We start from the raw sequence: 288,358 nt of genomic DNA, 5'->3' as shown, positions 1-288,358 counted from the left end.
CAGGGGCTCCAGCTGTACCACTCAAGCTCCAGAAAACAGAGGTGAGGAGTAGGAAAAGCAAGATCTGCCTACTGTAAGTGACGAGCAGGTTCAAGACCATCTAAAGAACCTGAAGGTGCACAAATCTATGAGGCCCAGTAAGATCCACGCGTGGGTTCTGGGGGAACTAGCAAACAAAGCTGCCAAACTACTGTCCATCATATTCAAAGTCATGGCAATCTGGTGAAGGTTGTGCTGACTGGAAAAGGGGAAACATAGCCCCCATCTTCAAAAATGGAACAAAAGAAGATCTCAGACACTATAGGCTGGTCAGTCTCACCTCTGTGCCTGGCAAGATCATGAAGCATATTCTCCTGTATGCTGTACTAAGGCATATGGATAATGAAGAAGAGGTGACTGATAGTAGCCAACATGGTTTCACCAAGAGCAAATCATGCCTGATGAATTTGGTGGCCTTTTATGATTGAGTTACAGCACCAGTGGATAAGGGAAGAGCAACTGATATCATCTATCTGGCCTTATCTAAAGCCTTTGATATTGTCCTGCATGACATCGTTGTTATCAAATTGAAAAAAAACATAGATTTGAAGGATGGATCATTCACTGGATTAGGAATTGGTTGGATGGTGGCACTTCAAGAGTTACGATCAGCAGCTAAATGTCCAGATGAAGAATAGCCACAAGTGGCATCCCTCAGGGGTCAGTACTGGGACCAGCGCTGTTTAATATCTTTGTTAGTAATGTAGACAATGGCATTGAGTGCACCCTCAGCAAGTCTGCAGATGGCACCAAGCTGTGTGGTCTGGTTGACACACTGGAAGGAAGCGATGCCATCCAGAGGGACTTGGACAGGCTCAAGACATGGCCCCAAGCCAACATCATCACAAATTTCAACAAGGCCGAGTGCAAGGTCCTACATCTGGGTCAGGGCAATCCAAGCACAAATACATGCTGGGCAAAGAGTGGTTTGAATCCAGTCCAGAGGACAAGGACTTAGGGGTGTCATTTGATGATAAACTCATCATGAGCCCAGAAGGCCAGCTGTGTGCTGGGCTGCATCAAAAGAAGTGTGACCATCAGAATGAGGGAGGTGATTCTCCCCCTCTGCTCTCCTGAGACCCCACCTGGAGTACTACTAGCATCCAGTTCTTGGAGCCCCAGCATAAGAGGGACATGGTGCTGCTGGGGTAGGTCTGGAAAAGGGCCACAAAGATAATCAGAGGGTTGGAGGACCTCCCTGATGAGGGCAGGCTGCAAGAGTTTGGGCTGTTCAGCCTAGAGAACAGAAGCCTCCGGGGAGACCTTCTATCAGCCTTCCAGTACCTGAAGAGGGTGTATAAGAAAGCCAGGAAGGGACTTTTTACAAGGGCTTGTAGTGATAGGAAAGAGGGAATCACTTTAAGCTCAAGGAAGGTAGTTTTAGACTGGATGTTAGGAAGAAATTCCTTAAGTGAGGGTGGTGAGACACTGGAACAAGTTGCTCAGGGATGTTGTGGATGCCCCTTCCCTGGAGGTGTTCGAGGCCAGTTTGGATGAGGCCTTGAGCAACCTGGGCTAGTGAAAGGTATCCCTGCCCATGGCAGGTGATTGGAACTAGATGATCTTTAAGGTCCCTTCCACCCTAAACCAGTCGATGAATCTGTGATCTAGCTGGGGATGTATGACTTCTCCATCAAGATGAATGCTGGTCTAGGGTGTTCTTCTGGGTGTTCCAAATTAAAATGAAGTGCGTTGTATAGTAAATTAATTCTCAAGTTGCCTTATCTGTATAATCCAATTCATAAACAATAAAAAGGATCAAATTTTGGCCTAGGATGAAAACCCAGTTTCACAGGCACAGTTAATGACTGACTAATCTGTCAAGCTTTTTGATCAACTTCAGTTCTACATTTAAAGTTCCCACTGAAGCTCATTGGATTGTAATGCTAAGGTGTGGGTAGAATATAAAGTTAATTACTTATATTGTTTTAGATATGAAATCTTATGCAGGTTTCAAAATTCTAACTTGCATAGGACATGCAAGAAATTATTTTAGTATAGTAATTTATAATATGCTTATTAATGTAGCTGCAAGTATAAAGACAAACTATTCTAATTATGGATTTATACGCTGTATGTTGGTACATATTTGTACTAAGGGCTGTAAAAATTGCTATAAGAAAGTAGATGGCATACACTTAGCAGCAAGACAATGTTGCAGCCACTGTCCTGCTGGGATGCACGCAGAGTGCATGGGATTGCAAAATACTTTCTAGCTGACCAATTGCACGCTGCAAAGAGCAAACCAGTAGCATTCCATGTGTGCCAAGAACATCATCCTCTCATGTTGGCACTCTTTGATTGGAACAGGCTGCAGAAGCCTTGACACGCTGGCACCTCTTATTGGGAAAAGATTTTATCTTATGTATGCAGTTGGGTTTTACTGGTTAAGGGATTGATAAGAAAGAAAATATAAACAGGTACTCTGAGCAATAGAACAGATTTGGGGGATTAGGGCTGCTAGGGACTTCTGCTTCTGTTAGCTACTTTGTCAGTTAAGGGCTTCTGCTGTTAAGGACACTCTGAAACTCTGCAATGCTGGGAATTCTGCAACACTCTAATATGAGACTTCTGAGAAGGCTTCCAAGGGATTTGTACATTAATCACCCAATGGCCCCTGAATCAGGAGGATTACAATAAGACACTTCAGTGAATGTTGTTTGGTTCTCCTGTGTGAGCTTCTAAAACTTACTAAAAAAACACCTACATGAAAATTTTACTCACTATGTAAGCAATATACATTGAAAATAATTTGCAAGGATTGGTCCTTCCATTACTGACTACAGAATTTTTCCTAGGTCTTCCTCAAATTAAGAAGTAAGGAGAAGTTATTTGAATTAATTTTATATTAATTAAAGGGAAAAGTAATTCAAGATAATTGGAAAGACAGACAAGATAAGTATTGAAGGAAATGCAGTTAAACCATTTTGAAGCTCAATTAAGAGATTAGTTCTAAGGCTTACGTTAAAAAATTAGTGAGATATTTGAATTATCTTAAAGGCAAGGGCTAGAATTAGAAGGCATAAAAATAGATGTGATATTGTTGGTACTATATGTTACTAAAGAGAAATTTAATTAAAAAATACTTAAAGAAATTCAATGAGTTCAGATTTGAAATCTCTGACAATTTCTGACAAAATGTATTAAAGGAACATTCAACATCTTGTTCTTTAGAGGAGGTTTTTAGCATGTGTTGTGTATTAACACAGTCCCCATTCTGTTTGTACTGTATTCTTCATGATTCTATGGCCAAAGAACTGAGGATTAACATTTCCTTAAATACTCGTGATTGTTGCTGTTATTGGTTCCCTTTTTTGTTGTAAGCGCAAGAAATTCTGAATCTGGACTGTCACCAATGTGCTGGTTTTGCCTAGAAGTTAAAAGGATAGGGTTTGTAACCTTTAAAAAGATCATGGTCCAAGTATTCACAGCTCCATGTTGTTTTCTGTCTACTTTGTGTCTCTTCTGTGGACCTCCATTTTAGTTTATAAGGGGTCTTTGTCTGGGTTTTTTGTTTGTTTGTTGTTGGCTTGGGTGTTCTTCAGAAATAGAGAATGTCACAGTAATTGTTAAAGTGTTAAGATTTTCCAGTACTTGTGGGGTTTGGCATTATTTTGGGGTTTTTAAACTAATGAAGTGTGTGCATTTGTCATTTGTCTGTGGCAAAGCTAATACCAGTTAATACCCCCACCATGCCTCTCCATAGTGCCCGGCAGCAAAACAGAGGTTTGATGCTCTTCCTGAAATTTGAATATGTCAAAAAGCTTCACAGTAAAATCAGCCTAAGCACTTATAAGTAGGAATAGAAAGAACTAATTAAAAACAGACACATGTATTTCGGTTTTGTATACTCTGAAACAAATGTGGTTAGGCAAAAAATCCTTAAGGCAATACATCCTTATTTTTATGCCCATTTAAACTATATTCTGCTTGAGCATCAGCAGCTGGGAATGTGCTCTACTCATTTCAAGATTTTTGGATACTGCTTTGACTGATGCTGCTGGCCAAAGTATCATGGGGGTAAAGTAAAAGTATCATGGAGAGGGGCCCAGGACAGCTGGTCAGCATTCAAGGATCACCTTCTCCGTGTCCAGGAGCAAAGTATACCAACAAAGAGGAAAGAAGGAAAGAATGCTGGGTGACCTGCCTGGACATGCTGTCACACAAAGAGAAACTCTACAAGAAGTGGAAGAAAGGACAGCTAGAATGGGGGGCATATAAGGAAGCTGCCTGAGCAGCAGGAGACCTGGTTAGAAAAGCTAAAGCTCAGTTAGAATTAAATATAGTCAGGAAGATCAAGGGGAACAGCAAAAATTTCTATAGGCATATTAATGGTAAAAAGAAGACTAGGGAAGATGTGGGCCCCCTCAGAAAGGAAACAGGAGAACTGGTGACAAGTGACATAGAGAAGGCTGAGGTTCTCAATGACTTCTTTACCTCAGTCTGTTGTTTTGGTTTTTTTTTTTTTGCCTATTTACCATTGGCAGCTGACAGCACTTTGGGCTAGCTCCAAAATCTGTGAAAGCCATGAATAATCCATCTCCTTGTACAGTTAATAGCTTGCTCCCTTTCTCCTGATGAGCAGGGTAACTTAAACAGCAGTAGAAAGAGCACCAAGGGATGGCCCATTTAAGATCTAGTCATCCCCAGGTAACATTTGGAAGGAGCATTTTCTGAGGCCACTCTGCAGTCTGTAATGTCCCAAAACATCACTAAACATCAGAGCCAAAAGCACACACAAAGAAAGGAGGAAGCATTATTCAGCTTCTCTCAACCCAATCTCTTCATGGAAGCTGAAGAAAAGCCAAAAGCAAAAAGACAAAGTGAAGCTAAGATATAAGGTTCTCCCACCAGAGCAACCTAGCCATGGAAAGTAGAGAGACACAATCCTCTGTGAAAGCCCAATGAAAGTCTGTGAGCAGAACTTCAGATATCCAAGCTGGCAAGGCTTTTAAAAAATTATTATTAATAATTTTTTTATTTGAAGACTTTAGGCTACTTTTCAACAATTTATTTAAAATGCTAGCCTATGGCATTTGTAGCAACTGCAATTCCATTCCCATGTTGTGAGCTTTCCTTTAAGATACTTTGGAATGCAGTATTACCATCTGTTTTCTGTTGTTACAGAGCTACCGAGTTTTGTGTGGCTCCACATGGGACACTTTCTTAAATTCATCGAGGCACACTGCACATTGAGGTACTTATATGCTAAAAGCAGACCTTTAATTAACTCAACCTGCAAGTGCAGTGTTAGGGTAGGATTCAGAGCATGTCCATACGTGTGGAACAAGAAAGCTAGTAGCTGCCTTCCTTGGAAAACTGAGCAGACATATGGGATGTAGATTGGTAGGTGGTTGGTATCATAAATTGCTACAGGTGTGGGATGTATATGAGTGTGGGAGGGAATCTTTGCTGGCTTGCTCAGTAGCTGTAGGATGAAGATAACTTGAAGTAACTGAGTGCTCTGGGAACTGCAAAAATCTTCTGGAGGGACTGGGTGCTGCATTTGTTCTGTTTGGCTTCTGGAAAATCTGGAGGCAGTTAGAGGGAACATTGGTTTTGCATCCCATGCAATGTTGCTACTGCTGTTTGCAGAGACTGCTGTTGCTTCATACTGCCCCTTCACAGCTGTGACTCACAATAGAAGCATGACTTTGGAAAAAAGCCAGCAGTCATAAAGCAATTCTGCAGTCCAGTACGTGAGTTGAGATATATGTCAGGCCATGTCTGTCACTTGTGCATCACAGCAGTAATAGAACATAGCTGCCAGTTCCTCTGCTGTGAAAAGCAAAGAGATTGGGAGTCTTACTGGCACCAGTTCCCCTCCACAACCACAGAAGGTTGCTTCTGTTGCTGCAAACAGGAAAAAGCACAGGATAGCAGATCATAGATTTTGGCTTTTCCCCCAAATCTTTATAAACCAGATCTGAATGTGAATTTTCATTTTGCTTCAGGACAACAGTGATATTCTTCTATTTTGAAGGTAGGGCATACATTTCCCTACTATGTGTCAGCTTTTGTTTCCGGATAAATTAAGATTGAGCTTTCATATATTATACAATTACCTTATCTTTTAAAAATATATTTGTTTTCATCCTTGAGGGCTCAGAACCAGAAGAAAAAAGATTGACAGACAGTTCTCTGCACTGACTTATCTCCATCAGGAGTCTTCTTGAGTATTTTGCAAGTCGAGGTCCAGCCATTGAAATTAGAACACTGATATATGGTTGACCTGGAATAAGGTGGAAAGTAGTAATGAACACCCCTGCCAGCGTGTGCATTTGGCCTTTAAATTACACCTGTGGCAATGAAATAGCTTTGACCAGTGCACATGCCTCCAGTGCTGCAGAAGATGTCCAAGCAGAAGTATTCATCCACCAAGATCCCTATGTAGTTCAGGGGGAACGTTAAGAAAATTATTCCACAGTGTCAAAGGTTTGGATTGGCCTCTAGGTAAGTAACAGATGATCACGATTAACCCCTCTCCCTTCCCCAAGGGGAAGAGAAAGGGAATAAGGGAGAGAGATTTATGGATTAGTAAAGGAAACTAAACCAGCTTTAATGAAAAAAAGTAACAAGAAAATGAGATATATGCAAATATATACAAAACCAATACCAAACATGACCCCTCTGATTATAGTTATATAACTGTCACCACTGATGCTGTGGGCAGACGCTGGGGAAGTCCCAGACTGGACTCAGTGGCAGACGGGAACCAGATTCAGGAACAGGACTCAGGAACACATGGATCGGGATCAAAGGCAGAATGGACAGGGTCCACCTCCAGTGCTGGCCATTGAAGAGGATGCTTAACCCTTGTGATCTCTCAGTTTTGTACTGAATATCTTGTTGGTCAGTTTAGGGTCACCTCTCTTGTCTGCTCCTACCTACAGGTGAGGTCTTTTTCTTTCTGCACCCCCAACATAATACACAAGATTTAGAAATGACCTTGGTCTGCATAACAGCAAGTATATACAAGAGCCTTTCTGCACATCAGTCCTTGGTAGTAACTATAAACATCAAGAGTTATCACTTCTAGAAGCAGACACTGTCTGCAAAATATGCTATTAATTACAGAAACTGCAGTCACTCAGAAGAGACTGAGCTGAAAAGTAACAGAATTAGTTCTGTTCCAGCTCAAACCAGGACACAGAGGCCTGGAATATGACCTAGAATAATGCCAGCAGATCTACAGAGATGTATGTATATGTATATACATATCAGAGGCACTTTTAATGATCAGGAAATGTTAAAACATATAACTCAAACCAATCGTTGTTTGAACAAAGCAAGATTGTAATCAATATTTTTGCAAGTGGACAGTCTTAATTTCTGGTTTCTCTCTCATATTGAGTGGAAATACTGTTATAGAAAAGTATTTCCTATAGCCATTGCTGCTAAATACAAATGATTGTGCTATAATCAGATTTTTTATTTTGACTAGGCATTTATGTCACAAAGTGTGAAAGTTATCGTGTGAAGTAAAGTTTCTTAGTGTCTTTGGAGTCGCAGCTGTCCTGCTGTGTTCTGATCTCAGATCAAACTATTAGTTCACTCACTTTATGAAATGTCCATTTAAATCTGCTTTTCTGGCAGAATAAGGAGTTATATTATGTAATTTTCCATTACATTTTCTGTTGTGCCTGTTTAGACATGATTTATCCGTAGGTGTTATCTCCAGATGGGATGGCTCAGCCCTGCAGCTCAGGTGTAAAATGTAAAAAAACATGTTTAAAAAGCATCCAAATCCTCAAACAGTCCTCCAGAAATTGTAAGATTTTCCTAAAATTAGTGTGCAGGAAATATTTTTCTTTTGGGAAGTCTAGTCAATTTCCTCAAGCATGAAATTACTTTGATCCTATTGGAAGAGTTCTGTTTGTGGAGGTAGCTATTGCATTTCCCCAGTTCTCCACATTCTGTGAAGATAATTTTCTGTTGTCCTCATCTTCTGCAGTTAATTTTCCTCACAGGTGTTTATATCTGCCTTGCCAACATTTGCCAAGATTTGTGTCACTTTTTCTTCCCAGTCCTGATGATACAGAGATGGATTTAATGAAAGTGTAATTCACAGGAGTCAATCAGCACTACCTTCTCCTCCACTGCTCTAGAGAAGGACTAGTAAAGTATTCTGGGAAGCAAAAGAGTTTGGAAGACAACTTTTAGATTGGATTCTCCTTTTACAAATACAACAGATTTCTGGGGTAAAGGCTTATTAGAAAGAAAATTTATTTACTCTTTCTTCTAAAATGGGAACTTCTGGGAACTACTTACTCATAAGACACTTTCTTCAGTGATAAAATTCAGGCCATTCCATTTCAAAAATCTTTCAAACTGAACTACTTCCTCTTGGCTTGATGAAATGACTTGAAGAGCTTTATTTCAAGCTACTTCAATGTTAATCTGTATCTTCCCTGGTGGAATGTTACCCTTGAGAAGGAAAGCAATAACTGGGTTAAAATAGAACTTCCTGATGTGTCAGACATTGTGGCTAGACAATAGTACTCACTGAACACCAAAAATCCCACCAGTTCTGCAATGCTCTGGAAATCCCATGTGGGAATTGTAGCCTGACCTCAGGAAGAGACTAGAAGTAAGAAACACAGGTCTTGTGAGAAAACATTCTGGTTAGCATCAAATCAAGCTGAAATGAAGTATTTTACTGTGAACTTTCTGATGGAAAATCAGGACTTCAAAAATTTATGAGGATGAACCACACTTGGTACAAACATCTTGTTGCATCAGTAAATCATTTCAGCAGAAAATCTCTGCTGGGTCTAATCATATCTGTTGCACATATTTTCTTTGTTTTCCTGAAGTAAAAACTCATCTGTTTACAAGGAGATGAACTTCTCACTTTGTGCAGGTGTTCTGGAGGTCAGCTAGAAGATTGATAACAACATTTCTGCCATTGATAATGGCAAAAATTCTCAAAAAAAGGTGATTAAACATTGAGACCTTTGGTTTATGTTTAGGTTGGTATTTGGTCTATATTTAGGCACATTAATGCAGAATCCAATTTTCTGTATATGCTGGATGAACACTGAACATGTTTTAGCATGGATTCAAATAGCTTCAAGCATGGATTTCATTAAAATGCAGTTTATTTATTTATTTGCCTTTTTTGTAGGTCATAAAAAGTCCCTGCTTAAAAAAGTGTTTTGTCATCACTGTGAGTAATTGTTTACTATCATTCATTCCAGATGGAATTACATTACTGTAATTGATAAAATAATGAGTCATAACATAAAATATAACATCTATTAAACTCAGTGTGTTATTTGCTTCATTGTCATAACTCTTGAAAGTGGAGTAGAAACAAGAGGTATTTTTGCTAAATTGTAGGTGTTTCAAATTTTTATCTGCTTATTTTAATAAACAAAGTACATTTTTTGTACAGTTAACATTTGTTAGCCTTAGTGATCTAATGCAGTTGTGTGAGAATTAACCAGATGCTACCAACAGATGTGCTAAACAGCAGATTATCAGATACACAAATATTTGTAATTGTCCAGAAGCAAAAGAGTTAAGTTTCATGGTAAACTGTTTAGATTCAGTTTCACAGTTAATGCAACCACAACTATTTGTATGAAAACTAGAGAGAGATTTTTGTAAATTTGCCACATTATTTTCTAATTTCTTTTTAGAGAACATTTCTCAATATAGCAAAAGTAATTGTATCCGATCTACTTTAAGTGGATTGAGATAAAGTGGCTTCAGAAATAATAACTAAATGTACAAAATGTAGAGTTTAACACCATTACAAGACCTTCTTTCATGTCTCACTGAGACTCTATCACTTCTGCTCTTTTTCGAGTGAAAGATACATCTGATTTGAACTGTATATTTTCTCATTCAGTTCTGACAGAAGAAAAGCACAGATGTAGCTCTGTGTAGAGCCTCTCCAGTGCTAGGTCATTAGTATTCAGAAGAGGAGAATTAGTTTTTAGAAAGAGTTTATTTCTTCTGACAAGGCAAGCTGATAAGAAACATTCCAGTAAAAGAAAGACAAAAACCAAATGAAGAAAAGATTAGATGGTGACATTTCATCCTTGAAAGCATCATATTTCTATTATCATTAGGTTACACCCGAATAAGAATTGCTATTAACAAAGGCACCAAAAGTTTAATTAAAGGCTATGGAAGGTTTAATTTACCAAAAGCAGTGCACATTTTTTCCACAGGAGCAGTGATCTGGGAGGGATATTGCTGATGGGGGTGGTGGGGGAAGGCAGAGCTGTGCAGAAACATCTCTCATTTCCTACACTGTAAAAATCACAATCTGCATCTGCATCTAAAATGGAGCCTTGCAATGACAGAAATAGAAACAAATAGCAGAAGAGAGAATAAGCTGAGTATTTGTTGAGCAGGACTGAGTGCTTTGGTTGCATTTGGTTTGACTGGAAGAGAGGAGAGTGGTATTTCAGCCACCCTGGCTGTGTGCTACATCACTTTCTTTACTACTGCAATGCGTAGATACTGACAGGAACTAATGTTTCCTGAGCAAGTACACACTGTAGACACAATGAATACACCATGGACTAGCAGGAGTGCTAAATGCACTGGCAGTCATTGACTTCTTTGTTACAGCATATGTATTATTTTTGCCTCCAAACCAAATATTATTCATATTTTACCTTATTGCAGGTTTGTTTGTTTGTTTTCCCAGTTAGCTATGTGTATTTCCCAATAAAATACAAATCTCATTTAGACTAATGACCAGGGCACACCTGGTCTGTAAATACTAGTTTACACTTTAGATGTAGTTTTAATGACATCCAAACAACTACACCTTGAAATATGAATAGCCAAAGTAATTTTCTAACAGTTTTCCTCTACTCAAAAGGAAGAGTAGCTCTATAGAAAATAATAAACAAGGTTTATTATGCTCCATATGGCAATAGCTTTAGAAATGCAAATATTATAATTAATTTACCATACAAATTTGTATATTGACATTGCCTTGCTTCATCACTGAGCTGAAGGATTTAAAATGTTTTCATGAGTTTATTTCCAGCTTTATGACATCTGGTATTTTTTTAAATATCTGAACTTCATGATTGCCCAAGAATATCAAATTTTGCAGGGGGGTGACATTTTTAATTGGAATTCCTGTTGCCCAGGTTTTGGAGGTTAACCCTGTAAATAGAACCTTTGGGAAAAAATATTAGCAGTCAAAAAAGAAGATCTCATTGTTGCTCTTGTTTTAAAAAATGTATAATTTAAAGTCTATTTGGGAAGGAATAACTATAATTCAAAATCTTACTATTCTGGAAATATCATGCACATGGGTGTTCAGGACTGAGAGAAAAGAAAAAGCTCAAAGTTATCTTTGGGCCAGGCTATCTCCAGGTCACTCCAAGTTCAGGATTTGTTCAAAGGTGACTAAGAGAAAATGGAAAAATCAACTTTGAAATTTTTGTCTTCTATCTGTATTACAAATAGAAGTGGTGAATTTGCAGCACCAGTCCAGAAACAATTTGGGTTATCATTCTGTGAAATATATACTATCAAAACTGATAGTACCCATCAGATTCAATCAACTTTTTGTGTGTGTGTGTGTGCTACGTGGATATTGCTACCTTTCAGTTTATTTTATTTTTGGTGTATTAAATTGTTTTGGAGGAAGATGCTCTATAGAAAAGAACAAAACATATCCAGTTTTGCACTCTGACCTTAGCCATTCCTTGGAATAGTTGTTGCTACCAGTGGTGAGTGACTTCCCAGAGCCATACACATATCTGGTAAGTTTCATTGTTGTATGTTCCTTCAGTCTAGCAGTTTTGATCGCTTGACATCCTTTTTCATTTATCCCAACTACTGTTACCTCAAAAGTGTGGAAACAGAAAAATTGCTTTCTATAGCTTTTCCTCCAACAAGGTCTCTTTCATGACCTGAGGATAACTTTTCAAATGTTCTTGTTTTGGCTCCTAATGCTAAGGGACATTAGCTGTGACTCACACATTCACAATTGAAGAGCCACAAAGAAGTGCAGGCAATTGTGAGGTTTGATATGCAGCAGCACCGTTGTATAACTGATTCTGAGGCAGACCTCATTTCCCTTTTAAGATTACCTGATGGATCAAGGTAAAAGATCTACACTGAGTTAACAAAGTCCATGAATATTTATATACCTCTACAAGGTATAGAGGCATACAATGTCTTGATCACCTTGAGCAACATACAGAAGCTAACAAGGCGCTCCAGAACTGATGACTTGCTTGATTTGTTATAGCTGTGGTATTCTTCTGGGTTAAATTCTAACTCTTAATTAAGTCAACAAGATTTTGCCAATTATATTAAGGGAATCATTATCTAAATATCTGAGAAGGGTATTCTCATCACTTAATTTTTTTTTATTTGTAAAAAATACTATATGTTTTTCTCAGAATCTGCTTCAAATAAATTGTTTTTCTGAAATTTGAAGCTGTTAGATAGCCTGTTACATTCTGCTGTTGCAGATAATATCCTTTCCTGTATACTTTTAAACCAGAACACTGTGAATCACAGACTGGAGTGGAAATCTATTTTGATTTGGAGAGCAACAGAGAAGAAAGAAAATTCTAAACAGACAAACAAGGAAAAACCACGAAAGAAATGTAGTAAAATCCTTCCACTTTGGGATTGTAGAGAACACTTCAAACATCAAAACAATAACAACAACGAAACCCAACTGAATAACAACAATTACTACATTTGTTGACATAGAATGATAAAACTGCATCTAGCGTTTAAAATCTATGTAATGGATTTGTGACAACAGCAGCACGAGGTTTTCTCTGCTTCTTCACTAGAAACAGCCCGTTTTTCACTCTCAGCTTCTCAATTCTACATAGTGACCGTTCAGGCCCTGCACGAGATGCAGAAACTCTGCTGCCTTTTCCATGCTCATCAGGGACAGTTGAGCCCAGCATGGCACTGCTGTGGCACCTCAGAACTCATTGTTGTGCCCCTTGTTGTGCAAGGGGCACACGAGAAGCTTTTGGGGGTGTCTCCATCCCTTTGTTCGGGAGCTACAGGCAAGCTCGGGCCATGAGTTACATTGCAGCTGAGCCTGGTCATACACCTTAGTATCCCTGACCTGGTGACATGACTTCCTGGCTTGACCTTGGTCCTGTCTCTATGCTACAGGCTTGTACGACAGTCACTGGTCTGTCTGTTGAACCTGGTTACTACTTTTTACATGCTCTTGAGTTTTAGTTGGTGTGGGACTGCACCTCTTGTAAATGAGGTTACTACAACCTGCCTTGCTGTCACCCTTGGCTTCTGGCTCATCTTCCCCTGGGAGCAGCCACACACTGCCCTCAACAATGAGAGCACATTGTTAGATCTGCAAAGTCAGGACTGGGGTTTGCATTACAATGGATACATTTGTGCATTAGTCTACATTTCTCAGTGTTGGAAGATGAATGCCAGTGAAATCAGTTATGTTCCTCATCTCAAAAAAATAAAGTACAACTGTCAAAGAATTAAACAGGTGATCAAAGGTATGGAACAGCTTCTATACAACAAAAAACTAAAAATGCCAGGACATTTCAGCCTGGAATGAAGACGACTGATGCAAAACAAGACTCCAAGTTGTAAATGACCTAGAGACCTTCAAATAAATGTAGTGCTGATAGATTCAATAGAAATAGGACATGGTTCGTGACACATGACTGGCAGATGGAAATACTTGCCAATAGGATGTGGACTCAGAAAGCTTACAGGTATTCAAAAGAAAAGAAGATAGGGAAAAAAAAAAAGAGGGAAACATTTCTTCCAACACTTACTTATTTACTTACTCATAAGACACTTTCTTCAGTGATAAAATTCTCTGATCTACAAGTCACCGGCTGTTTGAAGCATCATTATATGCTGCTTCTGTTCTCAAACACTTTCCTAGGTATCTGCCAAGGCCCTGCCAGACAGGATGCTGGGCTAGACGGATGTCTGCTCTGACTCGATACAATTGTTCTAATGTTCTTAGCACCTCCGGTTGACACTAAGGAGTTGTTTCTGCTGTCCGGATTTGTCTGTGGAACAAGGACTTACTGTTTGACTCCCTAAGGGGAAAGTAGGAAGTGTCATTTCCCATAAAGAATTTTTCCCAGTTTCTTTCAGTTCTACAGTACCTGGAGGAGAAATGCAGATGATTTTTTATTTTAACTCTTACCTGCAAATCTGAGATTTTAATATCAGTTTTAAGATGTATGTTTCCAGCACTTAAAAAAAATAATAATGCTGTAGAGATGATTATATGTGTCTACAAACATTTATGAAATTTCCCATCAACAACCTCAGTTCTATCCAGGGCATATGCTATTTGGAGTATCTGAGGTTTGAAAAAGAATATCAATGTATATTTTCTACTAAGAGGCAGCATTTGCTCTTGGCCCCATCTTTTGGATCCTTCTGCTTCACTGGTCAGGCTAGATAAACACACAGAATGAGAGCAGAACTGGCTCAGCATGTTTGCCACTCAATCTCTTCAACTGTCTGTGCCTACAGAGTAAACAAGAGTATCTGTAGAGAGGCGAGGATGAGAACAACCAGCATAGCCATCACAGCTCCATTTTCAATTCTTCTTCGAGTGGAATGCAAACTCCTGGCATCCGCCTTTTTCAGCTGAATCATCCATGCCCTGTGGGAGATCAAATAAGTATTTCTAAGGGGGGTGGGGAGGAAGCTCATTTGAGGAGATTATTAGAGGCCAGATACCAGATATATACTAGGGAGGGACTATAAAAATAAAGCAAGCTAATCAGACAGCGGTGATGACTATAATGTGTGGAAAGAAGCAGAGAAGAGGGAAAAGGCAAAAGAGCAATTTGCATTATTTAGAATGAGCTCTTGAGATAACTGAATCAAAAGATCCAACGCACTGATACATTTAAAATTAATAAATCTAAAATAATTAAATGTAATTAAATAATTATCAATAAATCTATTAACATAAATTGGCACACATTATCTTACACTTTGCTGTAAAGGTAAGTACTAACAGAGGAAGATTAAATGTGTGACATCTTTCACTATCCCAAAGACATGGCCTTTTATTTTTATTATTCTTCTTAAAAGGAAAAACCAAAATTAGTTGTGATAAGGCAAATTAAAATTAAGGAAGAAGGTTTCAAAGTGTCTCAAGCTACTCAGTAAAGTCATGCACCAGTTTAGACTCTGAAAAGCATCCACACGGTAGAATGGGCATGGAAGAGTTAAATATAGGTTTGAAAGACTGCTGGAAGGACACTGGATGGGGAGAGGAACTGCATCAAAAGCATAATGATGTCATAGTAATGTTCTTGCACTGAAGAAATACAAGCACACTGGGAACACGACATTGCCCCAGCAGTGCATATCCTCTTTCATATCTTAGTAACTGGATTACCATAAAGAGAGTCTTAGCCTTAGCAGTTTTGACATTACTTTTCTTGCACCATAGGGTGGAGAAGATACCTGCGGGTGCTGTGAGATATAACTGTCATTTTGCATAGTACTGCCTATGGCTATGTATGCTAAAAGGGACCTCTAGATCTGTTTGGGTTTAACCCTCTAGCTCAAATCGCAGCTACCTTAAATTTGTTTACTCAGGATCTCATACAGTTGAGGTACAAATATCTCCAAGACAAAGAGTCTGCAACCTCCCTTGCCAACTTTTTTTTTCATTTCTCATCCACCTTTAAAATAAAAATGCATTCCTTTAATCTTGTCTGAATTTTCTGCTTGTGGCTTACATTTAATTGCCTTTTGTGTTTCCAACGTGCACTTCTGAGTCTGGCTGCATCGTATCTGTTAAGATACTACAGTAACCATCTCAGAATCAAACAAACCTTGTTCTTATGTTGTTAGTGATGACCTTCAGCTCCACAATCAACCAGTGACCCTTCACTAGACTTGTACCAGTGCAGCAATGTCTTTCTTGTACTCAGGAGCTCAAAACTGGGAATGACCTCACAATCATTAACAAGCAATTTACTCTTGGTTTAATCATAGAATCATTGAATTGTCAGGGTTGGAAGAGACCTCAAGGATCATCTAGTTCCAACTCCCATTCCATGGGCAGGGACACCTCACACTAGATCAGGTTGCTCAGAGCCACATCCAGCCTGGCCTGAAAAACCTCCAGGGATGGGGCTTCCACCACCTCCCTGGGTAACCTGTTCCAGTGTCTCACCAGCCTCATATAACATCCAATCTGAATCTACACATTTCTATTTTTACCCCTTTTCCTCTAGTCCTATCACTACCTGACACACTAAACAGTCCCTCCCCAGCTTTCTTGTAGACCTCCTTAAAATACTGGAAGGCCACAATAAGGACTCCTTGGAGCCTTCTCTTTTCCAGACTGAATAGCCCAAACTCTTTCAGTCTGTCCTCATAGGAGAGGTGCTCCAGCCCTCCGATCATCCTGGTGGCCCTCCTCTGGACACGTTCCAGCATGTCCAGATCCTTCCTGTAATAGGGGCTCCAGAACTGGATGCAGTACTCCAGGTGGAGTCTCACCAGAGCTGAGTAGAGGGGGAGAATCACCTCCCTCAACCTGCTGGCTGTGCTTCTCTTGATGCAGCCCAGGATGTGACTGGCTTTCCAGGCTGCAAGTGCACATTGACAGCTTATGTTGAGCTTCTCATCCACCAGCACCCCCAAGTCCTTTTCTTCAGGGCTGCTCTCAAGTCAGTCACTGCCCAGCCTATATCAGTGCTTGGGATTGCCATGACCCAGATGCAGGAACTTGCACTTGGTCTTGCTGAATTTGATGAGGTTGTCATGGGCCCACCTCTCCAGCCTGTCAAGGTCCCTCTTGATGGCATCCCTTCCCTCCAGCATGTCAGCTGCACCACACAGCTTGGTGTCGTTGGTGAACTTGCTGAGGGTGCACTCAATGCCACTGTCCATGTTGCCAACAAAGATGTCAAACAAGATTGGTCCCAGTACTGATCCTGAGGGACTCCACTTTTCACTGTCCTCCACTTGGATATGGACCCATTGACAGCCACTCTTTGGGTGCAGCCATCAAGCCAGTTCTTTATCCAATGAACGCTCCATCCATCAAACCCATACTTAACCAGTTTAGAGACCAGGATGTCATGAGGGACAGTGTTGAGGGCTTTGCTCAGGCCCAGGTAAATAATATCAGTTGCTCGACCTTGATCTATTAATGCTGAGATCTTTTCATAGAAGGCAACCAAGTTTGTCAGGCAGGATTTGCCCTAGGTGAAGCCATGGTGATTGTACCCAATCACCTCTTCATTATTCTTCTGTCTCAGCAGTGCCTCCAGGAGGATCTGCTCCATGATCTTATCTGGCACAGAGGTGAGACTGACTGGCCTATTGTTCCCTGGGTCATCCTTCTTTTCCTTTTTGTAAAATGGGAGTTATGTTTCCCCTTTTCCAGTCAGTGAGGACTTCCCTGGACTTCCATGACTTTTGGAATATAATAGAGAGGGGTTTAGCAACCTCATCTGCCAAGTCCCTCAGTACCTATGGATGTGTCCCATTGAGTCCCATGGACTCGAACACTTTCAGGTTCTTCAGATGGTCACAAGCCTGATCTTCACTCACAATGGGCAGTTCCTTCTCCAGCCCCTGCCATTATCTTCTGTCCAATCCTGAACTCCAACAGAATGTTACTACTTTAGAGCAGAAGTACTTGCTTTAATACTGAAGCCAAAAGGCACCTACCTTTAAACAACTTCAAAACTGAAACTTGCTGCTCTTAACTACATCTTCAGCCAGTGGCGAATCTGCCTCTCATTTAAAATCCTTAGCAATTACTGGCTCCTCCAAAAGACTTCCCAGTCTTGAAAAGGATGTTTATTTTCTCTTATTCTGTGGGATATTTTCAAAGAATTGCTTGCCTTTTTTTCACACATGCTACAGCAGTAACATCACTGAGTTCTTCCTTTAGTCCTGTTTGGGTAACAATGTCTTACTATCCTCTAGAGTTCACTTATCCTAGGAAGTATAACAAAGAAGAATGTTTACCATCTTGCTTTCATACTTATATAATATTTTTACTGTGTAGAGCTACAAGGAGTAATATAACTAATAAATTCATATTTTACGTAACTCACATTTAAGAGTGCTAATTTAAAAAAAAAAAAAAGCTTCTTATTTTACCTCTCAAATATGGTGCAAGAATCCATTTGTTCAGAAAACTGTTCCTCATTTAAAATTTTTGACAGCATTTTTCAATTCAGAAGCAAGATCTCTAATCTCTGCCAAAGCAAAGGTCAGTTGTCTGATCTTTTCTTACGTTCTTATGAGGTAGCACCTCTGCATTTACACAAAAACTCTCTGACCTCAGTGTATATTGCAACATAGCATTTTTTATTTGCCTTGGAAATGTTGTAAAAAGATTAAGTAGTTCTTCAATTAGGATATTCATCTGTGGTAAAAGAGAAGCTGGAGGTGGAGCTGATTCCAAGCCATTCTTCAACACACTTTCCTAAGTTATCTGCAACATAGCTGTTATGAAGGAGGGAAAATACTGCTAGCGTGTGTATTGCATGAGTGCTGAAGCAAAATATTTTCAATGCAATCTGCATGAGCACATTAAAATAATCAGTTCTCAGAATGTACAAAACCAGAATGTTTTCATCTCTAATGCATATATATAATTGAATCAGTTCTTGCAATATGACAACAACCAGATAAATATAATAGTATTCAAATCCAGAATAACGTTTGTATATTTAAATTACAAATTTTCTCTAACTTTTCTACACTTGCACTCTGTGTAGCCTGGCATGGTCATGATTTCTCACTACGACATTTTATAAACACCCCAAGGCTTCTGTATTCTGCCCTTTTTGCTCTACACTGTTACAATCCATAGCCTTCCCTCACCAGTCCACTAATAAAGAACCCATTGACTCTAGAAAAGAGCATTTTAAGTCTCAGTGACAAGTAATATGAAAATATATTGCTTAGCCCTCAGAAGATCAAAGAGAACCCAAAGAAGCAAAGCAGGATTCAGAAAGTCCAGGTTCACATGTTAGTTCTGGAGCTCTCAGCCTTGTGTGGATCAGCCTTGACACCAGACCAAGCAGTGTGTGCATCAGTGGAAGTGTGGTGCACACAGCTGACGGAAGCCACATCAGCAATGTTCACAACCAAAGCTGGATATCAGAAGCCATTCCCCATAAAGGAACAGAGCCTCATTAGGCATCTTTATTCACTTTACCCTCATAACTGCATTACTCAGATTATCAAGCGATCGCATCATAAATACGTATCAACTGTCGCAGTGTTTAAATACAAACCTGAATGTAGAAGACGGTTCTGTGAAAGGCAGGTATTTCCCTGCAGCCTGTGGAGAGCTCACACTGGAGCACGGAAAACTGTGAGGAGAAAGAAGCAGCAGAAAGGAGCTGTTGTGGGCCGGCTGCAGACTCCCATTCCCCATTGCCATCCCTTGTGTAGCTCATCAGGGAGGAGTAGGAGCAAAAGACTGGAGATGAGCCTAGGAAGTAGGCAGAAGAAGATGTTTTAGTTTTGTATTTGTTTCTCACCATCCTACTCTATTTTTAATTGGCAATAAACTACACTGAGTTTAGGCTCAAATCGAGTCTTGTTTCCCCATGACAGTAATTAGTCAGCAAAAACCTCATCTGTCTCAACCTGTGAGATTATCAATCTTATTGCCATTGAAAAGAGGGAGTGAATGGCCACTAGCCGAGATAACTCAATAACACAATAACAATAAATTAAACCAATGTTGTGATGGCTTTTCTAATCACATCTCAGAGCATAACTTTGGGGTTGTTGAAGAGGAGCCTGAGGAAGCCCATTCTTCACAGGTGTCTCCCAGTGCTGCTCTGCCATCTAAGAGATGTGCGGTAGACTAGTTAGGAAACCCTGCATCATGTACCTTTCCAGCACTGTAAAGAAAACCAGTAAATGCTTAGTAGAACAACACTTAGGATTCTGTTAAGAATTTCACTGGGGTAGTGTGAACTGCTTTACTTTCAGAAGACAAGATTGTTTAGTCTTAAGGCACATAAAATAATATGCCACATGGCACTACCTGCCCCAAGCTCTAGGCATGTATTACCAAGCAGAAACATCATGATACTTACACTGCTTCCTCCACACTTTTAGTTTCTTTACTTTTAAGCTTATTTGTGGCAATAAAATATTAACTTACCCCTACCTGCAATCAGAATAGGACAGTTTCCTGAGCAAACATATGTTAAATTAAATAAGCTATTCATATTTTCCTTTTCTGACATGATTTTGTTGCTCACTCGTCAACTGAATGAGTCATGAAAACCAGTTAGAACCAAGAGTTAATGCTAAAATGCTTTGGCATTTCCACTTTCACATCTCATACAGTTGCAAAGGAAATGATACATTGCCCATTTTTTTTCTCAAGAGACTTGAAAATCTTAACTATACTGCATGAGGTCAGGTTGGGCACTGGTCTGACATGCAAGAACACAGGCTGCTGGACACAGAGGAAATAAATTTTTAAGCTTGTATTTTCTGTTTGTCTAATTTGCCAAAGAAGACAGAGAAATTATTTCTGGTCAGGAAACAATCAAATAATGAGGAAAATCCTGAGGCTTTTAAGTACAGCACCTCTACTTACCTCAGTGGGATTGGTGGTAATAGCCAGTAAGTTTCTGGCAAGTTGCCTCTTGCAGGCATGACGTTTACTTGCTTTAGAAAGGAACATTTCTGGGAGTGGAGGTGGTTAATTTTTAAGGTAGTTTCAAATAATTAATAAAGAGTCAGTACTTCTCTGAGCATCAGGTTCTGCTTCCAGCACTGATTTCTGGTACAGGCCAAGAACCCACATCTTCCTGACAACAGCATCAGAGGACCTTACCGATGCCCCACTGGCAAGACTAGCTACAAGCAGTTCTGAACTTGCTCTGTGTACTATGAAGGGAAGGGAAGGGAAGGGAAAGGAAGGGAAGGGAAGGGAAGGGAAGGGAAGGGAAGGGAAGGGAAGGGAAGGGAAGGGAAGGGAAGGGAAGGGAAGGGAAGGGAAGGGAAGGGAAGGGAAGGGAAGGGAAGGGAAGGGAAGGGAAGGGAAAGATTACTTGAAGGAGCCATATTTACAAATGTTTACAAATATTTACTATGAGCTTTTAATACTGTTACTGTCAAAAACTTCAAACATTAATGAAGCAAGACAAGGATCTGAATAGTTTTTAGAAAATAATTTAACTTTTCACTGTACCTCTGTTCTCTATTTAAAGAACTCTGTACCATGTCACAAAGACCATCTTCCTTTACCATATTCTTTTGACCATTTCATTTGCTATCTCATAGCTAGATTTCTCAAAATACCATCTGCACAAAGTCCACTAGGGAACATGAGCATAAATATTTCTACATTGTGTTTGGCCCAAACATGAAATATGTGGTATTTATGAATACCAAATAAATATTTTTTCACTAAGTTTCTGCATCAGACCAATTTGTAAACATGATAAAATCCAAATCCTACATTTTGTCATTAAACCAAGGAGAAAAGTCCAACTTAGATTTCAAAAAGGTAATTCATAAAGACTTTGCTGTCAAATATTCAAAGATTGTAGAATTGTTATAGAAGATCTCTAAAAATGAAAGAGAAAGGAAAAAATATTTCCTCTAGTAAACAAGTTTGGGTTTTGTAAAGTTTAAATGTGTGTCAAGTTTGGGTTTTGTAAACTTTAAATGTGTGTCATATGTGGAAGCACAGCTGAAACTGAAAACATCACAATTTAAAGTGTTCCATGCTAATGCTATATCAGGTCTCAAGAACATGAATTATGGGAAATGTATTTATTTGTTTTGTTTGAAGAAATAGGGTAGAGATACATTGACTACAAAAATCCATTTCCCCAAGATTCCACCCTCCATGTAATGAAATGTTTGGTATACTCTTGAATAGCTTGACAAGTTGCAATTTCAGTCAATGCTGATTTTCAGTACTTCCTGTTATAGCAAGAAGAGCTGTTTCAAATAAAAGACATGAGATGAAAGGAATGAATCTGGAGCAAGGTTCTGTAGATGATCAACTTAGGACAGACAACAATTATTATTTAATTTGCAAAAAAAGGGTAGATTATCAATATTTAATTAACAAGACTCCAGTGCAAATCAGAGGCTGAAGTAGAGACAAACAAACTTTAGTCTGTGATTATACTGCTCTTTCTCCTATTAATTAGAACCATGTTCTGTGGTATTCTGTTGTGTTTGTATTGTCTCTTGTGATAACTGTAGATTCAGCCTTCCTTATGGGGATATAATTTACATTTTATAACTTTGTATGCTTTAGTTGTTCATCCTTTTGCAGCTCCCAGCCCGTGCCTTGAGTTAGATTCATCTGTAACTGGGTATATTAAGTCTGTCAAAGCATCTGTAGTTGGAGTTATATCACTAAATGTTTGATTATGTAATTAAATCTTTCTCAACAAAATTAGTAAGATAGTGAACACTTATCAGGTAACATGGCTTTCTTATCTACTCTGTTGTAGTAAACTTGTCTCTGACACCATAAGACCTCATGCTAATCTGTCAACAATAATTAAAACTTTTCTGGAGTAATCCTACCAACCAATAGCAAAAGAATCATTATAGTTGTGTAGATTCCTCTTACATGTAAACTAACCATCCATTTCAACAACTAAACATAAAAGCACAACAAGGAATAGAACTCAGCTGTATCAGTGGTTTCAGAATTTGGCTTCAATTCAGATTGGATATGCTAAGCTTCAGAAAACTGGCATCATGCTCCTTGTTGACTCCACTCAAACATCCGTCTTCAAAGGTACTGGGTTACCTCTCTTCTGTGGTGAATATCCATCAACTGCTTGTCCCATGCAATGTTTCAGCGGATGGTGAAGCCTTCCAAAGACTTTTGTAAGACCAGTATTTATCATTGTGCTGCTCTGTAAGTCTCATATATGGGATGAAAAACCTCTGTACAGTCACACAGGCTGGACACCACCTGGCTAGAAAGCAGATTTTCAGATTAGGAGCAGCGAATCCTGGAGTACAACAAGGAGTTTAGGTAAACACGAGTGAGTTGTTTGCCTCTATGATAAAGGCAGCCAATAACTAACTCAGATGTGGTATCCAGAATGTAGTCAGTGAGTCAAGGGGGTTTTAGCATGCCCCTCTGGGAGTTCACAGCTGCACTGCTGTGCCTGCTTGTGGGCTTCCCAGCAGAAGAAATACATGGCTATCCTAGTGCGAGTCTAATGGAGGGTAGGCAAAAAGTTTAGAGGACTGGAGCACATGGCATATGAGGAGAAACCTCCTGCCCTTCCTGAAGATATCTATGACACTTGCCTTCTACTTGTTTTTTTAGGCCAGTCAGTCTCACCTCTCTGCCTGGCAAAATCATGGAGCAGATTCTCCTGAAGGCTGTGCTAAGTCATATGGATAACGAAGAAGAGGTGATTGCACCAAGGGCAAATCATGCCTGATGAATTTGGTGGCATTTTATGACAGAGTAATGGCATCAGTGAGTAAGGGAAGAGCAGCTGATGTCATCTACCTGGACTTGTGTAAAGCCTTTGAAATAGTCCTGCATGACATCCTGGTCATCAAATTGAAAAATAACACGGATTTGAAGGATGAATCACTCACTGGATAAGGAGTTGGTTGGATGGTGGCACTTCAAGAGTTGCAATCAATAGCTAAATGTCCAGATGAAGACCAGTGACAAGTGTCATTTCTCAGGGGTTGGTACTGGGACCAGTGCTGTTTAATAACTTTGTCAGTGTTACAGACAGTGGCATTGAGTCTGCATGCCAGTCATGCCACTGAGTGCACTTGCTGAACAAAGCAAGTCTGCAGATGACACCAAGCTGTGTGGTTCAATGGACATGCTGTGAGGGATGGATGCCATCCAGAGGGACCTTGACAGGCTTGAGAGGTGGGTCCACCATGAAGTTCAACAAGGCCAAGTGCAAAGTCCTGCACCCAGGTTGGGGCAATCCCAAACACAAACTATAGGGTAGATGAAGAATGGCTTGAAAGAAGTCTTGAGGAGAAGGACTTGAGGGTGTCAGTTGATGAAAAACTCAATGGGACCGGCAGGTCAAGTGAGGTGATTTTTCCTCCTCTGCTCTGCTCTTGCGAGACCCCCCACCTGGAGTACTGCATCCAATTCTTGTGCCCCCAGCACAAGAAGACCATCGAACTGTTGGAGTGGACCCAGAAGAGGGCCACAAAGATGATCAGAAGGATGGAGCACCTCCCATATGGGAACAGGCTGTGAGAGCTGGGGCTGTTCAGCCTGAAGAAGACAAGGCTCCAAGAAGACCTTATATCAGCCTTCCAATACCTGAAGGGGGCCAACAGGAAAGGTGGGGAGGGACTTTCTGCAAGGGCTTGTAGTGATAGGACAAGGCGTAATGGCTCTAATCTGGAAGAGGGTATATTTAGACTGGATATCAGGAGTAAGTTGTTTACAGTGAGGGTGCTCACAGAACCATAGAATGTTAGAGGTTGGAAGGGCTCTTCAGATATTGAGTCCAACCCCTCTGCCAAAGCAGGACCCCCTAGGGCAGGCCACACATGAACACATCCAGGTGGGTTTTGAAAGTCTCCAGAGAAGGGGACTCCACAACCTCTCTGGGAAGCCTGTGCCAGTACTGTAATTCAGACAGTTATGGCCATGATCTTCTGGTATGGGCTCAGAATGTCTTAATGGTTTCTGGAAGGATAAGAAATAGTTAATAAAGAAAATTAATTACTGCACTGTGTCTAAAAAGAGGCAAGGCTTACAGTGAGTGACATTGTTTTAACTGATTTCTTGGGGGAACCATTTCCGTATTTTCTAATTCCTCCTTTTTTAATTCTCTGACCTTTGCCTTTCTCAGTTGTAGTCACACATTAAATTATCTTTTCTTCTACCTAAGAAAAATGTCTCCCTGCTTTTCTGAGGGACTTTCTGAGGCTGAGTGCTGCCTCATTCAAAAGACTGTACACATACAGTCTTTGACTATAAATTAGTCTTTAGAAAACACACTGAAGTCATAGCTTGCTTGAGATGGTGCTCAGCTTGGCACTCACCAAGTACCTAAAGAGAAGTTTTGGCTGGCAGACAGAGAAGGTAGGGAGACAGGTGATAGCATTCAGCTTGTGCTAGAGGCTGAAGAGATTGAAAACTAGTCTGATTTTGGCCAACAAGCTAAGACTGTGAAAGTTTCTCCTTCCTCATATCCAGAGCCTCTGCAGGGATTGTGCTACTTGTTGGATGCAAATGCTAGGCTATGGTGCTATGTAGAGGTCAGATGTGCAGACTGTCCTGGGATTAATGCACATGGGGCTATCAGACAGTGTGGGCTGTCAATAAAAGCCTAGGTCTCTATGGCTTTTGGGAGATTTTACAATAAGGGTAGCCCACTTTAACACATGTATTTCAGGAAGTCTTAATTTATTATAGAATATAATACACTACTTGGTGAATAAATTTAACTAAACAGACAGAATGTCAGTGAGAGAGAAACACAGGAACCCACCCCCACCCCCAGTATTCTTATGTAGATCTAAGACTTGGGTATTTTTATTCTATTTATTAACTCCACTGAGACTCTGCAGAATAAGCTTTTAATAATTAAGAAAAGGTGTGGGGAGAAAAATACTAAATTCTATGCAATGTTTTCTGCCTCAGAGTAAAAATCTCACCTGGGAATAAAAATATAACTGCTGCATTAGCTGTTTGGTTTAGAACCACTTCTATATCCTAATGAAAGCAATTCTGGAATTACATATAACATACTTTGGGTGGAAGGGGCAATTCATTTAAACCTATCTTGTGGTTATGGGCAGTTATTGCCTACCATAGCCTCCCAAAAAAACCTAAAAAGACTGGCCTGTCACTGAATGGGACATTTGAAAGTAGGATCATATATACAGTAAACTGAACACTATTTAACAATGGAGTGTTACCACAGCAAATTCAGAAAATATTATACATAATATTGCTGTCATAAGCATCAGTTCATACTGGTTACATCAACTTTTAGTTGTTTGTATAATTAATGTGATTTTTACTATTATTACTGACTTTATTTTATTGCAGTTTTAAGTTTATATTTTAAATATAATGTAATGATTATGACTTTTACAATTATATTGCATCAAATTTTCTTATAAGTGATAATATTGTTAACACATTATTAACACTTGTGTCCTTGTCAATAATATTTCATATATGTAGTGATTCTTTCAAACATTTTTCTTAATGGTCTGAAATGACACACTGGGAGACTGTGATGGATACAATAAAGCCTGAACTAGCAGTGGCAGAACATGAGTCAGGGTGGCGTGATAAACAGAGCATTTTAAAAGAAACTAAAGTCAAATTATAAAGTAGGTACCAAATATAGCTTACTACAATCATTTTAGATGTGGTCACTGAGACAAAATTAGTGATTAGACAATGAAGCCTTTATGAAGTCCTCTGGAAAAAATAGAAGTTAGAGGCGGACAGTGACAACTTACTGCAAACTTTTTGTACATTTTTCAAAAAGACATGAAAATTTCAGGGTGAGAAACAAACTCTTAAAAGACTAATGTGAAAGGCAGGCTGCTTTTGCATGAATGAAGGGGCACCAGCATTTGAAAGACAGAAAACCATAAGAAAAGGTAGTTTCAAATGTGGAAACTTTTTATTGTTTTTTGGAACAAAGGCAGAAAAAAAGCTAGATACACTTCTCTGAAAGCAGATGTTTGAGCATTTGAAACACAGAACAGAAAATTCAGTCAGTAATGTTCTTGAATGTACTTTATCAGTTGATGTTGTACCTTTCACAAAGAAAATTTGTCTCCTGTGGGAGATGTAAGTTTTAGGTTGTGACAACAGTATCTGTTTTATTTGCTTGCACTTGGACTGTGAATCTTTAACAAAAGGTGAATGGCTGGAAATTGCCCTGAGCTGGGAGTACCTTAGTCACATCCAAAGGGATCCCAGAGTTTGCAAGGCTGGAAGAGAGACTACAGGTAGTTGGTACTTCGTAACTCATATTGGCTGCACATTTGTAGAGACCCATAGGTGTGGCATGTTTATTCAGATCTGAAGGTTGAGTGCTTTTTACACAAGCTTATACTACTTTCAATTCTGATTCTTGTTTCATTCTTATTTCATTTGGGTTAGTCAGATTAGACAAGCATAAGTTTTGCAGCTACCATAAATCATATCAGTTGTGTCTGTTGGAGTCAGTGTCAACAGCAAGAGTTTCAGATGGTTTCAGCATTTTTGTGCAAAATGTCAGTAATAGTTGGGAAATTGATAGCATATGTTTCCAGAGCACCTTGTGAAAACAATGGCACTCTGAGTTGTTCAGCTGTGTGACATCATCCAAGCCCATTTGATTACTCTTTCTTATTCAAGACTCCTTTCTTAGTCTTGAATACATCTTGAATGTATCTGTGAAAAGGATATGATTCTGTTCAAACCAGCAGAAGTAAATGAATGAAAACAGTGAACTCCCAGAGCAGCCTAAATTTAGTCACCTCCTTTCTCATGGTTTGGGGATAAACTGTTTTTACTACTCTGATTCACCAGTTAAGGGATGTCTCACTTCTGCTTTTCCAGAATGCTGTGGTAGGAAAGGGAAGCTGTTTACTGCTCCATACTAACACTAAGTTCTGTTCATTACAAAACAGCTCTAGATGAGATGGAAAGCTATAAAAGAACTGAAACTTTTGGAAAGAGAGCATTACCAGCTCATATTGTTTCCTCTTCTGCTTTATATAGATTTCTAATTTGTATAATAAATTCTGATAAGAATTAGACAATATTATTTATATATGGAAGTTTTATACTGCAATACATGTGATGCAAAACATTTTTACCTAGAAATAGCAGATTTTTATAAAAATGTAATATTTCAATAGTCTTTGATGATGCAGCCATATAAACACATCCCCAAAACGCTGAGTAAACAAAACTGGAACACTTTTTCTGTATGCCTTGTACACAAGCTGCAGGCAGTCCCAGGTTTAACTTACGAGTGAATGCTTAACTTATATCAAGGTCTTTTATTGAAATGCATTCATATCCATAACACTCACATTCAAATTCTGAGTAAACACACTGCTTTTTATGTTCAGAAGTAGTGATGCTGTCTTGGATTTGACAACTATTTTGGCATATTTGACAAAGGAACAAGTTTTCCCTCACCCTGAGGAGAGAAAAGCACAAGTAACAAAGTTTGTCAGCCATTCCAGTAGCTTTAAGAGGTTTTAGGAGAACTTTCTTAGTCTTTTTGGAAAATAAATACGTATTTCTTGGTTCCAAGTTCTTGGGAGCTGGCATGACAGCAGAACAGGTGGGAGTCAGGTAGCTGCTGGTTTTGGTTTTCTGTTTCATGCTGATTTTTTTCACTGTATTTCCCTGTGCTTCTTCTGCAGATAGGCTAAGCTAAGATAATCATGGACTCTATTATTAGATTAACTAGATTGTTAGCTAAGGTAATTATGTATTGTGATTATGACATAACAAACTCTTATCTCTTTATCTCAGCCCTGAGTTTTGTGTGTTACTTTTCAGCTCACTTTTGTGTTGGGAGAGCAGGCAGGTTAGCCCTTGCACTGAACCTGTATATTCACCCAGTGCACTGTGAGCTTACTCATCCCTCAGTTGGATAATTTGTCCAGAAGGATGCTGTGAGGGTCAAAGGCCTTAATAAAATCCAGAAAAACTAAACTCTCTGCCTTTCCTTCATCCACTAGGTAGAAGGATATCAAATTGGTCAAAAACTTTTTCTTTGTGAACACATACTGACTTTGCCTGATTGCTAGTGGTTGGCTCAGCAATACCTTTTCTAAGCATCCTGTAACATATTCTTTGGAGCTGATGATTGGGTGAGCCTAAATATGTGCTCAGAAATCCAATGATGTTATTTTTTCAAACTGGCAGCAGGAGCCAGTTAAAAAGTTATTTGAATTTTCTCCATCTCTTAGTTTGTAAGACTAAGCTGTGTTCTCCAACATATACTTATATATGCTTATTTAAAAAAAAAATTAAAAGGGGGGACAAGAAGACATATGGCTCTTAATGGCAGCTAATAAAGAAGAAAAGAAGAACTGCACATCAGGAAGTCTATGAATATACCGGAATGCAAAAGATACCCAGAAGGATAAGTGCAATGTCATGCATGCACCACACTTGAAAGTTCCCACTCTACATCATGTTAGAGCCATTACTTAAAAAAGAAATCATTAACTTTTGTAATAGATCCAACATAGAGAATATGTGTTGAAGCAGTGTGACCAATTCACAGGTGAGATCTAATGCAAAGGAAATGCAAGGTGAGAAATAGGTCATGTAAAAATTTTGTGCCCAGAAGTGTTATAATGGAAGAAATTCTGTGCTCATTCTTGCTGTTCTAATGAGTAGTTGCTTCTTGGCTCTGTTTTCAAGTACTGCAGCTGGATCCCTTTGAAAAGAAATAAGGAACTGCTTTGGAAGGGAAACATGCTCTGCATACATGATATGGATGAGATGGAGTTAGAGCTGTAGTGTTCCACCCAAGATGGTCTACCAGCAATAAAATGCTACACTTGTGGAGCCCTCTGCTCTTGAATGTCCTAGTAGATAAATACAAAATGGTGACAAAATTTCATGCAGTCTTCAACATAATATCATTTTTTGTTTGGTTCATTTCTGTTCTGGAGCAGAACAAACTACAAATGGCAAAGCTCCCCTGAAACATGGATCCTAGTTATCATTTGTCCTTAATAGTATTATTGAGTTATGAGTATATACTCTTAAGTCTGTTTTTCTAGTCAAATAAATTAGATCAAATTAAACAAGTTTTCAAATAAAAATAAAATTAAATGACAATTTCTAAGCATTACTCATTTTCTTTTACCTTATGAAACTTTTACAGTAAGTATCAATTACAAAAATAATTCAATGGTGGTATAACCTGTTGTTGGAATCTCTGTTGGTTTTGAGGCCTAACCTACTTGCTGGACTATTAAAACTTCTTTTGCTGGATTAGTCTTGTTTTACAAAAACAGTTACTGTATTATTTTAAGATAACAGAGGGGTTTTTTTTTGGGGGGGGGGGGTTGTTTGGTTGTTTGTTTTAACATTCATGCTCCTGTATGCTACTAACAGTTGTCATATGCCTGACGTTAATTACTTGATGTTGCATGATTACATGATGACGTAGATCTTTCCAGGATTTAGAATTTAATCTGTGAGAACAAATCTTCATATGTGTATTTGCCATGCACTCCAGTCACAAGCATTTTTCACATCTGCCTTATTACATTTCTTGTACCAGCCAGTCCTCTTCCACTCCTCCGCTGCAGTTTGCTTACTTATGTTTCCTCAGCTGGGTCATTTATTGTACATCATTGCTCTCCTGTCAGATCTCCCTTGTGACAGTTTTATCTTCTGGATTTTAAATTAACCTCTCACACCCAAGGTAACAGCTGAGCTGAGATTATCTCTGTGAGGCTGTCTGACCCTGCAGCTGTTTGATAAACAGAATGCCGATGGGGTGGGAGAACGGAAGGAAGGGCACGATTTTTTGTTGTTCCTAGTGTATACATCAAATCCATTCAGTCTAACAGTGATCTCCCAGACTTGCTGCAGCAGATCATGTGGCAGCACTCCATTCCCTGGGAAAAGTAGTTTTTAGGGCACAAATTAAAAGTACTGCCTGCAATTGGAAAAAAACAGCATTCATGTTTAGACTTCAGCTTCAGCATTAAAATAAGCATTCTTGGGTCATACACTAAATTGTTACTGTTGATGTACACATATTTGTAATGTACATTATGCAACAATATTACACATCTGCTAGGAAAATGGCCTAAGGATTCAAGTATAGCTAAAGTAAATGCACTGAGATCTCCAGTAACCTGAGGAGAAACTAACTTCAAAGCTGTTGGGTTAATTCTAGAAGCTTGCCTCCCTGTGCGTACTAATCTATTTCCAGTCCAGTTTTGCAGTCTTGCAGTTTGGCTCTTCTACGGCAACACTGCATGCAATCCTTCTGGCTGATCTCAAGCTTATGTTTGGGAATCAATCATTTTTAAGCAAATGGAAACTATCTGAAATAGAAGTTTTAAAATGTACCTGCTAACTACTTCAAATTTTAGTATTTTATTTTAATTCACTTAACAGTAGTTTGTAGAGAAAAGTGCACTTCTGAAATAACCATGCTTCCCCCAAAGCTTTTATGAAGTTGCATTCAATATTCCTTTGGTCATTGGTACACTTTCTTTGCTCCAGAACTTAGAGAGAAGAATCTTTGCAAAGAATGCAGCTTATTTCTGCATAGGTATTTACAATAATTACAGTATAATTTCAGTTGTTGTTATATCATGACCAAAATAGATATTTTTTTTCTTAATTACAGTTACTCTTATGAAATTTCTGGCTTGCAGTTGCATATTTCATATTGTTGCAAGAAATAACCTTGTAAAAGGATCAATTTTGCTAAAATAAAAGGAAGAAATGATTGTGAAATACAGATTGAATTCTTGATCATTTGTGGGAATTTTGCATGTGTTAGGTTTGCAAGTTATGAATTATTTCTCAGAAACTCTTAGGAATTAATATTGAAGGCCCATGTAGACAAATGCGATTAAAATACAGCTTTTGTTCTTTAATTGTGTCTTCTTTCACTTGCTTTGTGGTAAGCTTACTCTGCAGCCTCATGCAGTTGAGAATAGTTCTTGGTTTGCTCTGTGCAGAGACTCATTGGAAGGAGCTTCATGTATTCCATTACTGGCATAAAGTACTTTTGTACTTGTACTTATGTCACTCTTGACAGATGCCTGTCGATTCTGATCTGAAAGACCTTTAGCAATGAAGACTTAACACCCACTCTATCCCACTCTTCTGCTGTTCTTAGCAGTTGAAATCTTTCCTGAATATCTAATCAGAATCTCCTCTGAAGAAGTCCACTACTTCTTCCTCTATTTGGATAAGCTACATCTTTTATTATTTTGACTTTAGTGAAGCTTTCAGAAGGGGAAATATTACAAAGTTACTTAGAGAAAGGCATGAAAGAAATTAAATTCATCAGAAAAAATGTGAAAAGTAATTCTATATAGGAATAATAGCATGAAGATTGGATGGGGTCAGTGGAAGTTATGCAGAAAAACATTCAAGAGATTACGGAGGATGATGAGATGACTGTGCTACAACAATGTCAGTATACTGTGAAAAGAGAAAAACATCACTCTGGGAAGTATAAACAGACATATTAGGTAACTACTATATATTTCAAGGTAAGGTAAGGCTGGAGTAATGTATCCTGTTAGGAAAGCTTCATTTTCTAAAAAGACGTAAAACAATTAATGAAACTTAGATAATAAAAATGTAAAGAAGTTAAATGGTAGTATACTTGTATGATCTGGAAAGGTTGAAAAAGCTGAGGCTTCCTAGATAGGAGGAGGAAATGAATCATAGAATGGTTTGGGTTGGAAAGGAGCTTAAAAACCAAGGTTCAAGCTCCATCTGATCTGGCCTTCCAGGGAAAGTGCATCCCCAACGCCTCTAGGCAACCTGTTTCAATGTCTCACCACACTCACAGTAAAGAATCTATTCCTTACATCCTCATCCCATCACTACATTCCTTGATACAGAGTCCCTCCCCATCTTTCTTGTAGGTCCCTTTTAAGTACTATAAGGCAACTATAAGGTCTCCCTGGGGCTTTCTTTTCTCCAGAATAAACAACAATAAACAATCTCAGCTCCCTCAGCCTGTCCTCATATGGGAGGTGCTCCAGCCTCCTGATTATTTTCATGGTCCTTCTCTGGACCTGCTTGAGCAGGTCCATGTCCTTCTTACTCTGGAGGCTCTAGAGCTGAACACAGTACTCCAGGTAGGCTGTCACCAGAGAGGAGTCAAAAGGAAGAATCACCTCCCTCAACCTACTGGTCATGCTTTTCTTTGTGAAGCCCAAGATGTGATTTCCTTTCTGAGGAAAGTTTAAGAGGAAGATGAATAGATGAATGCCTTGACCAAATAGATGAAACAATTACAGGAAGAAATATATACAATCTCTTGAAGACCTTGCTGTGATGGTTGAATCAGGACAAAATGGTTCAAAACGAACCAGCAGGTTAATCTGTCTATTTTCCCAACACAGAAGTGAGGGAAAAGTAACACTCAAAACACTCGAGATTGAGGAAGAAAAAAGAAACAAAGAAAGACGACTTTACTGATCAAAATCAGGTAAACATAGTACAAAATGCAAAGTGGCAGCAAGCAGAAGCAAGACAGCCAAAAGCCCAAGCCAGAAAACTACTCCCCCATTCCTCCTTGTCCCACTGCCATTCCACTGCCAGTGGGAAAGACAAATACCAAAGAACCCAGAAGCAGCAACTGGAACAGGAAGCCTCCCATATTGCAATCTGAACTTCAAGCCCCACACTTTGCTCCAGTTAGCACTTTCATTTTTGCAGCTGGCATGACTGCAGCATGGTATGAACAATAGCAGCAGGTTTGACTCAATCTGTGACACTTGCACTTGTTCTTTTAGCTTTTTCTAGCATATTTTTCATCAGGTTGTAATCATAAAAGGGTTTTCCAGGAGCTGGTCATACGTCAGAAGTGTCAAGACAGAGTCTGAGGTTGCCTTCCCATCCTTGATATGAGCCTTACCCTGATTTAAGGCTGTCCTCAGATTTGGCAATACTTGTATGAGTCCATCTGCACTTGGGCATCCACAAATTGAGTTTCACCAACAGGTGTTTCTCGTGATCTCCCTTGAATTCTGAAACAAAATTCTTAAGTAGGTTGTTAGGGTTGTGTTTGGACTACCTAACCTTCCAACTCAAAACATTTTATGATTCTTATTATATCTTCAGTGGCATTGTTTACTGGATCATACCAACATGAATTATCCCATTATTTGTTGACTTATGTGTATAGTTTCCTCCTCTCAGAAACTGTGACATTAGCCTTGCTAAGCTGAACAACTTCTAATAACACTTAAGAACAAACGGAGGCAAAGCTGCATCAGCTTCAACACACACAAGGGAAGTACATGTGCATTCTCACTCCATTGCTTTGAAAATCAGAGTGTCCAAAACACATCCTTAGCATTGGAGCATGAGAAGTAACTACACAAGAGAATGAAGACAAATTAAAATAATTTTCCTTGGAATTAATATTGATAAATTCTTTGAGACTTTCTACAATGCCATGCTTTCACCCAGGGGAAGTCATGTTTGACCACCATGATGGCCTTTTATAAGGACATAACCAGGTGGATAGATGATGGTAGAGCAGTGGATGTGGTTTATCTTGATTTCAGTAAAGTATTTGACACACTCTTCCACAGCATCCTTGCAGCTAAACTGAGGAAAACCAGGTGGATAGATGATGGTAGAGCAGTGGATGTGGTTTATCTTGATTTCAGTAAAGTATTTGATACACTCTCTCACACCATCCTTGCAGCTAAACTGAGGAAGTGTGGTCTGGATGATCAGGTAGTGAGGTGGATTGAGAACTGATTGAAGGAAAGAAAGTAAGTTGTGGTCAATGGAGTCTAGTTGGAGGCCTGTATCTAATGGAGTCCCTCAGGGGACAATACTGGGGCCAATACTGTTCAATATATTCATCAATGACCTGAATAAGGGTACAGAGTGCACTGTCAGCAAGTTTGCTGATGACACCAAGCTGGGTGGAGTGGCTGACAACACCAGAGGGTTGTGCTGCCATTCAGCAAGATCATGTTGTACCCATGCACCAAGGGAGCATCCATGATTCTCTAAGCTCCCCCAGGGAGAAAATTCACTCTTGGAGAACTTTTATTTTTTTTTGTTAAAACTTGTTATTTTGATCTGAAAAGCAGAGGTTTTCCTGCCAAGCAAAATGATAATCATGGAAAGATTTCATTGTACTAGCCACCATTGTGCTTTGTTTTATGAAGTATTGATAGGTTATGTTCTTTGTGTGTGGAGGCAAAGCAAACCATGAACTGCTTTTCTGCATTAGGAAAGATTTATGGAAAATAAAGTGATTTTAAAATCCCCTCCTTTCACCACCACCTCCCCTTTCCCACCACACCTACCTCTTTTCCACCCCACCCACCCCATTTCACCCTCTTTTTCCCCTCAAATGCCAGGCACCTGGGCTCCACTGGAGTCTCCTCCCACCCCAGGTGTGGCCACTTTGCCCTCCCCACCCACTCCCCTTTTTAATCCCCCCAGGACAAGCAGAAGCCCCAAGCTGAGCCCATCTGGGCTGAGGATTCTCCTCCTCTCATCACTGGTGAGTACTCATGGTACATACTGGGTGACTGGTGGTGGGAACAAAGGCTGGGGGGCCTGGTGGCCCCCTGGCTAGCTAGGAATAGGGCTGATGACTACTCCAATATCATCCATGGCTGCTGGCTGAGCCTCCTGACTGGGGCTGAGCTTCTCTGTGTGGTATTTTGACTGGTTGAGGGTCTTGCCCCTGGCTCTTAGATGGTTGTTACAAGAATGGTGGTGGTGGAGTAGGAGCTGTTTAGGCAGGGTGGAGGACGGTGTAGAGGGAAAATGAAGTGAGGCAGAGGGATGGTGGGGAAGCAGGAGCTGCTTTGGGAAGATGACGGGGGGTGGGGTGGTTAAACTAGATGACCGTTAGAGGCCACTTCTAATGCTGGTGATTCTATGACTGTGATCTAGTTCCAACCTCCTTGCCATGGGCAGAGACTTTCCACTAGACCAAGTCAGCACCTTTAAGGGCTTATTTTTTTACTATATGTAGAAATCAAAACCTAATATGGTAGCTATGATGAACTGATGGATTCTGGATTTGTAGCTACCTTATTTTGAAAATATGATCTTCTGTGTATTGACATAAGAAATGAAATGATTACATGAAATTCAAGAGTGAATAAAAATTATTGGTACAAAAACTATTTTAAATCCCTCTGAATTTGTGGAAAAGGGTTTGGTTATTTCAATCCTATTGCTCAGCAAAATTCAGTCTTTGTCTGAAGTGTAGGTAGTGGAAACACTGAAGTAAATTCATAACTTAAAGACAAATTATTTTACCTATGTACTTCTGGAAAGAAAATTCCATAATCCATGCCTAATTTTGCAGCCTGACTCAATAAATTTTGATTCAGAAAAAGGGTAGGAAGGATACTGCAGGAGAGTTGGACTAGATGATCTTCAGAGGTCCTTTCCAACTCCTACCATTCCCTGATTCTGTAACAGGCATTTGTTAAGAGCTAGCTTTGCTTCCAAACACACTGAAATATATGGAAATAAATGTGTCTATTGATGTAATTTTTTTCTAGAAATATGTTAATTTAAAGGTGATTATTTCAGCAACTAACCTCAACATTTTCTGAGTCTTATATTTAAACAGATTTCCTTTACAAGCCTTCATAGTACCTCAAAAATCAAGTTTGGCTTCTGAGCTAGAAAAATGTAACTGCCTTAGTAAATGAACAACTTGTTGGAATTCTGCTGTGCCTCTGTAAGAAATAAAGGTAAATATGTAAAAAAGGACAATTACTTTGCTTCCTTTTTAGCAGTTCCTCTCAGTGAGGTCAAAATGAAACATGCATTGTGATATAATAAGAAATATTTTATCGCTATAAATTTGTTTTAAGCCTTTCTGCAGCTGCAGTTGAGAGGTTGCACCCATGTGGAAGGGTTGGGGTTTGTATTCTATCATCTTTAAAGTGACAGCTGAGGTGTTCAGTCACAAGTCTCCTTGTAGAGTCCAAGCTGCTCTCTTATTTCAAACATTTTATCTGTACTTCCTGCACATCTTGGAGATTGATAATTTGGGATGGAATGGTTTGTGTTATGTATATGAGCTACTGGACATTCCATCTCAACACGAGGAAGAACTTCTTTACTGCAAGGATCACACTGAAACAGGCTCCCTAGAGAGGTTGTGGGGTCTCCTTCTCTGGAGACTTTCAAAACCCACCTGGATGCATTCCTCTGTGGACTACCTTTTGAGTGATGAACCTAATGATCTCTTGAGGTCCCTTTCAACCTCTAATGTGCTGTGATAGTGTGAATTCTGGAAGTTGCAAGGCCTGGACCAAGAGAGATCAAGAACATAATAGTTGTCACAAATTGACACAAACCTGCCTTTCACAAGCAATGTGGTAATATAAGTAGTGTAACAAATTACAGAGTGTGTTTCTTAGGACAAGCTTCATTTGCTTGGAAGTTTGCAAATATTTCTCAATTGGTCATCTGAATAATTATTCCCATATGTTTTTTTATGAATCTAGCTCATAGCAAAGTCAGCTCTAAACCAAGTGAGAATTGCCATCATGGTTTCCTTTGATGTTATCTAGACCTGATAGATGAAAGCATCTGAGTTATCATTAACATAAGTCTCTCTGTAAAGAACTATTTATTTTTAGAATGCTTTTAGTTATAAATATATTTGCTTTACTTAAACACTTGAAAAAGTGTAGATAGTGTAGACCATTTCTGTCCTATGGCGTCTTTAATATCAGGTTAGATTGTGAACTTGTTTATTCTAGTTAACAGGAATCTACAAAAGCAACTTGACTAAAACACTAATAGTTTCTGTGAAACTTTGATGCATGGTTCACAAGACCTCCAAGAATCTGTGGAAAGAAAATGTGGTATTGGATCTGCAGTGCTTTCTAGATTGTCTTGACCTTTGTCAAAACATCTGACAAATAATAGTCAAAACAAACCAAGTAACACTCTAAACCTCAAAATTCTGTTCTTCAGGAGAAATTGATTATCATAGGAACAAACTAGTTCCTAATCTGAATAACAGGAGACTGTCCAGAAACAGCAGCTGCATTGACTAATGATTTTCATGATATGGATGATGCTCAGATTTCTTCCGCTTTCCAAACTGCATAAAACCACTCAACAATGCTCTCATTTCAATGCTGAAATTTAAGACTTTTTTTTTTTTTTTCCCTATGAGGATATTTTCTCCCTCTTCTGTGCATCAACTGATCCTTAACCAATTCAACCTATTGAATTCTGGAAACCTCTTTGACAGCTTGCGCTGCCTGATATGTTGCTCTTCCAGCCCACTTTGCATGTGAGTACAAACTTGGCTTATTGCATATCCCCAAATACTGATTTTTCTACATATATATTAGGGATAAATATGCAGTTCAAGCAAAAGACAGATTGTGATATGATCATGTTTAACCAAAAATAGGTGAGCAATTCACAAAACTTAACAGGAAAAAACCCTTACCTGTGCAGGAAAAAGTTCATTCATTTCTAGTGTTGCTAAAAGTGTCTGGGGATGATTTGGAAGTCCTTAATCATATAGCTCACATAAATTAACAGGTCTGTGAAACTCATTTCTGAGCTAAAAGATGGCTCCAAAATCTGTATTATTTATATCCCACTTAAGCAGTAATATGACAAATTTATTTTTAACTATTTGGTATGCTTCAGTTGAACTACAGTCATGGACATTTAAATATCATATTTTGTTTGTTCTATCCAAAGGAGTAAAATAACATTTCCTTATTGTGATAAAATACGTTGCAAGGTTATAATGCAACCATGTATGTTACTGTTGATGTGGTTAGATACACCAGGGGAAAGATTTCTTTTTTTTTCCAGGGGGAATGAACCATAGAATGGTCTGGGTTGGAAGTGACCTCTGAAGGTCATCTAGTCCAACTCCCTCTGCAGTAAGCAGGGGCATCCTCAACTAGATAAGGCTGCCCAGAGCCCTGTTGAGCCCCATGTTGAATATCTCCAGGAATGGGGTTCCAAACACCTCCCTGGGCAACCTGTTCCAGTGTTCTGCCACCCTCATAGTAAAGACCTTGTTCCTAACATCCAATCTGAATCTGTTCTTCTCTAGTTTGAAGCCATTGCCCCACTCATTCTGTTACTGCAGGATTCCATAAACAGCCCTGCAGCCCAGGATGTGATTTGCCTTCAGGGCTGCAAGAGCATACCATCTGCTGATGTCCGGCTTCTTGTCCACCAGCACCCCCAAGTCCTTTTCCAGAGGGGTGCTTTCTATCACCATCCACCAGTCTGTATTGATAGTGAGGATTGTTCCAGCCCAGGTGCAGAACCCTGCATTTGCTCTTCTTGAACCTCATGAGGTTCACCTGGGCCCACCTCTCCAGCTTGTCCAGATCCCTCTGGATGACATCCTGTCCCTCTGGTGTATTGGCAGTGCCACTCAGCTTGGTGTCATGTGCAAACTTGCTGATGGTGCACTCGATCCCACTGTCTATAGCATTGATAAAAATATTAAACAGTACAGGTCCCAGTATGGATCCCTGAGGGATACCACTTGTCACTGTTCTCCATCTGGCCTTCAAGATATTGAGCACCACCCTCTAGATATGACTGTCCAGCCAAATGAACCATTGTGGCAAGATATTCTATGTAACTTGTTGCTCACAAACAAGAGAGAATTTGCCAGGGGATGAAGGCTTAGGTCAGCTTCATCTGCATTGATCATAAGATTTTTGGCATTTAAAATTCCGAGGGGGAAAAGAAACAATGGAAAGATCATAACTGTGGACCTCTACAAGGAAGAATTCAGCTTGTTCAGGGATCTGTTTTGCAAAATCCCATGGAAAAGTGCTCTAAAGGGCAAAGGAGAACCAAGGAGAGCTGGTAGATCTTCAAGGGTATCCTCCTCAAAAAACAACAGGCCATTCTAATACACATGGCAAAGGTCATCGTGAACAAGGACCCTCTTACTGAGCTCAGTATCCGAAAGGATACTCCCATGGCAGGCAGAGCTATGTACAACCCACCCAGGAGAAACAGGAGATGCTATATAAACATGCAGTGTTGAAGCTAGGAAAGCCAGAGCTTGCCTGTACTTGAAATTAACAAGAGATTGAAAGAATGACAAGAACTTCAAATACAGCAGCATACAAGAGTGTATAGAAAACCAAAGTACTCAACGTCTTTTGACTGTTTCAGTTTTCATTGGCAAGATCTGGTACCTGGCTTCCCAGGTCACTGAGCCTACAGGCAGAGTCTTGGAGAATATAACTTTATTCATTGTACAGGGAGACAATTAGGAAGTAATCAAGTCATTTTGGCATACCCAAATCCAGGGCAGTAGATGGGCTTTATCATTCCTGGAAGATTATAGACAGTAAGGGAGGTTCTTAATGAGCAGAAAGATGCTCATCTTTGTGAAGATCAAGAAGGCAAACTCAAGCTGACAGCTCTGTTGTTACTTAACCTCTGTCCCCAGAAGATTATGCAGCAAACCCTCCTGGTAGCCAGATTTAGGCATATGTATGACAAGAAGGTGATAAGGAAAAGCCATCATAGATTTAGCAAAAGAAAATTCACACAGATTCATGGGCCAATGTTTTTATGTAGAATATCTCTCTACAAGAACACAGGCTGGGCACCAACTGGCTAGAAAGCAGCTGTGCAAGAAAGGAGTAGAGAACTTTGGTGTACGACAATGATGTAAAATCGGCATGAGTCAGCTATGTGCCCCTACAGCAAGGGTGGCCAACAACTTTTTAGGTTGGTTTATCAATTGCAGCTTGCAAGTCAACAGAAGTGAAAATTCTTCTCTGGGTATTCACATCTGGAGTACTGTGCCTGCTTGTGAGCTTCCCAGTACAATGTCCCAGAAAGACATTGTCAACCTAGTGTGAGTCCAAGGGAGGGTCCTCAAAATGCTTAGGGTTCTGAAGCACATAGAGTATGAGGAGAGAAAGGCTGAGAGAACTGGGTTGTTCACCTTTAAAATAAGAAAAAGCTGAGGACACATTCTTTTGAACTGTCTAATAGGAGTGCATAGAGAAAGCAGAGCTTTTTTTTTTTTTAATAGATGGGTACAGGACGAAGAACAACAGCAGCAACCCAATGTGCATATGAATGATGTTGTCATACTGAAATGAGACTGGCAGAGATGATTAGAAGCTGAAGTGCACGAAGTATTAGGAGAGACTGAGAGAAATGGGTTTGTTTAGCCTGAAGATAAGTCACAAGAATTTCTTACTGCTTTTATGACATTTTTAAAAGAATGGCACAAAGAAATTGGAGCCAGACTCCTCTCAAGAGGTCCAGAGTGCATTGTACAGGAGGCAATGGACCTAAGCTACAAGACAAAAAGTTCTGATTAAATTCAAGGAAAGCAGTTTTTGTTGAAACCTAGTAAGCACTCAAACAAGCAGCCTAGGGAGGTTGTGGAATCTCCATCTATTCAGACAAGACCCTGAGCAACCTGATATGATTGAGGCTGCTTGAATTAGATAACCATCAGAAGTTGCTTCTTATCTAGTCACAGATTCTATGATCTATTTTTTCATAGTATGAGTGAAAGTTTGTATGTATCCCATATTTGTAATTCAATGTAGAATGACTGACAGCACTAATGTATTTGATCTGTCTCATTGTATAAAAGAGGGCATTTAGAGAATGTAAACATGTTCTGTATTTAGAACATAAATATTTTCTATATCTAGAATTCAGAATTATACAGTCTTCTGAAGTTTGTTTGGCTTAATGTAAACATAAGGCTTACCTTTGTTACCCATGTACTATAGAAAAATTGTTTTGTACAATGTCATGCAATAAAAGTAGTCCTTAAATAAATCTTAATTGTACTTCATGTAATACATTCATAGTGCAGGTTTTAATATATTACAGCTGTACAGGTACTAGTCACAGGCAGAGTTCTGCTCTGAGGCTGTGGGATCCTTCTATTAAGACACATTCAGGACTTTGAAGGAAGGAGAAATCAGTACAGCAGATATGTTCATAAAATGCACACACATATGCATACACATTCATAATTTAACACATAGCAGTTAGGCAATCTGTAATTGAGTTTGCCAAGCAGCCTTCTAGACAATTTCTCTTTCTACAACTCTTACAGTTATATCAAAGGCTAAAAGCAATTTTGCCTCTACAGCTACCTTTGCATGATGCACAGATACTTTCTCCAGACTTCCACGTACCAGGTGGTAGGGTAACACTAGAAAGGTTATGTGTAACAGCACCACCTGGTGAAATATTTTTAGAGTCTGCATAAGGCAGTACCAGCAGACAGTCTGTGAAAATCAAGACAATGTGGAACTGAGTTTTTCCCAGAATAGTTTTTCTATTTTTTAAATGTATTTCAGAGTTGCTTTGAAGATCTCAAGTGTTAAAACCAGCCATTTAGTATGGAACTTGGAATGATCTGAATTTCCTGGTCACACCATTGCAGCAGTAGTCATGGGACTGGAAGAGAAGCCTCAAGAGGTCACGTAGTCTGTCCCATGGCCTGGGACAGGATCATTTACTATAATGTGCATCCTGCTAGCTTCTTTCTAAAGTGTTCCAATGATGCAAGAAACTCTCTGTGGGGGGGAAAAAAGCTTTAAAAAAAAGTATCTATGGATTTGCTAAAATCTTCCCTGTTAAATCTACAAAACATTACTTGTTTCCCTGGATTTTTTTGAGAGGGTTTTCTTTCTTTCTCCCTCAAGTGCCATGAGTGCTTTGCAGTCACTTATTCACTCTCATTTTTCTGTTATAGGTTGTCTTTACTCTGGTCTAGCTCCTTCTTGAAAATCAGTGCCAGAATCTGAACATAGTGCTCTAGCTGCTGCCTTACCAGTGCCAAGCAGAGCAGCAGGATCCCTCATTATGAATCAGATGATATATTTCTGTTTATAAACTAGAGCTGGACATATAGCTCTTTCAAAGAGCATATCACAATTACTGTTCTGAAACAACCTTTATATCCCTTTTTTGTAGGTCTTTACCAGACCAGTCTGGCTGGTTTGTTTGTTTGTTTGGTTTTTTTTCCCCCCTGTATGAAGTGAACTTAACCTGTCTACAGGTAGCACCATGCATTTCTCCCTGCACAGCAGAATCCTACTTTATTATATCGTATCTTTAGCTTCTCAAGTTTAATTTTCACTTCAAATATGAGTCCTCTTCCAGCTTGGTCTCACTTGCAGAGTTAATAAACCTGTTCTCTTATCTCATCCCCAGGCTATGCACGAAAATATGATACAGAACCAGAATTAGGACAGACGTGCACAGCATATTCCTAGATCACTCCATTCATTCAGACTGAGTCAGAAATAGCTGCTCTCTTGGTGCAGATTTTCTGATCTCTAGAAACTCTACACCCATTCAATAATAATATAATCTATGGATTGTGGCTTTGGTTTGCATATTAGGATACCATTTGAGATGGTATTAAAAACCATACTCAACAATCTCCTTCTCCTAAGTCTGTTATCCTGCCATGGACAGAATTAAGATATTATCAACTAATGTCTAGGTTGAGTGATGAAATTAAATTTGGACTTGCTGATTTGAAAGCACCTGTTTTATTCAGTTATTCCCTCTCTACTAGAAGGTGGACTCTTAGATTTTTTTCTTAATTATGTGTACCTTGGTAGCCACCTGATTGAAGCAAGCCTTAAAAAACAAATTACAACTAACCATCAGGCCTCTCCAACAGAGCCTGTCACAATATCCTCCCATAGTCATGTGTCTTTGGTTTTGATTTCAGAATTCAAGTAATTAAAATAATAATTTCTTACTACAGGTCTTATTGTTACATTTTGTAAATATCATTTCATGCCATAGTCATCTTTTATTTTGTTCCTTCATGTTAATGTTTTTCTACTTTTTAATTTGGCCCAGATTTTTCTTCTGCATTTTTTTGAACAAAAATAAAGCTCCAAACATAAGAAGTTTGTTCTACAATTCTAGCTTAGCTGTTGCTTTTCTATTATGCTGATCTCCATTTTTTCTTAAACATGGCATACTTTGTAGATCACACAAATCTATAAAGCAAGCACATTGAAGAGAACATATGCTCCATATGCATGTTGTGCTAGATAAAATATTCCATATACTATCTGACAGTATCTTGGGGATCAAATAGGTACATGAGGCATAGTTAAAGCTTTCAGCCTTTGCTCTGGCATTTTCAGCACTTGATTTTTTATCTTTGTGATTGTCTTAATGCTATTGTCTTCCTTATAATAACAGTAACAATGTTATGATAATCATATCCCCTGTTTAAGCAAAGTGAAGCAATATTTTCAGTAATAAACCAAAGCAAAGCAGTTATTTATAGACGAGGGAAGAAGAAAAGGCTACCTCTGGCAAATACAGCAGTGGATATTTTATATTAGGAATGACTGACTTACCAGGGGAATACATTTGCCTTAATGAGATTTCTATGAGGATAAATATTTTTTGAGCTGAACTCTTTGGTTTCAACCCCCACATATCCTGGGAGATCAAAAGAAGTTTTACTCTTAGGCTGAAGTCTTCACAAACTTTATTTGTAATTTGTGTGCATGCAAATCCAAAACTCGGTGTCAACATTCAGTGTCTGAAGACCTTCAAATCAATTATACTTATGGTTCCTTCCTTCCCATGCCTGATTTTCTGTAACAATACAGAAGCTCTGTTACAGGAAGATTCTTTATCCATTGGCACCATGTAATTAGGCATTTACTCACGCTTAACAGCCTTTCTGCTACTGGTCCTTCACCCTAGTTTGCAGCAGCAGAAAGCATACAGTGAGCTGCCAGGCTCACTTAGGAGCTTCTTCGACTAATTGGTATTTAGCACGTTTTCTGTTACAATACTAGCTAAATGATAAATTCTAATTAATGTTATCAGTATGTTCTGTGAAGGGGTGGTGACTTAATAAAAAACCTCTATGATGTGTCATAGTTAATGCATTTTAACTCACAATGTCTTTTCCGTGGAAATTTACTACGTTTTAAATTAATCTATTTAAAGAACTTTGACATAAAGAAGAATGAACCTTGGAGTCCTAGTGGACAGCAAGTTCTCCATGGGATAGCAATGTGCCCTTGTGGCTAAGAGAGCCAATGGTATCCTGGGGTGCATCAAGAAAAGTGTGTCCAGCAGGTATAGGGGTGTTCTTCTTCCCCTCTGCTCTGCCCTGGTAACCTCACACCTGGAACACTGTGTCCAGTTTTGGGCTCCCCAGTTCAAGAGAGACAGAGACCTGCTGGAGAGAATCCAACAGAGAGCCACAAGGATGATTAGGGGACTTGAGCACCTCCCCTGTGAAGGGAGACTGAGATCTGGGGCTGTTTAGTCTTGAGAAGACTGAGGGGGATCTCTTCAATGTGTACAAATATCTGAGGGGTGGGTCTCAAGTAGAGGGGCCAATCTCTTTTCAGTGGTGTACAATAATAAGAGAAGAAACAATGTGTACAAGCTTGAACATAGGGAATTGACCTCAACATGAGGGGAAACTTCTTTACAGTGAGGGTGACTGAGCACTGGAATAGGCTCCCCAGAGGGGTTGTGGAGTCTCCTTCTCTGGACATGTTCAAAACCCATCTGGATGCATTCCTGTGTGGACTACCCTAAGTGATCCTGCTTTGGCAGGGGGGTTGGACCCCATGGTCTCTGGATGTCCCGTCCAACCTCTAATATACTGTGATACTTACCTCTTCCACTTTAATTTCTGAGTTCCTTTACTTTATATAGTATTTGCATCTCACAATTTTTTTTTTTAAATTTTTTTTGGTGATTCTCTTTTGAAATATCACCCCACCTTGTGAAACTATGTCCTTGTCATTGAAATTTTAGATTTTTACTCTGTAATGAATGGCTATGATCACCACAAGCACATTCATAGATGTTCAACAGAAGAGCATCACCTGCATATGTAAAATGTTCCAACATTTTGCAATGATTCAAATAAGCTCTTTGCTAAACAACACTGAGAAGGGTTTATTGAGTGATGCATAACAAAGAAATGGCTTAAGTCCATTTGGAGTGTTCATGCAGAAGACATTTTACTTTTCTGGAAACTGGTAAACTGAAAGAAAACATGAAGCTAAAGCAGAGTCACTTTTCTTTTGATCAGAGGAGTTCTATAAATCACACCCCTAGGAATGCTGAGCATCCCTGCAGAAACAGTTTGTACCAAGATGTTGATGTTCAGCACATTTAAGGACTGTGAGACTTATTTCAGTGAGATTTATCAGTATTTACACAGTCTCAGGAATTGGCCCAACAATAATAAAAGAATGACCTTGTTTTTAAATTACAGTTTTTATCAATTGTGTAATTTAAGTTGTCTTAAACTAGATTTTCTCATTCAAAACTTGCTGGTATAACGCTAAGATTAATATTTTTGGGCCATTTTCATCATTGTTATGGATATGTGGGTTTTTTTGAGATGAAAGTGTTTCTGTTGTAACTGTGCTTACGCCACTTCTACAAGGAATCAGAGGGCAGAAGAATGAAAGGAATATCTAGCCTAAAATTTTCTTGGACAACATAGTCCCTTATTCTCTGGCCACAAATCATCTGGTCAGTTTTGAAGGCAGATCTTTATCACCTTCTGTATGGATTCACCTTCAGTGAAGAAGGGCTGGGGTTTTTTTGATTCACCAGTTAATTTACTGGAAAGGAAAAGAGGGAAAGGGAAATGCTTTACAGCTAATTTTTCAATGATGCTTATGTAGTGCTGAACTACTGATTTTGTATGTTTCATGTTTTAGAGGAGAGTACAGCATGAGTGAGAACTTAAATTGCATTCCTTGAGCTGTTTGTTGAAAGGATATCTGCTTTCTATTAACAGTCAGAATGACTATCCTCCAGGAGTTCTGAAACACTTCAGAAGCTCAGATTATAATAGCAGGAGCATTACAATGTGTGCAGATCGCTGCTGTCCAAGATGAAAAAAAAAACAAAATGGTTCTAGGGAAACAGTTTGTGCATTCCATTGAGATAATTTTCTCAAAACCTGTTCTTAACAAAGGTCCTTCTGAGTGGGATCAGAGATCCATCCATCCTGGGAACGTCTCCAACAGTAGTGTGGTGGGTTGAAACTACCCCCCAAAAAATTGGAGAATTACCCCAAAAGAAATGACCAGACTAGCTCAGTTGGTATGGGAGCAGAATGAAGCTATATTTACAAAGCAAGCAAAATCTAGAAATATAAAATTCAATGAATATGTACAAAATATACATACATATATTTACAATATAGAAACAACAAGAGGATACCCTTGAATTGTTCCCAGACCCCTCTGGACAGTCCAGGGGGCTGCTCACAGCCTTCCCTCTACCCCTCCCCCTCTTTCCCTTTCCTGGTACCTCACTGACACAATACACACCAGCAGAAGGTCAGGAAAGAGATAAGGCAGCAATGCAAAAGCAGAGATCGCAGAGAAAAGCAAGAAGAAAGAGAAGAATTTATGCAACTAACTTTTATCCTCATTAGCAAACCAATGGGATTATATAGACCTTATCATTATTTTTCTTTTGTGTCCAATGGCCAATTTTATTTACTTTTTTGCTCAAATATCTCCCAAAAGTTTGTATTCTTGTTTACAGTTAGGACAACAAGCTAAGCTACCAGCCCCAAACCATAATAAGTAGTCAGTAGTAGATGCTTAGTATTATGCACAGAAGTTCATGATGAATAATAATGAGACTACATCTTATGTGAAGATTCTTGACTGGACTTTACTGCGGGTTTTGTGCAAATTTTAAGGATTTCCACCCCCACCAAGCAAGCAATAAATGGAACATGCTTAATTTTAAAAGGATCAGCTTTTCACAAAAACCCACCATATTTCTCTTGAAGTGGGAAAGTTCACTGCTTGTTTTTCACAAACTGTTTTTCTTCCTGTTAGAATTTCTATTAGAAAACTTTCCAAACAGCTAAGAGATTAGCTTCTAGGCTTCTAAACATAAATAATGGTGAGGCCTTGAGCTGCTCAGAACAAAAGAAGATAAAGAAACAGCTGCAGAGTAGTGACCCAAAACTTCAAAAGGGGCCAAGATAAAGATTCACACACTGAGCTGACATCAACAAGAAGTAAAAGGACTTTATCTATTTAAATTACTCCATGCATATGTAAGCAGTTCCCCAGAATTGTAATGAATATGCATAACCCTAAGTGTATAAAACACATTGGGATCACTTTTTGGGTGATGAGAATTTGGAGGGTAACCCCTTTGCACCTGGTGCCTTAATAAATACCTTGACCTAATGGTTATAGGCTATTAGGTTTTAAACTCCACCTCACTCTTCCGTTTAACATGTACAACTACAGTGGAACAGCAAAACTAGAATTTCATAGCCTATGAGCTGGTAAACATTGGAAATGTTCTTTTCTTTCTTTTTTCTCTTCTCTTCCCCCTTTCCCCTTCCCCTGTGCATTATTCTTCTTCATTCCTTTGGATATTTCCAAATTTGCAGATCAAAACTATCAGTTTATGAATTACATAAGACTGCATTAGATTTTTCCCTCTTGATTCTAGAATTTCAGCATGACAATCATGAACACTTCATGCTTTGCTCCTGGGAATCCTGACTGCGTTTTGAAATATGTTCTTGCAATCGCACTTTGTGGTGGGTTGAAAATTCCCCCCAACATTAAATTGCCAGCCCAGCCCAGTTGGAAGCAAATGAAACTGTATTTACAAGCAAAACTACAATCTACAATGAAATGCAATTAATATGTACAAAATACATGATATTTATGTATATTTACAGGTATTTGCAATTTATAAACAGCACAAGAACCCCCCCTGGCCAAAAAAACAGGGAAGCTAATAGCCTCCCCTTCCCTGCCTCCCCCTTACCCCTCTGGACACAAAGGGACACGAGAAAAAAGCAGAGAATTGTTTTTTTTAAACTTAGCCAAATCAAAGCAATGCAGCCAAGGTCAGCAAGGAGCCAGCAGAAGCACCAGCCAGAGTGAGGAAACCAAAATAGAGAGAGATAGTATATACAACTCCACTTTATTGATAATGTGTCCAATGGGATTGTTTAGAACTTATCATTATTTTCCTTTTTACACTCAATAGTAATTTATTTACATTCTACCATTTTCTGTTCAAGATCTGTGGAAAATTTTAAAGGTACAGCCTAAAACTACCACACATGTACATTTCCCCCCTTTTATAAATGTCTCTACTATAAAGAACATGCCCAACTTTCATTTTAGCTTTTTTATTATTATTATTTTTCTGCTTCACTGTGAATGGTCTCTCATTTTATAATGGATATTTTTTTGTAACCAAAAGATTTTATCCCAATTTTATGCTTTATTAGATTACCTTATAATTCTTACCCTATATGTGATAAGTTTCCAAAATTTTCCTACACCACTGTCACAGCTATCTTTGAGTATTCTCTACCAAGACATATATTTTCTTGTATTTCTTCATCACCCTATTGCCTGTTTTAACTTCACTGCCCAGCAGGAGACTGGTTCTGGACTTTAGACAAATGTTCCAGTTTTCATACTGATCCTTAACTGGGTTGCTGTAGCTATCATCACGTGGTCGCTCGTTCTTTATTCTTGAGCCTACTTATTTCTCTATTCTGTGAATCTTTCAACCCAATCTTTAAAAGTACCTCTTTATAGACATGCTCTATAAATTCTATTTCCTTTCCATAACCTCACATTTATTTTAAACTAGTACTTGATATAGCCCTGTCTATATTTTACATCCTTTAAATATTTTTCTTTCACATTTGTTTTGTTTATTTTCCTGCCTTTTAGATGTATATGAATTTGAGATGCTAGATTGTTTTGAATCGTTATGTATACACCCAGTCTGACTACATAGCCCCACTACTGAATGATCACACACTTAAGAATGCACATATAAGAAAACACCTTGCTAGTAAAAAATAATGTCACTAGCTAAGTAACTCACATCACAAAGAATTTACTCTTTTGTCACCCAACAAAAAGCTGGTTCTTGGGGTTTTTTTTCAATCAGAGACCTACACAGACATTTCATTTAGCGTTATACTATGATATTAGGAACTTACAATGAAACAGGACTTTATAATAAAATGGCATAATCTTGATGAAAACTGACATATTTAGTTATAACAATTAAGGCTAATTTTTACATGTTTCCTACATGGTTAAGAATCCTAAGACTGTCAATATTGTCTTGCATGAGTTCCTGCCTCTTGGTAGTAAAGATTAAAGAAGGCACATAAGAACAGGACACGGACAGGATAATGCTCCCTATGGTTTAACTACTTCATTTCCATGGATCAACCTGTTTGGGTCTTCTCTACCAAGGTCTCCTACCCCAATTATAATTAATTATAATTTTGAATAGCCCTTGATTAACTAATTCCTTGATTTATTTTTTTTAGTCTACTTCCAGTGAATTTATACTTGGTTTTCATAACAGTAACTAGAAGTGAATAACACAATTTAATTATGTTGTGGGCCTCTTTTTTTTTTCCTAAAAATAAATTAATCTTTGCTTTAAGCCTACCATAAGACAGTTTTAACAGGTGTGTGTTAGTTTTTTGCATTACAGAAAATAATCAACAGCCATTCTCTATTCACTGTCCATACAGCTTTCATATTTTGTAAGATCCAGTCCAATTGGATGGATATGTCTACTTCTGAACAGAATTCTGTTCTATTTGGTCTCTCCTCCAACTGCGGTCATCATCCTCTTCCCATATCTTTTCATGTTCAATATGTTGGTGTGGGTTGTTTCATTTTGTTTTGTTTGAGATAGTAACTGTGTGAGTAATCAAGGTGATGGGTAAGTGATACATGAACACACACACTAACATAATTTCTAGGGTTATTTTTCCCCTCTGTGTATTATTTTGAAATACCTTATGAATAAAAGCCTGTAATTTCTTGGTTCAAGAATCACTAGAAGTGAAAATTAGATGGTGTAGAAATACTCTATCATACTAGTGCAGTGACAGTTACTACATAAAATTTACTGTAGTAAGCATAATGTAATCACAGTGGTCTGATACTCACCTAACTAGCATGGTTTTAAGAGGAGTTCATTATGTGGTTGTTTCAAAGTAGCATGGGTGGTTTCCCAGCAACAATGTAAATGTTCAATAAATATGCATCTGACGGTATTGGTATGAAATGGATGCTCAAGTCTGTTGTTTTCTCAACCTCAAAAGCTCCTTTATTGCATGCTTTCTTCTGGCTGTGAGATTGACCACTGTATTTTAACGTGTCATAGAAAACAGTGCAGTCATGTAAGTTCTTAATGGTTGCCTATCAAAACAAGAAACATGGACAGTCGTAATTGAGACCTATATTGACCAAAAATCTGCACACCACCAAAATCAGTAAATAATTGATCAGTATGTGTATCTTTAATTAAAACTCAACAATTTAGTTCTGGTTAGATGATCTTGTGCCATTTATGTACAGGATACTGACAAGGAACAGAAAAGCACTGTTATGCTAAGCATTTGCTGAAAAACCCTGTGGGAAATGTTTCAACTTTATATAAATAGGAAGAAATGTCTTTATTTTTGTGCTACTTTTCTTTCCTAGAGATCACAAAGTACTTTAGCAACTTGGGATTTTTTTTCATAGCTACTTGAGATAAAATGTAAAATTTACTAAACATAACTAATGAAAACTCAGAAACTAAAATAAAACAAAATAAATTTGAAGTATTTGGATTCGTAAACCAAGTCTTTTAAACCTATAATAATACTAACAATCAATAATGATACATGAGGGTGCAATGTGATTTCAGAATATGTAGGTCTTTACATACCTGTTACCGTGAGCTGTCTGGAAAGTACCTTGGTAGAAAAGGCCTGGAGGGTGTTGGCTGACAAGTTGAATGTAAGACATCAACGTGTCCTTCTTGCAATGAAGGCAAACAGCCTACTGGACTGCATTAGGAAAAGTGTTACTAGCAGATTGTGGGAGATGATTCCTCCCTCTTCTCATCTCTGGTGAGACATCTGAACACTTGGTCCAGGCTTCTGTGGACAACAGAGACAGACATGTTGGAGTGAGTTCAGTGCAGGGTCATGGAGTTAAGCAATTGGAGGATCTGTTTTATGAGAAAAGATCAGGACTGTTTATCTTGGAGAAAAGAAGGTTTGACAGTAATCTTACCATACAGGGGCAAGGAGCAGAGAATATGGAGACAGACTCTTACCAGTGCTGGTTGGTGAAAGGACAAGAGCAACAAGAATAACTGCAAGACTAAATTCTACTTAGAGAAAGTTTTTTAACCATAAGGGTGGTCAAACATTGGAACAGATTGCCCAGAGCAATTATAGAGTATCCATCCTTAGAAGTATTCAAAACTCAGCTGAACATGGCCATGGGCAACCTGCTTTAGCTGACCCTGCTTTGAGCATGAGGGTTCAACTAGATAATATTCAGAGGTCCTTTCCAGCCTCAACTATTCTGTTATTCTGTGAATGTTCCTTCAGTCATATGGAGACAAAAAGACACTGTAAAATGGATACATTTCTGGTACTTTAGTTTTTGAGGCCCTGATCTCAAAAAATAAAAAAAATTACACCAAGATTCTTAGTGATAAGACAGTGCTCAGAGAGATTGCTACAGCAGCCATTTATAGGCTTCTGTTACAAAAACACATTCAGTACTATCCAGTTGTACAGTAACCAGATGATTTGAAGAAAACTTCTGAAGTTAGAATACTGTGTTGATTAATACCAATAGCTTTTCTCTAAAACGAGTCTGAGTAACGTCACATTCACTAGAGGGAGTTTTGGTAATGTGAAATAGACCTCACTATTGAGGCAAAGAGATGGACTGCATTTGTCAAAGTCATTTACTCCACAGCTCCCCATGCATTAGAGGTAACTTTTGGTATAGGATTAAGCTGTGCTTTCAACCCACAGTCACTACATTTAAGGTGTGACACCATGCCACAACCTGACTCAGCCCACACACTGAAAGCCTCCCTTCAGAAAACCACTCCAACCTCCCAAACCCCAGCACCCCAGTCTATCACTCATTCAGTTCCACTGAATTTCATGGCCAGACTGACCTCTTGCCATCTGTAGCTCTTCTGTCTCTCCTGCCTTGCTCCAGAAATAACACCTTCTCCAAAATCCTGGGCTCCATTGCTCTTGGCAGAACCACACAGTCTTGGGTGCTGAAACATTACTAATTCCTACAACTTTCTGTTGTCAGCTGGGTACTTTTATCAAATATGCAGCTAAAACTATTACCTCATACTGCTGCATGTGATTTTGGAAGCCATCTGTGGTTAACATGTTTTTACTAAGGTCACTAAGCAGCTCAGCAGAGATCTGTTTGAAAGAAAGCAGTGCCAGCTTCATCTCCAAAAGGAGAATGCAGCACTTGTCTGTCAGAACATGCTGAAGCTGTGGAGGAAAGAGAGGAAGAAATGCAGGACCTCTGTAGGAATGGGAGAGACAGTATAGCTCTGGCAAGTGGGAAAGTTATGGACAAAATTTACCTGAAATCCAAATCTGGAGACAGTCAGCTCTTCTGTAGTTTTGTGTGTTAGTCCAACTCAATTTTACTATGAAGTTGATAATAATATCTCCCAGCATATTGTTTTCTCAGTTTAAGCAACTGATGACCACAAAATAATAATAATACAACAATTATAAAAACATGAAGCCAAGTTTACTTTCTTGAAGCCAAGAAAACTATAAAATTGACAGCAGGCAATATTTGATTTAGGAAAAATACTGACCACTTTGTCTTGCAAAATCTTATTTCACTGATGGACTCAGAGTTTTCAAAAATAGTAACAAAATTCTTGAGGTAACAGGTATGGACTTCTGTTAGCTTACAAGTATTTTTAGAACCAGGATCATATCTTGAATTTTGCAGGACTGTACAATTAATTTGCACTGTTATCTACAACCCCTGTAAGAAGAGAACTTCCTTTAAAATAACTATGACAGCTACTAAGGGAAAACAATGACAAAGATTTTGGAAAAATGACTTTTTATATACATATGAATACAGTTTTCTTTGATATGAATGTAGTTATATGTATTTATTTATTTTAACTGCTAGTTTTATATTCAGATGTGTACGTTTCTGTTCTATAGCATGGGTCAGTAAGTGCCATGTATCAGATTTGATCATTGCAATAATTTTGAAGGGTTGCATAGCTACAGTTTTGCTTTTGTTTTACTTTCAGTGAACTGTGTAGATGCAGTAAGGATCATAATAAAATGTCTACAAGCACAATAATATTATCATTTATCTGCCTTCCTTTTTGCAGGGAGAATGTATAGATTTTGTTCTGTGATTCAGTGGTCTTTCAATCAATGATCTTGCCCTGGTTTCAGTATCTTTCTTAATCAATTAAAATGATAGGAACATAATTTTCCCAGTTGAATGAGAATAAAGAGTAAACCAGACCAATAATCTATATCTGGGGGAAAAAAATGAAGCCACATTACAATTCAGTGGAAGATGCGAGAAATCCATTGTGACATACTTTGCCTTTCATATTTTTGTCCCATCTCTGTATTTACTGTTGCACTGAAACTCCTCATGAAGCAATAGGATCAATATTCCTCATAAAAACTTATGTTATTATTAGCGATTATCTGACTTATTTTGATAACCATATAAAACCAAATACATTTTGTCACACTGATAAATTCTTGCTCTTAAAAGCCTCTCATGATGGTACCAGATTAACAACAGAAAAGAAAGAAACTAACACCAGGAGTTACATATCAGTCAGACTGTAATTTAGGACCTTAAAAAATAATTTTAAACACCTCAAGCAAGTCTGTATCTAAATAAAACGTGACTTTCAACAGGTTCCAGATGTGTGAAATCAAATATATTTCTGTAGCAAATTCTATCACCATGTTTTGAAGAGCAACAGTAGCACACAGCTACTGCTATAAGGCTTGAGAGAGCAAGTCCTGATAATGGAACTCAGTAAAATGAATCCGGAAAAAAATCAGTAAAAATTAACAGTCTTCACAATGCTAAACAATAACAAAAAGTTGTGTGGAGAAGGTAAAGCTGTTTAAGTAATTGCCCATGTAGATTTACTATTTCTTGGCCTATGTGTTTCAAGGTCACAGGGAGTGCCATGTGCCCTGCATAAACTTTAATCCCCACTTTACAACTGTAGACAAAGTAGATATATTGAGGTATTGCTGCTATGGCAGGGATGGCTGAGGCGTTGGTGTGCCCAAGAGCTGCACCAAGCAGGGCTTGTTGACTTGTCTTTGGCTGTGCTGTCACAGCCAAACTCTGGAAGCACAGTTCAGATGGTGGCAGTGAGAGGACAGCCACTTGCCCTACAGTTGCAGCTCTGTGTAATGTAGCCTGATGGATGTGAGCACTGGCAATACAACAGCAATGGGTTGGCTTTTCTGGGCAACTTTGCTGGCCAGCGGCTGAGGAGGGGAATCTGGCCACCACTGGACTTGTGGGCTGTGAATTTTGCTTAGGTCAGTTGCTATGTTTTTTTGTGTGCTTGTGATGTTGCAGGACTGTGGGATTCAACATCTCTCGTGTGCAATTTATTTTCTTTGTCTAGGCATGTCCTAGAGCTGAGTGGAATAGCTAAGAGCAAAGGATCTGTCTTTCTTCTTCCGTATTGAGAGACAGTCTGCATGCCTGACCAGAAGATTCATGCAGAAGGCAAGAAAGAGAAAATGAAAGAAAGGGGTGATGGACATTGATTAAGCAAAGAAAGAAATGCAGGGAACACAACCTTCTCCTATATCTCCTGTTCCTATTTCGCTCTCTCCCTTGGACTTACGACAGATCTCTTGATGTTAGTAATAAACTCTGACAGTGCAGAATCACAGAACAGTTGAGGCAGGAAGGGACCTCTGGAGATGGTTCAGACAGAAGTTGTCTAAGATAATCAGTATGCTACTGGAAAGTGTAATGCCTCTGGCACTTGATTGCTTTGATAAGCAGCTGTGGACCTCAGCCTTTTGTTCTGTGTTGGTTTGCTTCTCCAGGGGGGTACAGCAGATGCTTAGACACCAGATGCTCAAGGAACAAGTTCTTTGATGGTGTGAGTCCCAGGAGTACAAACCAAATAGTTTCTGACAATCCAAAGTACTAGCGTTGGGGTTTTGGTTTTGGTTTTTTCTCCCCTCTCTTTTAGAGAAATAAGATGGAATGCACAGAGAGCTTTTTCTGCAAGTCCTTTGCTTTTTAACCCAAGATTATAAAATTCCCTCTACCTTCTTTTTCCCTGAGGCACAACAAACTTTCAGGTTGAGTCAAGAAAGGATGTATATTTTAGGCTACCTAGGGAAACTGGTCTCTAAAACCATACGGCATTTCAACTTTGTCAATGTCATAGTTGTCATTTGACTGTAATAATGTTAATTTGATAAAAATGCATCCTGGGGAAAGAAAAAAATGTATTAATATGTTAATTAAAAAGCAGAGCATTTGAAATTGGAGGTTAAATTCAGATTTAGGTACAGTGCAATTTTAATTACCTTGCCCATACATAGAATAGTGTGGTCATTAATTACATAACAGAACGGTCTGGGTTTCTTTCACTGGGCTTTTGCCTCCAACTATAAGATCTGCTCTGAAAACTGATGAGGATTCTAGTCGAGGTGTGGGATTTTTCTAGCTGGAGTTTGAAGAATGAATTGAAAGAAGCAGATTTTTAGTTTGGAAAGAAAAAGCAGAGGGCATGAATCAATCAGGTAGGCAAGAAAACACAAAGTTAAATGGAAACATAACATGGCAGTTCCTCTTACTCACCTGTTGAAGCATCATATGTCTGGTCTTTCAGAAGAGAGTTATGCTATACTCACCAATCTAGAAAGGCATGAGATACCATTAGGCAACCTTTGGATTAATTAAGTTTTTGCTGTGGAATTATAATGTTATTTCCTGAGAAATTGCATGAGTCTAATATAATGAAGAATTACTTGTTACAGATCTTACTGAAATAACAAATGATATGATCACCATAGTAAAGTCTTTGGAATGGCCTTTTCTGTTACAGTACAGAGAGGTAGAAACGAGTGGAAATATTGTGATCTGTTTTTTTAAGAAGTTTTATGTTGCAATTCTGTTTTGTCTCTTGATTTTTTTAATTCCCCTTGCTTATCCCATTATGTATGTGTGTGTGACAGTGAAGGGTGGCCAATTCCACAATTTTTGAAGTGACTGCAAGTAAACTTTCATGTTGCTAAAATTCTCACACCCACTTCTACCAACTCCTTCCCAGCAATTAATTCTGCCAGAATGTTCTCTGCACACAGATTTGTGTTCATCCTTCAGTCTTATCACTGCTGCTTCTGAGAGTTTTTCACCCTCTCAGAACAGTGGGCGCAGTCGTAACTTTCCACTTCTTCCTCATCTGTCCCTTCTGCCCCAGCAAGCACTTCAGGTGAAGGAAGAGTGAAAGTCAAGAAGCTTTTCTTCATTCCAACCAGCTGAGAGGAACAGGGGGCAGGCAAGTGCGGGCTTCACTCTTGCTTCAAACACAAGGAATCTAAGAAGTGCAAGTGTATGGACAGGGCTTCTGGAGCTATATGTATTACTGGTTTCTTTGCTTTGTTGCACTGGTTGTCAATACATCTCTTCTTCTAGATAAATATGTGAACAGTGGCAACATGAGGTGTAAGTTTTGGTCCATAACATCCTAGTTACCTGCCTTCTCTTCCACCTGGCTAATGGTTAGTCCTCTGCTCTACATCTCTGTCTTATGACCTCTTACAGTAACCCCATTTTTTTTCACCTTTTGTAGTATCGTAGTACTTCCAAGTCCCTCTTGCTCCTGATATTACTCCAGTCACCAGGAATCATCATTGAGACATCTATGCCCAGTAGCATCCGTGTATCTTTGTTTTCTTCCTCTCCATGGAACACTTAGGCAGCCCTGCACATCCTGGGAGATAAAGGATGTAGCAAAGTAATAGGAGAGGACAGAGAGTGGGCCAGAAAAGGTGGAGAGGGATTTGTCCTGCAGGGAAGGACATTCAGGGGGGCAGTGGGCTGGAAAAGCACAACTGCCAGCATCTGTTTACAAAGCTGGTGAATGCCGTGCATAATGGGTAGGTAACTTTGGCGAGTTACCTGTCCAGGTTGTTTCAGGTGCCCACTTTCTTAGGACTACCAAAGTCCCTCAGAGCAAGGAGAAACGCAGATAATGTGTTATGCCTCTTCCTCATTTGCAGTATGTCTTTGACGACAGCTGAGGTATCATTTTCAAAAAGGAGATGCAACGCTCTCCAGGAAAAGTACCGAAGGAATCAGACTCGCCAAGCCCTCTGCCCGTGGGAGCAATTCCAGAGAGAGATTTCCAAGCGCATCTCCCTCTCACGTCAGGAGATGCTGCCGCGTACCGGCGGGCAACCGCGCCGCGTCCCGGGGTTGCCCCGCTGCAGCTGCCCCTCGGGAAGCCGGGCAGGGCCAGGACCGCGAGAGGGTAGAGCGGCACACGGCGCCCTACCCGCCTCTCTGCCGCCGTTGGAAGAGGCAGCTGCGGAATCACCGGACCCCTCCGGGGGTCCGACAGAGGCCGTGGGGAGCGGCAGCGGCAGGTGCCCCTGCCCCTCGGGCATCTCACGGCGGCACGGGTCCGCAGCTGCTCTCACGGTCACCCGCGAACGCGCCTCCTGCTGCCGCCGCCCGCTCTCCTCCGCGGCGGGGAGGAGCGAGTCTCCCGCCCCCACCTCCGGAGGAGCAGGGCAAGGCATGTGCGTGCGGGGTGGCGCCTTCCGGAGGCGCACCAAGCCCCGGGCTGGCTACGCGGCGACCACGGCCGCCCGCCGCACCATGCCGCTGCCGCGGCTCCTCCTCTCCGCCTCCCGCGCGGGAGCGCGCTCCGCTCCACTCCCCGGCTGCCGCCTGCAGCAGCGGCCGCGCTGAGGGAGTTGCGCGGGGTCTGCCCAATGTGGCAAGAGGCGATGATGATGAGAAGGCGACGTCGCTACCTGCTGGAGCGGGTAGAACAGGCGGGCGGCGGCGGGGCGAACGGTGAGCAGTCCCGCTCCCGGGACTGGCTCTACGAGTCCTACTACTGCATGAGCCAGCAGCACCCGCTCATCGTCTTCCTGCTCCTCATCGTGATGGGCGCCTGCCTGGCCTTGCTCGCCGTCTTTTTCGCCTTCGGGCTGGTAAGAAACGCCCTCCCGGTCTGGGACCCGCGCCACTCGTCATCCCCGCTCTTGCCGCCCGGCATCCCCGTTCTCGCCTCCCGGTCGTCATCTCCGCACTCGGCGTCTTCAGCCGAGCCGGGCGGGGCGGGACGGGACGGGACGGGACGGGGCGGGCAAGAGCTGCTGCTTCTGTGAAGGAAAGTTGATGGCGGGAGGTGCCGGGGTGGCGGCGGACAGCGACTGCGGGACGCGGGTCTCCCCCCGCCTAAACTTTGCAGCCTGATGTTTGAGGCGACGCTGGAACAGCAGCATCGCGGCTGATGGGGCGAAAACTGAGTCAACAAGCATATCGAGTTTAATTCACTTAATTCATTGGCTCTGCTCTCTTCCAGCTGGCAGCTTAGCTGTGCTGGCTTTGTTAGTGGCAGGGTTTAAATCGCCGCACTAAAATGCGGTCCCTACCAGTATCTGATAACATTTTTATGGCAAGTAGGCAGGGGCCGTTTCCTCCTTGTCGTCGTCCCCCTCCCCCCCATTATATCATTTTCGAGCGTTTGACCCATTTTCTCCAGAAAGCTTTTGGGCAGCGCAGTCTTCATTTCTAAGGGAGGTGAAGTTCGGTTGGTCGAATACCTTTTCTGTATGTCCAGTGCGGGGCTTGCAGCCTTTGGGAGGAAAAATATGTCCAAGTGGCAGATGACAGTCCGTATCAGTTCATCTCGCTCAAAAATCCATGGCGTTTTTGCCCTTGCGTTGAACGCAAAGGGAAAAAAAGCTGCAGAGGGCACTAAAATTCTTGCTCCTCACGGAGTTTTCCTGGTGTTAAAGATTAGAAGCAGGCTTATTGCATGGCAGTATAATTCTGAGGAATGGGGATTTGAGGGGTCCAGACGTTTTTTTAAACAATAACTACATATATATGTATATATATAGTAGTGTTTTTTTTAACAGTTATATATATATATATACATATATATATAGTGGTCTTCGTGGAAAGTGTAATGTTTATTGAGTAGAAATAGAGTGAGGGTAAGTAGGTTAGCATAAATCTCATGGATTTTCTTCAAGAAGCACTGCACATAACAGTGTTTGCTTAAAAGATCAGAGAATCTTGCTTGATTGCTTGTGGTGACCAAACTTTTGTCTTAAAAATACCGGAACTACTTGCAGGATTAGTTAGAATTAATTGACAGTTTATTTTGTTATTTGCATTAATTATTTTTTGAGCTTTTTGTTTAAAGCACCACTCTTACTGGATATGGAACAGTTGTAAAAGTGCTAATGAAAGGCCAGTAATGGTAATGCCTCGTAATTCAGTTGTTTAATGCCTAAATCATTCATTTTTGAAGCTGTGTGTACAAAATACAAGTTCAATGTCTTACCTTGTTCTGATGTGTTAACTTGGATACTTGTCCATCGAGGCCAAAGAGACCAATGGTGGAAATGGACATCCATCAGATACTAAGGTGGAGGTATAGTTAGGTATGGAGATGTGTACAATATTTGCCTACAGTCAAGGTGGCAGAACTTGGGGTTGACAATGTTTAGCAGTAAATTTCATACTTTTTGATCATGGTACAATCTATTGCTTGTTTACAAGTTGCATATGCTTATTTTTGCAATTCCATTTCTTGAGGTCAGTCATTCAGATAACAATGGTGGCATAACACTGGACCCAGGACCGCTGAAAGTTAAAAAACCAAAATTGTAAGCTGGCCAAATCTTGCCAGGCATTACCACTTAAGAATGAGTTACTTTTAAGTTCAGTCTGCATTTGGAATTCCAGACATACCGGAAGAGGAAAAAAAAAAAGTGTGTTTAAAATCTTTTTCCTGAGCCTTTATCTTTCTGTGGCTAACAACTGGACGTGTAAGTGCAGAGACTTGGGTTTCATCCTTAATGTTCTCAGTCATAGGACGAAAGTAACTTCAGGCGCAGACAAAGCTTGCCTATATGGACTTCTAGCCACAGGATGTTGGACAGAATCCTTTGGAGCAGTGCCCAGAGTTTCACCTAAAAGCATTTTATTATAGTATAGCTCTGGTAGTGTTTGTGATTAAAATATTCCTGAAGGTTTAGATCTGTTTGTCCCACATTTGAAGGAAGAATTTTCTTTTTACATAGCTGTGGAATCTTAGCTTTTTTTTTTTTTTCTTTTTTGTGCCTGATGATATATGAAAGGGGCATGCAGTTAGGAATGTCTGAGCCACAAGAGCCAATATTAATATCCTTGTCTTTATTTTGCACATCTAGTTTGCATGTGATTATTTTGGCAGATGCAATCTGTAGAGGAGGCGCAATGGAAGTGGGATAGTTCTGTGTAGATCTGTGCTGTGCATTTGAAGTTAAAGGAAATCTTTCTTAACAGTTGTTTCCTTTAGATTTCATACAGAGCAGTTAAGATTTTACTGAAAATTACTTTAGCCCATTACGGAAACAAAACTCCAAAATGACTCACCATGACACTCATTTTGTATTTCTTGCTTGTACTTCAAAGAACATCTTAGAACATGCAATGTGGGATTAGACATTGTTAAGGAAAGATTGATATTCTTGAAGCATGAACCATTTTTATGTTCTAGGCTTTCTTAAAAAAACCCTGAAACCAATGGAAGTGAGAGGCTTTCCTTCTGTTTTAAATTTTTATTTGGTTGTTACAATGTATCACTGTTATGTCTGACTTGTCTTTTTTTTTGGCAGTGTATTCTTAAGTGTTCTCAAGTACAGCCAACGACACGCGGATGTGTTCCGCTTACTCAGCTGTTTCAACCTGTCAGAATACAAGCTGTAGCCTTCCTGATTTCAGATGAAAAATTTATAAAAGATTTTGCAGAATTACAGTGAACAAGATTATTTGCAAAGTGTGCCTGGAAATATGATTACTTTCGGACAATGTAGTGCTGTTGTTAGTGAGGGATGTTTTTTGGGAGATTTTGCTTTTGTTTGTTTCAAAAAAACATTGTGATTTTGACCTTTGGAACCAAGCTCTCTCTCTCTTCAAAAACTAGATATAAGGCTCCTAGAGTCTGCTTGAAAGATGATAGTTCACAGCTTAGAGTTTTAAATAATGTAATGATAGTATCAACGTTTGAATTTCCTGTGTCAGAGTATCCTCTGTATTTCTCTCTACCTGGGTGAACTGAATACTTGCAAAATGAGATCAGTCCTCCACGTTTAGCTGCTGTTAAAATCAATAGAGAGTAAATTATTTTCCCAAACCTGTGAAAGCCTTCAAGTGCTTAGAAATGCCAGAGGTCAGCTTCATTTTCTGTCCAGTTATTGTCATGTTCTTTCAATATGTGTAGGATGAACTCATTATTTGCACCTCTCTCCCTTTTAATGCTAAAAACTGAAGACCATTTTTAGTGGTCTCTAGAACAGTTTTGTCTCTGGCAAAAGTGTATCTATTATAACTGTGATTTGTAGGAGGAAAAAATACTACCATTAAAAAAATTATAATGTAAAATGTGAGTGTAGCTGAAATATCTGCAGCCATGGTGTTTTGTTTCTTACATGGTTAACCAAAACTCTGAAAGCAAGGATCATGACCAATTTGTACAGTTTATTGGAAGGCCGTTTTTTTATCCATGTATTTTCTAGACATAAAGAATGCCCAGTCCATACATACAGTGCAGAGGTATCAGAATGTTTCAGAACTTGTGGTATAAGTGGGAGAAGACCTATGTCTGTCAAGATCTTTCTGTCCCTTTTTCTCAAATTCATAATTTCTCAAAATCTGCTGCTTGGTATACATGTTTTCTTTTAGATTGGCCCATGCTCCTTGCTAAAAAACTGTAAGCCTGCCATGCAGTGTTCAACATTGGTTTGCAGCCCTTATCTGTCTCCCAAGTCCTTGCTGCTTCATGTGACCTTGTAATGTTCTTAAGATGTGGTTGCTGATGCAGAGCTGCATGCTTTTTTCCCGAGTGGAGCATGTTTTGCATGAAAACTGCTTCTATAATGTGGCATTCTGGTGCCTTCACTCTTAGAAAGCATCATGAGATAGATTTGGGTTAGCTGACTAATGATTGTATGTGAAGTGGAGGTATTACTTATACTGTTCAGTTGCATCTTTGAAGTTCCTGAACAGTTAGTGATCATGCTGATAGGCTCTGTTGTGATTCCTGAACCCTTTTACTGATTCATAAATCTAAGAAACTAAAGGTTGGGTGCACACCTGCATTACTGGCATGCCCAAATACCTTCTACAGCAAAAGTGGGAACAGGCAATCATTCTTAAAGAGACAATACAGTTAACTAGAGAGGTGTACTTGTGACATGGCAGACATACTCTGTTTCAACTAGTTTTCACACCTCAGAACTTTACCTTCAGTAGATTCTGCTTGGAAACAGAGGTAGCACATTAAAATTTCATGGCTGTCAATGTGGCTGTTAGGGACCTGTTCTGTGCAAAGAGACAACTAAAAGAGTCCTCTAAGCCTCCTGGGGTTGAACTGAGATGTGCCACTTCTTTGATCCTTTGGTAAGAATGACAGCTAATCCTCCCTTTCCTCTAATTGGTCTACTCTATCTAAAAGAAATTCTTGTTGCTTCTGGTAGAAATTGGACATCAACCAAATCCTTCCAGAGCTCTATGATCAGAAGCTAATCCTGAAATGGAAGGGGAAAAGTCTTCAGGTTTATGTGGAAAAGACAAGTTCCATCATTCTGTGTCTCAAAGTGATTAGGTGTTTGCATAAGGGCATCTGCTGCATGCCTCTGGTAATGTTCTCATCAGTACTCTGGATCTGAAAAAATCATCTGTCCATTCCAAAAGGTCACTAAACTGATGTGGTGGTGTTACATCCCTATTTATAAGATGCTCTGTTATGACCTAGTCACATAGAACAGTACATCACTCTACAGTTATTTTGTAAATTTACTTGCACTTCGAATTTTAGGAAATCTTTTGACATCACTGCTGTGTAATTTAAACATTTTTGGTTCAAATGCACTGACCGCCTTCCCAAGAATACCTGAAAACATTCCTTGGAATCCTTGCAGACTGAAAGTAAGCCAAAGTGCCTGCTGTACTATTTTCAAACTCTAGCATTCCCCTTAAGAATAAATTTAAGTCACAGCAAAGGTAATGAAGTAGGAATATTCTCACTATTTGAAGGACAAGCAGTGACAGGGGTCGTTTGCTGTTCAGTGCTGTGGTGCTTGTGCCCAGGAGGCATCCTACCTCTTCATAAATTCATTCTGCCAGAGTATTGCTCCTACTAAGATGAGGAAGAATTCAAAACAAAAATTAGTGTATTTATAATGCCTTTTCTTTCCATAATTCCAGCTATAATTGAACATACTGTTCTGCTTTCAAGTCTCCTATTAAAATGTTCCATGAGGAAATCCTGTGTTTCTATTTTCTTTGCTTGTCTCTCAGCACCATATTACAATATATTCTTCCAGCTGTAGTGGCTGTTTGGCAGCTGTAGTTGCTGGCTATGTGATGCAATTGTAGGATATTGCCATTCATGCCAGATGTTCCTTCCGGTAGTATCATTGGTTGTCTGAGCATAACTTTTGTAGCTAGAACTACCTCTTTAGTGGGAGGCCTGTAAAGGTTGCTGTATCTTCCGTCCTGAATCTGGAGTTGCCTAGCTTTGTGTCTGCTTTCATTCCCCAGTACTACATCAGTCTGGGCCTTTTCTTGTTCCTAATGACAGTCCCAATACATCAGTAGTTACTTTTAATGGTACTAAGAGCTTGTCTCATTTGCCAGTCACTAACAAGCCTGGAAACGGAGAACCATCAAGATAATGAGGTGCCACTGGCAACCTCACTTTGCATACTTCTGTTTCATTTATGTTATTTATATTGAATAATTTGAATGATGAATAAGAACTGAGCAGCCCCATGGCTGTGGCTGTATTTGAAAAAAATTCAGACACATTTGATGTCAACAGTTGTGACTCAAAATGGTAGATCCACAACTGCTAATCACTACTGCTGGCAAAAAGACAAGTAATGTACCAACTACAACTGCTGTTTACTGAGGTGCATGGAAATGAGACTGGTGATGGATTGGGCTACCATTGTCTGCAGTCTTTATCAACATCAAGCCAGGTATCTGGATTCACAAACATGTATTGGCAACTCCACAGTGGATCTGCCATGGACCTGTGAATACCTGTCTGCTTATCTTGCTTAAAGTTTTTAAAAATTGTTTCAAATACCTTGTTGTGGAGTATTCCAGATTGCACCATGCATCACTCCAAGCTGATGGTGGCATGGATGGTGGCATGGGTGTTTAGCACAGATAGAAGTGATCTGCAAATCTCTTGAACAGCTGGGTGTGTCAGCATCATGGCAACAAAGTGCAACTGAACACCTGTAGTGTTTTATCTTATGTCTACATCTCAGCCAGGCTTTGATCCCAAACAAGCCTGGTGCTCTCTGTGGCTTCTGCATGTTTCAAAGATATCTGAGTCAGCTCAAGCCTTATTGATATGTGATGAGAAGGTGCCAACACATTAAACTTCTATTTTGGGGGATCTGGACCCCAAAATAAATGAATTAGCACAGTTCTGCCCCTTTCCCCTACCTTCTCTTTTTTTCTTTGAGCATCACTCCTGATCCTATTGAAAAGTACACACACTCATTTTCTTCTCCAGATATTTTGTATCTATATCTTGAATAAGCAATCTCCCGATTCATATGATTCATATGAACCTTATTCATACGATCCATATGAACCTTATTCATACGATACTGAACGCTCAAGTGACTATTGCACCATCTGTGCAGAGGAGACTGAGGCTGTCTCTACACTTACTCTCAGCTGTCTGTTTCTCCAACCTGTATAAAACCATTTTCTGTATCTCTTGTCTCTAAACAGAACTCTTGTTCTTAGTGGTGCCTTTGTGATAGAAAAGTCCCTTGCTCTTCCTGGTAAGAATCTGTTTCAGGCTTGTATCTTGGAGAAGCAGAGGAAGCAGCACCTGTTAGCACTGTCCTGTAAGCCTTGCCCTCATATCTTTTGTTTGGGCATCCACTTCTTTCATCATCCATGGTTCCAGTTTGAAATTTATGTAACCTGGAAGATGTACTCCAGAGTACTGGAGCAATGGCTTCTGATTGCATGCTTAGAGTGTACTCCAAAAGACATGGTAAGATGTGCTCTGGCCCAGAGGTGTTTCCCTTATAGCTTTAGGTACAAAAAGTCTAGTGTACGGTCATTAGATGGTGCCATGAGAACATCTGTGGACTGATGGCTTTTCAGAGCCAGTCACTGGAGTTTTCAAGTGTAGTTAGAACTTGTTTTGTCCATCTGCCTCTGCAGACAGCTGAATTGTATGCCATGGGACCTTTTAAAGACCCTAAATGCTATGGCACGCACAGTGGACCTGCCCACTGCCTGTATAACTGGGATTGCTGTCCTTCCATTCCAGGTAAAATTTCCTTATCTATGTCTCCAATTTGCTACTACTTCAGTACTGGGAAGACTAGATTCCCCCAGCTCCATTTCCAGCATGACTGAATTCAGGGTGATGCCTTAGATACCTAATTTGTCCTCAGAGGTATGTTGGGAAGGCTTTTTTATCCTGGCTCAGCAACTGCTTGAAATTATTCCTGCTCTTAGAGAGTCATAGAATGATTTATGTTGGAAAAGACCCTTAAGATCATTGATTCCAACCTAACACTGTCAAGTCTACCATTAAACCATGTCCCTAAGTGGCCCATCTACGCATCTTTTGAATACCTCCAGGGATGGTGACTCAAGCACTTCCCTGGTGAATCTGTTCCAGTGGTTGATAACCTTTTTGGTGAAGAAATTTTTCCTAATATCCAGTTTAAACATACTCTTTGGCAACTTGAGTTCATTTCCTCTTCTCCTGTTGCTTATTACTTGGGAAAAGACAACGACCCCCACTTTGCTACAGCCTCATTTCAGGCAGTTGTAGAGAGCTAGGTTTCCCCTCAGCCTCCTTTTCTCCAGGCTAAACAACCCGGTTCCCTCAGCTGCCCATCATAAATTGCTTTATATACCTTGGCAAGTATATTAATTGCCTTCCTTTCATGCAGTCATTGTAGTGGTCTTTTCTAGTAACACAGTAGTCTGAGCACAGTCTACTCTAGTCAAGACCTATGAGGTAGTAGGTTGTCCACAGCAATAACTGGTCTATAATCCCCACTGGCACTCTGTTAGCTTGTGCCAGAAAGTAGCTGTGGTCTTTCACTTGGGCTTGTTTTCTGCCTAGCAATCCAGACAATTTCCAAACTCAGCTGGAGGGTGGTGAGATTTCAGACACTTCCAAGTGATTTGATGTCTGTTTAGAACAATTTACCAGATTGCTTTTGATTTATTTTACTTTTAATATTTTCTTATCTGTGCCTTAAAGAAATGGGGTAACAGTAGTGGTCAAATAAACCCTCAGGTAGCACTAAATGGAGATGCCTGGATTTGCAGAATCTGGTTTGTGCCATTTCCTATGGATGTGTCAGAAGTTATCTTTATAGAGCTGTTACTTGGCACAGTTATATTTTAAATATAAGTTAACATGTTGGCTACCCTTACTTGAAATTTTATCATTGGAGAAGTAATACCAATTGCTGAACTGAGAAATATGAGAGTGTGCGAAGTGTCCTTAGGGGAGTAAGGTTTAAAAACATTTTTTGCGATAATAACTATTTAGTAAGTAACTACAAAACCTTACATAAGACTTGAAAAGTAATTACACAATGAAAGTAGTGACTTTTCAATATTAAAACTATTTTTCACATTTCCTTATTATGCTGCTATGTTAAATCTGTGAAATATTCTTGCAAAAATGTTATTTTTTAAAGACCCAGTAGAGAAAGAGTATAAGCTAACCTTTTTCTTCATTAAACAGACCTTTAAAATTAACACTTTTTTCTCCTGTGATGAAACTCACGTGCTCCCTGCTTCAAATTTTGCAATACTTAAATTTAAATAAGATCCATCTTGACATTTTTTCTTGATTCCAAGTTGGCGTGTCAGGAGTAAAGAGGTGAGGGAAAGCCACCTTTTAGCTTTGATTTAAAAGTGACAGCCAAAATATGCAACTGTCAATGTTAAATAGCTCAGAGAATGGAATTATACTTCAGTATTTCTGACTTCCACAGGTATATATGGGTACAAGGAAAACCATAATTTCACTTTCAATATGTGTTATAGTGCAGTTAATCTGAAGAGCATGTCGTTGAGTGATATGAAATAATGTATTATCTGTAATGTTTAACCGATGGAGCTCTTTCAATAATGGCATATTTTGAATATATTTAACTACAAAGCATATATTTGTCTTAGGTGTTTTACTTAATTTATCTTAATGTATCCACATTTTGGGATGTTGCATAAATAGCAGTTGGACAGTTTCTTTAAGATTATTGTGATAATAAGAAGAGGAAGGCTTTGGAGAACATCAGAGAAACAAGCTAAGCAAAGTTACTAAGGCACATTTTGGGAGAGGAATTCAGAACCAATACATGCAGAATAAAGCCATGCAAGAAGGTTATGTTGATAACTACATTTACATTAAAAATACTCTAAATTACATGAGTAGGTGCTAATTAACTCTGGAGCCTGAAATAATTTATTTCATCAAAGTGCAAACTTATGCTCACTTTGCTGTGTATTGTCTTAGCCCTCTTCTGAAGGGAACACTTCAGGGAGCAGAATGTAATTAACTGCCGTTGCTCTCTGGGACGTGGATAATGTCTTTGAGTAAGACAATTTTATAAGCGCGCCAGCTGAGTGTTGTAGCCTGAGTAACAGGGTTGGACCATCTTTCTTTTCATTGTTGAATGTCTAAAAGTAGAGCTAATCTTGATGATTGCCAGCGTGAGAGAAGATTGAGATGATGCTGGATGACTGAAAGGCATGACATAACTGCTCATGTTCCATGACCCGACTGTGGGCTCTCTGAATGCCAGCTTATTAAACAAATAGTTTTATTCACTGACAGATTTTATATGATGCACTTAATATAAAATGGAAATCAATGGAAAATAAATTGAGAGAGAAAACTGCTGATACAGGAAGTGAGGATGTGTAAAGAAATAGGAAAAGGTGCTCAACATTCAGGTTGAGAACATGGGGTTTGCGCAAAGCACATTTATGTATAGAAAATATATAAACATACATGTCCAGATTCTGCTAATTATGTTTTTGGCAGGGATAAGTGTCTGCCCTCTTTTTCATGATGTGCAATACAGTAGGAATGGTCACAGGCTCATGGTATTCCCTAGCTACACATTTGCATGCGGGCAGCTCAAGTAGAGGTTCTTCCCTGTTATTCTGAGATGGACACTACATTTAAAAATCAAAAGAGCTGTAGCAAAGGACACGTACTTCATGCATGGAAGAGAAGCCTTACTAACGTGTTACTTCATCAGTAAGATTGTGTTGTGGCTTTGACTATTAGGAACCTGTGTTTTTCAGTTCTTTTGTATTCATTTGGAAGCGGTTGTGGTGGTAGGAACAAAATTGTTTACAATGTTCATCACGCATTAAAGTGTCATCATGATGTTCTAGCTCATTTATTCTTTTTGCTGTTCTGCATTTTGGGTTGTTTTTGATTGCTAGTGAGCTCCAAAGGGGTGTTTTGGCTCTGCCTGTGTTAAACAGCAAATGTATCAATTTCTAAGTGTTAGTAGCCAACCAAGAACCTGCTGTTATGTATATAGAATTAGGATTGTTTTGTCTGAGCTGCCTCACTTTACACTCATCTTCACTGAAATTCACATTGGCCCTGTCCAGTGAACTCTGTCTGCTTGGGGTGATTTGTTCTACATTTCATGTTCTAACTTTTGTCTGCCTTATCATGATGCTTCAATTTGAGACAGATCTTTTGATGTGTGTCCCCTGTATAGAATATTCTGGAATGAGAACTAGCCCATGCTGAACACAGTTTGAAAACCCCCCAAACGCTTTCTGCTACAGTGTGTTTTTTGCTAACTGTTCTTTTTACTACCTGGCATCATCTCTTTGCTTAGAAGTCCTTCAGAGGGCTGCCAAGTCCTGATTAAGTTTCAAAAATAATGTATTACTTATTTTTATATTTTTTAAAATGATTTCCAAAGCTTTTTTATTGGCTTGCATTATTGAGTCTTTATATTAATCCTGCTAAATTTCATGATCCTTTTTATTACCCTCTGGTTGTGTTTTTTTTTTTCTTTCTGAAGTAATTTTTGGAAATTGATTAGTTTCTGGCTGTGCCTCTGAGTTTTATAGTGTCTTGAGGCCACCTACAAAGATTTTAATCCGTAAGCTTCTAGCTCCCCCTTTCACAGAATCATACAGAATCACAGAATGTCAGGGGTTGGAAAGGACCTGGAAAGGTCATCTAGTCCAACCCCCCTGCCAGAGCAAGACCATGCAGGAATGCATCCAGTTGGGTTTTGAAAGCCTCCAGTGAAGGAGACTCCACAACCTTTCTGGGCAGCCTGTTCCAGTGTTCCATCATCCTTACCATAAAAAAGTTTTTCCTCATGTTGAGGTGGATCACCCTGTGCTCCAGCTTGTCCTGTCATTGGACATTTGTGTTTTGTTTTTCATATGTATGCTTAACAATCTTTCTAATGCTGTAAAGCAGTTTCTCAATATTAATACTTTATGAACTAGGTTCTTTCTACTTCTTGAGATCATATTCAATGTTTCTCTTTCTTAGTATTGATGGTTTTTTGTTAATTTGTTGTCTGTTTTGTTTCAGCTGTGCATGAGACAGAAGTTTCAGCTTCCATCTGCTATTGCGATCCTTAGTGAGTCTAGCTGTGAGAAGTTATCTTTTGACCTGTTGTGTTTTCTTTTTCACAGCCTTTCTTATCGCAGAGTTTCATAACATCTCAAGTAATTTCCATCCTGGTTGGATGACCAGTCCTCTAGGTCACTTATTTTGATAAGCCTTTACTATTCAGTCTATTTTTTTGGTTCATAGGACTTCATACTCTTTGTTGATATTCTTAAATTGCTAATACAAGCCCTTCTTCAATTTGTGCTGAAGTGTACAGTTTTCAGTCTTTTCTGCTTTTTCAGTTTTCTGCTGATGTTTTTTTCCCAACCAAGTTTTCAGTTAGACCATTGTGTAAATGTTTTTAACAACAGGCATTTTACATCTTCCATCTCACTTCTTCGGCTTTTAGTCTTCATATAGAAAAGTGTATACTTTCACATGGGTGTTTTATGAATCTGATTTTTTTTTTAAAGAAGAACCTGTCTGTTCTGTCTTTTCTTTGCCATTTACATCTTGCTTGAGTTTAATGATCTTATGTCCTTTCTTTTAGTTGAGAATTACAGGTCTTCATGACATTACTTCTCTTAAACCATGTACTCTCTTTCTATAACCTCTTCAGTTTGAGTATTTTCTCATGACCTTTGAAGTGTCTGGAAACTTATTTAAGTTCATCTACTTTCTAGAGGTGCCCTCCCAATTTCCAGAATTTCCATGTTTTGTTTTTTTTCTTAATTCCCTTTTAAATATATTTTCTTACTTGCTTATTGAAAATTGCTTGCCAGCCTGTGCTGTTTAGGGAGCATTTCTGGAAATGGTACCATAGTTTTCTGCTTCTTCACTAGCAACCAGTATTTTAACCAGTGTTTTGCCTTTGGCACATTTCTTTTAACCTTCCTTCTGTTAATGTTACGTGCACAGCAGCCACACCTTTGACACCTCCAAGCAGCCTTTCCAAATTCTCTGTGAGATCTGATGCTTTTGCATTAAGCAGAGAAGTCCGTGATCTCTGGTTGTCAGACTTTGTGTTCCTGATAATAAGTGCTGCAACACTGAGTTTCATTCAGCTGAAGGTTCATTCAGCTGTCAGACAAACTTGGAAAAATCTGTATGCACTTGTTTTGCACTGAGTAAGTGAGAAGGTGAACATTGGCAAAAAGCGCTTGGCTCTGTAGTCAAGCACACAGGTGGTCAGAAGGGTGGTTGGTCAACTGCATTAGCACTATTAAATAGTCCTATGTTCTAACTAGGACAGACCCTGCAAAGTCAAAGAAAATTTCCTCTTGATTTCAGCAGAATTATTGCACTGTTGCAAAATGCTGGGCCTTTAATATGGGGTGGATTTTATAGTGCACATTGTTTGTGACTTTCATGTTTGAAGAGAGGCTTCAGGTGACCAGAATGTCATCTGAATGAAGTCTTACTACTTTAATAGTGTCATAATTTACTAACAAATACAAAATTATCTAGAATCTGGCCATGAATGCAGAGCTACTACTTGCTGGCTATATATGGCATCATGCAGCAGCTTGGCAGCTGTCATGCTGGTCAGAATTACCTGATACATGTGTTGTGCAGGTTACTGGACTGATTGCAGACTAGAGAGGAGTCAGATACCATGTGCTGTTAACAGCGAGTGTAGGCTGCACATCAAACTCATTAACAGAGAGAACTGAATTTCTTAAGACAGTGGACATCATGAAAGACCTGGATTTGAGCCTGATGCTGTTACCATTGATCTGCCAGGCTAAACAGGGAATGCTGAATCAGAGGGAAAAAATCTCAGGCATGCAATTATATAGGGCCTTAGTGAAAATCAAAAGCTTTGCTGATACAAACTTCAGGACAGTTTGATTAAAAGTTGCAGTTCAATTAATTTTCTGCTAGTGTCCTTGAACATGTTGCCCAAAGCTCAATAAAAGCTTTAAAAAAACAGTCATGTGAGAAGGCTTCTAGCCAGGCAGCTAAGCAAGAAAAACAAGCCAAGCTTTGTATTAGGAAAGATAAATGGTGGGCACAAAAGGCAGAGAACTTTTTCTAAGTAGTGGGTCCAGAAAATACAGTGTGGGCTTGGAAACAATATCTGGCCTTAAAGACACTGCACCATTTCTGAAGGGAAGATGGACAAATTGTGATGGAATTGATGGAAAAGAAATCTTAGATGGCAGGCCAAAACCTTCTCAGTTGTCCTAAATGATGAAGTCCTGGATGAAGCTGTACAGCTACTTAGCCAGGAGCAGGGTGTGGCACCTCCTAATAAAATGGATATTTTTTCAGCTGTCTAGCAGATGGCAAACAGTGCAGTCAGCCGTAGGCAGATTCACTAAAATATAAAACCATGGGATAAAAATCACAAGAAGCCAGAGAACTTTTGAAGCTTTTTTGGCTTTGTAGAGAACTATTTCTTGAGGTTTTAGAACTCATCCACTATCTGCTTTTATGAAGGGAAAGGTGATGACATTCTTCTGAAAATCATTCTCATTCTCTCAAATCCTGGAAAAGGCTTTACAGGAAAGTTGGTTATTTTTTTTTTAATTATTTTTTTCCTTTAGATCACAGAATCACAGAAACATTCAGGTTGCAAAAGGCCCTCAGGATCACCAAGTCCCAATGATAACTCTGCTCTACACAGTTCACCCCTAAACCATATCCCCAAGCACCACATCCGAATGACCTTGAAACACACCCAGGGTTGGTGACTCAACCACCTCCCTGGGCAGCACATTCCAATGCCTGACCACTCTTTCTGTGAAAATTTTTTTCCTTATGTCCAGTCTAAACCTATTGAGTCGTAGCTTGAGGCCATCCCATCTTGTTCTATCACTAATTACCTGTGAGAAGAGACCAGCACCAGCCTCTCTACAATGTCCTTTCAGGTAGTTGTAGAGAGCAATGAGGTTGCCCCTCAGCCTCCTCTTTTCCAAACTAAACCACCCCAGCTCCCTCAGTCGCTCCTCATAAGATTTATTCTCCAGGCCCTTCACCAGCATCGTTGTCCTCTGCACTGGCTCCAGCACCTCCACATCTCTCTTGTGTTGAGGTGCCCAAAACTGGACACAATACTGGAGGTGTGGCCTCACCAGAGCTGGGTACAAGGGGACAATCACCTCCCTACTGCTGGACGCAGCAGTTTTGATACAAGCCAGCATGCCATTGGCTTTCTTGGCCACCTGGGCACACTGCTTGCTCATATTCAGTTGCCCATTGATTAGAACCCCCAGGTCCCTTTCTGCCAGAAGATGTTTCCATCATTCTGGTTAAAGGATGGTGTTGTACTGTTTTAATAGAGAGGACAGTAAGTTAGTAAATCTTGATCCCTGTAATATTTTTTTAAACCCACAAGACTTTTGAAAATAGATGTAAGAAACTGTGTGTGGTTTTAATGTCTGAAGAACATTGCTCACTTGTTTTTTACATTTACATTTAGAGGTAGAAACCAATTTAGGCTTGAAGAGCCATTATGCCAAATCAGAACACTACAGCTGTCACAGGAATGAAGGTTTGCAGAAGGAGCATTTCTTGTTTTTTTCTCGTTAATAGATAAATTATTTGACCAGAGAAATAAAATTTCATGGCCTGGGTGCTGTGCTTCCTGGAGACTGGTGAAAAGGGTTAAGGCATGTTTAAAAAAAAAAAAAAAATCTTCACTTTGAGGGTGGCAGAGCACTGGACCAGGCTGCCCAGAGAGGTTGTGGAGTCTCTGTCCCTGGAGGCATTCAAATCCCACCTGGTGGTGTTCCTGTGTGATTTACCCTGGGTGATCCTGCTCTTAGCAGGGGGGTTGGACTAGATGATCCTCAGAGGTCCCTTCCAACCCCTAACAATCTGTGATTCTGTGTGATTCTATGATTCTGTGGACTTGTTTCACTGATCTCAGCAAAAAGTAGGACTTTAAAACAGTAAATGGTTTGAGTTAAAGTATGTGGTATTTCAGATTCCAGGCAGGTGTCCTGTGAGTGTAGAGTGCTGTCAAATTCCAGTAAATGAAAAAAACATAGAGGGAAAAATACCCAAAAAAGAAAGACCATGGTAAAAGATCTTGTGCTAAACCTGGTGTTTTAAATCCTTGTTTGTTCATTTTTTCAGAGTACTTCATCAAGTGGTATGGCTTTATATAAAACAGTAAAGTGCTCTACAGCAGCTTTGCTGTTTAAAATTAAACTAAGGGCATGACATTATCTGGAAAAGGAAAGAACAGGCTGTAGAATGAGAGAATGTTGTGTTGTGGGCTTTAGAAAGATCAGTGAAAGTGATTCTTCAGACTTTAGTGGTGATAAGATTATCACGCACTTCTGAAGAATTTGTGAGGGTTGGAAAAATTTCTAACAGTATACTTTTTAATTTCTTCAGTAATCAAAAGACAGCAAAAGAGAACACAGGAAGATGGAGCTGTTAGGCAAGATGCATGTATTGGAGGCTTAGCCGTTATGTTTGAAAGTGTCGTGCTGATACTTTAATTCCATTATCTCTGGCATATCTTAATTTTTGAGATTGGCAACCAAAATAGAAGGAAAGTGTTGTGGTGGTTTTGTGTGGTTTTTTTTGGTTTTTTTTTTTCTGTTTGCTCCCCCTCCCCCCTTGAAAACTGGTTAGGGAAACAGAACAGTTAGCCTTCAGGATTTGTGTTTGTATTCAACGTCACACTGCTAAACACACTGATGACTGCAAATATTGATCAAAAAGCTACCAGTTTTAAATGTCCTGCTCTCAAAGTTACAATTTAGTAAACATTTCCTCTGAAGTAGTAAGAAAATATTGTTAAAAGTAGTTTCGAAAATAAACTTCTGCCTCACATGGTCTGCTTTTGCTGACCTGACATTAACATTTATTTTGCAGGTGGGATTGTGAAAAATTTCCCCATACACATTAAAGCTTTCTCAAAAGGATTCAAATGATAATAGCAACTATTTTCTCATCTATTTTTAAATTACCTAATGTGTATACTGTTCTGTCTTTAAATTTAAATTTCACTTATGAATTCACACAGTGTATAGGGCAATGCAAGCAGCTTGTGACGTGGGAAGGATGTTTTGTTGTCTGCTCAGAGGTGGATGGCCCACTGCAGTCAGAGAGGTTGCATTCAGTTACCTGTGGAGAGGAGCTGATACATTGTGGTCTGTTATTTTTCCCCCCTGCATATGTTTATACCCAAAACAAAATACAGAATTATTTGGGAGCTGGGGTTGTTTAGTCTGGAGAAGAGGAGGCTCTGGGGAGACCTGATAGCAGCCTTCCAGTACCTGAAGGGGGTATACAGGAAGGATGGAGAGAGGGCTGTTTAAAAGGGCCTGTGGTGACAGAACAAGGGGCAGTGGCTTCAAACTAGAGAAGGGCAGATTTGGACTGGATATCAAGGTGGTGGAACTCTGGAACAGGTTCCCCATAGAGGTGGTTGAGGTCCTTTCCCTGGAGATATTCAAGGTGAGGCTTGACAGGGCTCTGGGCAAACCTGGTCTAGTTGAGGATGTCCTTGCTGACTTCAGGGCAGGGTTTGGACTAGATGACTTTTGGAGGTCCCTTCTAGGGTGGGCCATTCTATGATTCTGTGATTATGGAACAGCCAACCACAGAAGGAAAGCAAGCAGAAATAAAATTTTAGATTTAGTAATCAAAATGGGTCAGCTAGGTATTGAGATAATTGTACACTTAAAAAAGGATATTGACTGATTAGCTCTTAGTTTGGAACAAACATTTTGATGGATTGATTTAATGATAGGATACATACACAAATATGTAGCTGTGTGACTATATATATAGTCCAAAATGAAATCTAAATACTGATCCATTACAAAGCAAGATTGTATTAGAAAGCACAATACTTCTTTATTTAGTGAGATGGAGAAGTGTGCTGTTGAAGCACATGTGGGTATTGTTGCTAGTGTATTTGGAGCATGATGATTATCACTGAAATACCAATTTTCTGTCATTTAAATGTGTGGTTTTCCTGAGTCTTGTCTTCCTCCAAGAGCTTGTGGGTTCCTTCACTGCTGTGACCTGAACTGCATGAGAGCTGTTGTAAGGAACTTAATGTTGTCCCATCACCAGTGAAGAGAACTAATTCCTCTGACCTTGTAACAAGAGTTTCTGAAAGTGCAGAAGTCAAAGGTTGAAGAAAAATGCTTTTGTTGTTATCTGGGCTAACACTGGTTATGACATTGTTAAATCAATTCACCAAAACAAATTTCAGAGATGGGAATCATCAAAAAACCACACAATTCAGAGACATAAATCAGTAGCTTTTACTACTAGTAGTTATTATTTTATATTTTGTCTCTTACTGTACAAAATTGCATGTGTCTTAGTTCACATGGCTCTGTACTCCTGTGGGCACTTACCTCCATGCCTAACTTTATGCCAGTGAATTTGTTTTTGATACCTGAATACTTGAAAGCCTTGTTGTGCATGTTTAATACTTTGAAGATTAGTGTTTTAATTTCAAAGTTAGCACCATCACTTACAGTTCCTTGCCTCTTCTTTGGTTTGAACCTAGCAGGGTGGTGGCAGCTCCTGAGCTAGAGGCAGTATGGTGGTGTCTGTCAGAGCAGAGCCTCAGCTAATGCACTCTCCAAAGAAGCAGTCTGTGCCTCTCATCTGTGCTGAAGTGCATGGGTTATTGGCTGAGGTTCAGTAGCAGGTTTATGTGTAAGAGTGGCTCCTGGTGCAGGGCTGCCTGGTGCTGGGGTAGCTACCAGTGTGGTGGGAGGACAGGGCTGTGTGTCATAGCAGGTCATTGTTGCAGTGTGCCATACATATGTAGGCAAGGCTGCAAGGAAAATTAAGAAGACTGAAGAGAGAAGGGTAAAGAACCTTCCAGCAAGTGTCCCTATAGTTGTTGGGATGTAAGGCTTATTTGATCTGGAAGAAAAGAACAAGCAGAAATGCTGACAGCGTTTATAAATGTCTGTAAATTTGTAGTTTTGTTCTACCTGTAGCAAGTCTCAAACACATAAGGAGGGGGGAAATCACAACAAAAACCTCTTAGGTAAAATGTTAAAGTATTTAAGTTGAAGACCAATGAATAAACAAGATTTATCAGGGTACTAAGAGAGTAACTACAAAGCAAGGGAAAAATAAATGTTGTTTCTTTGTGCTTAGATGTCTTACAAATCAGCAAATAGGTACTTTCAGGCTGTTCCCAAGATTTCACCAGCATGAAAAATGAATATGAGGCATTTCTGCATGAAATGTATTGTTAGTGGAGGATTTCATGTTTCAACAGTAGCATTTGCAGCAGTCCTTGTTGCTGCAAATGAGGTTATTAGAATTCATAACAGCTGGGGGAATGAGTAGAGATCCTGTGACCAGATTTTTATATGGTGCTGTTGTACTTCATACAGAGATATGTACAGGAATATAAAATAAAATATTTATTCTTTTTTAATGCATCCATCACTAGGTGAATTAATATTAGTGTAGTAACATTTGCATAAGTTCTGTAAATAAATATTTATAAAATTTATAAAAAATTATAAAATATTATTAAAAATGTTTATTCTGAATCTCACTTCAAGTTATATTCTAGTCATTGCTCTGGGTGTTGTTTACACATTTTGAAGTAAGCAGTTGCTAGGAGAAAATGTATATGTGTAATCTAGATCATGTCCTTCCTCCTAAGTACTTAACCAGAAACAAAATTTATAGTGCCTTGCAAATATCACTATAGAAAAGGCTTTTATTCATGGACACACAGCTGCTTTGGGAGGCATTTTGACAGCTGCAGTCTTCAATAGTGAAGCTTGAATTTCACCTGCAAACCACACTAATCACAGAAATCTTTTGAATCCTGGAGCAGAAAGGCTATTTCACTTCTGCACACTGGGGCTGCCTTTTAGTTTGCTCAGTTCTGTGAGCCTAGTGCATTGCTGTAGTGTGATTTATAGTTTTCTCAATCTGCTTCAACTAACACATATCCCAATTTAGCAAAAGAAATGCCATGCAGTAGTGTGGTTGAGACTTGTTTATGAAGTTAATACTCCACATAACAGCTTTTTACAGTCAAAGAAATCCTATTTTAATTCAACTTACCTTTTGATATTCAGGCATGTCTTTCTGGGATCTCCGGTGCAATCGGTTTAGAGTATGTTATTGCTGACTGACCTTTAAGTACATTAATTTTTAACTTCCTTTTCATTTCCCTCTGTTTCCAGGAAATTGAAGACCATGTGGCATTTTTAATAACTGTTCCAACAGCCCTAGCAATTTTTTTTGCTATATTTATCCTTGTCTGCGTAGAACCTGTATTTAAGAAGCTGCTTCGTGTATTTTCTCTGGTGGTCTGGGTGTGTCTTGTTGCCATGGGATATCTCTTTATGTGTTTTGGAGGAATCATCTGCCCCTGGGACCAGGTAAGAATGTCACTATTATTAATTGTACTTCCATTGGGTACATTTACAAGAACCATTCTATGCAAAAAGCTCTCACATTTATTTTTGTGAGAGATTTCATAAAAAGTTTTCATGATTGTTTGGATGCTGAAACTTGCCACTACTTCAGAAATACTGAACTGATGGGCATGCTTAGGATGTGGGAACATTTGACTTTCTTTTTCTTTTATATTTTTAAACTCCCTTGTATAATGAACATTTGATTCTAGTCACCAACTTCTTTGTATGGTGAATATTTAATACTAGTGACAAATTAACATGGCAGAAATGCTACTTTTCTTCAAGAGCAGTAATCCTGTCTTCCACAGCTTGGTATGTTTCAGTGCTCAGTGCAGGCTTTCTATAGTCTTCAAAATGTTCTCTACCAACACTTGAGAAAAAATGGACTGGGAGTTTCCTTACATTTCCAGGGAAATGAATGAGTAGAGAAGCAAAAATTTTTTTTTTTTTTAATTAAGACAAATCAAAAACATAACAGGACCTGAACAGCAGCACTTTTGAAACACCAATAAATGATATACAGTATCCAGCATTATACCTGATTGATTCTTCTGTGTTCTGCTATATCCTTTTCTTTTTCCTAAGCCTCTCTGCATTGAAATACTCCTGATATAATATTTGTAAAACTCATCAAAGGATGGAAAAAAGCTTTAAAATATATCTGTATGTCTTAAAATTTCACGCTGAGTCCATGAGTTTGCTGTAACTTTTAAATGGTCCTGCTGTATCTGGGATCTCTTTTAGGTCTTTAAGGTAAACTTGAAAGAAATATTCTGACTTGGTATTCAGATCTTGCAAAGGCTTATGCAAATACTGAACTTCAAGTATGCAAATAATTCCTTTAAAATCTTTAATTCAAACTATTTAAACTACTCACATATGTTGGTAATATTAGTTTTGGAGCCCTTACCTCTCTGAGTAGCTTTTCTTATCTTCGTGGAAGGTTCAGGAATTAATTATCTGTAAAACTGCTTTTCTGCCTTTCTGTTGTTGTTTTGTATTTTTGAGTTGTTTTTAAATGTATTTGAAAATACCAAACCCAGCCACGCTTGCATGTAGTAAAAAGCAAACAAGAAGATGCAGTATTTTTCTAGATAAAAATTCACCACAGGAGCCCCTTTATCTTTGTGATATCAAGTGTGGATAATCCACATGGTTTTACTTTTTTGTTTTATTTATTTTCATTGCCAGTTACAAGATGTCATGATAGAATATTTCAAGCTTGGATGCAAGTATTCGCCACATTATTTGTTCACTGCAAATTCTACTGAGTTTAATTTTGTTATTTGAGAAATATGATCATGATTTTCAAAAATCATGTGATGTAAAAGTGATCTAAGAGGGATGCTGATGTCTTGGTCCTAGGGTTGCATAAAAATGATCTGAGAGTGATGCTGATGTCTTGGTCCTAGGGTTGTATAAAAGTGATCTAAGAGGAATGGTGATGTCTTGGTCCTAGGGTTGTATTTGTCTTGCCTTCCTTTTCTCTTAGGAAAAAAGTAGGAATTGCCACAACATCTGAGGAACATGTCTGGCTGTGAGAGACAGGAAAGGCTGCAGAGCTCCAGGGAAAGCCATTGTTTTCCTGCAAGCTGCCAAGACACAAGTCCTGTGATATTTTAGTCTGTGCCTTGGTTTGCTCGAAGCAGCTGCACAGGCTCCAGCCCAAGCTCCAGTCCACGGTGGGCAATGCTTTCCCAGACAGCCTGGGCCTGGCTGCAGATATGTGGCTGAACTCCACCGTGCAGGTGGTGTTGGCATCTGGCAAGAGAGGTGCCCCTGTAAACTGCTAGGAGGTAGAGGTTGTGTGGCTCCCTGCTGTGGGACCATTCGTTTCCCCCAAACCAATTTCTTTTCCCTCTGTGAATAGCAGTGCTGCTTTGGTGATTACCTTTGTAGGCATTGTGTGAGTTAAGAGTAAACTACAGAAATACAGGAATCTTTCTGGGGATTTGACATCTTACAGAATAGACTAATTGCAGGTTTCATGTTCTTTAACGTTTGTGAAAAAGGCATGAGCAGTAAAATACTGCTGTACGTTCCTGTGATACCCATGTTTTGATTGCTCTGCATCAAGAGTATGTAGGTCAATACTCATGTTCTCTCCTATAATAAAACATGAAAGCAAATCTGAAAAATCCTTCCTCAGTGATCACAGAATTCCTTTGTTGAAATTTTAGATTTAGTGAATTCTAAAACCATTTTGCTTGGCTTATTAGGGTGGTTCCTTTGTGCCTTTTATGAAAGAAAAGAACCATGATGTAAAATTTAAATTAGTTCTGTTTCAAATATGTCTTTATCAATATAGCTAATTAGAAAATTAGGCAAATAAAAAGAGCCAGTTCATGACACTTACTTACTAAACAAGTGCTTTAATTTTCTTCAAATTACAGCCTAACATTTGTCCTAATCCAGCTACATTCAAAAATACTCTTTTCATCAGGACTTTCATGTCTTCTGAATCTGAAACCTGTTAGAAATATGGCATTTCTTAACTCTACTAGTAATTACTGAAAGATACATTTTCTGCATACCATCGTTTATGGAAAGAACATAGAATCAGTCAGGGTTGGAAGGGACCACAAGGATCATTTAGTTCCAACCCCCCTGCCATGGGCAGGGACACCTCACACAATGTTATTCTTTTATTTGTGCACAAGCGTTCTCACTCTAAAAGATATCCCTGCATGCATTAAATTTTGGCTTAATAATTTTAATGTTGCTTTTGGTTGTTCGCAGCTCTATTTTTTCTCTGTTGTCTGAAGGGTCCTTAGGTGTGAACTTTTGCAGCTTTTGTTTACAATAAAAGTACCACTTCAGAGAGACTGTTTTGGTTATGAACTCAATATATGTTTAATACAGAGCAATTCCTTCTGAGCCTGCAGGCACATAGCTCACATAGCTTTCAGGAACAGTAGAGAGCTGAAAATGAAGTGGCTGGTCAAGACCATTTTTGGGGGGTTTTTTTGGTTGGTTGTTTTTTTGTGTTTTTTTTTTTTAGAAAACTGTGGGCCGATGTAAAATGAGTGCAAATCATAATCAGTTTCAGCTATCTTTTTGCTCTTACCTGCAGACTGCTTTTATCTGTCTGCATTTCCTTGTCTCTTGTTTGGCTGCAGCTACAGTTTTGGAAAGAAAGCTATTATCAGGTTGGTACCTGGCTGCTCTTTTGAAGGGGGAAAGCAATGCAGCTGTATAAGGTTACTCCATCCCTAGGGCCAGTCTGCAAGCCCCATGCTGGCTCTGTAATTGCCTGCTGAGCCTAATCCAAAGGCTGTAATTGTCACTAGGTTATGTGGGCAAATCATAGACCCATTTATATGAGGAGCCAGGATATCTGCACTATCAGGCTTACTGACTAACTTACCCATTCAGTTAGTCCAAGCTTCCTTATTTCTTTATGTGGACAATGTATAGAAGCAGGTATTTTGGGAGAGGGATGCAGACCACCCTAGTGAGGCAGTGAGTGGCTTTACATTAAAAAAAAGTGTGGTACCTGATAAACTTTTTTAAAGAATTGTGACAACCCTGTCTCATGGCTATCAACCCAAGTTTCTGTCAGTGCTAAACTTGGCAGAGGAGCCCTTGGTTTTGCTTGGTGGTCCAGGGAATTTGGATGCTTTGATAGGACCAAACACTTACTATGCTGTGTTAAACCCAGGAGGGAGGCAGGGTTATCAGGTAGGATCTGCAAGACACCTGGCCAGGGTTGATAGGAAAGAATTAGAGCAAAGGAATTCACTCAGAGGCTCAGAAAAGAGCAGTTACCTGCGGGCAATTATTTCCAAATCTATGGTGCAAGCAATAGTGTATGGAGATGGTTTCGGTGAGGAAAGACCCAAGGGAGATGCTTAGAAAGGTTTGTGTGGAAATCAGTGGATGGTTTGTTTGCTGGAGAGCCAGTAATGCAAGGCAGCACTGGTAGAAAAATGTAATACATTGATTTTGTCATGTTAGGACTTTTCCCTACCATAGAAAAGACCATCTGTCCTTACAAAATTTAAATCCAGTACCTATCTGTAGAATTATGCCTCAGGGAATGAATTTAAATTAGTTTCTCTTGTTTCGCTGACAGTGTAGTTATTGTGCAATAGTCACCTTTCCATGTCATCCTGACATGTCTAATACTTCTCAGCCTTTTATACAGGGTGTATGTAAATATGCCATAGCACATTGATATCAGTGAGTAAAAAGAGCTCTGAAAACATACAGTGGATGATATAAAAAAGGAGGGTAATTATACAGCATTATACTAGTCTAATGAATTCTATCCTTGCTGGATTTTGGTATTCAGTTCTACTTAATTATAAACATGTTTGCACAATGCAGGCACCAGATGTGTTCCTCCTTGTCTGTATTCAGTAACAGCACAGAAATCACTTCAAGCAGGATTTGACACTTCCGGTTTATGAAAAAAAAAGAAAATTCACAGAGTCATGTGTTTGGAATATATGTTTGTCTGCTTTAGCCTGAATGCTACTTTATGAGCTGAATCTAAAGTACTTTTGGTTTTGTTCTGTTTTAATGTGTTGGTGTGGAATGGTTCAATTCAGGCCCTGGAGCAGTCCTGGTTTATGAATTGTGGGGTAAATCTTCTGTATTATAATTCTTTTTTTTTTTTATGCTCTCTTGGCACCTGAGGATATCAGTCTGTCGTGCGCAGAGAGATAAGGGCCTGCACGGTTCGTAGAATCATATAGGGGCTTGAGTTGGAAGGGACACCGCTCACTAAACCAGGTTGCTCAAAACCTCATCCAGCCTGGTCTTAGACACTTCCAGGGATGAGGCATCAACGACTTCTCTGGGCAGCTCATTCTCACCACCCTTCTTCCCAATGTCTAATCTAAATCTACCCTGATCTAATTTAAAACCATTGCCCCTTTCCCATCACCACATGCCCTTTTAAAATGTCCCTCCCCATCTTTCCTGTAGGCCCCCTTCAGGTACTGGAAGTCTACTATAAGGTCTCCCTGGAGCCTTTTATTCTCCAAGCTGAACAGACCCACCTCCCTCAGCCTGTTCTCATAGGAGAAGTGCTCCAGCCCTCTAATCATCTTTGTGGCCCTCCTCTGGATCCTCTCCAAGAGATCTATGTTCTTGTTTTAGGGCTCCAGAGCTGGATGCAGTACTCCAGGTGGGGCTCTCACCAGAGCAGAGTAGAGGGGCAGATTCACTTCCCTTGACCTGATGATCATTTGATGCTGCATAGGATACGGTTGGCATTCTGGGCTGCACGTGCACATTGCTGGCTCATGTCAAGTGCCTCATCCACCAGTATTCCCGAAGCCTAGAGCAGCAGGGCTGCTCTCAATCCACTCTTCACTCAGCCTATATTTGTGCCTGGGATTGCCTCTAACTTGCAGGACCTTGCACTTTGCCTTGCTGAACTTCGTGAGGTTGGCATGGGCCCACCTCTTCAGCCTGTCAGTGTCCCTCTTGATGGCATCCCTTCCCTCCAGTGTGTTCACCACACCGCACCACACCACACCACACCACACCACACCACACCACGTCATCAGCAAACTTGCGGAGGGTGCACTTGATGCTACTGTCCATGGCATGGGCCCACCTCTTCAGCCTGTCAGTGTCCCTCTTGATGGCATCCCTTCCCTCCAGTGTGTTCACCACACCACACCACACCATCAGCAAACTTGCGGAGGGTGCACTTGATGCTACTGTCCATGTCACAGATAAAGATGTTCAACAGCACTGGTCCCAGTACCGATCCCTGAGGAACTCCACTTGTCACAGGTCTCCATTTGGACACTGGACCACTGATCACAACTTTCTGAGAGCAGCCATCTAGCCAATTCCTTATCCACCAAGTGATCCTTTCATCAAATCTTCCATCAAATCTGTGACCTTCCAACTCAGAGACCAGGATGTCATGTGAGACAGTGTCAAATGATTTGCAGAAGTCGAGAAGGATTATGCCAATTGCTCTTATCTTATTGACTAATGCTGTGATCCCATCATAAAAAACCTCCAATTTTGTCAGGCAGGATTTGCCCTCGGTGAAGCCATGCTGTATGCCATTAACCACCTCCTCATTTTCCACATGGTCTAGTAGAGTCTTCAGGAGGATCTGCTCCATTATCTTGCTGGGCACTGAGGTAAGACTGACTGGCCTGTAGTTCCCAAGGTCTTCCTTATCTCCCTTTTTTAAAAGGGAGGTCATGTTTCCCCTTTTCCTGTCAGTGGGTATGTCACCAGTCTGCCATGACTTTTCAAATGTGATGGAAAGTAGCTTTGCAACTTAATCTGCTAGTTCCCTGAGGACCCACTGATGGATCTTGTCAGGTCTCATGGACTTGTGCACCTTCAGGTTCATTGGATGGTCTCAAACCTAGTCTTTTGCAATGGGTGGATCTTCATTCTCTCAGTCCCTGTCCTTACCTTCTGCAACTTTGATGATGTGTTAAGAGCCCTTACCATTCAAGAACGAGGCAAAAAAGTCGTTAAGTACCTCAGCCTCTCCATATCCTGTGTGATCAGATCCTGCAGTTGTGCTGATTAGCTCCTGTATTAGGCAGCAGGGCAAATCAATGGGGTGGCAGAAATGGAAGAATTTTTTTTGTACAGTTATACCAGTTTCAATTTCTGCACTTTACTTGGGACTTGCCTTATGTAAAGTCAGGGCTGTCTTAAATGATTAGTAACGTGTTGTATGGTTAAGCAGTACAAAACACAGGAGTTGGACGTTTGAGAAGGAATGCAGGGCAGTTGTCAGTGAAGTCCCTGCAATGCAGGAAAATGGGAATGAGTTGCTGCTGTCAGCTGTGTAGCCAGCTTAGGATCTGAAGTGTGGGGGACACCTGATGGTTTTTCAAGTTTAAGATTACTCAGACTATCAAGAATGAGTATCCTGAGCAAGGAACTAAATCCTGTAGGAGCATGGTTCAGTACCTTGTAGATGAATAGTCAACTGAAAAAGGACATAAGGAAAACTAGGAGGCTTATATGAGATTTATATGAAATTGTGGCCTTCCAGTATCTGAAGGGGGCCTACAAGAAAGCTGTGGAGGGACCTTTTAGAATATCAGGTAGTGACAGGACTAGGGAGAATGGAATAAAGCTGGAAGTGGGGAGGTTCAGGCTGGACGTAAGGAAGAAGTTCTTCACCATGAGAGTGGTGAGACCCTGGAATGGGTTGTCCAGGGAGGCAGTTGAGGCCCCATCCCTGGAGGTGTTTAAGGACAGGCTGGATGAGGCCTGCCTCTGGCCAGCCTCATCTAGTGTGAGGTGTCCCTGCCCATGGCAGGGGGGTTGGAACTAGATGATCCTTGTGGTCCCTTCCAACCCTGACTGATTCTATGATTCTATGAAATGGTAAGATGATACTGTGCTTTAGGAGTAGGTGTGACAGAAAAGGAGGAAGTCCCCAATCCACAAGTATAAGCCATATTTGCAGCTATATTCAAGGAAGAAGAACAGAAGATTTTTATCTTTTACCATTTTTATCGTTTTTTATAGACATAGGAAGTCACATGCTTAATAGTGAGTCATTTAAATGTATTTATCAAGTCTGATATGGCTATATCTAGTGTGAGGTGTCCCTGCCCATGGCAGGGGGTAGGAACTAGATGATCCTTGTGGTCCCTTCCAACCCTTCCTGATTCTATGGTTCTATATCTGTATAGAAGACAGAAAAAATATGAGCTATTATAGACCTACTAGCCATTAAAATCAGTAATATAGTAGATCAGTATCATAAAATAGTCTGTGTAGCCATGGAACACCATGTTAGCATAACTAATATGCCATTATTAATCTTTGGTATGTCATGATGATGCACCATGATAGCTGTTCGTAGAAAGAGAACTGATTTCTGGTTTAATTAGGAAAAGCTGTTTTGTAAAAAAAAAACAAACCATGAATCTGTTTTAGTGCCAAATGGAAAACTAGAACCACAGTTAAAGGACATGACCATTATTAGAGTAACTGTACATATAGGCAAGGGGAAATGGCAAGTACTGTGACTTCAGAGAACATCAGTGGGGAGGAAGATTGCTGGCTGAATTTCTCAATGAGGAATCTGGGGAATGTTTGCCTTTATTAGTGCTGCTTACTAGTGATGGAATGACAATGTCACTGCTATAATGAAGTTTGTTGTAAAAGATGCCTAATGCAGCAAAAAATTAGAATGTTACTGGGAAGAAAAGAATGACTTGAAGACTACAGTAATCACAACTAGATGAAATTTAATAATAGGAAACGTGAGGTGCCTGCATTTGGGATCTAATAGCAGAATTTTCAGCAAGAGGCTAGGATCTCATCAGTTAAAGATGAGCAGGGACAAACAGAATGGAGAAGCATTAGATGGTCTCTGGGTCATTAGGATATGTGTCTAGAAAATACTTATGATGGCTGTGTCCAGCTAAGGATGAAGGCTCGTCTGGATGACTGTGTACTTTTCTGGTCACCTGCAATCAAAAGAGATAAACTGAGACAGGAACAGATAGAGAGTGACAAATGAGATCACCAGGAGAAAGGATAGTTTTCAGAGAAGAGATTAGAGGAGATTGACTTGAGTATAGATCAGCAGAAGAGAAGAATACTGAGAGTGGTGTGACTGCCATCTACAGATAATATGTGACTGCAAGCATCAGATTTGAGGAGAAACTACAAAAGATAAAGCATTATTGACACATATATATACAAAACCAGCCATTAATAAAATTTAGACTGGAAATTGGAATAAATTCCTTAGCCAATAGGGCATTGCATTTGTGGAGTGGCTAATATCCTAAGGATAATAAGGGTTAAAATAATGAATTGTTTTTACAGTGGAATGCAGTTGTTATTTGAGAGTCAGTATGTAGGGTAGCAGGGACATAGACTTCAGTGGTTCAGGAACATCCTTTTAGTTCTCTGTTCCTATGCACTGCTTACATCTGGGGACTACTGCACGAGTTTAAATGACAGTTTGCTTTGAACCAAGACCAAAGTTCATCTGAAAATTGAAGAGTTGGATTTTCTAAGTTAGAAAAGTTGGTGGCTTTTTCCTATTTGAATGTCTTCTACTTGCAGCATTCTTCTGGAACAGTAGTCACAAACACTGAAACATCATGGTTATAAAGTAATTGTGATGTTATAGTGATCACTTCAGCCATTCATTATAAGGCTTGTGAGGGAAGCTTAATATAACATAAAGTAGAAGAGACTGCTGCTAGAAAAGGCAGGCCTATCTATCAGAAGAACCTTATGAAGCCCTTATTTTCCTGCTAGTTTATTTTTCTCTACTCCATTTCCTGTAGTGATTTTTCCATCTCAGAGTGTACAGTTAAGTACAAAGGCTGAGCTGATTGTAGATTACATCAAGATTATTGCATAGTTTATGTGCAATGTGATATTTGCTGTGCAAGTCATGTGAATGAATTTTGCTAAGAGAAGTATTAAGATAGCTCAATTGAAATACAATAAAAATGTGAGTCTCAGATAAATATGCTAAACTGAATGTGGCAAGATTTTTCTCTTTGATAGGAAAGAACTTAAGAATATTAATGTTCCTGAGAGTACTGCAATTTAAGTAATGCTGATTTCAAATATAATCATATTGTTCAGATGTTGCTGAAGTCAGGAGGCCAGATGACAAATGGAAATTAATAATTTAAGCCATTTGTAAGGCTTCTAATGTGCTTAAGAATTGATTCAACATCAAGAAATAAACATTTAATAATTTCATAGTACGTACTAATTAATTGCTTGTATGATGGAGCTACCAGAATCATAGAATCACGGAATGGCTTTGGTTTGAAGGGACCCTAGAGATCACTTACTCCAACCTCCCTGCCATGGGCCGGGATGCCTCTCAACTAGACTTGGTTGCTCAAGGCCTCCACCCAGCCTGGCCTTGAACATCTCCACGGAGGGGGCATCCACAACCTCTCTGGGCAACCTATTCCAGAGTCTCACCACCCTTGTACTGAAGAACTTCTTCCTAACATCCAGTCTAAACCTACTCTCCCTCAGCATAAGACTCTTCCTCCCTGTCCTATTTCTAAACCCCCATATGAAAAGTCCCTCTCCTGCCTTCCTGTAGGTTCCCTTCAGGTATTGGAAGGCAGCTGGAGGGTCCTTCTGGAGTCTTTTCCTCTCCAGGCTGAACAACCCCAGCTCCCTCAGCCTAGCCTCATAGCAGAGGTGCTCCAGCCCTTGGATCATCTTTGTGGTCCTCCTCTGGACTCGTTCCAGCAGTTTCATGTCCCTTCTTACGATGGGGACACCAGAACTGGATGCAGTATTCGAGGTGGGAGTCTCACAAGAACAGAGTAACGGGCAACAGTCACCTCTCTTGACCTGCTAGCTACAGTTCTCTTGATGCAGCCCAGGATACAGTTTACAGTTTCCCTTCTGGGCTGAATGAGGATGCTGCCAGCTCATGTTGAGCTTCTCATCAGTCAGCACCCCCGAGTCTTTTTCTTCAGGGCTGTTTTCAATGTACTCTGCAACTAGCCTCTGTTTGTGCCTAGGATTGGCTAGACTGAGATGCAGGACTGCATTTTAACTTGTTGAACTTCATGCAGTTGTAACTGGCCCCCTTCTAAAGCCTGTCAAGATCCTTCTGGATGGCTTCAAGTGAATTCACACTTTCCTCAAGTGAGTCCATCGTAACATAGTATCCAGAATTTCCTGTTAGCAAGTATAATTTATGGTAGCCTTGCAAGCTTTTTCTTTTCATTGGAATTGTTATCCACTCAGAAATGTGACATTTTACCAGATTTCTAGGATAGAAGTTTTTGGCATCACACTGCATGAGTCTCATGGTTTCAGCTCATTGACTTTGCTTGCCTGCCTGCCTTGGAAAAGCTTGGAACTTACTATGGTCATTGATATTGTATGTTTCTGGTTTTGTGAATTGGGTAATGAAGGGGTGTGTCATCATAGATCCTGACCTTTGGTCACCATCTGTCTCAAATCTGTTCCTGTTTGCAGCTTTCTAGTGCTGTAATAGTTCAGCTAGTGAGCTGGTACACAAAATAAAAATACAATAGATGGTGAAAATGTTTCCTGCAAGCTGCATAAGAAGAGCACAATTTACTCATTTGAAGGTGTTCCCTATTTTCTGTAGCTTTTACAAAGTTTTAAACACAAATGGTGCTTAATAAATGAATCTTGGTATCTGGATTGTCAAAGGATCGTGTCTCTTAGTGTAGGAGGCAGGTAACAGAATTGCTCTCCATGCGCTTGCAGTTTGTAATACCCAGCTATGAACTACCTTTCAGTTTCACTTGCTGGTATATAAATCTACAGTGCTATGCAGGTATTAAGAAAAACATTGCTTACCTTAAATAACTTAATATTTGAAACAAAGGTCTGCAGGCCACAGATTTGGTGAAAAGCAAGGTGCTAAGTTTATAGAGCTTTATAAATATAGGAGATAGAGACATAGAAATAGACTGGATGTAGTAAGGATCACTCAGTATGAGCTCTACTAGATGTATAAGTTTTATATATTCGTATGAAAAAAAATCGTAAAATTGTAGTAATAAAATTTTATAGCTAAGTTCACAAATGTAACTGCCATAAATGTTACTTTATGATTTAAAATACGTTTTAAGTTCAGTTTTTAAGAATAATGTGTAATTAAAATATGTGATATACGTAGTTATACATTATAAATTGTAAATTTATTGAGAACTAAAAACCAGATATGCTTTCAAGAGATTATTTGTGTTCATTTGGTGATTTGGTTTATTTTAGTGTGTTTATTTTAGTATATACAAACAAAATAGATGTTTGTATATAAAGCACTTTATGTTGCTTGTTTACCAGGACCTAATTTTTGTTTTTATTGGCTTAATTCAGCAATAGACTGTCTAGAAAAATAATGCATCAAGATAATAGTCAGTTCTCAGAAAAGATTTCAGTATTGCTGAGGGACAATCCCAGAAGTATATATCTTTCATGATTTTGCTATCTTTAGGTAATGTAGGAAACTGCTTTAAATGTTGATATGAGAAGAGTTGAGAACAGGCAAGGCAAGAGGACTTTGGTAGGTTTCAAAAGCAGCCGTCTTTCAAAAGGGAACCAGTAACTTCCTGAAAGATCCAAATCAGGCAGAAGGACACAACATCTCTCAGCTACATTATTGTGGAAAAGCTGAGCCTCCTGAGTCACTATCGCAGGAACTTGGATAGCAGTTAGGACCGTATTTGTCTTACGAAAAATTTGTTTCTTTTGCAAAAAATAAAAGGTGCTTGAGTTCTTAGAAGCAGCATTGATTAGACTGTCTGACCACAATAGTTGTTCCTGCCCATCGTCACACAAGGAGGAGACACAGTTACCCAGTTCCTCTGAAGTTGTAGGGTGAGAACAGCAAATGTTAAGTATTGTAAGGAGAAGCCCAAGACTAGGTGATTTGGAGGGTTTGGGCAGAGACATATTAAAAAAAACAAGCAACAACCACTACCAAAACCTCTGCCCAAACCAACAAACTGAAATGCTGGAAGTTACATTCAGAGCAACCAAAAAGCCAAAAGAATTGCATGCAACCAAAAAAGCCTTCTTTATTACACATTCATAACAACTCATAACTCATGCCTTAAACCTCATAAAAGCTACAGAAAAAGGCAGTCTGAGACTGAAGTCTCCTTGTGCAGCTTGCAGGAAACATTTTCACCATCTCATTTTTCTTTGTGTAACAGCTCAGTAGTGGAATTACTGCCCCACTTGAAACCTCCAGATAGAAGGCTTGTGACAGTGGGAGAAAAAACTTTTCAGTCTGTCAGGGAAAAATCCCAACCCTCTGTCCCTCCATGTACAAAGATTCACAGGGCTTAAAAAATGAAAATTGTGTTTTCATGCAATGCAGCATGCCCTGTTGTGCTAATTATGAAAAACGTTTCTGTTACTACTGCAAAACTTCATCCTGATTTTACACTGTAAACTTGCTGTCAAATAGCACACTTGTCAGTAGTGTTAATTTTGTGTAATATCTTAAGTTCTTGAATTATATTGTTCTGGCACATACAGTTTGAACAGTTCAGAACTTGGTTGCATATTAATCATGTTGAATTCAAGATTTCATTTTTCTTCTTTGCTTCTTGTACATACCACTTTAGCTAAGATACATATGTATATAAATTCTGTATCTTACTTTTCAGGGCATTATCTTTGCTTAAGTTGCCAAATCTGGATCTCTCCTTAAATGTTCTAATTTCTATAACCCTTGCCTGATTTGCAAATATCTTTCTTTTGTAAGAATCATATTCTATATGGCAGGTGGAGTGATGACTTGGATAGTAACTGAAGTCTGCCTATCTCATTCTTCATGTGGCATTGCAAAGTAATTTGTGTTTTGTAATCTGCACAGTCTCTTTCCATATCAATGCTTTCTGGATTTCTTCCATGTTGCAATATCACAATTTGTAGTTTATCAGTTTGGTATTTGTAGTATGAATGTCCTGTGACTATTTTCAGCTTGGTTTGGTTATTTCTCAGTTCCTTTGTATTCCCTTTTCAGGTCTTCCTTTCATACATTTCGTCCTAAGTTTGCATCACTTTCTAATATTTACCATGATATTTGTCTTCTCTCCCACTTATTAAAGACTTCCATTCTTCAATTTAGTATGTTGTTATTATTAACACTCCATATCTTTTTGTCTTACAGTCACCTGTAGTCTTCATAGCAGTATTTTGTGCCTTGTTCAATATGGATGAATTTATGTAAATAACAAGTTTTAGGTGCCTTTAGTGACAGTGATAGTGTTGCAAGTTCAAATACCTGAGGGCTCAGTTACAGTTCTGTCATATTCCTGTTGACCACACTTGCAATTCTGCCCCCCTCAAAAAAAGAAAAGAAAAAAGTTGTGTGGCAAGTTTTGGTTTTTTTTTCCTTTGTTTGTATTATAAGCAAGGGAAAGATTATGGCTTTATCATCTGGATTGTATTTCCTATGAGACGGTATTGTATATATTTTTATATTATGCTGTTGTTAGTCTGGTTCATTGAAATTTTTTTCCAAATAATTTGCAATGATTCAGGAAATAGATTAAACAGTCTCTCATATACAGAAGGTGAACATCTATGTAAATCATAAACATACAGGTGCCTAAAAACTTCTACTTTCTTTTTCCATAAACACCTAAGAAAAAAACATCTTATCACAATTAAATGAGGTAGAGATTTGAGTAAGCCTTTTATTCTAGTGCCACGCTCTGATTACCCATTATGACCGCATATGTTATCTAATGACAATTTCTGTCAATGTGTACATATTACTTACACAGGTATATAAACAACTGTAAGATGGAGTTTTAAATGGCTTTCACATAGATGAGATTACAGTCTTACTTAGATACACATTAGGATCTTTCTCAGGTCCAATGTAGATAAATTGCCAGGTCTACTGGATGACACAAGGTCAAGGGACAAGGCAACAAGAGAAGGGAAGTCTGTTGTCTTCATGCTAGTAGTTTGGCACACAAGAAAAATTGAGAAAGATCATGTTTCTTTGCTCAGATGAAGACAGGAAAGCTAAATGCGGATTGAGAACAAAGCCTTGAATGCAGTAAAGTGCAATAAATGCCAAGTGCCTGTAGCTTTTTTAGCAAACATCTTTTCTGCTGCTGTTGTGGTTGAAGGGAAAGGTGAAGAAGAGTTGCGTTAAAACTGTAAAAGAAATAGTCCTCAGTTAGGCATAAGTTAGTGTAACAGAATGGTAAATCAAATCCCTGCTTGCTCAAGCAAATAGACCTTCAGCTCTTGTTGTTTGAATACCCCGTAGCAGTGGATAGAAATGGGATGGCAAACGACAGTCTGCAAAAAAATACAGAATGTCAACAGTATTGTGTAGTCTTATTTTCAGATGATTATGGTAAGGTTTCTTGCTGTTAAGGAAATTGCCTCTTAAATACACCACATCATCAAGTACTTTACATACTGAAATGTATTTATTTTTAAATATGACCTAACAGCACACTAATATTAATATGACAACACAGGTGTCTCAAAAAATAATGCTATCTAGAGGGGTAAGTGTTTGGAATAGATTAATTTTAATGCAGACTATGCCTAAGAAAGTCATTGTTTTTAGACAAAGTGTTGAATTTATGCAGTATGAAGTAATACATTAAACTTGTCACAATTTTAGAATTTGTTTTAATTATGGGAAGAAAAACATCAACTATGTCTAAAAAAGTTCTCCTTATGAAATACAGCTGAAAATGCAGTGGCTTCAATGATTTACCAGTGGTTAAAATGAAGTTTTGCTTTTCCCCCAGGCAACTTTTCTGTATGTTATTATACTTGGAATTAAAAAAAAAAAAATCAACAAAAGCAAAACCCCAAAACAAACAAACAAAAAAAACCCCAAACCCAAACCAAAATCTTTTTAGCAAAATCGCATTTTCAGTATCTCTTTACCTGACAAAGTATTGTCATTATTAAACTATAGAGTAGCTAAGTGATCTCCCAGCACTTGTTTAAAACTGCAGTGCTCCAACCCCTCCTTCATCCTGAGCATTCTTAATCATGAGAAGCTGGATCTATGCAATTAAAATGTTTCTCTAGTTCGGTTTCTTCTTACTATTAAGTAAATTATTACCTGAAGATCCCATTTTTAATTTCTCAAAGTAGTGAAACTTTCCTAATGTCAGCGCTTTTCTGACTAGAGATACTGAACTATATTTTATATTGAATTAATTTTCTGTAATTTAATATTTAGGACTATATATGATGTGTTGATTCAAACATCTCATATGGGTGTGATTTAGCTAATAGTTTTGGATGAGACTCTTGAGGGCAGGAAAAGTACTGGGTCACACAAGTCTGTTCATGATGCAGTTAAACTTATTTATAATTTTTGAAGTGCTTCAAATTGCCACTTCGCTAATTTTCATTTAAACTTGTAGGATAGTGCATACCTGAAATATTAGGCAACTTTCAGAATGTGCTAGTATGTGTCTCTTTTTTGGTTTTTTGTTTTTTGTTTTTTTTTTTGTTTGTTTGTTTCTTTTTTTAAGAGGTTTGTATTATTAGAGAGATAATAATAATAATAATAATAAGTTTGGAATGAAAAAACCTTTAATGGGTGAGTTATGTAATTTCTGTGAATGCATAAAAACCACCACAGCAGAGCAGATCAAAAGTCATTATGCAATATTACAACATTTATCAGCATTGATTTGTGAAAGCTTCTTTCCCACCTTGCTGCTTGGTGATTTTGTGGTGGATGGTCCTATCTGATCCCAAAGGTTTGAGAATGACTGCAGTGGACCTTGTCAACAAAGTAAACTGACCCTGTTACAATATGGTAGTTAGTGCAGTGATGCAGTTTCTGGTACTTGAGTTAATTTGGATAAAGCTGAAGATATACCCAAAACTACTGTCTGTTTCTATGCAGGACCCCTAGAATGGGGCAAGTGTGACGTGGGACAGTGAGTCTTTCTGCTGATATATCCACAGTGGAATCTATCTCAGAATACTATCTCTGATCCAATCTCTCAATCCATCCTCCTAAGAAAAGGCTTTGTTCTGTTCCCAGTCTAAAAAAACTGGCTGAAAAGCTACAAAAGACCCTGCTGTAGGTTGTTCTTTAGGTCTTCTTTGTTAGAGTTTAAAGCTCTTGCAGTGAGAAAACAATGTTACAGAGGTTGTAATTATATTACGACAGTTAGAAATTCCCAGGTGATGTATTGCTGTTGTCCACTTCGACATTTACATAGTTTTAATGTTGAGAAACTACTGTAGAAGAGCTCAGTTGAGAGTATGTTGCAATCATTAATCTGTTGTGCTTGGGCAAGTGTTTTGTCATGATTATCAGAAGATATTTGTAAGAATAGAGAGGCAAAGGTGACATACGATCTAGCCTCTTTGCACTCATGACTTTTCGGCTTTCTCTAAGGGAAGGGAGAACAGCTAAGGAACCAGCTGGAACAATTCCAATGTTCGACAGGGCCTGAGGCCAAGTAGGAGACTTTCGCTGGAGCAGCATCTCTTCTGAACATTCAAGACTGGCAATAGTTCAAAGCCCTCTTTCCAAAATCTCACACTCCTGTTGTCCTTTTCTTATTTCCTGAGTCTTCAGAGCATCACAGAATGTTAGGGGTTGGAAGGAACCTTGAAAGATCATCTAGTCCAACACCCCTGCCAGAGCTGGATCATCTAGAGTAGGTCACACAGGAATGCATCCAGGCAGGTTTTGAATATCTCCAGAGAGGGAGACTCCACAACCCCCCTGGGCAGCCTGTTCCAGTGTTCCATCACCCTCACAGTGAAAATTTTTTTCGTCACGTTTCCATGGAACTTCCTTTGCCTCAATTTCCACCATTGCGCCTTGTGCTGTCATTGGGCATCACTGAGCAGAACCTGACTCCATCCTCTTGGCACTCACCCTTTACATATTTATAAACATTAATGAGGTCACCCCTTAATCTCCTCCAAGCTAAAGAGATTCAGCTCTCTCAGTCTCTCCTCATAAGGAAGATGTTCCACTCCCTTAATCATTTTTGTGGCTGTGTGCTGGACTCTCTCAAGTAGTTCCCTGTCCTTCCTGAACTGAGGGGCCTAGAACTTGACACAATATTCTATATGCAGCCTCACTAGGGCAGAGTAGAGTGGGAGGAGACCCTCTCTCAGGCTACTAACCACAGCCCTTCTAACCGACCCCAGAATGGCATTGGTCTTCTTGGCCACAAGAGCACGTTGCTGGCTCATGGTCATCCTTCCATCCACTAGGACCCCCAGGTCCTTCTCTCCTTCCCTGCTGTCCAACAGGTCAGTCCCAAACCCATACTGATACATGGATTTGTTCTTTCCCAGGTGCAAGACTCTACACTTGCCTTTGTTGAACTTCATTAAATTTCTCCCTGCCCAACTCTCCAGCCTGTCTCGATGAATGGCAGCACAACTTTCCAGTATGTGAGCCACTCCACCCAGTTCTGTGTCATCAGCAAACTTGCTGAGAGTGCTCTCTGTTCCCTTATCCAGGTCATTGATGAATATATTGAATAGAACTGGTCCCAGTACTGACCCCTGAGGTACTCCATTAGATACAGGCCTCCAACTAGACTCTGTCCCATTGACCACAACTCTCTGACTTCTTTCCTTCAACCAGTTCTTAGTATGTTACTTTCAGATACATTGCAGTACCCGGTCTTCTCTTACATTTGCTTATTTTTGTTTTCAGTGTCTGAGTTTCCTTGAATTTTGGAGAATGCATCACGTCCCTTTTTTTTTACTAGGTCATCATGAAAGTAATGCCAAGCAGGGATCATTAAAGGGGATATTGTGTGAAAAGTTATTTTTAAACTGAAGAGCAGTCTTTTGTATTCTAGTCCCCTAAAAGACAAGAATGACTGATTTACATTTCAGATGAGATACAGATACTGTCTGTTACCAGCTTCGTTCAGATTTGTCACGAAGCTGTCAATAGATTGCATCTGGATGAATAAAAACATGACAGGTTACTCAGTATATTAACAGTCATGTTTGTTTATCTCCAATTACCCTGACTTTGCAAGAGGTAACATTTGACCAAATGGCATGCCATATTGCAATTACTAATTTAAAAAAAAAAAATTATTTCAGCCCTTTAAAAGCACTAAGGGACATGGAAAAACTTTACTATCAGCAGCCAAGACCTTTTGAATTCTGACCTTCGAGTTTCGGCTTCTGACTTGATGTATTTTGATGTTAGAAAGAATCAATTTACCACCTGCAGAATATAAAGTTTAATAAAATATCTTTTTTCTCCCCTGCAATACTGCCCTCTTTCAAGGTGAATTACTTTATCTGGCATCTTCTGCATGTTTCTGTGAAAGAAGCAGCTTCTATGGCTAAAACTACTGGTTTGTCTGTATTCATAGCCCAAAGTGAAGGTTTTACCTGTAGGAGAGCAAATTCAGCTATTTGTAACTTTTGTGAAATACTGAAAATTCCTCATTGGATCATATTTATGGATTAGAGTCCGTTGCAAGCATTTACCTGTCAGATTTTTCAGGGAGCCCTTGCAAAGCAGAATCCATTTCTTGTCAGTGCAACGTTTTGGCAACATCCTACTTTACTATTGCAGTTTAATAGTGACATAAGAATGGATCAAGGTAATGCTGCACAGAGAGCATTCATGTCAAGTGCCAACCTGGGACAAGGGCAGGGAGTGGCAGTGAGTGTGCAAAGCCTGCATGGCACAGGCTGCAGAATAACCCTGCAATTCTGTTGGAGCTTGGGCAGGTTAATGAACTGGCAGTTCTGTCATGCATCTAGTGCTGTTACTGTTTGCCTGCCAGTGAGTTGATCAGGAGCCACTTGTGGCAGTTGGACAAGCCTTTGCCACTGCATTAGAGGTGTGTTTATGGTGTTGGTTGAAATAATTAAATAGTGTAAGAGAAGAGATAAGAAAGAAATTGGAGTGTTCCCATTTGGATGAGGTTATGAAAGGTGTGGTCATTTGGAGGACAACTGTAATCCATACATATATGAAAGAAAGTGGGTATGTTTTAGGGTAAAGAATGGTCATAATGAGCTTTCATACCATCAGCACAGGAAGAAAAGGAAGAGCATGTTTAGTGTGCAGCAATACTTGAATTATTATCTGGACCAAGCAATGGGTCACTTTTTGCTAAATGTGTAGAGGTGGGATCTGGCTGCAACCACTGCCAACTACTTCTGTGCCCCTCTGTGCAGTAGGCATGCTGTGTGCTGCTGCACCAGCCCTGAGTGGCATGAAGGAGTGTTGGGTGTTACTGGTTTGCTCAGTGTTGCCTTGTGGGAGTGCTGAGGGTTGGTGGTCCTCAGGAACAGGCAGTGGAGTGCAGCAGAGAGTGGTACTGCAAGGGTGTGGTGAGGAACCTGGTGTTGGCATTTCCTAGCAGAGGAAATCTTAAGTAGGATTTACAGCTGCTGGTGGTCCAGCTGAAGATATTACAGTTGGAAAGGAGTACACATTGCTGGAGCTGTTTTCTTTGCCTCTTTTTAAGTGTTACCAGCACTGAGCACTTTTCAGTGCTGGTGGAGAGAGCATTGAGCTATGAAGAGTTGGTGAAATGCTCTGAAGGTGTGCATGAACATGTGTAGCAACTCACAGAAGGTAATTCTGCTTCACTTCAGTTGAAGTTTTCCCTCACAGGATCCAGGCTATGACATTGACGCCTAAAAGAATGACACAAATTAATACCTCCAATATAGTTTTGGTGATTGTAAGAATCACAGAATCACAGAATGTTAGGGATTGAAAGGCACCTCAAAAGGTCATCTAGTCCAACCCCGTTGCCACAGCAGGATCACCTAGAGGTTGGTCAGGGTTAATGAACTGGCAGTGATGTCATTTCATGCATCTGGTGCTGTTACTGTTTGCCTGCCAGTCAGTTGATCAGGAGTCACTTGTGGCAGCTGGATAAGCCTTTGCCCAGTATGAAAACACTGTATGAAAACACTGAATTTGTTTGTTTGTCTGCCTTCATATGATACTGGACAGTAATGGTAACAAACAGAAATAACTCCATGCATGAAATAATGCTTACAGGTTTGCAGCACTCCCATCAGATCCTACAGAGCTTTAACTTCAACTTCAAGCGTACTCTATGAATATAGTCTTCATATAGATATATTTTCTGTTTTCATCTGCAACAATCTAAATGAAAATGCATATTATTTTGTGTTTGTTATGCAATCCTCAGAATCTGGGCATAGCTAACTGACTAATATATATTTAGCTATCTATACATGATTAGCACTTCATAACTGTAAATAGTAGCCAGAGGTTTCTTTGCTCTCAAGGATAGGGAAGGGATTCAGATGGAAGCAAAATAATGAATGTGCAGTTTTTCTGTCAGTGCTATAAAGATTCCTGGCTTTGCTAGAGGTGGCCTCTTTTTTTGAAGTAGAAAGAATGGAGAAAATTAACATGTATTTTATATTTATTGTCACAGGTGTATGATTAGAAGGAACAAACTAAAGTAACAAAAGAGAGAAATATCTTATTTAAATGTGGAAAAACTGATTATATAAATGGTATTTGGGTAATGTAGTTTCTTCCCCCATACTACCACTTCAAAGAGATGCACCAGCACTGCAGGATAAATAGGAGGAAGCAGGCACATCCTTAGATCTTCCTCCACCCACCATCCCTTGCTTTAGTGTTTCTAAAAGTTTAAGTACTTCTGAGTTCTCATTTTCATCACTGAACAAATCTCAATCCAATCCAGGAACTATCACAAAAACAACACATCAGAAATCAATCTGAAAACATCCTGATAGTTATGTTACTGTGAAATTAATGTAATTAAGACTAATAGAATATTTTGCATGTCTTTCAGAGTTGTGTGGTTAGTTACTTTACCCATAGGAAAGAACTAATGCTTAGCAGAAGGTCTTGCTATTTGTTCTGGCTTATTTAATATTGGCTGAATTGCTACGGAAGTGACTGTGCCTGATGCACACACACCTGATGTGTCAATTTGGGTGTATATTTATAGTTTACAGAGCCATGTTTCTAAAGCTCTGGATGAGGGTTTTTAAAGCATCCCTGCTTGAATGCTTCATCTGGCAACAGTGGCAGCTGTGGGAACATGGAAGTGCTTATGTGCCATTGCTGTTTGGGAACCCTTGTTCTGGGTTTGTCAAGAGTTTAGTGGATGAAAAATTAATATTGAATACTCATATTTTGAGTTTATAGTCATATTCTCATTAGGGAAATATGCCTGGCCTTTTTTTGTGCAATTTTAAACATAAAGTACATGACATCTATTTTTTTGGGGGGGGTTGTTTAATTATAAAATAGTATCAGGAAAAAGAAACAGATCAGAGGTTTCAGGAATTTTAAAATAACAATCCACCTGAAATAGCAGGTAGCTGTATTCTGTGTAACACAGAATTTTCCACTGTGTCCTTTGAAGTGTGGGATATTGCTTTTCCTGTATTTCCCAGTTCTGATTGCTGCTCCTTCTGCTATTAAAAGCATGATGGGTTACTATCAAATCCTCCCATCTTCTTGTCTCAATTCCTTACAGCCTTTGCCAGATGCAACTCGATGTTTTCAAATTCGAAATATCTAACTCTCTGTACGGATATATAATGTTTAGGTAGTTTATAGGTATCTGAGCTTGAAGAGTTGTCGAATAGACTCAAAGTTATCTTCTCTTTAAAATTTGCAGGCTTCTTTCTCTGCCTTGCTGGGCAATTCCATTCTGAATTCTCTTAGGAGCTAGGAAAGAATTCCTGCTTCCACTTATCATAACTGCGGTTACTGCCTATGGATAAAAAATGCTAAATCAAATTATTCAAAACAATTTTTTTGTAATATGTGATGTGTTTGAGATTCCTGGTTTATCAGAGCAGGTAACATTTTCTTGAAGATAACTTGGTCAGTAATGACAAACAGGACTGCCAAGGAATGGTTTCGTCAAGAACCACATTTCATCTTAAAAAGTGCACAGGGAAAGCAAGCAAAAACTGCCGAGAAGTCTGAAGATTAAATAATTCTCCCTTCTGAGATTTCTGGCTGATTTTAAACATCAGCTTTTAGGTGAAAACAGGACTGCAAATATCACTTGATGCCAGTTTTAGAATGCCAGCCTCATCATAGAGGCACTTCTGCAAGGATTTGGTGTATTCAGAGACTTGAATTGTTTAGAGAAAATATACAGGTTGTTGCTTTACCTGAATTTATGTATGCTCTTTCAGAAAACTGAGAGACTAAATCTATCCCAGGACTGTAGCTATCCCTTCTCCCAAACCCACGAAGGGCTGAATTCCTCTGTAAAAAAATACAAGTGTAAAATATGATTGACTTTGAAGTAGATATTTTACGTTGTATTTAAATTAGTGTTTCGTTAGCACTGAAGGCCAGACACCAAGTGTGTTTAGACTGATACATTGCTGTAGCTTTGTTGAGTGAATACCATACTGTACTAGAAATGAAAGTCTTGAAAGCAGGAGCAGTGAAAGTTACATAAATGTTTGTGGGAGACAGGCATCTTTTAATCCACCATGGGTAGCTGCAGTCCAGACAGAAAAATCAACAAAGTGAGAACTGTGTTAGTACTTCAGATATTCCTGGATAAGACTGACTGTTGCTAGTATATGTTGTTTTAAATCTAGAGAACACTAAGAGAGGAAAAAAAACCAGCCTGGACTGATGAGAAAAATGTTCACCATGAAAAGTCAGTAACATAATTTTATTTCTGCCTGAGATATTAGCAATTGCTAATTTTTTCCTCAAAACTCCCATACTACCAAAACGCAGACATGTTATGCCTATGTGCTTCTCTGGACAAATATTACCATTTCTCAGCTTGTTCAGGTTTCTGGTAATTAGCATGGCTTTTAATCCCTGTATAAATAGTAGAAAATGACTTGCTCATACGTCTTTACAAAAATCAAAACTGGACTGAGCACAGTTTAAAATTTTTTAATATGGTTTCAATGTTATTTTTCCTACATGTAAACAACTCCTGAAGTTGCTAGGGAATGTTTCATAGTTGGGAATGAATTTGGTTTCTGCAATTGCCAATAGGGGAGTAATGGCTTTGTGAGATAAACCATCCCTATAAATATGTTGCCTGTTGTAAAGACTTCTCCAGAGTACTAGATCTTCTTGTTCTCCTCGGAGAGCCTGTAAAAGAGGTTTCTCACTTCAAAATAATATTATCTGCAAATGATGGCTCCTAAAAAAACATCCTTATGAAATTTTATATATAAACCAATAGGTTAATGTTTTATTTGCAGGGATAAGAGAAAACCTGTTTTCCCTTCTGCTGAGAAAATCATCCCAAGAAGATATGGATTACTTAACAGAAAACAATCCTTTTTTGCCTGATAGTGAAAATGTGAATTGGGTAAAGAATTGAGATTTGTGTTTCTTTTACTTGGAAGAAAACTGATCTATGTGTTCCACATTTTTGTCACTGTTGAAAAATAAATGCTGCATGGCATCAGTCCAAGGGATAAATGGTGTGATTGCAAGTAGCATTAATACTGGAAGGGAAGCAGGAGTGTATCACGTGTCAGGACTGTGGTTCCATTATCTGATCATACTGTGATCAGTTCTCATTGCTTGAATGGTGTTTCAGTGGCTGCAGAGTTAATTTTTTTCCAGATCTGGGTGCAATAAATTGGTACTTTCAACAAACAGCTGTCTTTCAATATGTGGTTTATAACTGGTGCTTTTAGTGCTGATGAGAGCTTAAGTAGGAGGTTCCATATGATTAAACCTAGGCCAGTTGATGTGGTGTTTTCTGTATGTTTTGCAGGGTACTTAAAAATAATGTGCCATGTAATACTCCCTGTGTTATTATAACTCTAATAGCTAAAGAATCTCATTTGCTTAAATGTTCAGTACATTTTAGGGGTCTACACAGTATAACCATATGAATGGGTTTTGAAATTTGGGAAGCTTTTTTTTTTCACAAAAGTGAGTTTTTCAGAGTCTTGAATGGCTAGAAGTTTCTGAAGCTTATTCTTGTATGTTTGGTGGTGGTTGAGAAGGTTTGTTTCCCGTTTGTACACTCCTCTAGGTTGGTGGTCTGAAGGTGTGCCTGGCTGTAGATGTGTTATATGTTTGATCATCTGCCTTGGAGAAGAAGTATCATCATCCTTCCTGTGTTTCCTCAAACCCTTCCTCTCCTGGGCCCTCCTGTTTAAGTTCATTTCATAAACTCGTTAGTCTCATATTTGAGAAGTCAGTTAGGTACTGACAACAGATTGACTCTGGCAGGTTTAGAAGTATTCCTAGGTCAGATATTTCAACTCCCTTTTGAAGCTGTTCTCCCTCTTTCCAACAAATGACTGGCCATTTTGATGTTGCCTAACAGTTCCTTAAATGGTCTTTGATGATGCTGTTCTTGGGCAAGAAGGCGGCCTCAGAGAGAGAGAAACATAGGAAGCAAGCCAGCCTTAATATTGTTTAGGCTTGAGAGACTGTACTTGACTTATTGTGTGGTACAATTGTAGGCCTGATACCCATGGTTGAATCTTAGATGAATGACATTTTGATGCATATTTTTCTTTCCACACTGCCATTTCCCTTGGAAGGAAATACAGACACACAGGAAACCCTCTTGCTTTGGAACATTCACAGTGTTGGAGACAAAGATGAAAGACAAGTGGAAATAAAAGGCATGTTTGAATTAATTTTTAATGTAAGTGAATAAAGGAAGCAAAAGGTAAATTTACAAAGTAGAGAGAATTTTTGTGTCTTAGGAATCACAGTAAAATAGTCACAAACTTCAATGACAATCCTTGCATTCACCTAAGACTGAAATTTCTGGCCTTCATGACTGAAGACAGAAGAGCTAGGATAAAACAGAGTATAATTTGTATGGGAATAAACCCGAAATCTGGAACAAGGTAGTCTTTTTCTGTCTGAAGCAAAGCCAATATGACTCCTTCACCCCCCCACCCCGGGTTCTATTTTTGTTTTGTTTGGGGTTTTTGACTGCTTGGGAAGAAGTATAGCAGTAAGAGATAAAGATTACCCTTGGTTTGACAGCAGAAAGATCTGTGTGAACAGTGCTGAGCCTGAAGAGGCAAGGACGCTTCAGTAAGATGTTTGGGAAATGGCAGTTTGGGAAGTAATCAGGATGTGCAAAAAGAGCCTGGTCTTTTGATAAGGAGAGTCACCACAGACCACCAACAATTGGGAGCATTTTCCCTTCTAAATCATCCTCTTCTAGATGTCTTTTTTTTCAAAGGACAGGCTACTAAGCATGCTATTGGCAGGCAAAGAAAATTGTTAGTTGAATGGATAAAAGGCCCTATTCATTGGGAATTGCCAGTGAGCAACTGTACTGTGCCACTGCATTGTTCGTTCTTTTCCCAGTCTTCATAAAACAGTACAAAGGATAAAGCATTACACCAAAAAGAGAAGATGGTGGCATGCAGGGTGTTTAACCAAACTACACGGTAGTTAGTGATTTGTCTATGTCACAAGTAAATCAACACACAATTTGTCTTGATTGCCATAAGCTGTAGGTAAGACATTCTCAGGAGTGGAACTAAGCACCACTTGAAAATCTTGGAACTAATTTTTACATTAGAATGAATTTGTTAATGGATGAACAATTGATGAATAGGAAGCTTTTTGGTAGAACAAGTAACTGTGGATGCTGCATTTTAGTTCCTTATTCTCAGAAGACATACAGGGAAGACAGCAATTTTAAAGTGAAACATAATAGAATTTTGCAGCACATTACCACTGTTTTTTGATGAAACTTACAGTAGCACTGCATTATTGTGTGCATCGTGAGTTAAAATTGCTCTTACAGAAGAGCTGGAATAGGAAGTGGAAGCATTTTTTAGTATAGGGCTACTTCAATACCTTGGTAATTATGTTAAGAAAGCATTTCACCAGTCCTGCACAACTTGATTCTTTTCACATATCAGTAGTAGCAGGCAACTGCACTGGTATTAATAATGCAAACAATCAGTGTAAATAAGGAAAAGAACTGAATCATTGGGAGGATCTTTTCCACTTCAGTGAGCCGTGTGTTTCTTCAAACCGTACAGATACACTAATATTCTTGCTGCTTTCACAAGAGAATTTCCTTAAAAAGGCCATTTTTGGGAGGCTGTCCACTAGCTTTCCTTGCTTATGTTAGCATGGGGACATGCTATGGAAGAGGACTGAGGTCTCAGGGGTGTGTTTTACAAGGCTGCTGCTGAAATGTAAATATGCAACTGAACTGGCACCATTTGGGAAGCTGCTGCTCTGGTTTCCCCTGAGGAATTGCATTCAAGAAGGTGGAGCAGTGACCTTCAAGACGTTTTGCTCACCTCCTTCTGGCCCCTGCTCAGTTCACTCGTCAGGGCTCTTTATCTCTCTAGGCATCTAGTCTTATGGTTTCTGTGGAGGGAGTCTTCTTTCAGTACAACTCCAACAGGTTTTAATAGTTGTTCTGTATTATTCAGACCTCCTAGCTTTTTTTAACAGGGAACTGTGTCAGACAGAAGGCAAAACAGGCTAGAAATGCTGTAGCAGTGTCTTCTTGACAGTGTCTCACTTTTTGTCCAGGAACTACTGGTAAGTGGGGTCCTAGAGAAATACAAGAAAGAGAAAAAGTGGTTTGGAGGTTTGGATTTTGGTAAGCAGCAAACCCAAACAATTAAAGGTCAAATTTTTGACCACTAGAACGCTCTAATACCTGTCTAAAATAAGCTTTTGAAGAAGTAAATGACTGTGAAATGATTTAAATGAGAACAGGAAAGAAAACATATTATATGCTGCTGGTAACTAATCTTACTGTGATGTAAGTTTTCTCTGGAAGTACTTTTAATTGAGTCAAATGACCTGGTGTTTTGAGGGCAGTGCCTCTGTTTATGCTTTAGATATGCTTTGCAAATCTAAAAATAAAGGAATTAATGAGAAAAGGACTGAGAAGGATGTAGGGGAAAGAATGCTGAAAAGCTGTATTACTGTTCCTAGGCAATTTTGGCTGCCTTTCCAACTTTACTGCCTTATATTCATTTTTCAGAGATAAAAACAAATTTTTCTTTGGGATTTCAAGTGATGGAGAGTAAAATGAAAATTCACTGATTTAAGTGCAAATCTTATGTGATTTGAAAGTTCTTGTAAAAAGGTTAGATTTCATAGAGGAAAATGAAAAGAATAATCCTTCTAATAAAAGCAGAATATACATTTGACATACAGGCTAGAGTTTAAAGATAATATTATTTTTGAGTGGAGATGTAGGTCTAGATATAAAGTTGACAGTTTAAATCAAAAAGCTATTTACTATCTCCATTAAAAAATAGTGACCATTGATTTTACACATTTATGAAAAGGAAAATAATGAACATGTCAATTGTAGCTAAGGAAATGGCCTTAAATCTAAGACTGTTTTCTGGTAGTACATTAGTTATTATTTTTCCGTAACGTCACCAGGGTTGGAATTGATGACACATGAGGAGGTGTGAAGTATTTTATTTATAAGGTCAGTGGATTTACTTAATTGTCTAAGAGAAAAAGTGCATAAAGCAGTAGATTTTAGTTTTTTCCAAGGGGAACTTTTAAAGGAACAATGCCGTTCAAAAAAAGGTTCAAACTATTTTCTTATTTTATTATACATGTAATCAAACAGTCTTAGTTTTGTAAACAATGTAATTTTTATTTGGAATATCATTTCCTTATTTACTAAGATCAAAAGAAAATTTGAAAGTCAGTTTGACTTTTGCTTGTTTTAATGGCCCATGTTAGAGTTTCTGGACAAACAGAGTCACACTGATGGAGTATTTCATCTTGAAAAATCAAACAAATTTCTCGTAAGTTTGTTTCTACAGCAGTAGTGGACACTTGTTATAATTACTGAGCTGCAGGAATGAGACCTGTGCCTTTGCTCTAGTGGAATATATACTCAACTGCAATTTGCTTGGTTTGGCTGAACTTCGTTTAGTCTTTTCTTAACACTGATATGCTGGCTGTGTGTATTTCTGCTCTGTAAAACCTGCAGTATGGGGCTTCCAATATGAAATTATTTATCTGGGAGCTAGACTAGCTCATGAGATCCAGCAGGAGGAGCCTTTGGTAATGAGTGAAGTACAACTACACACACAGCCCAGGGTCCTCTGAGGAGCACAGTTTTGGTGAAGACTTCTGCCTTGCCCGATGCTTGTCCATTTTTGATCTTGTCTGAAATACAAGTCAATTAAAAGTCTACAAGTGGAAAACTGAAAAGTACTGGCTTTTAATAATTTTTACTTAATTGAGTAGCACTATGAATATGTAGTGATATTTATTACCTTTTTCTAGCCTCATAATTAAGTTATTATCACTTTCTTTTCCTCTTTCTCAACTTAATGTTAGGCTTTGTGTTCTGTTTAGATCTTGTTTTCTCTCTGCTAGTGCTTGCAGGGATATCTGTGTTGCAGCATAGTTAAGGGAACGCATTTTCTGTGTGCTAAACAACCCCTCTGCCTAGTGCTGACAGCCAATAGGCTTGTATGGGAAAACACTTGAGAACTTTTAACTTATTTAGAAATAAGTTCAAATATTAGCAGAGCTATAGACTATAGTACATATGTATTTGTATTTATAAATGGGAACACATATATAAATTATGTCAGAAGCCTTTTTGTTTGTTTTTGTTAACAAGCAGCAACCTAACAATAATTGGAACTCAAAAGACATACCATGTAACAGGGCAGTTTGGGGAAGTGTATAGGGCATATGTGGCAGGGGTTGGTAGTGGGGACTGCAGGATGTCATGTGCTGGTTACAGTGGAGTATACTGGAGTCAACAGCTCTGAAACCAAATGTGAGCTCCCCATTGTGTGCCAGTCGCAGCATCATGCAGTGCCTCTGGAGTTGCAGGGAGGGAGGTGCTGTTTGGAACGCACAGCGTGGAGAGAGGCTGCTGGTAAGATGTGCATGGAGATGTTCTCCTGAAAAGAGTTGCCACTGGGCACTTTTCTGAAGAGTCTGTGCCTGTGGGTGATCCACATTGGGGCACTGAACAGCTCTGAGGGGCAGTGCCCATCCCAGGGCAGTGCTAGTTTAGTTGTTCATGTTGGTTTTATTCTCCAATAGCCAAAGCAGTAGTGGGAGATTGCCATTACCTGGCAATGAATTAAGCAAAAATCTCACAAGCCAAGACCGTTTTGTCTGCTACAGTAAGTTGAAAAGAGCTTATAAACCTAGGTATCTCAAGTCCAGCACACTGCCATTAAAAGCATGTGTGTTTCTCTTTACAATTACTGTGTCATAGTCTGGTAACATTACGGCTGTTTTCCAGTTACCAGCTTCCTTTTCCCTTTTCTGTGAATTCTTTCACCTTCTTAGATTGGGTTTATAGGTTTTCCATTTCTTTTTAAGGCAGAGTTAACTGTGTCTAGTATCCACCTCTGTGCTGCTGCCAATCAATCAATACTCCCAGTTTGCACCCCAAACCCACAGCAAACAGTGAGTGGAAAAGGCGAAGACACCATCATGAATGAAGGGCAGCACCTGGGAATGCCTGGCTACTTTGGAGCCCTGGGATCTTGTCTATCTCTGTAATTATTTCCTAGGATACTAGCAGGCATATAGGAATAAAGGGCTCTTCATTTGGGAATTGAGAGTAGTGGTTTTACATTGAACATTATATTTCTTTATATTCTTACACTGAAAATGCAGAGACATTTTCTTTATACATAGAATAATATACTCAGGCTAAAAATAGTTATTGAATATCCTTTGAAAATGGAGAATCCTGTGGTTTTTTTTAATTACTGGTCAGAACTTGTGTTAATCCCTAGCCAGGATCAAATGTACTGAACCTCTGAACTGTGACAGGAGATAACTGATAACTCATTTAGGTAGCTGTGTAAGCACTATAAAACCCATCAGTACTTCTCCATTTAAAAGAATATTCAGAGCTCTGTCAAATACCTTTAAGATATTTTGCTAAAAAAACATGTGCATTATTGCAGAACAGTTAAAATCATTTAATGTTATTAGTTACCTGAGTAATGCTGTGATGGTTTGAAACTGTCTTTTTAATTTTTCCTTGCAAAGTTCAAGCAGAGAAAGTGAAAGAGTGTAAATAAGTCACTGTTGGGTGTAAGAAAGCAAAATAGTGATTGTTCTAAACACTTCCATTGGATAGATAGAAATGTTTAAGAACTATTACTCAAAACAAAGTGGGCACTCTGCATTCTGCAGTCTGCAGTCGAGGCAGTTGCTGGGCTGTCTGGCTGCTGTTTCTTCTCTTGTAGCTGAAGATAACACACTGACCTTGGCGAGCTAAGTTAACAACTTCTCTGCTTTAGCTAACTCTGCTTTCTGCCAGAGGGGTCTGGGGGGAGGCCCCTGGGACAGAGAGGCCCCTTGGGAAAGGTCCCCCTTGGAGGGAAGCAAAGGGATCTTGGTTTTGCTTTTCTGTTGATTGTATATATTTGTAAATGTTGTGAATTTCATACATTTGTACATATTCATTGCATTTCATCATATATTGTAGATTCTGCTTGTAAATACAGCTTTCATTTGCTTCCAGACTGAGCTAGCCTGGTTATTTTTGGGGGAGGGGGGAAATTTCAGCTCACACTGACACAAATGCAGAGGTTGCCTTGCTCAAGCTGGGGCACTTGAAGCGTTTACAGATCTGTGGGCTGCCTGTCAAGCTTCACGTTAGACGTGATACTGAGGCTTTTCAATCTCTTGGCAGAGCATCAGTGATTATTTTTGTTAGGCAAAACTTGACTATTTGATTCCGTAAGTGTTACCAAACTGAAATGGGAAAAGTCTGAAGAGACAAGATAGAAAATAAAGCATAATGAAAAGGATTGGTTCTGCAGAAACCAATGTACTGTTGCATTGATTCCGGTGCCTAATCCTAAGTATGTGAGAGAGTTTCTGCCTAAAGCAAAAGTATGGGAGAAAGATAAGCGGGTTTAAGGAAAAAATGGTACACAGTGTTGCAAAAGAAAAACATTGGTAAAATTACGCTCTAGCTACAGCATGCTGTGATTTCCCATTCATTTTAGACATATAAAATAATTTTCTCCCATCTGATAATAATTTAAATACTTCTGCATTCTAATATTTTGAGGGATTGTACCTCTCTTTGTTTCAATTGCATCTTATTATAATTTCTCCAAGAGGTTTTTTAGCTCTTTCCAAGCTACCGAAATGAGTTAAGTAAGATTACTGAAATATTCAAAATCGATAAAATATTAAATGAATAAGTTTAGACATTTTAATTTGATTGGCTGGATCCACATCTGTTCCTAACTTATCAAACTTGATTCAAGTGTCATACTAAGTATTTTATCAAAACTAATTCCCCTGCTATGAACTTAGTTTAACTAGATAAGTGAGAACAGAATTGAGCCTGTGCTTTTCTCCTCCTAAACATGATTTTCTGTTCTGCTGTTTGTGTAAAAGTAAGCAATAAAATAAAAAGTGTTACTATTCCATGAACAGTGGAAAGTATAGTACCTAAAATGTCTGACTGTCATTTTGTCTGGAAAGATTCAAAAGGCATGAGTGATTTGGCTTTTCATGTGTGAAGATGGAAGGGGACTTTAAATTCTTGTATTCTCAGCGTTTCTTAGTCCTGCTCAATTTGCACCTGTATTAAGTTGTCTTTTCTTTCTGCATTATGTAGTGTGGAAACATCTGTCAGAGTGTGGCAGCAACAGAAGAACAGTACCTTTTTTTTTCCCTTTCCGTAGGACGTGTGCTGTGATAAGAGTCAAGTTACTTTACTCTGTTGCCTTTTTTTATATATAATTGATAAAGATACACTGACTCTAAAGGGCATAGTTTCTTTACCTTTACAGAAAAAAAATTCTTTCATGTTCATAATGCTTGAAAAGGGGAAGGAAATTACTGTGAAAAAATTATTTGCTTGTGTATTTTACATGACGATGAGGGAAACCTGACATATTCCTTAACACTGATAGGAGTGAAAGGAATCAGCAAATTCTTTAGACCATTGCTGTTCAGAATGCAATTTGAGGGAAAATCCTTGCACACATATGTGGAAATAGCACTGAACATTGTACTATTAGCCTTTGGTGCCAGGGGTTGGAATGGTTTTCCTACTCTAAGAATTAGTGCGTTGGTGTATAGTAGAGAACATATTCTCTCATGCAAAGATATAAATGAAAATAACCTAATCTAGTAAAGAAAGCATTCACATGGCTTTTATATGCACTAAAAATATACCTGAATTAAAAATTATAATGTCTGTGTTGATAAGAAAATTATAATTGAATTAATGATTTGACCTAGAAATAGATGAGGAGATACATAAATTACCTTTTTATTTGGCTTCAGTAGAGTGATGACAAATATTGCCTGCCTTGCAAATGTAGCTGCCTCTTTTGAGAGCTGTCTTTTAGAGAAGCAGTGATTGTAAAAGGTGCTGCTGAAAGCACCACTTTTTATAATTGTGGTCTGTTTTTACATTTTAATCCTGTCATCTTTAATTTATACTTCTTTCCATTTGTAGCTAAAGCTTTCACTAAATTATTCCTTTAGGAAAAATCTGCTTGCAGAGGTGGACTGGATGCAGAATAATGCTGAGATTTGTCCATTAGTACCTCAAAATGTAGAAAATCACATCTCAGAGCTGTGGAGTTCTGTTTCAGATTTCTCCTGTCATATTGGTGAAATAATTACAGTGTCTGTAAGATGTGTATAATTAGATGTTGTAATGGAAATTCAGAAGTACTTTTATGAGCATTTAAAAGTAGGAGTAAGGTAACGCTTAAGTGTTGCAATACCTGATTTTCTCTCCATTTTCCCTTCCTGGTAAGCACAGACATATCTCTTTCAGTTGCTGTTAGGCTGTGCTGGCATACACTAGCTTATCTGAAGCACCAACGATAATGATATTTATCTAACCTGTCTGTGACTCCTTTGAGCTTGCTGATTTTTAGTTTGCATGCCCTAGAGAGTTATATCGGAACTTTAAAATAACAGCATTGATAAAATTTAGAGATAGGTAACTATCAATGGATTTAAACATCTAAGCTATTAGAATTAGTTGTCCTATGTAACCCAGTAGGCGTTTTGGTGCAGGTGTATTGCTTTCACTCATGTCTGTGGCATGAAGGGAAAAAAAAAAAAAGTGAATTACAACTCCTCATGTAAGAGAATAGATTAAATAAACTGAATTATCTTTATAGGTGCTCAAAGCTTACTGGAAGACTCTTGAGCTAGAGCTGTTGCTCATGTGTTTCTGAAGTCACTGGTTCATGATTATTATCATAAGACATCTTTTTCATAGAAGTTCCTGCTGACCTAATTTCTAAGCATTTTATCGACACTTACTTTTACAGTCTTTGGAGCTGTAGTGAGCACTGTGAGAGTGTGTTTCAGTGTCTCTTTTTTCAAGGATTACCACTTTGGCCAGAGTAGTGTTTGCCAGTTACCTACCAATCACCTGTAACACAATCCAGGTTAAAATATTGTAAAATACACAATTTGTTTATAAACAGAAGAATGCTAATCTACATAATTTCAAATGTTTTTGAGATGGGATACAACAAGTAAGGAAGATCACTCTCAGGTTTAATTACATCAGCTACTAAGCTTCTCTTATTCTGTCTGGTTGTTAGAAGCATCAGCCTAATCATTCATTTGGCATTGTGTTCTGCACAGGAAACCTTTTCTTATGCAAACTCTAGATTTTTATTAATGGAGCACAAAGCTGATCTGAATGTCTGGCCTGTGCTTCTGTTCAGAGATAGCAATTAAATCCCCTCTCAGTAGGCTGTTGAAAGACCCAGTGTTGCATTCAGTTATTAATCTACAACTTGCCAGCCTAATGTGAGGTGAAACACTCTCCTTCACTGGTCAGAACATTGTTCATGCTCTGAGTATAGTTTTTAAATCTTACATTGTATGTTACAGCTTTAGCTTGTCAGTCTTACTTTGTTCAGTCATTTAAGTGGAATTGATACCTGTGGCTTACTGGTTTAGATTCGACATGTTGATAATCAGTCACTTTGCTATGGCTGACTTTTAACCTGCCACTGCAACAGTGGGCCACAGTTGGTGTGCTAGTGGTTAGAAGCAAAAATATATCCCATTGCTTCTAAGTAGTTCCTTTTGTTTGTTTGTTTGTTTTTCCATCTGAGAAAACACAAAGGAAAACAGAGGAAACATTTTCCCCTGGCCTGAATGAAGCTTTCTTCATGCTGGGTGCTTTTAAGATTCCTCTATACCACTTTTCAGGCAGCTGAATCCATTGAGGGAGAAGGAATGAAGCAGCTTAATTTGTGTAGGAATATACATTGGCAGAGATTTTTTGGCAGTGGCAGTGTGTTAGTCCTCTGATAAGGCTGTCTGGGAAAGAAATGCAGGATGAAAGACCTATGTTTAGCTTAAACTTTATTTCTCTCACTTAATAAAATACTTGGACCTTTGAATTGACTGTAAGAATAGATTTTTTTCACTTCAGCTGTTATGGAGAAGGTATAAAGTTCAGCTCCTTCTGAAATGCATGGCATTTTTTTTCCTTTTTTTTGTTACTGCTAAATCAGCTTATTTGTAGTTGGCCAGTCTCCTTAGAAATATATGGAGAATTACACCTTATGAATGTATTTCTTCTAGAAGCCATGCACGGTTTCCTTCGATTTTAATAAGAGGCAGCATCTAGCCTTATCTGTACATGTGAATGCCTGTGTGTTTCCATCTATTCTGTGCATGTGAACAGTCAGATAGCAAAAAAAAAAAAAAAAAACCAAAACAAATAAAGACAGAAAATATCACTGCTGTATTGTTGTAACAACTGTGAGGAGCACATTTGTATTTCACGCTTCTATTGCAGTATCTCTTTTGTCGTTGCACTCCCAACAGCATCTGGAAATTCTTGCTTATATTTTCCAACTATCTTTTCATGGGCAAAGCTGTGTGATTGAGTTAAACTGTGGTGACACGATTTATATAAAATGATTATTAGTATCTTTTTTGTACAGCAGTGCTTGGTGTCAAAAGTGAAATTATTTGTGGTATGCTATATATATTAGAAAAGGTAATTTTAGCGTGTAAGATAATATTCTACTCTAGATACCCTTCAGAGTCAAGGTGATGCCACTCAGAGCAGAAACTGGTCACAACAGGGAGATGAGGTTTCTGAGAACAGGTAGGGTCCATGGGTTCTAAAACTGGCTTAGTCCACAAGTTGAATTCACTGTAGTTTGTGCCATCATGGTGCAAACCAGTGACCTTTCCAACAGCAATGTTTGTGAACCATCAAGTATTGTCAGCTTTATACTATTTCTCTTAGATTGCAGTTACCACTCCAGTGGCCAGCATGCATCTGGAGGTGCTAGGACAAAAATGCCATCATTAAAAATACCATCATTAAAAATATTCAGAATGGACTTGGTTTAAAGAGGGATATTTCTCTCTCTGGTACTGTCAAAGTCTTTCCATTTTGTGAGATACAAAAAGATGTTTACCCATAGTTCTGTATTGTGTTCTATGACAAGAATGAATATGAATGTTTGTGGTCATCAATGATTTATCATGACATGCTACCTTTATGGTGTTTGGCACCCAAGTATCACCACAGCAATCTGTATGTGGCAGTTTTAGACTGATGCCTAGGAAATTTTCCACAGATTGAGTAGAAAGTGGCAGAATGTAAATAAGTTACCATTGGATGCAAAAGAAAAATAATGATAAGGTCTAAATAATCCTATTGGTCTGATAACTACCATGAAGTTAGTTGTATAAACTAACTTTGTCTCTTTCTCAGCTCTTTGCTCTAGCAGATACTAGCTGGTTGCTTCTGCTGGCTTGCTGACCTTGGCTACATTTTTTTGTTGTGGCTAAGTACTAACAAGTTACTCTTTGCTTTTCTCCTCTTTCTCTTTCCTCTGTCCTCAGGGGGATGAGGGGTGGGGCGGGGGACTATTGTTGTTTATAAATTGTAAATACATATTCATTGCATTTCATGTTTCTAGATTTTAGTTTTGCTTGTAAATATAGCTTCATTTACTTCCATCCAACTAGGCTGGTCTGGGAAATTTATTTTGGGGGGTAATTCTCTCAAATTAGTTGAGGGGTACTTTCAACCCACCACACTGTGTGAGAACTTTCACTGCCCTTCTCAAAGCAGCTGCACGAAGTCTGCAGAAAAACAGTCTTGTACATGCCCATCTAGACAGCCACACTGCGGCAGCTCATCATCGTGTAAGTTGCTGTAGAAAATAACTGCTTACATAATAGATGAAAATATGTAACTATTGAACTCTGGGAGATAAGAGAGAGCAGCAAAGATACTCAGATTTTGCTAAGCTCTGACAGTCAAGAATGATGGACAAAATTCCTAGATACCACTCAATCAAAACATGAAAACCACATACTTCTCTGTAAGATGTTACACTACTGTTAACCAAAAGTGAATGCTATGATTGATACCATCAATATCCAAATAATCCCCATCTCAAAAGTATGGATAACATAACCTCATAAGAAAAGTCTCTGAGAATCAAATACCTAAAGCAATCCAAGTCCAGAGAAGGATAAAAAGCATGTTTCAAGTAGGCAGTCATAGTGATGACTCACATCAAAGATTGCTTCCAACACAATTTCCGTAACAGCGATAGGCTTTGTAGTTATGGCAGTCTTCAGTGGAACAGGCTGCTTTTAGGTGTCAGAAATAGTGCACTCTAAATTAATACTGTATTTACTGATGGATGGGCATTGCAATGGGGTCCTTCAGAGCTTGACATCACTGCATTTTAATGTTTATATCATCAATATTCTGATATTAAAAAAAAATCATAAAAAGAGTGAAGTGTCACTCTCCATTTTGCAGACTGTGACTCAGTCCAAAAAACCCATCTCTCTTTCTACCTGAAAATCCACCTTACTCAGAAGCTTTAAAATATTGACTTGTAAAGTATCAAACTTAAATACAGCAGCGTTTTGAAAATGTGGAAAGGTCCTGAGCCTTACATTCTATGTTTGTCTGCTATTAAGATGAAGGGTAGAATTTATTTTTTTTCAGTACTTGGAGAGAATATTCTTAAGACATGGTGAAAAAAAAAGGCATCTCTGTGGTGAGTGGAGCTCTCAACTTACTGGGTTATTAAACCACTGCTGGAAATAAGAAAAAAGGAGTGTGGGCAAGAATCAAAAACTATTGACAGGAGCTACTCCTACATACATTTTGTATTGTTTTCTTTCCTAGCATGATTGGTACCTCTCCTGGTTTGCAACAGCATTCTCAGACTCACATTTCAAGATGCAAATATAAGACCTGACAGGTCAATTTGTCAGTCGTGTTCTTTAACGGAATTCCAGTCCAGCTAGTCTATTTGGTATCAAGAATGGAGAATTTAAGGTTTGATTATACCATGCCAAGAAACATTGGAACTTCTGTAAAAACTCTCTTTTGGTATTTGTGAAAGGTTGAAATTATCTGTTTAATCTGACCAAGGCAAATAGTGGGGTAACTGGAAGGAGTGGATACTTATTTACAGCAGTGCAATACATTTGGAGCTGATACAGCTTGATACCCCTAGAAGCACTGCCAGTGCAATACACCAAAATCTTTTTTATGTGCTTAGTAGTTTGTTTGGTGTCAAAGCTGAAAAGCAACAACATCACACTCTACCTTATATCCACTAATGAGTTTTAATAAATACTTAGCACGTACTTCACAACTGGGATGGATCATTTAGTCCAGCTATAAAGCCAAACCGTTTTCAAGCACAGAAAAAACACAAGTTCTACTTTTTGGAGACAGGACAGAGAAGCATAAAATTTTATTTTCTAATCATAGAATGCTCACAAATACATAAATGCCATCTTCCCTCTAGTCAATTAGAAAGCTAAACTTAGAAACAATAAAACTTTATTTAATGAAAAGTGGCTGGGATTGGAAACATTTGAAATCCTTCTTGCAGCACTAGCATCCAAGATTCTGTTTCAAACCGTTCTTTAGCTAAAAACATGCCTTAGGCATGCTGGTAAGGTATTTTGCCTCTGACATCCATTCATCTTATACATGTATTAGAGGACCTTTCGTATGCATTGTTGCTGCCTAAGTCGTTTGGGTTTTCCCCCTACCATGACACCTATTGTAGTGACAGAAGAAGATGGGATTGCTTTAACATGGTTTGTTGTCAGAAAAATAACATTGGCTGTTACTTACTTTTTAGAAGTCTTGATTATGAATTGATTTATAATTTTGTCTGTCAGGTAATCTTTAGTGGCGAGATAAGTGGGTTTGCTTTGCACTTGCTGATTTGGTTTAGTTGCATGATTTTTGAGGAGCTTGCCAGCCTCCTGAAAGGAGGTTGTAGTGAGGTGGGTGTCCATCTCTTCTCCCTCGTAACAAGTGATAGCATGAAAGGAAATAGGGTCAAGTTGCACCCGCAGAGGTTTAGATTGGATATTAGAAGAAGTTTCACTGAAAGGGTTATCAAACACTGGAACAGACTCCCCAGGGAGAAGACTGAATCACCATCCCCAGAGGTGTTTAAAAGACACCTAAATGTAGTGCTGAGGGACATGATTTATCAGCAGAGTTGTTGAAGTTAGATAATGATCGGACTTGATGATCTTAAAGGGCTTTTCCAACAAAAACAGTTCTTTGATTCTATGATTCGGTGTTACTGCTCCAGGAATCGAAGTTCTTAATTAGCTTTTTTTCACAGCCTTTCAAAGACTCAGGCTGTATTGCCCTTTTCTGGCCTGGCAGAACTTTTTACATCATTCCCAGGTTTTGATACTATCAGTTCTCTAAGTATCACAGTTGATTATTACCTGGCCAGGACAACTTAAAACATCATACTTACATAATAATCCTCTTATCTAGACCAATTTATATACCCTTTTCTTTCTCTTGGTTTCACTAGCATCTGATCACAGTTAAAACTTTTAGGGAAGAAAGAAACTAAATATATCAAACACTTCTGTTCCCTTCTGCTATTAGCAGGTAGGTTGGAAAAGTAGTGAAGCAAGGTTTTCCCTTTATGTTTTTGTTACTTTGTTTTCTTATTATCCCTCGTGACCTTTGAAATTCCTTTCATTTCATGCCATTTTTTACTCTTGAACATAGGGGGTGCTTGGACAGCATCAAAAAAGCATATGAGTGATCAGGAAGGAGTTGACTTAATCATAATGGAGGAATTGGAGAAAGATAAGTGGACTTCCTCTCCATCCAGTTCTTTCTCTGTGGTGGAGGGGAACACCTCCACTGTCTTGTATGTACAGTTACATTACGATTCAGGTTTGGCTGGAGTCACCACACGTAGATGAAAAAGGGACCATAAGAGAAGTGAGAAGCAAATCATTATTGCTCATACTTGCTGGTGAACTTTCTGAGTTAAGTACTGTGTGTATAGAACTGTTAGGTGGTGAATATGTTTGTAAGTCAGTTAAAAGTGGTGTAAAGGCTTGCATATATAATTATATGCAAATTCACACATTTTCAGAATTGTCTAAGTACTTCCACGTTCAAAATCTTTGTCCAAAGTCTAGTTACATTTTCTCCAATATGTGGTTGAGTTTGGAACTCTGTGTACCATTAAACATATAATCTTTTTGTATGTATAGTGAAAGAATCCCTCCAGCTGTTAAAGATGGGGTTGTGCATTTGTTGAGCTTATTCCACAAAATTATTGCACATGCTAGTGCCCTTTAGAAGAAACTAACAGGGCTGTGTTAAGAGCTAAAAGGGCTGTGCTATGAGCTGTGGTTGTCTGAAGTTTTTAATGATAAAATAAATTTATAAACTTAAAATACAATGTTTTAATGGAATTTGACATACATCATATAGATGTGCATGAAGTATAATCTTATTAAATGAAAATGCTTTGTTGAACTTGGACTTTTTTGCATAATGTCATATTATATTAGATTACGAATTTTTAGGGCATTAGGATGAACCAAATCTTTCTGCATATAAACTTTGGAAAATTGTTTTGTAATGCAGTTCCCAGTCAGAAACTCCCAGTTTCAGAACTACACTCTAACTTTATGCAGAGTGTTGAAAGATACGTTTGAAGTTAAATTTGAAAAGTTAGGACTGTTGTGTAGTTCTCAAGCCATGATGTAGTTTCTTGAAACTACACTTTTTAAGTATTATGTAAATTTTCCAACGTTCATACAAATTAATTTTTCCTAAATAAATTTTATGCAGAGGTTAGCAGTAACTTTCCTATTAAAAATGATGTGTAACTTTATGCTGATGACAGTTCAAAATTAAATGCTACTTTTAAAATGTTATTCCAGAATGAATTTGACATGCTTCTTTTTTATCTTGCACAGGTATCATTTTTTTTGTTCATTATTTTTGTGGTGTATACCATGCTGCCCTTCAACATGAGGGACGCTATAGTTGCCAGCATCTTGACCTCTGCATCTCATACGATTGTGCTGAGCATCTGTCTATCAGGGACAGCTGTTGTAAAGGAACACTTGGTTTGGCAGGTAGGTGCTTTGTGGAATTAATGATTAATTTGCACTGAATAGCCTGTAAATGAGCCAGGAGTACCTCAGTGGATGTCTGGGAGTATAAACTTACTTTCCTCTTCTTTTCTGAATTGATACAGAATTAATACACAGGTAGTCACCTTCTAATAATGAGGGTGTCAGCAATGTCATGTCTTGCTGAACTGCACGTTTAAGTGGTAGAATCTACAGCCATGTAGTGCTTACCGATGTTAAAACATTACTCACAAATTATATGATGTACTGTGGTAGGTGCATTACCACTCTGATATGTAAACCACAGTCCTCCTCTTCTCACCTCATTAAAGTCTAATGTCCAAGACCAAGGATTTTTCCAGGTATCTTTCACTCCAAAAAGCATTGTTCATTTGAATATCCTGAGGTCTGTTGGGTTAAAGATGTGAAGATATTACCCTCTCCAAGTCTACCGTAAGGCTTTTCCGTCTGTAATTCTCAGCCATTTATAGGAATCTTACAGCCTTCTCATGGCTGGGCCCCTGCCTGGCTCCAGTTTCCTTGACATGGAGGGAATCCATCTGTGTTTGCAGTTGAGTCTTGGCTTGTAACTCAGTTCTGATACTGTACTACATGGCATACTGCAGATTAGAAAATATAAAACCCCTAAATATTAGGAATTGTTTTTCCTTGCTGTTTTGCAGAAGATCTGTAAAATGGTTAAATCCTGTAGCTTCTGTTGAGATACTGTGACAATCCAGCTGGTGTTGATAATAATCTGTCTTTTTAAGGAAAAATTTATTTTTTATTTTGAAAAGTAAATGCATGGGATTTTTAAAATATGGTTTAAAATAAGTTATGTCATTTTCGGGTACCAATTGTTTTAACTTTTACATCCAAATGACACTGAAGCTTAAAAGTAAATACGTTTTTATAAATATACCAGTAGAACAGGAAAGGTAGACATCATGCTATTTATTGTGAATGGCATGAAGAATGAAGCCAATCGTTTCTACTCGAGTCTGTGATTCTGTGTGGTTCTGTGATAACAGTATTCCTTTCTCTTTCCAACTCATACTATAAGTGATAGTTACTTCCCTTTCAAGTTACTTGTGCCTTATTTTGAAAAAATCTATGTCAAAGGGTAATTTCAAAATTGCAGTGGCTTTACAAAAGTCAGATCTATATCATATGGAATGCTGCATGTTTGCTTTTCATGTGATTTGGGCTAGTTGTGAGTTTTTGAGGAGCCAAGTTGTGCTTGTATGTTAAACAAGAACTGTAGCAATCTGTAGTCAGTATAGTATTTTAATAATTCAATAATACAGCTATTGATAATTGTAGTGTAATAAATCAGGGAGAATGTTATTCTTGGTTTTACGTCAACCTCTGGATGTTATTCTAGGCATGGTTATGCTGCTAAAACTGTATTAAAATTTGCCAATTCTTCCCTTGGGTTAAAGTTGCTGTTTGTAGAATTTATTTTTCCTGACTGTCTTTCTGGAGCGTTAAAACTCTGTGTATCTAAACCAGTACTTTCAGAAGATGTTATATTTTTGGATATGTCATGTCTCTAGAAATGAAAGAAATAAATCATGGGCTGTGAAGTATAATCTGTGTCTTTTGTTACTTTTTTTGTATTTTGTTCAGAAAGAGTGGAAATCTTTAAGCAATTTGTAAATTTGTTAAGAGTGTTTAATTTACAAGATGTTATTGATTTTTCTATTTGTAAAATGTGTTAAATGTTCTGAAGAGTTTGGAATTTGCTGAAACTACTGAGTGCACTGTGTTCTTACAAACATCTGGAAGTGACTAAATGCCACTATCACAGTTCTTTTGTCCTCTGTACACTTTACATTACTATTGTTTATACTTTGAAGTGTAAGCAAAAAACTGTTTTGTGTTCTTTGCTTTTGAAAACTGAAATGAACATTTAGATCAGAGATACTGATTGCACTAAAAAGAGAAATAACATTTGTCAGTGATATACCTGAAGTTGGTATAATTCAGTGTTAAATAACAACAACAAAAGGCCTGAAGTACAGGTATTTTAAAAGACCCTGCTGTTGAATGCATTTCTTTTTTTTAAAGAAATACATTCTGGGCTGAAGCTGCTTTGCAGAATTTGGTCACTATAGCTCAGAGATGAGAACCAGTAGACTGAAATTTGAAATCTTAGAGAAACACATTTGGGGCTAAATAGAGTAAATCTGGCTTGTGGAGCTACACTTAACGTTGACAAAAATGACATTATTTCAGTTTGTCTCAATAAAACAGAAAAAAATGCATTACTGTGAATAGTGTGTTTTCCTTCTGGCATGGATTGTTTGTTCCAGAGGGCAGTTAGGAAACCAGTATGCCCTTAAGAAGCAGAAAGACAGTAGCAGAGCAAATCTATCTATAGGTAACTATCAGTTATTATAGCATATGTATCCTGTGTATATAGGAAATATCCTTTTGTAAAGAGTACCTGCATCTCCTTTATAACTATTTCCTATGTATTGGAAGATGTCAAGGAAATCTTCTGTTCTCTTGGCTGAACAAATCCCATCCTTTCAGTCTTTCTTCATATGTCAAATTCTCCTGTCTTATAATGCTTTTAATAGCTCTCTACTGAATCTCTCTAATTTTTCAGCATCTTCCAGTGACTCTGGTTCACCTCACATAGCATTTGGGAAGTTAACCATATGTTCTACCAGTGGAGAAAAAAATAATGTTCAGAAGTATTTGCTTATAGAGCCTATCTTACTGGTTTTGTAATTCCTTTAATTGTTTTCTTTATAGTTTTACGCCCAAAATCGGATTCAGTGAAGCTGGAAGTCTTAGCATGGTCTTGATTATTCAGTGTTGGTTGCAGTCAGACCTATTGAGAGAAAAGCCTCCTGTTGGGATAAAGTCTTTCAACACATTCTTTGTTGATTACATGAGTTATTTTCTATTTGACCTATGCATGTCTTTTGAGGGAAGGGAATCCATCTTGGTTTAAAAAATGGCATTAAAAAATGGTTCTTGACTGCCAGTATTAAAATTGTATTCCTCTTTCTTAGTAGGAATTTGTCTAGCCTTGTCATCCAGCTTCTGAACCTCATTTTTTGGATAACTGACAGACTCAACAGTATCCAATTTCCATTTCTTCTATGAGAATACTTCTAGACTATCATGCATTTGCCTAATAACATCTGTCATTAAAATAAATTAATTATCTGCTTCTTTACTAGCTAAGGCATTCATCGTTTTCATAGTTCTTTGAGTCCTTACTTGAGATTTGTTAATATCTTTCTTGCAACCTGGACATTAGCCTGAGAGGAGTGTTCCAGGAGCAGCTGCAGCAGTGCCAAATGCTAATAGAAGGCTAGGTCTTCAAAGGGGTTAGTGTGCTCCAGTGCTCAGCATGGAGACATAAACTCTGCAGTAAAATGCCCAGTTAGTCTTCCATTCCAGTTCTGTGGGGAGTTTAATGCACAGGAATCCGTGACAGGGAAGAGCAAAAAAAGTCCTGTGTTCATAAGATCTGCTTATGAAAAAGTAACTGTGTATATATATGTTTGGGGTTTTCAATGTTGAAATTTTTAATCCTTTTACAAAGCACACAGTCTGGAATCTGTGACTCTGACCCCCCTTTCCAGGTGAGCATCCTACTGCCAAGCAGAGGATATTGTTCTCTCTGCTCCCTGGAGCCCAGCGGTTGGGGATTGCTACAATGGAACCTGTGGCTCACCAAGCTTAACATCCCTTTCAGGTATTCTAGAATGGAAAGTATTTCACTGTCATCCATGGCTAGAAACATATAACCTGTTTTTTTTTTTTGTCCCCCCCCTCAAACCAGAACAGATTCTAATCAAATACTTGTGGTTTTCCTGATCCATTATCACCTGCTCAGCCATTCTGATCTCATAATGGGTTGGTAGTCTTACTAGAGGTCATTTTGTTCTTAATTCATTAAAAGAGCTAACCAAGAAACATCCTGTAAGCTTCCATTTTTTCTTTTGCCCTATGCTATACATGAGGAGCATGTTTTTTGGTTTGGGTTTTTTTTTGTTTGTTTTTTTTTTTTTTTTTGTTTTTGTTTTTGTTTTTTAATTATTATTCTTTTTTTAAAAGAATTGTAGCAATTTTGTAATCCTTGGCTAAACGCTTTCCAAACCTTGGCTAAGTAACTTCAAACTGTCGTTCGTGTGGTTTCTTTTGCTTTAAGCCACTGATCTTTACCTTTGGAGATTTGTTTTGGCAGCTCCTTGCAGCACTGTAAAAGGGGCCCCTTTTAGAAGGAGGAAAACTGGAGGTAAATAACTCATGCAACATGCATGTGAATGTGTTGGTTTTGGGTTTTGGTTTTTTTGTTTGTTTGTTTTGACTCTGTTCAAGAGTACATGTAACAAAAAGAAACAATTTGTAACAACCGTTAAGTAAGCAGTGTCTGGCTTTTGTGTGATCAGTTCCTTTCTGGTAGTCAGGATAAAAACTAAGTTAGTGTTCTGTTCTGATGGACAAAAACAAATGCTAAATCAAAAGTTGTGTAATTTTCAGAAATACTCAGATTGGGAAAGTCCAAGGCTACATGTACAAGATCTTGTAAGGTGTATTACAACACCAATTTTATCCTAATGCTGTGGACAGCTAAAGATGGAATCGCTGTCTTACTCTGATGTGACCTACTAGTGTGTCTGCAATAATGACACCTAGTGCGCATCCAGATCGTGGGTTCTGCTTGGCTTCTAATTCAGGAGGTTTTGGTATAATTTGAGATCTGTGGTGACTAGGAGACTAGTAATTTAATTTTTTTTTTTTTTAATAAAACCACATTTCCCTTTTCAGCACATTGTCAATTGGTTGGTTTGTTGTTTTTTTTTTTTCTGAATAGACCATAGTCTTTGATTTTCAACTTAGCAATCAGGCAAATCTTCCGGATTTTGAATCAGGAATCCATTTGAATCCATTTGAATTTTGAATCAGGAATCCATTTGAATCCATTTGAATTTTGAATCAGGAATCCATTTGAATCCATTTGGATCTCTAACTTTCTTGCTACCAGTCTGAATCTTTTTCTGGCTATTTGTTCCTGAGTAGAAGGGTCAGTTGTTTTGAGGAGTGCTTCAGCAGGCCTGATCTGGGACCTCACCTATTTGAAAGTGTTGATAAATTTTATGGAAACTCTTCAAAATTCTTTCACAGATGGCAGTTGCACTCTTCTGGAATAAAAAGTGGGTTTCTACTGTATGGGGAAGTTTTGTGAAATTTAAAATATAAGATCTATTGTGCATATATGTTTTGTCTTGAAAATTCATGTTTCTCATCAAGGGAAAAAAATAATTTGCTCTGATCTCTATTTGGCAAAAGAGCAGTACATTTGTACACAGGTACACAAGACAAATGCAACTGGCCACACAGATTAACACGTGCAGCACTCACACAAATGAACAGAACCAATGGCCTCATCCTTCTTCCCTCTCTGGTTGAGCAGGATTAAAGTCTGTCAGTGGCTATGGTACATTTCATGTATCAGTGCACACGTACCATGTGGATGCCTCCAGCAGCTGTGCTTAGGTAGCCAGTATGGCCAATAGCTGCCTCTGGATCTCCCCAGCTGCTGGCACCTGCACCTGTGAGCCCTACTCCAGCTGCTGGTACATCTTCCCTCACTCACAGTCATGAACCTCTCTTTCTTGTTCTCCCATGTCATGTCACCTACCCACCAGCTTGAACACTGCTAATGCTCACACATTGACTTGGATGTTTACACTTGCTCTAGTGGCACAAGGGCCTCTGTTGACTGTGGGCATACCCTGCCTGCTTCACTTGAGTGCCTCACCAAGACTAAGAGTAAGAAATGGAGGTTAGTGTGAAGACAGGAAAGACTAAAGAGGTCAGGTGCAGGGCATGGCCAAGCCAGCATACCAACAGGTAACCTAATGACATGTGACTGACTCCTTTTATCCACTTAACTGTTTTTTCCCTCTATTTTGTTGTCCTTCCCCAAAGCACTATGATCTCTTCCTTTCCCTACCTGTGACTCCTGCCCTAGAGGTTCCATAATCATAGAATCATAGAAGATTCCTCAAGTTCCAACCCCCCTGCCATGGGCAGGGACACCTGACACTAGATCAGGTTGCTCAGAGCCACATCCAGCCTGGCCTGAAAAACCTCTAGGGATGGGGCTTCTACTACCTCCCTAGGCAACCTGTTCCAGTGTCTCACCACCCTCAATTTCCTCCTAAAAGAATTTCCTCCTAAATTCCAGTCTGAATCTACCCATTTCTATTCTTGCTCCATTCTCCCTAGTTCTATCACTACCTGATATCCTAAAAAGTCCCTCACCAGCTTTGTTGTAGACCCCCTTCAGATACTGGAAGGCCACAATAAGGTCTCCTTGGAGCCTTCTCTTCTCCAGACTAAATAGCCCAAAGTCTCTCAGTTTGTCTTCATAGGAGAGGTGATCCAGCCCTCTGATCACCTTTGTGGCTCAAGCACATCCATATCCTTCTTGTAAGAGGGGCTCCAGTACTCCAGGAGGGGTCTCACCAGAGTTGAGTAGAGGGAAAGAATCTCCTCCCTCGACCTGCTGGCCAAACTTCTCTTGATGCAGCCCAAGATGTGATTGGCTTTCTGGGCTGCAAGTGCACACTGGTGGCTCATGTTGAGCTTCTCATTCACCAGTACCCCCAAGTCCTTTTCTTCAGGGCTGCTCTCAAGCCAGTCCCTGCCCAGCCTATATCAGTGCTTGGGATTGCTGTGATCTTGCACTTGGTCTTGTTGAACTTCATGAGGGTGGCTTGTGCCCACCTCTCCAGCCTGTCAAGGTCCCTCTGGCTAGCATCCCTTCCCTCCAGCGTGTCTGCTGCACCACACAGCTTAGTGTCATTGACAAACTTGGCTGAAGGTGCACTCAATACCACCTTTTCTTGGTGGTTCCTCTACCATTTGGATAATAATAAGCCTTGCATTGTCTTGCACCCATCATGTGTCTCAAGGCAGTGACCTTTCTTAGTTCAGGAGGTGATCTGAAGAGCTGTTCCTGATGACACATGGGGCTGGGTGTCTCATACCTGGACACTGGGGCTGAGGTTCCCTTGGGACAGCCTGGAGTGAGGCCTGGACAAAGTTTCTCTTCCAATAGGTCCTTCATTTGGGTTCCTGTCTTCCTGTGTGCCTGTGTTCCCCTCTGTGCAAGTGCAGAAGGGCTGATGGCTCCTGTGATGGGCTTGGGAACAATCTGATGTTATTCAGGCTTCTCCCCACCATTGTCTCTCTGTGCTGCTCCTTAAGTGCAGTGTGTGTGCAGCTTTCGATCACTTAACATAACAATAATTTCATGATTATTTCTATCAAGATTCCTGAGATGGTGCTTAACACATTTTGCAATTCATACTCAAGGGAAATCTGTAAAAGAAAATGGCATATCTAAATTACAAATATTTCCATAGATCTTGTTAGCTTTTTCAGAGTTAACAGTGCTTCTTATGCTTCTGTATCTCATCAGCTCTTAGACAAATACGTAAGTGGCTGTATCAGATGCTGGACTGGACTTTAGTAAAGCCTTTGACACCATTTCCCACAGCATTCTCCTCGAGAAACTTGTGGTCCATGGTGTAGACAGATGGATTAAAAACTGGCTGAATGGCCAGGCCCAAAGACAAAATGTTGGGTCCTGGCCTTTGGTCACAACAGCCACAACCAGCACTACAGGCTTGGGGAAGAGTGGCTAGAGAGCAGCCCAGTGGAAAAAGATCTGGCGGTGCTAGTGGATGGTCAGCTGAGAATGAGCCAGTAGTGTGCCTAGGCAGCCAAGAAAGCCAACATCATCCTAGCTTGAATCAAAACCAGTATGTCCAGCAGGAGTAGAGAAGTGATGGTGCCCCTGTCCTTGGCCCTGATGAGGCCACAGCTTGAGTACTGTGTTCTATTCTGGGCACCACAGTGTAGGAAAAAACATTGAGGTCCTGGAGGGTGTCCAGAGAAGAGCAATGACACTTGTGAGGGGTTTGGAGTGCATGTCATATGAGGGAACTGGGGTTATTTAGTCTGGCAAAAGGAAGGCTAAGGGGAGATCTTAGTGCTCTCTACAACTACCTGAAAGGCCAGTGTTGTTCTTGTCTTCCAAGTGACTAGTGACAGAAAGAGAAGAAATGGGCTTAAGTTGTGCCAGGGGAGGTTTAGATTGGATGTTAGGAAAAATTTCTTTACTGAAAGAGTGGTGAAGGTGTCAGAACAGGCTGTCCAGGGAGGTGGTAGAGTCACCATCCCTGCATGTGTTCAAGAAGCATGTAGATGTGGAGCTTCAGGATACATCTGAGTGGTCATGATAGTTGGGGTATAGTTGGACCTGATGATCTTAAAAGTCTTTTCCAACCTTAATGATTTGATGATTCTGTGATTCAAAGATGACCAACTGGGATATGACAGCTATTTAGATGTTCTAATCAATATGTTTCATAAAGCTATATACCTTTTGTTTAGACCACTGATTTAAACTCATCTATTAGCATCTTTAATAGGTTATGATATTTACAAACCAATGTTTTATGTAATAGAGTGACATTACAGCAAAATAGAACAAAAATTGTCAGTGTTCATTGGCTAATAAAAGATGAAAAGGTCTACACCTCTAGGTCTCAGAAATAGAACAAGTTGATTTATGCTGCTATCATGCTGTACAAGAAAAAATCGTGTTTCTGAAAAAGAAAAGACTGGAAAGAAACCCCATGTCTGTTAAGTACATTCATTGTGTAACCCCTGAAGCTGTATTCCTACACAGTGAAAGCTTAAAGCATATAAGAATTCTAGTAGTCTGAATGGCTAAAAGCTGTTTCTGTGGGTTGAATTTATCCTTCTTCCTTGAATACCTTTTTTTTTTGAAGGAAATGAAGAGTGGTGGGCTATTCATGAAGGTAATGCAGGTTAACCAACTCTTGGTTTCTCCTGAACAGTTACTGAAATGAGTTGCTGTTATATCTTCTGAAGGAGTGGAGGACATGACTGCTCCTGAAGGAAGGAGACAGTATTTCCTCTAGCAGCAGCTATTGTTCTTCTATACCTCAACCCTTTCCCCCTTTGCTCTCCCCTCCCCAGCAGCAGTCTGTCTCACCATGTTGTGCGGCAGCTGCAAACCAGTTTGAGAAAGGAATGCTGTGTGCTGCATAGTGCAATATAGTAAGCATGGTTTTTATTACTGCATGTTTGTTTACTCTTCATCTTTTTCATAAATCTAGGCAGATACTGAAACGCTACATTGCTTTAATTTCTGTAAGAAGTTTGGATATGCATATGAAGATATGCATATGCAGCTTGGATATGCATATGAAGAGCCCACTTGCCTACAAGAGCATAGGTATGTAGGAGAATGAATAGTTACGTTTCATAGCACTGAGCCTGAGCATGAGAATGTGAACATCTTCCAGAAAGTCCCTAAGCCTGTAAAGAGAAGACATGCAGCACTTAATAAGATGGAAAGCTCACAAAGGCTGAGAATGGCAATGCCATGGTGAAAGTTCAAGATCCTTAAGGTTGCAAGGAGGTTGCACAGCAAGCTCAGCATCTTGGACTTTAGGTGAGCAGACATTGCTCTCTTTAGAGACCTGCTTCAGAGAGAGGGATCCAAGAAAGCTGCTTAGTATTCAAGGATCACCTCCTCCAAGCTCAGGAGCAGTGCATCCCAACAAAAGGGGAAAGAGAACCCTGATTTCTAAAATGAGAAAAAAAAGACGACCCAGGCAACTATAGGCCAGTCAATTTCACCACTGTGTCTGAGGTGTTGGTTTATGACAATCATACAATCACAGAATGCAACAGGGTTGTAAGGGAGTTCCAGAGATCATCCAATCCAATCCCCCTGCAAAGCAGGACCACTTAAGGCCGGTCACACAGGAACACATCCAAGCAGATTTTGAAGATCTCTTGAGAAGAAGACTTCACAGCCTCTCTGGGCAGCCTTGTGCAGAGCTCTGTCACCCTCACAGTAAAGAATTCTTTTGTCATGCTGAGATGAAATTTCCTGTGATTGAGTTTACATCCATTGCCCCTCATCCTATCACTGGGTATCACTGAAAAGAGACTGGCTCCATCCTCCTGACAGCCACCCTTTAGCTCCTTCCTTGTGTGATGCTGAGCTCCACCATGTTGTGGTCATTACAGCCAAGGCTGGCCCCACCCTTTACATCCCTGACCAGTCTATCTTGGTTAATACAACATTCAGCAGCACACCTCTCCTTGTTGGCTCCTCAACCCACTGTGTCAGAACGTTATCATCAGTACACTGCAGGAATCTCCTGGATTGTGTGTGCCTAGCTGTGTGGCCTTTCCAGCAAATATCAGGGTGACTGAAGTCACCCATAAACACCAGGGCATATGTTCTTCAGGCTACCTCTAGGCTTTGTATGCTTTTTCTTCCTCGTCTGGCGGTCTGTAGTAAACACCCACAACAATATCTCCCATTTTATCCTGCCCTTGATTCTTCCCCATAAACTTTCATCAAGTTCTTCATCCTTCTGCTAAGCAAAGCTCAATATATTCCAGTTGCTTAGACACACAGAACACCACCAACGCCTTTCCTGCCTGGTCTCAATGTGACTGAGCAATGGGTGCTTGCAGCTCAGCCAGACAGCTATGTCCTGGGCTGCATCAAAGGAAGCAGGTCAAGGGACGTAATTGTCAACATCTCTGCTCTTGTGAAACCCCACCTGCAGTACTGTGTCCAGCTCTGGGGTCCCCAGTGTAAGAAGGACACAGACCTTCTCAAGCAGGTCTGAGGGAGGGGCCACAAAGATGATGGGGAGCCACAGCACCTCTTGTGAGGACAGGCTGAGAGAGTTGGGGTGTTTCAGTCTGGAGAAGAGAAGGCGCCAGAAGGAAGGCTTCTAGTTCCTAAACTTCAAGAAGGCTGTAGAGCAGCTTTTTACAAGGACATGCAGTGATAGGATAAGGAGTAATAGCATTAAACATAGAGAAGGTAAATTTAGATTAGATGTGAGGGAGGATTTTTCACCGTGAGGATGGTGAAACACTGGAACAGATTGTTCAGGGAAGTTGTGGATTCCCTTCCCTGAAAGTGTACAAGACTAAGTTGGATGGTGCTTTGAGCAACCTGCTCTAGTTGTAGATGTTCCTGTCTATGGCAGGGGCACTTGGAACTAGATAACCTTTACAGTCTCTTCCAACCCAAAGCATTGTATAAATCTATGATTCTGTGATTAAAAGAAACCATGTGTGCAGGTGGCCGTGTGGGTTTTCAAAAGCAGCATTTACCTGCAGCCCCAAATCAGCATCTAAGAAATGCATAGGAAATAGTTGTGGCAAGATGTATAGGAAATCATCAAAGCACAGAAGGTAAGTAATAACTGTCTCCTTTTTAAAAAAATCATGGAAAAAATCTCCATTTAGCATAGATTTTTCAGCTTTACTGAAGCATCAGATTGCTTTTTTGTGTCCAGTCCATTTAAGTTAACATTTTTATCAGCAATGAATTTCATCTGTATGTTTATTTATTACTCTTACACTACTTCAGCTGACAATTCTTACCCTATAAATGATAACATTTTAGTAGTTTTAATTTTCCAAAGTAGAAATTTATTTAAAAAGTCCACAGTCCTTTAGTATATTAATTATGTTATAAAATGTCTATATTAGAGTGTTCAATCCTAGGGCTGTTATACCTCCAAAAATGTAAAAACAGTTAAGCAGGTGATTGGAAATTCCAGTACTTCTAAATCGGAATAGGAAGCAGTGTGCTGTACCAGCTGTACATTCCTTTTTCACATGACACTGCTGGAGCAGCAACTAAACTCCTGTTGTAATAGATTGCCTTGCAAGGTATGTTATATATAAAGGATATTTCATATTTTTTTAGAATGACATTAACATAAATAAGTTACCAATAAAAAGTTAAATCTATACAATCAAAATTTTATAATACTTTCCTTCGAGGTAATTTTTCTAAAGAATCTTTAATTGCTTCAGTTGAGTTAGTTTTGCTCTTTCCGTTTTCACAGGTGTTGCTTAGCCTTTTCAGTTATATTGTACCTTTATGGCTTGATATTATTTGTCAAGCTTAATTTTAATTATTCCTATTACAGCTGAAGCATAAAATTCTGGGCAAGACATTCTACTCTAGATGTGGTGCTTTGTCATTTTATGTACTCATAGAGTTATCATCTATCTCTACACATTATTTTCATGAATTCAGGAGAAGAAAAATGCCTTTCACTGTCAAGGTGTGAATACATTTCCCTACCAGCTGCAGTGTAAAATAAGAGGAATCAGGAGCACAAACATATTTTGCTGTGTAAAGAAGCTCTTGATGAGTTGCAATCCAGCTGAGATGCCAAACTCCTCAAATTACTGACTTCCTGAAGTTGCAGTGATTTCAAGCCCCCATCAGGCATGCCTGCAATAAGATATGATCTTTTTATTTGTCCCCTGAGCCTCTACTGTCCGCTGATGCTAAGCTGCTGGTCAAGCAGAAGTCATTCCTGTTGCAGTCGCCTTCCAAAATTTGCACCTCTGTGCATTTCTGCCAGTGAATGCTCACACAAGTCCTTGGATAGCCCTTGCTTCCCTTAGCCCACTTCTCCATGTATTGGTCCTCAGTGTGTTTCAGTAAAGCACTGCTACAGAGTTATCTGGCTGTTAATTATTAACTGCAGCCTCCAAGTGCCAGTGTTGTAGGTGCTGTTGAAGTGTGTGATGGAATTGGTTAATGATCCTAAAAAAAAAACAAGTGCAAGATAGAAGCAAACAGGGTAACACAAACTTGTGCCACATAATTACCTTTTTCTTAGCAGCAGCTGCAGATCCTCTGCTAGTAGAAGGGGAACCATGCTCCAGCCCTGGAGCTGGGTGGCATAGCACAGATCATGGTTTACCTGCCTAAACTCCCACCGCTTGTTCTTTCCCCAGTCAGGGTGTCCAGCTGTTAACATTCACAAAATAATTTCTGATGTGTTCCATGCCCTAAAAAGTGTCAAGGTTCTGAAAATCAGCATTTGTTCTGTGTGGGCTGGAGAAGGAGTCATGTCTGTCCGATGCCTCTTGCTAGTTATGTGTAAGTCATATTTATCTGGATGTCCTAAAGACTATATGCTGTGTATTTGCTGCAAAGGTCACCTGCATGTACTCTACTAGCTCTGTTAGTTTCTGAACAAGACAGTATTAGTTAGAGCTGATTTTTGGCTCCTCCACTGTTACTGGTTTTGTTCTGTATGTTTTAAACATATGGAACAGCATAGGCTGTGGTTCATCAGATATATTCGTGAATCCATTTGCAGTTTTATTTTCTTTGTGCCTTTGAGGATTTTTTTCTCAGTTATGTAGCAGTCCATCAGCTCAGAAGCCACAAGAACACAGACTTGGAGTAAGCAAGCTGGCTCTGCACTAATCTAGCTCAGGTCCCCAGGCTTTGGGTTTAGGATGCATGAAAACACACTGCTCTAGAACACAGAGCTGTGCAAAGATATGTCTAAATCTCAGGCCAGCTCCCATGTCCTTGTATATACAACATCACAGTTAATCCACAGCCTTTGACACTGTTTTAATTTAGACTTATCGACATCAAAACAGCATAGGTCTCCAGAAGATTTAACTGCTTATGGATGCACAGAACTAAGACTGATAGATGGTCAGTCATTGAGGCCTCAGCAGGGAAAGAAACAAACACCTGAGCAAAGGCACCTTAAGTGATCCCAGCAGATGTTTTTTCTCAGTGCTGATGAAGGAAGCAGGGGCCCACCACAGCCTTAGAAATCTTACCCGAAGAGAATTATCTCCTTGTTTCCGAGGCAAAAATAATCGGTTACACCAATCCTAAGTAGACAGACTTCCATGCATGTGAAAGACTAGCTGTTCAAGATCCCAGTATCTGGTACTTCAGAAGAGGGTGAAAAGAAGTTTAAATTCATCTGACCAGTTTTAAACCAGATGAAATTATTTCAGCCGGCTCCCAAGCAAATGAGTAGCTCAAACTCTGAAGCTCGAGACTTTGAGTCCCTCAATATGGATGCACTCTTGTCTTTTATATGCCAAAACTGAGCTTTGCTTTGAAGAGATTTTCTGTGGTTGTTTAAAAGATTTCTAAAGGCCTCTTTTGAATAACCTTCTTTATGTTGGATATTGCCTTACCCTATATGGTTCAGCAGGGGCTCTATCACAGCGGCATTTATTCAGGCTAACCACAGGATTTTAATGTCCTGTTTACTATCGTTATTTGCCAGACTTTGTCCCAAGACTCCCAAAAACCAGAAGATCTTGTGCCTTCAGGAATTTGTGTATTCCATGTCTAGCAGAATCAGTTGCATAAGGGGGAGATTACATAAAGAAAGGGGTCTTCATAGATAAGATCTCACAGAATGTGAATCTTAAGTAACAAAGAGACTCCTGGTTGGGGTGTGTGATACTTGGTAAATGAGAATAGAAATTACCAAACAAGGAAGAAACATCCATAGGACATCTGTAGAAATCCAGCAGGAGTTTCCACTACCTTCTCAATGACCACCAGAGAGATGCACCATGCATGTAATAGATATGCAAATAAGATGAATGATTTTGGGAAATTTAATGTATATGGAAATAAAAAGCTGCTGCCTTGTGTTGTCAGCATGCAAGATCTGAGACAGGAGTCTTCTTGCAGCCAAGCTTGCACAACTTTGTAATAAAAAATGTCTTCCCTTTTAAAACTTAAAACTGGAGTCTTAGAGGGTTTACTTAATTAGCCTAATTTTACCATATCAGCCCAAAATATTTTCATACAGGAAGAGACTCTGTCTGTGCAAACATGGTGACAAAAGCATAAATGATAATAAATAAGAGAAGGGGAATAATGCAAAATAAGTAGATAATAAGGCATCTTTGCTAATGCTCTCTACATTGTTTACTCTAAGATTTTGCTTCATTTGCTGTTCAATCATCAGTGAGGACACTATTTTTCTTCTGCTATTCAGCAGTTTAGGCAGTTAATATTTTCCACAGATTTTTGGCTAACTTTCTCACTTCAGTTTGTTGATGCTACACTGATGACCTCTGAATGCAGAGATGATTTCCTTTCTATGTTTCTTTGTATTGACCAAGTCACTTCAGAATCTCTTCTATATGCTACACATGTAGTTTCCTAAATTATTATCTAGTTATTACCTCTCTCTGCCACATTATTTCAGCGTCTATTGAACTGTGTTCAGTAAAAATATTCCTGAGACAAATCCTGGGGTTGTATATCAGCAGAGCTGGCCTGCCTGGGACAGTGGGGGAGCAAGAAGCAACCTTTGTAAATGTATTCTGAATCCTCCATGGACATACCTGTGTTAGTCCTGAGCTTTGTTGCCCAGAGCTTTGACCATTAAGCTCCTGCTCAGAGCAGAGATCAAACAAAGATCTCACTTTGTGACGCACTTTTCCTCAGCAGACTCACTGTTAAACTCATCTCTGCATTTGAATTGCCTGATGCAGTTCTTAGACACAAGACTGATGTTGATGCCAGGTGGCAAAGCTCTGCCACTTTCTCTCCTCTAATAGGAGGAGACCACGTTTTGGTGGCCGAAGCTGTGCTGGAGAGCCATGTTCAGTCCTTCTGGAGCAGCCCTAGCTGGAACTCCAACCCTCTTCACACTACTACTGAGCTAAGAAATCATGGCAGCTGCACCCAGCCTTGTCCTGTCTGCAAAATCATACCGGTACTTTTATAAAAGGTTTGGGTGCTTTCTGTGTCGCAGATTTCTGTTCACATCCATGTCTGTACTTTCTAAACTCCACTGACTCTTATCAGATTGGGTCAGCTGGATTGACTGTTAGGTCTATGTTAATTATAAACTAAGCTGCAAAAATATGAAGGAGCATGGAAACAATGACAAAGGAACCCAAATAACCCAATCAGAGCAAATGGGATGCCCTAGCTCATCTTCTCACTGGACTGTCACAGAACAAGCTTTAGCATGTGTCTAGGTATGGCAACCATCAACCAGGTGGGTCAATAAGAATGTCTCCCTAGCTCACCCTACAGATGGAGGGTGTCAGAGCCAGCAGGTGGTGGGTATTATTATGGGATGCAGGGATAGAGCATTTTTTGATTACACAAGATTTACTATGGGATGTTTAATGTAGGACCAAAATGAGGGAAAGGAGGGAGGAACAAAAGTAGAAAAATAAAGGGATAAGGCCATAAAAAGGTTGACCATGCATTAATGACTGCTAGTCATGACAGTTATCTGGCTGTGCCCTGGGCCGAATTCATGCTGTTTGTCCTGTGTTCTTCTGTTTCTAGCTGTGTTCTTGTGTGCATGTGCATGTATACACACAGGGGGAAACCATGTAACGGAGACCATGGATCACAAGGTCCTAGGTATCAGTGGTGGAGCAGCTGGAGAGACTAGAGGCATCTAAGTACGAGCTAAAGGGCAATGAGCTCTGGGTCAGAGGGGTCCAAGAGCAGGGGCAGCTTGAGAGGCTGTATTGCATACATATTTTGTGGGTGTGTATCTTACCATGTGTGATAACTGGTATCTGGTGAGTGAGAGATGAGGCCGTAAGTCACGGTTAGTTACTGGAGAGGCTAGATAGAGGTCGTGTGGCTTGGCTACCAGAGGAAGCAGAGTCCAAGCTAGACTGGAGAGAGACCTGTTCATATGTGAGTGGAAGATCTAGGGGCAGCTTCTGAACAAACTGGGTTTCTATGGACAGCTGCTGCTGAGATAGTTAATGTGTGTGCATACATATTTTGTGCTAAATTGCTTTCATCGTTTTCAGCCAGAAAGCGGAGCAGGATCGAGAGGTTGGTGCAGATTGTGTTTGCCTGAGTGCTGTGTTTTTGGTCAGTGTTTGATTTCTGTGGTTGGCTATGGATTTATGTATATATGCATTGTATACATGTGTGCCTGTATACCTCACAACGAAAGGGATGTGGGGATGTGGTGCTGCAGCAGCTTTGCCTCTGTCAGGCTGCCAGATTCAGCAACTTCCAACATACATCAGAGCTATGCATTTTCAAATATCTTTCTGTATATTTTGGGGGTTTGTGTAGGAAGTGGTTTTATTGGCAGTCTTGATGAAGATTTAGCTTCAATGTCATTTCAAATGCATGATTTAGATGTTTTGCACTCTCTTTGGTTCACTCTTAACATAAACAGGCCACAGGATAATTTTCTTCCTAAATAAATCAGTATAATCATGTGTGCTATGTAAATAAAATCATATATTTCTCCTTGAAAATTGCACACAATTGTTTCTTTTACATCTACAGAAATCTCCAGAGAAGGCATTCTGCTCTTTAGCACTACTTAAGATGACATATGCTCATATAATGTGGAGGCAGTTCCTTCTCTGGGCATCTCTCTGTATTCATATGTGGGATATACTGAACCCTGAATAAAAAAACCTTGGTCATCATGAGAAACATTAAACATTCATGTCTCCTTCTCGGAGTTGCAGGCGTAGGTATTACTACATGAAAAGGTCATTTATTTTGCACTAGCTGATCAGAGTCAAGAGTTCCAGGCAACCACAATGTACCAGAGTTAAAAAAGAGTGTGAAAATACTACTCCCTAATTACTGGACTGATGTGATACCTGCAAGTGAAGAACTGCTGCAGGCAGTCCTCATGGTGCTGCAGAGAAAAGGGTTTGTGTATGCTGAGGGAAAGGATTTTCTTATGCAAACTGCCAGACAATGCTGTCCCCCCAGAGGCACTGGACTTCCATTCAGGTGGTGGTGTACGTATTTTTTTCTCTTCACTGGCACTGGGAGAAATGATAAAGAGCAGAGATGAGCCCAGAGTTTAAGAGGCAAGACAGAAAGGTTGTTAAAATTTTCTCTGAAAAAGGATCTATATCTGACACAGTTCTTCCTATTCTTATTCAAAACTGGTGTTACCTGTCAATTTGTGGAAGCAGTAGTAGGAATATAGTGGTGACCAGATTCTTACTAAAGCTAGGTGCAATTTGAATGATTTGACATGAGACGTAATAGGGTATCTTGGAGAACTGAGGAGCTGAGATGTAGAACTAGAGTTGGAAAATGCATGGTTGTTTGCCTTTGTATGTAACTGCTTCAGGGTGATGGTCTTCTGTATCTGCAATGATCTTTTGCAGTCAAAGTGCTTGCAGTTAAATTGGCCTTTCTTGCACTATGGAAAGCAAAAGAAATCTTCTTAAAAAGTGTGAGTGTTGACCTTCATGTTGATAGCTATGAAAGTGGCAGTCTTTGGTTCATGTTGACTATAAACTAGCAAAAATCAGGAGTCTACTATTTTACTGTAACCTTGTGGATTCAGTTTTCCTTGTAAATTGCTGAAGGTTTTCTCCCATGATTGATTGCTTCTTTCTCCTAAGCTCACATTCTGGTTTGTAATCTGTTTTTGCTTATTTCTCATTTCTTGTTTCTTACAAACCTATTTCTTTTCCTGATCTAGCTGGGCCTTTAAAAAATTGTAATTTATGGATTTTTAAAAAAACCCTTCAGAATACTTCATCTTGTGACAAAGTTTAGCAGCTCAACTGCATTTTAAGAAGACTCATATTTCCTTGTTTCAAACTGTTTGAGTCTCTCAAATTCTTAGGCTGGAAAAGCCTGAACAGTTGATTTCAGTTCACCCTGCCCAGGCCATTTATAATTTTCTAAATGTCTGTCACACCTTCCCTATCGTCTCTTTCCCAGGCTGAAGAACTGGAAATTATTTATCTTTCCTTATTTAGAAGCTATTCTGTACCTTTGATCTTTCTTGTTGCCTTTCTCTGATCTGAAAAGAGTTTTCCTTTATACAATATGAAAGCACAGTCAGAAAATCTATTAATGCTTCATAGCATGCTTCTTTGGTAAGGAGTACAGCATCATAAATTCTCATGACCCTGAATAAAGAGAAAAAAAAGATGAGCCTGATCCTCAAGGCAAGCACAAATTAGCTGAAATATTGCTAGTGAAGGAAATGAAAAACATCTGTGACCTGACCCATGCAATTTTGTGGTGAGGACTTAGAATATTTTGCTTATCAAAATGCACACGATTCTCTTGTTTGTGAAGGAGGTTGCAAAGAATTGTTTTGTTAGAGTGAAGTAAGAGAACTAAGTAAGTTCACTTTTCATGTCAGAAGTTAAAATGTTGAGGTCTGCTTATACTAAAAATAATTCTAAAAGGAAAAAAGAGTGACTGTGATTATACTACATTACATTATGAGCAGTTAGCATTGTTTTTGCTGCTGCTTCTTTTTTTTTTCTTCTTTCTCATCTTTCTTTTTTTCCTGGTTAGGAAGCTGATTCTTTAAATAAAAAAAAATACTTCTATAGCGATATTACTTGGGATGTGGGAAATGTAAATCCATACTTAGTTGCAAGCAAAGAATCCTTCCTAGACTAGGAGGAATAATTTGTTATACCTCATTTCTCTAAGATAACTGTAAAAAAATGGATCCACCATATAAAATGGCCATGAATTAAAAAAAAAAAGAAAAATTGCAGTGCATCTGAATGCGAATGCCGTTACTATCTCATTAACTGAATGCCAGAAGAAGGCAATGATAATTGTGTAGCTGCTGCTAAGAGAATTTTCAGAATGCATTATGGATGTTGTGCCTCATCCTGACAAGTTTAGTTCACAAGAGATCAGTAAGCAGCATTTCACTGTTACATTTCAGCATAATTAGAGTCTTCCCTTAACAAACATCCGTGACATGGATCAAAATACAACTGCAGCATGTATTGATTGAGCTTCAGAAATATTTCTTTGAACTTAGGCTTTCAGGTCTGTTCATATTATGGATACCAGATAGTTCACAATATTTTTCAGGTAAAATTCATGATATGCTCTGTATCTTAGTAGTGATGAAATGTTTCTTACTATATAGAGTTTTGTCAGTATTAGCCATATGTATGCCTGTATATATATATATATATATATATGCAATGTTACGTATAAAAATATATATAATGCAGATAAATATAGATTTTTTTCCCCTCTTCCTACACTTGTCATTTTAGTAAGAAATCAAAAGCTCTGGACTACACTGTTGTTTCAGCTGTAGTTAGTGAGGTTTTTTGGTTTGGTTTGTGTGTGAGTACTTTCCATTTTAGTCAGTGAGTCCAGCTGAACTTAAGCATGTCTCAATATCACAGGAGCTTTTTAGAAAGCTCAGCCCAAATATAGAAGTCTTTTTTCTGCACACTATTCATCAACTTCATTCACCTTGCTACGAGGTGGGCAATGGACCATCAGATTTGATTACTCATGGCTTAAAACATAGATCACATTGTGAATGCAGTTTTGCCTCTAAGCGAGTATCTGGTAGGCTTAGCTGAGTAATGTGAATAAATCCTACATAGACTGAGAGCATTGATGTGCAACTTTCTTTTACTACCATTTGTAGTGTTTCAGAATGGGGGAGATAGCAGAGGTAAGGGACAGTACTAAACTCTAGTGTACATGAAACAATTTGTCTCTAAAGATCCCGATATTATTAATAGTTATTAAGTCTCTTGCACTCTTACATTTATATAAGTAAGCTTTAGGAATTATGACAGCAAATAGTGTTTCATTAGAGATTAATACTCTATTGTGGCAGCCACATTTGCCTGTTCTGTTGTTTTGGGTGGGTTTGTTTTTCCCTTTCCTTCCAGTGATGTAGAGAATCGAATGACATTCAACAGAAATTAAGTCTCTTCAATGTTTTGAGAAGTATGGAGATAAAAAACACAAGTGCAAAGCTGTATTCAGTTACATAACTATTTTAAACCTTTGTGTTTTCTGAAGAAAGAGCAGTGATATCATTTCGTCAGTGCCAAGGTGCTGTGGTACATTGCTTTGGGATTCAGAATACTTGACCTGTATCTGGCTTTGTCTCTTGAAGTCCCGTTGATTTGTTTGAAGCCCTTTGAAGTATCATCTTTCTGCCTCCACTTCTTCCATCTTGTTATTGGTTAAATGCTGATTTCAGTATGTACTGTAATATGTTTCGACCTCAAACATGCTTTTGTGATATTGTTTCTTGTCTCCTCCTGCACCATGGGGAATTCTAGTACTTTTCACCTGTAACAGGAGGTGCGTAGTATCATCAGCATGAGCCTGGAAATTATTATAACCTTTACTTTTCCAGGGTCAGAAAATGCTTTAGGATGCTGATCAGGCAGAAGTAAAGGCTCATGCATACAGAACAAAGCCAGAAGGCTTTGCACTGCACTTTAGCAGTGGCTCCCTCACGCTGAGTCTTGGCCCACAGTATTTCCTGTGGATCACTGTCTGTCTTTGTTTTCAAACTTAAGGTTTAAAATACTGTAAATCCATTTGCATAAACTAGCTCTGACCATCTTACTGTATAACTTAGCTCGATCACCATAACAAATGAGAATAGTCAGTAGCCCTTTCGCTGTGACTCTGTGTCCTGTGTTAACACAGCCTGCTCTCACAAGCAAGCCCCCCTCTCCACACACAGATGGGAGGGAAAATAACACCAAAAATCCCCTCTGGGTTGAGATAAAGAGTTTACTGAGATGGTACACTATACAGCTACCTTAGCAAAAGCAAAATCAGCAGCAGCAGCAGCCAGCAATAAAACAATTCCCCCCACCCAAACACAGAGTAGGCAGCATAGAAGAAAAAGCTGGCACCCCAAACCCAGAAACCAGAAGCAGCCTCTCATGTTACAATCTGACCTTCTAGCCCCGTGATACTTTTCTCCAGACAGCGCTGTCATTTTGAAGCTATCATGATGACAGCATTGTAGTGAATATCATCAGCAGATTGAACTCAACTGGACGTGCCACACTGTGAAAACAAGGAGCTCCCACACAAAACACCCTGAGAAGTCCATCTTGTAGTCACTAAGCCAGAGCTGGACTGATAAGCAGACCAAGCAGTGGTGGGTCTTTGACAACCTGTGGGAGGCTGGGGCTTTTCTGCCATGTGAGCTGCATCTCAATGGCCTTAGTTTTGAGCAGAGAATTTTCTTTACTGACTTAGTCAAAGGCAAGCCTGGGCTCCAGATGGTTGAAACTGATTCACGAGATGAGTACAGACTTCTAGAGGGAGAAGTGATTGGTGGAAGTAAACAGGATGAGTTGAGTCAGAATAAAACAGTCCCCTGAGCTGCTTGCTGCCGGATGTGACTGAAGTGCAAATAGGCTATTTCAATGTAAATGTACTGCGACCAAATTTTCAAAGCTATTTGTGGGCCTAAAAGCTGCTTATGAATATTTTATAAAGTGCTTTGATTTCCAGTGTGATTTAGGTAGAGATTTCCTACTTGACTTGCAATAAACTGTAAAGTTTTAGGAGCTAGTACTTCTAGATTGGGGCACATGACCAGTGGGCCACAGTAAGGAGTGGTTCTTGTGGACTGAAGGCTGACAAAAGAAGAGATTATTTGGACTCTGAATAGAGATTTACATAGACATGATTGATAACCAGGGGAAAAAAGAGTAAGAAATAGGCAGCCACCTGCATATGTTGCTGAGATCAATATTATGTTCCTTGCCTGTCAGTTCTCATGAAGGTTTTTGCCTCCCCCCCATTCAGTAAGTGTTGCAGTAAGTGTTGATGCTGATTGCCTTTGATAGCCTTTGAAGCAGCACAAAAAGAAGAAAGGCAAAGTCTGTTTCTGCTCGACTGTCATGGAGCTTCTAAAGAGCCTTTCTCTATCCACTTTGACACTGTCATACGTGTACTTTAAAATCCAGATTGATTTGTTTCTCCTAACATAGAGGAAACTTGATTCTATCTTGTGAATAGTTTTTTCTGTCAGAATTAATGTTGGGAGATATTTTCTGTGGCGTAGGTCACGCTGACCTTAATTAACGATCAAATCACCAGATGTCAGGCAATGTCACACGCTATTGCAGTACTACTGCTGCAGTAGTTCTTCGAAAAACTAGCAAATGGCACAGCATAGGCACACTAGAAGATAGGCAGTTAACTTGTTTCCAAAACATCTTTATTCAAATGTGATTTGAATTTCTTCAGTTATGGAAACATGTCCCACGATAGAAGTTCTTAACTACCATAAACATAGCTAGATGGGAGACAAATCTGGAGTATTTAATTTGTTTGTTTACTTTTAACATCAATAACAGACGTCTTGTCTAAAATGCAGCACATTAAACTTAGTCATTTGCCACCTACTTTTTTTTTTGGCTCCCCCCTGCAGCTTCTGTATTACATGCTATTTTGTGAAGCTTGTATTTTCTTCCTTGCCTGGGGACCCACTTTGGCATGGGATCTGGGGAGACTGCCTAGGACTCACAGGAGGAGAGGGGAAGTCGCTGTGCTGTTACAGCAGAGGGAAGCTACGTTTCTATGTATTTTAAAAACAGTCCTTGTTAGGCACTTATCTTCTCTAGCTCCCTTACTCACCCAGCCAGCAGGGACAGCTATGTCCTGTCGTGTGGTGTAGAGCAAGATTGTTGATAACTCTGTAGTTTTCTAATTTTATCCTGCTTCTCCTGTGGTGGATGTAACATCATTATTTTTCTTTGAAAAATACCAGTGGAGAAATGAAGTTGTTTGCAGGTGGTAAGATACAATATTTTTGGTGTCTTGAATATTTTGAACCCTGGAAAGAGTAAAATATGAGCAATAAAGATATATCCAAATCTTCCAGAAAATGTAAAGATGGAAAATAATTTGTTTACTTTAAATATTACATCATCATAAACAGTTTTAAAATGCAATTCAGTTAAAATGACATTTGCCTTAGATACACAGTAGTTCAACTATGAAAAAGCTTATGGAGCTGTCTCCATTCACTGTGTGCCTGTTGTAGCTGCAATTTTTGCTGCTAGAAAAGGCCATTCTGCTAATTAGTGATGATCTGGCATGCTTTATCAACAATTTTAGAATCTATTTGCTCCACAGAAGTTAATCAGCCAAAGTGAAAACATTTAATCTCTGCAAGTGTTTTTCAAAGTGTTGCAAAATGCTTTTGCATGCATTTACACAGGTGAAATAGGAGTTCAAAGAGCATATATCTAAAAGTATGTAATTTGTAGTAGATACCATGCCGAGCCATGGCAGTGAACCAAACTAATCTCCCCTTCCTTGCATACTCAATCCTTTTTTCAGTAGCTAACAATTGGATTTCCATGGAGTCTGTAAGGCCATTTGATGTCCAGGTTATAAAAGTATTTAGGGAGGACGAGGCCATCACAGAGAAATAATTTCTGTATTATTTTTCAGTGGAGAAGAAACTGAAGACATTCCCACATTAAAATCCTTGAGAAAGATGGGGGAAGGAGGGCATGCATAGATTGGTCTGAAATAGACCTTGGTTTCTGAAGACTATAAAGTAAAAAATATGAAAATAAACTTTAAAAAAGGCTTCTAGAAAAGGTCAGGCAAACTGTAGGTCTGTGAACTCAGTGTTGGCAAGGGGCAAAAACTGAATCAGTAAGAAGGGATGATAGATAGATGCATTCTATTTTGAAATAAAATGAAATCTTTCCTTAAAAATGTCCTGAAGTTGTCTGAAGGCATCAACAAACAAATGGATGAGACTGGTCTAGTTGATAGCTCTACTCTGTTTCCAAAAGGCCTTTCAAAGAGTCCTTTTCCCCCCAAGTCTTTTCCATAAACTGCATAGCTGGGAAGGAAGATTCATGCATGGATAAATAGTTCTTCAAAAGACAAAGAGCAGAAGTGAATGCTAGGTTCTTATATTCTGACTTAAAGAATAGAGGAAGTGTGGAAGCATGGAAAATATCTCTTCCCTGGACAATACCTCACTTTGTTTAATCGTTGCTCTCATCTAGTTCAAGCATAACAGCCTATTCCTAGTAATACCATGTATTTTAGGTGTCTACAATGTATAACCACATGCTTCTGTATAGGGGTTGCCACTAATACTGTATGAATGTGAGGTACTAATTTTGAGGCTAATTTTGGAGGTGTTAGAATATATTCCCACAAACCATGTGATTAGAAAAAGAACTGGTTGAGGATATCCAACATGCTTCACACTAAGGCTTTTGAATAGAAAGCCTGATTTGACTAATGACATCTTGGCAGTTTTGAGATGTGAACTTTTGTAGAGAGATGGAATGAGTTGGTGGCAGCAGCATGAAAAGGTTTTAATACTTACTTAATTCTTTCCTGAATGTAAACTAAATTAAATGCTTTCTTTGTCCTAGCTTGCTGATTCTTGATAGCATTTGCCTGACAACAGAAGACTAAACTTTAAGGTTTCCTGAAAGTGAACATTCCTGTTAGATGCCTTCTGATTAAGAATTCACCCAAATACTGATTGGAGATCTCAATATAGTTGACAACGGTAACCAAGGTTTTAAAAAACTTAACGAACACATTAAAGAGTGTCATCATTAAAAACTTTCCTTAGTTATACACCACTACTGTTCTTCTTCTTTTTGTTCCATATCATTCTTTGTGAATTACATAGGCAAAGACCACTCTTTTCCTAGCACAAGCTGCCAGATTACTAAAACCTGGACTTGATGGAAGTGTGTCAGTCATTAGACAAGCATAACAAATAAACACATATGTGATTTTTGGTTCATTTTTCTGTTTGTCCTGCCTTCTCCTGGTAGCTTTTGAGCCTCTTTATTCCTGTAAAACTTGCCAGAAGAAAAGATACTTAGAGATATATATATAATATATGAAGAAATTCCATGAAGGCTGGTAAATAATAATATGTAATAAACTTCATGAGGCCTGGTAATATATTCCTGCCAAGGGAAAGTAAGGAGAAATCTACTGTTATTCATTTAACTTAGCAGCCAGTTGCTTGTCCTGTTATAGATTTTATTAAAAAAAAAAAAGGAAAAAAAAGTGAAGTAGATTAATTTGTTGGAAAATATCTCAGAAATCAGACATGGAGCTATTTGTGTAATATATCAAAGATTGATGTGTTACTCCATAGATTATTTTATTTTCAAGTAAACATTTCAAGTACATTTTATGGTATGAAATGGTGGTTTGAGTTTTTTCTATATCACAGTAGTACTCATGCCTATATCAGATCCAGGACCTAAGATGAGAGTATCAGTTTTTAGAGATTCAGCTTCCAAAATTCAGACGAAACCCAAAGTTACTGTTAGCTTTACCTGAATACATACTGGATTATGTTGGAATTTTTGGTTTTGTGTGTTTTTTTAGTTAATTGTATGTTCAAATGTTTGTGCAGTTTTAGTAGTAAAGAAGTAAAATTATTCCAGAGATGCATGTAAATACAAAAAAAGAGCTCTTGCAGGCAGGAAGGGAAGTGCAGTGACTGGCTGATTCCTTCTGAATGAAGAGAATGTGAGGTCCCCTCTGGCAAAGAATTATTTTTGATTCAATATATGAAGAGTCATTAATTAGAGTAAATGATATTGGTTATGTGTATTACACAGAGGTGATCCAAAGGGACTGTAATTCTTATTCTTGTTTCCGGTTTATTTTTTCTGGTTTTGATTCAAGAGCTTAACAGTTTATGGTTCATTGTCATCTACACTGGCATATAGACGAGCTCAGTTTATGGCCAGGGCTGAATAAAGTTCGGTCTGTAATAATGATAAAAAGGAGGTTGCATCAAATAACAGATACTGTAGAAAAGTAATATCCTGCTGTAATATTCACAGTGCTCTGAATGCAAAAGCTACAAAGAGAATTGCACATACAAATTAGAAGACAGCATCAAAACTTCCTGGCTTGTAAAAGACAAATTCCACCTCCACAATGGGTCTCTTGACCAAGTTTATTTTGGCACTGAAAATATGAAGCAGTTTTCTGATATTTGGAATTATGACTAATTCAAACTTGTAGGTTTTTTTAATTGATTCTGAGAAATTCTATTTTGAGAAATTCTAGGTTGTCAGGCTCTTATGATGTGCCTTCTTGTTTTGTAATTGTTTGGGGTTTTTTCTTGCAAAATTACAATTACTTAATTTTCTGAAAAACAGTTGAGATTGTCCTTGGTATAGACAAAGCATCTGAGGATACTGGAGCTCCTGTTTCTTCTCTTCATCTATATTGTTTTCTTATTTTGACCTTAATGAGTATTTAAGGATTTAAATACCTTCCAATGTATTAAATATAATATTGCCATTGTTAAGGAAATTTGTTTTTACTCTTAATTCCTGAGTAAGTCAGCAGTTGCCCATATTCTATCGCTCTTTCAACCTTTCATGTTCTGTACCCAAATGACTTTTAACTCATAAACTTTCACCATGAGCTCTGAAACAGAAACAGAAATTTCAAAGATTGCTACATTCCTTAAGAAAGATAGGAGCTTTTGTGATAGAGACTCCAACTTAGTGATCTCACTAAGAGAAATACAAGAAATGGCCAATCATTACACTGTGTAACATCAGATGGTGGACCAGGCACCTCTTGATCCCAATTTTAGGCCAGCTATAGCGATCTGTGGCATGCTTAAGGAGTTGGAAGTATTGTGTATGTAAGGAAATAAATGGGTAGAAGAATACAAATCCATAGGAATGAAGACTTAATTAATTTTACTACTCCACCAACTATTTGTTTTTGAAACAGTGGTTGCCAGATGGGTAAACAGTCATAGAGCCAAAGATATTTCTGTCAGTGAAACGTATTGAAATCTTAGAACTCCCAACTTTGGACCCCCATAGGTCTGAAAATGGGGCGTGCAGAGGGGCAGGAAGAGGAAGTCAATAACATATGACTGGCCAGAGCTCTGTGAGCAAGTGTTGCATGGGGAAGAGCTGGAGAACCTTCTAAACAGATGTACTTAAAGTACAGGTATTTGGCATAGTCCATGGTAATCATGTGAATGACTAATATACATGAAGGCTGAACATTTCCTTTCTAAATCCTGCTTTTCTGTTTCTACTCATTGTTTTTCTTTCTAGATATGAATCTCTTCTGAATCTAAAACAGTACAGGTTCCAAAGTAGTATAGTGTGTATATATATATATATGTTTTTTTTTTCCTAGCTAGTTACACCATAAACTGTCAGACAGGGGGAGACACAATCCATCTTTGCAGAGCTAAAGAATTTGCACTTCCTCAGTGATACAAAAATTCTTTTTTCTCTCATTAATTTCCATGCAGATGTTATAAATTGTAGCCTTTCTTGACTACCTCCCAGCTTCCATTTTTTCAGCTTTCTTATCCAGAAGAAAAGTGGAATCTAACTACTGAAAAAAGTATTAATTGTTTGTGTTGGGATTTTTTTTTGGTAAAAATTCTGCTTATGCAGGAATTGCAGGAATGATTTGTACAATATGTGAGAAGAAAGAAGTGTGACAAAGTAATTCATAAACTGGAGACTTTGGGGAAACTCTGAGTTTTATATTCAGTATTTGAACAGCACTTACTAAGATATTTATCAAATTACTTATGCTTCAATTCAGAATCAGCTGCCTCTATTATATTTCATTTTTTTATATAGCATAGTACTTTCTTGTATACAGATACCTTTGCAGGCAGGTTTTGTCATTTGAACTTCTGTATAGTACACTACAGTATTTGAGCAACTCAGTGAACTTCAGTATTCTCTTGAGAAATTAGTCATAGCTACTTTGTCTTCATTTACTTTTAAATGCAGTCTATTTTAATAGCTAAGCACTAGACATCAGATTATATTCACTGATACTGAAAAATACATGTGCATGAATGTAAAAATCCAATTTCATTGCCTGGAAGCACATGCAGTTTTCTGTAGGTCAAAGAGAGATGGAAGAGCAATCAGCCATAATGATGTTCCTTAAGTGATTTACAGGTACAAGCTGGTACTTGGAGTACCTAGAGATACTTCCCAGTGGTATCTTGGTGTTCCTTGCATTAATTTTTGACTCATATTGAGATCATCTTCTGTAGACATTGAATTTATTTGTTGATTAAGCAGAAACATCACCACGTTGTACATTTAATATATCTAAAGGGCTGCAGATGGCTCAGGAGGTGAACTTGCCTATGCACTGTACAGAGAGATTAAATCATCTGCTGTGTGACTCACTGTTTCCACATGGTGGAATGGGTGGGGATCTTACTAGAGTTTATGTATATAGTTGGTTGAGTTTTTACTCATGCAGGGTCTGTTTGTAAAGGAGATCAACTAAGTTCATGCAGTATTGTCTTTGAAGTCACCCTGGTGTTTTTCTGTTGGGTTATCATTAGTTACACCCTTTTCTACAGCTCAGGTTTGTTCTCCTTGTCAGAAGCCCTAACTATATTGTGTAGCCTATTCAGGTGTCCCTTAATTCCCGTAGAGAGGTTCTTGGCTACAGTTTTATCTGCACAATTGATCAGAGCTCTCTTAGCAAGATGCAGAGTTTCTTACCAGAAGTTCCACTAAATCTTTTCTTACTATCCAACAAACACCTGTGAAGGCTGGGAGGCAAGGCGGGGTGGAGTGGGAGCAGAAAAAATGAGTTAAAGAGCAGCAGAGGTCTAACCTGGAGAACCGACAAGGTAGACAACAGAAGACTGATTTGACTCAGGATGATCGGATCCAGAGGGTGGTGCTCGGTGGCTTGAAGTCCAAATGGAGAGCAGTGACAAGTGGTGTCCCTCAGGGGTCTGTACTGTTCAATATTCTTATCAGTGACATAATGGGATCAAGTGCACCATCAGCAAGTTTGCAGATGACACCAAGCTGTGTGGTGGTGTCGATACACCAGAGGGACAGGATGTCATCCAGAGGACAAGCTGGAAAGGTGGACCCAGGTGAACCTCGTGAGGTTCAACAATAACAAGTGCAGGATTCTGCACCTGGGCCAGAACAATCCTCGCTATCAATAAAGACTGGGGGATGAGGTGTTAGAAAGCAGCCCTGCAGTAAAGGACTTGGGGGTGCTGATGGATGAGAAGCTGGACATGAGCAGGCAATGTGCACTTGCAGCCCAGAAGGCCAATCACATCCTGAGCTGCATCAAAAGATGCGTTGCCAGCAGATCCAGAGAGGTGATTCTGCCCTGGTGATTTTGCTCTGGTGAGACCTCACCTGGAGTACTGTGTACAGGTCTGGAGCCTTCAATATAGGAAGGACATGGACCAAGGATGGAGCGGGTCCAGAGGAGAGCCATGAAAAGGAGATTGGAGCCTGAAAAGACAGGCTGAGTGAGCTGGGGTTGTTCAGCCTCGTGAACAGGAGGCTCCAGGGAGACCTAGTAGCAGCCTTCCAGTACCTAAAGGGGGTCTACATGAAGGGTAGAGAGACAATGTTTACAAAGGCCTGCAGTGGTAGGAAAAGGGGCAATGGCTTCAAAGTGGAGAAGAGCATGTTTAGATTGGATGTTAGGAACAAGTTTTTTACTATGAGGGTGGTGGAGTACTGGAACAAGTTGCTCAGGGAGGTGGTTGAGGCCCCTTCCCTGGAGATATTCAAGATGAGGCTTGATAGTGCTCTGGGCAACCTGATCTACTTGAGGATGTCCCTGCTGACTGTGGGGAGGTCAGACTAGCTGACCTTCAGAGGTCCCTTCTGGGCTAGACCATTCTATGATTCTGTGATTTCATTCCAAGGACTTCAGTACAGGTAAGGTTCACAGCATGGGGTCTTCTCAGACATAGCACCTTCTCAGGTGCCTGTACAGGAGGAACGTTTTGTACAATTGCATACAGATTAGAGTAATTGCTTAGAAAGCTCTATTAGTTTTTTTGAACTGCAGAAAACTTTGAACCTGTTCCTTCTGGGAGAAAGCCTATGAGATATTAGAGCAAACTTGTAATGGAACACATATGCAGCTTGTATGGTGAAATTGGACCACAGTTCAGAAAGAAAAAAAAAAACCAAACAAGATTTGTGAGAAGAGATAATCAGTGAGAAGTACATATGTTGTTTATTTTGTTTAGTAATGTTGTGTTGCCTACTGACAATAAAATGCATATTTCACTCAATAACTCTTCAGTGACAAATAATATTCTCTCAAGCCAGACTACATACAGCCAAAAAATCTGTTGATCTGAGTTCATCCATTTCTTGGAATTTTTTTTCTAAGTTAATACTGTTGAGATGCATTTCTGAACTAACTCTCTGATAGCCAAAAGAATTAACAATGTTTTGAACACAGTTTCTGTCTACATATTCACTTACACATTTATGTGTTATATCTGCAGTATGACAGTGGCTGAGATACCTGAGTTGTCTTTCAACAGCCTAATTCAGGTTCTGGAAGGCAGCACAGAGCCTATGTGGGCTGAATTACCCCATTGAGAATCTGAAAAGCCTGGTTAATTAAGCTTCCTTGCCTGTCAGTCACTTCTTTCCATCTATTTTCTTACTTCAGCTAGTTCAGTCGTGAAGCTGTAATATGTTTTTCTATGTTTGCAAAGATGATACTCATGATTTACTCCTCCATCTACCTATCACAGTGGGGTTTTTTTTGATTGGTTATATGTCTGAAGTTTTCATCTAAATCGTGCATAACTTCATGAAGTTGGACAATGTATTTAGTGAGGTTTTGTGCAGCTTTTCAGCAATGATCTCTTCATAGAGATTATGACAGCGCGTTGTTGATTTCAGTTCAATTCAATGTTCTTTTTGTTACTAAACCTTCCCACTGCATGTCTCAGAATTTTCTGTGCCCTAACAGTCTTTATTTTCAGACATTTGTTCTTGTTTCATAATTTCATTTCAAAACCAATGATTGCCAGTTGAAATGCCTTGCCCTGTTATCTACCACACAATATCTTTGTATCTGCTGAGGGTACTGTGATCTAGCTGACACCAAAGCAGAATCAGGTAGTTGTGATTTACAAAAAAATATTAAAGTATTTTGAGTTAAAAGCTTTCTCTGTACACCATCATCTCGATTTTATTGGTTGTTATGAAATTTCATTTAAACTCTTTCTTACCTTTCTACTTCGTAACAGTGAAGAAAGTGAAATACGTAGATTTTTCTTCTTGTTTTTACAGTTATATGTTTTGAGAAAATTTTAAGAGCTCAAATGTTGCTTTTAGGAACATTACATAGCCATGATAAGTCAGTGTCCCTGGCAGGTAGGATGGCTAGGGAAGGGCCACAGCCACTCCAGTGCAGTATTTGATGGGATGTAAAAGGGCTGCAAAACTCTCTGCTGGAAAATATCTCTGCTATGAGGTAGGCTGAGGGAGCTGGGATTGTTCAGCCTAGAGAACAGAAAACTCCAGGGGGACCTTATAGCTGCCTTCTAATACCTGGAGGGATCGTACAGGCAGGCTGAAGAAGGACTTTTCTTAAGGGTGTCTAGTGACAGGACAAGGTGAGTGGTTTTAAGCTGAAGGAGAGTAGGTTTAGACTGGATCTTTGGAAGAAGTTCTTCAGTATGAGGTTGGTGAGACTCTGGAATAGTTTTCCCAGGGAGATTGTGGATGTGTCCTCCCTGGGGCTGTTCAAGGCCAAGTTGGATGAGGCCTTGAGCAGCAAAGTGTACTTGAGAGGTGTCCCTGCCCCTGGCAGAGAGGTTGGAGTAGATAATGTCTAAGGTCCCTTCCAACCTAAGCCATTCTGTGGTTCTATGATACGATACTATGATCATAAAGCTTTAGGGAAAGAAAGGTTATATATCACATTGAAAGCTTCAATACTCGTAGCAAAGGTGTATAGTTCCTACTTTCAGCTTTGAGGATCCATGAGAGTTGAGATGTTGACATATCACGGAGGATAGGTGTTGCCCGTAATGATGTTTGAATTTGTGAGGAAGATAAAAGTATTTTAAAAATCTTTCTTTTTTTAAGTGGACATTTGTAGAAGGACCATTAAAACACCATGTTTGGTTGGTTGGTTGGCTTTGTTGGGTTTCTTGTTTGTTTTGTGGATTTTTTTTTTTTAATAAAATGTATTCCTCAAGGAAATATCTTTCTGTTAATGAGACAATTTTTCTCCGTTCTCTGAACCACTGGAACATATTGCAGGACTTTGTTTCTGATACATCTGACTCTTTCACTACTAGTAATTCACAAAAGATTGCATACACAGGTACACCAAAACAAACCAATGAATGATCACTGGGGAAATCTATCGTAAACCTCATGATTAGATTAACTGTGGAGACTTAATGAGACCAAGAGTACTATGACATCATATAGTACTTGTAATCCAGGCTGTACGATACACAAGGGCTTTACAGATAGAGACCTGCTCTGACCAGATTGCAGCTGTATCTCAACTTCAGTTCCCTTTTAATATGATCTTTTCTTTTATTGCATTTAGAATTGGTTTCATTACTCCGCAGTGTTTCTTCCACTAGAAGTGAGCCAGGATGGGCAAACGTGTCTCCTGTTTTCACAGCAATAAACTGGGAAAGGTTTAGCATCACCACACCGTATTCTGTTCTTTTCAAAGTTCAAGCACGGGAAAGATCTGTTGCCCTCCTCTCTTCACTCTCTGGGGTGTCCCAGACAGTTGCTAAACAGAATTGTATTCTTTAAGTGGACCTACTTCTCATGTTCATATGTGGTTGTGTACACTGAGTATCTGATGCTGTTTGTCCCTAAATCTTATAGGTTACGTTTTGCGTTGTAGGCAAATGCAGTTTTTTGGTAGCTGTGAAAAGTGTATTCTAGGAGAGATACTGAGCAGGCAAACATTTTTCATTATCATTCTTATTTAATCCTAAATTAAAATGGTAATTGCTTGAGATTTTGCCACTAATTGTGAAGGCTATTAGAAAGGTGAACCTTTGCTAGAAATCACGCAAAAGCAAAATGCATAACTGCAGCAATCTTTCTTTTCTGTTAGTTTATTTATATAAATTCTCTGGTGCTTATATTTTTTTTCTCTCTTTTTTTTTTTAACCCCTTAGATATTGGCTAACGTAATCATTTTTATCTGCGGGAACTTGGCAGGAGCATACCACAAACATCTCATGGAACTTGCGCTGCAACAGACATACCAGGACACGTGCAACTGCATCAAATCCCGTATCAAGTTAGAATTTGAGAAGAGGCAACAGGTAAAGTCACACCCACATCTAGTCACACCCACATCTAGTCACACCCATGTCTGGGTCTGTTTCGCTGTTTTCACGCTATTCTCCCATTCATTACTATATGATCCAGTTTGCTAATGCAAAAACGCTTAACAAATTACTTGAGGTCACTTTAACAAAATATGCAAAGTCTTTTGCACAAGGTTGTGCATATTTCCATCTGAATTTAAGAAGGTATTATGTTTGTGGTCAAATGCATGTTTTCTTTTATTTGTTTTATGAAAATATTTTAGGATAAAATTGAAAATACTAAACAGACTCTGTTTGCACATCATCTCTTTTGTTGTCCTCATTGAATGAGCTGTGAGATGTATATGCATAATTTGGGAGTCTTCAGTTCTTTATGCCCAATACCAATACTTGCAGAATCACTGTGAGAAGATTACTGTTTTTGAAAAATATTTGGAACTACAATACTTATGAATCATGTGATACAGTTCTAGGGGTGAGGTATGTTAAGAGGAGCTGGGGGAATTGCATAATGAGACTGTTATTTTGTGTAGCAGCTGAATAAAAGACTTCTCTGATGGCTTTATATAGTTCTTTATCTTTTTGCAAGTTCTGTACAGTGCCTATCATCCTGACAGGTGCTTCATTTAAGAGAATTTGAAATACAGATCAGTTCATCAAGTAGTAAAGAAGATAAGCATATTTTGCTTTGAATGTCATCAAACTCAGATTTCTACAAACTGTTAAGGGTCAGAGAACAAAACCTTCACTAACACGTTTCTGTTGTCACAAAAAGTGCTGATGCACACTTCATATGTCCCAGCTGACCTTAACTGTCGTTTGTCTCACGAAGTACCTGTAGTAGTTTTAAATTCAAGATCTACCACCACCACATTTTTTTTTTTCCCTCATAAAAAAGACATTGAGAGTCCATACCAGGACCTTAACAGGTCATGTTTTCAGCCTTACTCTGCTGGACACTTGTGCATAAAAAGGGATAAGGTGAAAAATTGCTAAAAATATAAATTATTTATTAATTTAGCTCCACCTCCCACATAACTATATACAAAAGTTGAAATGAGGCTTCAGGTCATGGGCAGAGGCAGAGTGTGGAAGCCCAGGTGAGGTTGAATAGGGCCACTAAGGCCAGTCAGTGTCCCCAGGGCTTCTAAATTTCATGTGATTTATTACCTAGGGGTCAGACATGGCTTGGATTTGCACTGTATAGTAAGTGTTTGCTTGACAGTGTATATGTGTAGATATTTCTGCATATTACAAGCCACGCCTTTATAACTGGTTTCCTAGGGCTGTGTTTGGTAGCACTCTGGGTTGTATTTCCTTTAGTGTACTTTGTTGGGAGACTTACTTTTAAACTACTGTGGTAAAAGGCAGTGCCAGCTTCGGTGTTTCTTTTCTGTCTTTTCAGTGTTCTTTCCAGAGAAACATGGTACTATTCTAACCTCTGTATTTGCAGCCTTATTTCATGATATATGTTTCAAATAGCTTCTGATAACATTATTTGTCTCACTGATAAATTCTGACTGACACTTTGTAGGGGCAGTGACTCACTGAGTGGAAGACCTTAATGCTGACAAGCAGTTAGCATAATTCTTCTCTCTTCTGCTGCTTTGCTTCATGAGATATAGGAATGTACACTGAGAAATTCTTGCCATGTTGCAGGGAGGTCTTTGTAAAGTGTTGGTGTTCAGCAGGTTCTCTAAAATACTCTCTTTGAAAAGGAGGCAGTATCATGACAGTTTTAGAAACAACACTCAGGTAGCAGAAGAAGATGAATGAGGTTTCATATCATTGAGTGGGATTTTTATTTTTCTCCCTGAAACATGGTGAAATAATACAGGAACTGAAATCTTAAAATTTGTTTTCAAAGTAGTCTAAAATAGAAGCCTCATGTGTTTCTGAGACTTGAGGCTGTTAGTAAAGAACAGAAACATTTGAATTATATTACTTGGAACTAATATATAAAGTGTGAATTCCTGTAAGTTCAATTAAAGCATTTTAAAATGTAACTTACTAGTATGATAGTGAACACAAAATAGTTTTTCTAAGGGCTTCCTCATCTTTTTTTATTTTTATTTTTCCACATAGCTTCAAGGATAGCAAACAGGAAAAGCAAAAACTAGCTTTGGTCTGTTGAATTTAAGAATCTGTTTTCTACTTCAGACGTTTTCATACACATACACACAGGTGAGGTGCCAATCCTCTCTGCTAATCTACATGTAATTACCAGAATGAAAGCTTGTTCTGAGGAAGAACCGAAGTGCCAAGTTCTGCATGGTAGACCATGTAGAAGATGGATAGAGTATGAAAACAGATGGAGAGAGTCCAAGGCTATAGGGCTAATTAGGGGACTGGAGCTCATGACAGACTATGAGATTTAGGGAACTTGGGATGTTTAGCCAGCAGAAGAAAAGGCTTGGGGAGGGGACAACAACTGACATTCACCTACTGCCTGAAGGAGCTTATTGAGAAGATGTGATTAGGTCTTTCTCAAAGGCACACAGTGAATGCATGAGGGACAACAAGCATGAAATACAATGGCAAATCCTGGCAGGAGGAAGGTAACTAATTCCTCACAAAGAGAGGAGTTAAGCACTAGGAAGGGCTACCTGAGGAGATGGTGGAACCTGTGCACAGGGAGATCTTCAAGACTCCAACTGGACAAGTTGTTGCACTTCGAATCTTGTGGGCAAAAGAGAGCACGCTATAAATAGAGAGTTCAGAATCTGTTATTAGTCTAATTAAAATCTTAATCGAATGAAAATACAACAAACAATTATTAGCAATATTTCTGTTACAATAGCAGTCACAGCCCACATTACCTAATTAAAACAGTAAAGTGTTATAGTTGTGTGTATGTTACCAGGGTTGTTTCCTTCTTGTCCATAAACAAGATTTCGAGTGTTCAGCTTCATATGTTCCTCTGTTTTTTTTTCCTGCAGTGACTAAGTAGGGATGCCAGTCACTTGCCCAGGGCACTTTCAGAGTGACGCCAACACAGGGAGGTCAGAGGCAGAAGGCCACAAGGCAGTTGCTGCCACAAATGAAAATCAGGCCAAGGCAATCTCAGAGAAGTCTAGAGATCCTCTGTTGAGTACAGTGCTTGCGTAGTAAAAATCATATTTTCTGGGCTACAGAGGCCCTGAGTGACTTCATTTAGTTTTGAAGTTACTGTGGGTTGGAACAAGATATTGAGTTATAGCTCTCCAGTGAATCTGTAGTTTTCTTTAATGTCTTTTTTATAGCAGAGTGCTATGAAATACAGGAATACTGTGACTTCTGATACAAAGAAATTAAAATGTAAGCGTCCCCTTGAATCATATTCTATAATGGAAAATTATTTCTTTTATATCGACAAGAAAATCCTATCAGGTGCTACTAAAATCCTTCAAAGTTTCCAATATTGAACATTTATTACAGAAATGTAAACCCAGAAATAATGCAGCCACTTTTGCTCCAACTTAGTACTGAGAATAATAGTACTTTTGCAAGAATAGTGTACGTTTGTTATCAGAAGTTGAGTGCTTTGAAAATTATATAGGTACCTGTTATCACTTGATTATGTTCAGAACTCCTAGTCAGTGAAGTTGAAATGAATTAAATAAAGGTGATGATACTGAAATAAGAATATTTTCTGATAGTTAGATAAGAGTCTGCAGTTGATTTTCCCACAAGGTTCAATATGTCATTAAAAATCTGAAACCTGCTTTCAGGAAACGGTTGAAAAGTTCCCGTTTCCCACCTGGAAGCTTTGAAATACTTCTGTTGAGTCTACATTTTAGAATTGCTTCTTTGTTATTTTAATGCTGAGTCATTTCACGTAAGCAGTATTTTTAAACAGGAAATTGGTACCTATTGGTAGATTTTGTTCTAGGAGGAGGTACTACACAAGTGTAATGCCTTCTGTATTTGGTAATTACAAGTATTTCGTTGCAGTATTGCTAAAGTATCTGTCATATGCAACAAAGATGGTGATGATATTCATAGACTCATAGAATCATTTCAGCTGGAAAAGACCTTTAAGATCATTGAGTCCAATCATTATCTTTCTCCACCAAGTCTGACGCTATACCATATCCCTTAACCACATCTATGCGTTTTTTAAACGCCTCCAGGGATAGGGGTTCCACCACCTCCTTGGGGAGCCTATTCCAATGTTTAATAACCCTTACAGTGAAGAAGTTTCTTCTAATATCCAGTTCAAACCTTCCTTGGTGCAACTTGAGGCCATTTCCTCTTGTTCTATCACTTGTTCCTAGGGAGAAGAGACTGACATTCCCCTCAATGCAACCTCCTTTCAGGAGAGTAAGTTAGAGGGAGTGAGTCTCTGTAAGTGAGAGGCTCCTAGAAAACACTGAAGTGGATCGGTTTATTTTTGATCGCTTTTATTTTTCATTGCTTTGGATATGGTGTTTCTCACATATTTACTTTTTAATATATCCACATTGTATTATCATTCCTGGACCTTATTGTTAGTGCTGCAAACATGTCAATAAATTCATTAGGTAGTTTTTGGTTTGCAATTGCCCTTTTTTAGTCTCTTCATTCCCTTTCATGCCACTTATTCATAGAATCATAAAATGGTCCAAGCCAGAAGGGACCTCCAAAGGTCATCTAGTCTGACCTCCCTGTAGTCAGCAGGGACACCCCCAACTAGACCAGGTTGCCCAGGGCCTTGTTGAGCCTCACCTTGAATATCTCCAGGGAAGGGGCCTCAACCACCTCCCTGGGCAGCCTGTTCCAGTGTTCCACCATTGGTGCAGTTGATGCTTTTATAATGTTAAATACACCCCTGTGTTTTCTTAAAAAAGGTCTGAGACAATAAATATAATAGAAACCGTAAAAACTTCCTTTCCTTGTGACTTGTGAACCTCAAAAAGTAACTGTGCAAAGTTTTTTGCACAGCATGTTGACAGAACGGATACTGCAGGCTTTTATTATCCAAGTCAGCTGGTTTGATTTACTTCTATGTCACAATCAAGGCCTGTAGATCAGAAAACAATAGCAAGGCTGCTGGCATTGTGTTGAGAGGCTTTGTAAATGCATTGCTGACCATAGCTTTTGTAAAGCAGATAAAATACTCAGTTCCTTGCTTGCAAATGGAACATGCATTACATTAGCAATCTACATCTTGCTTAAAGTCCTGGAGTTACTCTTTTGTAATACTTCCACTATTTCAAAAGTTGCTGAGGAACTTCTGTCCTGCAGAGATGGAGTAGTGAAGAGAGGTGGCTGTTTTGCTCTCTTCATGTTGGAAAACTCCAGAGGTCCATCAAGTGTGGGATACTGCCCTTTCAATGCTTTTTCAGGGATGTGAGAAATGACCTTGAATTTTGTAGAGAAACACTACTGTCAGAAAAACCACTCTTCTTAAACTATTTTCCAATTTTTGTTTGCTAAATTGTTTGTAGGTGTTCTGTGTAGAAGACTAAAGGCTTGTCACATTTTTAAACGTTATAAACTGTTTCTTTTCACCCCAGGGAATTGCTAAGGTGAGAGATAGCATTACTGGAGATCTGTTTATCTGTATGAAGACCACCGTCTATATTGTCTGCTGTTTTGAAATGAATGGCTTAGCAAACACCTTGTGCAAGTATCTACTGCACAGGTCAATAGAGGCACTGCAGTTATTGCAGTTCTCCCAGGATTTCATAGAGAGAAAAAGTCATTTACCATTTTGCAGTGATGTAGATGAGATTTCAGTTGCTTCTCTATGTGTTGATGTGCAGTACTTGATTACATCTAATATCCTCACATAAACTGATGTGTCATGCTGCTTTGTTTTAAGAGTAAAACGTGTAATTTAAGCAGATACTAATTGGATCATTTTTATAGATATCCTGATAAATCTGATGAAATATATAGCTGGCAGGAAAATGTTAATTTTTATCATGCCACCTGCAATTTTGTGAACCACATAATAAAACATAAAATCAATAGCTAAAATGTAGTTCTTTTTAGAAAGAGAATGTCTTTTCACAGGGAGTCCAGATTTTTCAATTCTTAATTATTCTCATAATAAATTACCTCATTTTTAAACTGCCATTTTATCTGCAGTTAAAAATTACTTTAATCCAAATAGAGCCTGTTATCCTTAGTATTCTCACTATGTCTTCTTCAGCTCTCTACATTAAAAAATATTCTCTACAATACAGATTATAGGATATTGTGCCTACAGAAACTGTACAGATTTTGATAACCCAGCGGCCTCTTCCAATTTTTTTTTTATTTCATACAGAGTTGCTCAGTCATGTCACGAACATCCTTGTAAATAGCTTGAAGATCTTAAAGGGTGCCCTGTAATAAGAATTTTGTGAGCATCTGATCATTCTTGTGCCTTTTTACTGAACTGATTCATTATTTCCTATATATTTTTATAGAAACTATATCTGCACACACTGTTGTCAATAATGCTGTCTGTGAATATGCTCTAAAGTCACACTGGCTTTTGTTAGCAGCAGCATCATGCTGGGAGATCCTGCTCATTCTGTTAAATACCATGAACTCCATATTCTTTCCAGAATTACTGCTTTTCAACACGTGTGCTTACAAGTTGTAGCTAGGTGTTTTAATTCTGAATTAATTACCTCTGAATATTTTAAATACCTTCTGTATCGCTGATCACAAATAGTTCTGTATTTTTCTAACATTGTTAATGATCCTATCACTCCTTAACATCTTCTTTATGTCACTTCTAATATTTTTTGTTCTTCAAGTGATTGTCCATAGGAACATTCACGTTAGCAATACACATATGCAGAACAGCTTACATTGGGAACATTGTAACCTTATGTGCCATTGTAGTCTTCCTCCTTGCTCTGTTGTGCATCGTTTGTAAGGGGAGATGTGCTCATTGTCTTAATGTCTTCTCAGCAATCTTGCTAAACAGGGACTCTTATGGAAGTTCATATCCTTGTCAGTGGCCTAGCTAGATATTTCTTTTAAATCCTTTCACATTGTAAGTTTCTTTTTGTAGTATTCTCTTCCCTCTTCCCTCCAAACCCCTATCTCCGTTTAGCATTTCCCTGAATCTGAAGGGCTTCAAACTGTAGAAAGAATACCTAGGAATAAAAAGTAACCCTGGAAAATATGCTGTTCCCAGGTACTTTCAAACAAAAGCTTATGCCAGATGGTACATGTCAAGTTGAGAACTTCAGTCTGCTGCCTTCTAGGAGCTCAGCTCGTTGTGTGCAAGGCAGGTTTTCTAATAAGAGCTGTTAAGAAGTCTGTAAGAAATGTTACAGTATGGTCTCCCTGCTCCTTCCCTTAGATGATGCATTTTTGCTGAGACTGTCAACTTCAGTTCCCATCTGAGCTACACTGAAGCTGCATTGCACTCATGTCTATGCCATCTATCTTGTTGGTCTAGATGTTAACCCACAGACTTGACTTTATGGCCTCACCTAAGACCTCTGTCACAATATACTCTACTGGAGATCACTGTACTGTGGCATATCCTGATTACCATCTCCAGAGATAATCCTCACCCTGACTTGCTGACATGGTTTCATACTCCTTTGTTGGTGAGATCTTCAGTCTTGCCTTTTGACCTTCAGCTCTTGGGAAGTTCTGTGACTTTTGGTTTTCAGCTTGCCTCCCCTTGTAGAACAGTCTGCCCTTGCTCAGTAACTGTCAAGGAGATTTTGCTGCTCCGTAACTGTCAAGGAGATTAATCTTTCTTTTATGGTGCTTTGTCAGCTCATCTTCTAATGAATTGTACTTTCCTATTTCTTCTACACAGAAAAAAAACAAAAATCTTCAAAACCATTTTGTGGATCTCAGTCAAGGGTTCAGACTTTTGTGAAATTAACAGAGAAGTTGTTCACCTATATTGACTCCTTTTGGCCTTGTGAAATTCCAGCCACAAAGGGCTCCCTCCTAGTTTTTGTGAGTCTACTCCAACTTTGGGAAGTCACAGGTTATTCAAGGAAAAACTAAGACAGAAGGAGACATGAGAATTCCTCAATATCTCCCAAACAGTGGCTACTGTGGGTCTACAGGATAACTTTGTCTTGCTGGACACTCAAGTCTCTTTTGTCTCCAAAGCAAATTGAAAGTTTTTTGCCCATCCCAGCAGTATTGTGCAAGACAATCTATGATAACTTTAGTTGTCCGAGCACAGACAAAGCAGCTGCTTTTCTGTGGGAAACCAATGTCTGGTTTTGCACATTATTGTGAAACTTGGCACCGGACTACATCTCCTAATGAAGGAATTGGAGGGAACTCTGCATCTCATGATCTGGAACCTGGTGGTTTTAAATGATGTGAATAAAGCAGATCCTCATGGCTAGGAGAACAAGAGTCTGTGAAAGTTTTTGGACTGATGTGTTAATTATTCATTAATTCTTGAGGAATTCCCTCTGCATTTGATTCTAAAATGTCTTTGATAATTAAGATATCCATTTTTTATCTAATCAGGAAAACTTCATTTTGGGCTTGCAGTTGTGAAAACTGAAATTCAGGTTTTTCTTATTTGAAGACTCATTTGGGTGTTGCTGCTCAACCAGAATCTAATATTTGTGATGGGAACTAAACTAGGGTTTGATTAATGTAAAAGGAAAATAATTTGAGCAATAAAATCTTGTTTCATCCTCTGGCATTTAATGAAGTAAACTTTGCTTTTAGTGATGATTCAGCGGAGTATAGAAGAAGTGGAAGCTGGCATAACTAGACCAAATTACACTGGATTTTTCAGGACAGGGTCAGAGGCTGAATACAAATGAAGTTTTGCCCAGTGTTCTTTTCTTGATGTGTTCTGTTTCACAGATGCAAAGGTAACTCTTTATAGTGTGCATTTTTCTTCTTAAATACAGTGTGATTTCTCAGAAGGACCCTTTCCTTCCCTTTGGAGTGGTCATTGGACTCAACAATTCGTACTCAGAGACAGTGTTAGGAGTATCACAGTATGCAGTCTAGACCTGTGAATGAAATTCACAGTGAATGTGAATACAGTTTATTTCTCTCATTATTACAGCCTTCCATTTACTTTCTCTCTCCCCTCAGTTTTCCCTTTAATAGAGCAAACAAGCCCAATTTATTCCAATTTCTAGATCTCTTACAGTTTGTATTGTCATATTTTCTTCAGTTGGTCCAGGTGATTTTCTGTGATGTTGGAACAATTTGCCAGTATGTTTCTTCAATTCAGTTTGACATTTCAGAGGACCTTGAAATATAATGTGCTATTGTCCTTTCACCTTTGCATTTCTTGAAGTTTATTTAAAAATCAAATTACTGGAGGTCAGATAGGATCAGCAATTAAATTTGTTCTGTTGTCTACCAATGCTGGATTGGAACTGTCTTCACTGTTTAATTGATCTTTCACCATTCCATTCTACAAAGTAGTTTTCCTAGCTACATAAACAACTGTGCACTTAATTGAAATATAGAGCATCTTCTTTCAAGGACAAGTTAATTTTGCTTATTTTCTGTAAACAAAATTGAACAGAAATATATAGTATTTATTTTTTCCCTTCTGTAGTAACAAAACAAAGCAATAATCACTTAAACTCCTGGAATTTAAAATACTTTCACGTTTTAAATATTTTTAATACAATTCAATTGTCTACATAGGATGTTACCCTGATCTAAGAGAAAAACAAATGGCTTTGATGCTGGTATGCTTTAGCTGATTCCTGGGAATTCTGCAAGATCCCTGAAATCTTGTATTCTGAAATTGCAGCCTTTTTATAACTTTAGATGTGTCCTACCTAACATCAAGTAGGGCTTTTGTAGCAACTGCTTGTATCTGAAGGTTCTTTCATAGTTACAATCTTTCAGCTATATAAGAACCTTCTATTGCCAGCTAATATGCAGTCTCTTTTCAGTGGTTCCCAGTGACAGGATGAGAGGCAATGGGTACAAACTGGAACACAGGAAGTTCTACCTCAACATGAGGAAAAACTTTACTGTAAGTGTGACAGAGCACTGGAACAGGCTGCCTAGAGAAGTCATGAAGTCTCCTCTAGAAACTTTCAAAACCTGCCTAGATGTGTTCCTGTGTGGCCTGCACTAGGTGATCCTGCTTTGGCAGCAGGGTTGGACTATATGATCTCCAAAGGTCCCTTCCAACCCCTACCATTCTATGAGTCTGTGTTTTGTGATTGCTCTGCATTTGAATAAACTAACTGTTGCCTTTCTCTTGTACTGTTATGTATATCCGCTTCTTTGGATTTCCTTTTTGCTGATGAAGTAATAAAATCTGCTGGAGTAAAGAATTACAGTTGACTTTTCCCACATTCATGACTTAAAACCATCCACTAAATAACTTCTTCAAAAAGCATTCCTTTTCCTCTGTCATTTGCATTTTTATCATCTTTAGTCTTTGTCAGATATTCTTGCTAAAAGGATCTCAAAATGCATTTTGTGCTCTTAAATATCATTCTAGTTTCTTTTTTCATGTCTCTTTCTGCCATATTGGTGTCTTCTTCCCTGCCTAGGGCTTGTAAGTATTTGTCAGTGTCTGACATGTGGTCCTGTTCAAACTTTATTGACCTTCCTCATCTCCACTTCCTGTTTTTTGGATCGCCATTAATGGCCATTCAATAAAAGCCTCAAAAATGTAAACCAACCTGCCTGCTACACCCCTCAATATATTCTTTGCAAAACGCTAAAATATAAAAGCTACAGTCAAGTTCCAGCTATTCTGTATTTTTAATCTCATACTGAGAAATGAGAGTATCTTTGTCTATGGCAATTGCAACAAGAGCAGAAGCTTTCAATCACACCCATACAGACTGGGTAAATGTCCTGTGCCATGGTTCTGTTATGGGTTGTGATAGAACAGTCATAGGTGTGTTGACGTAAGTTTACTGGGGTCAGATTTTTAGGCTAAGTTCCTCCTCAGTTCCTTAAGTTAATTAGAAAAATCCCATAAGGAAAGTAACTTTAATTTGGTCCTGAACATTATATGTGATAATCTCTGCATGGTTAACAGGGGAAAAAATACAAAACAAAGGGAAAGTACTGTTACATTTTAAAAAGGAATCAGGAAACTGATTGGAAACAGCACTTAGGATATAACTTGAAATCTGAACAGACAGGAAGGAGACAAGGAGACTATTTAAACTCCAGCATGAGAGGCTCAGAGGACAGGTAGATTTATTTTAAATGTTCTAAACAGACCAAAAGAGGAAAGTTGTTGAAAATCAGAGTAAAAGAGACGGTTATGAATAAAGGGTCTAAGAACAGGAAAATTATCACCTAGTCCTGTATCTTGTTGCTACGCAATAGTTGCAAAAAAATAAAAATAGTTGCAAAAAAAGTTGAAAAAGTGGAAAAGGTAATCTTGTGCCTGTAGTGATACATCCTCAGTTATTTATCTAAGCATCAGGAAATCTATGGCTCAGTGATTTAATGAGCCAGAATCAATGGTGTTAAGTTTAACCATTTGGACACGCGTTGGCTCTGTGGCACACTTTCTGGCACACTTTTTCAGTTAAACTACATATGGTGTGCAAAACAATTTCCGTTAATTTTAATCATTGCCTGCATAGTTTTATTGTTTGCTCACTTGAATCAGTCTCACATAGTCTAAAGTCAAGATCACTGTCTGTCTATTTTAAAGTTTCTTCTTCCTTCCTATTGTCATTGGATTTTTTGAAAGTCAGCAGTTACCAGCTTTCTCATTATAGATCATCAGTTGTGACTGCTCAAGCAGTAAGACTACCAAATCTGAGTAGCATTTTAAAATGCTTTTAGCAGATAGTGGAAAATTACTGCATTGATGACTTCATGCAAAATAATGAATTTTCAGGCTCTAACGATGGCTGACAAGCCCAAAGAGTCTTAAAGTGCTGAACAGAAAGATTCATGTAGTATTTAGAAAACAGTATCTCATTGTGGTGTGTTAATCATGGCCCACAGCCAAACTCCCACCCAGCTGCTTCCTCGCTGTACCCTAACTTAAGCAGGCATAGGTGAGAAAATACAAAAGAACCCTCAGGGATGTGAAAGCTTGTGCATCAAGATAAAGACAAGCAAATCACTTACCACTTACCTTTGTTGGCAAAACAGACTCAATTTTGGGGAAATTACCTTAATCTCCTGATAACTAACAGAAGTTCTGCTAGTGAGAAACAAGAGAGAGAATTACAGACACATTTTCTTCCCACCTTTCCCAGGATTAACTTTGGTCCTTCACTCCCAACTCCTCTACCTCCCCTCAAGCAGAAGGGTGGTCAGTATGTGATGGTTTCTCTCTGCTGCTGTTCCTTATGCCTTACAGTTTTCCTCTGCTCCAGTGTGGACAGACTGACTTGAGGGGTTGAGGTCAATTGCTTGAGGTTTAACAAAGCCAAGTGCTGCGTCCCACACTTGGGTCACACCAACCCCCATGCTACAGTGCAGGCTTGGGGTGGAGTGGCTGGAAAATTGCCTGTCAGAAAAGGACCTGGGGGTGCTGGTTGACAGCCATCTGAACATGAGCCAGCGATGTGCTCAGGTGGCCAAGAGGGTCAGTGGCATCCTGGCTTTTATTAGAAATAGTGTGGCCATCAGGAGTAGGGAAATTATCATGCCCCTGCACATGTGGCACTGTGAGGCTGTACCTGGAGTACTGTGTTCAGTTTTAGGCCCCTTACTACAGGAAAGGCATTGAACTGCTGGAGCGTGTCCAGAGGAGGGGCAACAAAACTGGTGAAGGGTCTAGAGAACTTAGGAGGAAGTCTTAGAAGGAAGCAGTTCAGTGAAATGGGATTGTTTAGTCTGGAGAAGAGGAGGCTGAGGAGAGACCTCATGACTCCTTACAACTGCCTGAAAAGATATTGTAATGAGGAGGGGGTTGGTCTCTTCTCCTTATTATCAGGTGATAGAAAGAGAGGAAATGGACTGAAATTGTGCCAGGAGAGTTTTAGAGTGGATATTAGGAAAAAATTCTTTACTGAAGGAATGATCAGGCTTTGGAATGTGTTGCCCAGGGAGATGGTGGAGTCATTGTCTCTGGAGATGTTCAAGAAACGTGCAGACATGGCACTTGTGGACATAGTTTAATGGCCACAGTGGTGTTAGGTAGTCCGTTGGACTTGATGATCTTAGAACTCTTTTCCAACTGAAACAATTCTGTGATTTTATGAATGTTAGCTTTCTTGTACTGTAGGGAAAATATACATTCAGCTTGTTGTATTAGTTACAAAAATAGAAGGTGAAAATGTTAGTATGTCTTGGACTGTTATTGTGACGTGGAAATATTTTGCAAATATGTCGAAGGATTGCTGTAACAAGAAAATTGAAACAAAATTGCAAGCTTTTGTTTTTATACCAGCTTTTTATGTTAAGTCTTTCATACATGATTTCTGTTGCTGTATTAATATATGCCTTCTATGCCATTTTCCTCATTTTGTGTTAACTGTAGAGCTGATTTTTCACGTCCATATGCATTTTCTAGAATTCTTGCAAATTAATGTATGCAATGAGTTTTAGGAACAAACGATACATCACAACCCAGTTTAGAATCAGTAGCATATGAATAACACACTGATCTTAGCTGAAGTTCCATTAATTTTTGCATATAAAATGCAATTAAATATGATTCCTGTTGTTAGTGGTTTTGTTCAGGCTCTGTGCAAGGATTCTCAGTTATACCAACAGACTGTCATTAAAAGGCTGTGTAAATAAACATACTATAACTTACATAAATAATTGCACTGCAGTTTATTCCTTATTTTTTCAATAAGTTAAAATTATCTAGCTTGTAAAAGACATAAGTACATTGTTATATAGCATACACAAGCATTTTAAAGATATGACTGACTGAAGGTGAATTGGTCGACAGGAGTGAGCAGTAAGAAGGAAGATGCACCTAAGAGAAAAGCAAGTAGAAGCACCATAGCATAATACATCTGAAAATGCAAACATGGATGCAGTAGGTGAAACTCAAGAAACTCTGGTGACAGATAAGTAGAACCACACGTTTGGGATGCCATAAAGTGCAGGTGGTTGTAAGATCTGCAAAATTTCTCATGCTATCAGGGATATACTTAAAAAAGGGAATCAAGTCAGCTTGATGCTTGATGAAACTTTGGTAAAAAGTGTGTGTTATGAATATGTGGGGGAAAATAGACATCCATTTTGAGGAAGAGAGTAATTTCTCTAGATTATGAGTAAAATGTAGAAATCATGTGATAAAGCATCTGTTAGTCATAGTGATGATTTCTAGAAAAAGCGTGCTATTGTTCTCCATACCAGTAAGAGCACACTAAGTGAACAGAGTCTCAGTGATAACATAAAGAAATCCAATGCCATGGAAGTGGATTAGAACTTCAACTTCTTGTGGGTCTTACCTAAACAATGAGGCTGGACAACTAGACAAACTGTGGACTATGGAGAGCCACGAGAGATGGGATGAACTTGTAAAAGAGGGACTTGAAGTAGTAACAGCAATGTGTGAAAGTATATTGGAAGTTTTTAAAAGAGATTCTGTGTACTATTAACATTTAAAATCACTTTAAAATGTGATATCCTGTTCCCTTGACATACACTCAAGGATTTGTGTCCTGTACAGATATTACCAGACATCCCACAGATTACTCTGATCCTGACAGAGTGTTATAGGGAGTCCTTCAAAACTTGTTTCAGTAAGCTTTGAGTTGATCATTAATTGATCTAGTTCAGTGTTACTTTCTCCGATTAAAAAAGATGTCAACATATGCAATCCTCACTGGAAATTATTGTAAGATATCCAGAAAACTCTTTAAATCATAATAAGCAGTTGTGGTGCAGGGGCAAAGTGGAAAAAGATTTAATATGTACACACAGCAGACTTCAACAGCTTTAGACTATGGTTTCAGATCTGGAAAGGCTGTTGGTGGTATAGCCAGAGTACCTTTTTGCTATGTGTGGCATGGGCCAGCCATTTAGTTCATGAAAGTACTTGACTGGATTCTTCTAGGAGCTGCATTCATGAAAATATTTACCATGGAGCAGTAATTTTCAAACAAGTCTGTTTTCTTTCATACTCATGAAAAATTTGATACAAGATCAAAAATATGATTCAGTTACTGCCTTTGTCCAGTATGTCATATTTCTAACAGAGAAGAGCTACATTTCTACTGAATTCAAAGAAAGAATCATTGCGAAAACTCTTTTGTCTCTTCGTGCACATAATCACAGAGTCCGTGTACCACTGTCAACTTTTAGGTGACTCACTACCTTCATCCCGTTCCAGATGTAATGTCTGAAACTTTTCTTCATAAATTAGACTCTTTCCCCTAAAAAACCCACGTCTAGTTATTTACTTGAAGTGAGGTACATTTTCACTGAGAGGAAGAAACAGTGGGTAATCTAGCTGAAAAATCTAGCATTAGTTGACAAGGCAACTGTATTATTTCTGAAACGTGCAGTCGCTTGCAGTTTTCCCATACAGTGGCTTATCTTAAATGATACTGGAATTTCAATCTGCCAATACGGGGAGGTAGTAAGATTTTTAAGTAGTAGGAAAGAAAATAAAATTGCTGCTATGATATGATGCAAGGTTTTCATTTTCCATAGAAATGTGTGCTTGTTCTTGCTTTGCCTAGCTTTAATGAATGAATCACTTTCTTAGTTTGAAAATCACTCATATTAAAAAAAAAAAAAAACAACAACAACAGATTAGATTCCCCTGTAAAAGTTTTTTGTTTTGTGAGGTAGATTTGGCATTGGGAACATTCTAGCATCAACTGCAGGGTAAGCGCAGTGACAGCTATGTCAGAGTCACTGCCTGTGCTAACAGGTATGCAGGGTTGGTTACCCCTTGGTGTAAGAGGTACTGTTGAACTGCATAGCAAATGGCACTGGAAGATCTGCTTTAACCCCACCATACCTATTGCTTTATGGTAATTATACTTACTGTCATGCAGTATAGTTGCCATTCTGTCTCCATTGCCACAAGTTCCCTTCTGTCCTGTGTCTGCTACCTCTGTGCAGAGCAACACCTATGCAGGAAAGCATGCTCATAGTTTTTCTTTTCATTCACAAAATAAAGATTTTAGCCTTTCAACTGTAGAGCTGAGATGTTGGGTTAATTGCTTTTTTCAAAGGGACTAGACGTGATAGCCTATATTGGAATGTTACATAGCATACACTGTAACACACTGTATTATTGTTGTAGACATTATTTCTCTTCACAGCTGTCTGAAAGAAGGTTGTAGCAAAGTGGGTATCAGTCTGTTCTCCCAATTAACAAGTGATAGAATAAGAGGAAATGGCTTCAAATGGTGCTGGGGAAGTTTAGACTGGATAGTTGGAAAAAAATTATTCACTGAAATTATTGTTAAGCATTGGAATAGGCTGCCCAGGGAAGTGGCTGAGGAACCATCCCTAAAGGCACTTAAAAGATATGCCAGATGTGGTGCTTAGGGACATGATTTCATGGTGGACTTGTTAGGTTAAATGATTGGACTTGATGATCTTGAAGGTCTTTTCCAACCTTCATTTTTTTGAAATGAAAGGATATTCTGATGAATTACAGCAGAATGAGAAGATGGCATGGTAGGGTTTTGTTGGTTTGTGTTCTGATTTCATTTAAATTTCATTCTGCTAGTCTCAGCTTTAAGAAATTGTGAAAAATAAAAACTGAAGGCTTTCTGTCATATCTGTGCCCTGAATTTGTAAGGTGTTGTACAGTGTTATATAAATCACAAGCAGAATAAAGATCACTTGTTCAGTCGTAAGAAAGCTACCTTCACTTCTCCACTGAAAGCACAATATTCATTTAGTTGATTCTAGACCAGTTAGCTGCTGTTCTTGATCACAAAGGAAAAAAAATAAAGGAAAGTAAGGAAGAAAGGAATAGGAAGACATTCCATTTAATTCATCCTTAATGTTTAATACCTTGTTATCATGAATGCAAATTGGTAGTAATTTTAAATAACCGCAAGAACGTTTAAAATTTTTCATAGATAAGAGGAGACACTGAATAATTTGAATTTATTTTTTAAATTATCTTTTTGCTAAGTTAAATTAACATTGAAAAGAGAAATGGTACTGTAAGTTTAATAATTATTAGAAAGAAGCATGATGTATTTAACTGTACAAAAATAACTGATTTGTCTTTTTCACTGTGTAAGTTCATATTCAGGAGCCTACATGTGATTCCCAGCAGTAAATCTACTGAATAAGTTTTTTATGGTTCTGCAATCATTGTTGAGGAGAGGAGTTTCCCATGTTTATAGAAGACTTATTAGAGCATTTCTCTCAAAGTGAAATGTGAGAAAAAGAAGTCAAGTAATAGGTAGACTAAATAAAATAAGTGTTAATAAATCCTCATATCTGCATATTCAGCAGAGAGACCTGAAGAAACTGCTGAAGGTTTCAGCAATCCTGTAGGTAAGAATAATCTATTTTTTATGGGCTGCCTGGACTTCTGAAGGCAAGATCCCTCACAAAAGCTTTGGTCTTGAAGAAAGTGAGCAGTCATGGGACAGCACAAGCGTCCTTGTATGATCAAGTATTTTTAATTTGATTAGTTCACCCCGTTGAGAGCATTTTTTAGATTTTTTTTTTAATTCTTCTTATGTCCCTTTAATTTTCTTTCATGCTCAGATTGTTTTTAAAACAGCTTTCTGCATTGTTCCAAAGAGTAAAGAGTTGAATGAAGGGTGCTTATCAACCATAAAATATGTACAAGTCCCTGAAATAAAAATTCGTTGCTGAAGCATATTCTACCAGTCTGCAAAGTGTTATTCACAGAAGTGCTGTGATGTTACATAATACACCATAGCATGGAGATCTGTCAGCTTTTACAGTAGTCTTTATGCTATTTATAAAAGTAAACCCATAAATAAATTTGATTTGTTACGTAACGTATTTTTAGCTCTCTATGTATAAAATTAAACCTGAGTATGCAAGTATACAGATGGCAGTTTATATATGTTTCTAGAAGATGAAAATAATACTGAAAGAGTAATTTCACTGGAATTTATAAGGAGCAGGTTTGCTGTTTTTTTTCTCACCTTACCGTAGCCAGTTATATTTGTGAAATAACATGAATATTGAGATTAGGGCCAATTGTTATAGTAAATTTAGCAGCAGGCATTTTCCTTCCTTCTTCATAAAATTGTTTCTGGTTAGTGTTTGAAAATAGCAACTATCATAGAATGGTTTGGGTTAGAAGGGACCTTAAAGATCATTTAGTTTCAACTCCCCTGCCATAGGCAAGGACATGTACCACTAGACCAGGTTGCGCAAAGTGCCATCCACCTGAATGCTTCCTTGAACACTTCCAAGGAGGGGCTATCCACAACTTCTCTGGAGAACCTATTCCAGTGTCTCACCATTCTTACAGTAAAGAGTTTCTTCCGTATATCTAATATGTATCTATTATCTAAGTAGCTGTCTAATATATATCTATCTATATCTAATATATCCACCATTTTCAAACTCAAAAACATTATCCCTTGTTCTATCACTACACTGCCAGGCAAGGAGTCCCTCCTCATCTTTCCTGAAGACCCCTTTTAAGTACTGGAAGGCTGCTATAAGGTCTCCTCAAAGCCTCTTCTTCTCCAGCCTGAACAACTCCAACTCTTATCAACTTGTCCTCACAGGAGAGGTGCTGCATGGCTGATCATCTTCATGGCCCTTCTCTGTTCTCCTTTGAGCAGGTCCGTATCTCTCTTATGTTGAGGGCCCCCAAACTGAACAGTACTGGACCCATGGACCAAGTGTGTCTCACAAGAGCAGAGTAGAGGGGGAGAATCACCTCCCTCAACCTACTGGTCACATACATTGTGAGTCACTTTGAGTTTCTCATCAGCCGACACCCCCAAGTCCTTCTCCTCAGTGCTTCTCTCAATCCACTCATCACCCAGCCTATATTTGTGCTTGGGATTGCTGTGACCCAGATGCAGGATCTTGCACTTAGCCTTGATGAACTTTATGAGGTTCACAGAGACCCACCTCTCCCTCAAAGCCTGTTAAAGGTCCCTCTGGATGGAATCCCTTCCCTCCAGTGTGTTGACTGTCCTACGGAGTTTGGTGTCAACAGCGAACTTGCTGAGGGTGCACTTGATCCTATTGTTCCTGTTGCCAACAACAATGTCAGAAAAGCACCAATCCCAATACTGACCCCTGAGGAACACCAGTCATCACTGGTCTCCACTTAGACGTCAGCTTAGACTGCAACTCTTTGAATGTGACCATCCAGCCAATTCTTTATCCATTGAGTGATCCATCTATCAAATCCATGTCTCTCCAATTTAGAGACCAGGATGTTATGCAAGACAGCTCCAGGTAAATTATGTCAGCTGCTCTTACCCTTTTCAACCAGCACTTTAACCCTGTCATAGAAGGCCATCAAATTTGTCAGGCATGATTTGCTCTCAGTGAATCTATGCTGGCTGTTACCAATCACACCTTATTTTCCATGTACTTTAGCATAGTTTCCAAGAGGATCTATTCTATGATCATGCTGATCACAGATGAGACTGATTGGCCTCTGGTTGCCTGGGTCTTCATTTTTCCCCTTTTTAAAAACGAAGATTCTGTCTCCCCTTTTTGAGTCATCAGGAATTTCACTGAGCTGCCAAACTTCTCAAATCTAATGGATAGCAGCCCAGCAACTTCCTCCACCTCGGATGCATCTTATCAATTCTCATGGACTTAGGCAACTTCGGATTCCTTAGGTGGTCTTGAACCTCATTTTCTCTTACAGTGAAGAACACTAAACTATATTTATTGTTACATCTTGCGGTGTGTAGCTTGGGTCCCGGCTTTTGATGTAGGTCCCAGCCTCTGATGTAGATCCATGCTTTCTTGTTGACCATTTAAAAAACAAAACCCAAAACCCATCAGTTTCATGTAATTGATTTTATTTTAAATCTGACCAGCTGGCATAGCCATTTTTCCTTTCTGTTCCTATGTTGCACTGAAGAAATGTGATCTACTGCTGATCCTTCACTTCCTGCTGGACCATGTTTTGTTCCTTTATGTTTACTCCCTTCTTCTGCAGTGGAAGCAGAAACATAAAAATACTATATTGCATTAGTTGTTGGATTTCTGTAGCACATGAGTGGATAAAAGTCCATCTGAGGAGTCATCAAGTCCTGCTGTTAGATACTAGAAACAAGCATCTGAAGAACTCAAATGTGAACCTATAGATGATGTAAGTTAGCTGAAACCAGCAGAGGAAGTTCACAAAATGCCACCTTCCCCTTATTGTTAAGAGAAAAACACTCTTTGAAGAAGCTTTACTGGAAGACATGATGCAACTAGTCTGGGTGACTATTACTGTCCTAAATCAAACTAATTTTTTCCTGATGGAAGAACTGTAGGTTTTCCAAAGAAAGATGGACTGTTTGCACTGAAACAGATGTCAGTATTTCAGCCTATGATCTCTGACCAAAGCACCATGTTTCTTTAGAGATCACGCAAGGAAAAGGATACAGGGGAATGGCAGAGAAACTCATATAACAGCAGAGAAAATGCAGACCTTTACCAAGTGTTAATAGTCTTGTGTATGTGCAATCTTATTCTTTGAACAGCAGTTGTTATGAGCTAAGGGGTGAGCTTTTGCAAGAAAAGTTTCTCTAGACTCTCTCAAATGTGAAACATTTTCCCCTCAAATAATTTATAGAATTTGGGCATTGCTTGGACTCCAAACTCAATGGGAGCAGGTGTAGCTGCAAAGGCTTAGCCTTGATGGATCACTGAGAAAGTTTATTCAGACTTCAAATCACACTTGATATGACAGAGCACGACACATATATATATCCTTGGGTGGAATACCTGCCAGTTTAAAAAAAAAGAAGGGTTTTATTTACAACACAGCTAACATATTTGGAATAATAATGAGGTAACTTCTCAAACAAGTAAAACCCAAAATTAATGATGAAACAGGAAATACCAAGACTTGAAAATAAATCTTTCACTGAGTCCTTGCAGGGCAGTTTCTTCAGTCTTCTAGAAAGCCCCTCTAGTTCAAGAACTTCTTGTGGCTTGCAGCATTGAAAAAACCTCAGGAAGTCCCTTTTGGGATTTGAGGAAATCTTTTTGTCACCTTCACACTTGGTTAGCAATTTTCTTTGCAGAAATCTGTTGCACTTCAGCAGAGTAATACCCCACTTCTTCATGCTTTTTCCCTGCTTGCTCCATCCTGTCTTCTGCTGCACCTCTCAGTGCCTCTTATGTAGATAGACCCATCTGACTCAGGGTGCAGCATTTGTACAATAACATTTGGTTTCCTCTTCTTTCCTTCCAGTCACACGCCTTAGAAAAACTCAACTATTTTTTTAATATTGAGATTGTAAACTGCAAACAAGAAAGTTCTGCAATAACCCAAACCAATATATAGTGCACTTTTCTGTAGGAAGGCCCTGATTCATCAGAACATGGCAGCATATTTAGCACACGTTCTGTGGATTTTTGACAGGAGTTGGCATTTGCGTGTTGCTAAGCTGTGCTGGATGTAGCAATGCAAGTGCTGCTGAATACAGCTATGAGGCTATCATGGGGAGAATTATTTTAAGGGGCACATTAGAGGCTTTGTGAAATCAAGACTGAGAAGGAAATTGACTCCCTTTGGCTAAGTAATTGCAATAGTGTGTAATAAAAATTTAAAAAGTGTATTTTATAGTGTTTCTCATTATGAGTTGCTGAAACATACAGGAGTCTTTTTGTTGTTTCATTTTCTTCAAAATTATATTATGTAAATGGTGAGAACAGCAAATCTAGTGTGAAAAGAAGTACATACTCTGTAACCTTTTCTAATATCATGCAGAAAGAGTTTTTAAGCAGTAAAAAATTTCACCAAGAGAACTGTAAGTGGAGCCAAATATGAAAATAAGCATCCTGTTACCCTGAAGATGTAAATTTAAAGTTCTGCCTCTCCTTCGAGGAATTATGGTTCCTGTATGTTGAATAGTTGGCATTATGTGCTTATGTGGCTGAGCTTTCAGTGATAACAAATGATGATCTTGAGAATTATGTGGTGAAATTTTACCTGTTACTCGGTATACTCAGAAGAGGATATGTCTTCAAAATTACCTCTGGCTTTAATTTTATCTTTTTGATAAAACAACTTTATCTTCTGTTAAAAGCAACACAATCCTCATTGGTCAACGTGTTTTTCTGATGGATAGATGTGTTAATCCATGTGTAAAATGTGGAGTTTAAAAATTCACCAAATTGAATAAAGACAGGTAGTATATTGATGATGTATGCTGGAAATTACCAAAAAGAATTTTAAATAAAGAAGTCATAAACCACTTCCAAATTTCTCAAATTTTGGAATTTGTTTAAATTCAGTAATCAGAGATTTAATTCATCCATGGCATACTGAATGCTGCCAAAATCAATCAGCTACAGCTTTGGTATTCAGTTTTACAGTATATTTAATTCCTATTGATACATACAAATGTGCTGCAGTGTACAAACCAGGATTCTAAAACAATACCATAAAAAACATAGAATTGGTAAGAATTAGATACATTTAAAACCCATTAAAACATGTGAGGCTTTTTAGATAGTCATGTCTGGAATTAATCCCAGGACGAACTGAGACCTAGCTTTCCATTTGCTGAAGGACATTTGCCAAATATCTCCACTGGATTGCGCACTCCATGAGAGAGAAAGGGGAAGCACCGCAGCCCTCGTGCAGGAGCCCAGAGAGTAAAGAATTCCCTCGGAGTGCTGTGGAGACAGGAAATCTACTACATGCTTCAGTGATTTTTACATAAATTCATTATGCAGGTGGATTAGCTTCACCTGAAAAGGCAGCTAGTGTTCTACCTCCAAAATAACCTTCCATTCACTTTTTCTTGGGGCTAGAAGAAAGAGGAGATGTCTTTTGGCAGAGGACTGTTTTGCATGCAGGATGCTCACAAAGAGCATTGTCTAACCCCTGCATCTCCTGTTAAAACATGAGAGCTTCTGGAGCTGACACCCTGTTTCTTCTGCACTGGTAGCTATGGTTCTGTACTGAGCTTGTGTTAGCAGCTGCAGGTTGCAGGGGGCTGTGGTAGTGAGCCATGAAGGAGGGTTTGAGAATCGGCATGTGCCAGTCAAAGCTGCCTCCAGCCTACCATGGAATGTGTAAAAACAAACATGGGGGAAAAAAAGGTTTCTGTACAAAAACTTACCCACTGAGCACCAAAATGTTACCTAATCTGAGGCCCATGGTGCCCCTTTCCAAATACAGTTCAGAAAGAAAACAGCAGCTGCTGGAGGCTGGAGACAAGCTGTTGTGTGGAGAGAACTCTGCATCAAAAGAGGATATCTACATCCCCAAGGAGCTGTGGTCAATGGACAACTCATACTGGAGCAGGGACACTAAGGAAAATGGCAGCTGAAACCACTAAGCAAAGAGCAATAGAAGTGAATAACCATACAGTGGCAGATGATACCCTGATGGGCATCTGGGCTTCTTTAATCAGGATGGTTGTGTTCCCTTCCCCCTTCATACCTAGTTTAAAGCCCTCTCAATGAGCCCTTCTATTTCATGACCCAGGATCCTTTTCCCCCTCACAGTCATCTGAACCCCATCTGGCCTCTGCAGGCCAGGCGCTGTGTAGACATCCCCATGGTTGAAGAACCCAAAACTGGATTGCTGGCACCATCATTTAAGCCAAGTGTTTATCAGATAAATTAAAATTTATCATCACTGTTTCACAAGAAGTAGGACAGATCCTTACTGTACCTTGATTTTTCATTTATATATGGATGAAATAAATTTCTTGAATTAGCTTCTCTTTGGTTAAACTTCTGACAATTCTGTCTGACCCACTTTGAGGTATGAATAAGCTCCTGACAGGCATAGCTGGGTGACTGAGCCTCGGGTTTGATCCTTCTTCTGTGTGGTCAACAAGATTTGATCACACAAATGTGTGATATTTATATAGTATCTGATAAAATACTGGAAAATTACCAGTGAAATACAGAGAGAAATCCATTCTTCCATGCTTAGCTGGTACTCTGTAAGCAGGTGGATAAAACATCACCAGGCAAAGTCTGAAGTTAAACCAACCCATTTCATGATAATTAGAAGAGCATGGAGGAGTTACAGTGTTGATGTGCTTTAGACATGATCTTCTAACTGAAGTGCCATGATGTGCCTTATAAATGCTTTTGGTTTTGCTTTGGATTTGATACTTTCAATCACAAGGTTTGACTCTAAACTGGACATCTGAACAGGAAACTTCCATCTTTGGGGAGAGGGCTGCATAGATACCTTTCAAGTGGTACTCTTGAATATCTCTACAGACATGTCCTATGAATGGTTTGGAAGAATGAAAAGATGTGAAGAGAGAGTTGCATACAGTATTGTTAATTCCTAGTAAAAAAAAAAAGTAATAAAACTCATCAAAATATGAAATGAGATATACTGGTGTTAAAGGATTTATTATGTAAAATAATCGTATTGAGCAAATGCTATCATTGTAATACTTCACCATTATTAAAGGATGATACAGTAATAACCACACTAATCTCATCAAACAGATTCTTTGCAAAATGTTGCCTCTGTCTGTTCAGCAGAAACCTTGAGATATATACAGCTTAAAGAAAGAGTTAACAGGATCAGAGAAAAACAAACCCTGAAACTGTGTCAATTTATTAAGCAGCTCTGTCTGAGTATGTTATTATGCTCTGGTTTAACTCTTACTTTTTTGCTATTTCATGACTTGTCTCTTGAACAGCCACAGGATAGGCACATATTCTGAAGGTGAAGTAAACATAATTTGCAAAATTAGTCATAGACAGATTGCACATGCAAACTGTAATCTATGCAGAAACATTAAGCATGCCATAAGTTCCTTGAAGGAATTTGTCTTTGCCAAATACGTAGTGAGACTGTGCATTTAAATGAGCTTTCAGACCCATACACTGATGTAGTTGCAGTGAAAAAGCACTTTCAGGTAGCTTTAGTATTATTTGGACATGAAGGTGACTAGCTAGATGTTAAATTTACTTGCAGAGTTACTCAGCAGCAAATGAGTTGGGCATGGTGAGGGTGCAGAATGGTGACTGTTTAGCCTGAAAACAACTACATGTATTTCCGTGGAAAGCCTGGGTCGGTTATATTGTTCTTGCAAAGTGATCAAGTCATGCCACAGATGTTTCACCATGACAAAATGATCTCAAGAGATCTCACTTCCTTCTGGAGGTGTGGCTGCAGCTCAAGGCCATCAAAGAGTGGGTGAGGCACCAAGGCAGCACTATGGGGTCAGATCCCCACCTGGCACCTCTGCTGAGAGCTGCTTTTCAGCTGTGGCTCTGCCACTCATCTTGACCTCAGCTATAGCTGCTGTGAAACATCCTCCATGCCTGTACCTGGTCACAGGCTCCTTGGTCTGGCCCTGGTCCCAGTCCCCAACTTGGAACTGACTTGCCAGGCCTTCCTGGGTGTTATCCTTGCCCTTGTCCAGTCCTGACACTCAGGTGGACATGTCTCATCACCCTGGTTTGGACTGGTGGCCTTCCCCACTCATCTGACCATGGGGATGGGCTCTGTCCCACTGGCAGCCCCCTTTTCTCACTAGAGCAGCTGCCAAACACCTACAGATTGTCTCCTGCAAAGCATCTTCTTGAAAGAGTTTGTGTCTGATGGATGGTGAAATAGTGAGGACTGAGAGGATGGTGCTTGTGTGTATCGATTTTCTGATTTTGGTATCAGCTCCTGGCATTGCCAACCTTGAAATTTTACTTACAGGATCATGTAGATAAAAAGCTTTACAGTGCTGTGCTTAGGGATTAAAAAAATCCTCATTTTCCACAGGGAAAATAATTTTTAAAAAACTTAGATAAATGTTTCTGGCAATGAGGAGTCCTCTAGGAGGCTGTTAATGAACAGGTGAGAATTCGTAATTCTGTCATCAGAAAAGATGCTAGTTGTGGCATAAAGTTTATAGTAGCCACAGGTAAAAGCAGTAATTAATATGTAAAAAATGGTTCAATATGATAAAGGTTGTGATAGGTAACATTTGTGTATATGTCAGGAAAAAATCCTTGCCTATTTTTGTCAAGATAGATGATAGCATTTTGGAAGTATTCAAGGAAAAATGTCACTCTAACAAAGGAAGAGGCTGCCACTAGACCTAGGAGAAATGTGAACACATTCACAGACAATCATTTTTGCCAAAAAGCAAAATAACAGTCTGATAATAAATACCACAACACAGAATACTTACTAAACTATATTCCAGACGGTTTATAATAGCTGTCTGGAAAGTCTTCATTCTAAAAGCAAAGAGTATGGGTCATAGATGGAAAATTGGAAGGCTTCAACTTTGAAAAATATTTTGGAGACATAGCAGACAGGAAATTCCAGAGATGTTACTGTAGAAAGTTGCAGAGTAAGTCATGGATGTATTGAGGGGAATAAGGCAGGAGGGGGTGTGTGTGTATGTCTTTGTTTACTGGAGCACAATGTTAGTATTTTTGTCAAATGAACTTTCAAAAAAATGTGTGAAGATTGTTCAGGGTTTAGAGAAGAGAGTTTAGAAAACACTCAGGAGCAAGAGATCTATGGAGCTAAGTCTGTTTACCTGATCAAGAAGAAAATTAAGTTATCTGAGCAGTGTATAACTAAACAGGGAAAAGAGTGTGGACGTTAAACTTGAGCTAAGGACCGAGACTTCAAAGTAAGAAATACAGAACACATTTTTAACAGTTTAGCTGATTAACCAGTAGAACAAGTAGCTAAGGAACTGATGAATTCTTCGTCTCTTGATGTCTCTGTAATCAAGATTGAATATCTTTCTTGATGTGTATGAGTAAAATGCAATTTATTGGTGTCATTACAAGTAATAAGGTTGGTGTAGGTTACTAATGTAAGATAAGGGGATTTTTTAAGGGATTTATTAAGGGGATAATAATGCTACTTTTTACAAAACATCTCCCCTTCCACTTAAGAATCCAAGTTAGATTTAAGGAAAAAATATTTAAAGCTCTTTATTCTAGTAGGTGCATGAGATCTAGGTAAAAAATACGATAATTTTCCAAAGAAGTACCCTGTTGATCACCATGAAACATGGCTCATCATGTGATCAGGAATCACAAGTTTCCTTTCTTGTAGGGTATTTCTTGATATGTTTCAAGGGCAGCTGGAAAATTTATTTTATCCATATTTATTTGCTAACTTTGTTGTAGAGATGGATGCATATATAGGCAAATGGCTTCTAGACCTCTTACTGACCCAGTTAGCTGACTTGCTAAATAGATGATTAGGCAGATGCCACAGGAATCTGAAGAAGAAACGCAACCCACAGAAAAGTAGAATTCAATATTCAGTGCCCTAAATGAAATTATACAGAGCAAAAATATCTCTGTATGGGATTATAGGGACAAATGTCCCTATAATATTTTCTTGAATATATGTAGGGTTTTTTGCATGCTTCTTCAACATCCAAAACTCAACAAAGATGGACATTTATTCCAATATGCCCAAAATTTTGACCTGTAGTTCTCTTCAGAGACAACAGAGAGAAAGAACAATAGGGATGCTTTCCTACTACAGGAATTCAGTTAGATTGTATGAATTGTCTTGAGGGACAGTTTCTCTCCACTGAGGTGAGATGTTAACCTGATTTTAATGCATCAAGCCCTATCAGAATACCTTTGTTTCTCCATGATGAGATTCTGTTGTCTCTATTATTCAAGATATCGAACTTGATGAGATAATATTTGGCCTTTAAATCCATAAATTATTAGAATTATTCTTGCTTCAGTAGAGAGCTAATAGTCGTGTAATTTTGTACTAATAAGTGAATCAGAAGGGGTATTTTACATAACAAAACAGGAATGAACAAATAAATAAAGCATTATTGCTTCAGGCCAAGAAGAGTTTGATTTGTGGCATATGCTCTTAAGAAAATGTACTGTACCAGATATTTGAGGATATTTTGCTTGCATACTGTATAATAGCATCATGACTTCCATTGTGCACATGTGCAGTTGCCACCTTGCAAATACCAACAGGGTGTTATGATCTTTAACTTACATATGCTAACTTGCTCTGGCTGAACAAACATCTAGAGTTTATCAAGCTTTAGGGGAGCGATGAGTAACTGGGAATAACTGCCAAAGACATCCGTATAATTATATGGAAATTCTGACAAGAAAATCAACTTGGATGTGAGGGAACAGAAACCCAAGTAACAATTTGACAGATGCCACTGAAATTCCACAGTTAGAGAATCCAGGAAGAATGACTACTTGTGAGCCATTCACTAGGATCCAGATGGACTTGCTCAGAGAAGAGGGGAGTACTTAACCCTAGAGTACTGAATGACATTATAATGTGGTATTTACTATGGATCACATGCCCTGTCTTTTAGCCCTGGAGAACACAGACAGTCAGGAAATAGTTTTCAGTGCATGAATCACATGTACTGGCTATAAGTTCATGTTGGTAATATTTCAGAGACATCTTTAAGGGAATTTTCATTACTGCCATAGCACGTCAGTTTCTTTTTCACCAGAGTATGCTATTATTCTTAGTCTGAAGACTTTTAAATGCTGCATCTTGACCCACTTTCAGAATTACTTGGAATTTTTTCTTACAGATGGTAGCTGTGAGAATGGCTTCTCTGTCTACTAAAAATAGTCAAGTGTTTTGTCTCAGTCAGCATCTTGTATGTTAATTCACCTAGGTTTTGATGTGCATATTTTCTGTCTTTTGGGGAGAAGACATTGTAAGCAGCAGTCTTGATTTGCTATGTTCCTCACACTGTTCCAGCCTGCAGAAATTCCACTGCACAAACAGCAGGCACCACAATCTGATTAATAAGTGGTCTTGATCTTTCCACTATGCCCTTTGTAGCCATCAGAGGTGACAAAACATGAAGGAAGAGGTGTACGGAAATGCTTTGCATTTATTTTGGTTTAGGAGAAAGGGAGGGAACCATTTTGTATTTGGCTATCTGGTGAGCCCAGCCACTGTCTTCATAAATAGGTGAGAGTAAGCTTCTTTCACATTTGTCTTTTAGTGAAAGAAACAAAAAAAAAACCCAACTCATGTGAAATGGAATATGTGACTTGATAACACATTATCATACAAGTGGTAAATTCACAGCTTGTGTGATGGAGAGTGACTGAAGCATTTAGGTATAGTGGGGCAGGGCAGGATATTTTGCAGTATGCTTCACCAGTTGCAATTCTCTAAACCCACCTCTGGTTTTAATCTTCTATTTTGTGTAATGGAAACGGAGGAAGAAAAAACATTTTTTGGAGCAAAGTTCTTCACCACACTGTTTAAGCAGAAAGTTATCTGACCTGGAGACAAAAAAGAAGGGAAACACTCTGTGTCTCCTGCTGTCCTCTACAAAATGAGGGCATTCTGTTTTTCCCTTCCTGTTATAATTCTTTTGCTTGTAGTTGACTTTATGCTGCTTCTGATGAAAAATGTTTCTATTGCTTTCTTGAAAACTTTTGTTGCTTTTTTTACTTTGAGCTGTTGCCAGTCTGTCTGGGATTCAAAGACATGTGCAATAACCTGGACATTGAATGTCTACCTCACTGCATGTCTGGAATGGTAATCAGAAAACAGTGAACTAGTTTTCATTTACTAGCCGTGGTACAACAGGAGCACAGTGATGTAAAATTTGAGCTAAGAGTGCTCACCTCTTTGTTAACTATTTAGCGATAATTATTAAGTACTGACCTGTGCTGTACATTATAAAACAGCAAATTTCTGATAGATAAAGAGCAACTGGCAAGAGTAAGCTTCCATTATGGAAAAGAAATTCTTTGTAAGTTTGCAAAATATGTGCACCAAGGAGCAGTGAACTATATTAGAAATGAGTGGATGTGTACTTGCTAAAATGCCTAAACATACTAAATTAATCTTGCATTTGAGAAATAACTCCACATTAGCATTTTGATGAAGAGTCAATTTTATGTATTCTTCTAAGTTATAGTGTGTCAAATCTGAGTTACTAGCAGGACAAAAACTGTACATCCATTATTTTATTCATGCCTCCTTTAGTCTGGCTAGACACAGCTAATGTTTTATCTTGAACATTTATTTCATTACTTGTCTTACTGTTTATGCCTTAGTATGCAAAATAAAGATAAATCCATACCTATGTGAATTAAAATTATTTTTAGACCTCATCAAAGTGGAAAAGAAGAAGAAAATTATTAGTTCAATATTCTATAGAAACAGAAAACGATTCTGACTTGGTTCTTCTGCAGAAAGAGAATACAATGAGTATATTACAAGTAAAAGATAAGGAAAATTATGTAGAGTGTTTTAAAAAAATCAATTTCCCTTTAGGTTGCTATTTTTAAAAATCTTTAGTTCACCAAATGCCATACTAAAGGAAGCGGAGAGTAGATGTCAAAGTAGTCTGCGAAAGTATGACATTTTCAATATATTCTGTGTCCTGATTTTATCTTTTCACTTTCAGTCTAACAACAGCTAGAACTATGACTACACATTTAAAACACATTTTTATAAGTTATTTATTCTACTCTTGCCTGAATTGGACTCCATTTCCCTGAAGTCCTTAAACAGTCTTTGCAGCTCTTGCTGGATTTCCTACATCCTATTCAGATTACTGTACGTAACTTCTTGGATGTTAAATTTAGTTTATATATATATAGCTCTGTTATATACAGAACCTTGGAGAAGCTAGGTATTACTTGGAAGTGTGTGTATATCTCTGTCAGGTTCTTCAAAGAACTGATTGATTTTGGAGGCCTGAGTGCAAGAGTCATTGAAATGTTCCATGGTATTCACAGTAATGTATGCTTTGCACAGTATTGCTTCCATGGTAATTTCATTCTCCTTAAAAAAATCTGTGGACATTTAATTTTAACTTTTAGGAACGTCTTCTACTTTCTTTACTGCCTGCTCACATTGCCATGGAAATGAAGGCAGAGATCATTCAGAGGTTGCAAGGCCCCAAGGCTGGCCAGCTGGAGAATACCAACAACTTCCACAATTTGTACGTCAAAAGGCACACCAATGTAAGGTATTGTACTGTAATGAAATCTATCAGCAACACTCCGAAAAAAATTTTGAAAAGAAAATATTAAAAGAACAGTTCAGGAAATATTTGTTTTAATATGTTTTTTCAACAACTTCCATGTTCCAGAAGAGCAACAAAGGTGATGATACAAAGGAGCTGTTTTGAAAAATTCACACATTAACAAGCTTACTTCAGATTGCCTTAATTTTTTAGGTTAAAGTACAGAATCTTGCTTTCATGTATACTAGTCAAAACCGTAATTTGTGTCACTTACATTATTCTGAATTTTAAACGTTTTTAACTGGTGCAATTTCTTGAGTTTTACATAATGTAAATAGAGGCAGCTGTATCACATGTATTTTACACAGTGTCTGAGATAAAATAGTCATCTGACAAATATAATTAATGAATTTATTAGCTATTATTTATAGACATTAAAAAATACATTCACCATTTATTTCACATGTTCTTTCATCTTTACAAGTTGTTTTCCCCCTTTTTTTTTTTTTAATTGGACAAGTTAAATGATATTCTTAGAAATTGCTTTTCTAAGACAAACATTGCAGGATTTTTGAGGAAGTTTATTTTCAGTTGCAAATGCAAACACTTTTTCCCTAGCCAAATTGTATGAATGGTCAGATTTTGGTGAATAGAAACGTGGTGTATGTCTTGAATATCTTAGTAATCAAGCTTGAATTTAATAGATTCATAGATGCATGGGGTGATTTGGGCTGGAAGGACCTTAAAGATCACCTAGTTCAAATCCCTCTGCCAGGTTGCTCAGGGCCTCATCCAGCCTAGCCTTAAACACCTACAGAGAGGGGGCATCCACAACCTCCCTGGGCAACTTGCTCCGGTGTCCCACCACCATCACTGTAAAGAATTTCTTCTTCAAGCTTAAAGCCATTCCTTCTCATCCTATCACTACAAGCCCTTGTAAAAAGTCTCTCCTCAGCTTTCCAGTAGGCCCCCATCAGGTACTGGAAGGCTGCTATATGGTCTCCTTGGAGTCTTCCGTTGGCTGAACAGCCCCAACTCTCCCAGCCTATCTTTATAGGGTAGGTACCGCAGCCTTCTGATCACCTTTGCAGCTCTCTTCTGGACCTGCTCCAGCAGTGTGATGTCCCTCTTAATGCTGGGGGCACAAGAACTGGACACAGTATACCAGGTGCTGTCTCGTAAGAGTAGAGCAGAGGGGCAGAATCACCTGCCTTGTCCTGCTGGTCACAGTTCTTTTGATTCATCCCAGGATATAGTTGGCCTTCTGGGCTGCAAGCACACATTGCCGGTTCATGTTGAGTTTTTCATTAAATGACAGCCCCAACTCCTTGTCCTTGAGATTGCTCTTGAGCCACTCCTTGACCAGCCTTTATTTGTGCTGACCCAGGTGTAGGACCTTGTACTTCATCTTATCAAACTTCATGTGGTTAAATTGGGCCCACCGCTCAAGCCTGTCCAAGTCCCTCTGGACGGCATCACTTCCCTCCTGCATGTCGATGGGACAACACAGCTTGGTGTCATCCACAAACTTGCTGAGGGCATACTCATTGCCACTGTTCATATCACTGACAAAGATGTTAAACAGCAATGGTTCCAGTACCAACCCCTGAGGAATGGCACTTGTCACTGGTGTCTGTTTGGACATTGAGCTGTTGGCTGTAACTTTCTGAGTGCAATCATCCAGCCAATTCCTTATCCAGTGAGTGATCCACCCCTAAAGTCCATGCATTTCCAATTTGGTAACCCGGATGTCAAGCAGGATGGTATCAAAGGCTTTACACAAGTCCAGGTAGATGACATTGGTTGCTCTTCCCTTATCCACAGATGCTGTAACTCCATCATAGAAAGCCACCAGGTTCATCAGGCATGATTTGTTCTGGGTGAAACCATGTTGGTTACCATCAATCACCTCTTCTTCGTTTTCCATATGCCTTAGCAAGGCCTTCAGAAGGATCTGCTCCATGATCTTGCCAGGCACAGAGGTGAGACTGACTGGCCTATAGTTTCTGAGGTCTTCTTTTTTTCCCATTTTTGAAGACGGGTGTTATGTTTCCCCTTTTCCAGTCATCAGGACCTCACCAGATTGCCCTGACTTTTTGAAAATGATGGACAGTGGTTTGGCAACTTCATCTGCCAGTTCCCTCAGAAGCCATGGGTGGATCTCGTTGGGCCTCATGGACTTGTGCACCTTCAGGTTCTTTAGATGGTCTTGAATCTGTTCTTTGCTTACGGTGGGCAGATCTTGCCTTTTCCACTTCTCACCTGTGTGTTCTGAAGCTTGAGCTAGAGCTCTTGCTGATGAACACTGAGGCAGAGTAGTCACTAAGCACCTATTCGTCATGACCAGGTCTCCATTTTCATTTTGGATAGGCTCCACATCTTCCCGAGGCACCTTCTTGTCATTGACGTACCTGAAGAAATACTTCTTATTCCCCTTTAATCCAAGTTTAATTCTATCTGTGCTGTTGCTTTCCTGATTTTATCCCTGGCTGCTTGGACAGTGTGCTTGTAGTCCTCCCACATGGCCCCTTCTTGCTTCCATTGCTTATAGACTCTTCCTTTTTTTCCCCAATTTAAGTTCAGGAACACCTCATTCATCCATGCCAGACCTCCTGGCACTCTTGCCTGCTTTCTTCTTTCTTGGAATGCACTGATCCTGGGCTTGGAGGAGTTGAATATTGAGCAGCTTTCTTGGGCCCCTCTTCCTTCTAAGGCTTTATCTCGTAACGCTCTGCCAAGCAAATCCCTGAAGAGGATGGAATCTGCTCCAGAGTAGTGACCTCGCTTTGCACTCTCTCTGACTCCTTGAGGATCTTAAACTCTATCATTTTGTGGTTGCTGCAGCCAAGGCTGCCCTTAAGTTTCACTTCACTCACCAGCCCCTCCTTGTTGGTGAGGACAAAATCCAGCATAGCACCTTTTCTTGTGGGTTCCTTTACCACCTGAAGGAAGAAACTGTCATGCATGCATTCCAGGATAGTCTGAGTAACAAGAGAGCAAAAACTTTGATGCTGCATATCAACAGGTAAACCTAGACAGAAGATGTCTACAACGATAAAATGTTGTGAAACAACTTCTGATAATGAACGTGTTATCATTATTAAATTGCCAATTTGTGGGTAGGAAGAGTACTTCTATTTTTTAATACACTGTAACAAATATATGCATAGAGTGCCTATAAATACATATAAATATATGTATAAAGGTTATACCTGTAAAAGCATTACCTATAAAGATACATATAGGTATATATTCTTCTAAATATAATGCCTATAAAATTTAATGTAGGTTTACCTATAAATTTATTTATTGCTCTACATTTAGCAGTAGCTGTTTTGGATATGGGCATACCTCTATGAAGGCCAGAATGCCAACTTTCAGGTGTTGCTGTTCATTGATAAATCTGAGTTCTGCAGAAGGAAACCGCGTTCCTGTTCGTTTCTGTTGTAGCATCTTGTATGCTGATATCGTGGGGTTCACTCGCCTGGCCAGTGACTGCTCTCCGGGGGAACTGGTGCACATGCTAAATGAGCTCTTCGGTAAATTTGATCAGATTGCAAAGGTGGGTGTGTCAGTGTGAGCTGAAATTCCCCCCACACCAACAATAACCAGGCTAGCTCAGTCTGGAAGCAAATGAAAGCTGTATTTACAAGCAAAATCTACAATATATGATGAAATGCAATGAATAGGTACAAATATATGAAATTCACAACATTTACAAATATATACAATCAACAGAAAAGCACAACCAAGCTCCCTTTGCTTCCCCCCAGAGGGGACCTTTCCCAAGGGGCCTCTCTCCCAGGGGCCACCCCCAGACCCCCCTGGCAGAAAGGAGTTAGTTAAAAGCAAAGAGGATTGTTAACTTAGCTCGCCAAGGTCAGTGTGTTATCTTCAGCCAGAAGAGAGGAAGAAACAGCAGCCGGACAGCCCAGAAAGTTGCCCTGACTGCAGACTGCCCCACTTTGTTTTGAGTAGTAGTTCTTAAACATTTCTATCTATCCAATGGAAGTGTTTAGAACAATCACTATTTTGCTTTCTTACACCCAATAGTGACTTACACTCTTTCACTTTCTCTGCTTGAACTTTGAGAAGAAAAATTAAAAAGACAGTTACAAACCATCACAGTGGGTCTCTACTGGGCTGCTTCTGTGAGTTTAAATAAGTCAGTCAACTTTAAAATGTTTTTTAATCTTGGGGACTCTTCTACCTTCAGACAGGATTTCTGAGGCTTTGGCAGGAAGATCAGTCTTGAAAGGTTAAAAAAAAATCGTCTCTGGTCTGAGTGCAACAGTGTGTTTCTACTGGTGTGACAGTATGTGAAACCCAAGATCGCTTTCTCAAACAGAACCAAATGAGACAGCTCATTGAGCCCAATAAAGCTCAATCACTGATCAACAGCTCTTTAAATAGATTTTTTTACAATAATGAAGATTAAGAAAATCAAGACAGAAAACTGATACATTTCATTTTCTGATCTCTGAAAAAGCATTTAAGAGCCTGGAAGACAAGAGAGACAGGACTGATCAAAGCAATTTTAATTAATGACCACAGTCTCTTGATTACCCAAGAAAAGTTTTTGACACAATCAGAAGATTTTCTTTTGTTTATTTAGGTGCCGTTTTTTATAAAACCTACGTCCAATTTCATGCTATGTATGAAGGTGAAATAAAAAACACTAAAGCAGATAAAAAATTTTCTGTTTTTTATTAGTTCAAAAACTATTGTCTAGTATTGGTTAACAAAAATAGTTTACATTGTCTTAGAGTACAAAAGATAGAAAAAAGATTATGATTACTAGTTGCAGAAAATATTTCATAGTATGTCTTCAAAGATGCAAATATGGAAGGCTAGGTCTTTTATTTCATATTTCAAAAAATATTTTATTTAGATTTCATACATGATACTTGGTTTTAGTTCTGTGATCTGAGGTGTTTTGCAGCAGTCTTTTTTCTTGGTTTTGCCCATTAAGGATCATAATAGGTGGAGGAGTCATCTCTGTAAAAATTGCTGACAGCACTTCTCTTAGCAAGCCAAGTCCTTGTCTACAGAAAGAAGCTCAAGTAGAATGATTTTTCTAATATAATTTAAGTCAATCTTTGTAGTAGTAATACTTCATTTGTGTAATTCAAGTTGGAAGTGACCATCTCATCTTACTTTTTCCACCAGGAAAATGAATGTATGAGAATTAAAATCCTAGGTGACTGCTATTACTGTGTTTCTGGGCTACCTATATCTCTTCAAAATCATGCCAAGAATTGTGTGAAAATGGGACTGGACATGTGCGAAGCCATTAAGTAAGTGCTACCTGTTTATTATATATTCAACTATATAAATGCTGTCTCTTTCTATCTATGGTTGTGCTTCCTCGTTGAAATATTCAGATCCTGCAGTGTGTTTCACTAGAAGGTCCAGCATGGTAATCTTGGTCTCAGCCTCAGCAAATAAATGTTTTAAGATGTTGGGTTGTGCCAGACTATGTTGTCACTTCACCATAAAGATTAAGGGCCCAGAGCACTGCTTATATGAAGAAAGGCTGAAAGTGCTTAGACTCTTCAACCTGGAGAAGAGAATGCTGAGGAGGAAAAATCTCATCAATATTTTTAAGTACCTGAAGGGAGACTGCAGAGAAGATGGAGGGTCTTCAGTGGTGCCCAGTGACAAGACCAGGGATGATGGGCACAACCTAAAATGCAGCAGGTTCCCTCTGAACATCAGGAGTCACTTTTTTTCATTGTGAGGGTAACTGAACACTGAACACAGGTTGCCCAGGGAGGTTGTGGAGTCTCCATCCTTGGAGACAGTAAAAATCTAACTGGTATGTCCCTAAGAAACCTTCTCTAGCTGGCCTTGTTTTGAGCAGGAGTTGGACTAGGCAGTCTGCAGATGCCTCTTCTGACCTCAACTATTCTGTGATTGTGCAATGGTAAATACCCCAGTAGACATCACTTAGGACGAGGAAGCTTTGGGTTTTTGTAGTCATGATGCTGCCACTCTCCAGAGTCATAACGTGTTTTGAGAGGCCAGAGCTCCTGGCTCTGACTGAGTTTGGAGTTTGGTGGCAGGCAGCAGCAGTTGCCCCTCCACAATTAAGATGCCACAAGCCCTGAGCCTATGGAATGCTACTGAGCTTGTCTACCGAAGCCATTCCTAATGGATTACAAATTCCTGGGCTGAGAAGCCTACTTGCCATGTTTTAAATAAGCAATTAATTATGCTTGACTTACTAGACCCCATGTTTAGACTTCTACTTAGCAGCAGTATTTTGTGGGTTCCTGTATTTGTCTCATTTCCTTCCCATAGTCATTGTGCTTTTTCTGTCTTTGAAACAGAAACCAGAACAAAGTATTTGAGAAACTTACTGTGACTGCTTTTAATAGCAGTTGTAACTTATTTCAGGTAACTCAAGTACTAACAGGAAGCTTGATATAATTGTGAAAGAAGAAAAAGAAATATGGTTGTATCTGATCCGTTAACCACTGTAAGGCCTCTGAGGATATAGCTAGGAAGAATGAGGAATGCTTTAATGTATTACTGAAGAGTAGATTGTGAATGGATTATAGGCAGCTGTAGCAGTTCTGAAGATGATGGAAGTTCAAAGAAGTATTGAGAAAGGGTAGCTTTATTCCTTTTCATCTCTTCACCTGACTGCTATTTGAACTCCCAAGAAAGAGCAAAAATAACTCTTTTCTAAGCTACCTGCCCTGGATAAATTCTGCCACCAAAGCTGGATGCATTTCAGTATAAGGGCACTAGTTTGAATGCTACACATCATGCTGAAGGGTCTTAAATTTGCCTATCTAGAAACTTCAACTCAGTATTACAGTTTATTTGTTAAATAAGGGGCTTGTTCTGTTAGTTTATTTCATAGGCAAAGGACAATTAAGAAAACATCCACTTTTTTTACCAAAGTCAGATAGATTCTTTTCTGTCATTAATACCTGAAGTTCTTTTTAGCTTTGAGGAGTTAAAATACTGTAAATGGCTACTTATAACCATAATACAAATAACTATTCTGTGGAATTACTAGGGTTTTTTTGACTAAAATTACAGTATATCTAGGTAAACTGAACTTTGCAAAAATATATATCATGTGGCGGTCTGGATATTTGGTAGTCACCTGTTTGATTTTTTTTGTTGTTGTTGTTTTAAACAATTGGACTCTGGTTCTAAATCTTGGCAGGCTTTTCGAAGTTTACGTTACAGTTTTGGTGGTTTTTCCCAGATCACATTTACCACTCTCTGGGTAGCAAAGTAAGAAATTACCTCATCTTTGTGAGGTACAAGTGTGGTGTACACGTGAAATGGATAGTTATGTTAAACAGCGTGGTCTCAATGATTAATGAAACAGGCATACAAAAATGATTCCTCTAATCCTTAAATACTGTCCTCCTATGTAATTGTAGCCACAAGAGGGTTTCAACCTGCAATTGCCTGATCTTGTGATTCAGTTCAGGGTAATTACTGTATGGGTAGGTTGATGAATGCAAATTTGGTTCTTTTCCTTTTGAGACATTCACACAAAAGGTGTAGTATTTGTGGATACTAGGATTTTGATCTCTTTGGTATAGGGATCCTTTGTAAAACTAACCTCCATGTAGGAATCAGGTTGCTGCATTTTCTAGAAATTTTTTCTGCTTGACAATCTGTCAGTTCCTCAAACTTCAGAATGTCCCCGTTTTCTTTGAAATAACTTTCTGCTCAAGCTGCTAACAAGTATGTTCATTTTCAATGCTGATTGATAAGGTCCTTCTTGGCCAGAGCAGCCTTGTAGACTAGAAAATTATCTTTTAGTTATATAGCACATTCAGATCTGACTTTATTGCTGTAGCCAGAATCCACAATACTCCTGTAGACAGATGCTGATTATTACATCTCTGTAAGAAGTGGGGAATCTGTACCCCATGTTTCCAAATGCTTTCAAGGTATTATGCCAGTGTTGCAGCCTGCAGATGAATGAAAATCACTCATTACTAATTACCTCCATATTTTGTCATGCTGCAAATTGAGCAATTCAGCCTCACTACATTTTGGATTGTTTCAGTTTAAACATGTTAGTAGTCTCATTGATTAATTGCTTTGCTTCTCTTCTCTGTGTTGAAACAAATCCAATATTTCTTACAGTCTGCAGCCTGCTTGCCCAGAATGGGGTTGCTCACCTTATAAAAGCCATAGATGCCAGTGCTGCCTGTGATGATCAGAGCTAGCTGCCTTAACTCTGTGCTTTGAGTCTAGAGCATATCTGTTAAGGCAGAATATGTTGGTGTGTGAATATATGTGCTCTTCTCCTTCAGCCCAAACTCCACCCCGCTGTCTGTCTGGTGATTTCCTAATTTAAGTGTTTCTCAGCTACAGATTCTCAGAGACTATCTGTGATTTGAAAGCATGAAATGAGTTCCATTTCAGAGGACTGTGAAAGAACCTGTTAAATGAGATGACAGTACCAGTTTGAAAGCTAGACAAAAATAAAACAATTATTTTTTTTAGGTATGATTTCATTCTGGCAGGAATTATATTTTGAAAGCTGGCAATCTGCAGGGAACTGAGTGCTTAAGGCTTACTGAATGTGTTAAAGCATGCAAGACAGGATTAGGTGATTCTTCAATACATTAGTCCAGAATTACCAGTGAATAAAGCTCAGATAAACAGAGCAGATGCCTTCCTGAAATCTTGCTAGTGCACAGTAAAGTTACTATGACTACCTGCAAGCTAACCATACCTGTTTAAAAACTGAATCCTTAGAAACTCAAATTTCAGACTGCAATAGAAAAAATACAGTCCTGATGAGTGTTTTGACCAGAGAGGTGCCTGAGGACTGGAGGAAAGCCTGAAGACTGAGAGGGGACCTTATAAATGCTTATAAATATCTAAAGGGTGGAGGTCAAAGGCATGGGGCTGGCCCAGTGATAGGACAAGAGACAATGGGTACAAACTAGAACATAAGAAGTTTCACTTACCCATAAGGAAAAAATTCTTTACTTTGGGGCTGTCAGAGCACTGGAACAGGCTGCCCAGAAGGGTTGTGGAGTCCCCTTCCTTGGAGGCTTTCAAAACCTGCCTTGGTGCTTTCCTGAGCCTGATCCAGGCAAACCTGCTTTAGCAGTGGGGTTGTTCTACACGATCTCTGGATGTCCCTGACAACCCCTACCATTCTGTGATTCTGTGTTTCCCCAGGAAAGATAGGGACACCAATTTTTGTAACTGTTGTGTGGTGAGTCAAACTGGAGTCATTATGGGAGCAGAAATTGAAATAATAGTGGGAAGTTTAAGATATACTTGAGTAGGTAAGGCAAGTTTCCTGTGGGGATGTGATAAATTGCATTCTTAGATGCATTCAGTGCCCTCATTGTCATAATAATTGTTCAAGGAGCACAGGAGATAATAGTAAACCCTAACTTGGTGCAGAGTAACACTTCTCATTTAAGATCTTCTGCAGTTTCTTTAATTTTTGAGACAGAAGAGAAGATTCAGTTCTGCAACACAATCTACTTGCTCCCCTCCTTAACTCCTCAGAGCTTATTATAAAGCAGACTTTATGGCTTGCTCTCCAGAATATAACACTCCTGAAGGACAAATGTTCCTCTTTGTCTTTACCTGGTTTAAAACACTTTTTTTTTCTTCTGCCAAAGTGTTAAGCTTGTGCCATATTCCTTGTGCAGAGGAAAGTGGTTGCCATGTGCCGACTTCTTACAAAAATCATTTCTAAGCAGTTAATTTTCAAGTGTGTCAACTACAGGAGAGCAGATTAAAATGGCGAAGTCAAAAGAGATAGCAGTAAACACTTGATAGAGATTGAGGAAATTAAAAAATATCTCTTCTTTTTAGTAACTTCAAAACACAGTTTAATAAAATACTTTCAGTCATACTCATTATTTTCATATCCCAGAAAAAGAACACTCAAGAACCATTGCTTACACATGAGATTTACCATACCAAATCAAGCCTGTTCTATTCTATGTTTCCTTTAAAAAAAAAAAAAAAAAAAAGAAGAAAAACAGACCAGTTTTAACTCTGTAGTTCAGAATGTACAGAGCTGATGATTCTCATCATGGGGAGTGAAGGTGTTACCAGAATGATGAATCTGACTCATATAAAGGAGCCATTTGGGTTTGCTATTTTCCAGTTATTCTTTCCATCAACACCCTGAATTTCCCCAAGATAAATGTATGCTTGTTCCATATTACTGGTTAGGTTTTGGTCCGTGTGAGTTGGGCCTTAAATCCAGTTAAGTTATGTTTATCTCATTTCTTAGAACTGTATAAAGCTGTATGTGATGGTTTGAAACTGTCTTTTTAATTTTTCCTTGCAAAGTTCAGAACAGAGAATGTGAAAGATTGTAAATAAGTCACTATTGTCGGAGAGGGGGGGGGCGGAATTTCAGCTCACACCGAAACACTGTAGACATATGAATTAATTTTATAACTCTTTGACATATTTCTGAAAATGTTCTGTTTGTTCAACTATAGTCACCTACCTGTGATTCAGAAGAGCCTCTTCTGGAAAGATTAATGCCTGTCATGTGTCGGGCTCTTCCGAGATTTGGGTTGCGATTAACAGATACTTTAACTGTCTAAAGTCACTGGAAAGGTCAAAAGTATAGATGTGGTCTGGACAATAAGGGTGGCCTCTCGTTCTTTCTAGAATGATCTAGTGGGTATAACATTCGCCAACCACGTGGGCGGCTGCTGAACCTATGTTCTCCAGCATCTGAATGGCACTGAGCTCATGTCCTCCAAAACTAGCCCATAGGATATCCTGAGATGCTGTTTTTCATCCTTCCTTTCTGTTCTGCAGCTGGAATGAAAGGATGGTGCAGCCTGACAGGAGCCAGATATGTAGATCATAGGATCACAGAATGTTAGGGGTTGGAAGAGACCTCTAGAGATCATTTAGTCCAACTCCCCTGCCAAAGCAGGATCACCTAGGGCAGCATAACAGTAATTCCAAATCTCTAAAATACGTTTATTGGACTGTTGCTTCATTAAAAGCCCATACCAGAGGCTGCCTGTAGAACAAAACCCACCCCTATATTCTACAATGAGAGTGAACATTTCCACTACTTAGTAAAGCCCTTTCAAATAACTTCAAATGACTGTAACACAAGAGATTTCAGAGATGGAGTTGATAATTAATATTTACTGCGAAGAGTTGAAAGTATGGACAATAGTAAAGGTAATACATATATATAAAATAATCCCAGCATTAAAGTAATGGAAGTAATGCTAAAAATCAACAATTGCTGCCACCATTGTTGCTGCTGTTTTTACTGGTAAATTGAAAAAAAACAACAAAGGCCCTATTACATATATTAACACGGATTCTCTTCTCAACTACAGGAAAGTGAGAGATGCAACTGGAGTTGATATTAATATGCGTGTAGGAGTGCACTCTGGGAATGTGCTTTGTGGTGTTATTGGGCTACAGAAGTGGCAGTATGATGTGTGGTCGCATGATGTTACTCTGGCAAATCACATGGAAGCTGGAGGGGTGCCAGGGTAAGAGGCTACTCTCTTAACCTTTCGATACGTGGATTTTTATACCGTGGAGAAACGCATAGGTGCCATGTCTTCAGCCATCACCCTTCATGGAGAAGCCTGAAGTAATTCTTTGTGCATCTTAAAATACCACAAACCAGGCACTCAGTTTTTCCTGTGATTTAAAGAGTATTCTTTTGGGTGGATGGAGACCTTTAGATTTCTGCCCATTGCAACTTCTAAAACTAAGATTATAAAGGCAGTAAATAAAATGAGCAACGTATAAAAAATATATCCAAAAGCAAGTAAAAAAAAGCTGTTCAGGTTCAGATTATGCATTTGATTATTTTTTGTGATTCTGTCACTGTTTTAAAATATAATTTCAGCCGTGTTCATATCACCTCAGTCACCTTGGCACATTTGAATGGAGCTTACAAAGTGGAAGATGGGGATGGAGATGTGAGGGACCCTTACTTGAAAGAGCATAATGTTAAGACTTACTTTGTAATCAATCCTAAGGTTAGTAGCACTTTTATTTTGTGGCCAGTCATAGTTGTTTTTTGAGCAGGACCACTAACCTCTTCATTGAATAATTCACTACCATAAGATATTGATGAGTTATTACTGCTGCCTACAAATACATAATGTTTGCATTGCAAATCTTTTCTGCTCTTTAGAAATTAGCCTCTAATATTTCTCAGCAATATCATTAAGAACTGCAGGCTCTTAGCATCTCTTCATTTTTCAAGTTCCTAAGCATACAGATATTTGGTACCAGATGATGCATTACTGCTTCAAAAGTTAATGCAAGGCTGATACGACTTCTTATTCTCTGTCAACCAGGGGGAGAAGCGAAGCCCTCAGCACCACATTAGACCTCGAAGTACTCTTGATGGGGCCAAAATGAGAGCTTCTGTCCGCATGACCCGGTACCTGGAATCTTGGGGAGCAGCCAAGCCATTTGCACACTTGCACCACAGGGACAGCATGACCACAGAAAACGGCAAGATTAGCACAACAGTAGGGGCCTACTTATGTAATTTCATACAATTTAGCAATATTTGAAAGGAAAAAGGTGCTCACTGCTAAATACCTGGTTATTCCTGATAGAAGCAGGTAGACGCTCTACTAAATATTTGGTTATTTCTCATAGATGAAGATGCACACATTTATTTATTTTATAAACTCAGTGAAGTTGCTGGGAGCTTTTCCATTGGCATTTGAGCTGTAGACTAGACTGTAAGGAGCCATGTCTGAATTATAAGACCAAAACACTTGCTAAAACAGACTAATAAGCTTGGGCCTCAGTCACAGCATATGTAGTGGCTGCTGTACACCTTGTGGAAAGACGCCTTTGGGAAGGAACACTTATGATCCAGAGACATTCCCTCAGATTTATCGGCTATTTAGCTACATTCTCTGTTTGGAACATGGCCAAACCTGGAACAAAGGCTGTGAAGTTAGAATATCCTTGTATTGTCTGATATTAGAAGAATTCTCTGGGAACCAAGTCTATACTCACTGTAACATCTGCTTTTGAAGGTGCACAATCCAGTCATCAGCTATGGCTTATGGCCGAAGTTTCAAGTATTATAGTGCAATGTTACTTCTCTTACAATGAACAGAAAAGACTCTTTTTTTAATATTTTGCTAACACTATTTTACTTCTGTTAGCAAGACACTGTGCATCCACAGCTTGTGTGTTGCATTACCTTCTACTTCCAAAAAGTGAAAACGTAAAGGTAAATTCTAATTGTTTTCCACACTGGCATTCAGGTTTTTTCTTCTGTTACGTATGAGGACATAGGACTGGGCCACCTAACGCTTCTTGTTCAGGAAACACAGTGCATCAAAACGTGGATTGTGATATGTTCTTTATGGACAGTGCCCAGTCCTCACTATTAATTGCCTGTTTGTGACCACTCATGTCTGGAGGTTTTCAAAATCACTTAACATTGTTTTTCACTGAAGCTGGGTGGAGTTTGGGCTACATTAAAACAGTGGTGACTTTAAAGGAGTGACTTTCTACTAAAGCAAAACATTCTTGAATTCAGACTCTTGTAATAGTTATTTATTGTTTATAATGATAGACCAGTTCATTTCCTGAATACTTCACCCTCATTCTTGACTGGATTTTTCTTTAAGACAGTTTTAATCTAATGCTGAAACTATTTGTATTGAAAACTTTTTTTCCTTACTTGACCCTGTTTTCAACACTACCTTTAAAGCAGCTTAATGTTGTCAAAGTCTAGTATAGCTCATAGGTATTTTCTTTCATTTTTTAGGATGTTCCCATGGGGCAGTATCATTTTCAGCGTTGCAGAGAAAGGTAAGTTAATTAATTTTAAAAAATCATATACAGTCTGTATAAAATATATATACATTCATATACATTCATATATATATACTCCAGTCATGCTTTCAAATAATGGGGGCCATTTCTCACTCAACTATTTTTTTTCAGGTGATACCTCTTACATAGAGATGGGCTACAGTAATAGATTTGGCAGACACATTACTTAGAAATTGTGAATACACTTCCTGCTAACAAATAGCATTATTCTGAATTAATATAAGTATGTTGATGGACTACTATTTGTTTTTCCTAACGACTCAGTTGGGAAAAAATTATATGCAGGAAAACTGAGAGGAGGCACAGAAAAGAGAAGATGGAAAGGGCTGTAAATAATTTGTGCTGCAACAGCTAATAATATGTGTGAAAAGAGATTATATATGTTGTTTATTTATTTGTATTTACACTGTGTTTTACTGTTTCAAAGTCTGTAGATATTTTATGGTCTTCCTGCACTTCTCCTGCTACACAAAGTATTTACAAAATCACAATACCTTTAAGTTTTCATTCTCCTGGTTGGTACTTCAATGACTAGGGAAAGATGGTGAGGAATGGAAACAGGTTGAACAATGTCTGTTTAAAAAAACAAGCTTAGCACTGTCAGAAACCTGGAATAGTTAGTTTTATTTTAGTGATCTGATAACACTTCAGATAATGTCTTTTTTGCAAATTTATAAGTAACATCACGAATGCCACAATTTTTTTGAACAAATCCTTTAAAAGCTTGTATTTTTATTGTCTTTGATTATGGAAACAAGTCATTCCTTCAGTTACTGCCCCAACTCTGGTTGGCAAATGTCTCCTCAACAAATCACAGATTACTGGAGGGTAATGCAATTACCTAAAATATTGCTAAGTGCCAGAAGATTAAAGTTTTGACTGAATATGCATGATATTAATAAATACAGTCTCTGATTTTAAAATGAACATTTGGACAGCATGTCAAAAGGACTCCTATTAGCCTTATGGTAAAAAGGTGCATCTTTGGACTGTGGTGTTGCAGATACTGCAATTATTTAAGATTATGTGATGTTCCTACTTTTGTGTTTATAAATTCCACTCCAAAATAGATCCAAAAGGTATAAATGTTACCATGTGTCTTGATACCATATTATGGAAGACGTTTCTAGAAACCATTACTGGAATCTGATTTCCATAGTGAGGCAATTAGTCATTCCCAGAGGAGAAAGCTGAAATGATAATAAGCACTTTGGAAATTAGTGTTTTATTAGAATATGAAAATGGGTGCTTGAAGTTTGACTGTAGGCTTCTGTTTGTGTCAGTCTTAGCACTTCACTAGTTGCTAGGGATGTGCCAAGAGGATTAAGTGTGATTAGATAATATTTATTACTTCCTTATCTATCTAGTTATTTCTTCCAGGCAGTTAGTTTCATATGTGAAAAATAAGTTGTAAACACTTTTATACCAAATGGTATAGCATTGAATAGGCAGCAAATCAGTTGGATTGCATATAACTTCCTGTAAGCACACTAATATAATTTCTGTATGAATTTGAACCCAAAAACTTGATGTTGAAGAAAATCTGTCTCACCTTTGACAGGCTTCAATTGTAGGTTAAGAAAATTTTGGTAACTAAGGAAAAGAGTCAAATTTCAGATCTGACTGTTGACTTCTTACAAAAAACTCTTCTTATAAAGTTAACATTGAGATTTAAATTTTCAAGAGGCAGAGACATAATCTGGCAATATTTCAAAGATTCTATTTTTGAGGAGAGCATAACTGCTGAAAGGACTGATGATGTTTGTAGTAGCATGTTAGCAAAGACAAATGCATTCTGATGATCCTCTGTTGGGTTCATGCTGAGTCCAACGTGAAGATCCTTTATTTCATTGCAGTTTTATTATAAGTTACAAATAGAGAAATAAAACATATGCTTGAAACTTAATTCAGACTTGATGCATAGTTTTCTTATTAAAAATAATTAAAAATTACCATGAAAAGAAGAGTTAGCAGACTTTTGGTAGAGAATACTTACGCCTTATTGTACTAGCACTTTATTGCTAGCACAATTCTGACAAGGAATTTTAAAAATTAACTACAAGAAACAGAAATGTTGTATGAGTTTGAACATACTCCCATTCCTTTTCATTAACACTTCATAACACTGTAGAAGACTTTCTTTTAACCAGAATGTCCTGAACTCTCTTGGTTTGTTTGTTTGTTTGTTTTAACTAAATGTTTTCTTGTTGTCAACTCAACCCATGACATGAATTTAGCTAAATTCTACATTTGTGTGCATAGCAGATTGTAGCTCATGCTGGTTTTAAGAGCTTGTGAGGCTCGATGTGTCTGAAGGCTATATTGCAGCATAAATGTTAAAGAATTGTTATTATCCTCACAAGTTTATGCTCCATCATTAACATTTATTAAAAGTGTAATAACTTTACAAAGTAACTTCTCACATTTTTCATTTCAGAACAAAATCACAGAAAAGAAGATTTGAGGAGGAGCTGAATGAGAGGATGATCCAGGCCATAGACGGAATCAATGCTCAGAAGTATGTTTTTATTCTCTGTGGTCTCCTCCCTTCAGCTTTGACATAAATCTGCAGCAGAGGGTTTTGTTTGTTATTTGTCGCTCCTACACGCACAGAGAAGTCTAGAAACAGTAAAAGTGTCAGTATTACTGGCACAGAAAACACTGCACATTGTGAAGTTTGGCTGTACAGTAACACTTTCTGCTTTGTGGGATAAGACCGTGCCTGTGAATCATGATATGCCAAAGGTTTTGGCTTGTCTTGATCTTCGTGGCAAAAGGATTTTTTCCCTCTGTAACTCTTCATGTCTGTATACTCATAGCCATAACTCCTCAGAGTTCTGAGTGCAGAGGGGTAAGACTTAACACAATAGCTCACTCAGGAATCAGAATGAGGTGAAATTTGATCCTTCACAGTTGTCAGAGAAACACCTCCTCCAAATTAGAAACTTTCCCTAAAATCATGGGTAATGTCTTTGACTAGTTGGTTGATTTCCTAAAGAAGGCTAAGCTTGCTGGCATATTGAAATTTCTGGGGGAGGCAAAATGGCATATATCCTGTGTCCTAGAAAGAACTAGAGGTGGTATTGATATTCTGTTTGATAATAGATAAGACTGAGAGTAAAATCAATGCCAGTCCAAAATAAGTGTTCAAGTTTCTTATGTTTGCCTGATGAAAAAAGAGAATTACCCTTCAAAAATATGGACAATAAATGTGATCTGTTTTCCCACGTGCTTCTGTTACTCAGACTAGTATTGGGCCTTATTTTAAATTAGGCGAAGTATTAGCCCTCAAACTCATGCTCATACTCATAGCTCACATTTGGTTTTTTGCATGTGATAGCCAGATTAAAAAATACCAGGCTCTAGGAAAATATTTTTCAGTAGTTATTTGAAGAGAAGAATATTGTGGGACATAGAGAAAATAGAGTGAAAGAGGGTACATCACATCATAGGCAGTTTTTATATGTCCTCATGTACACTTGCTTTGGTAAGTGTATGTAAAAGTTGTCAAAGTAAAGCATTGGTATAAATACATTAAAATAGTGGTATGATCATACTGTATGTTGGTTTATCTCAGAGAATCCCTGGCTTACCTAATTAGTGTGTAAAATTCAGAGAAAACTTGGGGATAAAAGATGTTTGTGCAATAAAAAAGATTTCTGAAAATGTTCCAGAGCATTTTGTGAATTACGTGGGGAATTTCAAAAAGATAAGGAAAGATCTTATATAACAGAGAGACTGAATGCTGCCTGCCAAACCAAGATCCTCTGCCTTTCCCTCTATTGATTTGCTGAATGAATCACTTAAATAATATTACTCAGCTGGGTACCCAAGTTCTCAAAAGTGCTGATTCCCCATACAAGCAGAGTAATTCAATAATATTTTAACTATGTGAATGCTAAGCACTCAGAAAAATTACATAGAAGATTTCTTGCATTTAGGATACAAAATTGATTAGTTTTAAAAAATCATTTTATTTGTGCAAGGGTTTTTGTGCCTCAGTTTTTCAACTGTAAAATGAAAATAATACTTATAAACTAATTTAATGGAGTGGTGGTGAAACTAAATCTTTTGGCTTTGTGAAGCAAACTTTTAAGTAGAGATATGAGAAAAAATGGTATTTTTAAATGTTGTTGGTGTGTGTAAGGGAATGCACAGTCTGTTGGTGTATGTAAGGGAATGCACAGTCTGGATCTCCTTAGTCCAAATGAATGATTGTTTTCACACAGTGTAAAATAGTGCAGTATATACTGAAATGGTAACTCAGGCCTTTAAAGCAATGCAGCATTTTCTCTGGGCTCCCTCCCTCCCTGCTCTGCTGCTGGTTCATGAGCTAGGTTAGTTGACTTTGGACAAAACTGCCAAGTGCCACATACACACGCTATTAGCAACTCAGGGCTCTGGGTTCAATTCCTTCTGGAATGCACATGAAACTGGTATCTAAAAAGCAGCCTGCTGGCCTTACATCCTGATTAAGAGTAGTAGATTTATTTGGCAATGCTCCTTGCAAGTCATATGAGGAAAGTTATTACCTGTTTATTAATTATCATTCTGTTAGAGCACTACATCAAAAGATACAGAAACATAAGTTTAAAAGAGCTAGTGAGGAACAAAGGCTGTCAGCTGAGTGCATTAGCCATTAGGGTGTTGCATCATACTTTCTCAGAGGTTTCTTTTCCCCTTGGCTTGAACAAAGTATTCCTGGCTGCAAAGTGCCCAGCCCGCAGAGGATAGGAATGAGTAACTCTAGCTATGCCACCCTGAACCTTTGTGGTTAAGTGGACTTCTGTAGGACATGTGACCGACAGATAGCAGTCCGCTAGCTTAATAGATACCTACAGAGGGAGCTAAACTAAATGCTCTGTGATAAGTAGTTTATTAAGTTAAAGAGAGAACTGTCTTTTCTCCATTTTGTCTAACAGTCATGGTGGCTTCTGTGCTCCGTGTGCAGTTCCTGCTGTACGTTGTCAATCAGTGCAAGCCCTATCAAACCTCACGCCTCTCTTGATACAGGCAGAATTCAGATTTCAAACTGCTTCACAGAAGGCCTATACCCACATACTTGCAGATACTTAGTAAATAACTTCTAGGCTCATCAGGGAGTCAGTTAGGCTGTAGGTAGTTTTCAGCCCTTATCTGAGTGCTAAGGCATGTGACGTGGTGCTCTCTCTATTATGTAATTTCCCCTTCCATTCGGCTGGGTTATACTGTTTCACTCATCTCAGACCAGTATCATTTTTTCTGAGCTTTAAAGTAGAACTAAAACTCCCTGAAGACGTGAGCTTGTAATGTGGAGTATGAGGCAGCATTTGCTCTAAATAGCACTACTGACTTCACATGCAGTCAAGTGTGTACAGACCAAATTAGGCCTTTGGGAGTAGATCTGCAGACAGAACTTTTTAGCAGTGTAGTAATGGTAATTAAATCAGTCCGTCTGTCAGATAACATAAGAAGAAAAATATTAGTTAAAATTTGGAGAAGATGGTTACTTTTTGTTCCTTCTTTTTTTTTTTTTTAATAACTAAATGAATAAAGGCTTGCACTTAAATTTTACAGTTTACCAAAAAATATCCACAAACTGTTTTCTCCAGTAGATTACAGCTGGATGTAAACAAAATCATCCTGTATGTACAACAACCTATTGTTTCTGTTTCTTCTCAGAATTCTCTCTGTGATCAGATGCAGGTGTGAGCCATTGCAGAGCAGACTGGGAAATGCATTTTAAAATTAAGTGTACCAGGAATTGAATATGTTTTCAGCCCTTCTTTATAATGAAACTGATTGTACTGGAACAGGGACTATCTCCTGGGCAAGGAAATAAAACACTTTAGATTTCACAAATCAAAGCTAATGGCTTACAGTCCACTGTGTCCACTCCTGTTCAAGTGTCCATTAAAATAAATGTGGACATTGATATTAGAACATTGCGTTTTGTAAAAGTTACGTCAAGCTTTGGTAAAGATTCACTTCTTTTAAAATACACTTGTCATTTCAATGCAAGTACTTAATCTATTATGTATTTCTCAATGTTAATCAGGGAAGAAGTTTTCATAATCAGTAAAAAGATCAAAATCTACCTCTAGGGTACAGGGTCATGGTTAAGAGACTAATACAGCTCAAAGGCAAAACCACTCCACCTCTTTTAATAATGTTTTGTACATTTTCGTGCAGAATAGGAGTTCATAATGTGTAATTTATCCACCACTCTTGTGTATTGCAACAGTGTGCTTCTTAAAGGTACCTTGAGAAGGAATGGTTGTACCTTGAGAAGGAATGGTTTTACCTTGGGTTCTCCTCTATGCACTGGATATGCTACCGTATTTTGGATGACTGGAATGTCAGTGTATGAATTGTATAAGTCTCTCCTTTGATTGTCCTTAGGAACAATACACAGGAAAAACAGTTCACCTGAGCATTTGTTTCATGTGTATGTTAACAAATGGAGTCAAAATGGAGAGGGGATTTGTAGTTTTCTCTTCTACTGTCAGTACAACTCACCATATACACTGCAATACACAAGAACTTGCTTTAAGTGGTTTTCTTATTTTACTGCATTTCAGTAATATAAAAAGACAGGACTGTTCTATTCGTATGTCAACTATAATGTTCATTTTCTGTTCCAGGCAGTGGCTTAAATCTGAAGACATTCAAAGAATATCACTTCTTTTCTATAATAAGACTCTGGAAAAAGAAGTAAGTTATTTTCACTGCAGATTCACAACTGATTCTTTCTTTGCCTCTTCCTACGCGAGGCTTTTATCCCTTGCTTTTGTTCCACAAAGCCATACTCACAGCACTTCTCCTGCAAGTAGTGCTCAAACCTACAATAATATTTCATCTCATTTAAAAAAGACATTTTATGAATGTGATGTCTGAGGGTCCTTTCCTGTTTGTAGGGCTCTGCAGTTCATTTGAATTTCTTGACATTTTCATGGTCTTACCAAAGTGGGAGGAGATTTGATAGTCCAAATTTGATGTAACTGGGACAAAGAGTTGCTAAATTCCATCATCTCAGAAGGCATTTACCAAACCCCAAGGGTTTTAATTTTTTTTTTTTAATTTTGCCATGTCTCAAAGACTCCAACTGTAGTAATGTAGTCTTGTAATGGTGTCAGTTGCTCATTAGTTTACTTCATATGCACATGATGCTCACAGTCATTCCTGGGAATCAATGCTAGAAATGTTTTTTAAGAAAAACACCTAGCTGTCTTGGATGTAACACACTAAATGTTCTTTGGACTAATATATTTGCTAAGACAAATTTGAGACATGAATACAGAGATGGAGTAAATGATACTGTTTCTAGTTCTTTGAGGAATGATCAGAATCAAAGATTCCTCCCTTTTAGTGTCATGACCACTGGCCTAGAAAATCAGACCTTTTCTTTGTTTTATGGCCTTTTAGAGCTTCAGTGTATTTCTGCATACTGACAGCTTCAGCAGAAGACTGGAGAGTTGCCTTTTGCTGTTCTTTAGGGAAGTGAGGGATAGATTTGCCCATAACTGTCTGTATAAGTGAATGAACCTCTTGAGAATGTGATGAAGTATTACCATACTGTTTTCACTCTGTACAGCATAGGTACAAGTATCCTGTGGGTATCATGTTGTGGTCAAGTACATGTTTAATTATTTTTGTAGCTTTCTTTCAGTGTAAAGCATCTGAAATAATTTATACGTTCTTTCACAGCTCAGCAGAACAGTGTTCCTATGGTCAGCTGCCAAAGACATGTCTTCATGCCCTTAGGAGGAAAAAAGTTTCAATGCTTCTTGAGACTGTTTAGAAAGTGGCATAAGAGAGAAAAGATAGACCTGTTTTGGTCTCATCCATAATGTTTAAAAGGTACACCAAGTGGACCAAAGGTGCGCCTCAGAGCACAAAGAAAACCATTTTATGTGCACTTTGGACAATCAGGGAATCAGGACTTGGGAGAAAATCAGGGAGCTAAGTTATTTGGCTGTGTAGATGTTCCCTGTAGAAGTCTAATCACTTTAAGACTATAGAATGTATGGAATGGCAAAGAACTACTTGTTCTTTTTGGATTCAGCTTTGTAGTATCTTTCTTTGATGCCTTTTAATAATTCACCAGTCCAGTCTTGATTTTAAAGAACTCAGTAAGAAGCCTGATTTTGATTTAAACAGGAACTTTTCAGGTGCTACAGGTTCTGAAAGTATAGTAAGGAAATAAACTAAAAGAATTATTTAACGTAAGGAGTGAGTTGCCTGACTTCACTGGGAGATGTCTGGAGAAGCATGGAACAGTGGCATTAATTTAAAAGTGGATTGGAGTTAACAGCAGCTGAAAGTCCAAAATTACTAAAAGTATTTTTTAAACTGTTTTCACATCTGTGTTTGTTTTTTTAATATAAAGTTTTTGTCATGAATTTGAGATTGTCCTGTTCTGCAGAGGAGCAAGACAAAACCATTTGGCATGGCTACTTAAACTGTGCTTCAAGAAGAAAATCAATTCAATACAAAGCCTGATAATCTCTAGCCCTACATCAGTAGATGTGGCAGTCACTGAACAACAGGAAATTTACTGTTGCTAAAGACTGCCTATACATACCTGCGTCTTTAAGCCAAAATGTCAGTTGGGTGATATTTTATCTGCTTTGGAAATTGTGTTTTTAACATTTGCTTTTTTCTCCTTCTAGTATAGAGCAACTACTCTGCCTGCATTTAAGTATTATGTGACTTGTGCCTGTCTCATATTCTTCTGCATTTTTATTGTGCAGATTCTGGTATTGCCAAAGTAAGTCATCTTTAATGTGTACTCATTCCTATGTGTATTTGTTCATTCATGTAAAATTGAAACTGTATAAGTAAAAACAGAATTGTTGCATTTCACTGGTCAATTCATGGAAATGAAATTGAACAGAGAAGATTGAGAATTTCAACCAATTTCTAATGTTACACTTGTTTCTAATTCTAAACACTGTCAATAGCATGGTGCCAAGCATTAGTATCAGTTCTTCATTAACTTTATTTTTTCCTTCACATTTAAAAATTAATATCTCTAAGAAAAGGTAGCATAAGTTTTTTCAAATAATTTTACATGTAAAAACAAGTGTGGCAATTGCATGTTGAAGTGGGACAAAATGAATTGCAGAATTTGCATTGTGATTAAATAAATCACAATTTAACAATTTAATAAAATTTAATAAAATCTAACATATTACTGTGATAATACTGCTCTATTCAGCATCAGAACAGAGCATTACTATTCATAAAATGTCTCATTTACAAACTAATTTTAAAATACTATAATCTATTGCTGGAATAATTATTTTTATCTGAATTTATATATTATGAGCTGATTTATATTTGTGCATATAAATCAGCAATCTTTCCATCTGCATGTTACAGCAAGGCTGAGAAAACCGGAAGACAGTACCAATAACTAATATTTTATTAGACTTTTTAACATTGACGTTTGCTGCTGATTGTTTACAGAGTGGAAAGTTGATACTTGTTTTATAGCACTTGTTATTAAAGCCAACACTGCATATTCCCTGTGAGACATCCTTTCTTCACTCAGAGTCTTTTCTTCCTGTGCAGTGCTTTCAGGAGTAGTACTTCTAACCTCATTTAATTGATTTGGTTTGTGCTGTAGTACTTAAATTTAAATTCAAAGCCAGAAGGAACTGTTAGGTAATTATAAATTGACTTTCCATACTGTAGACTTATTTTATAACATGTAAACAAGTTTCATGGACTATTCAGATGTTACAGCATTTTCTTTGCAAAGGTTTCCCCACTGCTTTCTAAACCAGGAACACAAGCTGCAAAGGGATACTCTTCTGAGCTCAGCAGCATCTTTCACATGGTTCAGTCTGACTTCAGGGATTACTATTTCAAAATACAAAATGAAGACTTGTGAATAATTTTATAGAATCATAGAATCATTCAGGTCGGAAAGGACCCCTGGGGCCATCAAGTCCAACCATTGACCCAACTCTACAAAGTTCACTCCTGAACAATATGCCTAAGTACCACATCTAAATGACCTTGAAACACATCCAGGGATGGTGACTGAACCACCTCACTGGGCAGCACATTCCAATGCCTGACCACTCTTTCTGTGAAAAAGTTTTTCCTAATGTCCAGCTCCTTCAATCGCTCTTAAGATTTATTCTCCAGGCCCTTCACCAGCTTCCTTGCCCTCCTCTGCACTGGCTCCAGCACCTTCACGTCTCTCTTGTGTTGAGGTGCCCAAAACTGGACACAATACTCAAGGTGTGGCCTCACCAGTACTGAGTATAGCAGGACAATGTTAAGCAAGTCCTTGGTCTTGCTTAACATAGCATTTCTAATCTAACCCAGGATGCCATTGGCTTTCTTGGCCACCTGGGCACACTGCTGGCTGATGTTCAGCTGCTTGTCTATTAGAACCCCCAGATCCCTTTCTGCCAGACAGCTTTCCAGCCACACTTTCCCAAGCCTGTAGCATTTCATGGGGCTGTAGTGGCCCAAGTGCAGGACCTGGCATTTGATCTTGTTGAAGCTCATCCTCTTAACATTGTCCCATAGACCCAATCTATCCAAATCTCTTTGTAGAGCCTCCCTGCCCTCATGCAGATCAACACTCCCACCTGACTTGGTGTCATCTGTGAATTTACTGATGATACACAGTCTATGTCCTTATCAAGATCATCAATAAAGATGTTAAACAGAAGTGGTCCCAACACTTGTGACTGGCCACCAGCTGGATTTAACTCCATTGGCCACCACTCTTGGGGCCCATCCACGCAGCCAGTGTATAATATTTTAGAAGCTCATACTGTATTTTGTTTAGTACAGGAATTAATTCAGGGAATTTCATGGTTTGTGATACACTAGAAATCAAACTTAGTCCCTTGCAGCAGTGTGATTTGTGAATCTGTTTTTGCATTTTGATTTAAGTCATGAAAATGGAGCTAGATTTATCACCTCATACATGTAGTAAGATGCTTGTTTGGCTATATCGTTATTATGTCTCTGAAACCAATTGTATACAACATTGAAATATATCAGTTACTTTAAATAAATGAACTCCAGGGAACTGTATTCAACTGAGGAAAGTGTCCTTCAACTTGTAAAAGCATATGATGATATTACATGACCTCCTTCTAAAATCAGAGCAAAAGAAATATGATTTATCATTTTTATTGCCAAATGTAAATTATCTTTTGGTGCTTTTGTAGGGCTGCACAATAAATTGTAAAAGCAGGAGTGTGAAATGAAGTATTCACAACAGGAATGGCGTTCAGTTTGAAGCGGTCTGTGGATTAATTTAAGCAATGCAAAAAATGGAAGACAGAAAGTCAAGTTATTATACAGGCATCTGAATCTTTGCTGGAAAATTAGGAGCAATTTAAAAATTGGAAAACAAAAAGGCAGTGGAAAAACCACGTGTGTGTAGTCATCACAAACGTAGCTTGAATTGAACATACTCCAGTGCTGCTAATGTTATTTCTTTCTAGTAATAAATAAATAAAAAATAATCATAATTTAGGTTAAAATTCAGTCCAGCTTTTTTGTTTTCTTCCAAAAATTCTGCAGGATCTTTAAATGGTGATCTAATGAAGACAGAGAGGTAAACTGTATCTGTCACTGGGTTTTATTGTTCGGTATTCCATCAATCTGTAGCATTGATTTCTATTCAGGCAAACCACCTGCTGCTTTAAAGTAGATTGGGAGATATTTAATGGTGAGTAGCATACAGCAAGTTGCAAGTATTAAGTAATATCTCCAAGATTACAAGACATTTATATCAAGGCTGAAAAAAAAAGTTATTAGTATTTTAATTTTGCTGGGGTCAATGAACCGATGTGTTGTTTTCATAATAAACTTTACTCAAAGTGGTAAATATAAATTTAATCAGGTAAAACGGTATCTTAAAGTGAAATGTATCATGAGGAGTAGGTCTTTACTGTGATATTAAAATTAGAGTGATTACATTTCCATGGAACAGGCCTTCAGTGGCTTTCTAGCATTTTTGGTTTGCCAAGTGACAGAATTATCTGCCACCCTACATTCTTTATCTGGGGAAATAGTTGGTAGTGTTGTTCTTTTGAGATGCAAACTGGTGAAATGATGAAAGTATATTCCTGTTGAACAGGTATTACTTCTTGTGCCATTCAAGTAAAGGATTTGTTTGGGGCTACACTTAAGATTCTTCCCAAGTCTTTGCTCTTTGAGGCTGCTGTGTTCAAGAAACTGTGTCCTTTTCTCCTGAGTCATGCCAATCAACAATCATCATGTTTTACCCATAGAAGGTGGTTAGGAAGCCTTAACACAGTTTTGTCACCTCAAGAGAATTTGCAGTCAAATAGTTCAAAACATGGGAGTTAATTACTTAGCAAGCTAATGGAATTCTCTACATGCCATTAAAGGACATGTGCCGTAAGATAAATTTCCCTAAAACTTAATAGAATTGTAGAAAGAATCCATTCCCTTCTCCATTTTTCAGTATCTTTATAATAAAGTTTTGGTTTTCAGTTAAAATGTTACCAACAAAACATAAGTATGTATAAATGCAATATTTTTTATCAATCTCACACTAATCTCACACTACTTAATAAAAATGTACTATACAAATCTGGTGATGAAACCAGAAAGACATGAGAATGATAGGCAAGATCATACATATTTTTAGACTTGGAACTATCTGAAACCTAGGAAGCTCTCTTATTTGTTTCCTTAATTTTAAATTCTGTTCCTCTGTACACTGTTGTCAAGGGTTGTCCTTTCGAGGATCCTGACAGGGCACCGTAGCAGAGAGCAGGTATTCCAGAAATGAGGTCATTGTTTGCAGCATTGGAAGAGGCAGATAAAAAGTTAGCTGGCTTATGTGATCCCAGCTTCTCTTTTGACAAAATGGCTTGTCTGAATCTGTCAGTGCATTCTATTTAATGACTCTACACTCTAAAGGTGAGATTAGTTTACTGGAAAGACGTAAAAGCCTGTATTCTTTCTGTAATGTTCCAGGAGCAAAAAATAAACACGTTAGGGCTCCTCTGTGGTTGTTGACTCAAATAAGTCTTGTTTATGGTGGCACTTAATTTTTAGTATTTTGCTTCCCATTCTAACATTTTCATCCTGCTGCTTTCCTTCAGGGAGTTGCATAAAATCATTTTGCCTAAGCCTAACTGAAACAAGTCCTGCAGTTCCCAGAGAAGAAGGGGGGTGTGGAGAGCAAAAATCTTACAACTTCTTTTCTCTGTGTTCACCACTCAAATCTGGATTCTAAGATACCACTTTTCCTTTTCCTCAGTTGTTTTCTCTTTTACCCGGTAACCAGAATCTTGCTCACCTTGCTTTGCAATTCTTTTTCTTGTGCAACCTTAATAGCATCATTGATCCTGTAGAACAGCTGCATAAAGTTTTTATTCTTGCCTGCTACTCCCATGATTAAGTACCCTTTGCGTAAGCTCTCCTTATGCTATGTTAATTTTATTTCCCTTGCTTTCCAGTTTCTCTCACAAACATCTTCATTTCTTCTTCTACAAGTATGCACTCCAAACAATTCATAAGTCTCTTCTTACGTTGAATCATTTCTTAAGGTGTACAGACTCCTTTTTTGTATTCTTCATATCAGAGAGAGAATTGAGAGTTTGAAATACAAAAATGGTTATATATAATGGACATGTATATGCATATGTGAAAAATAAGCCTGTTAATTATATTAGTTTTCTGTTATCATTCTGTCTGGTATGTAGAATGCTGCATACTAGATTTTAAATCCTAAGATCAGAGACCATAGTTTTACACATTACTGTCTCAGTCTTGATAAGAAATTCTTGGAGAATATGTAGTAATAATTTTCAAAGAACTTTAAAAGAAACATTATTTCAAGATTAATTTATGCTGTGCATTGCCAGTTGTTTGTTTCTCATCACCTCTTCACATCAACCCAGGATCTGAATGCTTAGCATACAAGAACTTCCTTGAATTATTGGAATGCAAGCTCATAATTTACCTTCCAAAATACTTTTAATGGCAGCAATATGACATCAGATTTGTTTGTGAAGTTAATGCTTTTTTCTTTCCTGAAAACAGCTTCTATAACAATGTTGTTAAAATAGATCAAAATGTTTTTGAATATTTGTCTAAGGAAATTGATCCATGGAGATCTACTCCTAAATTTTTAGTGTTATAGTTTCTAAAATGCATGTATTTAAATTCACATGACATCTCTAAAGAACAGTTGTCTGCTTTTATTAATAATGTGTATTAATTCTGAACCATGTATTTATGGCAGAACTAACTTGAAACATCTATTTTAGTTTTGTGGGAAAAACAAAGCATATAAAACCTAATTCTAAAACCTCATGATAATATTTCTAGCATATAAGGTTTGATAAGGTTTGCTGATGCTCAAAGGAGATATTTTTTATTTCTGTAAAAGTGTCAACTCTGCAGTTAGTACTGAAAGCAGATGATCAGGTGAGGGTCTTCATGTTGGCATCTAGTTCTCTTGATTAAAGAACTACGTTTTTGGTCTCCTCTTGACATTCATTAAGTATAATTAGGTCTCATTGCATCTTTCCCTAGGCAGCCATGCTAAGTAGCTTTCATATGATGTCTAATGGAACAATTACTCTCTACTGTGGTATTCATATTGAGAGAGTTCCACATTCGTGGAATAAATGCATGCACAGATTGTTACTGTGTCCTGCTTTCTGTTTATTGGGTATCTAGTGATGCTATTTCAGCTAGACTTTCCTGTTCCTAATACACAAAAAAAGGATGAGCTAGAACACAAAGTTAAGAATGGTTTCAGGAAGAGTATAGATGACTCATTTTTTCATTTAATATCTGTTGTTCTTTTTCTTTTCTTCATGGTGTTTAGCTTTCCATCCTATCCTGTCCTCCGTTACTTCAGAGTCTACTGGCTCACCAGTCAAGTTTGATACAAAATGGGGTTTAATCCCTATCTATCATGAAACAGAGCAAAATATTAGGGCCCTTACTGGCTGAGAAGCACAATTGCAGATACCACAGGTTCCAGCTTCAAGAATCTCAAAACTGGCCATCACTGTCTCATGCTAATTCTTTTCCTACCTTTGGGGGGGATGTACAGTACTAACAAGTTTATTTCCAATATCTATTAAACTCTTAAATTATTATAAAATCAACAGCATAAAAATAAAGCAATAAGGATCTTTGATACAGGCTTTCTAAAAGAAAAGCAAAATAAAACATTGCTGCTGTTAATGCATTCTGTCATTGAATTTATTTGTTTGGAAATTATCATCACATGATTGTAGATTCTCACAGTCAGAGGTAAAGGCAATTCAAACATTCCTAAGATGAGGAAACAGCAGGGAAACCCCTGTCATTCTAGTAGGGAATTGTTTTTCCATGATGTTGATGTTTGGAAATTGCAACTTATACGTGGCAATTTTTTGTATTTTGGTGTTATGTACAAAGAAAGGTCATGCTACAAATGTGTAACAGAGGAATTAATGCATGTTTTCCTTTTGTTCTAGAACATCTATTCTTGGAATTTCATTTGGGGCTGCATTTTTCTTGCTTTCCTTCATTTTGTTTATCTGCTTTGCTGGACAGCTTTTGGTAGGTATTAAAGGAAAAATTTCTTTTGAATGAACTTGTTCAGATTTTGCCAAGTCAGTGTGCCTTTGCAGAGCATCAGTTGAGTGACAAAGGCTTGCATGCTCAGGCTTCTGTTTTGTCTGTGTTAATGTACTGTAAAATGTCCTCATTTATCTGAAACACAAAAAATGACATTGCAGTGACTGTACCTACACTGCTGTTCTCTTTTCTCTATGAGGCTGGATCCTCTGAGAAGTTTGCATTATTGTTTGATTGATTCTTTTCAACAATCTTTGCTATTGTGCTTACTGGAAGTGACTCATAAGTGCTATAATTTGGGGGATTGTCTATTTGTTAAGTGTATAAAACCATTTTCTGAAACTAGAAAGTATTTCACAACAATTTAATTTAATTAACAATTTAATTTAAGTTTTCATACTGAGTTTTCCAGATGGCATTGTAATGCCTATTAGTGTACCCAATAATATGAATTTGAGAATATAATTTAATTCAAGATTTGGGGAAAAATTTTGTCATTTCATAGTATAATTTACAAGTGTTACTGTCCTCCTTTCAGTTATTCCTAAGTAGATGCAACATATTAATCCATACAGAACAAGGTATTTCAGGATTTGTGAGAAAATTAATGCAATTTGAATTTGGCATGTAATCTCAAGTAAAACTATCTGTATACTTGTCACTTAATCTCCATTTCTTCTTAGTCTTTACATCTTTTCCACATGCTCCTGCAGAGAAAGATGAGGAAAAGATTTTTTATAAAAAAGCCAAACGTGCACATGGGAGAGATAATTACATCACTATGCAGTAAAGCAGTAAGAAAAAGTGGCCTGGCAGTTAAAATAAGAAACAGAGGAAGGGGGATTTTATAATTTCTCCCTCTTCCTTTGTTAGGCTTGCAATTAGCCAGGATGTGTTTTTAAGAAAATGTAATTAATATATATTTCAGCTGTCTTTCCAGTAAGGTACAGATGCTGCCACTGCTCAGAAATTATCTGAGATATAACACAACAATATTTTAAAACATTTAAAATTTTTGAAGACTTAGAGGTATTGCTATTACTTGACAGCAAAAAACTAGTTGTTTTATAATGTCATAAACTTGATTCCTGTTTGTTACTGGCATGACTGTAAAATGCTGGTGTCAGTGTACTGCTATTAAATAAGTAAATATAAAAGGGGAAAAAAACCAAACCAACAAACCAAAACAAAAACCCCACAAAAACAAACTTTCAAGGAAAAGACATTTTTTCTTTAGGAAAAAGTGGTACCCATGAAATGATATCACAAAATCCTGGGGCTAAATAGCTTAAAGAGGAGCTATTTATGCCTATTTCTATACGAGGTCTGATGCTCTAATGCAGAAGCTATGCTGCTAAGAAGCCTTTCAGCAAGTAAGTTATGACCATAGTTGATGTAGCTCTGTCTTCATGATCACAGACAAGTTCTGTAAGGTGATGGATGACAGGCAACTAACAAAACAGGCAGTAGGTTTATCTTTGACCTGTCCTCTCCCTAAGGTTTCTTCCTTCATTTCAAAATCCAAGTATTGCTTTGCAGCTTTAAACATAATGATACCCTATGTTATGTTTTGGCATCATGCCCATCTGACCCATGACTTTAAATGTTTTCTTTCTAGGAGAAAGCCCCTGAAATTATTAATCAAAAAGGCATCAATATCTGTTTAACACTTTAGTGTCAGTGTTAACAGAAATCAAGCTTTATTGTCCTAATCCTGATTGGGTTTTGGTCTTTTTTGACAGTGTGGGATCTTCCTAGCTTTTTTTCCTAAGGGGTACAGTTTGGATTGCTCTGCAGAATAATAAATAATAATAATAAATATGGATGGACTTGTGTCTACACACAATTGCATGTAATTACAGAATTTAAAATCATCTATCTTCTAAAAATGCACAAAAAAAAGAAGGTAGTATTTTGTGACTAAATGACCCTGACAGATGAATTTGTCTATGGGCTAGACACCCACACAGCTGCTCACTCCTTCTGCCTCCTCAGGGAGACACGGGAGAAAAACAGGATGAGAAAGCTTGTGGGTTGAGATAAAGGCAGGGAGATCACTCACCAATTACCATCATAGGCAAAAGCAGACTCAGTTTGGGGAAAATTAATTGAATTTCTTGCCAATTTACATAGATTTGGGCAGTAAGAAACAAAAGCAAACATTAAAGCCACATCATTCCTCAGCCCTCTCCCAAACTCAGCTTCACTCCTTCACTCCAAACACCTTTAGGTCCCCCCAGGCAGCACAAGGAGAGGTGGAGGGTGGCCAGTATATAGACATTTCTCTCTGCTGCTTCTTACTTTCACATGTTCCCCTGCTCCAGCATGGGGTCTCCAAAGACTGCACTTCCTTCAGGAATATCCACCTGCTCCAGCACCAGCCCTCCATGGACTGTAGTGTGGACATCTGCTCTAATATGGAGTACCTTCTCTTCCTCCTCCTCCTCCTTTTCCTTCAAACTCGGTATTCCCTCCGATGTTCTCTACTCTTTTTATCCCCTCCTCCTCTTTCTGCCCAATATTTTCAGCCCTTTCTTACCCAGGCTTTCCCTGAGGTGCCTGCCCATGGCCAAGGGGCTCAGCTGTGCCCTGTGGTGGGGCTACTGGAGACCTCTGTAACCAGCTGTGTCCAGCATGATGCAGCCTCCCGAGCTACTCCTCAGAGGGGCTACTCCTGCAGTCCTCCTCATGAGCACCTGCACCTAGTACATAAACATGCAATAGTAGTGAAATATTTATATGACTGTTAGAAGATCTATAGTGTGCAAGCTGTAGTGCCAGCAAAGACAGCAAAATCTAAATTCACGTAGCTGTCACTGTATTGTGTGCTTGTCTCAATACTTCAGTTTCCACTGGTTATGAATGGCTGTCACCAGTGCAAATAAGTCACACAAAACCCAGCTTTGGTTTTCATTTCATTGGTAAATGAAAAATCCAAACTGCAGTGATATAATTATTTGCATTTATAGAATTTAATTACAATATTGTAAGAAAAGATTTATGATCAGTTTTTCACTCTGAATTTATCATTAATTGATTTTACTGTTCAGCAGCATGGCAGTGTGTTCCAACTCATTCTGTTATGGAGTGATATATCACCCATTAAATAAGAATAGGAATATTTCCATCAAATTATGTGGCAGAATGGTAGCACAAATAGTGAAGTTATAGACTTCCAGATCCTATCTTTTCAGTGTGTCATCTCCTGCCAGTCTTGCAGAAACAGGCCGAGTGCAGGGAGGGCTGACAGTTTTCATAGGAACAGCTATTTAACCATAGATATTAAACCTTCAGCAATACTAACTAAAACTGGAAAATGTCCCAAACTTGGAATGGATTTATATGTTTTTCTATTCTAATTACTTTTTGTCCCTGTACATTTTTAATTTATTTATCTTAATTTTTAGATAATTATAGTATTCTGACTAAAATCATAAGATAATGAGTATTTGGGGGCTGAAAGACCCTTTTTGGCTTATATTTTCATATTTTTAAACGTTGGCTCTTCTTTTTTACTGATTCTGATTTTTCTTTTCCAATTTTCCTTGAGAGATTTCTTTCCCAAATTACATGCAGATAGAGGACAAGTTATTTTCTTTAGTTAGTAATATTTTCTGTGTCTCTTCACTTCATCTTCCCAAAACATAGGCATTTTCATAGAATGAGTGTGAAATGTGAAGTGCTTCAGACCTGGTAACTGTTAGATGTGTTTTTCCTCCTGACATGAGTGTAAGGAAGTAGTGATGTGGTTACCTAAATGATAAATTGGAAAATGTAATGCAATCAATAGGAAAAAAGCACAGTAAATATCTAAAGGGAAGACCTCTGTAGTAGCTGAGGTAGCCTGACCAAGAGGAATTAGTCTCAAGCAGCTGTGCTTTGCATGCTGATTCAAATACTGTCTCAAAAATTTCTTGGCATTACCCGAAACATATGTGCACTCAATTGAAAGCACATACTCTTTGTGCCTGTTATTTTCCATTAATTTGAAATTAATTTTTGATGCATATGTTTATATCTTGCAAACCTAGTGAGCTACTTCAGATAACGAAGATTAGAAGCTATATTTGTTTTCTGTCATCTCAACAGACTATGCTTATAATCTCTCTAAAATACCCAGTTGAGCCATAGAATTAGCAGAACACAATACCAACAAAACAAAAATAATTGGCTCCACAGATGAGAAAGATGTCTGATTTGAGGTTGCCAGAGCATCTAACAAAGTGCAGCCAGCACGTAAGCAGTCCTGTCCCTGCTAGAAGAGAGTGTGTAATGTATTAGTTGCATTAGATCACACCACTGTATAAATACACTACCTCACAGTATTTTACTCTAAAGCAGTTGCCATTGCTATTTAACAGTCAGACAAACTGTGTACACTAAAGATACTTAAAATCTCTGCGAGAACAGGGGTATCAGCACCAGCACTACTTGGAAATTATTTTTTACCTGGAATCTTACCTTTGATGTGAGTTTTACACACCACAAATACAAATGAAAGGTCAAGGACCTTCACTTTCTTTAATAGTAAGGTTTTGACTGTAACTTAAGGTTCAAACATGGATGGAGGAAGGCAGGGAGAACCGAGAGAGGCATTTTGGCACCTACAGCAGGGTCCGTGAAAGAGGCTTGCCAAACCTAAAAGTCATTCTGGTGAGTCTTCAGCACAGGCATCCATCATCACTAAGTTAGGTGCTATGTTCAAGACTTCAGGAACTTTTAGACATGTGCTGTTTTCAATAATAAAAATCCTTCTCCTTAATCCTTCTGGTGATAAAGGTTTATAACATGTCATGTGATTGTTAGCAACTGAAGAAGTTACCTAGCCTGGTGAAAACAAGTTTCTTACATCCGTTGTGCCAATAACTTTGCTTGTAATATTTTGTGATGAGTGAGACCACCTTGATTTTTTTTTTTAATTTGGTAATGCTGGCTTTTAGAATCTTTGCCCAAGATGAGATTGTAAATTACCTCCAAATAAAGAGAAACCAGTGGGTGCTTCCTAACATCCCTACAGTTAATTAATGAGCATCTTACTTGGAGACCAAGACTTGGTCAATGGACTCCTTCCTCTACTTCATTGTCTTGATTACAGTCTTTAAAAAGTCATTCAGGTTTACTCTTTCCCAAAACCAGTGACTTTTAAAATATTTATTGTAAACTAGAGAAACCGATGGGAGGAACTAAAATATGTTACCTTAAAATAGGATATAACACTGCAACTGTACATTTTCCTGAATGAGGAAAGCAGCACATGAGGTACCAGGGCTGAACTCTGAGTGCCTAAAGGCATATTTATGCAGCATGCTTCTGTGCTCTTTCCTTTGAATAAGACATGTGAGGTGAACCACATGGCTGTTTTAATGAAGGATAATAAACACTGCACAAAATATGGTAAAATTAAAAATGTGATACCTACTTGAGTTTTTCTTGTTTATTTCTTTATTTAGGATTCTAGCTTTTGTCAAACCAGATGTATACAATATAAGTTGAGTAGACTCTCCACTTGGATGCATTTTGTGTGATTCAAAATGCCTGGCTTAGATTTACAGGTACTACCATGGAGTTCAGAAGCTTGCTGTTAGAGTACCCATTTTGTAAGTGCTTTGGTCCTTTTAATCAAGAATGGGACCATTAGAAAATATGTAAAGTATAAGCTTGTGTCTCTATACAAAGATCATCTTTCTCCAAGCTTAGGTCTGCATAATAACTGTCAGTCAATCAGCCTGTTCTCTGAATTTAAATATTGGTGTCTTCTCTAAGTCTGAGTGAAAATGAGCATGTGAAAAAATTCTGAATTTTGGGGCTTTTTGCTTCTCTTGTTTTAATTTTTATAATATCAATATTACTAAAATATCAAGTTGTATTTGAATGCAAAATGAGAAAAACAATAATAGAACCGTAGAAAATGTGATTCACTGCGTTACTGTAAATAAGAGGCCTTCAGTTAAGATTTTCCAGCCTCTGCTAGTATGTGAAAGAGAAGTGTGACAGATCTTGAGACACTGTCTTTCATATACAACAGAACTGTCACAATTCATTCTCGCACCAGTTCATTGATCTCACTCAGAAAGACAGCATTCATTTTGTTAAATGCTGAAGCAGTTTTGTGTGTGTGGCAAGACAACACTGTATGCATTTTCAAATATGCATATTCAAAATAAGTTCTTATTCACTATCATGCTGAGCTGTCATATCAGATTTGACATATTCAAATGAAAAGGTACTACATTAGTCACCTTTCATACTGAAAATACCTATTATTTCTAGTTGGTACATGATAAACACTGAACCATATTTTGCCAGCTCCACTTTTGCCAGCCCTTACATACTTTCTAAAAATTATTACATTGCTGCTTTCATCTCATTTTCCGTTTTCTTAAAAACATCACAAATGAGACATAACATTTACAAGAAAAAGTGTTTGACGTAAGCTAATGAATCACCAAAACATGGCTGCAGAGTTCTGCCAGTGCTCTTAACAGTCTGAATTTAATGACACCCCCCCCCCCTCCCCCCCCCACTGCAGTTCTGCTTCCAGGAGTTAACTAGATTTTCACCAGTAGTGAACTGCTGCAATTGTACTATATATGGATTGGATCTAGACTGCTCAAATGTGAAATTAAGTTCAGCACATCTGTTCACATAGATAACTACCAATTTACACTATTCCAGCTACTTCTATACTGCCAAGAAAATCACACAGTGTGGGTGAAGTTGTAGTAAAGGTCCAGATGTGCTGTAACAAAGGAAAAGAGTAATTTAAGGCACTATTTCATGCACTCTGACTCATTAGGTTTTAGGCAGACTAGGCAGGTAACTGAATGATTCATTTTCATACAGATCATTCCCAGCACCCAGCTAAACTCTCCCCTTCTGTAACAACAGCAGCAATCCAGGCTTTGTGATTTTTACTTTAATTATTAAAGTGGGAAGGATAACAAACCTTTTCTTCCTGAAACTGACTTCATTCACTCAGAATCTGTCCAATCCAGTATGCAAAACTTGTTGTCATAAAAGCAAGCGATATGTAAAAAAAGTTCTAGATACACAGTAGCCTTATCCAAATAGTTTGTAATTAGGAGGGAAATGGTTATGTACATATAACCAACACCTTCACATCAGCTGTGTCCCGTGTGTTAGGTAGTAGTGTAATTTAGCATGATGTGTCATAGCTCTTGAACCTGAACTAATAGATAAGTGTGTTAATTTAAGGCCTATATGTCATAGTTCTTAGTGCTTGATTTCTTTCAGAGATGTCCTGTGCTTGCATCTTTGATGATTGCTTTGATAGTATTACATAAATAGTGACAAGTTGATAAAAACGAAGTCCTTTTGTGGATCTGTTGTGTTCTTTAACTTTTCATTGCCTTTTTTACAGAGGCTTCAGTGCAGCTGAATGTGACATTTGGAAAGGGCACAAAATGCTTCTAGGCAACCTTATCTCCTCATTGCTAAACTTCTGGGGAAATTAATATTTATTGGATGTGTCACAAATTGTTGTTTGTTCTTTGTGAGCAACTTGTGCCTCAAGGCACCATGCATGTATGAATGGAGGCTACTGCAGTGTGTTCTTGGAAGTAGGTTAAATGAGTCAGGTTTTTGTTTCCAATTTTTACTACTGCATAAGCAAAGTTTCCTATTCATTAAATATTTTGTGTCATATTGCAAGCCCAATTGTTATATGAAATGCTTATTTGTTTTCTAGATAGTTTTAAGGAAGGTCAATTTGGTTTACTGAGTTACCTTTTACTTAAAATGAGTTATCAAACAAGTCTCCAAACAAATGAAGGACAACCCAGAAACTCCTCTATTTTGTAGACTGCCAGTAATAGATCTGTGTATACAGTCTTAATTCTGGTGAGGAGACCTCTGTCTCTCTGTCAAAGACTGTTCAGAGTCATTATTTACATTTTAAAGTTTCTAGAGACTACTAAATACTGCTTGTTCAATTGAGGTAGGGGAAGGTTGTATGTTTGCTTGGTGTTGACTGATAGTAAATGTACTGACACTTCTGTCAAGACTGTATTTGCTGTTATTAGAAATATATATTGAATGTTTAATAAGATACTTGCAAATTATAATTATTTAACTGAGTTGATATTATGGCAGATACTGTAACTAAATTTGCATTTGAGTTCATGTATAAGCATGAGCATGAACTGTAACTCTTAGGAGAATCTAATAGTTGAATACTTTTGCAGAATGTTTCGAGATTAATGCTGCCGTCAGTCTTGAGCCTTTTTAATTCTGCCCTTGTTTACAATAGTTAAATATACTAAAGCTATTTTTGTTTTCTCTTTCTTTAAACTCTTTGCACTTAGCAATGTAGCAAGAAAGCTTCAGCTTCATTGTTGTGGATCCTGAAATCATCTGGAATAATTGCAAACCGTCCTTGGCCACGAATCACTCTTACATTGACAACCACTGCTATAATATTAACCATGGCTGTATTCAACATGGTAAGGGAAAAAGGGGTGGGTTTTCCTTGATTTTTTTGTTCTTTTAATATCCTTTTTTTTTTTTTAATATTTGTTTACATGTTGAATTTGTGGCCTGTGGCTATGCTAGGAACCTAGATGATAATAATCACCAGACACAAAATAAAGCAGAGTAACAGACAACCCCTATAATGGGGACCTCTGTAAACAGAATTCTTAGCAAGAGCTTGGATCTTGGCTAAGTTTATTAAACAAAAATGTAATTTGTAAGGAATATAAAGCAATTAAATCCCAGATTTTAGTTATTCAAATCCCTTGCTCATCAATGAATTGCTTAGAAAAGCAGAGTATTGTTCAAAGAATGAAGCATCTCCTCATAGGGTGTGTGGAAGACTGTACAAAACTAAACTTTATTCAGATTTGTGATGCTCCTCTGCTGATTGCCAAATGATCGTAATGTATAGATTATTGAATTTCACATGCTTGTCTTTTTTTCTTTTTTTAAGAAAAAAAAAGTTACATTTAAACTGAACTGCAGGTTTATTAGAGCTGATCTCTACTTTAGGTATTTAAACCTGTGCTTTTCTTTTCTAACAGGGAAAACTCCATGCAATTCTATTATTCTTCTGTAACTGTAGCAAATGCAGAGCAGATCTGCCATTAATCTGAATGAATCTTAACGTTGTTCTTTATTCTGAAGGTGGTGTTGGCTAATGGGATGAGCAGTATAGAGAAAACCCCTATGGGCTGAGCTTGATTCATTTATTTGTAAACCTGTGAAAATGTTCCAGCTCAGTTCTGTGACTGTGAAATGAAAATTGTAATATTTATTTAGGTCATGCTTTCATTACAATATTAATGCATAAATATTAGTCACATTTCACAAGTAAGATTTGCACTTCAGGACTTTTGAAACTGCATCTCTAATGCTTCCTTGAGGTGCTGGTATTTTTGTTACGTGAGGTCCATAATGGACTTAAAATCTGGTAATACCGATACTGTTTTATTTTGTTTTCCCACAACATTTCACAGAATCGTTAGTCAATCATTTGTTACAGTAAGCACTAAACTTGTGAGAGTGATGTAATGGTATAATGTGGGCTTTTAAATGTGAAAATGTGAAATTTCTGGTAGAACCTCCTCTGAATTTTTTCTATCAAATGATCCTAGTCTCAGTTTTGTTAGTTTTCTTTTCAGGAAAGTAAATACTTTCCTGTCTTTCTCTCTCTCTATATATATATGTGAGGTTTTTTCAGTGATAGTAGGTAGACTCAAAACCTTATGCTCAAGAATTATGCTCAAGAATTAAAAATTCAGCTAATTGAATTTGGCGTTTAAGAGTGGTAGAGGAAAAACTCAAAAGAAGCAGCGGCTGGAAAATAAGCCAACTTTTTAGCAGCAAAGGCAGGTAGCTGTGGAAACAAATTATTCTGAAAAGTTGTTGATTCTCCATCATTTCTTGTTGTCAGCTGAAAACAATATGCATTTATGGAGCATAACCTTTAGCCAAGCAAAAGTCATTTGACATCCGTGGGACAAAAATAAAGATAGAATAGTTTGTAAAATGTAGGTCAGATGAGACTTTCCCTTATTTGGAACTCTATAAATGTATAGGAAGAAATAACCTACTTGGACTTAAAGTGTACTTTTAGTTAGAGTTCATGGCAACCATAGTGTTATTTATTAAGTTTAAAAGTGTAGAAGACAGGGTCAGCCTATAATTAGTAAAAGACATTTTAGCAAAAAAAGGAGTTGTTCAGTACATCATTTTTAGAAAAACTGTTTATTTTATTGGTTTGAGTCCATTATTATGTGGACTGAATATTACAGTAAAATTTAATAGGCTGTATTTTAAAGTCTTTGTGCCTTATCAGTAATGATTCCAGTATTACAAATAATCATGTTCCATGATATTCATGAGATGATAATTTTAAGTACAATTCCCACCTTGAAACTAAACCTTAATAGTTTGACTCGCAAAAATGACTTTAAATGTGATTGTGAAATTTGCATTTCCTTAATATTAATAGCAAATTGTGGGAGAGACTCTGAAGTATCATTATTATATCTCCAAGCAACATGTATTTAATAGCAGAGTCCATTAACTGCATTTATTTCCATGAACTCTTTCAGTAGAAAAAGGCAAAATGTAGCCATTAAGATTGAATGGAGATAAAAAGCGTCAAACCTTCCCACACCTAATAAATCATAATTAAGACCAAAATGTCAAATAAATCACAGTCTTTATGGTCAAGGGGCATTAGAAAAGAGTGAGGCTGCAATTTTATTTCAAATTAGCTATTTCAGCAGACATCTGAATCTAGCCTTCACATCTGAGAGGTATATAGTAATGATCGGTGGAGGGAAGATAAAAAAACAGCTGTGGGATGTAAGTCTTAAATACTTCTTAGCTGTAGGGAGAGGGTGACTGGTGCTGCTTCAACGGAGCATTAGATTATTTAGAGTAGGGCAACCATGAATGTCTGGGGAAGATTGTTTCTGCAAAACTGACCTGCACTAAACAGAAGATGAGAAAGTACATTTCAGAGAACAATCCAGACAATCTCAGAGAGACAGTAGGACTGCATGACTGCAAAGAGTCAACTCTTGGAAGCTAAGGGAATGACTGAATATGATACACCAAGTGATTGTGCCTCACCATCCTCTGGGATTCACATGATCTTGGTGAAAGTGGCATGGTGAAAGAGCCCTGGATGAGCAATTTTTTCAGTTACTTCTGCATCAAATGCATAAGTGGTTCTTGGCACAGCAAGAGGTTTTCAGGGCTATACTGTCCCAGGAAGGTGCCCTGGCTACCAACTTTCAGTCAGGATGTTACTTGCTTTCCTGTCTTTTGTCCAGTGAATTTTGAGCAATGGGACTGTTTCCTTTGAAAGAACATGTCTTCAAAAATGTGAAAACTGGGAGAGGTGCGAGTGTGTCTGCTCCATTGTTTCATGTATATCTGTGAGCATGAGTTGCCTTCAATTATTTAAGTATTAGCCCTGCATTGTTCTCCCTTTGGTCGTGGCTGAGATATGCTCTTTTAATAATGACAAATAATTCAGCTAACTTGCTTCCATTCTCATAGTAGAAAGTTGGTTTATTTAATATACATTCCTTTTTGGTGTAGTTAACTGTTAATAGAGTTGATGACCTTGTTTGGAGCCGTATCTTTAATGGGCAAGCTCCTTTGGAGCTACACTGTAATCTTGTGTCCCTACAGTGACCAGCACAATGTAGGAGGGTGCCTAATGCATTTTTTTTTTAAGAACAGACCATCACTGCCTAGAAATCAACCTGGCTTAGGTGCTGGAAGGCAATGCACACTGCAGTCATGTCATTTTAGTGGTACTTGCAGGGGCCCATCACAAATCCATTCCATATTATAGATAGAATTTAAGAAACTTGCTAAAATGTTTAGCTGTCTGGGTACACTGGACTAGTAGAGATGCACTAGCAGGTGAGGTAGCAAGCACTTAGCTTGAACCATCCTGAAATAATTTTTATAGCTGTTCTGGTATCTTTCAAGTGTGTAGAGAGAGAGATGGAATCATGCTGTCACGTGACTGTTTGCTCCACAGTCCAGCAAAGATGAACCCACATAAGTGACCATCACTCCATACCTGTCAAAGACCGTGGTGGTATCTGTAAAACCTCAGCAGGCTTCTCATCTCTTACAAAATGCTTCTGTGAGCTTTCAACAAGGCAGTTGCTTGCCACTGCATATTACCTTTACAGAGAGGCTGGGACTTGAACATATGAGGACACACAGGTAGTCATGTATTTTTACTTGGCACACAAACTTTTATAAAAGATTAAATTTAAATTATCAAGCAATTCGAATTTAGTAAGTTTGACTATTAACAAGAGACATGCCACAGGATAACCAAATAGCACAAGGTGCATGAGTATGTGGAAGCCAAGAAGTCTTTTACAAATGCAGAGACAAAATACTCCAAAAATCGTATCCAATGCAGTACAGTACTCTATCTTCTGTGTCTTTATCCTTTTCCAATTTACTGATCTAGTTTATTCAAAATATGCTGACTAGTTGAAAGGTTTAGCACAAGGGCTTAAACCACCTGCTCCCCCAACACAAAAGTAAGGGATGAGTAACACACACAAGGCAGGGCTGAGATAAAGAGATAAGCGTTTAATATAAGTTATCATAAGCACAATGCATAATTACCTTAGCTAATAATCTAATTAATCTAATAATACAACACATGATTACCTTAGCTTAGCCTATTTACTGGAGAAGTGCAGTGAGATACATAGGGAGAAAAAGCATAAAACACAAAGCCAAACCCAGCAGCTACCTGACTCCCAGGCTTCCCACCTCTGCCGTGCCTACAGAAAAGAGACCATGCCCAAGAATCCAGAACCCAGAAGCAGCAACCAGAACAGGATGCCTCCCATGTTACAATCTGAACTTCAAGCCCCATAATACTTCAGTTAGCACTTTCCGTTTTCAAGTTGGCATGACTGCAGCATGGTACAAATCCGATTCAATTCAATCCATGACACTAGTCTAGGTAAGTACTTCTAGACTATCCTTAAACTTCTGATTAGGAGCTTGTGAAAATGAGGAATGATACCAGAATTTGGGATTATTATTACTGAGATATTCATGTGAGGATCTGGGGATAAATCCCTGACTCAGCTGTCAGATCAGCTAGCATTTTTCAAATGAATCAGTGATGCATATTTAGAGAAGAGAATTCTCCTAAGCCACATGGATATTTGGAGAGTTAGTAGGAAAATTAAAAATGAACAAGGGAAGTCTTGCCTGTTTGACTTACAGGTTCAGACAAAAGAGCTGAAGAAAAGCATCATTACTTCTTTTTTTTAGTTTAAAAAAAAAAAAAAAAGCAAATGCTTCAGTTCAACTTGATACCAGACTCAAATGCTTCTGCCATACTGGAAAGTACCCTTTTCTTAGTCTGTTTTTTGCTGATGAAAAGAGTTGTTTACAACACTATGAAAACTGTAGACCATAATATCTTGAGGAGGTTGCATAGCTCTTCTGGAATGGCAGAAAATTAATTTAAAGTATAGTTGTATATTCAGGTAAGGCAAGGAGGTAGTGAGGAGACAGAGGGATAGTGACAAAGATGGGTTTTAAAGTTTTGGGTTTTTTAGTTCTCACATGTCCATTGTCTAGTAAGAAAATGAAAACAGGAACTTACATCTGGGCTGTGGGCATTCCAGTTGGTGTGTGAAAGCACACATGGTAGTGTTCTGAGGGTAACCTATATCTTCTTTTTGCACAGAAAATGATAATAGTATTTGTCTTTACAGACATGTCTTTACTGCATGACATCTTGCTACCACAAGTTGATGAATGCAGTTGAACTATTTGGTACTTGAAAAAAATTTGCCTTTTACTCCATAGTTCTGTAGTTCACCTTCCTAGATTTCTCCCTTCTGCCCCGTCAGGCAGTCAGTACATTAATACAGTAATTATTAAAACATTACCTATTTTATTATTTGTTCCAAAACTTTTTCATTCAGTGTGCATTTGATTAGTACACTTAATAATAAATTCTAGCATCTTTCTTTCTTCTCACTAGGATGCTATTTTATGCACATTAACATGGAAACCAACAAGCCCACTCGCTTAGTAAGGTTAGATGCAACCCATTCTACTTGACCACAAATTACAGGCTATGGGACCATGTTCTTTGTGAAGTCTTAGTTCTGGTACCTTCTGGATTGTGCAAAAGGGTTGAAAGTATCTTAATGAGAAGGCTTGCTTTGTTTTTAGTAAGATCTAAATTAGTATGTTTTGTAGTCTTGTGCAGATTCTTGGTCAGATAACAAGAGTGATGCACAAACTTGCTCATTCCACATTGTGGGGGGAGCATTGTCAGCGTATGGTTCTTAATGGAAGAAATAGAAGCAGATAGTTTCATCATGGCATGCAAAAAACTCACAGCTGAAGACTGCAGGTTATACCAACACAGGTGAAGAAAAAGCTGTTGGAGTATATGAAGTTCAAATGAGAGTTTAATAGCATCATGCTCAGATGTTCCCTGGCAAATGCTGGTATTGATAAAAAGTATTGCTTTCACTTGAGTCATTTGAGTAGGTGTGGCTGCTTAGTAGGACTGAGCTGTCTCTTACAAAAAAATACTATGTTGAAGAACAATGCATAGCTCCAAAGCATGATGGCAGATGTAGATAACTGATGATAGACAAGAAAGACAAGTGCAAACATAGCATTCAGAAGTGTTGTTTGGCTCATGGGAGATGACAACATTTGTATATCCTTATTATTTTTCTTTCTATGTTTATGTATGCCACATTTTATATAGTGTTCTGTGTATTCTGTGTATAGTATTCTGTGCAAGATCATAAATGCCCAGTCCAAACCTCAAAAACAAAATTTAAATGCTTTAAATACAAATATGCTCTACATACATAAGTATATATAATGTGTGTTTGAGTTCCTCATAGTATATAATCTTCTGCTCTGTGGATGTGCATAGGGTGGGATTCTGAAATTAAATACAATTATTTCGTATTTCTAAAAAAGCTAAATGCACTGTTAGTAGAATGTGGAGGCTCTTTGCTCACCCTTGACAGATGATCTGGTTAACAACATCTATTGCAGTGAACACAGCAGTGTATATAGTTGGGTGCAGGAGGGGGATTAAATACTTAAAGCTGTCTGGAGCTCATTTGTCCATTTTCTCCTGTTAAAGAGGAATTGCAGCATCAGTTGGGTTTAACACAAGCCAAGGCACTTCACAGGGAATTTGAAACAAAGAAGGAAAGGGGGATGGGGGAGGAAGTATAAATGAAGCATGGAAATTCATAACAAGGAGACAGAGACCTTGAGTGGGAACAGCTGACTATCAAAACCTGATTTGACACTGTTGTAAATCTCCAGTCTGTCATCACACCTCTGCCTTCAGGAGTAAGTGCAGCCTCTCCACTGGACACTGAGCTGCCTGCTCTGCCACTGCAGGGGTGGCAGTGTGGGGGCAACAAATAGGGACCCACAGAACCCTGTGCACAGACCCCACAGGTTTGTCTGTGCATGTGAACTTGTGAGGTGCATTCTCACTAGCTTCTGCATCAACAATTCATAGGGAGTTGCACAGGGACTTGTAAAGCTACATGTCCTACATCTGTGAGGACAGGAGTGGTGTGCAGGTAGGGTAGCCCACACTCCCAGGAAGAGTGGGTGTATTTAACATGCATATTTTGTGAGAAGGAGTAGATGTGCATCTTATGCTGTATCTTTGCATGATTAGAGAGCTTTGGGATCAGTCAGAGAAGAATGTTTTATATTTTTTTGGTGTATGTTAACATTTTATAGGGTGTGTTACTGTCTTATTGCTATTGACCCTGAATGTCTAGCTCACTGATTGCAGGCCAATTATGTGTAGTTGCATGTAACAGTCACAGAAGCATGTTTGTCAAGGAAGACAACCTTCAAAGTGCAAAGGTGAATCCATTCTGCATGTTACTCTTCAGGTCATGCCAACTTGTACAGAAGTCTTGGTAACAGATGGCATATTGATCACCTTTGTGAGTGCGTAACTGGTCCTGCTTCTGTTGAAAGGATGTTACACTGATAATGATTTCAAACTCTTCTCAGCTATGCCACAGAAATTGTCAAGGGGCACTGACCACATGGAGTTTTTAAAAAAACTAAATCACTGTGCAAGTAGTACAGCACTGGACACATTGCCAAGGTGGACTGTGGGATCTCTATCCTTGGAAGTTTTCAGGATGGCCACACAGAGCTTGGCTGACCAATTTTAGTATTAGTTATTAAATTGATAAACTATTTTGTTCCAGATTCGATGACTCTGAGTGAACTGAGAAGTTTTTCTCTGGAGCAGTAGGTTAAGATGGGGATGGGAATAGAATTTAGAGGTGGGTTACAAACTGGCTACATACAGAGAAGAAAGGGAGCCTGTGGAGCTCTACAGTGGTCAGCCTAGTGCAGGTTTTCACAGACACTGTAGGAGAGGGACTGTGAAATTTGCTGATGAAACTAAGGTGACAGGAAGTACCTGTGAGGTGGAGTTTGGGATTTTAGAAAGGAAGATGTCAGTTGAGGACTGGAGTAAAAGAACTAGGATTGCACAGAGTGCAAGATTAAGTCTTACAGACCAGCGACAAGAAATTCTGATACAATTTGGAAGATCAAGTAAAGATGTGATGAGTTCAGGATTTTGATTAATTATGTGGGTTTAATGGCAACTCAGCTAAACCACAATAACCATCCATCTGACTCCTCTTAACTCATGGTAAGTAGAAGCCACATCTAGCTAAATGTAAAGGAGACTCCTCAGTAAAGGAGAACTACCTCACATTTGCTAAGGGCAATGGTAGTGGCTGGGATTATGTCAATGTGCAGATATAACTTTGTGATCTGTCTGAGTCCTGCTTGACCGAGATTTGGTGAATGTTAAGGTTTTGTACCTGTGATCAAGGAAGCTGTCATTCTGGGATGTATGAAAACATATTTTCTGCAGGAGCAGTATTAATGCTATTGCAAAACTCCCTGATAAATTCTGGGAGGTATGTTTACTGTTTAGTCACCCCAAAGATTGAAATGAAAGACATATGTACAGAGGATGACTACTAGAACGATCACAGGGATGAAGAGTTTGTTTTCTGGGAAGAGCCTAGAAAAACGCAGATTGCTGAGTATAGTAAAGGCTGAGGTGGCATTAAATATTGGCAACATAAATACTAAGAAAGAAAGGATTGTCAGCTAAAGGATGAGATTAGCACAGGACAAAGGAAAAAAGGAAACTGGCCATGTATACTTGTTAAACTTAGAAACAGCTTGAAGTGGTGAGGTGCAAAGCAGTGGAATTACTGTACTCAAATATAACTCATGAAGAAAGCACCAGATCAGTACATCAAAGGGTACTGTATGATTGTAGTTACCTTTGACATCAACTGTCTGAATTTGATGTCGCAGGAGATAGTTTCTACTCTTATGTTTCAATAATATTAGTACCAGTATTGGCATCATTATTACAAGAAGGATTACATCTGTATGAATCAACTTCAGTAAAGACTTTTTATTCTTTCTTTAATTCTTCCTGTATTTAAATAGGAGATTCTGTTGAAATAAACCCAGAAATTATTCATATTGAATTTATTTCATCATTGCCTCTCATGTGTGTGAACTTCTGATATATGAAAGTAACATAATACAAAGTCTTTCATCTTTTATTCAAATGGAAAGTGTCAGATGAAGATTAACAAAGTTGTTTGCCTGAGCATGCAGGAGCAACAAGTAATCAAGTGATGTCATTTTCCCTTTTCTATTTCAATTTGCAGTGAAATACCAAAGCCAAATGATTACTGGCAAGGCTTTCTCCACTTCTCCATTGCTCTTCTCTATTTTGACCTTAAACAGCTGACAAGATAATGGATTATATGTTCTTTTTCTACAGTTTTTCCTGGATAATGCTGTGAAAGCTTTTCCCTCTGTTCTTAATTCATCAAATGCAAGTTTTCCTAATTCAAGTAATCAGAACCACTGGTGTATACAAAACAACTGTTTTTTCCTACCGGTAAGTTCATTTTGCATTTCATTGTTTATTTATAACAATTATACTAAATTGACTGTGCTGGATCTGCTTGAAATTAAACACCCACCAGTTTTAGAGACTACAGCAAAAGCTTAATTCTTTTTCAGTCACCTCCAACTGCATTAGAAGGAAGTGGGAAGCTAAAAGAGATTAGTACTTCTGAAAATAGAGATTTTAATGAATGACAGATTAAAAATCAGGAAACAGTCTAATAACTAAGAAGCATAGGTTCTCTCATGCCAACAGATGGGTGTTACGAGATACCAGGAGATCACACAGCAACTACAAAGAAGCATGTGCACAATACTTTCATGTCACACTGAATTCAGAGTATGACCCCCTGTAGAATGCAGCCATTAGAGAAGTTTTAATTTTGGTGATTCTGAACAGCAGTTACTTCCGTTTCTTATTTCAAGCAGATCTGCAGGCACATTGCAGTAACAGCAAAGATGCCAGATAAATTATCTGGTGGGTGTTTTGGCATAATCCTCCAAAAATTAGTATACAATGATTCGGGTTCTGTTAAAAGTACTACCATCAAGAAGTCAACAGTAGCATGAAAATAGCATATCTATAAATAGAATGCATCGTAGTTTCAAAAGAATAATTTCCTTATGAGGTACAGGACTGTAATTTTCAGGAAGCATCTCTGACAAAGGTGCTGTATGCTAAGGACCAAAGTAATGATTCTATTAAGAATGTATTATGTCTGGTTTAGCATTTCTTTTGATGCCCTATTCCATTTACACAGAGTATCCAGAGAAAATACTTTTCTAGGAATTTGACTTCAACCGTACGTATTTTTGCTGAAAGAAAAGGCTTTTTTAAACAATTGAACATATTCTTAGGTAGTCATAACTCAAAAGGTTGTTAGATCAATTTATGTTCTTCATCCCTTAGCCATATTTGTTTGTAAAATTATGTATTTATAAGGTTCACAACAACTGGATGTATTGCAGTAGTTTCTAAATGCTGCAAATGTAAGCAATTACATTGTCGTTTTCAGATCTTCAGATATTTTACTTTGACTCTTATGCGAGTAATACCTAGAGGGTAGTTATTCGACTCAAGTATGACTGAAAAACATAGAGTGGCACAGAAATAGATCTTTTGTCAGTCTGCCAGCAGTAGGCTTCAACACTAGTAGTGGTATCCCATATGTAGACACTCCTTGCTACCACAGGTAAGTAATCAAAAGTGACAAAGGCTGGAAATTTGGAAACATAAATGAGGGGCATAATCTGAATTCTGCTGAGTTTTGGGTGATTTGAAGCCTGCTAAGAAAAGAGTCTATTTTAGTCAATACCAACATTGTTGTTACTGACTATCTGTAAATCACCTGACCCAGGTACTTTGATTCGTTACATGTTGTGATAGATTCCATGCTTAAATGATCAGGTAATAATTTGTTTTTAAACTGGCTGGGGCATTTTGTTTGGTATGATTTCCTACTCAAGAGCCAAATGCTAAATCTTTTCCATTTGATTTTTCTGTGTCAGTATTTTATATACAGCTGCATATTGGGGCTCATTTCCTGTTCCGTTTTCCTAAGGATAAATTATGAGTTGAAAATGGTGATAATGTTGATTGCATTGGTGGGTTACAATGTTATCCTTCTGCACACTCATGGGCCCATGCTGGATGACTACAGCAAGTTTATGTATGCAACAGCATCTCTTAGAAGGTAGGTAGATAATTCCAGTCCTGAAATTAATACAAATTAAATACTACCTGTCACAGTTCTTGTATCATGGAAGAGATTTTATTTCCTGTGTTTGGCTATTATATAATCTATAATTCACAATTTAAAATCATTATCATGTTGCTATTAATACATGATTTAAAGTCCCACCTAAAAGCATTAGAATAACATAAACAGGTTTGGTCAAGGTGTTTCAGTCACATACTATAGGAGATAAGAGTATGGTTTAGTTTGCATTTTTATAATAGGGAACATTAGGAAGAAGTCATCATTAAGGTTGTTAATGCCTAAGACTGAACATAATTACAGCTGTTAAAGCATATTTACTGCAAGGCAAAGAAAATCAGCTTTCTCTGAACTAGTATGTTGTCTTAAAACTTTACAAATTAGTCTTAGCTATTGAAAAAGTTAGTAGACCTACAGTTTGGTTGTTTTTTTGCTATGCCTGCAAATTTATATACTATATTTTCAGTGAGACTGATGGAGTCTTTGCTATCCGAGATGTTACAAAAGACCAAAATTATTACTCTTAAGTATTGATGTGTAAAACATTTTTTTTGGGTACATGTAATTTCGACCTCTTTTCAAAACAAAGAGGTGATTCTCTTCTATATAGGTTAAATGTGCAGTGCATATGCCACAAGATAAAAACTGACTGTTGTAGAGTTTCAGTATCCTTTTACCTGTGCTCTAAACTACTTGAGTTCTTTAGGGCGCAAAGACAACTGTGGAAGAGAATCAGAGCTAACAAGAAGTGTATGTTTTCTTTTATTTTCTTTCCTACATCTCTCACCAAGGTTCTTCTTTCAGTGGCATCAGCAGGAGAGTGCTAGTGTAATATATTTCCCTTTACTTCTAGTGTCTTTTTCTCAAATCAGAACTTTTAATAAAGTCTGTATAAGTTCTGGTTTGTACCTCCTGAAATTCTTAGATGAAGAGGCATCTTCACTAGGTGCTTTAGGTTCCATTTCTTCACATTATTTGGATGTGGTCCAGCTCTCCATTATGGAAGTAGTGTTATTACATTAAAAAAATCTCTCTTTGATCTGCCTGTATAGAATACACATCAAATGCCCTCCTCATTTTAGTACTGGGCTTCAAAATGTAGCCCCCCCCCCGCTCCCCCCCCAAAAAGAAAGTAGAGTAATTAAATCTTCATTGCAGAAATAATATTTCATCAAATAATAAAGTATATCATATCAGCCCAGGGAAACAGTTGAATCACCATCCCTGGAGGAATTGGTTCTGAGGAACATGGTTGAGTGTGGACATAATGTTAGATTTATAGTTGGACTCAATGATCTTAAAGGTATTTTCTAACCTAAACAATTCAGTGATTCTGTAAATGGTCTTAGTGTACATTCCAGAAAGTAGTGTAAATTGTGGCCTTATACCTTATATTTGTGCTAAAGTAATATAGTTTTAACTTTTGAGCAGCTTGTTTTACTTATGTTTTCATTTTATAGGCCAGGAATACTGAAGGACCTGAAGACAATGGGCTCAATTTCTTTGTTTATATTCTTCATCACGTTGCTGGTTTTGGGTAGACAGGTAAGATACACACTTCTCTTGATCCAAAATGCCAGACTTCACATGCAGCCTGCCTACTTCGCAAACATTTTTGAGATTTTCCTGACAAACACCTTTATTTTGTTCTGCCCCACATCCTTGCAAAGGAGTGTGAGAAGCATTTAATAAAGCTACTTTATCAACTCCCAATATGCCCTTAAAACTCACCAATAACCGTCATTGAAACTGTAGACATTATGCTGATAGTGTTCTATGACTTGCTTGTCATGCTGACCAATATTGTCTCATAGCTTCCCAGCGTGCTCCCATCTGTCTGCATCCATCTGCTGTCTCCCTAGTTGCTTAATTACAAGCTATTTTCTTCACAGTTATTACAATTTGATGCAGGCACAGAAACAATGTAGCATGCACACAGATGCATACCGCATGCTGAGGCCACAGTTGCACTAAAACTATGACCCTACAGGAAACTACTCTTTTATCAGCCAGTTGTGTTTTTTTCAGTACAAACATGATGTAGAGGTCTTACGCTCTACAAAGTCAAGGGCACATCCAAGGACAGTTCTTTCTTTAAGTCCTTGGGTCTGTCCACCTTCCATGGCTAGAAACTGCAATTCCAGCCTGTTACGCCAGGAGCCGGTGTGTGAGACAGGACTCTGAGAAGGAAGAGGCAAATTCATGTGAGATCTCATGAACAGCTTGTACCCAGGTAGCCTGCAGTCTTGGGAAGGATCATATCCTTGGGAAGGACCAGACTGTCTTTAAATCACTTGTTTATATTACAATTCCTGAAATATAATGACTGTCATTTAAATTGCCAAGCACACCCTGCAGGTTCTTAAAAAATTATCTGGCAGCTTCTCCAGTATTTGCTGTACTGAGGAACATCCTTCTTGAATAAGAAGTTACATTTTTCATCTGCCTTGCTGCCAGAACCGTATTAGACTTTCCTCATTTAATGATGGTAGCAGAGCACAGAGAGCAGAGCACTTCCACTTGGAAAGAGGGAAAAATACTTCATTGCACCAGTTGAGAAACCTTAGTCCTGTCAACCAAGGTTGAAATGGATGCAGTGGGTGCAATACCAAGAAAAAAAGGAGAGAAGGAATGTTATCTTCACTGGGCAAGGAGAGTACTTCTTTGTGGATTCAGTCACATCAACAAGAAAGTTTTTTGCACATAACAGTCGTGTGTGCGTATGTGTGTGTGTTGTTCCCTGTCACACCAACTTAAATGGTACTTAAGTGTAATGGAAATAGTCTTTGTTTTCAAAGCTGTAGGTCCAGGATCCTTGTCATGAAACCGGTTGTTTGTGGCTCTTCAATCTTTTCTCTTTGGTTTTTCTGCTAATTTGTTTTCCTTTGACGAAGGAGAAAGAACCCTTTGTGTTTTAAAACACTCTCAAGCAAAGTCTAAATTACAACTAGGAAATTTTATGCAGTAATTTTAATACCTACTTGGCATAAGACCTTCCATTTAAGTTATTGTTAGTGATACTGACTGGTAGCAGATGCTTGGGAAAAGAATAGGGGGGGGGAGTGAACTTGCATAGAGTGGCCCTTCCAGGAACGTGTACTTCCCTCCCTCTGCCAGCTGGCATTTCCATAACAATGTTTAATAGCTATTAGTCACTCTGCTTTCTGTTGCACTGTCTGATCCCTGATAAACCCTATTATCTTCCTGATATTCCAAACACTGTCTGATAATGAATTTCGCACTTTCATAAAATGTCATGGGAAAGTGTCCATCATCTTGTTTGTTTTTAAACTTTCTGTTTGCTACTTTCGTGCAGTAGCATTCCCAGAATACTGTTAAGCCTTCTTGGCCACTTAGGCAAAGTAAAGTTCTTCCTTACAACCTTCTTTCACAGAGGGTAATATACAAATAATATCTCTGTTTGCTGTAGCATTTTTTCTATTTTGCAGTTAATAACATGTCTTTTCTCTTAATATCTGATTATTTCAACAATGCTAAATAGCCACTGATGAAAAAGGCAATATTTCCATTTATCTTAAGCTGGCATTGGTGCTTCTCTGTCCTCGGTGAGTAACCATAAAGTTCATCTAAACAAAAAGTGAATGCTTACCAGCAAGCCTAGCTCTGTGAACCTCCTCACCACTGGTCAGAGAGATGCCTGTCCTGATGCAAAAGCAGGAGGGAAAGTGTGTGTCTCTGGTTGAATGGGGATGAAGAGAGGGTGATCCAACTTCATTCTCAGGTTCAACTAGTACTTCTAGCTGCACAGCCTGCATCCCTACTGAAAGAAGTAAGCCTTCCCTCAGCTATTTATCCTTATATCTCATCATCTATGATGGCACAACTGCCTGTGGAGCTGTATAATTGCCCAAAATAGGAAAATTATCTGGCTTTAAAATTAACCCTGGAAAAATGGTTGGTTTTAAGCCAGATCTGTTTCCTGATCTGATATTCGGGTGTGGCTGCAACAATGTCTGTGCCAAAATAATGAGTGTAGGATGGGAGTGAGCAGTCAAAAGTGAAGTGGAGAAACTTGAACTGCCTTTGTTGAATGGTCATGCCAGCATATGCTACGTCCGATTCCTTGACAGAGATCAAATGACATACATCATGCTGTATGCATGCCATTAGAGTTATCTGAAAAGAGGTTCCTAGCAGGCAGACCGTATCTTGAGAATGGCAACTCTTGCACCCTCCCCAGGCATTGCCCAGGAGAATGCGGATTGGTATGGGCTAGATCATGTAAGGAGTATGCTCACATTTAAACAGTATTGAGCAATTAAATCTTTTATATGACCTAGTTTTAATTACTGGTATTCACATAGCCTGGAAATTCCTTCCTGGTCACACCTAAAATTATACACATCCCATTATTCTGTAGACTAGGTGAATATTTTGTTTTTCTCATTATTGATTAGATTGTGTTTATCCACAATGAACTTCACTGGCTGTTTTACTGCCCAGATGTTTATAGCAATTTCTCTCAGCCATGAAAACTGTTTGTAGTCTTTGTTTTGTTTTTAGTGAGCTTTTATACTGTGAGAGGATCCTTCTCTTAATGTAATCTTTCGAAGAGCCACTTCTGAAAGGATTTAATGAAAACTTAGCTCAATCTTCACTTCTATCCATATGCCCATTGATTTCTTCATGACAGATGGAGCCATGACACCAGAGGTGTCAACTCATCCCCACTGTATCAGCTTTAGTTAATATGACTAAATAGCTCTTTTCTTTAGCATACTTTTCCCAAAGTACCTTGTTCTGTTGTTTCCACAGTCATCCCAGTTCTTTTCTAAAGATCTGCATTATCCTTCCCATTTGTCAGTTCTGTGGCACTGAGGCTGTTTTGAATGATCAGGCTATCCACCATATTTCATACCAGCAGTTTTTCATTTTGGTTACATTAGAACTGATGATTTCTTGTTGATCAGCCTACTATGTTCTAAACATCTTATGCTGACACTCTACATTGAGACAGTTCCTCAGACTTGCTGTCTGTAAGTAATGACTGTGAGATGGAATCTCTTTAGCTCCCTCACCTGAATGAAAACCCATGTTTAATTTCTAGTGATCCTACCAGCTTTAGTGCTGCCTTTGCTGTTCCTTTGCTGAACACCATAGCATTCATCTCCTCTGACAGTAGACACAGAATAGGCAGCCACTCTTTAGCTGCTTGAGTTTCTAAGTAACACTGTTTCAGTGAGGAGAATTAGTTGATTGCCACACTCAGGCAAATGTTGAAAATAGACCCAGATGAGTGTCGCACTAGAATTTAAAAACACAGATGAACCCATCTATGTTCTTGTTGTGCTTAACTATTGTTGCCTAAGAAGTTATGACAGATTTGAACCTCTGTCTGGAGTTGCACTGCATTGCCTTCCACAGATGCATGCCAGTCTCTCTTGCTCTGGAGGAAGCGAATTGCTCTGTGGTGCTTGGAGGAATGCAATGTTCTTCATTCCTCCCTGGGAGGAATGCTATGCTCACCCACTGGGAAGTGCTGTCAAGTAAAGCAGCATAAGGTGAAGAAGGAAAATCTTGTATCTCAAAAGATTTTGTGCCTGCAGATGCATAAGGGCCATTTTGAGATATTTTCATTCTGTTGCGTTTAAAAGGTTCTGGACATAACATGTAAAGTAGGGAAACAATCCTGGTTTTCATAGGACTTCAAGACTACAAAGATTGAACAGGACCTTTAATGACATCTATACAAAATTGGCTAGATCATACAAACAAAAAATCCTCTGTACTTAAGGTAAGGGTTTTGTTTTTTTTATTTTAAAAGTCTGAATGGGCATTTTGAAATACAATACATTGACTTTTTTAATTTCAAAACAAATTGTACAATACATTCTGCTTTATTTTTTTGTGATATCTGAATTCTCTTTGCCATTTTTTAAGGCTATGGAAACCTAAATGCAATTCAATAACTAATAAAGCAGTAAATAAACTATCATCTCTTAAATATTAGTTCTTAAAGAAGAAAAATGTATTTTGAAGACTTCAGCTTATCTAACACCTTTTTAATACGAAGTTGTAACAGTGTATGGATACTTAATTTCAGTTTTATGTCAGGCATTCAATTTACGTTTGTCAGTTTATGCAAATCATTTTATATCCCAGGATTTCATTGAAATTTTTTTGCATGAATACAGCTGGTGGTATTTGAATTTATCATCTATGTGAGGAATTTAGATGTACAAATGTATAATATATATATATTTTAAAGCTTGCTAAATTATTTTAATACCATCTCATTTCAACTTTCAACTCTAGCTTTGGATGTGACTCATTTGGAGCTATGACAGCCACTGTTCAGTCAGAAGGACTACTCTCATTTTGATGTGAATGCTTACTGACTAATAATGCTAGCTATCATTTTGAAGGTTTTATATAGTAGTGCCATTATAATAATGTTTTCCTGTTAATAACATAGTCTTCACTGAGTATACATGATAGCATTGAACCAATGGACTACAGTGAAATATCTCTTGGTTTATATCAGCTCAAATGACATAGCCAGCCCAGTGGAGGCTTTGCTGTAGAAATAATGACATAGAATTCACAACAAAACATTTGCAATATTGAGAAGAAGTAGAGAGAGCTCCACAAAAATGCATTTTTATTTCTTTTCAACATCTCTTTAATGAAACAGCGATGTTCCAAGAATGTTATACATTTCCATATAGTTCCAGTTATTGTTTTTGTTGGGAATGTTAACAAACAATTACTAAAACTCTGGGAGAAAAATGAAAGAAGGGTAAAGTACTATGAACTAACTAAAAAAAAAAGGAAAGGAAAAAAAAAAAGCAAACAAACCTCCTAAAAAATGCTACCGAAACAAAACCAAAACTGGGTTGGCCCAGCTGTTTTTGATAAGCTGATAAACCAAAGGGATAGTACATCAATAGACTGTTTATTTCTTGTACTGCCCCCTTTGCCAGGCTGATTGCAAGACATAAGTTCAAGATGGTAAAAGTCAGGGTCTTCCTGAAATGATCATTATTGGAAGTTAATTTCTACACCAAATAAATCATTGCATCATAGAATTGTAGAATGATCTGGGCCAGAAGGGACTTCCAAAGGTCATCTAGTCCAACCTGCCCACAGTCTGCAGGGATACCCTCAACTAGACCAGGCTGCCCAGGGCCTCATCAAGCCTCACCTTGAATATCTCCAGGGAAGGAGTCTCAACCACCTCCCTGGGCAACCTGTTCCAGTTTTCCACCACCCTCATAGTAAAGAACTTTTTCATAACATCCAGTCTAAATCTGCTCTTCTCTAGTTTGAAGCCATTGCCCCTTGTCCTGTCACTGCAGGCCTTCGTAAACAGTATCTCTCCATCCTTCTTGTAGGCCCCCTTCAGCTACTGGAAGGCTGCTATTAGGTCTCCCCAGAGCCTCCTCTTCTCCAAGCTGAAGAACCCCAGTTCTCTCAGCCTGTCCTCATAGCAGAGGTGCTCCAACCCCCTGTGGCCCTTCTCTGGACCTGCTCCGTCAGGTCCATGTCCTTCCTATATGGAAGGCTTCAGACCTGGGCACAGTACTCCAGGTGAGGTCTCACCACAGCAAAGTGACAGAACCACCTCTCTGGATCTGCTGGCTTATCTTATGCTGCAGCCATTATATTAAGTTGCAAAACTGTAAATCATTTCCGTAACAATGTTTGCTTTCTGGATTGAAATTTTGCTAAAGCCTGGCAGTAAATGAATAAATCTTCCATTATCTCGGTCACCTTGCAACTTTTTTTTTTTTTTCTGGGCCTTTTTATGGACGTTTTCTGAGGAAGTGCCTTATAAATTCTATGAAATGTATGTCATATATCGTGTGCTTGGGATTTGATTTCTGTGGGATCTGAAACCATACTTAAAGTGGCCAAATAATTGCCTCACAGGGGTAGTGTACTGTGCTGATTTTGTCTCTTAAACCTGTGCTCCAGTAGGACAAGATGCCTATTGTTTCTTTACCTCTGTGTCCTCTTGTAACAGAATGAATATTACTGTAGGTTAGACTTCCTGTGGAAGAACAAGTTCAATAAAGAGCGTGAGGAGATTGAAACCATGGAGAACCTAAATCGGGTGCTTCTGGAGAATGTGCTTCCAGCCCACGTAGCTGAACACTTCCTGGCAAGAAACCTGAAGAATGAGGTCAGCCATCTCTGTATATACTGTGCTCTGTAAGAAAATAGTATATCCTGGAAATACCACTTAATGCTGATTTGAACAGTAGGTCCATACAGCAAGTTATAGATTTACAGTCACTTTCATTTCCACTTACCTACCTGAAAGTCTTGCTTTACAGCACTGAATGCATCTTAGTATCTTGAAGTAAAAAATGTGAAATTTTCTTAACTGGCAATGCACTTAGCTTTTTGAAGGTAGGTAAAAAAGGGTGAGGAGGAAAAAGAGGATGGTTGAATCAGCGTGGATTTAAGTTTAAATCAAATGCATTCAGATACTTTTTGCTTTGTGATGAGAGTGGAGCTTCACTCAGGTTCTGAATTTTCTTCTGGTGATGGGAGACCTTGCTTATTGGAGTGAAAAATTAACCTTTTCCTTGAAACAGTGGTGACAGTTAATTCTGGAAAGAGGTTCTGTTTGCTCACTTCTTACAGAATTAATCCAAGCACCAGAAACATCAGCCAAAAGACCCCTGTTCACTTTGGTGGAAATTAGATCTGCTCCTCATACTGCTTTACAATAGAGAGTAGTAGTTCTAGACATCTTAAATACAGTATTTTTAATTATATGTGCATTGCAAACAATTGTTCCAAAATGACAGAAGAGGGGAGAGGGCAACTTTAGGGATTCAGTTTTTATCTCCTTAAGTCAAAAAGGACAATGCCTGTGGTTTTCATTAAGCAGTACTAATCAATACTTTAGTACTACCTACAAATGTTCACTTGATAGCTAATGTTGAATGAAAACTGCTTTGAGGTTCCTTTGAATGAACTGAAGACCTTTTCTGGAAGCCAGGTTGGCTCAGCTCCAGTTCTTAGTTCAGGCATTAAATACAGCAAACTCTCAGGAGATTGCTTCTCATTTATGTGCTATTCCATCTCAGTTCCGTAGCACAGCAACACCATCTGCTCACCTTTATATTGGCAACTGGATTGATATTGTCTCCCCTCAAGTTTCTTAGGTTAGAATGAGCCTTAGTAAATTTAGTGAGCAACAGAAAAGGTAATGAAACATGAAATTGTAATCTCTGATCTATCGTGTGAGCTGAAGTAAAAATTATTTGAAATTATTTTAATGGCATCCATTCAAAAAACATCGAGTTGTTTCTTGTTTTATCTTTAAACACAGAGGGAAGAATCTTCCAAATCCCTGCAGATGTTCAGGAATATAAGCATCTGTTGTGTCTTCAGATGTATTTCAATGTCAGCAAGGACATGTTGAGCCTTAAAGAATATTCTGTATATGTGTATGTTTATACACCTACGAATATGTTAAGACAGATCAAGCCTCTGTTTCCTTTGTGTGGATATTTAGATCAAATGATACTGAATTGAAATTTGTCTGTGTTTCTTATTTGAAAACATTCATGTTTTTTATGTATATTCCTTTCTGTCAAACCAGAGATGAGAATTCATCTAATGGATGAATAGTCTGTTTCAGAATACTGCTTCTCTTAGAATTTCATGCGTGCAGCTGTATGGAGAAAAGGGAAGACTAAAGTGTACTGATGAAGGACGGGCAACAGGAATGCAAAGGGAAAAAAGAAATGGAAGAATGCTGGCTGGGAGTAGTGAGGCTATACTTTTAGATGACCAACAAAGGTCTTTTCATTACAGGATACACATTAATTAATGCTGATATGGTAAATGCAAAGTTACTTCAGAGCAAACTATAACAAAGGTTTGTTTGCTTTACCAGAACCTCCAGAACTGAGTTTTTGCTTATAGTCTGCATGCTGGGTACCAAAAAGGGTACTTTTCAGTTGAGCCTGAGTAAGGCAGGAACAAATGTAGAATGAAAAGCAAGAATCATGCCAGAGAGAAACATCCCTGCACCTGGCTTCTGCAGCCTTTTCCTTTATGCTGTTAGCATCGAGATCTCCTATTAGTAAAAAGTGTTTAGGAGCTTTTGTGCTGCAAGCTAACTGCCTAGCACATTACTGAGCAAGAGGAATCTTGTTTCATTAGCTACAGGATGGAACCAACATCCTACTTAGAGCAGAAATTGTGCCCCAAAGAAGCTGACTGCTATGCCCTTTACAAGAGGTAGAGTGGGACTGCTTTGCCTCCTCTGTCCTAAGATATCCAGGCACTGGAGAAGAAGAAGGGACAGTAAGGAAAGTTAACCAGCAGAAATTAAGATGTTTTCAAAGGAAAAAAGAGAGGAAAAAAAAAAGAGGACTGATTGCAAAAGACAGGATGATTGTATTTCTGTTGGAAAAAGCAAAATTGTTCCTTCTTGCAATGGTGTTGCATTTCATTTTCTGCTTAAACATTTTGGATAGTAATGTCTCATGATAAGTATTCATATGGAAATTAAGACACCCAATTGACACAGCCTTTATTATTACAAATGATTGCAATAAACTATCTGGGAATGCCCCCTTAAAATTCTCTGACGTTTATTATGACAGCCACAATTGCTACTCATCTGGTTATAAACAGTGCCATTTGTTGTTGTTTCCATGCTGTTACTATGCTATGGAACATCACTGGGGATGAATATTGCTCCAGTATTAGAAAGGAATAGAGAGAAGTGGGATATTTCTTTGTGTAGCCAGCAGATCAAGAGAGGTGATTCTGCCACTGCTCTGCTCTGGTAAGACCTCACCTGGAGAACTATGTCCCCCTCTGGGACCCTTAACAAAAGAAGGACATGGATCTGATGGAGCAGGTGCAGAAGAGGGCTACAAAAATCATCAGAAGGTTGGAACACCTCTCCTTTGAAGACAGGCTGACCATTGGGACTGTTCAGCCTGGAGAAGAGAAGGCCCTGGAGAGACCTTATTGCAGCATTTCAATATCTGAAGGAGACCTACAGGAAGGCTGGCGGGGGGACTGTTTAGAAAGGCTTGTAGCAATAGGGTAAGGGGCAATGATTTTAAACTAGAGCAGGATGGAGCTAGGTTAGACATAAGGAAGATTTTCTTCGCAATGAGGGTAGTGAAATACTAGAACAGGTTGCCCAGAGGTGTGGAGTCCCCATCCTTGGAGACATTCAAGGTGAAACTTGATGGGCCCCTGAGCAATCTGATCTAGTTGGTGATGTCTCTGCTTACTGCAGGGGATTTGGACACGATGACCTTTGAGGGTCCTTTCCAACCCGGTGCATTCTGTGATTCTGTGATTGTTGCTGAGCTTCAACATATGACAAGTGTTTACATACAATATGTTCATTTATTTTTGAGGTGAAGCAGAGGAACTATCACTCTGGTTGCAGGACAAGATCTTTGTCTGTCATTGTAACAATCAGGCATGCGACCTTTTCTTTCAGACTTACTGTCCCTGTACTGGGTGGACAGCCAGCAGAACAAAGCACAGTGATCTTCCTGTGTTAGAACAGCACTTTTATTTGAATCTCTGCCCCATCTTTGCTCAGTCGTATTTATCTTCCTGGTGACTGTGCATTGTGCTAGTTCCCATGATTTATTCTGAGCAACGCTTCTGCTTTCCGAGAGGACAGTAAAGGCACTTCCTAATAGCTAACTAGGGCTCCATGTTTAATGTCTCTAAGACAGATAGTTTTTATAGTGGCAATTGTATCAGCAGTCCAATCAGCTGCAGGGCCCTCAAAGTATCCTGTATTAGATATTTCAGCAAAAGAATATTGATGTGCTATTAAATCTTTTGCTTTTACTTGTAAATATAAGGGCATATTTTGCTTCTGCACATGCTTTTTATACACTTGCCAATTATACATTTTTCTAGTATTCACATAAGCATTCGGGCTTTTAACCTTCTAAGATCTTATTTTTCATGTGGTTGAATAACAATGAAATATCAATTTATATATCTCTTATGTAAAATATTTTTTCTTTATTCTACTTTTAAATATCCTATTTATCTTCTGGTACCTGTATTAGGAGGTGGTAAAATGAAACTATCTTCTACCATCTCTGATTGGTATTATTCAGAAATACCACGTGCCTGGAGCACTGCATAGTTGCTCTCCTTTTTCCTTAAGGGTTCAGTTGTAGCTCCTATCAGACCTGTATTCTTGTGACTTGAAGTTATATTCTCATATAATCATATAAATATAATCATATATTTAATAATATAATCATATATTCTCATATATGAAGACATGGCATTAGTTTCCATATACTATTTCAGATATGGCATTGTCCCAGTATCACCTCTGTGCCTAGATTTTGACTGCTTCACAAAGTTTACAAGCAGTATCTCATCAGTAGTGTAACTCGGGCACATTTCACATTCTGAAGATGCAAAATCAGCAGGATTCAATAAAGCAAATAAACCAGGTGCTATCTAATACTTATCTGGTAAATTAAACCAATTTATTTTTACTAATAAACAGAATACTTAGGACAATGCAAAACAGAATACTTAGGACAATGCAATTGTGTATTATTACTCATAATTTGTCTGAATTTAACTTAAGGGGTTTTTCAAGCTGGTAGGAACGTGAACAGTTGGGGGGGGTTTACACAGTTTGTCACAGATGTAGACAACTTGTTTGTTTCTTCAGGTCAAATTTCCAAAATATATGTAATAATCCATGTGTTGAATATTAATTACATTCTGCCATAAATACTCATGTATCACCCCTCAGGCCTTTATATAACACTGTGAATTTCCTCTCCAGTATTGCTAAGGCCCTGTATTTGTGATGTAGTCCTCTATCAATAACCAGCACCATGTGCATGACCCAAAACTGTAACAAAATTACGTGGAAAGTAATTTGAGGAAAAAGAAAGAAAAATTTATTAACCACAGAATGTAATCTCTGTACCTGTTATGCTAACTTGCCTGTGAAAAGCACTCAGCACATCAGATCTCAACTGTTGATTAAATTTATATATAAACATTACTGTAGCTTTGGTTTAGATGTATACGCCTGAGGTAAATTTGAAGGAGCAAAATGCAGACTACAAAAGCTAAATATTTGAGGAGTAAGCCTGTTAATCTTCTACTGCTCTACCTAACTAATTTCAAGCTTATTTGCGTGTATCTGCACTGAGTCTAGGTGCACACATACTCAAGACAGCTGCTAGAGTATGTCACTGCAGTACTGCAGAGTGGGCCTGGTTTTAAGTATGGGACACTGGAGCAAAGAGGTCATTTTGGGCTCGAGCTTCTGAATTTCTTATGGTTAGAGTCATCCTGTATAATTTCAGGCACTCCTCTTGAGTGCCTACATTAGGAAAAAGTACCTCTTTAGTCTTTTTTCTATAACTGACTGAGAGACAGAAACACTGTCTGTGGTAAATCTATCCATCTGGCATTACAATGACCTCTCAGATAGGCACATCTGTACTGACAATATAGGACACATAGGATGACTGTGCTGACTAATTACTTCAGTCAGGTGCTTAAATTGACTAAATTCAGTTGATGTCATCCAGCCAGAGAGGTTCCCTCTTCCCATCATTTGATTATTATATGGATTAAATTTGATGAACAGGTGTTTATGGAGATGGATAAAAGAGATGGGAGAAAAATGTTATCACAATATTGGTTCTTCATGAAAACGTATTTTAGGAAAAGAACACATGACATCCACAACTCCTCTGAAGTTTAACAATCTGGCAGTGAACTCATTGGCTTGGACTTTATACCCAATCACTGTCTAAAGGCATTTCAGCCACTGCAAGGTCTCCCTTTTCAAAACCAGGAAATTCATATTAATAAGGAAATTTTTACTGAGAGCTGGGAATGACAGGTTTTGTTTTTTCCTCTATTGTATTTTCTTTTTCACAGGATCTATATCATCAGTCTTATGACTGCGTCTGTGTCATGTTTGCCTCTGTTCCGGATTTCAAGGAATTTTACACAGAATCTGATGTAAATAAGGAAGGCTTGGAATGTCTCAGGCTGCTAAATGAGATCATTGCTGACTTTGATGATGTATGTACTTCTAACAACAATCAATATATGATTTCATTCTTAATAATTCAGGGTATGCAACAGTAATAAAACATACTTGAAAGGGGGAGTGGAAGATCTGTCAGAAGGGAACTTTTGTATGCCTAGTCACAATAGAAACTACTTACAGGGAGTATTAAAGGAAAAAGATTTCTTTGGGATAAATCAGATACTGATCTGACATCATACTCAATTGTTTTTGATTCACTATAATGGGGATCCTATGAGTATATCTGACAGAGAAGTTTTTGCCCTTCAGCTGCAGTTCATAAGGCAGTTATATTACATGCTGTATAGTAACTACAGTTTCTAAATACTAGAGCCCAAAGTGAGATACACAAATCTATATCCCCTAAAATGATACAGCTTTGTGCTATACCTGATCTGTGCTAGTCTTTTTATACACAGCACCGACCCATTGATACATGAGCAACTCAAATTATTCCTTAAGTTTTAATATTACGTTCTCTAAAGTTACATGCAAGGACACAGTATGACTACAGATGGATTCTGAAAAGGCAGTTGCAGAGGTCTCAGTGAGAACAATATTTGTCATGAAGAAAGTTAACAGGGATGAAGATACCAAAAAAAGGCATTAAGTTTGTGTCGTGACTCAGAGAACACAATCTGAATTTGCAGATCTGCAGCTACAGAGGATATTTTAGCAGCAAACCCATTTGGTGAATACTGGAACATCCAAAACAATCTGGGATATGAACTAAAATCCTTATATTTGAGTCCCATTGGCATGGACAGTCCCATTGGCATGGAAGAGATCCTTACTTTCAGAAAGCTGCTTCAAGCTTAACTATTGGCTCACATGACTCAGTTTCAAAATTAAGTGAGCACAAAATTTACTGACTTTTAAGAGCTGTATGTACAATAAGGTAGAATTTATTCTCAATGCAAAAAATTTAGTCCCTTTGTAATAAAGTTATATTTTAGTAGGCAAAAATCCACTTTCCTTGGAATCTGTAGCCATTGTTTCATCTATCCTTAAATCCTTCATCCTGTATATATTTGTGAAGTCATTCGAGTCTGTTAAGACACTGTTCCAACAACTGATGCTCTGAATGCTGTTAGAGTAACAAGGCTGCTGATCTGAATCCTTGTTTTGCAGTTATTGTCAAAGCCAAAATTCAGTGGAGTTGAAAAGATAAAGACCATTGGAAGCACTTACATGGCAGCAACAGGACTGAGTGCTACACCCAACCAAGAACAGTATCAGGTACAGGAATATGTTCCTGCTTAATAAGACACACGTTCAAATGAAAGCTAAAATTCTGATCATTAAACTATAGGTTACGTATCATTTTCTGCCCTTTTTTTAAATTAATGTAGATTGTATTGTACTGGACTTTTGTTTAGTAGACTCCATGAATATTGTTCTTCACACTGTAGCTTGAAAATGCCACCTCTGTATTTGTTAAATCTAAAACAGGCCTTCTATTCTAAATACAATGCAGCCTTTTATTTCTGCATGCAGCAGAACTGGATTTGTAGAAGGTGCAAAAGACTTCAAGAATGAGCATTTTCCCAGTTTAGGGAAGGGTGAGTAGCTGTACTAACCATACACTTACAGAACCCTCAGGCTCAACATTGAGAGCATGATCCTTTGTTGCTGGTTTACTTAACAGGGTAGGATGGGGAACTGCAGTCAGTAGAAATAAAGTTCAGAGAAGTATTTCATAACTTTTAAGCAAAAACATGGGTTTTGCCATGATATTTAGAGTACTACAGGTTAGTGACAGTGACACAGAAATTATGAATCAACACATTCTCTACTCAGAATTAATGTACTTTTGCCAAACATCCATCCCTCTAGACAGAAGCAGTTAACACCTAAACTATAGGCCTTGAGGATCCTGAGGACAAAAGAATGATTTTAAATTATCTCTGACATTTAATACAGGAAGGTGAAGGGGCTGAAGGAAATTCAGAACTGTAGACACATGAGAAGACATAGAGGAGCTCTCAATCACAATTAAAGCAAGTGTATGCACAGGAAGAAATTGATCATTTGAGTTGTTTCCACAAACTACAAATAAAGAAATCCAAGTTTTAGTGTTCCTTTGGTAATTTAGTGCACATTTTCAAAAGAAATCCACCAGAACTCAGCAGCCTTCAATCCATATGCACAGATAATGCAGTACCTCTGCATCAGGCATTGACTACTAGGCATACTGCTGGGAACTGCCTCCAGCTTAAAACAAGCATCCAAGAAAGACTAGGTGCCTTGGGAAGGGGTCAGAATACATCAACTGAACAGGAAACCACTTGTCTAGGAGTGGTTTCATTCATCTAAACATCTGCTCTGGCAAGCACAACTACTGTCCCACCAAGGTCGATGCATCTATTCAGTGAAGCATCTCCTGAAGTTGTCATCTGTCCATCTCTTCTGAGAGAATGAGGACGATTCAGTCATTTCTGATAGAGATCAGTGAGTCCATCTCTTACAAAATCATTCTCTTGTCAGGGTCCTACCCTGGGCTGTGGGAGACTGAAAATCAATTTTCCCCTCAGCTGGAGGGGACACAAAAAATATTCAGAAATCAAACTGCATTGATGTACAAGGAGGCATTAAGTTTATAACCTTTGTAAATGGTATAAGCTCTGAGCTTGTGAATTGGGGGACAGAGAATGGATTGCCTTTTTCCTCTCCTCCTCTTGTATTTTATTAATTTTCACGTCTGCTAGATGTTTTCAGAGGTGTTTGCTTATCTACTAGATAAGATCAGTGGAGGAACTCTTTAAGATTGTGAATTTCACTGGATTTCAATAATTAACTAGGATGCTGAGCTATGCAACAGAAGGAGTATCTGTGGAGCTGCCCACAAGCCAGGCATAAACTAGATATACTTGGAGAAGATTACTGAGCAAATCCTAGACACATGTAGATATTGAGTGCCTGTGCGATTAAATAGAGGCTAATCAATAATCTGACAATAAACACATTAGATTAGTCATGTTCTGGATCTCTCATCTTTAATCTGCCTTGATTGTGTAAGTACAACACATCCTGGCCTCTATGCCATTGTTTAACAGTGGTGCTGTATGCTGGCATTAGGATATCCTTAAGGGCTTAAGTGCTTTCAGGTGTTCCGCATATTTTGGTTGGTAGTCTCACAGCAAGTAAGGCTAAGGAAAATTATTTTACTCTGTTTTTTTGGCTGTTTAAATTCAGGAACCTGAACGACAGTACATGCACATAGGAACCATGGTGGAGTTCGCATTTGCCTTGGTAGCAAAACTGGATGTCATAAACAAGCATTCATTCAATGACTTCAAGTTACGAGTAGGTATGTATCAGAGGATTTTTATGAGACTGTCATGGAGGACGGGAAGAACACAGTGTGAAGTATCAGCTGATTAAAGTATTAATGTAACTGACTGAAAGGGCTCCTTCTTCACCATGTTTAAAGGCAGCCTTCATGGTATTGCCTGTTAACCATAGCTGCTCTTGTCCCAAGGAGTGTTTCAAGGCAGGACTCAGAAAAGAGCAGTATTTCTAAATAAAAAATGGTTGAAAAAATGTGTTCCCATGGCTTTGAATTGTTTTGTGGTAACTCTAATGATTATTCCATAGGTTGTAAACCACGTAAATTTGTTATGTTCATCAATGCCCAAGGTCACAAGAAGGCTCTGAACAGGGCTTTACAAAACCATATAAATGGGTTTGGAGCCTAAGATCTGGAGTTTGAAATATTTTAGATGTACTAACCTAAAACAAGTATATAAAAATGCATCCTTTCTTTCCCAGTATTATTTCACTTTGTTATGCTGTGGTCATTGGCAAATAAAAGCAAAGATGACTAGTTGTTTATATTTGAAAGAGGTATCCCTTATATTTCAGCTTCTAAGGAATAGGCAGCTACAGTTAAGCCATGGAAAGGATGATTAAATAAATAAATTCAGAGCTGGTCAAGAACCATATGTTCCAAAATGTTTATTTCCTGAGAGTAGTACACAGCAGTTTTACAGTGCAATATGTAACTTGGAAAGTGTGAAATGAAAGCAGTAAATAAATATTGGAAACACATAAATCCTGTAAACATGTCAGAAGTATTTGATTTTCAACAGTTATTCTCCTGTCTTCTTTTTCTTGCTGTGCCACTTGCTTTTTCCTTTCCACTGCTCTCATGTTTATTTCACAGTGCCACCCACTGGCAAAACCTGCTATCTTCTGACTTGAAATACATGTTCCTTGGAGAACTCCTTTGCCAGTATGTTTTGCATTCCTTATTAGATTTTAAAAATGACAGAAGCAAATCTGAAGTACAGTTCCTTCTCAAAGTGTTATAGAATTTGATGGGTTTAAAGGAAACATGTAGAGAGATCATATTTCTGTATAAAAAAAACTTTCTGTTCTTGCCATAGATGAAATGCTACACACAAACATATCAGTAGTGTCAGTCAGATAAAGACCTGCTGAGTGTCAAGGCTAAATCTACAAACTGATTAAAGCAACACTGACTCCTTTAAAGTGGGGATCATGAAGCAAACTTTTTAGAAAAAAGAAAAAGAAAAAATACCTACTTGTGATTTTTAAAGTGTTTGCTATAGATTCCAGAGAAGTTAGACTCCTTTGCTTCATAAGATGAGGAATGATTAAATTTACAAAGGGACAGAGAGCTCCAAGTGTCATTTTTGGCATCTTAATTCAATATAGCCACCACTGACGTCTTCACTTCCCATCTTCACTTCTTCTCCACTATCCACCCCCACCTGACCATGAAAGCATCTGATAACCATAGCAATTAGAACCAAAGAAATATTTGAATATTTACCTCCAACATGATCCCTGCTATAAGGATTTAAACCCAAAATGCCATTTTGCAAAAGCGTTCTTTGGCCAGCATCTAACCTTAACATAGTTGCAACTCACTGGAGGTCTCAGCTTCCAGCCTTCATTTTCTGTGAGTGCCTGAAATGCCTAGTTGTGCCTTAGTAGGTACACAGTCTACTCTGATGTTGTCAGGCAAGGGAGGGGAGCATATATATTCTATTTCAGGAGTAACTTCCTTCTGTTACCTAAGGTGATTGATTTATTAGACAAACCCAGATATGCTTCTGCAGCAAGTTTTGCACAGTTACTGCTTTATTTTCAGAACAGACTAGAGGCTGACGTTGTTTTCCACAGTCTCATGGTTAGAACATTTATCTCCTTTGTGAACTTAATTTGGTTCCTGCTTTTGTCTGAGGCTGCTCAAGCATGGAGATCTGTGTTCCCTGGAGAGTGGTATGTGTTATGAATAAAGGGGTAATAAGGCAAGAAATTAATAATAATATATTAATTATTTATTTGACTCCATCTCCCACATAACTGGATACAGAGCTTATAAAGGTTATAAAAGGTTCAGTATTCAGTTGAGAATATCTTCACAATAAGAATGATCACAGATGGTTTGAGAATAGTATTTTCTGTTTCTTTTGTGTGTTACTTTCCCTCACATCTGTGTTGTAGGGAAAAGGCTGTGTTAAACCAGCACAGTCTACAAATTTGGCACCCAGCATGAGACTCAAAAGCAGCTGTCTTAACTAAGACTGTCGATTTTGGCAGGAGACAAAAGGGTTGAGATAACGAGAAGTGAGATAACAAGAGGATTCAATTAAGGCTTGAGGCTTGTTAAGAGAGTTTTATATAAGTCTTTTTTTTTTTTCTGTGAGTGTTCACTGTGTTGATGCATTTGCTTTTCCAGGGGCAGCTGCAGCCACTGTGCTAATGTTCTGTATATATTCCTTCTGGTGATGAGTCTTATCTCAGGAAAATGGCTTAGAGCAGTGCTGTTACTGTGCTTGTTACTAGCATGCCAAGTTTTGTTCAGAGCAACACAGGACTCTTCTCAAGGATAACACTGAGAGATCTGTCCTGATACTGGATGAGTGTCAGAGGGTATGGGCATATGAGTGTCAGAAGGCAGTGGTCCCCTCTGGTGTTTTGGAATTTCACCCCTGAGCAAGCACACAATCCTGATAAGCTAGTAAAATATTTTGAAAGAGTCTGTTGTCAGCCTGGAAGTTTCCAAGAGACAGAAATCAATGTGGTTTCTTGGGGGCCTGACCCATGCCTATTGAGCCCTATTGTCCAGAGTGCTCAGGGGCAAGAGAAGGTCTCTGGGCCTACAGACAGACCAATGGGCATGGCAGCTGCACCAGAGAACCAGTCTGTGCCTGTGCCAGTACCAGCTGAGCCTGTACAGAAAAAGAAGCATACAAGGAAAGTAACTTACCCTGCAAAAGATAAGGATGAACCAGGGCTATCACAGGAACAAGAGAAAGAGCCAGGGCTGCTCAGTCTTTATCTGTGGCTCTGGAAGATGGCCAAGCACAAATAGTGGATGAAATGAGCAGCAGGCCTCAGCAAGGTGAGGGAAGTCTTTCCTTCTCTGTCTAGGCCTGTGTTTCAGCTGTGAAGGAACTGTCCTGGGAGGTTCATCAACTCAAGAAAAACATTTCTGTTCCCCACCAGTATGGTCCCGTGTTTCAGCATGAGGAGCAGGTACTCCCCTGCCTAAGGGGGAGTTGGAGGTGCCCTGTGGTTTTACTTCCGTGACCATGGGGAGGACATGAGGCAGTGGGATGAAAAACCCATGTCAATACTAGTTGCACAAGTATGTGAATTACAAGGAAATTCTTCCCTGAAGAATGCTGCCTCAGTTTCCAGTGGAAAGCCACCCAAAAAGAGCAGACAAAGTGATACTGATGCAAGTGATTCCAGTCAGAATTAGAGGGGCTCTGCCTCCAACCAGATGGAGGAGAGGGGCAGCTGGGTTTATTGGAATGTATAGAACCGCTGGCTTGGCAAATTGAACCCAGAGAGTATGAAGCTTTAGTAAATACAGGCACCCAGTATAATATGATGCCATCAAACTACAAGGGGTGGAAGCCATTTGTGATTATGGTGTGACAGGGGTATCTCCACTGGAAGCAGAGCACCAGAACGCAAGCCACAGTTTGCTTTTACTTGGAAGGGTGGAAGGAGTCACTGGAGTGACTGTCCCAGGGGCTGTTCATGGACTACTCCAGACTCTGCTGGAACAGAGTAGAGCTCCAGAGCATCTGCAGTGAGAAGTCTTCTGTACACTGCAAAGTGAGCTCATTCTGAGTGAGAATGGACAGTGATTGATTGATGTATGTCGTGTAATGATAGTTCCTGTTGGCATAATGCAGATAGTACAGAATAAGGGGTGGAGAATGTCATGAGTTGAGTTGAATCTGTTACTGTTAATCAAAACCATTCTGCCATCATGCCAGCTTCAAAGTGAAAGTGCTGGCTGAAGCAAAGTATTATGGGACTTGAAGTTCAGATTGTAACATGGGAGGTTTCCTGTTGCAGTAGCTGCTTTCCATTTCTGGGTTTAGTGGTGTTGGTCTCTTCTGCTGGGATGGCAGTGGGATGGGGGAGTAGCTCGCTAGCTTGGGATTTAGTTTGCTGGCTTCTAGTACTGATTTCTGCATTTTGCTATGCTTTTTCTGCAATAGGCTAAAGTAATTGTGCATTATAATATCTCAGTTGTATTAAACTCTTTATCTCAATATGGAGGTGGGGGGGGTTTGTTTGGTTTGTGTGTGTGTGTGTTATTTTCCTCTCACTTCTGTGTTGTAGGGAAAAAGATTGTGTTGAACCAGCAGAGGCAGAAAGACAGATCCATTGCTTGGCTGCTAATGTTGCATGGCCTAAGTCCTTTTGTGCATTTAATCTCAAGTGCTTAGAAAACATTCATCTGCTGTCCTTCAGGGTTTGCATATTTCCTCATTTTTCTAGATTTAACTGCTACATTCACTTTTTCCCGTGTTTACAAGTGGCCTTATAGAGTGCTTGCCAGGCCATATTACATATGATCCATACTAGATGAGACAGCTCTGAGGTGCTTCTCCATGCTACAATCACACTTTTGTATTGCTGCATATACATATCCCTAGCGATGGTTTCTGTCAAGAAATTTATAGAAGTTAGTTATGATCCATTGAAGTGGAGACAATTTTAGAAATCTGAACTGCTCACTTGTCCAGTTCTTTCTCACTAGGTCTAACCTGGCTTCCACATTCAGCAGTTTATATATATATCGTTACAATTATAGTACATTCGATACTGCTTAACAATAGTGCTTTTGATTTTGCCTCCTGATTTCTTCCCCTACCAGCTCCCTTTACAAATGCAACATAGGATACAGACTGACTGCAAGATAAAAAATACCAAGTCTAAGGAGGCTATTATTCAAACAGTCTAATGTTGTTCTTCACTCTTAGAGCATGCATTTCAGAGCTAGCACTTTATTACTCTTACTCCTTGAATAATCATAGAATCAGAGGATGCAATGTATTAGAAGGGACCTTTACAGGTCATTCAGTCCAACCTCCTTGCAGTAAGCAGGGCCATCCCCAACTAGATCAGGTTGCTCAGGGCCCCATCAAGTTACTTGAATACATACGTTTATCCTGCAGTTATTTAGGACCATTCTATGGGCAATCTAGCCATCGGAACAAGGCTTCAAATCCTTCCAGCTCATTTGCATTAGTTTATGCTACATTTAAGAGGTAAAGAAAACTGTAAAAGTAATTTGATTTGGCTATCAACTATTGCAGAGAGGACAATGTAAATAGAAATGAAAATAAATTCTTGTATGCCTGTTTTCCCGTGTTCATTGACTTGGTACATTACCAGATGCACTGTCTGTCCTTGCTCGGTGGATCTTTGTTCTTAATATTAAGTTCTGATGTTTTCCAGGTATCAACCATGGACCTGTAATAGCTGGTGTAATTGGAGCTCAAAAACCACAATATGATATCTGGGGCAATACAGTAAATGTGGCCAGCAGGATGGACAGCACTGGTGTCTTAGATAAAATACAGGTAAGGCTTGTGTTTGTGCTAGTATTTATCTTACTCCTCTGAGTTTGGTGCTTAAAAATCATTATTTTTATTTGTACACTAAACAGGTCTGTTTTGGTCCTAAGGATGCCTACAGTAAAAATACCTACCAGCTGTATCTTTACATTTTATAAAAATCAGACATTGGTCAGAAAAGTAAAGAATTTAAAGAAAATTTTAGGGATAATGGGAGGAGAATCACAACTTCATCTTAACTTTACAAAGGAATACAGTAGAAATTGTTATGGGAGATTTGAAGGAAATCACACATATTCTGAATTTTTAAACTGATCAAATGCTAGCTACTTTATCTTAGAAGGGCCTTCCTGATGTTAATTATTTCTACATAAAGGAAATTACTACAACTGCTGTACATCATTAAATCCATAAAGCAATCAAGAAACTTCCCTTTTAGTGAACCTTGCTGATTAATAATTTTTACTATCTGTATAGAAAAGACATTCAACTTACTAACTTAACAGTGATTTCCCATATTCAGGGATCACATTTTCACTACCTGCCTAGTATACTGCCTAGTACTTTAGGATCACAGCCTGTGACTGAGCATACTACAAATCTATGACTGAGACTATTCAGAACTAAATAATGGAAAGAGGAAGGTAACAACTGTTGATCAAAACTAAAAACAGAAGGGATGTCAAAGCAATGACATCAACAAAGAGTTGTTTGCTTCACCAAGAAACACACCCAGTTTTAGACAACTGATACTATTGATCAACTTCTGTCCTAGCAAGCTTTCACCTAAAATGGCAGAACTGCCTGGTTTGATTCACTGCTAGTTATGTAAGAAATTGGCAACAGCAGCTCTGGCAGATGATGCTAATGACTTACTATCACTTCATTCACATGGACTTAGCCTTTGCAAAAACACAGGGAAGCTTTGGTTTACTGAAATTAAAAACAGCTCCAGGAACTGAGAAAAATACTATATGAGGACAATGTTATCCCTAGTGCCATTTGTGTACCTACAAGCCTTCTGTTTGCAGTCCTAGGTACAGAAATGTTTATACCAAATTTGATAGTTGACGTAAGGGATTAGAATGGGCATCCAACAACAAACTAGTTGGAAGCTCAGGTGCTCAAACCTCACTTGAGACCCTGAAAGGCCTTATAGGCATTAGAGAAAAACCCTTATAATTTCTCAGAACATATGATTTCTTCACATTTTAGAAGATTCTGCTTTGCTCTGTTATCAGCACTGGTTGTATTACTGTATTGTTGCAGGTTACAGAGGAGACAAACAATGTCCTGCAAACATTGGGGTACATGAGCACTTGCAGAGGAATAATAAATGTAAAAGGAAAAGGAGAACTGAAGACATACTTCGTACATACTGAAATGACAAGATCCCTTTCACAAGGGAATGTGGCATCTTGAAGATGCTTGTACATGTCATCAGTACCATATTTTCAGGAAAGTATCACGCACTTTTTAACTACATTTTGGCCCTTAACATGCGTGCTATTTTCTGGTATCTGGCACTTATTTTAATATGGCTGCAGAATAGTCTCTTGAGCCATCATTTTGCACCTTGATAGCCCTATGTTCAAGGGCAGTTGCGATGTACGCTATCGAACTGGAAGATTGTACTGCTACTTGCACTGTTACTCAAAGAAAAGATATCCTGAAAGAAATAAAAAGAGATGTTAGTGGCAAGTGTGTGGGGGGAAAGGCAATAAAGCTAGGGGTGCATACTATTTTCTGATGCATGTTGTTTTCTGGAAAATAAAGTTGCTCCCCAACAGCATCCACTAATCTGGTATTAAAGTCTACAGTATTTGTAAATAAGTTTACTCTGTCCACATATGATTTGGATGTGATTACCAGTTGCATCTCATAGCCAGGGACACGTTGGGTGGCTTGTTGGCATTCTTTCTGAAGACAGAACTAACAATGCTGGAATAGTTTTGTACAAACGTGTCAAATGTTTTGAAGCTATTGTCTTTTGTAAGGTTAATTCATTAAAGGTTTATATGTACTTTGTCTTACTGTTGCTGTCTCTTAGTTTTGCTTCCTTCCATGGCTTCTGCTACTCTAAACCTGTGCGTCTTCTGCTGCTGCCACTGCTGCTTTTTATCCAGCAGTTAAATGTTGAGGCAGGTTGAGAACCAGATATGTCAATGACTTTGGTCAATAATATCTGCTAGACCTCGTATTGCCTTTCAGAAATTGAATAACCTCTATTGTAGTCAGTTTGGGGTGGCATCCCTAGGCACTTTGCAGTCATTTACTCCCTAGGTGACAGAGAAGACTTACCTCAAATCTATAAACACAAGCAATGTGGAGAGTACTGGAGACAGTAGCAGTGTTGCTACTTTGCAACCGGCCTGCAGTGCTCTAAACAATAATTAGGAGAAGCTGTACAAAAGAAGAAAAATTTTGTTTATTTTGTACTTTGACAAACTCTTTGCTTGACAAGCCCTTGCATGCCTTTCATTTTAAGCTTTACAATGCCAGATTTCATGGGATATTTAATATAATGTAATTTATCAAGATATGAATATGACCAGAAGATTAAAAAAATGCTATTTTGTGGACATTCAAGATTAATTTCAATCCTGTTGAATGAAGAAGCATTGCACTTGTTGAGTTCATAGATGAACCGGGTGAAAAATTGAAAATGCAGGTAATTGTATTGTCTTTGCTTCTTTGAAGCATAGAGAGTAAAGATTAATTTTTGCTTTGCTACAATCAATACTTGAAATGGCCATATTATTTTAGTCTTAACATCCTAACATGACCAAAATTATTAAAATCATCCTAATTACAAAAAAACCTATATAATTACAAGATTTTTTTTCTCATAATACCATATGAATGCTGAAGTCAACTTATGCAATATTAGCTTTGGCATGGTATTGTAATGCAAAAAGTATTCCAGTTTCTCATTCATGAAAGATATATTTAGATGTTATTGCACTGGTGTCCTTTCAGAAGGAATTCTTAAAATCTTGGGTCACAAATAAATGGTATCAGGCCACCATCTCACAGAGTGTGCCAGAGTTTACTCACAGCAGCCATCAGCCCACTAGCAAGTTGGAATGGCAGTAGATTTCAAAATCCCTACTTTTGCAGTAAAATAGTCCATTTAATAGACTATTTTAATACTCTATCTCAGTATTGATCCCTATAAGTTAGTCTAAATGTACTATGAAAGTTATTTCAGTTATGTCCAACATAACACTCTTGATATCTCAACCAGAGCTGGAGAGTTATGATGGGTAATTCTCAAGATAGGTGCTCAATCTAAAAAAAACTCATTTAAAATGATTTGTGGTCTTTATGATTTCTTTATTTTAATTAATAATTTAAGATAAATATTTTCCAGTGGTATGAAGGACTCCAAATAGCTCACATAGCAGCAGAAACAATGCCCTGATCATCACATTAAATACGATATCACATAGCTATGCTCAAGTCTTCTCCTAATCCCCTCTCTCCACTTACTATAAATTAGTCATAGAAACTTTTTTTTTTTTAATTACCAATTTCTTAGACTTTGAATGTAGTCTGGACCCTTAAAATCATTCTAGTATTACCACAGGTCAAAGCAATCATTTCTTACTGTGGATGAAAACCTTTTATGCAAAGTTGATTACATTGTACTGTTGTATCTATGTACAGCTTCCAGGTATATGCTTTTCATTTGTATTCTTGCATAACAGCAGGAAACATTGTACCTAACTTGACAGCTTTGTTTATATGATTTTTATAAGTTAAATAATATTATATTTCTGTAAGCCATGAAATGTTAAAAAAATAAATGTCTATGAGCTGAGTGGTGCCATGACCTACAAGGAAAGATATATCCATTCCCTCCCAGAGCATGTTGAAAATGCCTTTATCAGAGTGCTCATGTTTCACTAATGTTCTCTCACTCTGTAATTACATTTGGATTCTTGCAGCCAGATCCTGCTGAAGAACAAACTGGGCTAAAGATGATTGTATGATTCCCAAAGAAAGGTGCATACCATCCTCTCTCTAGTCTTCAGTTGCTCAGTATTATTATCTTTCTAGTGCTGAGAAGGCATTTGTATCCAATAAATACTTTGTCTTCCATTTTACATCTACTGTTTATAGTTTTATTTCCCTCCTGTCTAGACTGACACAGAGTTCTTGTATCCTTTTTCTTTATCTCCTGCGGCAATTTCATCAGCCTGAATAAATGGATATAATACTGCATCAGTGTGTAACTGGAAAAGCTTTGCAATAATAATACAAATGAGTATTTGACATTCCATATATTCTACATGACAGTATGGCTCATCAAGTCCTTCAGCTTCAGTGTTGGTGCCATAGATCAAAAGTTCCTAGCAAACCACAAAGAATATGACTTCTAGAAGTACAGTGCAAATGTATTTCACACCATGAAGCACCAGCCAAAAGATAAATGTAAAAGTGATTCACTGTGGCCTGGGAAAATGAAATTCAAATAGGAACAGTTGGGGAGCCTGCTGAACTTCTTTTTCAAAGTCAATGCATTGCTCCAGTTTATGAAGGGGTACCAAAGGGCAGGAAGAATTATTAGACTTGCAGGTATTTTTGATGACTACAAAAAATAGTTGGGATTACCTGTAAATTAATGCTATTTAACTGCTGTTTCTAAAGAGAGATATTAGCATCTTATTAATGCAATGTGAAAAGTATTTTTCATTCTCTTTATATTCCTTTATGATTTCTCTATTTTGTAAAATATCCACAAACCTTTCCTTTTCTCACTGAGGCACAAGTAGTTCCATCTGCTTGTTTCTAAAGCAACAGCTGTGCACATCTGAAGGTAGAGCTGTTGACAGTCTGTGTAACATCAAAGGTCCTGAAAGTCAGCACCTCACATCCGGACAAATAATTAGCTTTGTTGTCAGGATGCTTTATGTAGCAGCAGACTTACTGCTAAAAGCAATGATTACCTTGTTCTGTGACATGTAGTTTTGTAGGTTTTGTTTTGATTACTTCTGTTATTTGGGTTTTTGTTTTTGTTTTTGTTTTTTTTTTCCAGACAGCAGATTCTCCCTTCACCTGACCTAGATACTACCCTTCAACACTTTTTACTTTTAATTAATCTTTTAATTAACATTAGGGCTTTTTAGTTTTAGTTTTATTCTTCCTTTCTTGTCTAAAATAGCAGAGTGATGCTGGGGTGGAAACATGTAGAACAAGATATACATGCCTTAAATAAAACATGTAATTAAGAGAGCATTTTTGTTCTTTTGAAGTACTTCAAGTTTGTGTGGATTTGTCAAAAGTAGTATATAAATCAGCTGTAGCTAGTTCACCCTTAAGTTCACTATGTATAAATTTTTACACATTTTCAATTGGAGGGGTAGGAATTATTCAGGTCAGAGTAGTTTTAAATATGTCAAAATGCAAGATAAGAACATTTTAAATCTGTTTGCAACTATGAACATCTCTTTATGTTACAGGATGCTGCTGTTCAGAGAGTTTGCTAAGGATTGTTTGAAATTATTTAATGGAGTATTTTGAAAAAATATCCATTAAGATGCTCTTAATGAAAATCTGTTTTGACAGGAAAAAACAAACATGAAGTATTGTAAAAGACTGATATTCCTGGACTAGAAATTTTCATGTTTGCAGTCCAGAACAGTGCTAGAAATTAAAATTATTATAAAAGTAATGTCCTCTCATGTATAAAATTGTGTATTACTCTACTTACCAAGAGTATTATTGAACTCTAAATCAGAGTAACCATTCAGCAGATATCAGTGACCATAGAAATAGTAACAGCAAATTGTCAGTCAACTAGTTGTCATTTTGTAATTGTTTTAAAATATTAAAAATAATGACAATTATTTCAAAAACCATAATTCTGCAGTCAAGCAGTTGAAATTGTAGTCACAAGCCAAATAGGAAATGTTTCCAATCTGCAGACCAAGGCTCAGTCATAGTAATTGTGCAGAGAATTACTTGACACATCATATATGTCATATATCTAAGGAAAGTTAAAAGATTTCCAAAGGAGCTCATGAACAAAAAACCCATGAAGTTTGAAAAGGGCATGCTTGACTTCTGCAGGTGATACACAGGTGTCTCCATCTCCTTCTGAAAACCTGTGCAGAGCCTTCCTTTTTGAGACAAGCAGTCTGTCACTGATTAGGATCTGGAAGAAACAATCACTTTTGTGAAACAACTGACTTGCACAAAAGCTGTGGTAGTGGAAAGGGGACAGAGTTATTGATCCCATTTTGTTTCAGCCTCTTTTTCAAGGGCCATTGGATGAAATATTTGTGGCAAAGAGTGTGTGTCCTTGGTGGCTAAGCTGAGGGTCAGGAACGCACAGTAATCTGATGTATGAGGTCAGCAAAGACAGGAGATGCCTAGCTCAGCCTGAATTTGACAGCAGGCTAGCTATCTCAGCAGTAAGTGACAAGTCTGGAACAGGTATATCAGCCTGTTGTAAAAATGAACACCTACTGTGTTTTTTTTTTCTGTGTACCAATGACCTATCAGGTTATATGTCATCTCCTCTCTTGTGTCCATCCTGTGTCTGTCTGTCCACCTGTCATCAACATCTCTATTCATGTGTCCTCCCCCCACCCTGTTACCATTTGCTTCACAAATTCCTTCTAGAAATTTTCTTGCAAATTTATTCCATAAACCAGTTTGACATTTCAAAACAGTGACCCTATCTTTGAGACACCTTTATGGCTTAAAAATGCATATCAACATATTCAAAATTCAGGAACCTTATCAATGGAACCTGAAGGGGATATTACTGCTCCCTAAAAAGTCCTTATGACACTGAATTCAAAGCAGCTTTTAACATTTTGCTCTCTAAGCTCAGCTTGTATTTGAATGCATAGTTTTGACCATAAAGATCAGTGCTCCATTGGCTTGTCATGTAAACACATTAATATTTTAAGTCTCTAAGGAAACTGACTGATCTGTTCTACTCTCTAACAGTAACATACTCTTCACAGGAGTGTATTAGTAGTGTATGATCTAAGTGTAGTTGTAACTGGAATAAAAACCCCTGAGCATTCATATCCTGTTTTTCGGGAGTGCAAAAGGCGACCACGAAGAAAACTCTTCATAAGACTCAAATAATTTTAAAAGGATTTATACCTTCACTGAGAAGGAAAAGTAAGCTGAAAGGCATCATTTTTAAATATTTCAAATGGGAGAGGTTTATGACAAATTTAGAACAAGCATCCAGCAATATTTTTAACAGTCTATATTGCATACAGATAGTGTAATTCAATTTAATATCATCTTAAATGCTAATCAAAACAAGCTACATGTGAACAGTAGAAAGCAAACTGGAGAGAAACCTTTCAGATCGGACTTCAGAGTTCCTGTCTACCTCCATTTGTATTTATGGCAAATAGTTTCTTGCAGCTCTATTTATAGCTGCAGCTTCAGCTAAGCTGCTTTTTATAAATGGGCTTGCTATCTCTTGGTGCTCTGACTAAACTATGAAAGAGCACTTGCACAGGGGCAAGCCTGTCTCTGCGTAGGAAGCTGATGTAAAGCCGATGTAAAGCAGCTGATATAAATTCCAGTGCACTTACACTGAGCTAATTTGGCCCATGCTACAGAAAGAAGTGCATACTAATTGTCAGAGGGATGTTATTAGATAAGCAGATGGGAATTGTCACAAATTATTTAAAAAACCACATCCCCAAGTCTATAGGATATAAATTCCTCCACATTGCACTTGGAAAGAAGCAAAAGGCATTCATGGTGGGAGACTGACAGCTATATAGTAGGGATGGGACTTTAAAATCGGTAGGCCTGGATTTCTGCCTTGGTCGAAGATGGCCAAAACAATGGGTTGCAAAGATTTGTAATACTCTGTGTATCAAGGGTTTTTTAAATAAATCTTGGATGTTCAAAAATGCCTGGAAGAGCACTGTTGTGAAAGAACTCACCTAAAAATAGTAGTAGCAATGACAACAGTAAATGCTGTACCTGAGTTCTGCAACTCTGGTAGCAGAAAAGAAAGGCAAAATAAACCAAGCTGCTCACAGATCCCCAAGGAGCACAGTAAGAAACAGTATGAGTAAGTTATGTGTATGTATTAAAGGATAACTGTGTGGTATCCAAACTAGGAGCCTTGTCCTACTAGGGCAGGGCAGTTTTGGAGTCAGTCTGTTAAGAGATTTTTCACCAGGGAGACACTTAATTTCAGTGTCTGCAACACAAGCATTTGTGTGTGAAACAGATTTTGAACTGCATTGCCTGAAATGGCTAAACATCCTGTTAAAGCCAGTGGCGCTGGTCAAAAAGACCCTAAGTTCCTCTAGGATTCAGGATCCTCGTTCTGATTGCAACGCCATTCTGAAGTGTGTTTTTATTAAACTTTTCCACTTACAAGGGGATTTTAGGATTACTGCAAACCGCTACAGAAAAAAAAAAAAAAAGTTAGTCCCTTTCAGCCAAGCTTTGCTCTATCTAACCTCACCCAGCTCCCAAGGACTGAAGAACTCAGGGAGTAGGCCAAAGGGAGTGCTGGAGCCCTGGTCCGGGCCACAAAGAAGACTGCCCGCTGGAGCTGGCACTAGGGACGCTGCTCAAAACCTCACTCCTGGATGTCCGGGAATCCACTCTTCCAAGTTTCATATCACTCCGTGGAAACGCCCAGAGCTTCCTTGGAACCCCGGGGGCGCACCCATCAGAGATCAACCGAGTCGGGGGGGCCGGTTCCCTCAAGCTGCCTCAGACTCCAGGTCGCTCCCGAGAGGGGCTGGAACCGCTGCTCCCTACGGGCCAGCAGCCTTGCACCGCCGCCCGGGCCCGCCCGTCACCGCGAGCCGGCGGGCTGGGACGGAGCGTTGCCGGGTAACGGCGACCAGCATGGCCTCCGTCGCCCCGGCCGCAGCCCTGGTCGCCCCGAAGGACCCGGGAGAGTCGGAAGGGACAAAGGAGGCACTCGGTAAAGCGGCGGGAAAGAGGGCAGAGCCTCCCCTCCCCGCCCTCTCCGCCTTCAGCCATATACCGGCCAGACGGGAAGGGCCTCCAGAGCTCAGCTATTTCCACAGGGAAGCCAAGGTGAGGGAGGGCGGGCAGTAGGGAGGGAAGGAAAGAAAAAAAGAAAAGAAGGACGGAAGGAAGGAAACGAGCGAGCATGCCGGCCGGGGACAGCCGGGAAGCCTCGTAGGTCCCGGCGGGACCGAAGGGACAAGCCTTCCCCGTGAGTTTCTTCGCAGCATAACCGTTGTTCTCAGCCCTCATCATAAGGGACCTGGTCAAGAAGATTAAAAAAAAATAAATAAAAATCCTGTTACTATTTCAGAAGCCGTCGGAAATGCTGTGCGTTGGCAGTGAGCAAGGCTATTTAATGCCAAAATAGCAGTTTTCATCTTCAGAGGCGTTTATGAAGCATAACGTGTGTTTGCTACTTGTGGATAGAAAATGAGAGTAATGTCTTTCACTGGATGGCAGGAGAAGGCAGTGACATGGTTTGCCAAGCATTAAGGACCAGCAGGCCATGCACTACCACTGAAATGTGAGACACTGTTAGAGCAAGCACTAGGAAAGGCATCATCTGTCTCTAGGGTTGGATGTAGCACCTGTGGTTCTTCTGGTAATGCACACTTTCAGGAACTCGTTAATCAGAAACTCTCATTTTCAGTCAAGGGAAAAGGTTTTCAGTGTGCATTCTACACATTACCTGTATGCTCAGCTTCAATAAAATCAATAGAGCTACTCAAAACAATAACAGCAATATTTGCCTTGATAGCTGAATGCCTCTGCAGGTGTTTCACTGAGATTTCACATGTGGTAACTCAAGCAGACTATCAGGGGATCTTACTCCTCACTCTGCTGCACCCCTTTGCCATATTAAAATCAGAAATTAAAATAATCTTATACCTTTGGCCTTTGCTGGGCTATACTTTCTGGGTAGAAAATCTTTCCAGAGTCATATAAGACATTGAATTTAACAATTTTTTTCCTCAAAAAAAATTAACATTACAAATTCCTGAAATGTGTATTATGTCACTGTTATGTACGAATATCGTGGCAATGTATATTTATTTATAGCAATAAATACACCCCATGAATCCCCTCCCTACCCAAGTGACAGGCTGCTGAATCTGCAGAACACTGGGCAGCAATGACTGGCAGTTTCTGAGAGTTTGCAGATCCTGTGGCCCTAAGATGTGGGCAGAAGTGCAGACCACAGCACAGTACCAGGCACTAAAGGAACAGCAAATTTCCTGCATTGACTGGGTAGCCCTGCAAAAAAAAAAGACAGGTAGATTTGTAATTTCAGACTCTATGTTGATTCCAGCATTACTTTGGGAAGGTGCTGTGAACCAAACGTCAGCGGAAACAGTTGGTGCCATGCTTAACAAAACACAGTAGGGAGAGCACAATGAGAGTAAGACTAGAGCAGGTCAAAGGGCTGGAGTGTTGCACTTGAGGGTGGTGGTCATCGCAGCCTATCCAGTCTGCACAGAATTGGCAACCATATGGTGGAGCTTTTGCTTACAATATAAAGTCTGTTTTCGACACTCCCAATGACCTGTTTTGTGGTAAATGCTGCTCCGCTGGCATGGAAACAACAAAAAAAGTGGTAACAGCTATTTAATAGGTTCCTTCTTCACAGCACAGGCCTTTGCCATAGGGAAGGAAGCAGATTCAAATATTTTTTATGCACAATAAATGGATCATATTATTTGAAATTTTCTATTTATACAGGAAAAGGGATTTCATTCCTTATTTGAAGTGTAAATACATAAAACCAACTATGTGTCAAAGACTGAAGAGGGGAGAAATAGAGGAAGACATGCTCAGCATATGCCAACAGCCCTGTTAATTACTTGGATGACAGTTGCTCTCTCAATTGTTTTACAGACATTACTGTAGCCACTTTGTGTGGTGTTTTCTGTGCCATGGAGAAAGCTATTACCTATTTTATGTGTGTGTGGAATATTAATGAATGTTTGCAAAGTGCTTAGCTTTAATAGCAGTACACAGGATGCCCACATTGAGTGCAAATTTATTGTCTGCTCTACACAACTCAGTTGCTTTGACAGGTTTACAAAACAGCCCACCACAACCACCTAGGTCAACTAAGTCAGCATTTAACAGCAAAGAGAAATGACAGCAAAATGTTAACCAGTGTGCTGAGCACAGATGTGCTTCCTCCACACATCTGGTACAAGATCTTAAACAGACCATCTGGGGCAGGGCTAGTTCTTAGCTTAACAGGCTGGCTACTTATTTGCCAGGTCTAGAAAGAATGAACTATCTGCTCTGGGACAGGTAACAAATAGGCATATAATGCCACACAAATTAAAGCAAAGGAGAAAGGTGGTAAGCACAAATTAGATGATCCCTAAAATTCTGAATTAAACTGGTAGTGTGGGGAGGAAAGGAGAAGCAAGCACAGAAATAATAATAATGGAGGTGACAAATCAGATACAGGATGCTCTTGAACCTGCCTGAAGTTCTCTGAGTCTTGATGGCTTTTTGATAGATTAAGAGATGGAGAGGTTAAATACCAAGCCACCTCACCACTTGGCAGAACCAAATAATGGAAATACCCTTCCAAATGAAGCCTATGATTACAGCAGTGCCTCGCTAGTGCTCTTAACTATAATTTCCTTTTAATGGAACCACTGTGGCCTTCTTGACCTGCCCTGACTTGACTGCTTTTTGCAGGATAGCATTGTAAATGGTAAGACTCAAAATACAAGAATTTTTCAAAAGCTAAGTTTGGAACACTGTAAAATTAGAAGTAAGCCCAACAAAATGCACAACTTTTCAAGTTTGTAGTCAGCCATGCACAAAACAGTAATTGATTGAGATGTTTACCAGAATATGGACTTTTAAATGAAGCTCATTAACAACTGACAGCATATTTCATTTTCTTTCCTTGATAACTTTTTTGGGTTTGAAATTCCTCTGATTTCACCGATGAGGATTTTTGATCAGATTTCACAGATGCATTTGTTAGCAAGCAAGAACTTAAATGTCACTTATTTGGATGCCACTGTGTCAACAGGTATCATAAATATAATACTACTCTGGCTTGGAGTGTGGTGTATTTTTATACATGACAAATATATACAAACTGCTGTATCACAGGATTACCACTGTGGCATGTTTCTAAACTCTTCTCAGTTCTGCTTTAATCAGAAATTAAATGGGGATTCTACTGCAGGGTAATCTTATCCTTTTCATTCCAAATGAATTTTGAAACTGCTTGCTTGGTGTCAGACCATTTGACAACATGAATTTAAGAAGGAGAATACAAAGTTCAAAAATTTAAAACCAATAAAGTGGTGAAATTTCCAACAGTTACAACAGATCACAGGGGTAAAATATGAGGTGAATTGCCACCAGGAAAGTTTCAGAACTGAACATACTTAAAGATATCACATATCCCTAGGTATTTCTATGACAGACTATTACAAAAGAATGACCCAAACTTGCTACTGGCAACTCAGTAAAATTGCCATTGTTGTCATCTAATGCTGTATGTGCAGTGTTTAAGTATTGATTTGACTACATATATTCTGTAACCTGTGAAATTAAGCACCACTGTGAGTTTGCCATTTTCTCCCCTTTTTCTCAAGACAGGAGGTGGTTCCACTTACGATGCCATTTTTAAAAGACCAGAAGGTTACAACAAAAAACTTCACCGGTGTGACAGAGAACATGCAAAGAGTCATGGTCTTAACATTAATGAGGAGGTAACCCTTTGATAAATTCATAATTAGCTTTGTTAAAGGTATTTTTTACTTTTTGACATGGCTGGATACTATAGGCGTTGTTTTACCCTTCTGTATAGAATCATAGAATTGTTTCAGTTGGAAGACACCTTTAAAATCCTTGAGTCCAACCTTCAACCTAAGACTACCACGGCCATTAATCCATGTCCCAAAGTGCCATGTCCACATGCTTCTTGAACACCTACAGGGAAGGTGACTCCACCACCTCCCTGGGCAACCTATTCCAAAGCCTGACCACTCTTTCAGTAAAGAAATTTTTCCTGTTATCCAGTCTAAACCTCCCCAGGCACAATTTCAGTCCATTTCCTCTCATTCTACCACTTAATACTAAGGAGAATAGACTGACTCCCACCCTACTACAATGTCCTTTCAGGTAATTATAGAGAGCAGTAAGGTCTCCCCTCAGCCTCCTCCAGACTAAACAATCCCACTTCCTTTAGCTGCTTCTCCTAAGAGTTGTTCTCTAGACCCTTTGCCAGCTTCACTGCCCTTCTATGGACACGTTCCAGCAACTCAATGTCTTTCCTGTAGTGTGGGGCCCAAAACTGACCACAGTATTCAAGGTGTGGCCTCACCAGTGCTGAGTACAGAGGAATGATCACTTCCCTACTCCTGCTGGCCACACTATTCCTGATACCAGACAGGATGCTGTTGGCCTTCTTTGCCACCTAAGCACACTGCTCATTCATGTTCAGAAAGTTGTCAACCAGCACTCCCAGGTCATTTTTGCCAGGTAACTTCTCACCCACTCCACCCCATGCCTGTAGCATTGCATTGGTTTGGTGTGTCCCAAGTGCAGCATCTGGCACTTGGCTTTGCTAAACTTCATACAATTGACCATGGCCCATTGATCCAGCCTGTCCAGATCCCTTTGGAGAGCCTTCCTACCCTCAAGCAGATCAATACTCCCACCAAATTTAGTGTTACCAGCAAACTTACTGAGGATGCACTCAACTGCCTGGTCCAGATCATTGCTGAACATGTTAAACAAAATTGGCCTCCGTACTGAGCCCTGTGGAACACCACTTGTAACTGGCTGCCATCTGGATTTAGCTCCATTAATCACATCTCTCTTGCCCCAGCCATTCAGCCAGCTTTTATCCCAACACAGTGTGTGTCTACCCAAGCCATGAGCAGTCATTTTTCCAGGAAGATGCTGTGGGAAACTGTCAAAGGCCTTACTAAAGCCAAGGGAGATGATACCAACAGCTTTTCCCTCATCCACCAGGCAGGTCCCCTTGTCATAGAAGGAGATCAGATAGGTCAAACAAAATTTGCCCTTCATGAACCCATGTTGACTGAGCCAAATCATCTGGTTGTCCCTTGCATGACACATTTCATTTAATTTCATTTTTTCATTTCATTTCAAGAACTTTGGAAGAGACCTCAAGGATCATTGAGTCCAACCTGTCACCCTACACCTCATGACTATCTAAACCATGGCACCAAGTGCCACGTCCAATCCCCTCTTGAACACCTCCAGGGACGGTGACTCCACCACCTCTCTGGGCAGCCCATTCCAATGGCCAACCACTCTCTCTGTGAAGAACTTTCTCCTCACCTCCAGCCTAAACCTCCCCTGGCGCAGCTTGAGACTGTGTCCTCTTGTTCTGCTGCTGGTTGCCTGGGAGAAGAGACCAAACCCCTCCTGGCTACAACCTCCCTTCAGGTAGTTGTAGACAGCAATGAGGTCACCCCTGAGCCTCCTCTTCTCCAGGCTAAACAGTCCCAGCTCCCTCAGCCTCTCCTCATAGGGCTTGTGCTCAAGGCCTCTTACCAGCCTCGTTGCCCTTCTCTGGACATGCTCCAGCAATTCAACATCTTTCCTAAACTGAGGGGCCCAGAACTGGACACAGTACTCAAGGTGTGGCCTAACCAGTGCTGTGTACAGGGGTACAATGACCTCCCTGCTCCTGCTGGCCACACTATGCCTGATGCAGGCCAGGATGCCATTGGCTCTCTTGGCCACCTGGGCACACTGCTGGCTCACGTTCAGGTGGCTGTCAACCAGTACCCCCAGGTCCCTTTCCGCCTGGCTGCTCTCCAGCCACTCTGACCCCAGCCTGTAGCTCTGCATGGGGTTGTTGTGGCCAAAGTGCAGCACCCGGCACTTGGACTTGTTGAATGCCATCATGTTGGACTCTGCCCATCTGTCCAGCCTGTCAAGGTCCCTCTGCAGAGCCCTTCTACCTTCTAACAGATCAACACCTGCTCCCAGCTTGGTGTCATCTGCAAATTTACTGATGATGGACTCAATCCCCTCATCCAGATCATCAATAAAGATATTGAACAGGATGGGGCCCAGCACTGATCCCTGGGGAACACCACTAGTGACAGGCTGCCAGCTGGATGTGGCACCATTCACCACCACTCTCTGGGCTCGGCCCTCCAGCCAGTTCCTAACCCAGCGCAGAGTGCTGCTGTCCAAGCCACAGGCTGACAGCTTGGCCAGGAGTTTGCTGTGGGGGACAGTGTCAAAGGCATGATGTCATTCATGATGACATACTCCATGACTTTCCCTGGCACTGAGGTCAGACTGACAGGTGTGCAGTTTCCTGAGTCCTCATTCCAACCCTTGTTGTAGGTGGGCATGACGTTTGCTAACTTCCATTCCATTGGGACCTCACCAGTTAGCAAGTACTTCATGACTATGGCAGCAAAGGAATCTGAAAGAAGACATTAATTGTCCTCTATATGGAGGCTAACAGTTCACACTTGAGTTAGCTCTTGCTCTTTGGCATTCTGTAGGTTTTTCGGATGACATGCTATATGCAAGGTAAAGATATGGGGAAACAGATACAGCAAGACAAACCCAGAGCTTCGGGGTCACTGGGAGTAGCTTCTGAACCATCTGTGCTCCTCAAGAGTTGCAGTTCAGGTGGTCCTTTAGGTATTTCTGTGCTACTTGAAAACTCTTCTGCCTGAGAGAACTGGATTCAGGGGTCCGACTCAGTGTCCTCTGACATCCACCCTCTGTCCTCGGACATCCACCCTCCCTATGCCAGCATTTGCTGAGAGCCCAGGCCTCTGAAGCTGATGAATTTGTTACATAAATGCACAGTAGAGTGCCCTGCAGGAAGGAAGCTCATAGGGAGCTAGTGCAAAGGAGGGAGCTAGTGCAAAGAAGGGGTCAATCAGAAGACCACAGGCATGCCTGGAAAAGGCTGGGCAAGACATTCAAGGCGAGAAGAATCTGGGGCTATTGTGCAGCCTGATAGTTAAGGAAGTATGCAGGCATGTTTTTAAACAGATGGCTTGAAAACATAAACACTATAACATGTATACATACATATTTTTCTGTGTAGCATCTGAATAATCCACATACGTAAGTGTGCATATGTATATCTATTTATACACACACACAGAGGCAGAGGCTGTCAAAAACCAAATGAAGGGCACCTCTGTTATTAGTCTCAAAATCCCAGTGGGTTCATGGGATATAAATAGATGGGTAGGCTAGGAATGGTCATTATATATGAAAGAGATGGAAGGAGGAAGAGAGATTAAAAAACATTACTGTAATTGCTTAATTGCTGTGCAATAAAGCTGTTGATATTTTGTGACAAAGACTGCTGCTTGTGATTTGTCTCACTAGCAGAATATATGCAGACATTTTCAGTGCAAGTGCATAGCCATAATGCCCTTTAACTCTATCACACAGTGCAGGGAGTATTACGTGTTCCCAAAGGAATACCAGGAGTGCCCATTATTATCACCTGCTGCAAATCTATGTGAGGCCACAAGCCATGTAAATAGCTACTCCAATTAAAAATGAACATTTTTTATTTAAACAAAGCAAAGCCACCCCCTTTCCCCCAATACAAAGCCCAACAGATGGGACATTTGTGTAGAAACAGTTTATCAATGCAAGTCAAGGTTTCTTACTGAGCTCTTTTATCAACAAAATTCAATTTCCTACCAGTTTGTTTCCTAAAGCAAACACCTATGGGCCAGAATTCATCCGAGCTCTGCTGGGCAGTACACACAAAAGAGTCTGTCTGAACAGGTGTCCCTTAATCCAGCTCTTTAATTAGCATGAAGACAAATCAAACCTATAGCTGTCAAGTGTTGCAATATGATTCTTCTGCATGTGATGACACTTAATACTGGACTTGCCCATAACTAAGTGCAGGTCGTATACTCAGCTCTTGCTCTTAATTACCTGAGTGACCCTATCAGGCTTTTAATAATAACAACTGTATTATAAAATGTAAAAAATAATCAACATCTTTCTAGTACAACTCTGAAAGCAGACAGGCTTGAATTGACCACAGTACACTGTTTTGCTTGAAATGGAAAACATCGAATCACTGTAGGCCCTTCATTTCCTGCAGAAAAGCTTGGTGTACCCAGGGAATCCAAGATTACAGTCATAGATACATGGTTTAGCTACACATAGCACAGCAACTGCAGCAGTGTTGGCACAAGGCCGCCATGGCTGATTTCAAGTGTTGACAGTGCTAGAATTACACGTTGTGAAGGCGTGTGGCAGGATGCTTCCCAGCCAACTGTTGGAAAATCTGAAATCTGCTGAGTGCCAATCCCACAAAGATTAAATGCCACTGTGCACACTCAGCACTGTGCTACCAAGGATGCTAAAACTGAATCTTATTTATTTAAAAGGAACAGAAACTATCAGTGTTACATATTGCTTCCCATTGTTAACACTGTAAACCCTGTATTTCTAGCAAGGTCTTTCTTGATGGGACAAAGATTCTGTCATATCTTCTTTTTCCACATTTATCTACAACTGGGGCAGGGAAGGAAATGGTCTTATTTTTTTGCCTGTCACTCTTCTTGATTTTTGGTCTAGTGGGATCAAAAGTTCAGATTATTTTTCACCAAATCCACTTCCCATCACTGCAAAGCAGTTATTTCTGTAATCTTACAGCTGCAAGCATATTTAGTAAGACCTTTTGTTGTGAAAAAAATGCAGTAGTATATGCTTTATGTCCTTCAGGGAAAGTTTGCATGGACTAGTGGTTTCTAAGGGCTTTTCTTTAGGCTTTGACTGTTTTCATGCAGTGCTTCTAATGAACTGTGCAAGCAGGGTAAGTGTTCCTGTAACAGGAAATACAAATCTCTCCTAATTTTTGAATGAATCATGCAAGTCAGTGCACAAGAAAAATAAATATCAAACTAAAATCAGTGCCACTTTCCAGTAACATAGCACTTTAGTTTGCCAGTAATCACAAAGTAATCACTTCTGTGTGTGTAAAAGTTATCACTCCACAGTAACTTGATGGCATAGCTCCATATCTTATCATCTTGTCATCTAGTGGTACATTCACGGTTTATTAATATACATAAAAAAACTAGGTCAGGGATAGAAGAGTAAGAGTGCAGATCACTGCTAAATAAATATACATCCATACAGCAGATGCCATACAGTTCTGTCTGTTATTTTGCCCCTGGCCACAGCATATTTAGCAATAAAGAACTGCCAATATTCACTCTGATTTTCTTATGAGGAGGCTTTTATATTTTCACAGGAAACGGCAAGACCTGTTGCTGTTTTGTCATCTTCAGAGTATGGGAGACGCATAAATAAGCCCATTGAGGAGCAAATCAGAGGTCATGCAAGGATTAATCACACACGGTCAGAATTCTACAGGAAAAATGGCATCACCTGCTTATTGGAAAAAACTTCTCCAAGCCTGGATCCATGTTAAATCTCGTGTATCTGTCATTGCCGGCAACATTTATGGGGAAAAAAACACCTCCCCTCAAAAAGCAATATGGTGCTTTTGCCTTTTCCTCTACATTTTAGTTAATGATTTGGATTAAAAATAGAGTGAAATAGCAGCTGTACTTTTCCTCATGCTAATTCAAATGCATGTCTTCTGACAGTCTCATAAAAATCTCATGAAGAGCAGCATCAGCAAGAGCTGAACGTTTTAGGCAGCAACACTCGAGATCTGTTGGGTCAACAGCTGTCTCTCTGCACTGTTAAGCAGTACTTCTATATAACTGTTCACAAACTTAAAATTAAGCGAATTTGCGTCTCAATGTATCAGTGGTCACTGTCTTCTTAATCCTTACTAATTCTTACTGGGTATGCGTTAGTTTGGTTTTCAAGGATCATTGATCCTGATGTTTAAAGCTGAGGCAGTGTTGTTTAGAAAGGAAAAACAGCCAGGCTGATACACATCAAAGTTCACAAATTTGACTGACACTGGTCTTTTGTCAGGTACTCACATATAGGAAATCTATGTAACTTGTGGATATATTGAGTCTCCCAGTGAAAAATAATAAAACCAAAGAACTTCTTATTGGGGTGCCTGGATAAGTAGTAAATTAGACAATCAATAGAAGCAGAATACACAGCAGCCCATTCCCAGAGGTGTTCATTACTATCATTATTCATAATATGCAAATTCTTCTCTATTCATTGAACTGGGGACAAGAGGGCAGTTACTGCTACATTCCTTTTTAACTACAAATACTTCATTAAACAAATCCAACAGCATGAAAGTAATCACAGTAAAAGCAAAGTGAGAAGGCAAAGTTTTCTAACAATACCAGAATGCTTTTTCAAAAATTGGTATCAAATGTAGCCCAGTGACAAATGAAATGGAGAATGGCCATATTGTAGGCAGGTTATTTTTAGTTTAGGACAGTCAGTACAAATTGCTTAAGTAGTCTTTCTATATTTACAAACCATCTGTGTTTGAAAAACTACCAGAAGTAAAATTTATTTGAGAACACCGCCATCTTCTGGTCAGGAAGGATTGCCAGCTCACTTCAACCATGGAGAAAGTCTTAAGTCATCAAAACACCAGTATGAATTTACTTGTCTCATTTCTTTGGTTATGTCACTCCCTTCTCTTTCTCTCCCTTCTTATCCCTCCTCACTTTCAAATGCTTTTTGCACATTTCTCCTACTACTTGTTTCTCATTCCATTCTCAGAGGTTGACTTCTCCCTTCAACGATCAGTTAGAGTCAAAGGAATACCCTGATCATTTCTTCTCTAACAGGAAGAAATTCCTTATAAATATCTGCAAAGACAGTAGTTCTCCAATTTCTCTTTTGCTAGGATGACAACTGTTATGTTACCAATACTTCCTATTATACTGTGGGAAAGTATCTTGCTACCTCTTGGTGCTCCCTCACTAGTTAATGCTGACATACAATTGTGAGTAAGGCCATTTTACATGCAAAAAATTCACATGCAAATGCACAGCATGACACAATGCAAATCACATAAGTTTTGCATCCAAAAATCTCCAGGGATTGTTGGGACAATTGATAGACACTTGCACAAATTATCAACAGTAGCCTTGGAAATAAAAAAACGGCCGCGTTCTGTATGTACTGGTGAAAGATACGGAAGTTCAAAGATGTAAAAGTCCCACCGTTTTCATATCAAGTCAAACCAGGTTATACTGGAGTTCTGTTTTGCTACTGATAAATAATAATTCTACACAGGACAGGATGCACAAGCTAACCTGAAAACATGTTTTACTTGGTAGTTCATCAGGTATACATTGTATGATTAAAACTCAAGTTATGCTATTTTCCCTTCATTCAGCTGCAAAGCCACATGTTGACCCAAGTTAGGACATGCTTGTTCTGGCAGAAGTGGCTACTGGTTCCAGTTCTCAGTTCCAACCTTTTATCAGAATTTGTATTTGTACATAACAATGGACTGCATAGGACATAGTTCTGAACTTCTGAGCCCCAAATTTTGGTTTAGGCTGGAATATCAGGTTGTAAACTTAAGGAACTCTGGAGCACACATATGACCTCATTTAAACAGTTTAGCTAAAACTGCCACCCACAGCAAAACTACAAACAGTATATACCCAGAACATCAAGTGGGCCCCACAGACAGCTGTGCAAGCCTGCTACCTTGTGGAAGCTGTGTTTTTACAAAGTTAAGCAATTCTTTTTAATGAAAGCACTTTGATTTTCTGTAAGGCATTACTATTAAATGTGTGCAATAAGCCAATACTGCTTGTGCAACTACTGCAAATTTTAGTGTTACGAAACACTTGGGAAATGGCACAAACATCTATGAGTAAACTGCACAATTTCTTTTTATATTGTCACAGAAAGCCCTGATTAGTAGGTAGCATGGCATGTTTTGTACATTCAGACCAGCCAGTACCTTTGAATAGTCAGATCTGTCCACCTGCAGTTGAGAGTTAGAAGAAGTGAAAATAGAAAGATAACACATTTAAATCTGGCACTTAAATCTGTTAACTTACAATAAATATTGGCACAAAACTTAAGAAAATATGTTGCTCTTTATTAGTCTTTTCATGTCAATTGTTCCAAATATTGGAAGGACTCACATTCAGAAGCTCAAATTATTCTGAGTTATTTAGAAAACAGATTTTTTCTTCCATGCACAATATTTATAGTGCAGAAGGTCAACCTGTGATTTAGTATTATTCTCCAGTGTTGTCAGCTGAGTCTGTATGGATGAGAGGAAATACTTTTTTGTGTAGATATTCTGCCATTTCTCTGCAATTTTGTAGACTTTCTATCTCAAAAAATGGAATCTGGAAACAAAACAAAAATGATTACTATTAAGCAGATTTAAAAATCATACATCAAAGATTTGTCTGTTCTAAAATTAAACATTTAATCCTAAGTGTGCAATTGATTTGTAGATCACCAGAATAGAGATTATTGTAAAAGAAAGAGTGATATCCATTATACTTTGTTAGGCTTATGCAATAGATTATTATAAATGGAAAAGAAAATCTCAAAAATCTAAAAGTAACTGTTGTGGTCCAAATAACATTTAAAGATAAAAATACCTCTATTAATTCAACAGGCAAAATAAAGGATATACTCTGTTGTGAAAATATTATTTGCAATTCAAAGCAGTTAGTTGTTTGTTTGTTTTTTAACTCCTTCTTTTAAACTCCAATTTCAGATATTTTTTAAAAAGTATTTAATTGAACTCTTAGACAACATTTTCCTTTAAGTCAATATTTGAACCTTAATCACTGCAGAGAAGTACTCGTCCAAAAAGCCACTACTTGGCACAAAGCATAGGCAGAATAAACTAATTGATCCAAGGAAGAAAAATGAATTTCTGTAACACTCTCAATAAAGCAAAAGATAAGTTGAGAGAACACAACACAGAAAGGACAAGATTACATCTGCCTTGGGAAGTAATTGCCACTACAGTTTTAAGCGTTATAATTTTTCACTTGTTTTGTTAGAGCAAAAGAAAACCAGTATCTTTGAACTTTACCTGTACAACTTCATAACCAAGCAACTGAAGATGTCTCTGTTTAATAGCTTCTTCTCCCAACAGATTATGGCTATTAACGCAAAATCTACTTTGACCATCAACACAGAGGGCAATTCTAAAATCAAGCACAAATGTAGGATCAAAAGAAAAAAAATGGTTCTTTTAAGCACCACAATTACTGCAGTTCCTGAGAAGCATAAGAGAATAAATACTTCCTCGAATTGGATGTTTAAAATGGGAGTTACCTAGGTCAGGACAATTTAAATCACTCAATTTAAAGGTGGGAGGGGAAAAGCCTGAAGATTAGTGAAACTGATCTGAAAAGCTTACTGATACGCTCTGAACAAAAACTACCATACAATATCATAAGAGTGTAATATTTTTAATGCTACTATTGGTAAGCTGTTTTGCATTCTTCTAAAAGGAAAAAATACATTAAATATTTGTCTCAGCTTGAAAACACTTCAGTAGTACTTCTTCTCCTTGGTGATAAAATTCTCATCAGTTTAAACCAAAATTTGTATAGCCACTATAAGAAAAGTAGCTTACATTTTCAGTATGTTAAATATATTGTGACTTTAATTTACACACAAAAGCTGTAATTTAAGAAAATCAAAACCCATTCTTAAATATTTAAGCACAGGATTAAAAAAAAAACAAAACAAAACAAAACAAACAAACCTGTATCAGTCTTTGACACTTTTGAAGGTTAAGCTGCAGAAAACAACCTTTTCGAAGGCTTGCTTCATCCAAGTATCCCAGGTGTGTGCAACCCAAGTATGTGCAGTTGCAAACACCACACAGGCAAGCTGCTTAACTTTGCATCAAAAGTTTCTCCAAATAATCCTTGTTTAACGTATTTTTAACCACCTATGTATTTTTCAGTAAAGCCCAGCCTCTGTAGTAAATATCCCCATTGCACAGGATTCCTTACAGAAGTACATCTGTGACCTCAAATGGGCTTAAACCGTGTTAAATCTACGCAGAATGGCTCAGGTAGAATTAATTTGGTTTCAATTTGAAAATTAATTACAGAAGATTAAACATGTTACTATGAACCAAATCAGAATCACTTTGATCCTGACTCACTGGGTAAAGAGACTAATTGTTTGACACTGTAAATCAGGAGGTAAAACAATGAGGCAAAAGTACCGATTGTTAATTTTGCTTTGTCCTTTGCCAGTAGTCTCAATGTGAAACATGAAGTTGGTTGAGATCCATAGCAAAACTCCAATTAGCTTCAACTTTGTCAAGGCTTCACCCTGGATGCTCTCTGTCAATGTTTACATTTCATGGGTCATTTCTTTTATTCTCTTACCTTCTGTGTACCTCTTCACATTGGGCAGCAGGCAATACAAACCCATCTTCATCTAATTTAATCTCAATATCTAGTATAAATGAAAAGAGAACCTTGAAACTTATTTCACATAATGAACTGTTTACTGTAATTCTAATCCTCTTACAATTAATTGTTTTATAAAATAAAACACTATTGCAGTACTTTTTTTTCTGAATCACAGAAGCTTGCAGAAGATGTGTACAGACTATTTAACACAAACGATAATTAGTAACACTTCAGCCTTTCACAATGCCAACACAAAAGTAGTACGCCACTAAAAACCATAATGAATTTCAATGACACTTTGCTGGGCTGGTCAGGGACTCTAGCATTCCAACTCTCCCTCTCTGCCTCTTCCCTTTGTTTTTTCTTGAATTTTCTCAATTTGCAAACAGATCGTTGGGCCTAAACCCTGCCAACTTCAACTCCATGATGAAACTGAGATGCAGAATTATTCCAGAATGATCCTTTTTTTTTCTTTTTCAATCCTTCTGAGATTCATGAGACACTTCTCTCAATACCTTATTTATCATCCAGCCCTCCTAGGCACACATCTTTCTTCACCACTACCTTCTTTCAGTTTCCACTTCCAGCACATGAAACACTGTACTTTGCTCATTCTTCTTCTAGACCCCACTAACTATGCAGTCAATAGTTCTTGCTAAGGGCAAGAGCCCAGCTGAGCAGGGCAGAGGGCTGACAACCTTCCAGCTCTCACTTTCTCTACTCACCACCACAGCTGAGAGATGAGGCACTGCATCCTTTTGCTTTACATTATACAAATTGTTTACAGAATAAGTAAAAGAGGAGCTGATAGTAAAAACACAGAATACAAGAGCAGGCAGCTACTTTCAGTGCAGACTGGCTGTATGTATTCCAATCAGTAACAATACAGTTCTTTTCTCTTCTCTCCCTGCTCTTTTTTCTCAACCTGAAAACGCATTTACTTAAGGTTACTGTGATGTTTACTCATTTCAGACCTTCTACAGTTCTGTATTCCAGTTTATTTTTTCTGTATTTGAACAATCTAGAATGCTCACAAAGGGAATAAAATCAATCATTTTTACTTCTGGAAAATAACTGAGACTAAAGTTTTGACAACATAAGCACATGTTTTATTATTGATCTAAAGCAATGTTACTTACCAACTTTATAGAAATATGGTGTTGATACCCCTGATGCAAAATATGTTCTTTTTTTCAGTAAATAAAGTAATCCACTCTTCACCCTTTTGAGGAGGTGAACATCCAGAGAACTGCGAGGCATGACAAAGCCCTTTAATTGATTCTTTGGAAGGAGTTTGGGACCCTACATAATGACACAAAAATCAAATAAAACAAAAGTAAAAGGGAGATAACACTTTTGTAATTACCTCATATTAATGCAGTCAGTGCATTTGAAGTCTGAGGTACGATCTGTTGGAAACTTAAAAAAACAACAACCAAAATAACCACCTTGACAAACTTCCATGCTATCATACTGAGCATACCACTCATGAGAAATGTACTTTTTCCATTTCTCTTCAGTCAGGCCACCATAAGAGTGCCTGACCTCTTTTCTGCTCCAATCCAAATGTAAAAAAGGAATAGTTCCCGGAAAAGTACTCAGAAATACACAAGAAGGTCTTGAACATAGAGCTAGACAATTTTGTCAAATATAACCGTATCTTATGTCAAAGATAACCTTAGGTCAATCTAACAGGTGGAAATGCTTTGTATTTTCATCAAGGAAAAAAACCTGTTTCATCCAATTTTGGTATTTTCATGGGGAAGACAGTCTTCAACTAATTATCAGCAGGGCTGTAATGACCTTACCACCTCCCATGAACATCAGTTCTAGTTTTGTGTGGAAGTTTTAGGCTAAGCCTTTAAAAGTTTTTCACAGACCTTGAACAGAAAGTAGTAAAATGTAAATACATCACTATTGGGTGTAAGTAAAATAATGATAGTTCTAAACAGTCCCATTGGAAGAGATAACGAACTTAAACTAGTTTTCAAAATAATCTATCTTCTCGACTTTTCGCTCTGGGAGATGCTAACTTTATGCTTCTGCTGGCTTCTGCTTGACCTTGGCTGCGTTGTTTTGGCTAAGTTCTAACTTCTCTGTCTCTTGTCCCTTTGGTAGAGGGGGGTAAGTGGGTGCAGTGAGGCAGAAGCTATCAGCTTCCCCATGTCTTTGGCCAGGGGGGGTTCTTGTGCTGTTCATTAATTGTAAATACCTGTAAATATTGTAAATCCTGTATATTTTGTACATATTCATTGCATTTCATTGTAGATTGTAGTTTTGCTTGTAAACACAGCTTTCATTTGCTTCCAGCTGAGCTGGTCCGGCAAATTTAATGTTGGGGGGGGAAATTTCAACCCATCACATTTTGTATGTACCATACCTCATAAAATGGGCACTCCAAGGTAACAGTCAGAAAGAGCTGGATTAGCTGAGAGGTAACAATTCTGTCCAAACCAGGTGGCTGAGCTGAAACAACAACATTCAGGCTTTCAGATGTAAACAAACCATCATGCAGAAGTTAGGGAAAGCTATTGTTTAATGTGCAGAGAAGCTACTTAACCGTTATCACTCTCGATGACTGTTTGAATCATCGAGTAAGATGTGAAAAAGAGTTTGAATGAACAGAAAGATGTGAAAAAGTAGGATCTTACTGAAGACCATCACATTCTTTCACCAAAAAAACAGGAGAGTCTGAGAGATGCAGGATGTTCTGTAGAGGAGAGGTTTATATTCGAGTTGAGACCTTGGAGAAATTTACTACTTCTCCTAAGCAAAACGGGATAAACCATGGAGTAGATTTTAGAATTTGGTAATGTTTTCCTCATTATGGCAAGACACAAGACCCAGGATGAGACTGTACTGCTTTCTCAGCAGTAGAAAGGAGCTCAGGGCACAGAAAAAATGATGGGTCCAGGAAACCTCCACCAGAGGAGTGTAGTGGGCAGACAGGATGCCAATGGAAAGAAGTATACATAAGTGTATAAATTCCAGACTAAAAGTAATTAAAAATCCACAACAAAGCACCCGTATTTGTGCCTTATTAAAATATATGGCAGCCTTAGAATTCAATTTATATTTTTGCCTAGATAATTAGAAAAAACAATACCAGCTTATCCTTAACTGCTCACATTTATGATGCTCTTATGTTTTACTGGTTCAGATCTCACTTCTTTTTTAATCATGCCAACAATTATGCACTGCATATTTTTCCCACCTTTATTCTTTACCCTTTTCAGCTTTCACAAGCTGACTATAATACACATTCAAATCTCTAAGGTTGTACAGTGCAGTTTTCAAACTCCTCCAAATGATACACAAAGACAACTGCAGCTGTGACAAGTAAGCAACAAACACTATTCTCCAGTCATCTTCATCATGTCATTGCTGATTTGACAGATGAAAGCGGCAAGAAATAGGTGCTTGATAACATACAGACCACATCAGAAAGAAGTGCAAAGCATCACAAGAGAAATGCTGGTTCTTACCTTGAAGCTGATGCAGAAAATAGGGACTAAATATTTTCGGCAGAAAATTTAATGGGTAACGTTGAACAAGGACACATGAGTGCAGCAGGTTCAGCAAAGTGTGAGGCTCAAAGTGACTAAGACGAGTATGCAATATGGTTTCAAGCTTCCTAAACAAGGAAGAAGCACTTGGAGGCAGATAATTAAGGGTCCCAAATGGTACAATATACCCAGCAATCTGGTCAGTGGTAAATCTGTCACCATTAGAAATGAAACTTTCTGCCACCGCATCAAAGATGGGCTTAGAAAGGATCAGCTTTCGGCAGCAATACTGCATGACTTTGCTGACTGTTTGAGGATGCATAGTAAAGATGGACTTGGGAACATGTGTTTCCAGTGCCTCTGTGAAAATTTGTTCACGATATCCAAAGTAGAGGAAGGCTTCCAGTATATCTACCAGTTCATCACCTATGAAATACGGAATATGCTTCACAGAATGTTTACATAGTGCTGTGACTAAGGGAACTGCCTGAGTCTGATTAAGAACAACCAGTGAATTCAGTATGATGCTTGTGCACTTTGGGCTTAGCTGGGAAACTATAGTTAAAGTGACACTGTTCATTCTCTTTATCAAGTCTTGGTGTTGTTTACCTTCCCTGACAATCACCTGCAGTATCTTATAAACCAACACCATCTCCCTAGGAGTCCACTTTTCAATGTCCTTTTCTTGCATGTGGTTCATAATTTGTTCCAGTGTTGCAGAACTTGGATTTTCCAACTCAAGCAAACTCTCTCCAAGAATACATAGATTTTTAACTGACAATTGTCCCTTACCAAGCCGTTTCTCACCCTCTGAAAGCAAAGTTGCCACCAGTGTACTCTGGGGATCTATACGTAGTTTTATCAAAGCTTGCAATGCGTTCAGCAGGCCAGCGTTTGACAGTTTTGAGGATTCAAATTCAAACTGGAAGCATAATGCCCTGAAAACTTCATTCTCTAACACTCCTTCTGGCTTTTTCAAACCCTTGTCATCCACTTCAATTTCAGAAATTCTCTGCAGTGCTCCTGATGCCATAGTATCAGACATAACTTCCAGAGAGCTAAGAAAGTCAAAAATCTCTTTCGACGTGCAAAGGCTGTTCAGCTTCCTGAAAAACAGTTGTCCATCCATCCACACAGTATTAGATTTAGCATCGCTCCCAGTGTCTCCACAGAGATGCAGAGTTTCATTAACAGAAAGAGACTGGATCTGCAGTTGTACGTGTTTTTTTCTGCAAAACACATACTGAGATTTATCTTTGAGGCATACCATCCTCATGGCTATGGAGCTACAGTTCTCAGGCTTTTGCTGCCCACACATAAAGCTCAACCTTTTGTTTAGTGTCATCAAAAGGGACCTGCTTGTAGGTGTGCTGGATGAACAAAACTGGAAACTTTTTCGGCTAATCAAAGCCATATTGGATGAAGTGCGTTCCTAAAGGATACCTGGAGAAGGAAAAATACATGTAAATACATAGTTCGGGAAACAGTGCCAGTGTAATTAAAATGCAGCAAAAAGGCCTTTCAGCGACTAAACATGATTGTGCTCATCCCTCTCCTAAGACCACCTCCACGAAGTGCAAGAACAAGCGCTGCCTTACAGGCTGCAACACCGCACCTCTGCCTCTCGTCTCGGTAAGAACGCCATGGGCGGGATAAGCAACAGGGCAGCAACTGCACGGCAGCGCTTTCTGCCTTACCCGCGCGGGCCGAGGGCGCGGGGCGGCAGAGCGCACCGGCCTTACTCGTGGCTGGAGCGGGCCAAGAGGGGACCGGTGTCAGAGGCGATGGGCGACTCTGACAGCCGCACCGGCGGAGGCCCTCCCCTCGGCTTCCTGTTACAGGCCCAGCACCTCCCTCCGCTAAGAACGGGGAGTGACAGGCAGGCCCTGGAGGTGCCGCCGTGGGCCAAGGTGCGTCCCTCCTACCCGAGTGCCCACTGCTGCCAACCACGGCCCGGGGCGTCTTTCTGTCTCCCATGCTGTTCCTCTCTTTGTTTTGGGGACGCCTGGGGCTTCCGGGGACCCAGCTGCAGGAGCGCACGGAGCCTCACCTTCTCCGCCATGACGGCCATCCGGAGCCTGCCGGGAGCTTCCGGCGCTCCCCCACTAGCTACCCCCGGGCGTCGGTAGCTGGCGCTTTCCCCTGCAGGACTGGCTCTGCCCCGTCTCAGCCGTCCCCTCGCTGCTGCCGCGGCAGTTCCTGGGCGGGTGCGGAGCGCAGGCCGGTGCCGGCGCTGTGTCTCGGGAGTCAGATTTGTGCCTGTGTAGGTCTGGATGAAAAGCGCGTCCTTCAGCGCAAGCGATCCCGTTTCCGGCGGGTGCGCGACCTGAGACAGCTGCTGGGGGCCGGGCGGCACTGGCCGAGGCGAGGTGCGCGGTTCTCTGGGAGGCTTTTTTTGCTGCAGCGGTTTGGGCCTGGCTTTAGATCCCTAAAATCACCGTCTTTCGTCAGGGACGGTTCTCTCCCTTCCCAGCACGGTATCGATTGGTTCAGCCACATTTTTCAGGGTGGAAGGTCAGTCCTCGGCCGTGGAGGGTTTCAGGTGCGGGTTTCGTTTACAGGGGTTTTGTGTTGGTCGTAGAGTGAAAGTGATTTTGATAAAGTCTAGCTGTTAAAAAAAATGACATGCGAATAGCGACATGGCTTTGAAGTAACGGTCCCACAGCCCGGGTTAAAGACACGGAGAAGTGTGTAAAGGTGCTCTAGAGGTTTTTATCCAGTCCATGGCCACGCAGTGCTGTTTTTGACAGACCACGTGTGTAGGTACATGAAGCCGGTTGTCTGTCCTCCAAGTACAGCTACGTAAGGGCTAGGGCCAGTACATCTGGTTCAGTGAAACTCTCTCGCTAAGATTCATAGATGGTGCTTTTGTGCCTACAGTGTGTTGGCTTAGGGGCCTGATCTTTTCTGGAGTGTTCATTTTCTGACTTTTCCAAGTACTGGGTCAGATGAGCTAAAATTTGGAATTCCATCCTTAGTTTCATGTTAAACCCTAGTTTCAGGCATCAAATGCTGGGTTGTTTTCCCAGCTAAAATACTGTGACTTGACACGTGACTGCCAACACATTAACATGTTAAAGTTTTCTGGTATAGTTATACTGTTAGAGGGATTCTCTAGAAAGGTCAACAGTCAAGTACTGACATCTTTTACCTTCTGTATTTCAGATGAATGTGCAAGTGAGGAAACTTTGAAGAGTGTTTAGTGTAGCAAAGCAAAACCAATATGGACAGTATGTTCATCTGAGTGCAGGTGTGTTCCAGATTTATGATTCATCTGCAAGTAGGCATGACTAATTTTCCTTTCTTTTAGCAGGCAGCACTTCATGCATAAAGCTGTTCTAGTTGATGACAGAGAAAGTGCTCTCACAGGAAGAAACTCCTCAACTTGTGTAGTTTAGATCAGGGTCAAAGGGGTTTATTAATCTATTAATGACATAACTGACAGGCAGATAATTTACTACTGTTTAATCAGGTAATTGAACTGTATATTCAAGATCAATAACAACAATTCAACAGATAGAATACTAGGCCCTTGCAGAATGTCAATAAATGCCTACAAATACTTAAACAGACTTCTATGTCTAATTCCAAGGAATTGTCTGGTTGTGGCCCACAAGCATACATTCTCACTGTTACAGGCACACACGATCACCTCTCAGAAAGGAGGCATCTCAAGCACAACCCCTTCTTCTGATCTATGGCTTCTCCTGTTTATATGCATCCTCTGTGGGAGATGTTGCTCTAATTTATGTGTCTGTATGTAGCGTACTGGTCTGCACACCAGTGGGAAAACTCCCCACAAGTTCACATGCATGCACCTAAGATGTGGTAGCTACTTTTTACACCCTTTAGTGTTACTGTGCTAGTTGGAGTGGAAGCACCACGCAATGTCTTATGGGCAGTCTGCTCTTCATGACATAGGCAGAGGTCATGATGCTGTTAACATCTGGCTGTGTCAAACCACTTTGTGACTGCTGTTCTTTCTGTTGCCTTCTGCCCCCCAACTATTGCCAATTTTTGTGCTTCTCTTATGCATCTTCCCAAGCTGACTCTTATTTGAAATCTGTTGTTAATCCCCTGGCTAAAATGTTGACAGCTTACCCTCGGCTTTTTTCCTGTATAGAAGGCTTCTGTGCTATGGTGTGGTCCCAGTGGAACACTGATTATCTTTCACCCCTACTGAGGTATGAGAAAGAATGTAGTAATGAAACATTGCTTCATCTTCGTTTTTCTCCATTTATGGTCAGGCATTGCCACCTGCTGATGAGAAAAAGTAGGGTAAAAACAGAGCACAGGACTAGGATGAGTCTGTATTACTACAGGCAACTGAGCGTTTCTAACCTGTTTTTAAACTATTTTATGTGGTCATCAAATTTCTTTGTATTTATTTTAGGAAAGGAGGGTGAAAAATCATTTTATGGATTGTTTTGAGCCACACATCTTCTGTGCACATGCACATGAAGCCAGATATTTAAATGAATTTATTTAAAGTGACTCTTAAGGTAGTTATTAATATTTGTAGGTAATATAATGTAATCAATTTAAAATGGAAACTATAATCAGAAATGTATTAGAACAAAAGACAATGAAAGCCATAAAATGTTTCACATTTTTCATAGAATTCATGTGTGTACACATGTACAGGCACTGTACTCTTGAGAAGTTTCAGTTTTACCACTTTTGATTTACAAGCATGCTGTGGGAAGAAATAGATTGCCATGTCAATAGAGTGCAGTATCCTTCTTATGCAGCCTAGCTATGTTTGTTTTCCCTTGAGAGAGAGAAACAGGAAAAATACATGCCTCAAACTACTTAGCTACAGGTTTGCTTAAATCAGTGTGTGTTGCTTCTTGAAGTTGTCCTTATATCTATTCTGTCCATGATTTCAGAATCATGAAAGAAACTTCTCACAGGTGAATGGATAAGCATACGCATCTTACTCATCCTGCTGCTTTCAAGACTTTGTGAGGGAGTGGCATTTTATGATACGGTGGATTTCTCTGGGATCATTTCTTATTTTTAGGAGAAAATGAGCTAGTCAATTTTTGCACTTAAGTTTGCACTTGTTTAACAAGCTCCTTTTTGAAATGTAGTGGACAGTAAAGTGTAAAGGCATTCAGGCAAAAATAAGAAACTGAGAATCAGTCACTCAAAGTGGAAAATACAACTTGCATAGTAAAAATAGTATATATTTTTACTAAATGAGTTAC

At 38.8% G+C, this 288,358-nt stretch overlaps 2 protein-coding genes across 2 annotated transcripts; one reads left to right on the top strand and one right to left on the bottom strand.

Moving 5' to 3' along the window:
- Positions 1-58,556: 58,556 nt before the first annotated feature.
- Positions 58,557-257,764, top strand: ADCY2 (adenylate cyclase 2). The gene is made up of 25 exons (XM_054381597.1): positions 58,557-58,781; positions 78,604-78,801; positions 119,492-119,653; positions 153,277-153,426; positions 184,165-184,313; positions 187,761-187,872; positions 189,480-189,607; positions 195,647-195,805; positions 196,171-196,303; positions 196,628-196,804; positions 198,070-198,113; positions 200,575-200,655; positions 204,761-204,830; positions 206,789-206,886; positions 213,608-213,692; positions 222,035-222,172; positions 231,586-231,705; positions 233,223-233,407; positions 234,892-234,976; positions 241,419-241,577; positions 247,331-247,477; positions 248,616-248,723; positions 250,680-250,794; positions 256,224-256,348; positions 257,612-257,764. Exons 1-25 carry the CDS (start codon positions 58,557-58,559, stop codon positions 257,762-257,764), a joined length of 3,306 nt encoding a protein of 1,101 aa, XP_054237572.1.
- A 19,613-nt stretch (positions 257,765-277,377) lies between these two features.
- On the bottom strand, positions 277,378-284,562 carry FASTKD3 (FAST kinase domains 3). The gene is made up of 6 exons (XM_054381880.1): positions 283,128-284,562; positions 282,023-282,108; positions 280,782-280,944; positions 279,616-279,685; positions 278,298-278,412; positions 277,378-277,593 (listed from the first exon to the last, which is right to left on the bottom strand). Exons 1-6 carry the CDS (start codon positions 284,560-284,562, stop codon positions 277,480-277,482), a joined length of 1,983 nt encoding a protein of 660 aa, XP_054237855.1. The 3' UTR covers positions 277,378-277,479.
- Between the last annotated feature and the right edge of the window lie 3,796 nt (positions 284,563-288,358).

The sequence above is a fragment of the Indicator indicator genome, chromosome 6, assembly GCF_027791375.1.
Source record: "Indicator indicator isolate 239-I01 chromosome 6, UM_Iind_1.1, whole genome shotgun sequence".
Lineage (NCBI taxonomy): Eukaryota > Metazoa > Chordata > Aves > Piciformes > Indicatoridae > Indicator > Indicator indicator.
This window is presented reverse-complemented; position numbering and strand designations above follow the sequence as displayed.

Excerpts from the sequence above, each read along its gene's own strand:
- ADCY2 (XM_054381597.1), top strand. The coding sequence starts at position 58,557 with ATGTGGCAAGAGGCGATGATGATGAGAAGGCGACGTCGCTACCTGCTG. Across the intron at positions 213,693-222,034 it reads GCTTTGCTGGACAGCTTTTG|CAATGTAGCAAGAAAGCTTC; the intron begins GTAGGTATTAAA and ends CTTTGCACTTAG. Across the intron at positions 233,408-234,891 it reads GCAACAGCATCTCTTAGAAG|GCCAGGAATACTGAAGGACC; the intron begins GTAGGTAGATAA and ends TTCATTTTATAG.
- FASTKD3 (XM_054381880.1), bottom strand. The coding sequence starts at position 284,562 with ATGGCTTTGATTAGCCGAAAAAGTTTCCAGTTTTGTTCATCCAGCACA. Across the intron at positions 282,109-283,127 it reads TTTTCTGCATCAGCTTCAAG|CTCAGCCACCTGGTTTGGAC; the intron begins GTAAGAACCAGC and ends TTGTTGTTTCAG. Across the intron at positions 279,686-280,781 it reads ACCATATTTCTATAAAGTTG|ATATTGAGATTAAATTAGAT; the intron begins GTAAGTAACATT and ends CATTTATACTAG.